The following is a 288,358-nucleotide window of genomic DNA, read 5'->3' as shown; positions in this document are numbered from 1 at the left end:
TAATCCCCAACCAAAGGTCACTGGGGCTGGGGATTATGGGGGTTGAAGTCCTCTAACATCTGGGGATCCAATGTTGAGAATCCTTGGTGTAGACAGTACTCAGCTAGATGGACCAATGGTCTGGCTTGGTATAAAGCAGCTTCCTATGTTTCTAGATCCCGTTGAGCTGAGTGGACTTATTTTCCAAATAAAGGGAGTGAAGGAGTTGTGCCTAGGATTTTAGGCTTGGTTTTTGTCTAAAATTGAAGATACTGCCTGGACTTATGAAAACCTTTCTAGTAATCCCAGCCCTTCTGAGCTGGGAGTCCTTCATCCATCCCCTGCTATCAGGCCCTGGCATGAGGACTTCGTGAGGTGACTTGTTGATCAGCAGTAGTTTCCTTTTACACATGCTCAAGGCACCTTCAGTAGTGATTCCTGAGTGGAGCCCTATCGTTGGTCTCAACAATAAAGTAATAATAATGATGATAAGGTAATAACGAGGATCCTTTGAGCATATGTGGAATAAATCTTCTGTCCTACACTGAGTGATGAGGTTTCCCGGGCCATGGTCCAGCTTTCTGTTGCTAACAGTGCTCAGCAAGATGCCTCTCTGGTGATCTCATGTGTGTGGCATGAAAGTGATGGCCAGCCCTGATTGTCCTTTTCTTTGTCTGCTAATATCTCAAGATATAGTACCTCTGACCATGGAAGTTCTACTAACTATCATGACTGGTGATTGTTGGCAAAAATCAACATTGTGTTCTCCACCTCTCTCATGTCATAAGTTTAGGAAAGATTTTAAACTATCCGTGCTAGTCGGCAAGGTGACTGTTCTTGAGCATGGGTAAAGTGTGTCTGTTTCAAATGAGGAAGTGCATTCTGCCCACTAAACACCCTGAGGCATCCACACAGAATCCTCTCATATCTTGCTCTACAAATTATGGACCAAGCCCCTGGACCTTTTGGTGATACTTCTGCCACAGGGGTTGGCTGTTTGTTTGTTTTCTTTTAAATGGCAGGCTACCTGTGTCAAAAGCCACCTAATGGCGCAGCGGGGAAGTAACTTGCCTAGGAAGCAAGAGGTTGCTGGTTCGAATCCCCGCTGGTATGTTTCCCAGACTATAGGAAACACCTATATTGGGCAGCAGCAATATAGGAAGATGCTGAAAGGCATCATCTCCTACTGCATGGGAGATGGCAATGGTAAACCCCTCCTGTATTCTATCGAAGAAAACCACAGGGCTCTGTGGTCGCCAGGAGTCGACACTGACTCAACGGCACAGCTTTACCTTACCTGTGTCAAAATCTATCTGACTCGGACAGTTTTCCTGTCTTGTTACCCTCTTAAACGTGCATTCAAAGGCTGGGAGAAAATTCACTTTTCTCCCACTCTCTTACCTGCCCTGGATGGTTAAAAGTCTATTTTAGTTAAAGGTAAGGTAAAGTGTGCCGTCAAATCAATTTTGACTCCCAGTGCCCACAGAGCCCTGTGGGTTTTTTTTGGTAGAATACAGGAGGGGTTTACCATTGCCTCCCCCCTCACAGTATGAGATGATGCTTTCCAGCATCTTCCTATATCACTGCTGCCCGATATAGTACTAGCAGGGATTCAGACCTGCAGCCTTCTGCTTGTTAGTCAAGCACTTCCCCTCTGCACCACTTAAGGTGACCCACTTTTATTCTATAGTATATTTTATAGTAAATACAGTATATTAATTTTTAGCAATATATGTAACCTTTTCGTAATAATCTGTTTTATAGTAATTTCCAATATAGTTTTTCATAATAATCTGTTTTATAGTAATTTCCAATATAGTTTTATTATTATCTGTTTTACTGTATTATAACCTGTGCTGGTCTTTGACCGTAATAACTGATTGGTTAAAAGTCATGCCACACTTCAGAGTTCTGAAAAGTGCTTCTATTCTGTATAATTCTATATAAGGCCTTCACAGTCCTATTTGGGTTTATAACTGTTCACTGGGTGAACATACAGCTGATGTTTGAATGCTGCCAGGCTGTGATTTTTGCCCGTTGATAGCCACAAATTCAGTTCATATATTAATGTAAGCTTTGAAGCAAAGTTAGTGTGAGGGTGGGTTGTTTTGGGGAAGAAAAGCTTATGGGAACTGGATGGCGAGTGTCACAGGAATGGTTAAAAGGAGGAGCTGTCCCTATCAAAAGCGAGTTTAACATGCCTGAATTTCTTGTCAATCCAGTTGTTTTTCATTCTAGAATTAGATTGTGCCGTTCTAAAACATACTGTTCACCCCTCCACAGTCAGTGGAGGAAAGATAGCTTATAAGTGTAAATATAAAGGAATTCAGTTGGTTAGCCAAACAGGTCCTTCCCTTCTACCTAAGAAAGGGCATGCCCTCACCTCTTGCCTGTGGGCTTCCAGCGGCATCTGGTGGGCCACCGTGTGAAACAGGATGCTGGACTAGATGGGCTTGATCCAGCTGGGCTCTTCTTATGTTCTGGCCATCACTACTATGAATACTTACATCCTGCTTTTCAGCAAAAGTGGCTTACATAGGAAAAGCAAGGAATTAGGTGGTCCCCTGGCCCAAAGGGCTCACAAACTGAAAGGAAATATAAGGTGGACACCACCAGCAACAGCCACTGAAAACATGCAGTGCTGGGGTTGGATAGGGCTGGTTGCTCTCCCCAGTTGCTAAATATAAAAGGACCGCCACTTTAAAAGGTGATTTTAAAAGAGAATTGCCACTTTAAAAGGTGCCTCTTTGCTCAGAGAGCAGCACTCTGTTAGCAGCTCTCCCCGCGCCTGCCCTGTCCTTTTCCTTCCTTTTGTCCGCATCTTTCCCCAACAGTAAACAGACAATATGTTCAAAAAGTAAAGACAAAGGGACATTCGATATAAAGACTGATTAGTGTGCATGTATAAGTCACTGAATAGGCCCACAAATGCACTGTGCTGGATGCCGAGAGCCCTCTTCTGTCATCCTGACCCCCTCTTACGTCTCATGCCCTTTCACTCCCTGAGCTCCTTAAAAGCACATTCATCTCATTGTGCTATAAACAAGAGAGAGCATGTACCGTGCTGTGGCATTGCTTCGCCAGCTTGCTTGATGATTCAGAGCAGCAGACAGAAGTTAGGCTGTGACCAGCCCAGCCCAGCGCAGCAGGCAGGCATGTGCTGTTGGGGGAAAAGAAAGAAAAGGAAAGATTGTGCCATTGAGTCAGTGTCAACTCCTAGCAGCCACAGAGCCCTGTGGCTTTCTTTGATAGAATACAGAAGGGGTTTACCATTGCTATCTCCATCGCAGTGTGAGAGGATGCCTTTCAGCACCTTCCTATATCTAAAATCCAGAATATGGAACATAAGAACAGCCCTGCTGGATCAGGCCCAAGGCCCATCCAGTCCAGCATCCTGTTTCGCACAGTGGCCCACCAGATGCCGCTGGAAGCCACAGGCAGGAGTTGAGGGCATGCCCTCTCACCTGCCGTTTCTCCCCTGCAACAATATTCTGGGAAACACACCAGCGGGGATTCAAACCAACAGCCTCCTGCTCTCTAGGCAGGTTGCTTCCCTGCTGTGCCATTAGGTGGCTCTGTTGGGGAAAGTGTTGCCAAATTCCTTCCCCGCTCTGGCTCACATGCTGCCTCCACTCTTTGGGTGTCAAGTGATACAGGAAGTCTCCTTGTCTGTTTATCAACATTATGCTTTGAGCTCACTGTTCTCCACGTTCCCAGTTCCATGTGATCTGCACTGGCTCATTTGCAAAGCTAAAAAGGCATCTGTTTTCATCTGGAGGAAAGACATTTAAATTATTGGCTGGCAGCTTAATTGGAAGGCAGCTTCTTGGAGGATCCATGTGTCCTCGTATGCTTAAGAAGTCCTTTTGTTCCTGGAGAAGGAGAGCAGGACGCTGCTAAGTCTTGGCAGTAAATGGTTGAGGTGGGAGCACCGCTCCCGCTAAGGCGTGCACACATGGACGTGCTCACAGGTTTTTGGATGTCTGCTCAGTTCATTTTAGATTCTTCTCAGGTTGAATCAGGCAGGCCCCACTCTGAATGCACATGTGCACACACTGCGTTGATACTCCCACCCAGAACAAAACTCATTCCGCGCAGAGATGAAAAAATTAGAGGGACCACTGGGTGGGAGTTCCCCCAATCGATTGCATGGGTGTTGCATTTTACACATAGGTAGCGTTTTGCAAGGTGCTTGTGTGTCTTTGAGTACCAGTTGCAAGCACTGTTTTCTCTAACAGGGATTCCCAGATGTTGTTCACTACAACTCCCAGCATCCCTAGCTGCAATGGCCTTTGGCTGGGGATTATGGGAGTTGTAGTCAACAACATCTGGGAATCCCTGTTAGAGGGAACACTGGTTGTAAGGATGCCTCTGGATACCAGTTGCAGGGGAGTACCAGCAGGAGAGAAGGCATGCTCTGAACTCCTGCCTGTAGGCTTCCAGCAGCATCTGGTGGGCCACTGTGTGAAAGAGGATGCTGGACTAGATGGGCTTCCTTGGGCCTGATCCAGCAGGGCTGATCTTATGTTCTTATGTGTCTTCGTAGAATTTTAGCAATTCCAGCTCCCTCCCATTTCTTTGCTTTGAATATATATATTTAATAAAGCAGCAACACCTGCTTGTATAAAAGCTGACTGAATATTCTATGTTTACAGCAATGTGCATCAATATAGCAAGCTGCTTGGCATTTACACAGTATAGTGACGCCCTTGGAGAGCAACTATTTTGTTTCCTCCTGATGGGATGCTAATAAATGAACTGAACTCGTGATCTCCAGTTCTCTGACCAATACAGAAGCTACAGCATTTCCGCGTTAAGTTTGTTCTTGACTCTGTCTGCCTTGATAAATGGTTTCAGGTCAATGCACAGTGAATATTCAGTTGTTCTTCTACATATAAGCTCCATGAAAGGCGCTTTGGCACTGTTAGAGGTGTTATGACAAGTAAGCTTGATTAAGTATTGGTGGTTTGATGTCTGTCATTTCACCAGGTAGTTTATAGTCCTGTTCGTAGGCTAGTCATTACCTTCCTTTATTAGTTTTAGAAGTTTGCTTGAAAATGAGATGGGTTTGTTGCCAGCACCTTTGATGTTGTGTATTACAAATGGTCACCCAGCTGGTACTTAAAGGCTCTGAAATGAAGCAATGTCAACCTTGGAGAGAACTCGGATATCATTTAAAGCTTTAGCTTCCCCTGTAGCATAGGAGCGTAGCACCAAGTAATGTTAAAATATTTCCCTTCTGCCTACCAGCTGTATTATTGAGATGGCAGTTGTGTGAACATAGAAGTCTGAAAATGACTGATGAATTATCTGCTCCAAGTCGACTATTTGAAAGTGTGAGTGAAGTCAACTGACCCCTCATGAGTACATTTGCACAGTGAGTTGCATCTTCACAGAATAAAAATTTATAAAATGTGAGAGTTTTCATATGTTTCAGAACATCAAACGAGTGTTTCCAAATAATCATTCCTGTATGGGCAAGACAGATCACATGACCGGTGATATTATTTTCTGAAGATATGATGTAGGGCATGGTCGATATCCCTCTTTAGATAAGCAGACTCCTGTCCAACGTTATTCTTGCAAAGATTTGGGAAGAATGTGATAAGTTATTCTTGAAAACTGGTTCCACAGATACTGACACCCAAGCTTTTGGACATGATTGTGGACAAGTTTGACAAGGTAATATAATATGAAGACAGAAAGTGGGTCTGTACATGCCCTGTTCCTGGAGAACTGACCTGTGTGCCCTTCTCTGTATTTGGTTTTGAATGTTTGCACTTCTCACATCAGTTAAGAATTCTACGTAAGTTTATTTCTAAGGCAACCAGAACTGTGTTTGCTACTGCATGGACCAATAAAGAGTCTAAGTGCCCATACCAGTTTTCCCTTGGTGTCTCCCTCCTCACAGAAGATGACCTTGGAGACCTCACTATCAACAGGACCAGTCTTCTTTAAACTTCTTGCGTTTAAACCAGGTCTTTGTGAAAATAAAGTTGGTTGAGAGTTTGATAGTCTTGCAATGTAAAAATGCAACATGAAAAGCCCCCCTATTGACCTCAGTCAGGTTTGTCTGCTTCATTTGGACTGTTTGAGAGCTGGTCGTGTGGTAGCAAGCATGACTTGTCCCCTTAGCTAAGCAGGGTCTGCCCTGGTTACATATGCATGGGAGACTAGAAGTGTGAGTACTGTAAGATATTCCTCTCAGGGGATGGAGCCACTCTGGGGAGAGCAGAAGGTTCCCAGTTCCCTCTCTGACTTCTCCAAGATAGGGCTGAGAGGGATTCCTGGCTGCAACCTTGGAGAAGCTGCTGCCAGTCTGTGTAGACAATACTGAGCTAGATAGACCAATGGGCTGACTCAGTATGCAGCAGCTTCCTATGTTCCTAAATGATTTGCAAACTTCCATTATGCATACAGCTGGTTATTAGCTTTAAAGTCCTGCTCCCGAGAGTTTCTGCTCTCAAGGGTTTCTGCCCGCCCAACAGGGTGGGGGTGGGGGGGCTTTACTCTGTGTGTCGATGAGAGAGGCTAAATTGTTGTGACCGCAGGACAAGGCCTTCTCTGTCCCCGGGCTCTACTCTCCCAGTGAGGTGTCCATTCTTTGATATCTGTGGCTGCTTTTTAAAAACTAAAGCCCTTTTTATTGATTCAGGCTTTTACCCCCCAGGGGCTGCTGGGTCTCTCAGCTCTCCTGCTTCTGTTGTCTTTTTTTCTGGTGGGTTTTTTGGGAGTATTATAATTTTTACTGTTTAACTGATTTTAAGGTTTTACATGTGACTTTATGGAATTTTGTTGTCTATTAACTTTTGTAAACTGCCTTGGGATGCTTTATGAATGGTGGTATAAAAATTGAACCATCAATCCATCCATACACTTCTGCCTGCCATGTGCAGGACCGTGCTCCTTTTACTACTCAGGTCTTCAACCTGATTGTATCATGCAAGCATACCATTTGGATCCAGTGTTCCCTTGAACAGGGATTCCCAAATGTTGTTGACTACAACTATCAGAATCCCCAAGCAAAAGCCATTGCAGCTGGGGATTCTGGGAGTTGTAGTCAACAACATCTTGGAATCCCTGTTAGAAGGGACACTGTTTGGATCCCCTGGGAAAAATGGAAGGTCATCGGGTTATTCTTGAGGTGGACTACCTTTAACAGCTATCTGCCACCTTAAGTGGCACAGCGGGGAAATGCTTGACTAACAAGCAGAAGGTTGCCGGTTCGAATTTCCGCTGGTATGTTTCCCAGACTATGGGAAACACCTATATTGGGCAGCAGTGATAGAGGAAGATGCTGAAAGGCACCATCTCACACTGTGAGGGAGGAGGCAATGATAAACCGCTCCTGTATTCTGCCAAAGAAAAACCACAGGGCTCTGTGGGCACCAGGAATCGAAATCGACTTGATGGCACACTTTACCTTTACCTTGCCTTTTAACAGATAGCGGAATCAATTACAGGTAACCTTGAACTATGACTGATTATGACCTATTTATAAAAGCAGAACACTATATTCAATATATTGATTTCTGGATGCAATTCAAAGTACTGGTTCTTGCCTTTTAAAACCCTTCAGGGCTTAGCACCTGCTTACCTTCAGGACTGCGTTTCCCGGCCAGTCCTGTCCCATCCTGTGAGATCTTCTCAGGTTGCCTTTCTTTCAGTCCCTGGTCTCAGAGAGTTCCGTAGTACTAGGGCCCGTGGAAGGGCTTTCTCTGTTGCTGCCCCTTCACTTCGGAATTTCCCCCCCCCCGCCCACAGATTCAGTCTGCCTCCTCCCTTTCAGCCTTTAAGATCTTATCGAAGACGTTTCTTTTCTGCCAGGCATTTGCCCTTTAAATCTCTCTCTCTCTCTCTCTCTCTCTCTCTCATTTTAAATCTCGGATGCTGTTCTTGTCTGTACACCTCCCTGAGTCTGTGGATTGGGCGGTATATTAAATCTCTTAATTAAAAAAAAATCAAAATCCAGAAAACATGAGCAGATTGTACAGGTCCAGCGGGACTTATTCAGCCTTTATTCGGCAACTTAATTTTTCACTGGCACAGTACATTTCGTCCACAATCGGACCCACAAATAAATATTTGCTGATGGTTGTTCTCAATTGTCTGCCTATCTGTCCCAGATAATTGGAAAGGGGTAAGGCGATATCTTCTATTGAATGGCTTTTGTGTGTATGTTGGAGAGTATGTTCATGTTGAGTCATGCAGAGGTTGTGTTTTGGTCAGACAGAATGGTAGCTTAGAGGGAGAGAGCAAATGCACATGATGGTGGTAGAAGCAGGAAATGCCGAACTGAAATGCTTCCATTTCAAATGCTGCTGGCAGATTGGCCTGCAAATAGTCTCTTGTCCTGCCAGAACATCTGTTCCTTTAATAGTTTCGTGACAAGCATAAATTTAGCAGTGAATTACTTACTTTATTTTATTCAAATTCTGTCCTCCCACATGCTGTAAAACAGGAATTCTGAACCTTGGGTCTCCAGATGTTATTAGACTTCAACTCCCATGAACCCCAGCCGCCTTTGGTTGGGGATTATGGGAGTTGAAGTCCAATAACATCTGGGAACCCAACTCTGAGAATCACTGCTCTAAAAACTTCACTGCATCTGCACAGGGACCCATGCCGGGGCGGGGGAAATTGACAGCCTTAGACAGAAAGGAGTCTCTGACTTAAAAGTCCAAGTTGACCAGTATAGTGAAAGGGCTACTTTCCCATCTGTAGAACTGCTACTCAGTTGCTCTATAAAATAAGTAGCTTGGATGCTGTTAAGCTGTAGGAAGGGTTTGATTTCGACATTGATCATAATCCGGTAAGACTGGTCTAACCAGGGTAACAACACATAATTTCACATTAACTGGGTTATTTCTGCAGTGAAATCAATTATACACTTGAAACCATTAAAACATCAGGATTTCCTGTGCGATGCTTAGCGGGTTCTGTGCAGGGAGGCTCCTTCTGCTGAAGTCATGTTTCATAATAGGGCATTTTGCCAGCACATGCCATGTGCTCCTGGATAGTATGAGGAAATGCTGATGGATGAAAAATGTAATGTCAGCCCTCATGTCTAATTAAGGAAGGGAGAGGCCAGGAGCAGACAAGAAGCCTATTACCCTAAGCCATGGGACCAGAGCAGAATCAAAATTACTTGCAAACAGATTCCAGCTGCAAAGTTGCTGGAAACCATCAGGACGAGCGAAGGGCATGCCTATTCTGTGCAATTGTAATGGTAGTTGACTTCCCCTCACACATCCCCTGCCCTGCTGAACAACCTTGGAACTGAAGGTGTCCCCAAAATTGGAAAGGACCCAGAGTGAGGCTTTTCGGGTTTATCTGGGAAGAAGCCATGGCATTGGCATTCCCTCTAATAGTCCCTCTCTGACAATTTTTAGGAAGCATCTGAAAACCCACCTCTTCACCCAAGCTTTTTCTGTTCTTTAAGATTTTAAGGTTTTAATTCATGGATGATTTTTAAATTGTTTTAAGTTCTTGTATATTTTTTAACTTGTTTTATGCTATTGTTAACCGCCCAGAGACAAAGGTTTGGGGTGGCATACAAATGTGATAAATAAAATAAATAACAAGGAATCCCAGATGTTGTTGACTACAACTCCCAGCATTCCCAGTTGCAATGGCCTTTGGCTGGGAATTATGGGAGTTGTGGTCAACAACATCTGGGATTCCCTGTTAGAGGGAACACTGCATGGCACTGGCAAAAAGGCATAGTCTGAGGGTGCATGAACATAAACCAATTTAGGTCTGGTCAGCACCTGAATGGGAACCTCATGTGTGTGCCACTTTGAGTTCCATGATGGAAGGCCGGATATAAATGTCTAATTCTTTATAATTTTTTTATGAAAAGCCTTTTGATGATTAAGTATTCTGTGAAAACATCCACGTCAGCTCTGAGTTGTGGACCTTTTTCAAAGGATGATTCAAAAATGAAGTGAGCTGAAAGAGAGAATCAACAACTCCTGGCAACAAAGCTGGAGAACTTTGACACACACACACTCTCTCTCTCTTGTACTCTCATCACTTGTCCTGGGGTGAGAAAAATTAATCATAGAGTGATGTAAAATTAATCACAGTGGATTAGTCATCTATGTATACCTCTCCTCAGATAGCTACTGAGGAACCTGGACCTTCTTTATTCCCTTAGTAGTGCTGATGCATAATGACACTCTCAGATTGCCTTCTTCCTGTTAGATCGTTGTCTGTTTTTCTCATGGCTTCAGCAGCCTCTCTGCGTTAAACAAAAATCACCCATGTTGTGCATCCTCAAATAACTGTGTCCAGAATTGAGACGTGTGTGTGCACTGAAAGTGCATGGATCCATGACCATTCTGCCCTTTGTTATGCTGGGTCGGATAGCCCCTTGAATCAGGGGGATGAAAATTGGATTGTATTTGTTATCATTCTAGTAAAATTACCTGCTTTCACTAACTGGTTTTGGGCAAGTTGCCCTCACTCTATTGATTTTGGCTAACAACTGGGGTAGATAGTGGGGCTAGGCCGTGCTGCCTCATTGGGATCAGGCCCGATGCTAGCTCAGATTAGGCCGCACGTGCGAACAGCCTCTTAAAGTCTTATCTTCTGTGTGGTCAAAAGTGGTGTGGGCTCTACCTATTCTGCCCCTGCCTTATTCTTCCTGTTAGAGCATTTTCATTGGTTTCTACTGAAGCCCACCTGGAGATGGATGACTAAAATCCTTAGTCATTGCCTCAATGTGGGGCTGTGCATTGCTCACCTCCAAGTTTTAATCGGACTTAAATCGGTTCTGGAGCTTATGTAAGAACATGAATAGGTGAGTAAGAATGACTGTCACACATTTTTGGAAGGGTGGTATATAAATCAAATTTTTAAAAATCTGCCCGGCTTGGAGCATTGTTGGCTAATGAAAGTCAAGTTGTTCCTAAACATGTGCTGGCAGCTTCTTTTCTGTCTTTATTAGCAAGAATGACCCTTTCTGTTGTGCCTGGGCATAGTAGTGTTGGGTTGGAAGTGTTTTTTATGGTATACTTTTATGCATATTTTTGTAAGCACACAAATACGTCGGTCTGGGGAAGGAGAGCTGGTCTTGTGGTGGCAGGCATGGTTTGTCCCCTCTGCTATGCAGAGTCTACTTCAGTTTGCGTTTGGATGGGAGACTACATGTGAGTGTTGTAATGGGGCCGTAGCCCCCTCAATGGAGATGGGGCCATAGCTCAATGGAAGAGCATCTTCATGTTTGCATGCAGAAGACCCCAGTTGGCACATGTGTGCACATGCATACACACACACTGATATTTTCCCTCTGGCAAGCTTAAGATTAAAATACAACACATTTCATTCAAAACAAGAAACCATTAAAATGTCATAAAAACACTAAAAGCTCCATATAGAACCAGCAGTTAATAAGACTACTGTGTTCTGTTCCCTTTCAGGGACTGCTCCTGGGTGGGAGGCAGAAAATGCATAATATGGGCCCAGCTTAAATTCCACTGAACATTGCAGAAGAGGTACTCCCCACTAGATGACGGTGGTTGCTGGCAGCCTCATGCGCCTTGTGATGTTTGGTTTCACCTTTAGAGCTAAATTTTCTTTTATGTTTGTTTTTCTGTTTCTGATCAATGATCAAAATAAACAATTCATCCATCCATCCATAGGAACACTGGAAGCTGCCATATACTGAGTCAGACCATAGGTCCATCTCACTCAGTATTGTCTACACAGACTGACAGCGGCTTCTCCAAGGTTGCAGGCAGGAATCTCTCTCAGCCCTATCTTGGACATTCTGCCAGGGAGGGAACTTGGAACCTAGATGTTCTTCCCAGAGCGGCTTCATCCCCTGAGGGGAAGATCTTCCAGTGCTCACACTTCTGGTCTCCCTTTGATATGCAACCAGGATGGACCCTGCTTAGCTGAGTCATGCTTGCTACCACAAGACCAGGTCTCATCCATTCACCTTTAGAGCTGATATATTAATTTGGGATTACACTTTCACTTGCAGTAGTAATTTAATTGTCTAGCCAGCCTGCCTCATCAACTGCTAACTTGCGGATCCATAAAACCTCCGAATGCCACCGGAAGTGCTTAACAGTACATTAGACAATGCCTGTCCTAGTAGGCAACTCCTGTGAGTTTAAAAAAAGTTACTCAAATAACTTTTAACTCAAATAGCTGTGCCCAAGCACTGAACCTGCTTGACCACAGTCCCTAGTTCTGTACTGTCCTTTGATTCCCTTCGGACAGGATCCAAAGAGTGGGATGAATTCCCAAGGAGGTGCTGTGGCCGAGAAATACGAGTATTCTCTCCATTCTACTCCCAACATGATGTGTCAAATCACTTCTGAAAGGTTTTGACACTGCATAGGAGATTGTCATTCTGAAATGTGCCAGGCATATCCAAGCCCTTGGACATGCTGAAGGAAGGTAGCTCTTTGTATCTGCCCTCCTTCAGCCAAGCACTGGATTGGTCAAGCCGTTTGGCAAACTATATTTCCCCTTTATTTAGTTTTGGATAGTTTCAGAATGTTTCCGTTCATGGTGTAAGTGTTCCCTCTAAGGTGTGCACACATTTATTTATTTTTATGTATTTTTACATTTCTCTCCCGCTCTTCCTCCAAGGAGCCCAGAGCGGTGTACTACATACTTGAGTTTTTCTTTCACAACAACCCTGTGAAGTAGGTTAGGCAGAGAGAGAAGTGACTGGCCCAGAGTCACCCAGCAAGTCTCATGGCTGAATGGGGATTTGAACTCGGGTCTCCCCGGTCCTAGTGTTACCTGAGGGCCAACAAATTCCTCAGAGCCACAAACCAGGCATACAAAGGATGATTGAAGGAAGCAAAATCACCGTTTATTGAAAACCAGCGCTGGTGACGCTCCCAGTACCTAACGGTAAAACCTGAGAGACGTGCCCAGCTGCCTGGGTCACAAGTTTTTATACTTTGGCATTACTACACAATTAGGCGTCAACATTCAGCCCCAAAGAACCAATCAGTTCCTTACATTCGTACATATGCTTGCATAGAGGCTGGACTTTGCGCTCGAAGTTTCTATTTCACAGCAGAGAGATAATTAATTAATAGGAGAAGCCTTCACATTCCTAGAACAATACAGTTACTATTCAGGGGAGCCTCTCTCTCCCCGCTGCTGCAAACCCCCACTTATTCTGCTCCGGGCAGATAGCTGACTGAACACTTTCTTTGGGTCTGTACTTTTCCATCCCACAGAGGCACTGCCTTGCAAACACACTTTCTACAAAGCAGTTACAAAGCAGCTTTCTGAAAAAGCATTTTCCATTCCACACTCGTCCAGCACTCTAACCATTACACCATGTTGGCTCACATGCCTGCACTCACAAGGTATTTTAGGTCCACTCAGTTAATTTTAGATCCCGCTCAGGTGGACTCCATTCTGAATGCAGGTGTGCACACACTGCCTTGATACTCCCACCCAGAACAAATCTCATTCCACAAACAGATGCAAAAAATTAGAGAGAACACTGCTGTAAATGATTGACAGTTGGCAAAGAAAGGACAGCCTACCATTTGAAGGAATGCTTACAGGAAGTTGGTAGTTGATGGCGCTACAGTTTGATCCCCAAAAACGGGATATTGTATTATCCCGTTGTATTGTATTATATTATCTGCAAAACGGGTATTGTATCAACAGTTCATTTAATTACGCAGCATTCCTGCCCTCATGTGCTTATGACTGTGGGGCAGTTCACACGATCTGTTGGGTGGACAGGGGGAAGGCTTCCCAAGTCTTGCCTTCTCCCCGGTGATCATTATTCTCCTGGTGGGAGTGCTCTCTGGGCTCCCACACAATCAGCCCTGCTCTGTGCAGTGTGGTGAGCTCAGTCCATTGGGCAGATCCCCCCAGCGATGAGCAGGCAGCCGTGAGTGTTTCAGTGCCAGCTGAAAGCAGCCAGTCGATTAAAGCTCTTGCTCCCTTCAGCTCGTTTAAGAGCCCAGCTTCTTAGCCAGATTTGCCACTGAGGTGCTGCCGGCGGACACATCTCCCGGTGGCTCCCACGGGCGGTCAAGCCTGGGCTTAGCTGCCCTAGCCCAATCTTGGCTGCTTGCAAGAACAGCCTCTGTATTTGTAGCATTAAGTCCCCACTGGGCCTTTGATTTGAAATTCCTCCTTTGTTCTCTTCATATCCTTCTGCTGTTCTGTTGATTGATTAAGTGCCGTCAAGTCGGTGTCGACTCTTAGCAACTACATAGATAGATTCTCTCCAGGATGATGATCTGTCTTCGACTTGGCCTTTAAGTAGGGGTGTGCACGAACCGGTCCGGAGGCCATGTTGGAGGCCTCCAAACCGGTTCGGAGCTGGACCGGTCCGGCGGTCCGGCACCGAGGGGGGGTCTCCCTTTAAGGGCGGGGGGGTAGAACTTACTCCTCCCGCCACTCTTCCCCCTCCGGCGCTGTAGTTGAAAGCGAAGTTTTGGGGGCGGCAGCGTTCCTCGCCGCCGCCCCTGCCCCCGTCGTCGCTTGTTAGTCTCTGTAATAGTAGCACGCATGCGCGCGTGGCGGCGCACGCCCGTCGCCACTGTGCGCGCACGCGCCGCCACGTGCGCATGCGTGCTACTATTACAGAGATTAACAAGCGACGACGGGGGCAGGGGCGGCGGCGAGGAACGCTGCCGCCCCCAAAACTTCGCTTTCAACTACAGCGCCGGAGGGGGAAGAGCGGCGGGAGGGGTAAGTTCTACCCCCCCCGCCCTTAAAGGGAGACCCCCCCCCTCGGTGCTGGTCCGGACCGGTCTGGACCATGCACATCCCTACCTTTAAAGTCTTTCAGTGGTGCCTTCATTGCCTTCATTGCTGTCGTCATAGAGTCCATCCACCTTGCTGCTGGTCGTCCTCTTCTTCTCTTTCCTCCAGCGTTTCCCAGCATTATGGACTTCTCAAGGGAACTGGATCTTTGCATAATGTGTCCAAAGTATGATAGTTTGAGCCTGGTCATTTGTGCCTCGAGTGAAAATTCTGGATTGATTTGTTGGAGAAACAAATGGGAAAAACCATTGTCCGAACTATTCTAATCTTCATAGGTGTAGACACATCCCGGCATCTAAATATCCTTTCCAAGGCCTTCATTGCAACCCTACCAAGTGCTAGTCAGCGGCGTATTTCTTGACTGCTGGATCCTTGACTGTTGATGGTCGATCTTAATAGGCAGAAGCTATCCACCACTTCAATGTCTTTCTTATCAATTCTGAGGCTGGTTCCTGTACCCGTTGTCATTAGTTTAGTCTTCTTGACATTTAGTCGTAGTCCCATTCCCCACCCCACCCCCACTGTGCTCCTTGGCTTTTATTACCCTCATCCTAACTTCAGATTCACAGCAACCACATTTTCCTGTTGTGAACTGTGGTTCATAAGCGGTTTTCAAAATGTTGTACCATCGGGGTGTACACTCCATATTGATGACTCTGCCTTGCCGAGGGTTCTGGGGAGGGGGATATTTTGGATGCATCTCCAATTCCTGTGGAATGCTCTCCATCATACTGAGCCTCACTATTGTCCTGCACAAGTTGAGATTGTGTCCTAATATGCAACCCATGTTCCCATGCCACTTTGCATTGCAAGGGGAGATTGGTAGTGGTGGTCAAGCGGTCTCTCAGGAAGCTTGTCCACCAGGCTTTGACAAGTTTCCTTTTTGATCCAGGAGCCAACTCAAAGATTTAGGAAGCAGGCTGTGGGCACTTGTCAAAATCATCTGATTTAGAGAGGGACATTGTGGAGTGTGGGAGGATAAATGGGCTTCTCCTTATCTCCTTTAGAAGTAACAGGACTGAAACAAGGCTTCCTGTGGCAGATAAAGATGTTAATCAATGACTCTACCTCTGAATATCTTGGACTACTGGGCACCAGGGATTTGTCAAGCCATGTTGTCCACCATTATGTCTGTCTCAATTAGGAGCCCCACGGAATTGAGTACGCCACATAATGCAGTTTAAAGGCCTGACGCCACCAGCAACTCCTGCTTGTAACTTGCCGAAAGTCTGTCTGGACTTTGCTGTCATTGCGCACATGCACGTGATATGTGTTGCAGTGTTGAGATCTACTCCATGGAGGTTCTTTCCTTCCGACCCGCTATCAGTCTGAGATCAAGGGCTGCTAGATCAACTTAGAACTTGTTTGCTCCTGTAACACAACAGAATTATAGCGATAAAGTTCTACTTTTATTCAGAAAGTGCTGCAGACTGACAGCAAATCATCCTTCCAAATTGGTACATTAGTGCATCATCCTGTTTTAAAAAAAGGGACGTCTCTGCCCGAGTCTAGACGCTGTTTTTAGTTTTATGAAGAGGAGGTTTGGCAGAAGTGCTTTACTTTATTACCAGCCCAGCCAGTACCAGGTCTAGAAGGACATTTTACAGCATTGTGACTCAGAGATGGGGCTAGTACTGAGACATAATGCCTAGATCTCTCAATAGTAGCTTGGCTTTTTCCTATTAAATGTTAGGAATTAAATCCCTGATGTCACCTTACTTGACTCTACAAAACAGTATAGCATTTAGCACTGAACGTAAAAGCAGCCCTGCTGGATCAGGCCCAAGGAGGCCCATCTAGTCCAGCATCCTGTTTCACATAGTGGCCCACCAGGTGCCTCTAGGAAGCCCACAACCAGGATATGAAAGCATGTCCCCTCTCCTGTTGCTGCTCTGCAACTGGTATTCAGAGACATCTTGCCTCTTCGGCTTGAGGAGGCCCATAGCTCTCAGGCTAGTAGTCGTTGATAGACCATGAATTTATCTTCCCGCCCCCCCGCCCCAATCCATTCAGGCTGTTCACAGCACATCATGTGGCAGAGAATTCCATAGCTTGTGCGACCCTTGTGTGAAATACAAGGGGTCATCCTTGTGTGAAACTTTATACCTTGTGGGAAAAGTGGACTTTTCAGAATTGGATCAGGCTTTGCCACATGGTGACTTGCCATCATCATACTTTATTTACGGTCTTTGACCAAAAAAGAAATAAAAATCTTTACATAGTTAAAAGGAAAAATATTAATAGAAAGTCAGTTACACATAAATGGCTAGCAGCTTTTGATTAATAATAATTACACGTAAAAATAAAATAACGGCATTGGTAAGGTGTAAGTGTATAGGCATAATTTAAAATTAACAGTAAGGAACCCAAAGCTGTATTCTGTTCTTTTGAAGTTCTTAATCTGGTGACCACATAACAGAATTTAGCCACAACGTCTGAAATAGTTGCATCTTTATCTGCTAATAAATATGCGACAACAAGATCCTCAGGTTGTCCCCTCATATCATTTAACAGTGGACTGATTAACTGAGATCTCAAGTTTTGGTATATTGAACACTTCAAAAGTATATGGGCCATGGTTTCGATCGCCTCTCCACAGGGGCATTTCCGTTCTTCTTGCCTTTGTGCAGGGGTTCTCGAATGTGGGTCCCCAGATGTTGTTGGACTACAATTCCCATCATCCCCAGCCTCAACGGGCTTTGGCCATTGCAGTCTAACAACATCGGGGGACCCAAGTTTGAGAATTCCTGCACTAGACAATTTGATCTGCTTCCTTTCAGATGTAGAAGGGAGTGTATCACTAAGTCAGCAATATATGGGTATTTTGTAGTGCTGAAATGGCTGTATGGTTTTAGGTCTGGTTCGTATTAGCTGCTAACCAATCCTCTATGAGTTTGAGGGTGTTTCAGCAAGTAAAAGTAATCTGCAATTTTTTTTTCAACGCAGTGAGATTTAATTTCCAGGACCACACTGGTAGCTTGCTGGCTGTTCTCCATTAACTGGTTCCTGACTAGAGGATAGGTTATTGACAGACTTGATCAAAAGCAAAAGTGAAATTTAAAAAAAATCTAAAGGAGTGGATGAAAAACTCCTCCTGTTGAAATATAGAATAACTCAGAACGAGAAAGTGGGAGGGACAAGTGAGTTTCCAGTTGATCCAGAATTTAATAATACAATTCTGTGTTTATAAATGGCAAATGCTATGGTTGCATTAGTAAAGGCATCGTATTCAAATGGTGAAAAACAATACTACTTGAACTGACACTGGTTCAGTTTCAGTCAGATGATGATCAGTGGATAAAACTGAGCCCCACATTTTGGGAGATTAGTACAAATCAGAGGGACGTGGAGTGGATTAAAAGTTCTTAGAATGCAAGGCTCAAAAGTTGATTCAGTACTGTTTGGATTTCTTTAGAATGTTTGTCAAAAACATTTTTAGTGAAACTACTACTGAATATAGGAAGTCTAGATATAGCCATTAAATGCCAGTTCAGAAATCAGTTTGGATTGGTAGTTTGCATAGATGAGAAGGGCAAGTTTGTCTTCGGGGTGTGTGTGCACTTTTTTCCTCATTAAAATGGTTCAAGCAGTGTGTTGGCCCATGGGGGAAAGACTATGCATACCCAAATCTTTTCTCCTTAAGTAAAAAAACAGCTTAGAGAGGGGCAATTTTGAGTGAGTGAGAGAGCATGAACTGTCCCCTTTGCTAAGCAGGGCCTTCCTTGGTTTGTATTTGGATGGGTGACTATATGTGAGCACTGTCTGCTGTAAAATATTCCCTTAGTGGGATGAGGCTTTAGCTCAGTGAAAGAACGTGCAGAAGGTCCCAGGCTCCAGCATCTCCCAGGGAGAAACTCCTGCCTGAAACCTTGGGACCAATGGTCTGACTCAGTATAAGGCAGCTTGAGGGCTTCCCAGAAGCATCTGATGGGCCACTGTGTGAAACAGGATGCTGGACTAAGTAGGCCTTGGGCCTAATCCAGCAGGGCTGTTCTTACGGTCTTCTGCCCCTGTGTTCCTCATGAACCTCTGATACAGATTAGAGTTTTCCACAGCTACTTTTAAGTAAAAACAATGGGGTGTGTGGTGGCATTCACATGATTGAGCATCATCATATGTAATAGGATCTTCTAACTCCTTGCTTTCTGTGTGGGTATGATACAGGATGGGTACCATGGCGCAGCGGGAAAATGACTTGACTAGCAAGCCAGAGGTTGCCAGTGCGAATCCCCGCTGGTATGTTTCCCAAACTATGGGAAACACCTATATTGGGCAGCAGTGATATAGGAAGATGCTGAAAGGAATAATCTCGTACTGTGCGGGAGATGGCAATGGTCAACCCCTCCTGTATTCTACCAAAGACAACCCAGAGGGCTCTGTGGGCGCCAGGAGTCAACACTAACTCGTCGGCACAACTTTACCTTTACCTCCCAGGCATGCAGTCACTCCAGACTGTTTTGCTTGGGGTATTGATATTTTCGGGATTACCATGAAGAAGAGGGTAACTAGAGAGGAGGATGCCTTTCAGCATCACCAAGGATGCAGTGTCGTCCATTTTGGTCTGCACATTGCACCCCGTTTGTGTAGCAGAGCATTTGAGGGCTGTGATTTGACAGCATCCCTGTTTTATGTTGGCCGTTCAATATACGAGAAGTCAGTCTGTTCTGCCCTTGTTCTCCCTTCCTGCCCTGCAAAGGGCATATTGATCAGAAGTGTATTTGTGTTTTAAGACACAATATCTGTTTGGGATTTGTTTTTTTGGAAAGACCATAAATAATTAAGCTCAAAGAAGGATGGGTATATGCTAGGGATCCACAACGTTTAAAGGCTTCAAAGGAAAACAGTTCTCTTCACTTCAGAAAACAGCATCTATATATAATACACTTAAAGTCGTATGTGACAAGTCCTGCTCCCGCTGCAGCCACGGCCAATTAAAATGCGGGGATGCGGCTTTCACGTAGAACCTGGTGGGCCCATGGAAGGAGTTTTCGCTGCCATCTCCGTCACCAGTGCCCCATCGTTGCCCATCCTCTCCGCAGCCATGGGGCGTCTTAAGGTGGGGAGGCGGCGGGGGGGGGGGGGGCTTCTATCACCCTGCCAAGTCTCCGGGGTGGGGAAGGCCGAGTGCAATAGCACTAGCATCGTACATGGCAAGTTCCTCCCAAACAGTGCTTTACCAATCAGAGGTAACCAAGCAGAAGCGCCATGGTGATTGGGCAGTGGGGATTCCATATGCAGATAGGGAGGAGGATCCCGTGATGGTGAAGGTCAAGCGGCCATGGCAATGGCAGCAAGGAAGGGTCAACCAAGGAAGGGTCAACCGGTCAACCACCGATGCTGCTACTACTTGGGGCTACGGAGGCCATTGCCGGAGGGAGGCAGACAGGCGAGGGACGTCAGCATCCGGAGAGGAATGAGCAGCAGTGGCAGCCAGGAAGGGCCTGGTCAGCCACGGCTGCTGCTCCTGCGGAGGGGAGCAGGAGCGGGGCTCGGGTGAGGATGGGGAGGTCTCCGGGTGAGGGGGCTGTGGCTTGGCCAGTTGGCGTGGGTAATGCCGCAGCCGCAACCAAGAGGGAGGAGGGGTGGAGCAACGGGATGGAGGAGGAGCAGCAGGAGTGTGGCTCAGGTGAGGGTGGAGAGATCCCTGAGGTGAGGGGGCTGGGGTGGGGGGGCGCAATCGGGTACTAGCGCGCAGATGTTCTGCATGGGTTAAGCTAGTAAATAAGAATGAGTTTCAGTTAACTTTGGAAAGAGAAGTAATTGTCTTGAGTGCCGTGTCTTGGGAACTTGGAGAATTTTGTTCATGAGATGTTTTGCCAGAATGACTGGGCAGCACTGAATCTTCCCGGAATGCACAAGATTGGAATAAGAATAACAGCAGCTCTGAGGAAGTCAGTGTGTGAGTGGAATTAAAATCCTATCGTTTTGTTGAGTAATGCACCGGAGGATTTGTTGAGGAATGTGTGCTCCTGCTGATCTCAGTCATGGTTAACAACCTCTATAAGCTATGGAAGAGTGTGAGTGTTGGGGTGTGAGAGGGTCTTCTTATGGGTGTTGTGTATGGGGCCATTTGGTTTTAAAGATGGCATTACCCACCCTGTGCATTTAGGAAATGCTGGGGTAAAAATGGAAATGTAAAGGCAGAGAAACTGTGAGTGGAGGGGGAGGAGAAACGGGGACATAGAGCCCTGGTTTTTATGCAAAGATTTGTTTTGATTTCTCTTAATTTCCAAAGTTGCTCATTGTGTACACAGCCACCTGGAAACAAAGGCATAAGCAAGTTTTCAGAAAATTGGCACTTGAAGCAGGGTGTGGTCTTAGATCTTTAATGTGCATTGCCAAAGGGCTAGGGTGTGACTCTTCTCCCCCCCCCCCCCGCGCAAAAAATACATGCTTGCTTTTGTAGAACCATCCTTTATGGGAAAGGAGTTTGGCTTTTAAGTGCTTTGTGTTGACCTGGAGTATAATATTCCCTGAAACTTTCATGAGCTAAGGCCAGAACTGATGGTGGGGGTTCAGCTCTCAAAAATAAGCACCACTCTTAAGATGTCTAGCTGCCTTTTATAATGCGGTTAAGCAACACTTAATTGGGTCAATGCAGGGACAGAGCTCCCTTCCAGCTCACAGGTTTTTATGTAGGGAGAAAAAAATGGTGGCTTCACACAAAATGGGTATGGATGGAAATTGCAACAAAGATTTGAGTGGCAATAAAGTCCATCGATGTTGCTCGGACAGAGGAAAAAAAACAGGGCAAAAGTGCGGAGAGCTGGTCCTGTGGCCGTGAGCATGAACTGTCCCCTTTGCTATGTAGGATCTGCCCTGGTTTGCATTTTAATGGGAGACTACATGTGAATACTGTAAGATATTCTCCCTCAGAGAATGGGGCCGCTCTGGGAAGAGCACCTGCATGTTTGCATGCAGAAGGTTCCAAGTTCCCTCCCTGGCAGCATCTCCAAGATAGGGCTGAGAGAGACTCCTGCCTTGTAACCTTGGAGAAGCCGCTGCCAGTCTGTGTAGACAATACTGAGCTAGATGGACCAAGGGTCTGACTCAGTATAAGACAGCTTTCTACTGTATGTACCTATCATGGCATCTGACTTGTTTTTAAAAATATGGGTCTGCCCCAGTTGCGTCTAAAGTAGGGAGGAGAGGCAAGTCTGCCAGTATCATTGATTGATTAAGTGCTGTCAAGTCCCTGTTGACTCTTAACAACCACACAAAGATATTCTCTCCAGGATGATTTGTCTTCAACTTGGCCTTTAAGGTCTCTTAGTGGTGCATTCATTGCTGACGCAATCGAGTCCATCCACCTTGCTGCTGGTCGTCCTCTTCTCTTTCCTTCAACTTTTCCCAGCCTTATGGACTTCTCAAGGGAATTGGGTCATTGCATAATGTGTCCTAAGCATGATAGTTTCAGCCTGGTCATTTGTGCCTCGAGTCAAAATTCTGGATTGATTTGTTTTCCTGGCTGTCCATAGTCTCCTCAAAAGTCTTCTCCAGCACCAAAGTTCAAAAGCGTCAATACTTTTTCTATCTTGCTTCTTCAAAGTCCAGCTTTCACATTCATAGAGTTTCACGGGGAAAATCATGGTCTGAACAATTCTAATCTTTGTAGGTATAGACACATCACGGCATCTAAATATCCTTTATTTAGCCATTGCAACCCTACCAAGTGCTAGTCTGTGGCGTATTTCTTGACTGCTGGATCCTTGACTGTTGATGTTAGATCCTAAAAGGCAGAAGCATAGTTTGGTGCTAAACATTATGGTAAACAGATACAATGTGGTGCAGCTTAGATCATTCAGCTCAGTATTGTCTACACAGACTGGAAGCGGCTTCTCCAAAGTTGCAGGCAGAGTCTCTCTCAGCCCTGTCTTGGAGATGCTGCCGGTGGGGGGGAACTTGGAACCTAGATGCTCTTCCCAGAGCGGCTCTATCCCCTAAGGGGAATATCTTCCAATGCTCACGCATGTGGTCTCCCATTCAAATGCAACCAGGGTGGACCCTGCTTAGCTAAGGGGAGAAGTCATGCTTGCTACCACAAGGCCAGCACTCATATGATGCACAGAACTGAATAAGTGAAGTGTGACTTTCAGAATAGAGTGAAACTATTACTACTGGCGATTTTGAACTATGCCCCTGATAATGCAGCTCAGACTGCATTGGCCTTTTCAGCAGTTTAGCCACACTCCTGCTTATGTTTAGGTTAGGGTCCCCCAAGACACTAGCTCTTTTTCATACATGTACTGCCGCCACGCCAGATCTCCTCCATCTTATGTTGTCCACTTGCTTTTTTCCAAATACAGCACTTTACCTTTCTCTCACTTGAATTTTATCTTCTTGGTTTTATCCCAGTGTTCAAGACTACCAGTCTTGTTTTGAATCTTGATTCAGTTCTCTAAGATGTCGGCTTTCTCTCCTGTATATAACTCTGCTTTTATAATATGCTTGCTGTTGAAATTGCAGGTTTCTCCCCATCCCCTTAGGCAACAGCATAAATGCTGACTCAGTCAGTGTTGCCTTGAGAGATGCGTAATAGCCTAGATGTGCATATTTGATACGGCACACATTTTCTCTTCCTTATTGCTTTGTGTCTTGCATATCCTGCGTGGTTTGTTATTCCTGATGGGGAGATGTCATCTCTTCTTTATAAAACTTATATACATCTTTATATACATTCCTAAACAAACTTGGCGCATCCTATAGCTTCATGCCAATAATCAAATTCCAGTTCTAGTTGTTTTGACTGGAGGCTATTTGGATAAAATGAGTTTTTATAACTTCTAAAAACAAAAAAAAAGTGGAAGCAAATGATTAAAAGCCTTTTTTGCACCTTCTGTATTTTCTCAGGCTGTGTCTTGGCCAAGGGATGTGCAGACTTGGCCCTCCAGCTGTTGTTGAACTACAACTCCAGCCTTGGCTGTGGAGGATGAGAATTGTAGTTCAGCAATTGCTGAACAACCGGTTTGCCTATCCCTGACCCAGGAACAGCTGAGGCAGTCTATGTCCTATTCCAAGTGGAGTTGCTTAAGGGTCCATGTCCCAGTTTTGTTGTAGGGAAGTGTCAGTGACATGGCAGTGGTCTCCTGCCCTCCAGTAAGCCTTATATTGTGGGGATCAAAGGCTGTTGCCCTTATTCAGAAGTTGATCACTTTACCATTGTTTCAAGATTAAGACCTTTCCTTGCAAGCAGCCAGTTTTTATTTTAGTCATTTTCACTCCCAAAAGAAGTGAAAAGGAAATAAATATGGGAAAAGAAACCTGTCTCAGTACTACTTTTCTCTTGCCTATCCTATCCAGTGTTGCCTCTAAAAGGGATTCCCAGATGTTGTTGACTGCAACTCCCATAATCCTCAAGCAAAGGCCATTTCAGTTGGGGATGCTGGGAGTTGTAGTCAACAACATCTGGGAATCCCTCTTAGAGGGAACACTGATCCTATCCTTTCCAAATGGGTTACAGAACTATTTTGACTTGGCAGTTGAGATGACTGAAATTGGACTTGGTTGACTGACCCGCTTCAAGAAAGGAGTTGAATAGCTGTCAAAGGACTGCAGAGGTTTTGCGACAGCCCCCCCATAAATTCTGGGAACATTCCCAGGCATCATAAAATGGGACAGCATGGCTTTGTCACTAGAGCATGTGTGGATATGAGAATTGCTTTGCTGGATCAAGGCCAACATCTGTCTAGTTCAATATTCTTGTTTTTAGCATCAAGTCATCAGAGCAGAGACTTCATCTTGAGCCTATTTGATGGGTAAAGTAGCTTATTAGAGATGATAGTGTACATTAAAACTGCTTAATCCAGACTTTAAGCCACCTAATGGCACAGCAGGGAAGTAACCTGCCTAGAGAACAGGAGGCTGTTGGTTCAAATTCCTGCTGGTGTGTTTCCCAGAATATGGGAAACCCCTATATCAGGCAGCAGCGTTATAGGAAGGTGCTGAAAGGCAGCATTCTCACACTGCGCGGGAGGAGGCAATGGTCAACCCCTCCTGTATTCTACCAAGAAAACCACAGGGCTCTGTGGTTGCCAGGAGTCGACACCGACTCAACGGCACAACCAGCCAACCAATCCAGACTTTGCTAAGTGGGTCTGGACCTCTTCTGGCTATCCCATTTGTCCACACTAGTACGATGTATGTTGTTCCCTGTTCCATCATTGCTGACGAATTCTGATCCCCCGAGATGTTGAAACTTGTGTGGGATGCTTTCTGCTCCTACAAATTATTTTTCTGGTTAAAAATTAATTGGCTAGCAATGCAAGTACATTTTGTGAGATCCTGAGGGTACAGACCCTGGAACTATGCTGTTTGTTGATTTACAACCTTGAGCTTCTGTCTGATTGGATTTGGAAAACTTTATCCTTGCATTAGAATAATTCTGTACAAACCCTGAGCAATGGGGGGTGTGTCTGTCTGTCTGTCTGTCTGGAATAAGGAAGAATGCTAAGATCAGAGTTCCTGATAAGGCTGTTATCAGCAGTTCCTGATAAGTTCCTCATAAAAGGTTAGCTCTGTTTTCCTAAGTGCTGGCATGAAAGGTCTGTTGTATTCTGCAGTGAACATTCCCAGGCTATGATATGACGAGGTCATGAGATCATGCAGTGAAATTTAAAATAAATAAATAAATAAATAAATAATTTAAAATAAATAAATAAATAATTTTACCGAGCCAACCATATCGCTCTGTCCTTCCTTTGAGAGTTTGGTGGAGGATATGCCATCATCCCCTGCCAACCACGGTTTTACCAACCACGGTTTTGAATATATGCGAATGGGAAATTGTGACAGGTCTTCCCAACCGCGACCTGATTATCCGCAGTTGGGTTTTTTAGTGGTGGGGGGTTTTCAGCAGTGGTCCCTCTAATTTTTTTTCATCTGTGTGCAGAATGAGTTTTGTTCTGGGCGGCAGTATCAAGGCAGCGTGTGCGCACATGCATTCAGAATGAAGCTTCTTCAACCTGAGCAGGATCTAATATGAACTGAACTGAAAAAAGTTGTGAGCGCATGCATGTGCGCATAGCCTTAGAGGGAACACTGGTTTTCAGTGATTTTGAGGCGTTCAGAGGTTCAATCTCCTCCTTTTTCTTGGTGACTCTTGGCGATAATACAAGATTTGGGGTGGGTGGGTGGGTTAAAAAGCGTTTTTGGAGTATTTCCCCCTTTTATTTTTAGGCCATCTTGTGGTTGCCATTCCCGTAACCCCCTGTTTCCCATAGACTTTTCTGGTTTGGCGCCGTACCAGTTTGGCGCCACGGGGAGGGGAGCGGTGAGAGGGATCTGGCTGGACCAGGTACTTACCTGCTCGCCATCGCCACATGCAGCTTCCTGCTGCAGCGGCGCTCATCCCAAGAACTCGCGCACTGCGCCAGCACACAAATGACGTCTGTGTAACCATGCTGTGTAGTCAGCATGGTGTTGCTGACCACACAAATCGGTCTGTGGCGCCAGCACACACATGGTGTCTGTGCATGTGTGGGCGCCATTTTCATGGTCGGCATGGTCAGCACTGCCACAGCAGGAAGCAACATGCGGCAGTGGAGAGCAGGTAAGGACCTACTCACTCTCTCTCTCTCTCTCTCTCCCTCTAAGTTAAAAGATCCCCCTTGCCACTCCCTTCCCCGCAGTGCACATCCCTAACTTGTAACCCGTTCCTTGTGGTGGGACCTTCCTTTGTTTCTGATTGGGTCACTGTGGTGAAATGGACAGTATGGGGTTAATATGTTAAGGTGTGTCAACGGTACATAAATAGGAGGAGCCAAGTTCTCAGAGATGATTGGTGGAGAGGGATGGAATGTTCATACGAGAAAGTGACAGTTGGAAGGTCAGTTGGGTTAGAGGAGTGACCTTGAGTTTCTAAGGGACTGTTGGTAAGAAGCTGTGTAAGAAGCTTTTGTCGTGTGTGTACGACAAAAAGAGAGAGGTATAATGGTTGGCAGCAATGAGCTGTATAGGTGGACCTCGTTATCTGCAGGGGTTCCATACCCACAGTAATCTGTGGGTAATGAAACACTGAATAATGAGTATTTGAGTCAATGGGAACACGAGGGTTAGGTTCCCAGACACTAAAAAACACCCAAACAGGCCAAGTAAAGTGCCCTGCCATGCTCTGTGGGTCTCCTGGAATCCAGCAATGCCCCCACAAAACAGACCCCCAAATAGTGGATCTTTAAAAATAAAAATACTGAAATGAGCCACAAAATGGCTCATTTCAAATGCCACAAGATGTGGTGACAGCCAACAACCTGGATGTCTTTAAGAAGGGTTTGGATAATTTCATGGAGGAGAGGTCTATCAAGGGCTACTAGTCGGAGGGCTATAGGCCGCCTCCAGCCTCAGAGGCAAGATGCCTCTGAATACTAGTTGAATGAGAGTAACAGCAGGAGAGGCATAGCAATAGCAATAGCACTTACATTTATATACCGCTCTATAGCTGGAAGCTCTCTAAGCAGTTTACAATGATTTAGCATATTGTCCCCCAACATTCTGGGTACTCATTTTACCGACCTCGGAAGGATGGAAGGCTGAGTCAACCTTGAGCCCCTGGTCAGGATCGAACTTGTAACCTTCTGGTTACAGGGCGGCTGTTTTACCACTGTGCCACCAGGGGCTCATGAGGGCATGCCCTCAACTCCTGCCTGTGGGCTCCCAGAGGCATCTGGTGGGCCACTGTGTGAAACAGGATGCTGGACTAGATGGGCCTTGACCTGATCCAGCAGGGCCGTTCTTATGTTCTTATGGCTCCTGCCGATAAAATGGCGGCCGGAAGTGACCTCTGCAGTCACTTCCGGCCCTCTAGGGATACATGGGGTTTATCCCTTTCATATCCATGGTTATTGAAATCGGGTGTCAATTAGACACCCGTGAATACGTGAAACCGCAGTTATAGAATCCGTGTATAGCGTAGTTGTTAACAAAACAGTAAAAGCTGGTTATCTGTTTGAATTGGTGTGGAGTTCTGGCTTGTAAAACCCCTGTGCCTAAAGCCATACCTCACTACCAAAAAGGTTGCCATTGCAGAAAACGACACGGAGAGAAAGCGGCGGGTGGGCGGTGGCGGGGCTGTTAGCCAAGGTGGGGCTGCATGTCAACTTTGTTTTTCCTGGCAAGGACCAAGATGATGGCAGTGAGGAGTTAAAAGAGTGAGTTTGGAGGACGGAGGTGCAGCACAGACGCTTCACTTTTTGTTAATCGGCCATGTTTTCTTTTCGCAGAACAAAGCTGAACTATAATCCTCCAAAGGACGATGGCTCGACGTATAAAATTGAACTTGAAGGGATATCGGTTGACATCATGAAAGAGATCCTAGATTACATCTTCAGTGGTCAGGTTTGTGTTACGGAGGTTAATTCTACATATCACTGTTTTTCAAGAACTCTCGTAATGTGATACTCTTAGTATCTCCTGTGGGAAAAGTAGGTGGAAAGGGGTTTGTAATCCACCACAGGCGACCTAGGACCTGTTGGGATTCTGGCAAAAAAGAAAAAAGAAAAAGTCAGGAATAGGTAGGCCTGATTTGATCCAACAGGATTACCTTCTGTACTTAAATGTGCATACACAGCTTTCCTTGAGGATTGTTGGCTGATATATTGAGGAGAACTACTCAAAGGGATCCCATTGAAATCAAAAGGACAAGTTAAGTAATTCAGTGAGACTCAAAGGAGTAATTATTCTCAGTACACCAGCCCTTATTTTTTGGAAGTGGTTTTTCTCTTGATTGAGCAGGGGGAGAGCAACTGGTCCTATCCATCCCCAGCACAGCATCCCTCCAGTGGCTGTGGCTAGTATCTGTCTTAGGTTTCTTTTTAAGACTCTGAACCCTTTGGGGGCACAGTTTTCTCTAAGGCGTGCGCACATGCACACGCTCACAAGTTTTTGAATGTCCACTCAGTTCATTTTAGATGAAGGCCCTACTCTGAATGCAGGTGTGCACACACTGCCCTGATTCTGCTGCCTGGAACAAAACTCATTCTGCACAGAGATGAAAACGATTAAAGGGACCACTGTTTGGGGGACAGGGAGCCATTTATATTTATATTATTTTTATATTTATTTATAATATAATTTATTATAAATAAATATAGTAATATAATATAATAAATATAGTAATATTATAATACTTTAATTATAAATATAATAATAAAATACATAATTAATAATATTAATATTTAGATTATATCTGTGTAAACCGCTTTGGGAACTTCTGTTGAATAGCGATATACACACATTTGTCATATTCATCATAGTTGTTGCTATGATGCATAATACAATGCCATTTATTGTTGCTAAGTATGATGGGAGTTGTAGTTCAGCAACACCTGGAGCACTACAGGTTGGGAGCCCTTGCGCAAGAGTGTCCCTCTCCCACATTTGGAATCTGGCTGTTGGCATGCTTGACCACTGCTTTCATTGTAAACCCCTCCTCTTTTTTTTCTTTTTCAAAAATAAACCTTTTGCAGATCAGGCTAAGTGAAGAGACCATCCAAGATGTTGTGCAGGCTGCGGATCTGTTGCTGCTTACGGACCTAAAAACTCTCTGTTGTGAGTTCCTGGAAGGCTGCATTGTGGCAGAGAACTGTATAGGGATCCGGGACTTTGCGCTGCACTACTGCCTGCTCCACGTTCACTACCTTGCCTCGGAATACCTGGAAACGCACTTCCGGGACGTCAGCAGTACAGAGGAGTTCCTTGAGCTGAGTCCGCAGAAATTAAAAGAAGTGCTGTCTTTGGAGAAGCTGAACGTTGGAAACGAAAGACACGTTTTTGAGGCGGTCATTAGGTGGATCTCCCATGATTCCGACTTAAGAAAGGTCAGAGGGCAAAATGTAGATTGGAGCTCCGTAAGAGTGCTGCAGAAAGAATTCTCAGCGCCTGGTGCTGGGGGGTTCTGGGTTCTGATGCATTACGGGATTTGGGCTGTTGTGTTTGACCACTGATGCATATGACCTGAGTAACCTGTGCTTCACTTGGGAAAACTTTAAAATTCCATGTCCAGGAAGACCAAATTCTATGGCATATATAAACTAAGCAGATTCAGCAGATATGCATATTTTTTTATTTGCACAGCTTATTTTGCATGTCCTCTTCATCTGCAAAATTCTGGTTTTGCTAATCATGGGGAGGAGCAAGGAGCCATATGGAGCACTCAAGTACTGCCTCAGCCACTCAAACCCCGCTCTGGCCTCTGAGACTTCAAGCGGCATTGTTTACATGCTTTTCAGACAGATCTTCCAAGCCTTAAGGGCTAGGACCTTTATTTTTAAAAAATTAAATAAAGCAAGCAAGCGCAGGTAATTAGGGTACTGGGTTTTGCACAGCTGTAGAATCCCAGCACACAGTCCTGGGTATTGCTGAAGCTTTGCATATGCTCTGATAAACACTGCTATGCTATTATGGGTGTGCTGTTGGTTATTACTAATATACCCCCACTGTTGTTAATGGGGGATGCTGTCCCACACACCTCACTCCAAAGCTAGCATGTCTGAGTCAAATATGAGGAGGGATTCTGAGAAGTCGGCTTTTCTTAAAGCCAACTGCTAATACAATGGCTTCATGATCTGGTTTTTTTACGTTCTGGTGTTTCAGGTTCACATGAAGGATGTAATGTCAGCCGTGTGGGTATCCGGCCTGGACGCAACTTACTTGCGGGAGCAAATGATGAGTGAGCCTTTGGTACGGGAGATCATCAAAGAATGTAACAACATTCCACTCACTCCACCACAGCAGGGGGAAGCGATGCTAGCCTCTTTTAAACCCAGAGGCTATTCGGAGTGCATTGTGACGGTTGGCGGTGAAGAAAGAGTGTAAGTTGCCCAGGAGTGCCGTTTCAGATATGGACTGGTGAGAGGGCAAGATCCGTAGCAAGGTGCAAAGGAAGACCCACTGTTGGTGAGCTGCACACCCACCCCACTCCAAAGCAGCACCCCCACCAAAAAATGTATTCACCTGCTCTGTGGTGTGTGTGTTTGTGTGACTTAAAAAACAACAACATATTTTGTCACAACAGCTTTAACAGCATTCTCAGGTATTGGCTGATGCTCCTCACTGGGTTTTTTTGCCTTAGAATGAAGCAGGAAATGGCCTTGCACTAGGTCATAGGGTCATTTCCTGCCTTATTCTAGATTTGAAAAAGATGTCTGTTGTTGGTCGCCATCTTTTAAAAGTCTAGAACAGGACTGCACAGTCTGGGTCCTCCAATTGTGTTTGCACTATAGCTCCATCATCCCTAGCCACAGTGGCCAATAGTGGTGTGTAATGGGAATTCTGCTGCCACCGCTGCAAGTAGTACAGCCCTGGTCTAGAATGCAGCTGAAAATGACCCTGTCTCATTTCCTGTCTCATGGTCTAGAAGTGACCTGTGGTCATTTCCTGTCTCATTCTAGAAGTTAAAAGATGTTCAGCAGCAGCCGGGCACTGGGATACAGTGCTTGCAGCTGCTGAAGAGTAAAAACAAAAAGAGACACCCACTTCCCCCAACACCAGTCTCCGAACGAAAAACCCACGTCTCTAGTGGCAAGTGGAGCATAGGAACATAGGCAGCTGCCTTCTACCAATTCAGAGCATGGGTCCATCTAGCTCAGTGTTGTCTGCACAGACTGGCAGCAGCTTCTCCCAGGTCACAGGCAGGCATCTCTCTCAGCTCTTTCTCTGGAGATGCCAGGGAGGGAACCTGGAACCTTCTGCAGGCAAGCGTGCAGATGCTCTTCCCAGAGCAGCACCATCACCTAAGAGGAATCTCTTCCAGTGTTCACACACGGAGTCTCCCATTCAAATGCAAGCCATGGTGGACCCTGCTTAGCAAAAGGGACAAGTCAGGCTTGCTGCCACAAGACCAGCTCTCCTGGTCTGGGAAGGACTTGACTGGGTGGAGATGTTCAAAATTGAATTGCAAGTCCGGGTTGTGTGTTCAGTACACTTGTCATGAGTTGTAACTCTGGGTTGGCTCCAAAGCTGCACGTTCACAGGTGGAGGGTGTCTTGTGGGAGGACTGAGCTTATACCCTGTGCCAGGGTGTTGCTGAAGCAAAATGAGCTCAAATCCAAAGATGTTCTTCTGGAAGCATGAAAACTGCTGTCTGTCACGGCACTGTGGGAAAGCACCAGAGCCCTTTTCCTTCCTCTCATAGGAACATAGGCAGCTGCCATATACTGAGTCAGACCATTGGTTTATCTAGCTCAGTATTGTCTTCACAGACTGGCAGTGGCTCCTCCAAGGTTGCAGGCAGGAATCTCTCTCAGCCCTATCTTGGAGCTGCTGCCAAGAAGGGAACTTGGAACCTTCTGCTTTTTCCAGAGCAGCTCCATCCCCTGAGGGGAATCTCTTCTAGTCTCCCATTCAAATGCAACCAGGGCAGACCCTGCTTAGCTAAGGGGACAAGTCATGCTTGCTACCACAAGACCAGCTCTCCTCTCGTGGTTCTCTGGAATCCAGCCCACTAGCAAAGCTATCACTACACCAGAGCCTTTGGATGGGGTGATTTATAAATGTAATAAATAAAATAATACATGAAGACTGGACACCCAACCCCCTTTTAAAAGCAAAGGTATTTGTGCGACACAGGCCTTTTAAATTCTTTTAGAACAGCCACTTATCATGAAGAACCTAGTAAGCTTAAAGCCCCCCCCCAAAAAAAAAATGGGGCAGGGGAGAACTCTCAAGGTGCTGCTGAATTATCTCAATATGTTTTTATTGGTACACTCTCATAAAATTGGTTCAGTGTTGCCTCATGCATTTTAAGGCAATGTTCTTCTTCAGAAGCAATTCTTGGGTAGATAAAATTATTCACAAACATTGCATACCACAAGCCTAGCTCTCCTTCCTAGTGAACCACCCAGAGATGTCGTTGCTTTCGAGGCATAATGCAGTAGTTTGTGGTCTGAAATATGTTCAATCACCTGTGTAAATAGCCAAGAAAATCAGGGATTTTGGGTAGCTATATCCTGCGAGTGCAGCTGCTTATTTTTATGTACAACTGACATGGTTCTGACTTCTACAATATTTTATACACAAATTTGAAATTGCGTATATCATATAGGAAATTGGGCACTTTTAAGTAGCTCTTAAGAAGCTATTAAAACCATTGTTCCTTCTAAGGCGTGCACACATGCCTGAGCTCACAAGTTGTTGTTTTTTATGTCCGTTCAGTTAACTTTAGATCCTGCTCAGGTTGAATCAGGAAGGCCCCACTCTGAATGCACATGTGCACACACTGCCTTGATACTGCCACCCAGAACAAAACTCATTCTGCACACAGATAAACTTGCCATCAGTGTTCCTTCTAATTTTTTTTAACATCTGCCTTGTCTCCTTATTCAGATCCCGGAAACCATCGGCAGTCATGCGATGTATGTGCCCTCTCTATGATCCTAACAGACAACTGTGGATAGAACTAGCCCCCCTGAGTATCCCCAGAATAAATCATGGTGTACTGTCAGCAGGTAAGTAAATATTTGTTCTTAAGCAAGAAAATACAAGCCCAACACTGTTTAAAGTTACATAGGAACATAGGAAGCTGCCATATACTGAGCTTCTCCAAGGTTGCAGGCAGGAATCTCTCTCATCCCTATCTCGGAGATGCTGCCAGGGAGGGATATTGGAACCTAGATGCTCTTCCCAGAGCGGCTCCATCCCCTGAGGGGAATATCTTAGAGTACTCACACATGGTCTCCCATTCATATGTGACCAGGGCAGACCCTGCTTAGCTAAGGAAACAAGTCATGCTTGCTACCACAAAACCAGCTCTCCTCTCCCAAGTTGAGTGGGATTTTATGATTGCAGGGAATAGTAATGTGGGAATAATTAAGAAAATAGCTCTTTTCTTCATTTGGGGGGAGAAATCAAGGGGTATGTGTGGATTTGATTCCTTGCCTGAACGAAGGCCAAGTTCTTTGAGCAATTTGGGGTGCTGCCCATCTTTGTATATAGGCCAGATTCCCAAAGGATGTTAGTGGGGAAATCCTGCATGCCCAAAGTCTTTTCATTTCTTCCCCAAAGGATCCTGCGTGAGGCGTAAGGGACGGCTACCAAAAGGGAAAGTAGGCAATGCCTGCCTTCCCTCTCCCCCACTGGTACATGGAAGCACTTTGCTTGCATGTCCCAAACTCTTTGGTCCTTTCCTATAGTAGGTTAATTTACATAACTTGCCAAATGCATTATACAAATCAGCAAATGGAAAATTACTCTCCTTCCTTTCTGTGTTGCATGAAACATAATATTGGTGGCTTTCCAAGAAAGAACTTCATGGGAATCCAGTTCCTTAAAATAGGTAGCAAAACATATGATTTTATGGTATTCTTGCAGCCTTAGAAATGCTGCTTGGTGTCTGGTAGAAACTTGCTAAACAAGTTAATACAGGAATGTTCCACTTTAGGACTTCACTGGAATCTTACGTGGTGTACTATTGAATGCAAAAGAACAAAGTTGATCCTAATTGATGTTCTATTTTACCTGCTGTTCATGGGGTGGGTTGGGGGCGTTGTATTAAACTAGTAGAAATAAACCAAAATGCCATTTTATATACAGTTTGGCCCATTGTGTTGGCATAAAAGACTAAATGGCAAAAGGAAAGCAATGTGTCTCAAAAGTGAGTGTGTGTGCTTGTACACAAATTTTAATGTTACCGTTATGAGACAGGCTATTCCAGTCACTGACTCGCATCCAAATTTACTCATGAGAACTCCCTTTGAAATTAGTGGGACAAGTTTACTTGTCCTATTAATTTCAAAGGGGGTACTCTGGCTAATATTCTGAATCCTGTCTGTCAGACTGAGTGGGAGGGGTATGCTGAGCTTCAGCACGCAGCCAGCCAATCAGGGCAAAGGAGTAGGATCTTCCCTCCCCTTCTGCAGTAGACACTTCATTGTGGATGTGTTGGCTTCAAGCCAGCAATCCAGATGGGGAACAAATAGCATGGCTGCAGCATAGGGAGGCAGCAGGACTGAGTACCCCCTAGGAGCCCTTCCAAGTACCCCTAGAGGTACTAGCACCCCCTGTTAGTAGGTTGGTAGGTACCCCTGAACAAGATTGATGCATCACCAGTATTACTAGCACTTTGCAATTCTTGTACGCTCTCTGTTTTTCAGAAGGGTTCCTGTTTGTGCTTGGTGGCCAGGATGAAAACAAAGTCACTTTAAGCTCTGGAGAGAAATATGATCCAGATACCAATTCATGGCAATCTTTGCCACCAATGAATGAGGCAAGTCTGCATTTCAGTTACTGGGGTTCTCCTGTTTCCCTTGCATTGATGAGAGCTGTGTGTGCCCATTGTATTTTATTGCAGTTCACAAAAACCTGGATAACTTCTGTTCAATTCCTCTGCTTATTGTTGAAGTGAACTTACTAGGTGTTGCTTATCACCAATAGGCACGGCACAACTTTGGTTTGGTAGAGATTGACGGAGTGTTATATGTTCTGGGAGGTGAAGATGGAGAGCGGGAGCTTATATCTACAGAGTCGTATGACATTTATAATAGGACTTGGACTAAGCAACCAGATCTGACCATGATTAGGAAGGTAGGAGTTCAGTGTCATGGGCTAATTGCTTAAAAAAATCTTTTCTAAAGTCTGCACTTGGTTTAATGTTGCTTGAACTTCTGTTGTGTTCGTTTTCCACATTCCTGTCTTAGCAGAAATAATATTTCTTTATATAAGACTCTTCTTAACTGCTCAGGGTTCTTCACGTATATTACTTTAGAAATCCTGAAGATGTTCTGGCCTTGTGCTGGAGGATTTTCTGAATATGTGTTTTTGTATGTAATACAAATAAACTTCAGTAAGCCTTTCTCCAGGCCTATAAGGCCGACTGGATTTTTCTCCATATTGCTGATGGAGAGTTGTGATCAAGAGGGAGAAGCCTTCCTAGTGGCCACACCTGGAGTACTGCGTACAATTCTGGACACCACATCTAAAGAAGGATATTGTAGAACTGGGAAAGGTGCAGAAGAGGGCAACCAAGATGGTCAGGGGCCTAGAGCACCTTCCTTATAAGGCAAGGCTACAACACCTGGGGCTTTTTAGTTTAGAAAAAAGACGACTGTGGGGAGACATGACAGAGGTCTATAAAATCATGCATTGTGTGAAGAAAGTGGATAGAGAGAAAGTCTTCTCCCTCTCCCATCACACTAGAACCAGGGGTCATCCCATGAAATTGATTGCCAGGATATTTAGGATCAACAAACGGAAGTAGTTTTTCACACAACGCATAACCAACTTGTGGAATTCTCTGCCACAAGATGTGGTGTTGGCTACTAGTTTGGATGGCTTTAAAAGGAGTTTGGGTACCTTCATGGAGGAAAGGTCTGTCAACGGCTGCTAGTCGGAGGGATATAGGCCACCTCCAGCCTCAAAGGCAGGATGCCTCTGGGTACCAGTTTCAGGGGAGTAACAGCAGGAGAGAAGCATTCCCTCACCTCTTGCCTGTGGGCTTCCCAGAGGTATCTGGTGGGCCACTGTGTGAAACAGGATGCTGGACTAGATGGACCTCCTTGGGCCTGATCCAGCAGGGTTGTTCTTACGTTCTTATGCTCCATGCAGTGAGCTTGGACTGGAATTGCAGCTTTCTTGGTTCACAATTCTTTTATAGCCACGGGGACACACTAGACTTCATTCCTCACAATGGCTCTCTGCTAAGCATGGGAAGCAGAATATAGCATCCAGTGCTAATGCTTCATGTAGCAACAGCCAACAGAAGCCCTTACACCATGTACTTCCAAGGAATGGAACCCCTGCAAGTAATGAGGTTCTCCTATAAAGCATATTTCTAGATAACTTGATTTTTAAAGAACACATCAAAAATGTTGTGTGCCTGACAGCTTTGGAAATGTTTATTTTCAAGATTGGTTGCTATGCAGCTATGAAAAAGAAAATCTATGCAATGGGTGGCGGTTCGTATGGCAAGCTCTTTGAATCTGTTGAGTGCTATGACCCGAGGATCCAGCAGTGGACGGCCATCTGTCCACTCAAAGAGAGGAGGTCAGTAAAGAGTCTAAAATGTGTTGCTTAGATGAATAGAAACTTGCGTTTTTGCTTTAATTCGACGTATTCTCAGAATTTTGTCAAACTCTGCTTAGCGTCAAGAAAACCGGAATGTTAACATCACGCAGACGCTGATGTTGCCTCTTCTATATCATTCTGTCAGGTTTGGGGCCGTGGCATGCGGCGTGGCCTCGGAGCTCTATGTCTTCGGCGGAGTGAGAAGTCGTGACGATAACCAGTCCAACGAGATGGTGACATGTAAATCGGAATTTTATCACGACGAGTTTAAAAGGTAGCGACTTCTTGCAAAGCCCAATACCTTCTGCTTTGATTGGCAGCTGCTAACCCAGTTAGCAGGTCCCTTTCAGCTGGAGCTGCCAGGGAGCGAACCGGGGACATTCTACATGCAAAGGAATCTTTTTGCATGGCACCTGCAGGCCCTCCCTATTCAGGAAAAGAGGCATGAGTGGATATGGAGCTGGTAGTGGTTAGAGTGCTGGGCTAGGACCGGGGAGACCCGAGTTCAAATCCCCATTCAGCCATTATACTAGCTGGGTGACTCTGGGCCAGTCACTTCTCTCTCAGCCTAGCCTACTTCACAGGGTTGTTGTGAAAGAGAAACTTAAGTATGTAGAACACCGCTCTGGGCTCCTTGGAGGAAGAGCGGGATATAAATGTAATAAATGCTTTTAAAAAGTGTCTAAAGACTTATCTTTTTACCCAGACCTTTTAGCTTTGTAACTTTTTGAATTTTGGGTTATTTTTTTGTTTGTTTTAAGCTGTTTTTAATATTTAATTGATTTTAATGTTTTGTTTTCATTTGTTGTGAACCGCCCTGAGACCTTGGGTTGGGGTTGTATAAAAATGCACTAAATAAATGTAAATATTATTATTAAATATTAATAATCTGATCCCCCCACCCCACACCAAGATAGTAGAATGAATACTTCTTACTAAAAACTATTGCTAGTGCTAGACGTGCTAACAGTTAGCTTTTAACTACATGTCACTCAAATTTTAAACTTCCTGTTTTGGAAAGCATGTTTGTGTCATGACCAGCGTTCCCTCTAACAGGGGATCCTAGATGTTGTTGACCACAACCCCCATAATTCCCAGCCAAAGGCCATCGTAGCTAGGGATCCTGGGAGTTGTCGTCAACAACCTCTGGGATTTTCTGTTCGAGGAAATGCTGGTCATAACTGACTTTGGCTATGGTGAGCATTTTATACCTCTATTAACCAGAAGAGGGTGCTATCTTACAATATTCATTGACTACTCTGATATGTGAGACACAGTGATTATGGGCGATACATAATATGGGCGATACATAATATGGGCTATTAAATTGGAATATTTATGTAAATATGTCTCTACTACTGTGTGCCAGACTGGTAATTTCCTGTCCTCACATGTTTAGGCATATTGGGATTATAGGCTGTGCACCCATAGACACACTCTGCTGGACTGAATATTTTAGCTTTTATTCATGTGACTTGATATCCTGAACCTTTGCTCCCAAAAGTTCAAGATATAACTTCGGGTATCAGTTACTTCCCAAGGCAGCTTACAAAATTGAAAAATCAACAAACCAACATCAATAAGCAATAAAAATGATGTGTGTGGGGGGGGGGTGGAATCCTCTAACACTATCATTTAAGACATTAATCTCCAACACCAGCACTCTTAGTTGTACCCAGAAACAAAGTGATACCTAGAGAAGTTAGAATAATATTGGAGTTAAGCATTATGTACAATGCACAACTGTGAAAAAAAATCTACTCAGATTGGTCCAAAATGGAAGTTTTCCATTGACGTATCCATGATAGCTCCATTAACAGTAGTCCAACGTCCATACTTTATTGCAAGTCCCTCTTCTATTCACTAGGGCTTACAGTGTGTCTAGATCCAGCTGGTTTCTAGGCAAATAGTGGCAAAGGTTGCCCAAATGGCTCAGTAGATGTGACTTTTTTATTTGCTAGTCCCTGCCCTCTCCTGGTATGAAGCCATAATATAAGTATATGAACTACAGTCCTGCCTACTGACAAGTGTTCTTTATTTACAGTGGAAGTAACCTTTCACAAACTGGTCGTTAGTTCGGCTTTCAGAGAGCATATGCTTGCATGAAGTTGAGACTTCATTTTAAACTCGAGCCCCATTCAGTGTGTTCAGTGCTCATACAATGCACACAGGTACATTGACTCACATGTTACGTTGAACACAGGTACAGCAGTACCCTTCCTCTGTGTATCATGCATTTGAAGGGCCTATGCCTAGGTTCACTTTAAAAACGAACCGAGGTACAGTCATTCACACAAAGATATGCGCAACTGCACAGATGTTGTGCCTTCGTACAACATAATGAGCCAAGCCTGCTGGGCTTGTCTGCCTGTGAGAACTGCCAGCATCCGTACAGATCCCAAAGGTGCTGCGGTGCCAAGCCCAGTACCGAAGTCCGGCTCATAGCTGAAGTTAAGGGTGCAAATGCAAACTTAACCCGGCTCCCAGGATCATGTGTTGGCGGCATTTGGGCACCTAGAGCACAGAGATGGGTGCCTAGAGTGCCTGTCCCCTGCGGAATTTCCTAGTGCACTGTGGGATGTTCGGAGGCCGGGATAACGAGTCCCAGCCTCAGAGCGATCTCCCCTGCTTCGTGCTGCAGAGCTGAACGTGTGTGGGTGCACACCACGCTCCCACCGAAGACAGGTTGTTCATCTTGGAGGAAGGCAAGGTTTGTAAAGCCTTTTACCCACCCATTGGGTCATGTAAATGGCCCCAATGTCTGAATGGGACTTGAGTTATTTTTAAAAGAGAAACTTAGAACTGATTTTTTTTTTTTTAAAAATGAGTTTTTGTCTGGTTTTTAAAGCATAGGTTTTTTTCTACCCTGCTAAATGTGGCCTTTCCTTACAGGTGGATCTACCTGAATGATCAGAATTTGTGCATCCCAGCTAGCTCTTCGTTTGTGTATGGAGCTGTTCCCATCGGGGCTAGCATTTATGTGATTGGGGACCTTGATACAGGTTAGAAGCTGAACAAAAAATGTCTGGGTTTTGTTGTTGGGGGTAGGCTGGGATCTGCTGGTCGATTAGCAAGAGTTTCTGACCCCCAGTTGTTTAGCAGTAGCTAGAGAATCTATCTGTGTGGTCACTAAGAGTCGACACCGACTTGCTGGCACTTAATCAATCAATCACAGTAGCAAAAATGATAGGTGTGGGGCATCTTAAAGCCTAACAAATTTATTGTGGCACAGGTATCTGTTACGTCAGTTCACAAAAGATGCATTTGAAGAAGTTGGCCCATTGAAAGCTCATGCCACCATAAATGCATCATTTATGGTGATTTTGCTAATGAATTGCGATATTAGCATTCTTTCGTAGAAAAAGTATTAACGCTTTTGAACTATGGTGCTGGAGAAGACTTTTGAGGATACCGTGGACAGCCAGGAAAACAAACAAATGGATCCTAGAACAAATCAATCCAGAATTTCCACTCAGGGCACAAATGACCAGGCTCAAATCATCATATTTTGGACACATTATGCGAAGACCCAGCTCCCTTGAGAAGTCCATAATGCTGGGGAAAGTTGAAGGAAAGAGAAGAGGACAACCAGCAGCAAGGTGGATGGACTCGATAACGACAACAATGAATGCACCACTGAGAGACCTTCAAGGCCAAGTTGAAGGCAGATCATTCTGGAGAGAATCTATCTACGTGGTCGCTAAGAGGCGACACTGACTTGATGGCACTTAATCAATCAATCAATCAACTAAACTGCTCTACCTGGAGCAGTCTGCACACCAGCTGAGACGAAGAGTTCAGGCTGCTCCAGGAGATGTGAAACTTTTAAATACCCAGTTTCTCGTTGCTTATCAGCCGACATGTGAGAGATGTTTTTTAACTTTAAACCTCCAAGAGCAGCCCGCATGCCAGCTGAGAAGCACAGAGTCTCCTCCTGGGAGTTTATACCTTAAAGACCCATCCCAGCTGAGAAGCAGCGATAGATTTGGGTATTTAAACTTGAAACTCCCAAGAGCAACCTCTGTGCAGAACCTAACCTGATTTGGGAGAGGGAGAGGGTTAGGTTTAGTATTTGAATACTAACGTTCACGGACTTCTCCTGGAACGTTCCCTCCATGATAATCAAGGGTCTCCTGTCCTCCACTTTGCTAACACATTTATATTGGAAATTATGTGTATCCTATTGAACGAAGCTGCTTCTTAAATGATGTTCCACCCTATAACAGAACATGTCTTTTGATAGGTACCAATTATGACTACGTTCGAGAGTTTAAAAGAAGCACCGGCACATGGCACCACACGAAGCGGCTCTTTCCATCCGATCTCCGCCGCACCGGGTGTGCAGCTCTGCGCATTGCGAACTGCAAGCTTTTCCGCCTCCAGCTGCAACAAGGCCTGTTCCGCATTCATGTTCCTTCTCCTTGAGAAGCCTTTGGGAAGCTGAAGAGTCAGGAAGAACCTGAGAGTCTCCACTGCATCAACATAGCTTTACGTAAAGGAGAAACAAACATCTTGCAACAGAAACGTAAACTGTATGCTCGGCTTTGGTATGGTTACTGTTAACATCTTGGGCGCGGGGGGGATACTTGCTTAAGTGCTTAAGCATCAGCAATTTGAGAAGTGGGGTGTTCGATGTATAATGATGATGTATCGGTCATTATACGTTGGAAAATGGTCAAGGAGAAGGTTCAGATTTATTTATGTAAAGATAACAAACTTGCTAGCAAAGCAATTATTTTGATTCAAATAGGGAGGAATTGGGTGGAAAGGGGGAAAAACCTGTGGGAAATAAGCAAGGTCCATTTCCCAGCAGGAGCATTTTTATGAATACTTGTGCTGTGTTGAACTTGGATAGCATTGATAGTTAACATGAGGAATATTGTATGGAAATTGATCTCACTAGTATGCCCAAAGAGACTGTTAACCCCACTGTGGTGAGTTGGACAAGTGCACCTTCTTTTTCAAGGCCTTCCTCGCAATTCAAGGTCTGTGCCTGAAGGGATAGAATTGTACATAATGTCATTTTTCAGTGTTTTTTCATTCCTAAGAATATTTTTAAAATATATATTTAAAATGGACTAAACAGAGCTAAGGGTTACAATTCAGTATGGGGCTGATGATTGCACACGCGTAAACAAAAAGTGTGTGATTCAAGGAATCTGAGTCATTTATGAACCAGCAGCAACCACTGAGTGGATATCAGATGCTGCAATAGCCACTCATTTACATGCAAGGAGACTGAGCATTCAAGAAATGCCATTCCATTGCTATGCCTGAAGTACGCAGTCCACAAAAGCTTGCTATCTTCGGAGAGCAATACTGTAGGGTGTATCTCTCCAGACAACTTGAAAATGACTGCTACAGGGCTGAAAGTTTCAATGACTATGTATTCTGACACCCAAAGTGAGGGAGGTAAAGAAGAAAGATTTTTTACCTTTCAGGGTGAATGAGGGAAGGAAACCGTTGGCAAGTAATAGACTTAAGACTCAGTCTGGGAAACGATATCGGGATCAAAAGCTGGTGTACAAATGACCTCTGTTTAAGTTGTAGTCTTACTGACTACTGTTGAACTTTAGAGTGCAGTTATAGTGAAGAATTTTCTTAAGTTCCCTCCCCCCCAGTCTTTTGTAACGTTTTGTTCACATAAATATTAATTAATTATAGCCTGTGGACTTCTGCTGGTAGAAAACTACTTACCTCACTATTTACATTTTATTTTGTTACTTTGCTAGTGAAACACTACAGGACACTTAAAGAAAAAGGGAAAGTAAAGGGCAAGAAACACAGCTGGAACGTTCCATATTCTTGAACTAGATGTTTTGGAACCCATATTGTTGTAAGACCCTGTGCTTTGTGTTCTGGAAAGCTGTAGGACCTCAGTAATGCCTTTTTATGGAAGGAGGCATTGCTCTTGTTTACATTACCGTGAATCCAGGAGGACTTCTGTTGTTGTATGAGAGGCTCCTGTGTTGAAATAGAGGCTTGAGGTATACAAAACAAGACGACAGTGTCTTGAATTCTATTAAAAGACACATTCCAACATCTGTGGAGTTTGGGCACAGTCCAGCGAAAGGTTAAGCATATTGAAGTCTTGTGTATTTCAAGGAAAGAGAGGCTAAGCATGTGCTTAACTTGCCCTCTGAAATCCAGTGAGTCTCTGGCTGCAGACCTATGCACACTTACCTGGAGTAAGTCTCGCTTAACACAGTGGGATTTACTTCTGAGTAAATGTGCATAGGTTTCACTGCATAAGTCCTGGTTGGGATCACGGCCTTTCTAATCAAATAATTGAGCTGAACAAAGTAATCAAAGATTGTATTCAATTGACTTGTTCCATTGGGAATGCCTACACAATCCAGAATTTGATGTATCTGTATTCAAAGGTGGCGGTCCAGCAGAGCATGTAGCTCAGCTCATATGCCCTCCCTGCCCCCAAACAATGCAAACCGCTCTCTCAAATGGCTCTCTACAACTATCATGAGTTTTTTCTGCTTCTTTCCCTCTTGATGGCTGATGGGATCTTTCCTGAGGGCTGGGAGCTTTTTATTCATTGCATGATAAAATACCAACACTCAATTATCTCATTTATCAACCACTCCAAGCAATTGGGTTGTCTTTGGGCAAGCTTGTGTAATAATAATAATAATAATAGTAATAATAACAAGCCTACTCCCTCAGAGCACTCCATCTCCTCACTGCCTGCCCTAGTCTCCAATTGCCTTTATAGAGAACTTTTAAACTCCCTTTTGAGAGATGGTTGTAGGGAAAATTGACTGGAAGAGGGATCTTCCTCATTTATGCAATCCCAAGGTTGACTGGAGGAAGCCGTTGGAGCAGGGTGGGTTTTTCATTGATAGATGCACCTTGCCCCAGGCTTTGGTCTCCACTTATTTATTGTTCCATTGTGAAATATATTCAAGATGGCTTATAGCTTGACAATATAAAACAAATAAAAATAGCATCCTAATCCAAACAGTGTTTTTTTAAAAAAAAAATAGGAATGAAGGAACAGCCGGGGGATACAGTCACACTTACAAGAAGACATCTCCAAAGATTTTGAAGAAATAGTATGAGCCCTGAGAAATCCATCAGTAGATTGATTTGCCTCTAGAGGGAAAAGAGTTCTGCTTGATTTGGGGAGGGGGTCTCAAATGGGGACCCGCTCTTTTAGATTAATTATTTGGCCATTGGTAGATGCTTTTCTAGCCGCTTCTTGATAAGTGTGATAATTGATCTTCTCGAATTCAGGCGCTGTACTGCTTTTCTGCAAAATGTTTGCTTGGAGTGGTCAACTGTGTCCTTTCCTAGTGAGCTGTCTTCTTTTGAGTTCTCTGTGGAGGCACTATAGCTCACCCATCTGGACCAAAAATTCTAATATAGGTACAAAAGAGAGAGCAGACACACAACTGACAAAGGTGGTGTGTGGATTTGAGTTGTGGCGGGGAGGGGACCTTATCCATTGGAGGCGATTAAGCATGCTTTCCTCTCCTCTCTTCCTAGTTACCTGTGAAATTCATACTTGCTCTTTTTCTGTGCTTCCCCAAGAGGGTAGAACTAGATATAACGGACCTAAGTTACAGGAGGGTAGATTTTGGTTGAACATTAGCTTCTCAGTGGTTAAAGCAGTTCAGCAGTGGATCCAGTTCACTGGAGCAGGGGCATGGATCCTTCCTAGCTTGCTGTCTTCAGGCAGAACCTGGACAATCACCTGATGTTGAGGATGTTTTTGCTCTGGATTTCTTGCACCTTTGTCACAGTGTGGGGCAGCCCAACTGTTTGGAGCAGCTGCTGTGAATTTATACTTTGCATGGACCATGTTTTTCTTTGCAAAGTAACAAGGTCAGCATACCATATTGAGAGAACTTTATTTTTTTTTTAATTGATGCAGAAAGGAAACGGACGTTCCATCCTGCAGGTCTGATAACGGCAACAGAGGGATCTTGTTTTGATTTTGCTGACCTGTCGGAGAGGTTTGCGTGGTGGTGGTGTTGTTTTTAAATATTAAATGAAAAGTTTTTATTGAAAAGTGAACAGGACATAGAACTCTCCAATGTTTACACCGGAAGTAGGAGATCTCCTCTCATCCTCTCTTCCTGCAGTCTTGTCCTCAGAGCGGCTGTGCAGGAAGTGTTTGGGCTGGGAGGCAGTCGCTGCAGAGAGAGTGGCGTGGCACTCCTGCGTTGTGAGTGCAGAAGGCAGCATCTCCAGGTGGCTGTCGGCCAGGGCTGCACCTCTGTGGCCCTCCAACTGTTGTTGGCCTACAACTCCCATCATTCCCAGTTACAGTGGCCAATAGTTGGGGATGTTGGGAGCTGTAGGCCAGCATCTGCAGGAGGGCCGAAGCTGAGCAGCCCTGCAGCAAGCTGTTGGATCAAGCAGCAGAAGGGAGCGATGCGACAGCTAAAGAGTCCTCCTGCCTGGTAACCTACAGCTGTTTAGAGGACAGTCTAGACCACGGATTCTCAACCTTGGGTCACCAAATGTTATTGGACTTCAGTTCCCATAACCCCCAGCCCTTGGGGATTATGGGAGTTGAAGTCCAATGACATCTGGGGACCCAAGGTTGAGAATCCCTGGTCTAAACTGGTGAGCCTCTCTGCACCTGGCAGTTAGGAGCTCATAGAGTGGCATTTGCCACTAACAAAGAGCACAGGTGCAACCAGCTTCCCTTGTTTGCCATCCTTAGGATGCTGCTGTTGCTGTGTCAAGGAGAGGCTGCTACTTGTGCCATCACAGCGCCATCAGCCTGCGATGGGACCGCAACAGGATCTTGTGCTCATCGGTGATCTTGGGGTCAAACGAAACAAGGTGCCACTTTTAGTGTGGTTGGAGTCAGGTTACTGCCGAGTTTCTACAAAGTGGTGCTGGAGGTGACTTGAAGCAGAACATAAATGCTTGTGCCGCTGTAAGCGGAGCCTTTTGCTGCCGCTTTTCTCTGTCACAGCTGCTTCACCCCAGCTGTGTTTCTCCTCCTGTAGGTTTCTTCTGCTTCCTGAGCCCACCCCTTTCTCCCCGGAAGAAGGACGACTGGGGAGGAGAGGGTGGGGGGAAAGGGTTCAGCTTTTGACCTCTCATGCTGTGTTTTCAATCACCAGCCCACCCTGTTTTTTTGGAATGTTAGCACAACTGGTGTGGGCTTTTACATTTCTTTCTTTCTTACATTTTATATCCTGCTTTTCCTCCAAGGAGGCCGGAGGGGTATACATGGCGGCTTATCCTCAGAACATCACTGTGAGGTAGGTTAGACAGATAAGTGACTGGCCCAGAGTCACCCAGTGAGTTTCATGGCTGTGTGAGGATTTGAACTCGGGTCTGCCCAGTCTAGTCCAACTTGTGAACTACTGTACCACACTGGCTCCTGTGCTGCTCTTGCGTCCAACGTATTCCTTCAGTTCTTTGGTTATGGGTTGTCTTTATTTAATTGGGCTTTGCCTGCAGTTGTCTCCAGTCCTGAACATTTTTGTAGCCTGCACTACCAACCATGACATGACTACTTAGTTTTTGCTTACACAGATGTTTTTGATGCTTAACGTTGGTAGTAAAGCAAGCCTTAGTTTATTCTGTGTAATCCGTAGAAGTCGAAACACGTTGTGGTATATTATGCAAATCAAAGCCTGTTGAAGATGTATCCTGCTTTCAACTAAAGCAATTGTAAATCAGTTTGTCTTTTAAAAATGGCAGTTGTCTTTCCACAAATACCCAGGCAACTTTCTAACCCTCGGTGGAGTTGAGTGGAGTCAAGAGAGCTACGTGCCATTCTTTGCAATATTTCTGGTACCTCTGAACTCTTTGGTGGCAGCCGGTGGTGTGAATATGAGCATTTCCTTTATTTGTCATGTTCTCTGGTCAATCCTTTCTGTTTCCGAAAGCCTGTACTTGACACAGGCAGTGCAGCAGTCTGCAATAATGTTAAGAAACCACTAGACATGCCAAGGGTTAATTTCTCTCTGTCTTAACACAGGTTCTGCAGATCTCATCCGTTAAGAGCACAGAGAGGTTGAGCTGCACAAAGAATAGTGGGATTTGTTCGTAAATAAACATTATGCATGGTGGAACTTCTTAAGTGAAGGTTTTTGCAAGATCCCCCCCTTACCGTATTTTATGGACTATACGACGCTACGGACTATAAGACACACCTTAATTTTAATCCCGTTTTTCAGAGTTTTAACATATTAAACTGTTAAAACATATAAGACGCACCTGAATTTTGGCGGATATTTTTCGAGGAAAAAAGTGAGTCTTATAGTCCATAATATCCGGTAATTTATACTCCAAAGCTGCCTTGAAAACAGCATTACCTGTGGGACATTGGGCTGTCCCAGGAATATTCTAGTGACATGCATGTAAATAGTAAATGGCAGCTGACTATTTTTTAAACTTATTTAAAACCACTAGCCAGATCCTGTTCTCCTGTGGCTGTAGCTGCACCCTGGGCATTGACTGGCCCAACCAAATGCAAACCAGGTGGAGACCCTGCTTAGCAACTGGGAGAACCCATGCTTGCTGCTGCGAGAGCGCACCTTCTTCCCTGGACCTAGGAGGGTGAGAATCTGGGAGGTGCACATTGGCATCTCTCCTGTATGGCAGTGCACATGTTCCCCCAAGGGGGCACCAGGGCAAGAAGGGCATTCCGTTGTGCCCCCTACCAGTCCTTGCCCACACGTGCAGCTGTGTCCCACGCAATTTGTGTTGACGGATTTCACTTGTTGCACAACTCAGGTTCAGTCACCCTAAATGTGAGCTTTAATAAAGAGGCAGTAGTACTCATTTTTTAAGACTATATTCTTGCGTTCCAACCAGTGTGCATCTTTGTGCTGCTCGTGACGCCCCCAACACACATACCCCACTTTTTAAAATGTTAAATCTCCTTGCACATTATTCTAGATTATTGTGTTCCTTGATTTCTTACATTGGCTCTTCCTGCAATGCCAATATGAGCAGAAGCACGATCGATGGACTGGTTCTAGAAGCTTTGTTTGGTTGGTTGGTTTTGCAATATATCGCTCTAGTTATGAGGTGAGGTTTGGGTTCAAAGTCCAGCAACGTCCATCGGTACAGTTACCTTCTTATATGTGTCTTGTTAGCAGTGTTTAAAACTGGGCAGGCGTCTGTGACATGCCAAATTTCAATAAGCAAAAATGTTTCTGTGTACAATGCAGTATTCAAATTTTACCTGTCTGTAATAGGGTGGTTTCATCTGTCAGTGCACTTGCCCAAAATGAATTGCTGCTCTCAGTTTGTAAGTAGGAAAATGGCTGACTAATGAATGCCTAAAGAATTCTTGTAGCTGGTTCTGAAAGACCTGGAAACATTATGGTCCATATGGACACATAGCCAGAGAGGTTGTGGGGGCTACCAGCAGACTTGGGAAAACCTGCAGACATGTCTGTGTTCAAAATATCTGAAGAAGAAAAAATCCAGGGGAGGGGGGGAACCCTCAAACCTGCCCCCATGTAAGTCAATGGGATGGATTGTTTGTGAACTCAGAATGCAGTTAACAGACAAGCAGGTGAGTGGAGCTAATGAATGATGGGGGAAAGGAGGGCTTGGGCAAAAATAGAGGTAGGTTTCTCGGCTTGAAGAATACTCGCTTAAGACAATGGTGCCCCTTCTGCTTCTGAGGGGGAAAGGTGTGTAAAATTATTTTTTCTCACCAGCTTTTTCACAGCTTTATGTTTCAGAGGGAGAAAGAGTTTGACACACTTAAGCTCGGTGGGGTGGGGTGGGGAGGTTAACACCCCACACACACACACACACCCCATAATATAAAAGCAACCATCTGTATGTGAGGGACAGAGTGGGATGCTGCATATGACAAGCCCTGAGTTACAACAGGGGCTCCAGTCTTTGTGGGTAACCTTTCCCCTCCATGCTCGCCAGGGATATACCACAACATTTGGTTGCTGGTCCGTACTTGTGTGTCGTTAAGTTAGTCCGACTTGGGGTGTGAACTTGTGAAATACCACGTGCTCCCAGCACTGTGTCGTGCTCCATAGGGGGGTTTTGCCAAATCCTGTCCCCTTAATCAAGTCGTCCTCTTTCTCCCTCCTCCCCAATGCCAAGATATAGACGAGGCTTTATGCGTTCGTCCCCTACCCCGTCGTCGTCACTGACTGCCGTTGGCACCTTCAGACTACACATTCTTGGCCTTGATAGTTAGCAGAACGTTATGAACGTGCCGCCTTAGCTGTAGTCGGCCTCTCTAACAGGTCGGCAAACTTGGCTGTCCAGCTGTTGAGGAACTGCAACTCCCATCAGCATAGGAAGCTGCCATATCCTGAGTCAGACCCTTGGTCTATCTAGCTCAGTATTGTCTTCACAGACTGGCAGCGGCTTCTCCAAGGCTGCAGGCAGGAATCTCGCTCAGACCTACCTTGGAGATGCTGCCCGGGAGGGAACTTGAAACCTTCTGCTCTTCCCAGAGCGGCTCTATCCCCTAAGTGGGGAGGTATCTTCCAGTGCTCACACTTCTAGTCTCCCCTTCAGATGCAACCAGGGCAGACCCTGCTTAGCTAAGGGGAGAAGTCATGCTTGCTACCACAAGACCAGCTCTCTTTTACTAAGCATTATCCCCAGCCGTGTTTTATGGAGGCTGGGGATGATGGGAGTCGTAGTTCAGCAACACCTGGAGAGCCGTTGTTTGCTACTCCTGCTCTATGAGCTGTTCCCTTTGGGGTTTGGCTGATAAAGCATGAGCCGCTGCAGTGTTTCTGAATCTGTGTTGGCCCCACTGAATTTCTCTCAGTAGCTGTTCTCGCCAGTTAAAGTTGTGCCACGTCAAGTCGGTGTCGAGCCCTGTAGTTTTCTTTTGGTAGAATACAGGAGGGGTTTACCATTTCCATCTCCTGCGCAGTATGAGATGATGCCTTTCAGCATCTTCCTGTATTATTGCTGCCCGATACAGGTGTTTCCCATAGACTGGGAAACACACCCGCGGGGATTCGAACCGGCAACCTCTTCCTCCCTAGGCAAGTTACTTCCTTCCTGCGCCATTAAGTGGCTTCTTGCTAATTACTGTCTCTTAAATAAAGTGTTGGTTTAACTTGTGGAATAAGAATAGTGTCACCATTTCCAAGTGCCTAATAAAACGTAGCCGTCTGATTCTGTGACTGGAGATGACAATTGCTTTTAACCGTAGGGTATAACTGACAACTTTTTTTAAAAAGCCACATATTTAGAAATAGTTAATCCTAGACTAGCCTGTTATTAAAAGCTTATCTATTATCTCTAATACCGTGAAGTTGTCAAACATTTTAAATAATGTTGAGATCATTAATATCTTTATTATTCTAACAAAGCCTTAACAGTACAAAGGAAGGCTGGAATTTCTTACCGTCACTTGGGAAGCGTTCTGCAGTTTCTAAAGTGGCATATAGATGGATCTGTCACCAGGTTGCTAAAATTATAGATCTCAGCAATCCAGCCATTAAATTCCAGTTTGTTTGGCCATTGAATACCTTGAATGTGAACTCTGCTCTGTGGCCTTTGACGGTCCTATAACAAGCTGATATTTTTGGTAAGAAAATGGTGTTCTTATGAAACAATAGTTACCCGTTCTGTGTCCTCACCTAATTGTTTGTTTAGGGATTTCTACCAAGAAATATCCATTCTTAAGGCTCTCTATTACTGTATTTACCGAAATTGAAGACTATTGTAAATTTAGGATTATTCCTCTCCTTAAAAGGCCGGCAGGAGGGGGCATTTACCTGCAAGGAAGAGGATTCTGAATTGAAAGCAACCCCCGATTTCTAACATCAGAAAACTGGGGGGGCTAGTATTGGATTTAGATAAATGCAGTAAGCATTCACCATTTTAATATTGCTTCTGAGCATGCCGCTACCCAGAGCATCTGGCATGAACCATAGGCTGATCTCTGGTGCAGAGTTTTACCAAGCTAAATTTAGTTGTTGTTGTTGTTTTTACATTTATATCCCGCTCTTCCTCCAAGGAGCCCAGCGCGGTGTACTACCTACTTGAGTTTCTCTTTCACAACAACCCTGTGAAGTAGGTGAGGCTGAGAGAGAAGTGACTGGCCCAGAGTCACCCAGCAAGTCTCATGGCTGAATGGGGATTTGAACTCGGGTCTCCCCGGTCCTAGTCCAGCACTCTAACCACTACACCACGCTGTCACTGGATTCTAAGTTTTAATGTTGGGTAATCTAATGTGTGTAAAACGAGATTTATTGATTTTTACATCACCAAGTTTCCTTGGATGTTCCTAGGCATACAAGGAACATCAATTACAAATCTCTGGCCATTCAGTCTGAATCCTTATGGGGGCAGATTAAGCAGTCTTCAGCTTGTAAAGGTAAAGGGTGCCATCAAGTCGGTGTCGACTCCTGGCACCCACAGAGCCCTGTGGTTGCCTTTGGTAAAATGCAGGAGGGGTTTACCATTGCCATCTCCCGTGCAGTATGAGATGATGCCTTTCAGCACCTTCCTATATCACTGCTGCCTGATACAGATGTTTCCCATAGTCTGGGAAACATACCTGTGGGGATTCGAACCAGCAGCCTTCTGCTTGTTAGTCAAGTCATTTCACTGCTGTGCCATCAGGTGGCTTTTCAGCTGTAAGAGCTAAGAAACCAGGTCCTTCATATTACAAATGATATTCTGCATTCTGTTTCCCACTGTAATGACTTTCAGCAGCAGTGAAATCTGTTTTGTCTTCACTTGAATTTTTAACAGTCTACTGTAGCAACATTTTTTTTAAAAAGGTTCCAGTTAAAATGGGAATTTCCAGTCTTTGCTTCTCAGGAAAAAGCAGAATAATTGCATGTGTGCAAAGATAACCTTTGCTTCATCTCTTTGGTACCGTTCGTCCAGGTTTTGTTCTGTGTGGTATCAAGGGTCTTGTTTGTTTTTTCTTAAAAGGTGCTATTTTGACATGTTTCTGAATTCTCAAACACTATGCTTGACAAGTTTAAATCAATCTATTATTTGAATGTTAATTATTAGTTGATGGTGTCCAGTTGTGTGTTCCTCTGTTTTTTTGTGGACCAGAGAAAAATCCCGTGTTCAGTGTGCAGCTTTCTCTTGAGATCAGCATTTACTCTTTCCTTATTTACACATTTGACTAAATATAAAAGCCACCCTTCCTTGAACAATAACATATCGTGATCCCTGCTTGGCTAATTACATGAGGAATCGTTCTTTTCTCAACGTAGTTGTGCATGAAATTAGAGTCCAAGATGGGTTTTTTTCAGGTTGTGATTGTATGCTAATTTACTAACCTCTTATACAGGACCTCTTGAAAACTTTATTATTACTGTCATCCCTTGCCAACCGTGAGGGTTCTTTGCAAGGAAAACCTCGTGGTTGGCAAAACTCAGAATCTATGGGAATCAAGGGGTTAGGGGAACCGCAGTAGGGAACGAACCCTTAGGAGAAGGTGAAAACACCATTTGAAATCACTAAAAATCAGAATGAGCTTCTCCTACTTGAGTGCCATCCAGATGGACAGGATGGGGGTTGGAATGGGGTGGAATCAAGGCGGGGATGGGGAAGAGGGGCCAGGTTGCTGCCTCCCCGTCCCTCCTCCTCCTCCTCCTCCTCCTGTGTCCACAGCTGCAGGTGGCTGACAGCCACTCCCTGAAGTGTCAGGTTCCTCTCTATGTACTCACTCATAATTCAGCAGGGTAGGCTGTGCCATCAGGTCTCTTTGGACCTCTGTGTAGGGGAGAATTATGCACTCCATAACTGTTTTTTATGTCTTCTTGGAGAAGCTGGACCTGACCTCGGTCACTCGTGCTTTGGTAACATCCAGATTGGACTACTGCAATGCACTCTGTGGGGCTGCTCTTGAAGACTGTTCGGAAGCTTCAGCTGGTCCAGAATGCTGCCACAAGGATGCTCGTGGGTGCAAGTCGCTTTATGAGTATCACACCCATCCTGTGGCAGCTTCATTGGTTACCGGTCCGAGCTAGATCAAAGGTGCTGGTCTTGAACCTTTAAAGCTCTACATGGCTTGGGGCTGGGGTACCTGTCGGACCGCATTTGCCCATATGAACCTGCCAGGGCCCTCCGCTCATCATCTCAGGCCCTGCTCATGACCCTGCCACTAACAGAGATCTGGTTGGTGGGGGATTAGAGACAGGGCCTTTTTGGTTGCAGCCCCTCAGCTTTGGAATGCCCTCCCTCAGTGGTGTTTTGTTTTTTTTTTAAATCAACTAAAACACATCTTTTTAAAGAGGCTTTTTCTTGCTCCATCTTTGGTTATATCGGGTAGGTTCCTTAGCTTTTAACTTTTTATAGCAGGGTTTCTTAACCATGGGCCTCCAGATGATGTTGGACTACAACTCCCATCGTCCCCAGACATGGCCTTTGTGGCTGAGGATGATGGGAGTTGTAGTCCGAAAACATCTGGGGGCCCATAGTCTGGGAAACATACCAATGGGGATTCGAACCGGCAACCTCTGGCTTGCTAGTCAAGTCACTTCCCCGCTGTACCATAGAGCTAAATAATCTCCTCTTGGCAACATTCTTACACGCCCGCAGTGGGCACAGCTATTGCAAGGGGGGTATGGCTCTGGAGAGGAAGTCGGCAAACGAGAAACACTTCCTCTCCCTTTGTTTAGCTCATTGTTTGCTTCCAAAGCTATGCAACTGTATGTGCACCCTTCTGGAAAGGGCCGCATCTACCCAAGAGCAACAGTGTTTGACTGCTGTTTAAAAACTCTGTGCTCTCTGCAAGGGCAGCTCAGGCGGAGGTGACAAACCTCACTCCTAATCTGAGTTGCTAGTCTCGGTTGGCAGACGTATAAATTTCAGGAGGTTCTTTGTTTTAGGCAACATGTCCAAGAAAGACATAGGCAGGCTGGCTAGCGGGGGGCGGGATGTGGGGGAGCAATGCTTGTGGACCTATTTTGCAAGACTGGGTTTGTATCTACTGTATTAACCTCTGGGGAATTCTTGTCACTTTGGAACTACCTTTTTTTTAAAGGGGCAGATTGTCCTTTTGCATCCAGGTTTCTGTCCATCAGTAAAAGGCAGATGAGGTGGACTAAACTGACCTTCTTCAATATATTTATTCACTTAACACAAATGGCATTCATTGTATTTGTGATCTTGCTTCTGTATCAAGCTGAAAAGTACAACTCAGAAAGTTACAGGCCTCTAAGCGTCATTGAAATAGATAAAAGGTTTTTACCGTTTTTAACAATGTGTTCACGTCAGCATTGATTTTTATAGGACTTAAGTGCACTTAATTTTCTTTGGATTGTGCTCACAGCGTTCTATAGAAGTTCTTAGATTTAAATGTTTTTTCCCCTCTTTTATCAATTGAAAACGTATTGATTTCTTGGTTAAGCATTGCACAGTTTTGTTCGTATATATCCAAGCCAAAAGGGAATTTAGACAGCTCTTGCACTTTTGACACATCCACAATGTTTAATAGATACACAGCTTATATAAAGAAATGTACAATCGGCGGTTTGCTTTTCTCAAAGTGGCCTTTCAAGGAAAAGCACATGGTATACAGATCAACATTGCACAGTTCTGTAACTTTGGAAGAATTTTTTGTATTGACAATTTGTATGCATTTTTCAAAATATTATGTTCTTTTGTGTTAGAAGTGTATAGACATAAATGGGCAAAAAAAGCATCCATATTTTCCATCATGCTATAAGTTGCTTGGATCTGTACATGTTTGAGGTAATCCCCTGTTCTTCCAAGTTGGAGGATGTTTATCATCTCCTGGCCCCACGTGGATTCATATGCAATCTGAAATCCGTCTGAATAGCAATCTGAAAATGCAATCTCACAAAACTTGGATAAGGGCTGCTGTTTGCCAGAATTCCACCAAGTTCATTTCTTTATATATTCATAATGTCAACATAATGAATTGGTAGGCATGAAATCCAGCTTCAAGATCCTAGCTGTAGAGAAATTGCAGATGTGTTGCTATTGGAAGACAGATTCATCGCCGTTGTGTGACCCAAGCAACTTAGAAAAACAAGAAGTTGTTACTGTACATGACTCATCTTCATAAGATTTCCCATCCCATGTTTATAGCTGAACTGTTGAATTTCAGAAAACACTCTTTCTTTGCCATAGCTCCTGTTGTAATCACTGTCTTAATTCTTAACCTGAGAAGTCCCAGAGCACTAACATAGGGAAATTGGAACCAAGTGTGATGACCTAAGTTTCGAGGTACAAGTCCGATAAATGTACATCTTAATGCACAATTTATTTTAGACTGTGGATTCCACTAGATGCTATTTAAGAAAGTGGCTTGCTATTTAAACAGCATGCCAAATAATTGGAAAGACTAAATCAGTTCTGATCTTAAAAATGGAATACAGATGGAGTTGCATTTAGTTGCTTCTCCTCTCTTTAGTTGCTTCTCTTCTTGCGTTGCATGTCTAGTGCCATGACCATTTGCAATGCTAAAGCCTGTAGGATGCCAAAAATCATAATGATCCCCTTGATTTTGTTGTTGCTGATTGCAAGTATCTGCAAAACGTAAGGGAAGTGTTAACCTGTGGATCCAGCATCACTTTCGTTCTGTCAGCTCAGTAATCAGGGCTTGTTCAGACACCATACTTCTCCACAAGACCACCATCACATCCATCACAACCTGTGATAAAACCCAACTAAAATGTGGTGGTGTGGCTGAAAGCTGCCATGCAAAGTCAGACTTGTTTGTCCATCTGCCTGCTTTTATGGCATCTGAACGAAACCCTTGCCGGCTATATGTGTGTGGTTGGGTTTATTTCCTGATTTGGTTGCTTAAGAGATGCTGGTTCTCTTACTAGCTTAGACTTGAAGGGCGGGGAGGGAAATCTAAGAAGGTTGGGCTAGTTTGAATGTGTGCATGCTAACTTGTATTACATTTGAAGAAGAAAATGTGCAATGTTAATGGCACTTTGTGATCAGTTAGTGAAAACTGGGCTTTGCAATGGAACGTAATTATATTAATGAGTAATGAATAAGTAGTGTTGTCTGTGCTGTTTGTATATCCTTCTCAAGTGTTTTGACAATGGCAGTTTAAAAAGTTGTAACCCCAAGAAATCATGCTGAATCTTTTATTCATGGAGCTAAACAATGGCTATGATCTAGTGGCTCCAGTGCACACACGGAACTCTACAGGTGGAGGGGCTTCCTCTTTCTGTGACCAGAAGAATCCTCTGCGCTTGCATGCGTCTCTTCATAGGGTAAAGACAGATGTATCACTTAAACAGTATTCACAGAAGGTATTTCACCATATTGTACATCCAAAACTCTATAAAAAATTAATTTTAAAGAACAATTGAAAATTGTTCCAGGAATTTGAGAGAAAGGGAGTTAGTGATTTCCCAGGCACTAGCCAGTTAGCACTTCCTACTAAGTTTCCCCCAGTTCAAGTGAAAACACTTCCAAAAGCCCCAAAACAGATTTCTCCAGTATTTGCCTTGGGAAAGAATAAAATAAATTTGGACTGAATTTGGTGAGGGTGATCCCACCCAATCTACAAAAGATATGTTGGTCTTCACTCATAGAAGAGAAGGGACTTCTGTATGTGAATTGGAGTTTCCGGGATGTTGGATTGTGACCAAAATATGTAAGTTTCTTTGCTTTAGGATCATTTCACATGCCCCTTGTCCACCCATCTGTTTTCCTGGATAATCATGCATGGTGGCCATTTAAAAAAATTAAAATTCCTTTATTCTCATTGGTAATTTTGAGGTTTACATCTTCTAAAAATGCAAAAAGGGATACAAAATGGTTCTTGGATTACGTAGCACTTTGTTTACATGTTCAGTATAATGTTGGACAAGTAAAGGGTTTTTTAAGTTTAGTTTTTATTTTAATTTAAAGCACAGGAATTGTGCTCTGGGGGCTCTGTTGCCACTATGCAAATTGTGGCATAATATTGTACTGAGGATCAGTGAAAGTGTTTTATCTTTTTTAATGTTGTTTGTATTGACCTGGTTTTATAACGATGTAAGAAAAAGAGTGTTGTATTTTGATCTGAAATTTGTGTATGGTAAAGTCATTTTGCTTTATGTATTGGAGGTTTGTTGAAAACTTGAACTATTTTATAGAAGGGTGCAGACCAAAACATAATTGTCTGAAAGATGTTTGATGAACTAACCAAATAAACATTTTATGGTTTGCTTACATCTGCTGTTTCTTGCATGAAATGTTTCTTGTGTTTTGAGCCCCCTGGGACAAGAAGTGAAGACTGCTGCCACCTTCTCTGTGCTGCAAAAGAACTATATGGACATGGTGAAAAAGAAAACATTTTTAACATGCCCTTTCTCTTGCTCCTATGCAAGTAATATTACACACTCCCCACACTCTGATCAGGAGCCAGAAGCTTGCCCACAAGTCAAGGGAGCAGGAGGGGAAAGCTAAGAGTGGGCTGTTTCCCCACCAGTGGGACCTCCCTCCCTCATGGACCCAGGAACAGTTGTCTCCCTCATTCAATTATAGTTATGCCTCTGCTTGTGTTTATTCCTTAAAGGTTAACAAGTTGTTCCGGTAAGACGTAATCTGCCTACTTTCCTTTCACTATAATCTTAACTGATAAATTACCATCCTCTCAAGTTATCCCACTTGCCATCTTGAATTGGGGTAAATGACATCATCACAAACCACGCCATTGAGCCATCCCCATGTGTCCCTATAGTGGTAGCACATTTGGTTAAAACTGGTTAGGTGGTTCACAAGTTAGCCCACTTGCACCTCAAAGGTTCATGCATCCACCATCTTGAATTGGGGTGGACAACATCCTCACAAACTCTGTCATTGAGGCTCCCTATGTGTCCCTACAACTGTAGCAAACTCTCAAAAAAAAATCTTGATCTGTCGACCAGTCGAATGGTAACCAAAGAGGAGAATGTGAAGTCACTTAGTTGAAGCCAAACATGTTATATCCAACTCTTGGTCTTCCACAGTGGTAGTGATGCATTGGTTCCATTCTCCTTGTAAAATATTATTTATTTATTCGACATATTTGCATACTGCTCAAAACAATAGCCTCTGGGCAGTTTACAACAAAACAATAAAAACAAGTAAACCTAACGGTGCAGCGGGAAATGACTTGACTAAGTGAGCCGGAGGTTGCTGGTTCGAATCCCCGCTGGTATTTTTCCCAGACGATGGGAAACACCTATATTGGACAGCAGCGATATAGGAAGATGCTGAAAGGCTCACTAGGCAAGTCATTTCCCCGCTGCGGCCAGCCTACAATCTACTGTACAATCGATTTATGGAATAATACATATTTTGCATCTTGGACTGCAAATCTTTGGGGAGGTGGAGAAGACCAAGTGTATAACACAAGCAGCTGAGATGTGATTCCCGGAGCTGCTATCTACTTAATATCAAAACCAATATGGAATGCAATAGCAAAAATATGGAAGTTTGGAGGCAGATGTGTGTGGCTTGAACACCCGGGCTCGGCCTTGAAAACCAAGCCCTTTTATGTGCTTCCACCACCCTTTAGAAGAGGTCTGGCCAACCTGAGGCCGTCCAGCCATCGTTGGACTAAAACTCCCATAATTGATGGCTATTGACCATTGTGGCAGAGGATGGGAGTTGTAGTCCAGCAATGTTGATAGCAGCTCGGGGCCCAGAACTGCTTTAGGATGTCTGTCCATCACCCATAAGCCAAACCATGACTTAGAGTAAAATCCTTTCTTCCAGGGATACCGGAGTTTGTTTTTAAATGATACGAAACTTTGGGATGTAAACCAGGATGAAGCTGGCACTTGGTGTGTGTAAGATGCCAGACAATGAATATTCTGTTTGAAAACATTTTTAAAAATTTATTTTGAAAATTTTGTGCCGTCAAGTCAGTGTTGACTCCTTGAGACCCCAGAGCCCTGTTTTCTTTGGTTGAATACAGGAGGGGTTGACCATTGCCTCCTCCCACGCAGTATGAGATGATGCCTTTCAGCATCTTCCTCTATCACGGCTGCCTGATATAGGTGTTTCCCATATTCTGGGAAAGATTCCAGCATGGATTCGAACCAGCAACCTCCTGCTCGCTAGGCAAGTCATTTCCCCGCTAGGTGGTAAGTCGCTTCTATTTTTCATCCCTCCGTTCATACAAAATGAATTGTAGGACAGGACACTGCCACGCTGAAGGAATGTGATCTGCTGATGAAGAGCTCTGTGGAACCAGAGGTGTGGATCTGGCCGCTCAGGTGTTCGCCTCTGCCTCGCCTCTCCGCGAGAAGCCTGTGAATGAAGCCAGTGAATGGAAAGTAGCAAGTCAGCTGGCTTTGGGCATGAATGAGGGAGACTCTGGAGTTGTCTGAGGACAGGCAAGCTGTGTCTGAGCTCCCTCGAAACATGTGAGGAAGCCGCCCCGCAGCCCTCGGCACGTGGAGAGCGGGGAAGCTCCAGCAATGCAGTCCCTGTAGCCTAGATCCTCGCTCTGACACGATTTAGCATTTCAGAGCACAGTCTTGCTTTGCAACTCCTGCTGAAGGCTTAAAAATAGCTCTGTGCGGCTATTTATAGAAGCTTGCAGAAGTCATTCGGCTGGGGGATCCTGATAGGGAGCGTATGGCAAGAAAATCCCCCCCCCAACTCCATGGTTCCAACAGTCTGAATCGCTGTATAGAAAATGGCATGTCAGCTGTCCTTTCCACACCTTGAGACGGAGATGTATTTGTGTGAGGGAGAGGGAAGGTGGCATCGCTGGCTCTTGATTCCAACCAGCACCTTTTTGAAATTCTCTCTCGAAGGATGTTCACCAACCAGAAGCGACTGAATCTTCTCATGGAGGTGCCTCTGGTCGACACACATCCTCCTTACACGTGTCTCATTCACAAACAGCCACCATTGAGAAAAATAGCGGCCATTTTACTATTATTATTATTATTATTATTTACATTTTCTATCCCGCTCTTCCTCCAAGGAGCCCAGAGCAGTGTTCTACATACTTAGGTTTCTCCTCACAACAACCCTGTGAAGTAGGTGAGGCTGAGAGAGAAGTGACTGGCCCAGAGTCACCCAGCAAGTCTCATGGCTGAATGGGGATTTGAACTCGGGTTTCCCTGGTCCTAGTCCAGCACTCTAACCACTACACCACGCTGGCTCCTTGAAAATGGCGCAGCGGGGAAATGCCTTGACTAACAAAGCCAGAAGTTGCCGGTTTGAATCCCGGTTTGAATCCCCGCTGGGATGTTTCCCAGACTATGGGCAACACCTCTATCGGGCAGCAGCAAGCTAGGAAGATGCTGAAAGGCATCATCTCATATTGGGTGGGAGATGGCAATGGTAAACCCATCCTGTGGTTGCATTTGAATGGGAGACCATCATGTGTGCGCACTCTAAAATATTCCACTTAGGGGATGGGGCTGCTCTGAGAAGACCATCTGCATGCAGAAGGTTCCACGTTCCCTCTCTGGCATCTCCAGGGAGGGCTGAGAGAGACTCCAGCCTGCAACCTTGGAGAAGCCGCTGCCAGTCTGTGAAGCCAAAACTGAACTAGATAGACCAAGGCTCTGACTCAGTATATGGCAGCTTCCTGTGTTCCTACGTACCACAGGACCGGAGCTGCCTAAATCGCCAGTCCTGGTTGCCTCTTGGGAAATGTGCACAAACATTTGTGTGCGCAGCTGGCCAGGATATGAGGCTATAGCTGTGGGAGTTGGTTCATCACTGACCTAATGGTGATCATTGTTCTAGGATCTGCCCAATGCTCAAATAGCATCATCATCATCATCATCATCATCATCATCATCATCATCATTATTATTATTATTATTATTATTAAAAATTGTGTGTAGGGGGGACCCCTTTTCCAATTCACACACAATAATGTGGGAGGAGCAAGAAGCATCCATGGGGAGCTGGGTTGTGGAAGTTCAAAGGAAGGAGAAACCGGCTTGCAGTTAGGTGTGTTGCATAACTGCCCACGTGCTGGAAAGCAAGAGCAGCGGTCTGAAATATCCCCTTCAGGTACAGCACGCGGAACACTTTCCATTCAGAGGAATCGGCTGTGCTCTCACCACATCACGTTGCAGCAGCAGCCTCCCCAGAACTCTTAATGAATCAGGCGTGATGTCTCGATTCATTCAGATTCCATCCTTGCTGCATGTGCAGCTGCATTCATGAGTTTCAGCACCAAACGCACAGCATTCTGGGTGAACAGTTCTGGCATTTTCTGATCTGAAGAGCAGCTGACGACCATTGCCATTTACTCTCTTGGTGAAATGGAGACTGAAGCGAGGGCTGTGCAGGGAACCGGTTCGGAGGCCTTTTATGGGCCTCCGAACCAGTTCTGCCGGTTCAACGGTGTGTGTGTGTGGGTTTGTAGCTTTAAGTGTGCGGGAGGATGCACTTACCCCTTCTACCGATTTCCCCCGCCGGCATCTGTTTTTTAAAAGCCCATCGGGGTGGCAGTGTACCCCCTTGCCACCCCCTTGCCCCTGTTTTCCGGATAGGTCCGGAGGTCTCTGACGTACCTGAGCCTGCATGTCAGAGACTTCTGGTCATGTCCAGAAAACAGGGACAACGGGGTGGCAGGGAGGTACGCTGCCGCTCCGATGGGCTTTTAAAAAAACGGACGCCTGCAGGAGGGGTAAGTACAGCCTCCCCTGTTCTTAAAGCAATACCCCCGCTGCCTTCAAACCTTGTGTATATCCCTAACCAAAGCCCTGTAATCTCTGATCAGTGAGATCAGGGACAACCTTAAAGGTGGGTAAGAGGAGAGCTGGGCTTGTGGTAGCGAGCGCGAGTGGCTCCCTTTGCTAAGCAGGGTCTGCCCTGGTTTGCATTTGGGTGGGAGACTACATGTGGGAGCCCGTAAGATATTCTTTTATTTATTTATTACATTTATATCCCGCTCTTCCTCCAAGGAGCCCAGAGTGGGGTACTACATACTTGAGTTTCTCTTTCACAACAACCCTGTGAAGTAGGTTAGGCTGAGAGAGAAGTGACTGGCCCAGAGTCACCCAGCTAGTTTTCATGGCTGAAAGGGGATTTGAACTCGGGTCTCCCCGGTCCTAGTCCAGCACTCTAACCACCACACCACACTGGCTCTCTATTCCCCTTAGAGCATGGGGGGGGGTCACTCTGGGAAGAGCATGCAGAAGGTTACAAGTCCCCTCCCTGGCAGCATCTCCAAGATAGGGCTGAGAGAGACTCCTGCCTGCAATCTTGCAGAAGCTGCTGCCGGTCTGTGTAGACCAGGGCTGCTCAACTTTGGCCCTCCTGCAGATGTTGACCTACAACTCCCATCATCCCTGGCTATTGGCCATTGTGGCTGGGGATTATGGGAGTTGTAGTCCATAAACAGCCGGGGAAGGGGGGCTAAGCTGAGCAGGCCTGGTATAGACCATACTGCGTTAGATGGACCAATGGTCTGACTTGGTATAAGGCAACTTCCTATGTTCCTGTAGGGCACCATCGCCAAGCTGAACTTGGTGGCTTGCAGCTGTTATAGGATCTTGTTTGTAGTGAAGCTGCAGAAGACCTGGGGGACTTCAGTGGGATCCCAGAGAGAGGGGGGGCAATGCTAAACCCCGCCTGTATTCTACCCCAAACAACCATGGGGCTCTGTGGTCACCACGAGTCAGCACCGACTCGGCGGCACACTTTACCTTTACATATAATCCACAAAATAATAGGTATTTCCTTGATAAACAAGCAGCATCATGGTCCTAAGAAAGAAGTCATTCACCAAATTTAAACAGAGGTCCAAAACAAGAGTTTCTACCACACTGGAGCTGAAGAAACAGTACTGTTATCATTCTGGAGCCAATCTGCTAGTCACTCTTTGGGACTAGGCTCAGGAACATAACATGAGCTAATATGCTATTTATGCTATTGTTAAACGCCCAGAAACAAATGTTTGGGAGCAGTGTACAAATTTGATAGATAAATAAATAAATGATAAGCACCCTCCACCACATTCCAGAGTATGCCGCACTGGCAAATGACAATCTGCCTAAAGGAAATCGCCAGTTGCAGTTTCCCCCTTTCTATCCTCCTGGAAACAGATGGATGCTGCAAGGGGATTTTTTTTTCCCCCTGCCCGGGGGAGCCCCCAGGAGGTGGGGCTAGCCCCTAGCTCTAGTCTCTCTGGGCTCTGTCTGACCGGGCTATGGGGGGGGAGTGCCTCCCGTCCTCCTCTGGCTGCTCCGTCTGGACATCATGCGAGATCTGCCGCTGGAACTGGAGGAGGAGGAGGCCCGGCGAGGGAAAGAGGAGGCGGCGGCGGCACAGCGGCAACCTGGCCGGGGAGAAGGGGGAAGTGTGGCAATGCTTCCTAGTTAGGGTTAGGGGAAACAGGGTGCCGGGCAGTTGGGCGGCAGTGGTGGGTGCAGCAGAGACTGCGCGCCCTCCAGAAACTGCTGCGTGGGGGCCTGGACATTGGTGCGTGCATGCGCATGTGCGCACCTTAGAAGGAACAGTGATCGGGGAGGATCTACACCAGTGTGCAGCAGGGGCGTAACTAGAATAGGGCCAGGGGAGACAGTTGTCCGGGGGGGCCCTGCCTTGGGGGCCCCCTCAGAGGCATGTCACATGACTGACTCCACCAGCCACGCAGCCGCCCGGGCTTCCTTCAGTTGTGTTCATCCTCCGAAACTGATGTGAGTGTGAAGACCTGGAGCTACCAGAACAGCAGGTCTTTCTCTAGGACCATTCAATGACTCGCATCATCCACAATTAACAAAACAAAAATAATTTAGGATGATGTTTTATTGTGGCATGCACACACAGAGAGAGATTTTACTCTGCTTTTTGTTACCACTATTCAGCCTCATTTAAGATTTCTTTACTTCATGAGCTGAGCTTCAGTGAGGGGGGGGGCATTTTAAAATCTTGTCTCTGGGCCCACTCCAACCTTGCTACACCTCTGTTCAACTGGTCCTGTGGAAGTGATAATGTATTGTCCCCATTGCTATGTAGGGACTACCCTGGTTTGAATTTGGATGGGTGGCTACATGGGAGTGTTGTAAGATATTCCCTCTAGGCAACGGTGTTATAGCTCAGTGCAGCAAGGTTGGAGTGGGCTGAGCTTCAGTGAGGGGGGGCATTTTAAAATCTTGTCTCTGGGCCCACTCCAACCTTGCTACGCCCCTGGTGTGCAGGCAACTATCATGCAAAAGACCCACATGATTGTGGCACCCTAACTCAGATGCTCACCTCAGTTGTATAGAATTTCATCACAGGGAAGTGATTCACACTACAAGCAGTAAGTGGCATCTTTGGGGAGTTCTTTCTCCTGCTGGGATCCTCCAGTGCCTTAAAATTTACTAGTGTAGCCTTGCTCCATGTTCCTGTTTTGGGGGGGCAGTCTATCTATCTAGGGGTCACAGTCTGTCTATCTAGGGGTCACCCTATCTCCAAGTATCACCTCCTACTATGAATATTTATATACTGCTCTTCAAGCAAAGTTCACAAAGCGGTTTACAAAGAAACATACACAAATACAATGGTGAGGAGTCATAAGTTTATGTATAAACCCTGAAACCGCAACGCTTATTAACAACAGATCTCTGCTGCCACCACTCAGACCTCCTTTGGAAACATCCGAGACCAAACTCACACTTCCCCCTCTGATTTGCTGCTTTGTATCATGGTGTATCACTTCTGGTGACGTGGGAGAGGAAATAAAATGTTCTTGCACCTTGTTATCGCTGAAATAACTGGTTTTATCTCACTTGGGCATATTCAGTTGTTGCACGAGTTCTTTGAGCAGATGGTTTCAGGTATTTGTCGTTAATAAGCGTTGTGGTTTCAGGGTTTATACATAAACTTACGACTTCTAACTTACAGCTGTGCTGACGTTTTTAAGATGATGAACAGCGATGATTCCTTCCTTGTGTCTTTTCAGGGTTCGGGTGCCTTGCGTGGTTGCTTCATTTCCAGACCGCCTCCCCTCTGAGGACTCCAGGCCTTTCCCTGAACAGGCAAAGGGCTTTCAAAATCCGCTCTCTGGAGGAAAGCCCTTTGCCTGCTCAGGGAAAGGCCAGACTTACTCCTGCTTCTACCCAAGCCCCTCTTTTCCTTTGAGAAGTCTCCGTCCTGCTCTCACTACTCCTTTACTCCCCAACCCTCCAGCTCACCCTCTCTCCACCCAGGAGCGCAGCTAGGGGAGAGGGGGCCTGAGCCCAACCAAACTCCCTCCTGCACAAATTTACACTACAATAACAGAAGGGCCGGCCCAAGGACTTTGGGGGCTACCAGCAAAACCTGGCCATCACTCCCTGGTCCCTCCTGTGTGTGGGTGTGTATGTGTGTGCTGTTGTTTTTAAGTTGTGGTGCCATTAGGTGCGGTGGCCATTTCTTGCCTCTGCTGCATCGGCCTCCTCCTCCTCCACCACCTGCCGCCTGCCCCTGCTGCCACAGCAGCCGCGGCAGCGGGTACAGGAGAGGGCTTTTCTGGCTGCCCACCTGGCTTCCTGGAGGTGCAGAGGCAGGTGCAGGACATGGCTACCGGCCCCGTCTTGCAGCCACTGCTGTGCCTCCTCTTCTCTGAATAACAGCTTACATAGTTCCATAGCCGTAGCATACAAAATGCATATAACACACACCTGTCAATAAACAATACTGACAGAAATTAAATAAGTTACATGGACCAGTTGTCACCTAGCAGGAGCGGGGCCTTCTCTGTCATGGCTCCAGAGATGTGGCAGAAAAGTGTGTTCCTCTTCCCCGGTGTCCGTTCACAAGCGTACAAAAACACCTTTTATTTCATGGGATGATTTGGGCCTAGTGGAAATTCTCATGGTTTCATGTTGTGCATGTACATCCTTGCCCTTCTGAATGTATTCTTTTGTGGCTTTTCCTGTTTTGTGCGGGTTTTAGTTGTGTTTCGGAGTGGTTGCAAGCAGCTTTGTGAATCGGGTTCTGTCGATAGGTGGCCAGTGATTAGTGACATCCAAGATTCCCTGTGCTTCAGGGTGAGATTGCAAGGACTGCATAGCTTCTTGCCTTGCCCCTCCCCAGGGTAACAGCGCCTAGAATAAATAATGCAACATAGTAAGCATTGTAGGGGGAAGTGTGAAAACTCAAGACCAATGATGTAAATTTGTGTGATTTGTATAGATCACATAATTCAGAAATAAATCTAATAAATAAATAAATAAATAAATAATTCAGCTTTTTGTGTGCAGAATGTAGGTCCTCCTGGCTCAAAACTCTCTTGTTGAACATAGCACTGTTGGCATTGGACTCTGCATTTGGTACTTTAGAAATGAATCACTCGGGACCTCTCTGATCCGTCAAGTGTTTGGACTTCCCCCTTTATATAAACCAGGCAGCTCTCTTTAGTTATCATGCTGTTGACCTCCCGTGGGTTCCTAAGTTGCATGGGTGATTGATTGATTGGCAAACAGGTGTCCAGATACTGGCTTTAGTGTGGTCTGGAAATGTTAAATGTGATGCACTTTGCAGAGCGGTCAGAGCACTTGTCCGAATGCTTCTGTTCTGCCTTTGTTCATATCAAAAAGGGGGGAAAGAGAGAACAGCGACTGTGGGATTTATTTATATCGATGCTTTGTAAAGTGTGCCATCGAGTCAGTGTCGACTTGTGGCGCCCACAGAGACCTGTGGTTGTCTTTGGTAGAATACAGGAGGGGTTGACCATTGCCATCTCCTGTGCAGTATGAGATGATACCTTTCAACATCTTCCTGTATTGCTGCTGCCTGATATAGGTGTTTCCCAGAGTCTGGGAAACATACCAGCGGGGATTCGAACCGGCAACTTCTGGCTTGCTAATCAGCCACCTAATGGCGTAGTGAGGAACTAACCTGCCTAGCAAGCCAGAGGTTGCCGGTTCGAATCCCCGCTGGTATGTTTCCCAGACTATTGGAAACACCACTATCGGGCAGCAACGATATAGGAAGGTGCTGAAAGGCATCATCTCATACTGCATGGGAGGAGACAATGGTCAACCCCTCCTGTATTCTACCAAAGACAACTACAGGGCTCTGTGGGTTCCAGGAGTCCACACTGACTTGACACAACTTCACCTTTAAACCGCTTTGGGAACTTTTGTTGAAAAGCGGTATATAAATATTAGTCGTCTTCGTCTTCGTATAATGTGATCGGTATAGTTATCCTTATGACAAGCTTGTGAGAGAGGTTAGCATAGGTATCTTCATACCAGGGTTCATTCTAACAAGGATCCCCAGATGTTGACTACAACTCTCATAATTCCCAAGCAAAGGCTATTGCCACTGGGGATGCTGGGAGTTGTAGTCAACAACATCTGGGAATACCTGTCAGAGGGAACACTGCTTCATATGGCAAATGGGGTGGAGAGGAACTCCAGCTGTGAAAGAAGCCTAGTTCAGATCACCTTGTGTGTTGGTGACAGAGGAACGGGTTGAACCGGGGCTGTCTGTCTTTTAGCCGCAATGCTACACCAAGTCTGAGGATTTACTGCAGAATCCCTCAAAGGGTTTCTGATTCCTCCTCACCCCAGTGCCATTCAATTCCTTGGTGTATCTGACGTCAAAAAAACCCAACTGCGAGAGCAATGTATTCGTTCCAGCTGAATGATTCGTATTTGCCGTCGTGTTTTGCCGTCATGAGGTGTGGAGGCTTGCAGCCTTGGATGCCTTCCATCACGCCTCTGACATGTTTACGCCCTGCTACAAGTCAAAACAAGTTTATCGTTCTCTTGGCCCTCATGCATAGTTATCAGCCTGCTGCATAGTTACTGTTGTCTGGGGCCAATTAGTATTTGCCATTGCCTGACGATGCTGTTCGAAGCCTAATGCTGCATGGTCCTCCTGCCAAGCAGAGGAGAAGACTGCAAAGGAGTTGTGGGCTTCATCCCAATAAAGCTTGATTTGCTTAAGGAAGGGAACCACATGGTGCAATGGCCACTCCAAGGTCAGGTGAAGCCAGTCGACTAGTTCAGCATCTCCCAACTGGTGTGCTTTGAGTCACTGGTCAGTGTGTGGTGGCGTGGACGAGCTCTGAGTCGCCTTCAAAAGTGGAGAGTGGAAACTTGCCCGATAATGCACTGTGAAAGACATGTCGCTCCTGGTGCATGACAGGGCGGGTCAGCTCCAAAGTGGTGTAGTGGCTAGAGTGTTGGACTAGGACCGGGGAGACCCGAGTTCAAATCCCCATTCAGCCATGAGACTTGCTGGGTGTCTCTGGGCCAGTCACTTCTCTCTCTGCCTCACCTACTTCACAGGGTTGTTGTGAGGAGAAACTCAAGTATGTAGTACACCGCTCTGGGCTCCTTGGAGGAAGAGCGGCATGTAAAAGTAAATAATAAATTAAATGAATAAATAAGTTAAACTCCTTGCTTCTGGGACTGATTCACCCCAGAATGCACTTCTGTTGCATAAGGAAACAAATCAGCGCCAGTGTTCCCCTGTAACAGGGATTCCCAGATGTTGGAGATCACAGCTCCTTTCATCTCCAGCTGCAATGGCACTTGGCTGGGGATGATGGGAGTTGTAGTAGTCAACTACAACTAGGAATCTGTTACAGGAAACACTGGTCAGCTCCAAAAGCAAGGAACTTAAACTCCAAAGTTTTGAAGTTGACTCACTCCCTTGTGCACCAAGAGGGACATGACCTTCCCAGTGCATTATGGGCCATCTTTAAACTCTCCAATTTTTGAAGCTGACACAAAGAATGAGTCAGATGGCACCACTCGCCAGTTTCTTGCAGCACACCAGTGAGGGGTGCGAGGCTGGAGGAGGAAAGATGTGGAAATTAAAACAAAACAAAAAACATGCAGTGGCTTTGCCGTGTGTGTGTGTAGGGAGGTAAGTAGGTAGGTAGGTAGAGCGTGTCTGTGTTTGGGAGACAGTGCTCCATTTTTAGCTCGCTTTCCAGTAGGCTTATGAGATCACTCAGCATTCTGTGTGTCCATCCTTGTGTCTCCCCCTATCAACTTTGCAACACCTGGGCCACTATGAACCAAATTGGGTACAGTTGTAGGGTCCCCTCAATGGCATAGTTTGTGATGATGTCATGCACAACGATTCAAGATGGCGGGCGTGTTAACACTTGAGGCGCAAGTGGACTAACTTGTGAACCGCCTAACCAATCTGAACCATATGTGTAGGGACACCTCAATGGTGTAGATTGTGACGATGTCATCCAACCCAATTCAAGATGGTAGACACGTAAACCTTTGAGGCGCAAGTGTACTAACTTGTGGACAGGCTAACCAATTTGAACCAAATTTGCTACAGCTGGATGGACACATAGGGATGCCCCAATACCCTAATTTGTGAGGATGCCATCCACCCTGATCCAAGATTGTGGATGTGTTGAGGCACAAGTGCACTAACCTGAGGACTGTCTAACTGATTTGAACCAAATCTGGTACAGTTGTAGTGAGTGACACACAGGGACACCTCAATGGTGCAGTTTGTAATGATGTCATCCACCCCAGCCCAAGATGGTGGACACATGAACATTTGAGGCACAAGAGATCTAACTTGTGGCCCCCGATTTGAACCAAATTTAGTCCAGATATAGAGACAGTGAAAGGAAAGTGGGCTGGTTAGTTCTTGCTAGAACAACTTGTTCTTAATTTAAGTGTGCCTTCAGATGAAGGAGGCTGGGAAAACACTGGTTGACTGAAAACTCAGCTGAACGTTTACATGCTAAAATGCAGCATTCAAGGCTGAAGGCATTGCAGAGAGGCCCCAGTCTAGTAAGAGAAGTCTGCATGAATAGCAGACACTCACTCATGTCTGGCACTCACATAGGAGGCTGCCCTACACCAAGTCAGACCCTTGGTCCGTCTAGCTCTGTACGGTCTACACAGACTGGCAATGGCTTCTCCAAGGTTGCAGGCAGGGGTGTAGCTATAACTGAGCGGAAGGGTTCAAAGAACCTGGATCCTCCCCTCCCCAGCTCCTCAGGGACCCCCAGCTCCACTCCTCCCTATTTTCTTCATTATCTCCCTCACTCCAACAGGGAGAGGGGCAAAAACAGGCCCTAGCTATGCCCCTGGGTGCAGGCAGGAGTCTCTCCCAGTCCTATCTGGAGATGCTACCAGGGAGGGAACTTGGAACCTTCTGCATGCAAGCATGCAGATGCTCTTCCCAGAGCAGCCCCATCCCCTGAGAGGAATATCTTACCGTGCTCACACATGTATTCTCCCATTCCAATGCAGACCCTGCTTAGCAAGGGGACAGACAATTCATGCTTGCTACCACAGGACTGGCTCTCCTCCGGTCATGATGCTTTTCTACCAAATGGCTGGTGAGTCCTTTGATGCAGATGAGGCTCTGCTTCCCCAACTGTGGCCCCAGCTGAATCCGTGCAAGGCGTTTCCTGTGATAACAGCTGGATGGAAATCGTCGCGTTTTGTATCAGAAATCAGAACATTGTAATCAAATATGCAAAGGCATACTTTGAGGACTTCCAACCTTGGGTGTTGGACTAGAACTCTGGTCATCCCAATGCCAGTGTGGCTGTGGATGATGGGAGTTGTAGTCCAACAACCAGGTCTTTTTGTTCAATGTTCAATTTATATCCCGCTTTTCATTGAAATAATCTCAAAGCGGTTTACAATATAATTAAAACAATGCATAATTAAAATGCAAAAGTACAGATAATATAAATATAAAAATAATCTCTATTTTAAAATTTAATAACTCATAAAACTGTCTTTGTCGGGAGCAGCAACACAAGCAGTGTAGGATGCCTCTGAATGCCCAAGCAACAAGGAGAGGTTTTGGGGGGTTTCCATTTACCTTCATGGTCTGCCTGTGAGCATCTCAGAGATACCTTGCTGTCAGCTTGCTGGCAGATGGAGAATGCTACATGAGTTGGTCCTTTAATATGATTCCGCAAAGTAATTCCTATCGCTTTAAAACCAGGTATTACAAGCCTTGCAGAATAAGGCGTTGAAGGCCCCCGTAGAAGTCGAGCTGTGGGGATTTGGCAGATCTCTCTGGGAAAGGAATCCCTCAGTGGTGGGGCCTCCACCATGAAGGCTGCAACTTTAGTACCTTCCCACTGAATCCAACTTAGGGGCAGGGCCAAGAGCAGGGGTCTATGTTGCCCAAGTTAAGACTTGAGTAAGTTGATCAGAGTGAAGGCAGGCCTTAAGTTCCCTTGGTCCCAAGCCATTATTTATTTATTTATTTATTTTATTTTACATATTTTTATACTGCCCAGAACTTACGTCGAGCCTGGGCGGTTTACAACAAGATAAAAACGACATTAAAACATTCGTTAAAAACAAAAACAAGAAATTTAAAAGCCTGGGTGAACAGATGCGTCTTTGATGGCTTTTTAAAAATGGTCAGAGTTGGGGATTTAGGCCAGGGATGATGGAAGCTGCGGTCTAGCATCTGCAGGAGGGCTTTCGGAGGGTTTAGGCCTCCGAGAGGTAAGAGCAGCTCTTTAAACTGAGCCAAGAAAGAAATAGATAGCCAGCAAATTGGCGTAACCAGTGCTGGGCAATCAGCCCCTTCCAGAATCCTAGCAGGTAGACTTGGGACCACCTGCAGTTTCCAGGTTGCCTTCAAAGTCAGCCTCGTGTAGAGTATGTTACAATCGGCTAGCTTTGGGTGTTCTGGGATAATCAGACTAACAGAGTGATGACAGTTCTCAAGAACAGAGAAGCAAAACATCATGGGGTTTTCCAGAGAAAAGGCATTTATTTTGGCATTTTGACAGTATTCATCGCCGAGATCAGAGTCCGGAAATCATTTTGTGGTGTCCAGTAAAAACCACAGCCTACTTTTATCCCTGAAGTGTTGATCCTCTTCAGGATCTCCCCGATTCTCTGTGCCAGTCTGTCTTTCCCAGAAACGAACGTGAGAAATAATTTCATGCAGAAGGATACCAGGGGATTGCTGGAGAAGGATTAATACAGGAGTTTTCAAACATGGGTCTTCAGATGGCTTGGGACTATACATTCCATCATCCACAGTGGCCTTTGGGATGATAGGAGCTGTAGTCCGACAACATCAAGTTTTGTTTTGTTTTTAAACTTGTTTAATAGAAAGCAAGTTTAATACAAAACGCTGCGGAGAAGACACATGCGCTTTAGATAATTTGCCAAAACCCATTACCGCTGGGGAACAGGCCCTGCTCTTCCCAGGAGAGTGAAACAGGCTCCCTTAGCTTGTTAATTGTGCACAGCAAATGATAGGTTTGTCTTGACTGCTCTTAATTGTAACATTTTGCTTCATTTAATGCTAACCCTGTTATCACTTCTCTGTGGCTACACCAGCTCCACTACACCGGTGAGCTTCAACAGATCTGAATTATTTCAAGCAACTGAACAGGGATTCCGACATTGGAATTCCTGGGCCCCATCATTAGGGGTGTGGGGCAAGTGCCCCAGTTTGCCCGCTGAGAAGTTTTGTGGAGGACTACAATCCCCAGAATCCAGTGCGTCCTCCAGAGAGGGCAGACAGAGAGAGGTGTGAGTTAGAAAATCAGTTGGGTGGATTACTGTAAGTCAAACAGCTGGAGGCTTGGAGAGAGAGAAGGGTTCTGAACAGGGGAGATTTCTGGGGGTGGGGGGCAGAGAGAAATGGGACTTTGGGTGGAGGCTGTTTCCAGTGCTGCATTCTGAAGAAACCACACAGAGGCACCATTCAGAACTGTAAGAAACTTCACTTAAATAAGAAAAGACTTTCGTTGAGTTAGACGTCTGTTTTGGATGGAGAGAGAGGGGGGTATTTGTCTGAGCCTTGGGCTGTGAGCCTACGTGACATAAAGCAAGTCTATATTTACATACTAGTCCCCTCCCACCCACATCCCTTCACCTCTAAAGGTAAGATTAACCCTTTACTTTCTGGCTAGAAATAATCCCACTCAGAGGCGGATTAATGTAGTAGCAAATGTAGCTACGGGCCCCGCGTTTTTGCGGGCCCCGCACGCCCAGCTTCCAACTGGGAATGAAAGTTAAAACTTTACCTGTTTGATTTGGTCCATGTTAGAGAAAATATCCCTTTCCTGCTAAATGTGCCTTCTAAGAGAAGGCCCAGCACAGCATCTGTCCAGTGGCTGTTGCTGGTGCCTACCACATTTTTCTTTTTAGAATGTGAGCCCTTTGGAGACAGAGAAGCATCTATCCACTCTTTATTTTTCGATGTAAACCACTTTGAGAATTCTGATTGAAAAATGGTGTATAAATCTTCACTGTTGTTGTAGTAAGTGTGAGTTTGTGGCTTGGTCTCCCATACTCCAAAATATAGCAAATGCAAAAATTGAATTACTTTACTATGCAAGTAAATAATTTACGTTTTAATATTTATGTGCATTTAAAAAAAAAATTAGGGCCCTTTTATAACATATGCTACAGGCCCCACGCTAGCTTAATCTGGCCCTGATCCCACTGCAGTTTCCAACAGAGACAGGGGTGAATCTATTCTCCACAGGCCAAGTCAGTGCCTGTTCAGGGGAAGACCCCAAAGTCCTCAGAAGGGAGGCTAATCAGAAAGGTTGTGACGAGGCACCCGAACCCCAAAGTGGTGAAAGAAAAAAGGCTGAAAGAACGTTAACTGTGCAACATCTGGAAAAATACCTGCACTGCTGTAAGTTATAAGAATGATGACATCACCCTAAAACCAGGACACTTATGTACATCTAGAACTTGTAACGTTTCTGCTGTTAAGAGCTGGTGGTGTTAAATCAATACACTTCATTGTTATAGTTCCATCAAGGAACAAGGGCTTTTTATTTTATTTTCCTCTCTCACGTCACCAGAAGAGACCCCATGCTATTACACAGACAAGCAGGGTTGGGGGGTGGGGGGAGATCATAAGAACAGCCCTGCTGGATCAGGCCCAAGGAGGCCCATCTAGTCCAGCATCCTGTTTCACGCAGTGGCCCACCAGATGCCACTGGAAGCCACAGGCAGGAGTTGAGGGCAGGCCCTGGTGGCCTGTAGCCACCAGATTGGTAGGAACATAGGAAGCTGCCATATACTGAGTCAGACCATTGGTCTATCTAGCTCAGTATTGTCTTCACAGACTGGCAGCGGCTTCTCGATGGTTGCAGGCAGGAATCTCTCTCAGCCCTATCTTGGCGATTCTGCCAGGGAGGGAAAGTGAAACTTTCTGCTCTTCCCAGAGCAGCTTCATCCCCTGAGGGGGATCTCTTACAGTGCTCACACATCAAGTCTCCCATTCAGATGCAACCAGGGCAGACCCTGCTTAGCTATAGGGACAAGTCATGCGAGCCAGCGCGGTGTAGTGGTTAGAGTGCTGGACTAGGACCGGGGAGACCCGAGTTCAAATCCCCATTCAGCCATGAAACTTGCTGGGTGACTCTGGGCCAGTCACTCCTCTCTCAGCCTAGCCTACTTCACAGGGTTGTTGTGAAAGAGAAACTCAAGTATGTAGTACACCGCTCTGGGCTCCATGGAGGAAGAGCGGGATATAAATGTAATAATAATAATAATGCTTGCTCCCACAAGACCAGCTCTCCTCTCCCTTGGTAGCCCTTGAGACACTATGACTCCATTCTCACAACCACAGGGAAGTGGACGGAGGGAGTCCAGCCTGCTTTCCTGCGGTCGTGTGTTGCAAAGGGAACCTCACTAAGTGCTCCGCTGACCCGGTTTTCCCAATCGTGAGACGCCGTGGTGATGCACGAGGAGACCCCTGAGCGGGAGGCTACAGCAAGCCTCTCGGGGGTGCTGCCTCTACCGGCTATGTGACGGAGCTGGTAGTCACATGGGTGGCCGATCTGGCCACCCAGGGCAAGCTCCCTGCTCGTCTGCGGGGAGAGTGGGCTAATCCCGTTCTCCCTGCAGAGAGAGAGGCTCTACACACCGGAACTTATTTCAGCATCATCCTACAACAGTTCAGTAACAGATGACGTGTTATTTCCATCCACACTATCTTATCTTTTAACAATGATAACAATTGGCCTCTATTTCTGGTTTAGTGGGTAAGCAGATGCCAATTTTCCAAATCCCTCTTCATCGTTGTCTTTTTAAAAGGGTCATCTTTCCCCTGTCATCACCAGCTTGGATTTTGCAAAGGGTTGGCCTCTGACTGAGTTCTTTCCTTATCCCTGGATAACTTGCCCATTCTCCGAGCATCTCCTCAGATAGGCTTCCTTATCAGTTCCCCCCTCCCTACTTAATTTTCATTTATTCGTTTTAGCTTTTTCTGTTGGTTTCACCAGTACCCCCATTTTTAAATCACATCTGCATGTGTTTTGTGGAATTGAATTGCTGGTCTGGTGGTAGCAAGCATGAATTGTCCCCTTTACTAAGCAAGGTCCACCCTGGTTTGCATTTGAATGGGAGCCTACATGTGTGAGCACTGTAAGATATTCCCCTTAGGGGATGGGGACACTCTGGGAAAAGCATCGGGATGCTTGCATGCAAAAGATTCCAAGTTCCTTCCCTGGCAGCATCTCCAGGATAGGGCTGAGAGAGACTCCTGCCTGCAACCTTGGAGAAGCCGCTGCCAGTCAGTGTGTAGACAATACTGAGTTAGATGGACCAAGAGTCTGACTCAGTAGAAGGCAGCTTTCTATGTTCCTAAGAAACATTTCGTTTTATTTCCTCATAAGATCTCTGACTCAGGAAAGAACCTACATTAAAAAGAGGCAAAGCTGACCCAGAAAATTTCCTGTGCAGTGTAAAAGGAAGGCCTCATCAGTGTTAAAGAAAGGATCATGTCCAAGGCAATTGAAGCTAGCCTACACTGTATCAGACCCCTAGATCCATTTCCAGCATTGGCCGCTCCAAGGTTTCCTAACTTTGGGCCCCCAGATTTTGTTGGAGTACAACTCCCATCATCGGCCACAATGGCATTCAGCCACTGGGAGGGTGGGTATTAGGAACAGAAGAAGCTGCTTTCTGCCGAGTCAGATGATTGGTCCATCAAGCTCAGTATTGTCTACACTGACTGGCAGTGACTCTCCAAGGCTTCTCGCTGGAGTACACTGAGCTACAGCCCCGTCCCATAAGGGGAATATCTGACAGCAGGCAGTACGCCATCACCCATCCAAATGCAAGCCAGGATGGACCCTGCTTAGCAAAGGGGACAAGTCATGCTTTGACCAACTCTCCTCCCATGCAGGGAATGGACCAGTGAAGCAGTGGTTCAGGTGCAGGGTGCAGAAAGCTGTGGCTACAAATATCTTAAAGGGAAATTATTATCATTATTATTATTACATTTATATCCTGCTCTTCCTCCAAGGAGCCCAGAGCGGTGTACTACATACTTAAGTTTCTCTTTCACAACAACCCTGTGAAGTAGGTCAGGCTGAGAGAGAAGTGACTGGCCCAGAGTCACCCAGCTAGTTTCATGGCTGAATGGGGATTTGAACTCGGGTCTCCCTGGTCCTAGTCCAGCACTCTAACCACTACACCACGCTGGCATATGGCAGATGCCACAGAGAAAGCTGCCATATACTGAGTCAGACGTTTGGTCCATCTAGCTCAGTATTGTCTACACAGACTGGCAGCGGCTTCTCCAAGGTTGCAGGCAGGAATCTCTCTCAGCCCTATCTTGGAGATGCTGCCAGAGAAGGAACTTGGAACCTTCTGCTATTCGCAGAGCGGCTCCATCCCCTGAGGGGAGTATGTTACATTGCTCACACATGTAGTCTCCCATTCAAACACAAACCAGGGTGGACCCTGCTTAGCAGAGGGAACAATTCCAGCTTGCTACCACAAAACCAGCTCCCCTCCTTTAACCAAGAGGCTTTACTAGACCATGAAGCACTTTATTTCCCTCTGACTTTGGGCTAAGAATTTGTTAACTCCGACAAGTAAAATAAACCATCCAGTCTCACCACTTCCTCCTTCTTCTCCGTCCAACAAATTTGTTTGCATTGGGAAGAATGCTTCTGGCTGCTAAAATGCTCAGAAGCACTATACCTTTCTAGTTGTCCAGGCATTCCCTGTGTGAACCCTGATTACAAGTAACATCTCCTCTTTTCTGCTGTGTTCTTTTGGCAACTCTGATGTTTTTTGTGGCTCTCTTGAGCCCCCCGCAGATATACAACACAGGATATATATCCAGGATTTTCTTGTCCTCTTTTCTCCAGAGTCCACAATGGCTTTTTCTGCCATAAGAGACTGTTACTTCATAAAAAGGAACATAGGAAGCTGCCATATACTGAGTCAGACATTGGTCTATCTAGCTCAGTATTGTCTACACAGACTGGCAGTGGCTTCTCCAAGGTTGCAGGCAGGAATCTCTCTCAGCCCTATCTTGGAGATGCTGCCAGGGAGGGAACTTGGAACCTAGATGCTCTTCCCAGAGCAGCTCCATCCCCTGAGGGGAATCTCTTCCAGTGCTCACACTTCTAGTCTCCCTTTCATATGCAACCAGAGTGGACCCTGCTTAGCTAAGGGGACAATTCATGCTTGCTACCACAAGACCAGCCAATATTTCTGGGGGGGTTTTGGCACAAAGGAAGGCCTCCTCTGAAACACTCTATAGACTTGTCTATAAATCAGACCAGCATTTTATGCATCAATGCTCCGAGAAATATCTCTTAAAAGGGAAATGCACGATTGGTGACTTTTTGGAGAACTGGATCTTTTGCACACTTGGGACCAAGACGACGTGCATCTCAGTAACAAAGATGAATGTCAGCAAAGGCTTTCTCAACCGGAGGTGCCCAGATGCTGCTGTTGTGAGCCGTCCCAAGCAATAGGGTATAACTGGAGGGGTTTGGTATATATATATTTTAAGATAGATAGATAGATAGATAGATAGATAGATAGATAGATAGATAGATAGATAGATAGATAAGGTTTGCTTGTAAAAAGGCAGCGCTGCACAGGGCAGGCTGGGATACCATTCAGGGCCTTGCTGGGAGGTCCAGCCAGAGGATGTACTTCTGGCTCAACTTGGTTACTTCCAACAAACTGAGATATACGACCCTCTCTGCAGTGCCAGCTTGAAGTTCCCTCCATATCTCAGGCTGGGGAAACCACAGGTTTTTCCAGTCTGGATGAAGCCGGCCATAATTTAAGTCGGCTCCATAACATGATGGTGGCCCTTCTGAGTGTGTTAAAGATGGAGCTACCTTGACCATATAGAAAGGAGGTGGTTGGGGCACCGGATACGTAGAGAGCTTGACTTTAGTCCCTGACCTGCTGAATAATGTCGATCACGTTACCTTCCATTACTTCCCCCGACCCTGTCCACTATGGAGGGATTATAGCCCAGTGTCTGATACAACATATGCTTTGCATAAAAAGGTTTCATAGTCATTCCCAGGGACAGGGGTTCCCAAACACTGGTCCCCAGATGTTGTTGGACAACAACACCCATCATCCTCAGCCACAATGGCCAAAGGGGGGTGTTGGGTGTTGTAGTCCAACCACATCTGGGGGCCAGTGGTTGGGAACTCCTACCCTAGCATATCCAATATACGGCATATCTAGGGGAAAGGATCACAGGTAGTTCAGAAGAAGATCACTCTTCATCCCTTGGAGAAAGATTGAGAAAAACAGCAAAAGATTAGGACCACCAAATGTCTGATTCAATATAAGGAGCCTATTGGGTGTAAAGGTCCCCCCACTGCCTGGAACGGATTCATTGAATCGGAACATTTCCTCAGTACAAACCATTCTGTATGTGTATCTATTGGTGGTGCGAATGGCACCATCAACCATAAACATGGCTCATACGTACGTGCATTGAGAAGTGTGATCTACGTTGTACTAAATTCCCATCAGCCCTTCATATCAGGCAGAGTTGTCCCTTAGTCAAAGCCAAATGGATATAAATCTGACATCAGAAGTAAGAGTACCAGGAAACCTGTCGGTGAGCATTTTAACCTGTATGGTCACAGTGTCATGGACCTGAGAGTATTTGTACTGGAAAAGATCCACTCTGGTAGTTGTATGTACAACGGGAAACAGCAGAACGGGACTTTGTCGGAACATTTGACTGTCTTGGACAAGGATTAAATAGAGCCGTTGGTTTCCTTTCACACTATAAGGATTGCCCTTTAACCCCTGTTCCCATGCTCTGATTTCAACTGCCCGTTTCTCTGCATTTCTCCAGTAACTCCTCAGCATCTGAAGCCATGAGTTCTAACCCGTGGAAGCTTATGCAATATTCAACCATATTAGAATCCTTCCTGTTAGTCTGTGAGCACAACCTTCCCGCCCCCACCAACAAGTACTTAATCTAATCTGAAATTTTCCAGCATTGCCAGTCCAGGAAGTTGCATCTTCTCACATATATATTATAAAAATGAGTGATGAGAGACTCACATTTTCCTGGAAGAGGTCTTATGAACATTGGGTGTTATGACAGCTTCCGGTGTTTCACTAAGGTAAGGTTTAGGGGAAGAAAACTGGTCAAAAGGCTCACCACAGAAGAGATAGTCAGACTCTTGCTCGTTTCCTCTGACATCTCCTCCAAGGGTTGCAACAAAACGTGGGACAGAAACAAACGAAAAGAAAAACAAGTTCATGACGACGTTGTGGTCTTCTGGTAATTGTTCTTCGAGAAGTCCAAACAGATGACCAAACTGATGGTGTCTGGTGTTTCCCAAACCTTTACTGTCTCCACGCAGAAGTGCACCTAGGTAATTTTGGAGCCTGGATCTAAAGGCCTTTGAAGCCCCCGCCCCCCCACTTGCTGCAAGTTAAGCATCATTTTTTAACACGTAGGTTTTTGAGGGCACAAACTACACCACCCAGGACAGACTAAAGACTATTTGGGGGCACCCAGGGGGTGTGGAAGCCCTGGACTTGGTCCCTGAAGTCCAGGGGTAAGAGCCCCTCTGTCTCCACAACATATAGTTGTGTATATTTAGTTCAAATCCAAGAAGTCCATTTATTGCAACACAGCAACTTGTCATTATGCAAACTCCACAATACAACAAGAAAGGTCTTACACATGGGAGATCAAAAAGCATTACAAGATGTTACAAGAATCATGACATCATGACAAGAATCATGAAATACCAACATCTCTGTGATGGTCCACAGCTCTCCATAACATTTCCTTGAGCCTTAGAACAATAACAGTGTTTGAACAAGAACATTTGCTGTCCTAAATGTAACATGCTTTATTAGTTGATTGATTGTTAAATTTATATACCACCTTTCATTAAAACAATCCCAAGGCGGTTTACAGCAAAATTTAAAAACAAGATGATGATGATGATTACATTTATATCCTGCTCTTCCTCCAAGGAGCCCAGAGTACTACATCCTTGAGTTTCTCTTTCACAACAACCCTGTGAAGTAGGTTAGGCTGAGAGAGAAGTGACTGGCCCAGAGTCACCCAGCTAGTCTCATGGCTGAATGGGGATTTGAACTCGGGTCTCCCCGGTCCTAGTCCAGCACTCTAACCACTACACCACGCTGACTCCTTGATGGTGAAAAGACACAATTAAAATATTTAAGTGGAAAATATTAAACAAATCTGATTAAAAATTTAAAACAAAAGCATAAATGCAGTACAGAGTACAAAGAGCAGCAGCAGAGAATCAAATAAATGCCTGGGCAAAAAGCCAAGATTTTACACTCTTTCTAAAAGCTGTGATGGAGACCGAGGAGTGAATAGCCACCAGGAGAGCATTCCAGAGTCTGGGGGCAGCAACAGAGAAGGCCCTGTCCCGCGTGCTCGACAACCGAACCTCCCTCATTGTCGGCACCCGGAGCAGAGCTCCCTCAGATGACCTCGTCAAGCGGGCAGCAACCCTTGGGAGCAAGCAGTCCCTCAGGTATCCCAGGCCCAAACCATTAAGGGCTTTAACGGTCAAAAACAGCACCTTGAATGGGACCCGGAAATAAACTGGCAGCCAGTGCAACTCTTTCAGAATGGGTGTGATGTGCTTCCATTGGGCAGCTCCAGATAAAACCCTAGCTACCGCATTTTATGGTATCCTTCAGCAAAAAGAACTTATCTTGGGGAGAATATCCCGTCTTTCAAGCTAACAGTGGATGGATATACTTAGCAAGGAGGTATTCCTATATCTCACATTCAGATGTAAAATGGAAAAGATCTTCAATGGCCTGGAGATTCAAAGGGCAGACTCTGTTTCTTCTAGGGATATGCTTCATTCAGCCTCCTGGTGCCACACAAGGATATTTGTTTATTTTTGTCTCCTACCTTCTCTAATCTTGCTTTTCTTCTGGTGCATGTCAGCTCCAAGACCAGGGGATTTAAACTCCCCACGTTAGGTCCTGCAGCCCTGCCAGACAGATGGTGATTTTACTTTGGAAGCGCAGGTTTGCATTCACATATTTCCCAGATTTAAGTCAAAGTCCCTGCAAGCACTGAATACGTAATTCGGCATTGCGCATTGGAGCTTAGCCCGATTTATGTCCAGGGTAAAAAACTCAACTTTTTGCATAGGGTTTGGGGGCAAATTCAAAATATTGGATATGCCCCATAACTCACAGTATTTCACCCCCCTTAATGCCACGGTATAGCCTGCTGTCTGGGAAAGGCCCTGGGGTCAGTCAGTTCCAAAAGTGGGGAGCTTAAACTTAGCAATTGCTCCCCAATGTACCAGGAGGGGCATGTCCTTCCTGGTTATGGGGCAGGTTAAAACCCCACTTTTGGAGATGACTCAGAGCGAGTGAGCACACACTGGCCGGTGTCTTGCACCACACCAGCTGGAAAATACTGATTTCTATAATCTTGCCATGAAGCGAGGAGAATTCTGTGATAAGACAAGTGTGTGGCAAAAGGTGGGCTGAAATGCTTGTCCGTATCAGGACTGCACAACTTCAGCGCTCCAGCTCTTCTTGGATTACGAATCCTATCATCCCTGATGATTGGCCACTGTGGCTGGGGATGATGGGAGTTGTAGTCTGACAACAGCTGGAGGGCCAAAGCTGTGTAACCCCAGCCTATAAGGACTCACAATCTTCCGCAGACCAATAGAGAAGAAAGCTTGAACTCACCATCTGACAGATGAAGTGCATTGAGAAAAAGAACAAGACAAGAAAGGAAAACATACTTCCTTCAGAAATCATATGTAGCAGTGCCCTTGGAATAGCAGTCCCCCAGTTTCTGTCCCAAATGTTGGTGGACTACAATTCCCATCATCCCTACCCATAATTGCCTTTGCAGCTGTAGTCCCACAAAATCTGGATGCAAGTTTGGTGGGGGGTCATTAGAAAGAAAGAAAAAACCCACATTAGAAAGAAAGAAAAAACCCAAAGACCAAAGTCTGGCAACTCCATTATTAGGACCAACAGAAAAATCACGAAGCAGTGAGTCAACTTTTGAATTCTCTAGAACTGTTAATCAGTCTGGAAGTTCAGGAGGAGGCAATCAAAGTAGATTATAATGGAACGGTGCAGTTTACACCCAGCCTGCTTAATAGTTCTGGGTAACTTGAAAGCTTCCTCACTACAAAGGTATTTATTATTGTTGGTTGTAATAAAGGTGTTACCCACTTTTGGCTTTTTCCTTTTTTTAAATGGACCAACATTTTTCTTTTTTCTTTAATGGACCAACAAATACCTACATCTTCTCTGGAGGAGGTAAAGGTAGAGTGTGCCGTCAAGTCGGTGTTGACTCCTGGTGACCACAGAGCCCCATGGTTGTCCTTTGGTAGAATACAGGAGGGGTTCACCATTGCTTCCTCCCGCACAGTATGAGATGATGCCACCTTTCAGCATCTTCCTATATCACTGCTGCCTGATATAGTACCAGCAGGGATTCGAACCGGCAACCTCTGGCTTGCTAATCAAGTCATTTCCCTACTGCGCCAATAGGTGGCTCTCTCTGGAGGTCTAACCTCATAACGAGGCAATCTGAAGTGATTGCCTGAGGCATCTGGTTCTCAGTAAGTAAGTAATAAGTTTATTGTTGTGACCACTGGTCAAAACATGTCATAACATAAAACATGACATAAAAGAGAAACAGAAAAGAAAAACTCAGCATACCATAAAGTTATTTCGGCAACCAAGTTAAACTAAAACCAAAGCTACAATTTAGAACAGGGCACAGCAGCTATAAATTTCTTTCTGAGTTGAAAAGAAAGCAAAGCCATGCAGGGCTTGCTGCATTTGAAAAGCAAGAGGATGGAGTGGAAGAGGACGTGTGGAGGAGAGCAGAGTGCAGGGCTAGAGTGGCCCTTTTGTTTCAAACGGTTTTTGCCCTCGACTCGGTTGGTGGCGATTCGGGACCGATTCGGGACGGAGCCTTCTCTTCGGCTCGGGAATACGCTCCCTGTTGAAATAAGAGCACCTCCTTCTCTGTTTGCTTTTAGGAAGACCCTCAAGACATGCCTGTTTTCCCAGGCTTTTAACTGAAATTTCTAATTTCTAATATGTTTTTATCTACTGAGATTGTTTTTACTTGTTTGGTGAATTTTAACTGTTTTACACTTGTTATGTTTTAACTTAGTACGCTGCCTAGAGACGTCTATATCAGGCGGTATAGAAATGTGATAGAGGAATAAATGAAATGAAAATTAAAAAATTATGCTGTCCTCAGAACTCCGACACGCCACCTTAAGATTGTTATAAACGGCACATGATAGAGCTTTTCTGTCAGATCCTATTTTGTCTCTCTTCACTTCCCTCACTTTTTTTTTTTTTTTTGCTTTGTGTAAACTGATGAAGAGTTCTGGAAAACTTGAAAGCATGCTGCTCCATACTAAGTGATTATATTTTAAAAGATGACCCATTTCCCTGCTTGGGCTTCCAGAGACCTTTTTCGGTGGCTTGCTGAAACAGTTCCAGCCAAACGACTCCTTTGGAAGGGATATTTGTTTATTTATAAAATGTTTATACTGCCCTCCTGGGAAGACTCTCCCAAGACGGCTTACAAAATTAATAACAACTACAGATAACCAAACACACCACAAGAGAATTAAAAACAACAGCAAAACAAAACAAAAACCAGGGGTTGTGGCGTGTTAAAACAAATGTGCTCACGGGGTTCGACCCAGAAGTTCTCAAACGTGGGTCCCAGATGTCATTGAATTACAACTCTCATCATCCCCTGCAAAGGTCATTGTGGCAGGGATGATGGGAGTTGTAGTCCAACAGCATCTGGGACCCAAGTCTGAGAACCCAAACCTTAGGGTTACAGCTCAGTAGAAGAGCACCTGCATGCTTGCACGTTGAAGGTCCCAGGTTCACTCCCTGGCAGGATCTCCAGGTAAGGGTTGGGAGAGATCCCGGCGGTAATGATCTTGGAGAGCAGCTGCCAGTCCGTGCAGAAGACAGTACTGAGCTGGATGGACCAATGGTCTGACTCGGTATACGGCCGCTTCCTTCCTGCATGCTGGAGATTGTAGTGGCTGGATCGTGTGAAAAATGCTGGGGGGGGGGATATGGGGGGTGGGTGGGAATTCTGCAAGAATAGCTTCAGCCAGAATTGGCAATCTGTGAAAGGAATGCTGGAGGTCTGGCTAGCTTGATAGGATGAAAGGTATTGGAGAAAACAGTGTGTGTGTGTGTGTGTGTGGCAGGGGCAGAGAGGAGCAATTCTCCAGGGGCAGCTTCATAGGAACAGCCCTGCTGGATCAGGCCCAAGAAGGCCCATCTAGTCCAGCATCCGGTTTCCCACAGTGGCCCACCAGATGCCGCTGAGTTGCCCACAGGCAAGAGGTATGTGCATGCCCTCTCTCCTGCTGCTGTTGCTCCCCTGCAACTGTTATTGAGGAGCATCTTGCCTCGGAGGCTGGGGGTGGCCTATAGTAGCCACCAGACTAGTAGCCATCACCCAATTATAGCAATACCCCTGCCAACATTCCCTCTTAACAGAGAGTTCCAGAGGTTGTTGATTACAACTCCCAGCATCCCCTGTTGCAGTGGCCTTTGGCTGGGGATTACGGGAGCTGTAGTCTACAACACCTGGGATGCCCTGTTAGAGTGAACACTGCCGCAGCCGCCCCACGGTCCTCCATAGATTTGCCCACGCCCCTCTTCAAGTCACCCAGGCGGTTGGCTGCCTGCCTCGACCACAATTCTTGTGGCCGAGAATCCCGCAGGCCGCGGACGCATTCTGCAGGGGAAAAACGGAAGAGAGAAAAAAAAGAAGTCCTTCCTTTTGCGGGGCCCGACGGCCTCGCCGTTTCCTGGGGGTGACCCCTGGTCCCAGCCCTGCGTGCCAGAGGGAGCATCCCAGGCAGGCAGCAGCCGGCGAGCTCAAGAGAGCAAGGCTCAGCAATGCTGGAGGAGATTCCCGGGAGGGGGTGAAGGGGCGCACTGCCAGGCCGGGCGGGCGGGAAGCGGCGCCTCCGGGCCCGGCCGCGGGGCTCTCCAGCGGCGGCAGAGCACCGCCGCCCCCTCGCTGCGCTGCTGCCCCGCCCGGCGCCGGGTCCGCCCCCCGCGCCCCGCAATCTGCTCCTCCGGCTTCCCTTGACGTCAGAGCGGGCCGCACATGACCGCGGCGCCCAATCAGGCGCGCCCCGGAGGAGCTGCTGCCGCTCCTGCCAGCCTCTCTCGCAGCCGCGCCGCCGCCGCTTCTCCCGTCCCAACCAGCTGCGGAGGAGGAGGCGGGAGGGGAAGCCCCCCTCCGCACGCGCGCGCCCCCCTCCCCCGGGTCCACCCACCACCACCACCGCGCGCAGCCCTCCTCCTCCTCCTCCTCGTACACGCATCCACACCCATCCAGACGTGCGCGCGGCGTCTCGTGGAAGGAAGGGAGGAAGCCGCCCGCCGACGACGCTGCTGCCGCCTGGCCCCAGTTTCCTGCCCGCTGCCTGGGCTCGCAGCAGGGAGGCGCCCCCCACCTCTTCCTCCTCCTCCTGCTGCTGCCTCTTCTCGCCTGCCTTTTGTCTCCCGCTTCCTGGGTCTGCTGCTGCCGACGACGCCGCCCTCGCCAACACGGGTTGGGTCCGCTGAGCCGCCGCCGCCGCCGCCGCCCCAAGGACCCAGCCGGGGAGGGGGGGGGGGACCCTTTCGACGGCTCTGCCCCGCGAGGAGGACCACCCAGGGGCGCCCCCAGCCAGCAGCCGCGGGAGTCTCCCCCCCCCAAGCGCGATCCGGATTGTCTTCGACTTCGCTTTCGGGCTGCAGCAGCAGCAGCAGCGGCCGAGAGCTCCCCTCCCCGCTCGGGGGTCCGCCTGGGCCGGGCGGGCGCCCCCCTCCCCTCCCCTCCCTTTGTCCAGCGCCCTCCCCCGGCCCTGCATGTGCGTCGTGCCGCCTCCTGCCTTTCCGAGATCCTCCCGAGGCGGTCGGGGACGAGCAGGGCAGAGCCCGCGGGAGGAAGAGGAGGAGGAGGCGGCGGCAGCAGCGAGGGGCGTCCCCGGCCGGCGATGGATTTCAGCGGCAGCTGCGGCGGGGGGAGCGACCCCCGGCAGATCGAGGAGAGCAAGCCCTTGCTGGACGACCTGTCTGCGGCGGGGGGCGGCGGCGGCGGCGCGCGGGTGGGGGCCACCCTGTGCAGGAGGGGCACCCACTGCAACGGCATGAGGTACAAACTGCTGCAGGAGGGGGACATCCAGGTCTGTGTCATCAGGCACCCCCGGACCTTTCTGAGCAAGATCCTCACCTCCAAGTTTCTGAGGCGGTGGGAGCCTCACCACCTGACCCTGGCGGACAACAGCCTGGCCTCGGCAACCGTAAGTCCTAGGCGAGCTGCTCTATGGCTCTCCTCTCACACCCCCTCCCCACCCCCCGAGATCAGGATCCCCACACCCCCGACCTCTTCCTGGGGCCCGCAAAGGGGGAGAGAGCTGTGTCTTCCCCGAGCCCCGTTCAGACGTTGCGTGGTACGTGCCCACAGGTGTCTCTGCACATGTCCAGGGGTGACTGTGCATGTGTGTCCCTGTTGCAAGTGATGGGGGGGGGGTAATAGGTCCGTGCACACGCAGAGTGCAGAAGATAAGGGAAGCGTTCTGTTGTGCATGCGTGGGACATAATGTGCAAATGACTGTACATGCATGCGGATTTGTGCACAGATGTGCTCTGAGAGCGGCCCAAAGAGGGGTTTCTTTCGGCTGTGAATGTGTGGACTTTTGTTTCCTCGGTGGAGCAAAGGTGATCCCTCCTCTTCCTCCTCTTGGGAAAGAAGGAAAAGATCTGAGCGTATTTCTAGACCTACCCAGCCGTTGCAGTGTACGTGCATACAGGTGTCGATGCACATGTGCTTGTTTTTTGTGCGAATGACTGTACGTGCATTCGTCTTCCTGACCCTGAAACTGGGTACAGGCCCTGGCAAAAGCAGGGTGCAGATAAGGGTTCCCTTGTGCATGCGTTGAACCTAATGTGTGCATGGTTGTACATGTGTCCGGGTTGGTACACAGATTGAGCATAAATGTGAATAGGGCTTCTCTCGGATTCCAGTGCGTGGACTTTGCTCTCTCTGTATATCATAAACCAGCCGTCTTGTCAAATGAAATGTCAGCAGCCTCCTGCTCATTAGAAATGTCCACCCACTGTGAACGAAAACGATCACAGGTTAAGCTGCTTTTTTAGAGAAATACAGGCAGACAACTTGGGAAACGGCTCTCATTTCTAGTGCTGTTTGGCCATGTCTCTGTGAAGGAGTTGTGAATGTGTGAACTTAACCCCCAAACGCTGATTGTGTATTTGTGTGCAAAAATCCACATAGACCTGTAGGATCGATCATTTTACCTACTTACAGCAACATGGAGACAACATGTAGCTGTGGTCTCAATCTCAGGCCAACTTTTTTTTATTTTTAAATCTTCTTCAGCCAGTTGAGGTATTGGATAGAATTGGAAGCAAACCTCGTTGGATTATTGTTAGGACTTTTCTTTTAAAGCCAATGGACACTTATTTATTAATGAAAGCGACGAGGTCACAGTAGCATCTGTTGACTGGGCACCTTTGAAACATTTCCTCATGTACCAGTTACTAAAATGTATGCTTTAAGTGGCTTTTTTAAAAAAAACTTCCTTTTTGAGATAAGCGGATATATTCTGTGAAATTAAAAAAAAGGGAGGGGGGAATGGTGGTGGGAGGAGATAAAAATTTACAAATGATACCTGATATTTCAAAACTGGGAAGGAGCTTTGGATGGATTGACAGGACCTTTGTAATGTTGACGTGAGTTGCTTTTGACCATGAGTAGAAAAACTGATTTGGGTCTTGATTGGGCTCTGATTGGTAATGGGGAAGGGTGTATAATCTGATCGGACATTGGCTATCAAATAGGAAAACTGTGTTCACCATCTTGAGTCCCACCATGGTTTTCAATGAGGATTAGTCAGGAAATTGAATTATGAAGGAGCCTTTAGACCCCACCTCCACCCTCATAAAGCGTACCTAGCACCCACTAAACATTTTCCTGTGTTTCAATTGTTCAACTCAGTTGAGATGAACAGAGGAAGATGCAATCGGAACCAGCTCCATCAGTTCAGTGGACAAGAACCTGCCCAGCTGAGGTTCCCAGGGGCCGGGGCCTCAATATTTTGCTGATCTGATATGTTGTACCTGTTCACGATTGCATCGTGTCTTGCAGGTTGTGTTTTATGGCAGACAGTAGTCTGTAACAGGGATTCCTACATGTTGCTGACTACAACTCCCATCATCTCCAGCTGCAGTGGACTTTCTTTGGGGGTGATGGGAGCTGTTGTCGTCATCATCTGGGAATCCCTCTTACGGGGCATGTTGGCAGATACCAATCAGTGGCTTCAGCCTTTACAAGTCTACTTGCAACCCAAACATGCAACATGAAACCCACTCGGACAGCTGAATCCTGTGTATGTTTACTGAGAAGGAAGCCCCACTGGATTCAGTACGGCTTTCTCCCAAGTAAGTGTGCGTAGGATTGGAGCCTCCATTTTTCTCTTACTGTTCTTTCCTTTACTATGCCTATTTCATCTGTTTGTCCTCTCCCTTTCTTGCACCCCATCCTTCCATTTCTTCCTCCTTCTCCAGAAGGTGGTTATGCCTCGTCCTACGTCAGGTAGCTACTCATCCGCAGTTTATGACTCCACCGATTGAAGACCAGTCTTAAATGGCAAACTGAAGTTTCATACAATGTTCTATGCCAATAAAATAGTAGCAACCTTTGGCATGTTTACAGTGGGGAAATGCTTGACTATCAAGCAAGAAGTTGCCGGTTTGAATCCCCGCTGGTACACCTATATTGGGCAGCAGCGATATAGGAAGGTGCTGAAAGGCATCATCTCATACTGCGCGGGAGGAGGCAATGGTAAACCCCTCCTGTATTCTACCAAAGGCAACCACAGGGCTCTGTGGTTGCCAGGAGTCGACACCGACTCAACGGCACACTTTACTTTACTAGAACTGCAAGTGTGGTGACTTCATTTTGGATGTGGTGTCGGTGCTCGGTTTCTGCCCTCCCCACCCGCCCTCTCTCCCTCCCCGCCTGTGTTTTGCATGTTTGTATGATCTGTGCAACCCCAAGCCCAGCGGCCCTGACCCAGAAAGATGGATCTTTCTCCATGGTTTGCATGAAGGACTTCTCTTGGGTCAGTGGGGTGGTACACATTTGGGTGTGTTTAAGTTGGGAGTGTGTAATGACTCGTGTGCATGTACATGGTGTCCTGTTCTCGGGGGCATAGCAAGGTTGGCGTGGGCCCTGGGGCAAGAAGTGAAGAGGGGCTCTGGGACCCCTGCCTTCTTTTTCTCCCCTGCGCCAGGTCTTTGCTGCAGAAGGAACTACTGTATTTTATGGACTATAAGACTCACTTTCCCCCCCGAAAAATATCCGCCAAAATTCAGGTGCGTCTTATATGTTTTAACAGTTTAATATGTTAAAACTCTGAAAAGCTGGATTAAAATTAAGGTGCGTCTTATAGTCAGTAGCGTCTTACAGTCCGTAAAATACGTTATATGAACGTGTTGGAAAGCAAAACATGATGGAGATGCCTTTTCTCGTGCTCCTCTGCCAGGGGTTCTCAGGTTTCCAGATGTTGCTGGCCTATTTCAGACCTTCCTTCCTTCTGAAGGCCTACAGCCATTTGTTCATTGTGCCCAGGGATTATGGGAGTCACGGTCACATCATCATCCTGGGACCCAAGTTTGAGAACCCCTCTTATATCTATGCAAATAACATCCCACACTCAGGGAGGGGAGAACTAAGAGAGGGCTGTTCCCAGCTGGTGGGCCCCCGTCCCTCATGGGCCCAGGGTCGTTTGTGTCTCCTCCTCAACCACCCCGCTCCCCCCTGGTCCTGTTATAGCTACACCCCTGCCTGTTCTCATGGCAGCCTTTTTGCAAAGTGTGTCTAGAGATGGACCAGGAATAAGATATTTCTTGAATGTCTTCCTTGGTTTATGTTCACCCATGCAAAGCTCTTGTGCATAGTGTTGTGTCACTGACAGCCATTTTGTTGAGCTGTGCCACTGGGGCAATCAAACACACATCAGGCATCTCAAGAATATTTATTTATTTTATTTTTTACATTTTCTATCCCGCTCTTCCTCCAAGGAGTCCAGAGCGGTGTACTACATCCTTGAGTTTCTCTTTCACAACAACCCTGTGAAGTAGGTTAGGCTGAGAGAGAAGTGACTGGCCCAGAGTCACCCAGCAAGTTTCATGGCTGAATGGGGATTTGAACTCGGGTCTCCCCAGTCCTAGTCCAGCACTCTAGCCACTACACCACGCTGGCTCTTGTGGGGTCAAGGCCAGGCTGAAGCAGCCATACCCAAACTCTGGCCGGAGATGGGCATTCTCTAGTTGCACCAGGCCTGGCCAATCCAGAGATCTCCTATTACCTGTTAATCATGGGATGCAATGTTGCATGCGCTTTTCACACCTTGGAGAGGGCAGACTATGGGGAGGTAAGTTTCTGGTGGAGGAGAGCTGGTCTTGTGGTAGCAAGCATGACTTGTCCCCTTAGCTAAGCAGGGTCCGCCCTGGTTACAAATGAATGGGAGACGTGATGTGTGAGCACTGTAAGATGTTCCCCTCAGGGGATGGAGCCATTCTGGAAAGAGCATCTAGGTTCCAAGTTCCCTCCTGGCAGCATCTCCAAGACAGGGCTGAGAAAGACTCCTGCTTGCAACCTTGGAGAAGCCGCTGCCCGCTGCCAGTCTGTGAAGACAATACTGAGCTAGGTGGACCTATGGTCTGACTCAGTATATGGCAGCTTCCTATGTTCCTATGGTGTGGCTTGGGGAGTATTCAGTATTCCTCAGCAATGCTTCGCCTTTAAAACAGCGCTGTATTGGGGAAGTTCTAGATTGAAATGTTGTGCCACCATGGATAATTGGAGCATGTCCCAGCTTTCACCCTGAGGTTCCTCGTCTGAATTCTGGAATTCCTGACATTGTGGCGAGGGAGTGACGTGATGCATCTTCCAAAAGCCGTAGGCTGAACATACAGTTCTTAAACTGTGTCTTTTCCCGTTTGGATGGAGAGATGATGATGGCCCCCAGCTTGGGTTGCTTTGAAAGGGGCACAGCCCCTTCTTGGGAAGACAGGTCTATCAGTGGCCACTAATCCTGATGTCTCTAGGCCAACTCTAGGCTCAGAGGCAGGATGTGTCTGAATGCCAGTTGCAGGGGAGTCACAGCAGGAGAGACGGGGCCTGCTTTCATATCCTGGTTGTGGGCTTTCCAGAAGCATCTGGTGGGCTACTGCGGGAAACAGGATGCTGGACTAGATAGGCCTTGGGGCTGCTTTTAAGAAACAGCTGATTTGAGGAAGCAGCTAAGCAAAAGAAGCAAGCATTTTAACTTGTGGTAACCCGAGGAAGCTTGTATAAATCAAAATGAATAGGTGAAATGTCTGCTGTTAATAGGAAGGAACAGGTTGTTGCTTGACGCAGGAGCAAATGCAGAAATGATTTGGAAGTACGTTGGAAGACTTTGATCTTTGTTTCATACACTAGAGCAACAGGCTCTCTACAGAGTTCGGAACATGTCTTGTAGACCACGTTATTTGGGAAAGTTTTGAATTTGAGTTCCAAAGAGCTATTATTTTCTTTAAGAGGACGCCAAATGTATCTTTGTCGAATATAATTTAAATGTTATGGAATTATCTGATATTGGTTGGGAGAAATTGGATTTGAAGACCTCTCTCGTAATTAATGTATGGAACATAATGCTTTGGGATGTTGTGGTGTACACTGCCATCGAGAGCTTTAGGGGAAAGGATTAGATGGCCCTAGCCACGGAAGTAGCCACAGATAGTAGGCTACTTAGCAGTAGAGAGAGAGAGGGTTGGGGTTTGTACCAATGTTCATAAGAACATAAAGACAGCCCTGCTGGATCAGGCCCAAGAAGGCCCATCTAGTCCTGCATCTTGTTTCGCACAGTGGCCCACTAGAAGTTGCTGGAAGCCTACAGGCAAGAGTTGAGGGCATGCCCTCTCTCCTGCTGTTACTCCCCTGCAACTGGTACTCAGAGGCATCCTGCCTTTGAGGCTGGAGGTGGCCTGTAGCCGTTGATAGACCTCTCCTCCATGAAGTTATCCAAACCCCTCTTAGAGATATCCAGGTTGTTGGCTGTCACCACATCTTGTGGCAGAGAATTCCACATGTTGATTATGCACTGTGTGAAAAAGTGCCTCAGTTTGCTGGTCCTAAATTTCCTGGCAGTCAATTTCATGGGATGACCCCTGGTTCTAGTGTTAGGTGAGAGAGAGAAGAATTTATCTCTTTCCACTTTCTCCACACCATGCATGATTTTATAGACCTCTATCATGTCACCCCACAGTCGTCTTTTTTCTAAACTAAACAGCCCCAGGTGTTGTAGCCTTGCCTCATAAGGAAGGTGCTCTAGGCCCTTGATCATCTTGGTTGCTATCTTTTGCACCTTTTCCAGGTCTACAATGTCCTTTTTTTAGATGTTCCTTCTAAGGCATGTGTTCACAAGTCTTTTGATGTTCGCTCAGTTAATTTTAGATCCCACTCAGGTTGAATCAGGAAGGCCCCACTCTGAATGCACGTGCACACACACACTGCCTTGATTCGGTTGCCTAGAACAAAATTTATTCTGCACGCAGATTAAAAAAAATCAGAGGGACCACTGGGGTGCATAGCTGTCCCAGGCTTGACTGGGGAGGATTGCTGGTCTTGCAGGAGGAAGGATGGATTGTTACCTTTGCTAAGCAGGGTCTGCTCTGGTTTGCATTTGAATGGGGGCCTACATGTGAGCACTGTTTCTTTGTAAGGTCCCCTTCGGGGATGGGGCCGTAGCTCAGTGGTGGAGCATCTGCTTTGCATGCAGAAGGTCCCAGGTTCAGTCTCTGGCGGCAGACCAATGATTTGACTCGGCACGGAACCGGAGACTGCCAGTTCGAAGTGGAGATCGCAACATGTGCACACACACGCACCGGCACTTCCGGTCCACGATGCACCGGGGTGACGAGGTACGCTGTCGCCCTGTGGTACCAGTTTTGAACGCAGCGCCGGCGGGGAAAACTCAGCGGGGGTGGCGTAAGAGCACCCTCCCCGGTCCTTAAAGCTATCCCCCCCCCACACCTTGGAACCCATGGATTTTTGAGCCAGTTCGGAGGTCTGTAAAAGGGCCTCCGAACCGGTTCCGTGCACATCCCTACCCATGACCTTATGACCGTTAGTGAGTTGGTGAGTCGCTCTGATGATTCTTCTGCTCTGATGATTCACAAGGTTTCTTATAACTCCATGATCACTACTCACAGTTCTCTTTTTGGGTTGTTAATCTGACAAAACTAACTGAAACCTGCTGTGCTAGTTAATCTGTCTGTGTTTCCCCTGGTTGCTCTCTTTCCGAGGGCCACATCTTTGGTTCCTCTCATTTTCATTTCATAGAGCAAGTCAAGTCAATATAGGTTATTACATGTTACCGGTCCTCTCGACTTCTGCCGATGGGTGCTTTATTTAAATAATGTCAGTTTTATTTGAATGATGTCAATTCTTAAAATTTAAATAATAAATTAAACGAGTAGTTTCCTTGTTTTAAGATGTAATTTCCTTGTTTTAATATTGTAAACTGCTTTGGGGTGCCTTTGTCAAAGCAGAAATGCTGTATAAAAATGCTGTAACTAAAAAAATGCATAAAGAAAGAATTTGCCCTCTGTAGATCTGCTGGTTTTAAAGTTTTCATTTTTTTAAAAAAATGTGTGTATGCACCTCAGTTTTAGCTGAAGTTTTGAAAGTTGTCATGTAGCATGAGCTTAGGTATGTTTACTCAGAAGTAAATTGCTCTGAGATCAACGAAACTTGCTCCCAGGCAATATTACAGCCTTCCAATACTCCTAGGCACTCGTCTTGAGCCACATCTGAATCCTGATCCTCCATATGTTTTTTATTTAATGCATTTATATATCACCCATAACAGAAGTCTCTAGGTGGTTCACAATCAAATATAACATAATAAAATTTCAAAACAAACATTTAACACACCCACCCACCCCAATTTAAAATAATAAATCAATAAAAATTCAAGTAAAGACTGGGGTGAACAGGTGTGTCTTCAGTACATAGTTGACGTGGAAGTTCTTCGTGCCGAGCTAAGTACAATTTATTGATAGCTATTAGAGCTGTACAATTACCTCTGAAGTCCACACAGTTCTCAAGAATGCCATGGAATCAACTAGATACACTTTAGTTTTAGCCTCTTGTTCTCTATCATGATGTAAGCACCTGCTTCTTCTAAATCTGTTTCTCTGTGGTCTTTTAAATTGCTGTTAAAAGTGACAATTCTTTGTCTTTCTCAAAAGACAGATTTCGCATGAATATATGTCTATGTAGATTGGTCCTCAGATTCTCTTTCGCGGTACATCGGGAATGAAGTTGCATACAGATCGCGAGATTTTGTGCGCTCGAGTTGGTGTCAACTCCTGGTGACCACAGAGGCATGTGGTTGTCTTTGGTAGAATACAGGAGGGGTTGACCATTGCCATCTCCCACGCAATATGACATGATGCCTTTCAGCACCTTCTGTATTGCTGCTGCCTGATATAGGTGTTTCCCATAGTCTGGGAAACATACCAGCGGGGATTCGAACCGGCAACCTCTTGCTCACTAAGCAAGTCATTTCCCCGCCTTGCCATCATGGTCACTTTATTTTGCCACATATATTTGGAGTCAGTGTGTTCTCCCTAATTTTTTTCATCTGTGTGCAGAATGAGTTTTGTTCTGGGCAGCAGTATCAAGGCAGTGTGTGTGCACACCTGCATTCAGAGTAGGGCCTTCCTGATTCAACCTGAGCAGGACCTAAAATGAACTGAGCAGACGTCCAAAAACATGTTAGTACGCACACATGCGCACGCCTTGGAGGGAACACAGTTTGGGATGTGTGTGTAGCCTCGCAGATCTATACAGTTTAGAAAGCAAAACGAGCGGGCACAGCCCACAAGGACCTTGCAGTTTAAAGGAACCCTTGCAAACTCTCTTTTTGAACCTCACTTTGGGTGCCTGGGCTGGTGGGTGACAGGAATAGCGTTCTGCAGACCTACACTTTTTTCATAACCATGTTCATTTTGTACTAGTGAGCAGGCACAAATGTGTATGTGTTGCTCCCTGCTGTCCCAGTAGAACAATTTAATATTTACAAACATTTCTTGGCTTGATAACTGCTTGCTCAGGGACATAGTGAAATGTTTCCCTCTGGGCCAAATGAAGTTTTAGAAAGCAAACACAATGGCAGTCTAAATATGTAGGCATTGGTTTCTGAAACCTGCTAGCTGCACTCTCTGCAAATGCCCCAAACAAGGGACTAAAATACAACAGAATCTGCCTCTCTTCCTTCAGGTATTCATAGCTGTTCTGGTAGCAAACGTGAGTTGTCCGCTTTGCTAAGAAGGGTCTGCCTTGGTTTGTATTTGAATGGGAGACTACGTGTGAGCACCGTAAGATACTTCCCTTAGAGAATGGGGCCGTAACTTGGAGTAGAATGCCTGCCTGCTTGCATGCAGAAGGTTCCAAGTTCCCTCCCTGTCATCTCCAGATAGGGCTGGGAGAGACCTGCCTGTAACCTTGGACATTTGGTGCTTTTGTTAATATTTATTTTTCTGGGTTTCCTCCCCCTCTCTTTGCACTTAACCAGAAGAGTAGTATGCTATTAAGTTTTGAAATTTATTTTGGAAACCTGATCTTTCAGGGTGAGTGTAACCCCATCCAGAACAGGTAGATCCAAACCATCTCTCTGGTACCGACTCCTCTGTACTGGATCTTTGTCTTATTCAGATACAACTTCAGTTTGTTATCCCTCATGCAGCCCATTACTGCCTCGCCTCCAGGCAGGCATTTAGGGAAGTTATGCCATTTCCTGAGGAGGTCGATATGGAGAAATAGAGTTGGGTGTCGTAGGCATATTGATAATACTCTGCACCAAATCTCCTGATGATCTCTCCCAGTGGTTTCACATAGATGTTAAAGAGCCTTGTGGAACTCGATACTTTAGTTCTCACTTTGCGGAGCAGCAGTCTCCAAGCATCAACATCTGGAATCTACCAGAGAGGTAGGAGCAGAACCACTGTAAAACAGTGCCACCCAATCCCACCTCCCTTGATATGGTCCAGAAGGATACCATGGTCGATGGTATTGAAAGCTGCCAAGGGATCCAAACGGATCAGCAGAATCACACTCCCTCTGTCGATAGCCAGTTGGAGATCATCCAACAGGCCAACCAAGGCAGTCTCCACCACATAGCCCGCTCAAAAGCCAGTTTGAAATGGGTCTAGATCATCAGCATCATCCAAAACTGCCTGGAGCTGAGAGGCCACCACCCGCTCAGTCAGCTTGCTATGAACTCCTGAGCTACTCCCGACAACCTGGTCCCAAAATGAGTATTGAAGTCCTTGTACCACCAACAACCTGGGCAACTCCAGTGTCCACTCCACACCTGGCTCCATCAGCTCAGTTAGGGATTCTGTTGGGCAGCGGGGTGATCAGTACACCAACAAAAGTCCCAGTCTATCCTTGGTCCCCAGGCTTAGGAACACACACTCAATTCAAGATTGAATGAATCTTGGCTTTAAAATACACTGTTTTATTCTGCCTCTCTCCCACCCAATAGCAACCACGTGGCTTCTAGTTGGATGATACCACATTCGCCATGGTTTGTAGGGAGGTCTCGGTTCTTAGTATCTTGCAAAGAAATGGATAAGGCTCCCTCAATCGGTTAGGTAATGATGTTCACCCTGTGAGGAGAATTTGTTTCTTACTGAAATGTGGTTAACTCGATCGATTGATTGTACTGACTGTGTGTTGTTTTGAACTGTAATTGCTGTATTGGGTCACGTACCTTAATAAAGATCTGTCTTATCTCAGGGTTTCTTAACCAGTCTGTGTAGACAATACAGAGCTAGATGGACCAATGGTCTGACTCGGTATATGGCAGCTCCCTAGGATCTTAAGTCATGCGCATCTACGCCAACCTCCTGGGAAAGATCGAAAGGGTGCAAGTATATTTTTCCTCGCACGAATCTGGTCGACTCTGCACCTCTGATTGCTAAGGACAGGACGTGATTGTTGTTATGCAATGAAGTTACCCATTAATTTCCCCCAAGGAAGTGCTAAGTGGACATTGATGCATTGTTCATAGTTTCATTTCTGCAGTGGTGGAAGGCCATGGTGGTGGGGGATAAATGAAAATTTGGAGTAATTGGTGCTAGCAGAATGTTCCCGGACTGTCTCTCTGGGTTGAATTCCAGAGTGGGAGCTGTGTTCTTTCGTGCCTTGAAAACTAGCAGATTTATTGTGGCACTCGTTTGGGAGGACTTCAGCTGACGTCATCAGTTGTGGATCCAGCACTGTGTCGACAAGGGAATTGATAATCGCTCAGAATGGACATTGCATCCATTTCTGTTGAACCATTTTTGCTCCTCTGAAGTCGAGCAAAAATGTGGCGTGGGCCACTGGAATTCTAAGGGCCGTATGTGCTTTATTTAGCAGTGGAAACGCCACCCACATTCAAGGCACAGGTGTTCCTTGAAGAACAGGGGTTTTAAATGGGGGCCTCACAACTTTAGCCCCCGCAGCTGCTTTTGGACTACAACTCCCATCATCCCCAGCCGCGGTGGCTTGTAGTTGGGGACGATAGGAGTTGTATGTCAGCATCGGCAGGAGGGCCAAAGTTGAGCAGGGCTAAATGAATCCTAAGAATATAGGAATGGTCCTTGCTGGATCAGGCCCTGGGGTTTGTCTGATCATAGGAACATAGGAAGCTGCCATATACTGAGTCAGACCATTGGTCCATCTAGCTCAGTATTGTCTACACAGACTGGCAGCAGTTTCTCCAAGGTTGCAGGCAGGAGTCTCTCTCGTCTCAGCCCTATCTTGGAGAAGCCAAGGAGGGAACTTGGAACCTTCTGCTCTTCCCAGAGCGGCTCCATCCCCTAAGGGGAGTATCTTGCAGTGCTCACACTTCTAGTCTCCCATTCAAATTCAACCAGGGCAGACCCTGCTTAGCTAAGCGGACAAGTCATGCTTGCTACCACAAGACCAGCTGTCCTCTTATTTACTTACTTACTTATATTTATATCCTGCTCTTCCTCCGAGGCGCTCAGAGTGGTGTACATGGTTATGTTTCTCCTCACAACAACCCTGTGAGGTAGGTTAGGCTGAGAGATACATGTCTGGCCCAGAGGCACCCAGTGAGTTTCATGGTTTAATGGGGATTTGAACTCTAATCTCTACTGAGTCAGACCATTTAGTCCATCTCGCTCCCTATTGACTACTCCAGGGCTATACCACTTTCAGCCCTCCAGCTGAGGTTGGACTATAACTCCCATCTTCCCTAGCTTCAGTGGCCAGTAGTTGAGGATTATGGGATTCGTCATTCAACAGCAACTGGAGGGTGTGTAGAGTATTCAGCTCTCCTCGTCCATATTAAGGTCCTACACAGGAGGTACTTAACAATTCTGAGGGTTTCAAACCTTAATTCTGCAAAGAAGAAAACATGTGGGCCCAGCAACTTAATTGTAACGATGATTGGTGTACCAGTTGCCACAGAAACATAGGGAGCTGCCTTATACTGAGTCAGACCCTTGGTCCATCTAGCTCAGGATTGTCTGCACGGACTGGCAGCGGCTTTTCCAAGGTTTCAGGCAGGAGTATCTCCCAGGCTTATCTGGAGATGCTGCCAGGGATTGAACCCGGGTCCTTCTGCCTGCAAGCCGATGCTCCACCACTGAGCCCAGCCCTGTCCCCATGCCTTGTGTGTCTAGGATGGAAGAAGCAGAGATCGCACTTCGCCTCCTAGGGTTTGACCTCCGGGACAGTGAGCTCATTTCTTTACTCTGTGGGTAAGCAAAGCAGCCAGAGAGGGAATATGAGCTCATCTCATCCACGATCTAGTGCCCCTGGCAGATCTGTTATTAGAAAACACACCATGTTTTTCTAGCAACTTAACCATGCTAATCCGAGGAGTTGGGTGCCTCTTGTTGGGCTTGTGGGTTTGGGCTGTGATGATGAAAAGGAGTTGTGGGGGGAAAGCTCACAACTGACCCAGAAAGGCAACTAACCAAGAACACTGGTCTCAAGATAGCTCAGGTTTGCCCTTGACTTGTGCCTGTTTGCCACTTGGAAATCGCCTAAGCCAACAGAAATGTGTTCACAAAAGGCCATTGTGGTTGGGGATGATGGGAGTTGTAGTCCAACAGCATCTGGGGACCCAGGTTTGAGAACCCGTCCCCTAAGCCAACCCCATGCCACAATGAAATAGCCTCTTCTGATCCACCGATGCCAAGCCTTGACAATTCTTCTTTGGATTTAGGAGCCAGGGCCAAAATTTTGGAGCCAGACAATGGATGTTTGACGAAATTACTGCACTTAGTGATGGACATGGGGGAAAAGGTAAATGGGCTCCTCTTTGAATCATTAGACTAATTACAGTGAGTTCTGCTTCTGCTTTGTATTTTGCGTCTGAACTAGCAGCACTTCCACACTCCAAATTCCATTTACTGCAAATTCTAGTAAAAGAAAAGTTGTACTGTCGAATCGGTGTCGACTCCTGGCAACCACAGAGCCCTGTGGTTTTCTTGGCAGAATACAGGAGTGGTTTACCATTGCATTTTCCCGTGCAGTATGAGAGGATGCCTTTCAGCACCTTCCTATATCTAAACTCCAGAATATGGCGTTTCCCCATATTCTGGGAAACACACCAGCGGGGATTCGAAGCAACAGCCTCCTGCTCTCTAGGCAGGTTGCTTCCCCACTGCACCATTAGGTGGCTGTGCAAATTCTTCTAGACACCACATCAAATCCCATACACCGCAGCCCAAAACAAAGCGATTCAAATTGAAATGGCCATCTATAGCTAGAGTCCTTCTTAGGAGCATCCTTAGAGCCACAGTTCCATGTGTTAGTTCCGTGGCACGGCGGCCCCATTTAAAAGCCCGTCCTGTGCAAGCGATCCCATGGAATGAACCCATGAGAACGGAGTTCTAGTTCCATGGTACTGCGGTAACATAGAAAAGACACTATTATGTCCTTTTCATGGGATTCTGAAAACAGTTTGAGGCTCTCCTGCTTCTTGGAATGTCAACGCAGGGGCGGAGAGCTTGTCTTGTAGTGAAGTTGTGCCGTCGAGTCGGTGTCGACTCGTGGCGACCACAGAGCCCTGTAGTTTTTCTTTGGTAGAATACAGGAGGGGTTGACCATTGCCGCCTCCCGCGCAGTGTGAGAGGATGCCTTTCAGCATCTTCCTGTAACGCTGCTGCCCGATAGTGGTGTTTCCCATCGTCTGGGAAACATCCCAGTGGGGATTTGAACCGGCAACCTCTTGCTCCCCAGGCAAGATATTTCCCCACTGCACCATTAGGTGGTAGCAAGCATTTATTGTCTCCTTTGCTAAACAAGGTCTACATTGGTTTGCATGTGGATGTGAGCACTCTACGATCTTCTTAAGGGATGGGACCATAGCTCAGTGGGAAAGCATGTGGATGCTTGCATGTCCAAGGTCCCAGTTTCAGTCTCTGGCAGCAACTCCAGGTAGGGCTGGGAGAGCCCTCTCTGAAATCTTGGAGAGCTGCTGCCAGTCAGTGTAGAGTCCAGGACTGCTCAACTGTGGCCCTCCGGCAGATGTTGGCCTACAATTCCCATAATCCCTGGCTATTGGCCACTGTAGCTGGGGATTATGGGAGCTGTAGTTCAGAAACAGCTGAGGGGCCTAAGTTGAGCAGGCCTGGTAGAGTAGACCAGGGTTTCTTAACCTTGGGCCCCCAGATGTTGTTGGATTACAACTCCCATCACCCCCAGATCTGGCCTTTGTGGCTGAGGATGATGGGAGTTGTAGTCCAAAAACATCTGGGGGCTCAAGGTTAGGAAACCCGGGAGTAGACAATACTGAGCTAGATGGACCAAAGTGCTGAATCTGTACAAGGCAGCTTCCTATGTTCCATTCTTAACTCTCTGGTTACTTTCCTTTTTAAAAAATAAGTTGTGTGTGTTTTTTTTAGCTTGGTTTAGGAGAGCAGTACTTGTAAGTGGGATGGTCCAACATCTGGAGGGTTAAGAAGAGGGTGAGTGTGTGTGTGTGTGTGTGTGAACTCTTTCCCCAAGACAGCCTCGCAATTTTGAGCTCGCAGGGCTAGCAGGGGCCCTTGGTGACTTCAGCTGGCTCAAATACTCAGTTGGCGAAAGAGGACCCCTCGCATAACCCGGCGAGCCAGGAATTGTTTCCTGAAAATGAGACCCTGTATGAGGCACAGAGCCGGCAGCTCGCGGCTCATGTGGCGATCCAGAAGGGTATCGGGTTCACTGGCGGTGGCTGCCATCCGCCCGCTGCATGCCTGCAGGTGCTGGGCGGCTGCTGCTGCTGCTGGCGTGGTGGACACCCGCAGTGCAGATGGACTCCTGGTTTCATCATCATGCTAGTTGAGGAGGGGTGTGTGTGCCGGGGGCGGGGGCGGCGCAGTTCCTTCACCTTAGGGACACAGGAAGCTGCCTTTATACCGAGTCAGACCCTTGGTCTGTCTCGCTCAGTATTGTCTACCCAGACTGGCAGCGGCCTCTCCAAGCTTGGAGGCAGGAGTCTCTCCCAGCCCTGTCTTGGAGTTGCTGCCAGGGAGGGAATCTGGGACCTTCATGTTCTTCCCAGAGCGGCCCCACCCTTTAAGGGGAATATTCTGCAGTGTGCTCACGCATGTAGTCTCCCATTCAAATGCAAACCAGGGTGGACCCTGCTTAGCAAAGAGGGCAGTTCATGCTTGCTTCCACAAGACCAGCTCTCTTTCCTGCCCCTTTCTGTGAGGAGTGCTGGCGTGCCCAAGTAACGTATGAACCTGGGCAATATTAGGGTCATGCCGGCACGATGCTCTTTGAGATGCCAGGTGAAGACCTTTTTACTCGCCCAGGCTTAAAAATTCTCTTCTTAAAATGCTCTTGTCTTTTTTTTAATATGTATTGCAGCTTTTTGTTTTGTTTTGTTTTTTAGTTTAGTTTAGTTTAGTTTAGTTTTTATTTTGTTTTCTTTGTGTTTGATGCGTGTTTAAGTGTAGATTTCATTTTACTGTCCAGAGAGCTGCCCAGAGAACAATTTGTAAGGTTGAGAAGGAGAGCTGATTTTGTGGTAGCGAGCACAAATTCTCCCCTTTGCTAAGCAGGGCCTGCCTTAGTTTGCATTGGGATGGGTGACTGCTTGTGAGCACTGTAAGATATCCCTTTAGGGGATGGGGCCCGTAGCTCAGTGGAAGAGTGCCTGCATGCTGTCTGAAACCTCAAACAGCTGCCAGTCCGGGTAGACAGCTCTGAGCTAGTTGGAGCAAGGGTCTGACTCAGTATGTGGCAGCTTTCCTGTGTTGAGGGCTGGAGTTACTACCAAGTAACGTAGTCTGGATGTCAGCTAGTACTTAGAATGGGGCTGTACCCTTTGGCCGGCCTTCAGCAGTTAGACCACAATTCCCATAATTCCTGACGTCTGGCCGCTGGGGCTGATGGGAGCTGTAGTCCAGCAACAGCTGGAAGGCTGAAGTTGTACAGCCCTGCACTGCAATAAGAGTTTCTCCTGTGGAAAAATAGTGGGAGATGTGCATGAGTCCTGGCGAAATGCTGCCCAGTGTGGCCTCTAACAGGGAATCCCAGATGTTTTTGACTACAACTCCCATAATTCCCCGCCAAAGGCCACTGCCGCTGGGGATGCTGGGAGTTGTAGTCAACAACATCTGGAATTCCGTGTTAGAGGGAAGGCTGCCTAGGCCTCAACTCTGTTATAATTGGGGGACTCTGCTCTTTCTCCCCCGAGGTGTGTAGTGGTGTGAATCAACATATATAGACTACTTCTGTGTTTCAGAAACCTGTGAAAATCCATCTGAAATTTTTTTTTAACCATCTTCGTTTTCATTCTTTGTCTGTTCCAGTAAGTTTTTAATCTGTAAATCTGATTAAATGATTTACTGGGTAGCTGTTTAACTAAATTTTATCAGTTTTTGTGTCGTCTTATCTGCTTTGTTGTGCTTGTGAGCCTCCCCAAGCAGATTCGTACTGGAGGGGCGGGGAATCACTATTTAAAATGAATGAATAAAACAGCAGAGGCGTTGAAAAATCAGATAACGCCAGGTGATGCACAGCCAAAAGAAGAGGAGGAGGAGGAGCATCTGTGGCTGGGTTTGGTTCTTGGGGCCAAATGTAAGTTTGAAGGGTCTTGTACATGCACTTGGACGCCCCGGTAAATGGCACTTCTCCTAAGAAAATAGGTCGCTGCTGCTCATGTCTGTTGTGTTTATATGGCAAGAAGACATTTGTAAGTTTGAAGAGAGTTGGTGGTGGTTCTCTTTGATGATTCACCAGCGAAATATTGGCTTTGAATTTCATTCCCTCCAGATTATGAAATCGAAACTGGTTGGTTTGCTTCATGGGCCTTTCCTGGCATCTCTCTCTCCTGCAAAATTCTTCTCATGCTTCTGCAAAACGTTGGTGGTGGGGGGGGGGGGCACAAATCGAGATGAGAGATTATCTCGATTGAGAAATCGAGATCTTTCACACAGGGAAACCTGCTCTTTAAAGCAGGGGTTCTCAAATGTGGATCCCTGCATCTTCTTGGACTACAACTCCCAATGTCCCTGAAGCCCATTGTGGCTGGGGATGATGGGAGTTGTAGTCCCACATCTGAGGATATACATTTGAGATGCCTTGCCTTACTGTATTCCTCTAGGAATTAGGGTTTGTAAAGTCTGGAGTACTAGCACATGGCACGGAATATACAATAGGCAATGCCAGAAGGAAGTGGAGGGTAGAGATGAGACACTGTGTGCCTTTACTGAATATAAAGGAAGGAAATGTGGAGTAATTTTCCAAGGGGGTGGTTTAGTTTTGTTGTTGCTCTGCAAAAAAAAAAAAAAAAAAGATGATTTCAAACTGCTCTAAATGAATGCACTCAAGCTAGTCCCACAGATTTAAGGGAGAGGAGAGCTGGTCTTGTGGTAGCAAGCATGACTTGTCCCCTTAGCTAAGCAGGGTCTGCCCTGGCTGCATATGAAAGGGAGACTAGAAGTGTGAGCACTGGAAGATATTCCTCTTACGGGATGGAGCTGCTCTGGGAAGAGCAGAAGGTTCCGAGTTCCATCGGCAGCATCTCCAAGATAGGGCTGAGACGAGAGAGACTCCTGTCTGCAACCTTGGAGAAGCTGCTGCCAGTCTGTGAAGACAACACTGAGCTAGATGGACCAGTGGTCACCCTGATTCAGTATATGGCAGCTTCCTATGTTCCTATGACAGGTTTGAGGTGTGTGTGTGTGTTGGGGTGTGTGTGGTTTGTCAGGCATTTTTGACCAAATATTCCACCAATTGGTTTGGTAGAAAAACAATTGGGTCATTTAGACTAGAGCACTTCCTGCGGATAAGCTTAGTAGCTGCTCCGTTGTTTCTCCCTAGAAATGCTATGTTGATTTTTTAATACATTTTCTTTTCTTTGTAGGAGAAATTAATTTTCCTGTTTAATTCGGGGGTTCTTAGCCTTGAGTCCCCAGATCTTGGAGTAGAGCGCCATCACCCCAGCCACAATCACCGTTCCCTCTAAGGCGTGCACACGTGCACATGCTCACAAGTTTTTGGATGTCTGCTCAGTTCATTTTAGATCTCGCTCAGGTTCAGTCAGGAAGGCCCCATTCTGAATGCACATGTGCACACACTGCCTTGATACTGCTGCCCAGAACAAAACTCATTCTGCACAGAGATGAAAAAAGGCCACCGAGGAAGATGGAAGTCATAGCTGTTGTGACTGGTTTAACTGATTAAGTACTTGCCTTTTAAACAACCTATATTTGCATAAATTTGCATCTTAGTACCTCGACGTTGATAAGTTAAACCAAGTGCAAGAGGTTTAATTAGAAAAAATTAGGCTGCCTTGAGCAGTAGTGTACTGGAGAAGTGGGGTAACGGTGTTCTCTCTAATTTTCCCCATCTGTGTGTGGAATGAGTTTTGTTCTGGGTGGGAGTATCAAGGCAGTGTGTTCACACATGCAATCGGTGTGGGGCTTTCCTGATTCAACCTGAGCGGGATCTAAAATTAAGGGAGTGAACATCAAAAAACGTGTGAGCACATGGGCATGCCTTAGAGGGAACACTGCGGGGCATAAATATTTTAAATGAATAAAATAAAAACCACCAGACCATTTATTATTATTATTATTATTATTATTATTATTATTATTATTATTATTAATTCGATTTCTATACCGCCCTTCCAAAAATGGCTCAGGGCGGTGTGCACAGAGAAATAACAAATAAATAAGATGGCTCCCTGTCCCCAAAGGGCTCACAGTCTAAAAAGAAACATAAGACAGACACCAGCAACAGTCACTGGAGGTCCTGTGCTGGGGGTGGATAGGGCCAGTGACTCTCCCCCCGCTAAATAAAAGAGAATCGCCACATTAAAAGGTGCCTCTTTGCCAAGTTAAAAAATGCTGGAACGTGTCGTCTTGAAAGGGAGACAGGCATTCTTGGTTGAAAACCTCAAGTCCAAGAGTGGGCAAATCGACCCCCTGGCTGTTGCTGAATGACAACTCTCATCAGCCCCAGCCGCAATGGTGGCCGGGGATGATGGAAGTTGTCGTTCAACAGGAGCTGGTGGGTGAAGCTTACCTACCCCTGGAAGCCACTTGAACTATTAGCGAGAAACGTTGCTTACTCACCATGCTCTTTGTTGACCATGCTGCCATTAACAGGCACAGAGCAGGTGGCTTTTATCCCCTTGGTCAGTTGGCGACCCTATATATCAATCATGGTTTTACCAAAGTCCCCAATTTAGAAAACTTGGAAGAAAATCTAGCGATATTTATTGTTCCGTTCCTTATTCCAATAACACTCCAGAAACTCACCAAATAAACGTTTGCACCCTTAGCACCACAGACTGAAATTGACCCCACTGATTGAGCCGCCGGATTTTTCGGTGATGAATCCACCAATGAAGCCTGAACCCCTATTTGATTTTTAACATTATTAATCCATATTAGTTTCCCACTGCACAGAGTGGTTTTCAGTTTTACTGATGCAAAGAGAGCATGCAAGGTAGTTAATCCTCCAGGTTGCACTCTCTCCAGCAATCACAGTTCCGCCCATCACTGCTGCATTAGGTCAGGAGCTGCCAAAAACAAATGTACCCCTTCAGTGGCGCAGTTGGAAATGCTTGACTAACAAGCAGAAGGCTGCCGGTTCGAATCCCCGCTGGTATGTTTCCCAGACTATGGGAAACACCTATATTGGGCAGCAGTGATATAGGAAGGTGCAATGGTAAACTCCTCCTTTATTCTACCAAAGAAAAACACACTGGGCACTGTGGTCGCCAGGAGTTGAAATCGACTTGACGGCACAGTTTACCTTTACCCCTTCTGTCGCAAGCCTTTAGCTCAGGTACCCCATAGAGATTTTTAGTGTGTATACTTGTACATACCCACTAAACTATATGTGAGCACTGTAAGATCTTCCCCTTAGGGGATGGGGCTGCTCTGGGAAGAGCATCTGCATGCTTGCGTGCAGAAGGTTCCAAGTTCCCTCCCTGGCAGCATCTCCAATATAGGGCTGATAGAGACTCCTGCTTTGTAACCTTGGAGAAGCCGCTGCCAGTCTGTGTAGACAATACTGAGTGAGACGGACCAAGGGTCTGACTCGGTATATGGCAGCTTCCTGTGTTGCTATGTTAAGTTACAGGTAATGTGGCCCATTAATTTCAGTAAGACTGCTTATGAATAACTGAATATGGGTGTAAGTCAAGTAGCCCTTCTCATAATGGCAACATTTAAGAGTGAGTATGTGTGTACTTATAAACACAGATGTAAGTGTACAGTTAGGAAGACAGGCAAGAAACATAGGAAGCTGTCTTATACTGAGTCAGACAATTGGTCCATCTAGCTTATTATTGTCTACCCAGACTGGCAGCGGCTTCTCCAAGCTTGCAGGCAGGAATCTCTCTCAGCCCTATCTTGGAGATGCTGCCAGGGAGGGAACTTGGAGCCTAGATGCTCTTCCCAGAGCCGCTCCATCCACTAAGGGGAATATCTTCCAGTGCTCACACTTCTAGTCTCCCTTTTATATGCAACTAGGGCAGACCCTGCTTAGCTAAGGGGACAAGTCATGCTTGCTACCACAAGACCAGCTCTCCTCCCCTGAGGAGACTATTTCAATCACTGGCTCACATCTGCTCTAAGTTACCCATAAGCAGTCTTTTTGAAATCAATTGGACAAGTTTTAATTGTCCCCTTGACGCCAATGGGAGTATTCAGTGCTGATTTTCTGAAACCTGTCAGTCAGGTTGAGGGGAGGGGTCCCGCTGAGCTTCAGCATGTAGCCAGCCAATCGGGAGCAGACGAGGAGGGTCTTCATCCTCCTTCCTCCACTTCTGCAGCAGACACATCGCTGAGGATGTATCGGCTTCAGCAGTCCTCAGACGGGGAACAATTAGTGTGGCTGCCATGTGGGGAGGCAGGAGGCCTCTGAGCATCCCCAGGAGCCCTTGAAATACCCCTAGGGGTCCTGGTACCCCTTGTTGGGAATCCCTGAATTAGATGTTATCACTAGCTATCCCAGCTTCTTCTCTTCGCTTGTATTATTTCCTTATTCCCGCAGACATGAGAAGGGGGAGAACATCCCTGCAGCTGCCACAAAACCTTGCTGTTAAGGCGCGGATACGCCTCCGATTAGGTCTGTTGTGTGAATCTGTGTGGTATTGTCTCCTAATAGCTCACTCCGGAAATGCACCTGGGTCCCGATGATTTATAGCCTGCCGAGAATAAGTCAGAAACAAGTTTACACTGCTTGACCTTTTCAACAGCTTCCTTTTAGAGAGTAAAGACTGGGCAGGAACTGGAGCATCTTTTGTGAAGCGCGGTGGTAGGGCACGTGCTTTGTGCCTATAGAGACTTGCATTTACTTGAATCCCATAATAGGTGTGTCTCTCCGCCCCCTCCCCGGTTCTTTGACGTTAGAAATGTGGGGGGATGGCACCTCTTAAATTCAGGGCTTTGTTCCTTTTGGGTAAATGCAGCTATAACCTGGGTTCAGCCTCTGCTTTTTAAAGGGGGTTGTCTTAAATTCAGGGTCATCTCCTGTTTGGGGGAATGCGGGTAGAGGGTCCGGTTCCTGGCATCCCCAATGCAAGCTTGAGAGCTGGTTTGGTTTCTCATGGGCATCACTGTGAGAGATCATGTGTCGTTTCTCTGACTCAGTTGAACGCACCTCTCTTGATTCTCATTGTTGCTTGGAATGTTTAAGCATCAGAAGTACATAGGAACATGGAAAGCTGCCATATACTGAGTCAGACCCTTGGTCTATCCAGCTCCGTATTGTCTACATGGACTGGCCGTGGCTTCTCCAAGGTTGCAGGCAGGAGTCTCTCCCAGCCCTCTCTTGGAGATGCTGCCCAAATGGGACCTTCTGCATGCGAAGCAGATGATCTGAGCGACAGCCCCATCCCCCCAAAAGGAGACGGACAAAGCTGCCTTCTACCAATTCACATTATTGGCCCATCTAGCTCAGTATTGTCTCTACCAGGGCTGCCCAGCTTCGGCCCTCCTGCAGATATTGGCCGACAACTTCCATACTCCTTAGTTATTGGCCACTGTGGCTTGGAATCATGGGAGTTGTAGTCCAAAAGAAGCTGGCGGGCCTAAGTTGAGCAGGCCTGGTCTACACTGACCAGTAGCGGCTCTCCATTGTTGCAGGTAGGAATGTCTCGCAGCTCTGCCTCATAGGAACCCCGGACCTTCCGAGGCATCTTCAGAGGCCTCCCTAGGCCCCTTCCAACGAGCTATGACCTCATCCCCTAAGATTCCCCCTCATAGCGCTCACATTGAGTCACCCATCAAAATGCAAACCAAGCCAGACCCTGCTTAGCAAAGGGGAGCATTCATGCTAGCTACCACAAGACCATCTCCACTCTGGAGGTACCCTAAAGGGCTACTGCATTTCAGCTGGAGTACTCTACTAAGCCACCTAATGGCACAGTGGGGAAGTAATTTGTCTAGTGAGCCAGAGGTTGCTGGTTCGAATCTCCACTGATATGTTTCGCAGACTGTGGGAAGCACCTGTATCGGGCACTGTATCGGGCAGCAGCGATATAGGAAGATGCTGAAAGGCATCATCTCATACTGTGCAGGAGATGCCAACGGAAACCCCTCCTGTATTCTACCAAAAAACCCCCACATAGCCCTGTGGTTGCCAGGAGTTGACACCGATTCAACGGCACAACTTTACTTTGCCACGACGATGACGACGAATATCTATATATCGCTCTTCAACGAAAGTTCTCAAAGTTGTATATGTAGAAAAATAAATAATACATAAATAAGATGGTTCCCTGTCCCCAAAGGCGCTCACAATCTAAAATCATCTAAATCCTAAATCGGGAGTAATTTAGTCTGGATGTGAGCCTCTGATGTGAACATAATTTGTAAGTGTGCATATACAGATCTGTATGAATGTACTCTGTACATTCATTGAGCATAACACGTGAGTTGCTCCGAGCTGTGCATTTAAAGTAATCTGTAAAACACAAGAGCGCAAGGCAAACCTTACAGAGCCTTTTGGGTCAAATTTTAGACCACGATTGATTGCCTCTGTATGGGCTTGCATCTCCGGGTGATTATTTACCGGGGTAGGCAAAGTTAGCTTTGCAGCTGTTGTTCTGCCTATTGTGGCTGAGGATCTGTTTGTTTGTTTTTGTGTATACTGCCCCCAACAAGCATCTGGGCAGCTTGCAATAAATGACGGATGATGGGAGTGGTGCTTCAACAAACAGCCTAGGTTGCCTGCCCCTGCCCGGATGCTTTCGTTGCCTCGTCAGTTCAGTGAACTCCAGATGACCCAGTCTGGGATGGCCGTGGCAGTTGCACTAGTTTTCTAATTTGGTTTCTGCACTAGTGGGCCACTGGCTAACTCCGTCGCGATTTCCTGCCTACATCGTCTTGCTAAAATGGAGCAATTTGGCAGTGAAGTGAGACTCTCTATTTGCAGAAGTCCAGCCTCCCCCCCCACCCCCCGCCAAAAATGTGTGGCGTTCTGGCACTGAGCAGGGGAATGTCTGGCTTGCAAACGGGGCGAATGTTGGGGAGTGGGTGGGGTGGTCCGAGGGGCGAGGAGGGAGACGCAAAGCACAATTGGCGCGAGGTTTCCGTGGCTGCGTCTCTGTTTTCGTTTTCAGCAGGCCAGCAGCTTGCTGGAGTGGAATGCAGACCCTGCTGGAGTTTGGAAACGCTTTTTGGGCAACAGACGCTTCCCATTTCGATGGGATTTGTGCTTGCACGGACGTGTACATATTGGAGGGCAGCAGTGTGGTAATATCCCAGGCTTCTTGGGCAGTGTTCTCTCTTTAATTTCCCCCCTCTGTGTGTGGAATGAGTTTTGTTCGGGGCGACAGTGTCAAGGCAGTGTGTGCGCACATTTATTCAGAGTGGGACCTTCCTGATTCATCCTGAGTGGGATCCAAAATTTACTGAGTGGACATCAAAAAAACTGTCCTTGGGTGTTCTGTTCCGAAGTTCTAATGATGAGAGAAGTTTCTCTTTCTTCTTCTCCCTGCCACCTTCTTTTTCGGATGCAAATGGTTGCATGTACATATAGAGCCTCTTTAATAGAGGTCATTCACACAGTCAAAAACTGCGTTCTACCTGGGTTTGGGAGCTGTGTGTGCTCCCAATTTTCCGGTGCGTGGAAACAAGGTAGGAGGAAAACCAAGGTAGAAGTGATTGTGTGAATGACTGTACCTGTGTAAGTGGACCTGGATACAGACCCTTCAAATGCATGCTACAGATAAGGAGTGTATTTCTGTATCTGTCCTGCGTTCAACGTAACATGTGAATGACAGCACCTGTGTACAGATCTGTTCCTGTGTACACTGTACACTTGTACAAGTGTTGGACATAATGTGTGAATGGGCCTTCTATGTCTTATCTAAAGTGGATATTATTGTTTTGATAAGACAAAAATATATTGTTATGGCCACACAGTTTTTAAAAAAACCTATTGAGTTTATAAATCTGTCCAGAAATATCTGTAAGTTATATTGAAGTGTTATTAAATTAGAACTTGGTTTAGACCACTGCCCGCCTGTAACTTCAGTTATAGGCAGCATTCACCTTCGGTGAGTGAGGCACGGGGGGCGGGGGGGCTGGTATTTCTGAGCTGCTTTGTAAGGCTGTAGTTGCTATGGCTTAGGGCCTCAGCATGTCTTGTGGTAGCAAGCATGAATTGTCCACTTTGCTAAGCAGGGTCTGCCCTGGTTTGCATTTGAATGGGAGACTCCATGTGTGAGCACTGGAAGATATTCTCCTTAGGGGATGGGGCTGCTCTGGGAAGAGCATCTTCCTGCTTGCATGCAGAAGGTCCCAGGTTCCCTCCCTGGCAGCATCTCCAAGATAAGGCTGAGAGAGACTCTCTGGAGAACCTTGGAGAAGCCGCTGCCAGTCTTTGAAGACAACACTGAGCTGGATGGACCAATGGTCTGACTCTGTAGAAGGCAGCTTCCTATGCCATAATCTGACTTACAGTCAAACTCAGACCTTCTGCAAATGGTGTGTGTGTGAAACTGTGTCTGAAGCTGCTGATGTCCCCCTACAAATGACTTCTAGTCAAAAGAGCAAGACAGAAAGCTGTCAGAATGCAAAACTCAGCAGAGCTGATGGGTGCAGTGTGCATAAAATCAAGAGAGCCCAGTGAACGGAGGAAAAGCAAACCCAAGCTGGACACTGTGGAGAATGTTGACCCTCTGGAGATCTCAGTGGCGTTTGCAAATGAAACAAAACCCCTCTGGACCTGTGTTCCTCCAGGGTGCCTTATTATGGTTCTGGTCACCCACTGAGAATATACAAAGCCTAGAAGAAGGTCATTGTGGAGGTGCCAGACTTGGCCAAGTTTGAATTTTCTCAAAAAAGCAGGACGAGGGGGCAGGGAGAGGTGAATTGGGGGACGGCGTAGGAATGGACAGCTAAAAATATGCGCCCGGCAGGGCTTGTGGCTTGGCAGTCGGGTTTGTTGTTTTTGCTGGCAATATCCATCTCTTTTTGTTGGGAATTCATCACGCACCGTCAGTAATCGGATGTCTTAACCCCACTGATAAATCCCCACCCCCTGATGGTGCCCTTGCTAACTGCTGGTGAATTAATAAATCTGGGAGCCACCTGAGCAGAGGGGGTGGGTGGCAAGGACCCTCAAGGCCATGCAGTTTGTGGCAGTTTGTGTGTGTGTGTGCGAGGGACAGAATGCTCTTCTGTTAGGAACATAGGAAGCTGCCATATACTGAGCCAGGCCATTGGTCCGTCTTGCTCAGTACTGCCTACACAGACTGGCAGCGGCTCTCCAAGGTTTCAGGCTGGAGTCTCTCCCGGCCCTACCTGGAGATGCTGCCAGAGATTGAACCTGGGACCTTCTGCATGCAAAATAGATGCTCCAGGGAATGTACTACAGTCAATGAATTTGTTTATTTATTACATTTCTAGACTGTCCCCATCCAAAGGCTCTGGGTGGTGCACCACAAGCTTGAAAAGACATAAAAACAAACTCCATTCAAAACACACTGCTTAAAACAATATAAACACAATTTAAAAACAATTCAGAACCATCGTGTTGCTGTGTATGTTATTGCTTGTAAGCCGCCCTGAGTCATGGGCGAGGAGGGTGACATAGAAATCTAAATAAATAATTTAAAACAGATTAAAATGCTTAAAAACAATTGGAAAGCCTTGGAAGGCCAGGCCAAACAAGTAAATGTTTAGGGATCTAAACATTTACAATGCCCATCACCCTCAAGGCCAACAACGAGCCTAAATTTTGATGGCAACCGTCCTGAGCCATTTTTGGAAGGGCAGTATATAAATCTAAATAAATAAATAAATAAATAACGGATATCTGCCCGGAGTGCATTCCATAGGCCAGGAGCAGCTACAGAGAAGGCCCAGCTCCGAGTCGCCACCAGACGTATCGGTGGTAACTGGAGACGGATCTCTCCAGATGACCTCACTGTGCGATGAGGATCTTGCAGAAGGCGCTCTCTAAGGTAGCCCGGACCTTGGAGATAGAGAATGCCTACTGGACAGAATGCGCTTCTGTTAGGAACAAAGGAAGCTGCCATATGCGGAGTCAGACCATTGGTCCATCTAGCTCAGAATTGTCTACACAGTCTGGCAGCGGCTGCTCCAAGGTCCCTCCCAATGCTCTACCACTGAGCCATGGCGCCATCCCATTTTATTTCTGTGTTTTCATCTGAGGTTCCAGTCTGTTGTATTAGCTCTGGCTGTTGCTGTGATAGGCAGAGGAATCTCACCAGGAAGGTAAAAAGCTGGCAGCTTTAACAACTGGCAACTTCTGTGGTGTTTGATGGCCGGCTTGCCAGCAGGGTTCTCTCTAATTTTTCCCATCGGTGTGCAGCATGAGTTCTGTTCTGGGTGGCAATATCAAGGCAGTGTGCGCGCACCTGCATTCCGAGTGGGACCTTCCTGATTCAAATTGAGCGGGGTCTAAAATGAACTGAGCAGACATTAAAAAAACATGTGGCCGTTCGCACGCCTTAGAGTGAACACTGCCTGCCGGTTCTCCTGCGGCTCGGGACCCACTAAGGCAATAACTCAGATTACACATTACATTTAATGCCGGTGTTCCCAACCCTGGGTCCTTAGAGGCTGTTGGACTACAATGCCCATCACCCTCAACGTTTGGCCATGTTTGCTGGGGATGATGGGCATTGTAGTCCAACCACCTCTGGGGACCCGAGGTTGGGAACCCCGACATCAAATGTGTACTTTGACCCTGTGATGCATTAAGGTTGAGTAGCAGCTCTGTGTGTGTGTGTGTGTGTGAGTGTGTGTGTGTGTGTGAGAGAGAGAGATCAGAATTGGGTTTGTAGCACACAGGGAAGACGTATTTAACCCTTTCCTGCTGCATCACAGTTCCAAGACAAATTTCACCCCTGAAGCTGCTATTAGTCCTGAGAAGGAAGCTTCCATTGGTACCAACACAGACTGGGGTTGTTGGGTTTTTTTTGCTTTTTTGTTTGTTTTGTTTCTGGTCCCCTCCTTCTGAGATTGTATTTCCCCCCCTCCTCCAGTCTAAAAGATCCTGAGACCAGTCCAGGTGTAATCTGATATAGCAGCACTGTCGAAAATGATAGGAGGCCCTGGCTTTTGTCTATGACCTCTCCGTTTCCTCCCCCCTTGGGAGCGAAGCGAGTGATCTCTTTTTCTTTGCATTAGAGCAAATGATGCATTTTAATGAAGGGACAATGCTTGTTCGAAATTCTGGCGATATCTGTATGTCGAGAAGGAGGGGCGTTCTCCCCCCACCCATCCGTGAAGGAGACTTACAGAAGTTGTACGCCTTTGCGCGCCAAGTCCCCCCCCCCTTTCCGGTTGCCATAGAAACGTGCCAGTCTGTGCCTCTCACCGAGGAGCTCCATAGGAAGAGTGGCTGGGCGGGGAAGGGTCTTATTTCCTTGTTGATGCTGGAGCAGAACGGGGACTGTAACACCCCGCTTGCACCGGGATGTGCAGGAACCAGGACCAGTTTCCACCGCTGACCGTTTGCTGCAGTCCTGTGCCTGCACTTCTGAGCGATGAGAAAAGAACCTTCCAAGTTGGTGGTCGGTCTGTCCTTTGTGAAAAGTTGGAGGAACTGTTGGCGTTGAAGAGTACAGAAGAAAATCTCAACAGTAGATTTAAAGTAAACGAGCTGGGCCGGGCACAGAGCATCTGCACCTATAGTTTGCCCCTGCCGCTGCTTTTTTGCCCACCCCCTCCCGCCAGCCATCTCCCCCCCCCTCCGTTGTCGTCTTCCCACCCACCCGCCGCCGCCACTTTCTTTGGCCGCCATTCACCACTGTTCTCTTTGCCAGCCGGATAGCAAACATAATGGCGGTGAATGGTGGCCAAAGAAAACCAAAAACAAATGCCACCGCCGTTTTCTTCCCCGTCACTATCCGGGCAGCTGTTTGCGAACTCTCGCGAGAGCTGCTACACATGGGATTAGCGACAGGTACGCCTAAGAGAAATATATAGCTAGATAGATATAGATTTACTAGAGTAAATCTCTAGTACTGCTTCTGAAAGATGGCATCTTTTTTTACCCTTTGCAGATACATAACCACAGAGTAGACTCAGACATGCACACACACACAGTGACTCATTTTAATTTTGGTTAGTTGGGTAGGGTTCCTCCCCCCCCCATTTTAAATTTCTTGTCACATGCACAAGGCTTTTCCGGTGAAGCCAAACGTAAATCAAGTGGATTCGCAACCAAGAACCCAGTAAGAGACCTGCCAGACCAGACCATCTAGCCCAGCCTCCTGATTATCCGGCCTCAAGGCTGTGGCAGGAGGAAAGAGCTCAAGGAAAGAGCAGACGAACTGGGGACAAATGAGAGGATTTTGAAGAGCCAGAACCCTCACCCCTTCCTGGAGCTCTACCAGCCCGGAAGCGACGCAGGTGCCTAAGCTGGTCCCCTCCCTCCTCCTGAGCCAGGCCCCTGAGAGGGAGACCCCAAACAGCTAGGCGAGCACGTTGCCTCCAGAATTGGAGTTCAGCACAGTTGTCGCCTCTGCTCCTGGCCGGAGGAGTCCTGGGGTGGCGGATAAGGCTCTGGGGGCAGGGCAGAAGCCTCACAGTGGGGCACTGGACCCCCAGAATTCCAGGGCAAGGAGCAACTGCGGGTGGGGTCGGGGGAGCAGCAAGCCCTTTTGCATCAGTGCCGGGAGTCTCAGCTGGACCATACCACCCCTCTTCTTCTGAGAGAGGCTTCTCCAGTGTTCCCTTTAGCAGGAATTCCCAGATGTGGTGGACTACAACTCCCATCATCCCCAACTGCAATGGCCTTTGCTTGGGGGTGATGGGAATTGTAGTCTGCAGCATCTGGGAATCTCTGTTACAGAGGACATGGCCTTCTCTGTGTTGGAGTCCAGGTGGGTCCTGACCCCATTTCCCACAATGGTCAGCCGGATGCTGACGGAACATGGAGTTTCTTTATGGCAGTGATGCCTAATAGTCACTGCAAGACTTCTCCTCCTCCAACAATTTGCTTAAACCTTTTTTAAAGCCGTCAGAACTGGCGCCCATGACCACCTGCTGTAGCAGCAGACACCATTAATTGAGGGCTATGTGAAAGTTGTTCGTTTGTTTGGGGTCCTGAATTTCTTGACAGCCAATTTCACCCATTTTGAGAGAGGGAGAAAAACCACCTTTCGCTCTGCTTTCTCCAGTGCATCATTTCACAAGCCTCCAATATTTCCTGTTTAGTTCCCCCGCCCCCCCGCCAAAAAGCCATAGATTTTTCTTCTGTTGAAAGAACTGGGTGGGGAAAAATACTTATCTTTTAAAAATCTCCCTGATTATGAGTCTAGCAGGTGGCTCATCAGCATTAATCCATGTTTAGTGTTCTTGAGTATGTAGCATAAAATGTTTGGGACAAGCATATCCTATAACGGACGTGTTTTGGGGGGGATGGGAAGGGACCTTAAGAGACCCATCTGGGCCTGTGGCAAATGAGGACAAAGGAAGCACAGCTCCCTAGAGGTTCTTGCTGATGAAATTGCTTTTAAGGACTTCCACCTAGGCCTGTTTTGAATGGAACTAAGCCTCCTGGATAGCTCCAGCGTTAAACACAGCTGTGCCGACGACGTCGCTCTTGATCCGAGCTCTTACTTGCTGTTTTGCCTCGAGTGCCCTGTTTTGAAATTTTGCTGGAAGTTGAACCTTTCGCAGGACACTCTGCTGTTTCTTTCTTCCTTTCAAAAAAAGAAAAAGAGAGAGAGGGGAAAAACACAACCCTGTGTTTTTGGAGCTAGGGAGGAGATCTTGTTCTTCAGCTTTGAATTCTTGCTTGTCCGTTTTTGTTCTAGAAATGCCGTGGGTAGTTGGTCATATGTAAAGAAGAGCTATTTCCTCATAACTTGACACTTGCTCAGTAGACTGTGAGGAACAAAACAGTCTTCAGAATCTGTCATGGAGGACTTCTTCATTTAACTGGTTTCACAAAGGCGAAAGAGCAGGAAAATCACAGAAATCCCTTTGAGTCTGGCACAGAATGTGGTTTTCTGGGATTCTCTGCTTAGATTTTAAAATGCAAAATACCCAGTAGTCTCTGAGGTTATGGAAATATTTTGGAAGTATGTAGGCCGTCACTTGTGATGCAGCAGGTTTGCTGTGACCCTCAGGGACCTTATGCAGACATTTAGTAATGCCTGCATTCAGATAACTGTACACTCATATACACATTGTTGTGTGAATGACTGTACCTGCATTCATTGTAAAAGTGAACCTGAGTACAGGTCCCTGGAATGCAGGGTACAGATTGAGAGTGTAATGCTATTCTGGACAGGGAGGCTTAGTTTTAAACAGGAGGAGCGTTGGTCTTGTGGTAGTGAGCATGGATTGTCCCCTTTTACTAAATGGGATCTGCAGGGGCAGAAAAGTGGGGGGCATGCATGGGGCAGTGTAACTGGGCAACTCCATTGTGGGCATGGAGTATTCCCTGGAATACTGTTCAGTCCTCCTGTGTGTAGGGCTTTGCATGTGCATTGGAATCCCCATGGATTTTTGGATCATGCTCAGTGTTTGTCAGCTTCTAGTGTCTGCATTGTGCTTTTGTTCCCCGCCCGCTGTGTCATGGTTCCTGCTGTGCCTTGTTTGGAACATAGGAAGCTGCCTTCTACTGAGTCAGACCCTTGGTCCATCTTGCTCAGTATTGTCTACACAGACTGGCAGCAGCTTCTCCAAGGTTACAGGCAGGAGTCTCTCTCCCAGCCCTATCTTGGAGATGCCAGAGAGGCAACCTGGAACCTTCTGCGTGCAAGCATCCAGGTGCTCTCTCCAGAGCAGCCCCGTCCCCTAAGGGGAAATATCTTACAGTGCTTACATATACACTCCCATCCAAATGCAAACCAGGACAGACCTTGCTTAGTAAAGGGGACAATTCATGCTCGCTAACCTGAGACCAGCTCTCCTTCCTTTTTCAGTCGTTGAAGGTTATTCTCAACCCACTCTCCCAAGATCCAACATTCATTGCATCCCATTGCCCTGGGTTTTTGTATTTCAGCTTTCCTGTGTTGGGTCTCCTCTACGAAGAGCGAAAGGCGATGTGAACCACCTTTGTAGTTCTGCAAAATGTTGCTTCATATGACTACATGTGATTTCCAGAAGCTTTGGGTTAGAAAATAAGTCACAGCCCCAAAGTTCCTCTTTTGAAGGGTTTGTATCTATGCTGGTGGCCTCCTCTGGCTTCTTCTTTTCCTTTTCCAAATGGGAGTCCATTCTTGAGTACATTCTAGCCCAAGGCTGCACAGCTGCTTGCAGATGTTGGACTACAGCTCCCATCAACCCTGGCCTGTGGCTGGGGACGATGGGAGTTGTAGTCCAACAATAGCTGGAGCCTGTGGTAGCCGGTGAAACCATGTTGTAGCCTGTGGAGAGCTTCTGTTTAGCTTTGGCTGGTGCTTTGAAATTCCAGCTGGCTAAAGATGTTTTGGTCCCTGACCGCAGAATGCATTTTACCATCCTACGCTTTCAATGTATCTTGAAGGTAGATTTCACAAACTCTCTGTGGAACAGCATCTCTGCCCTTGTGGTTCAGGGCAAGAGGAGGGCATTATTCACCATGTCCTACACTGCCCCTTTTATGATATAAGAAGGGGGAAGAGCTGAGAAATATTATTGATAATTTGAAGGGTTCAGATGGGGGATTTTTAAACTACTTTCTTGCTGACACGATCCCGTGTGTTAGCTAACAAGTGGCTAATTCTGCAATACTGTCTTTTAAAATTAGAAAGGGGGGGGGAGAGATGTCTGCTAAACCTTCTTCTAAATTGTAGCTCTAGGTCTATTCTTATTTTATATACTACTGTAATTCTCGGCAGAAACGCCGCAGCTAAATGGAACATCAAGAGTGCTCAAGAAAGCAAGCTGACAGATAAACCTGGCCACCTTCATGCCAGTGGCCAGCGCCACCCTGGCAGGGAAGGCCAGGTGTGCCTGCCACATGCAGGCCTCCTGGGTAGGCCTGGCCTCTGTCACTCATAACACAGGAAGCTGCCTCATACCGAGTCAGAACCTTGGTCCATCTAGCACAGGATTGTCTACACTGACTGGCAGCAGCTCTCCAAGGCTTCAGGCAGGAGTCTCTCCCAACCCTATCTTGGAGATGCTGCCAGGGATTGAACCTGGGATCTTCTGCATGCCAAGCAGAAGCTCCGTCACTGGACTACAGCCCCATCCCAATACCATTGATCCATCTAGCTCAGTATTCAACGCTGACTAGCAGCGGTTCTCCCGGGTTTCAAGCAGGAGTCTCTCCCAGCTGGGTTTTCCGCTGTCCCTGCAGCTGCCTCATTCAAGACAATTGGTAGACCTGGCCTCAATACTATCAATTAATTTAATTAAATAATTGAATAAATAAATAAATTAAATGAGGCAGTGGGGAGGGTACTCTTTATTTATTCATTCATTCATTCATTCATTCATTCATTCATTCATTCATTCATTCGATTTCTATGCCGCCCTTCCAAAAATGGCTCAGGGCGGTTTACACAGAGAAATAATAAATAAAGAAGATGGATCCCTGTCCCCAAAGGGCTCACAATCTAAAAAGAAACATAAGATAGACACTAGCAACAGCCACTGGAGGGATGCTGTGCTGGGGGTGGAGAGGGCCAGTTACTCTCCCCCTGCTCAATAAGGAGAATCACCACATTAAAAAGGTGCCCCTGCCCAGGGCAAAAATATGGTAGCCCTATCCAGTCAGTCAGCACTTGGGTTTGGAGGGGAGCAAAAAAGCATTTTTTGCCAAACTTTGTTGCATTCTTGAGTGCAGGGTGCTTTCCAGATTAGCTCCTCAACAGCAGCAAAATGCTCCCGTTCAGGCAAATCGCATTTGAAACGTAAACAGCAGGGGGAGCAGTCTTTCGGAAACTAACAACCCCCAAACCCCAGCAATCTTTTTACACCGGATACACAACGTCATAGCACTATATCGCAGCGATTAAATTCGAGACAAGGCATCGACAGTGTGAACGGCACCCTGCTCTCTGCGTAGGGGACTGTGGTGTCACAACACAGGAAGTGTGGAAGCACACTTCAGAGATCCGCCGTGACTCCGTTGCAGGGTGTAATCTGGAAAGCACCCAGTACATGCTGGGAGGGACGTTGCTCTCTTTAAAGAAAGCTTCCAGGACCAAAAGCACTCATTGGAAGGGAACAGCTTTGGTGCAAGACCTCTCCTCTCTCTCTCCAGTACAGATGGGTGTCATCTGACAGTTCTTGGCTTGTTCGTGGGCCGTGCTTTCCACACGGGCCTCTTGGCTGGGGCGTGTGTCTGCCTCTGTTGGGGTGGTGCTCAAAATCTTCAGCGTGAACTTGGGCACTCAGTCGAGTCGAAATACAACCGAGAAGGTTCCGAATGTGAAGCAAGACGGTTTCTGAAGATCTCGCTGGTTCTTAACTTCCCAAATGCGCTCCAGATGCCTTGGATCGCTCGGCCTTCCTGTGGCCAGAGCGTAAATCTGGTTTTGAACTCTGTCCAGTTTGTATTGCCAAATCCTGAAATAAAGTAAAAACAGCCAGTTGTTCTTGGACACTTTCCTCTAATCCACACTGACCCAAATCAAACTTTTGGTCTAACCTCAAGGCCTACATGTTCAAACAGTTTCCTTTGCCTGTGTCTCAGAGAAGCAAATGGAAGGAGGATCGCCACTTAAATGTGTTTCAAGAAGTAGCTTATGAAATATCGATGCAATCCAACAATTATATTCCTTGGGACGAGATCATGCAATGTGTCAAGGACATGTGAGGTGTGGGTGGTTGCTGTCACAATCCTGGCCTTGCTTCGCTCTCCACACACCCCGCCCCAATACACACCATCGAAGTAACTCTAGGCAGTTTACAATAAATAAGAACAAGCAGCAGTTAAAATAACAACAGCTTTTTATATACCGCTTTTCCACAAACGTTTCCAAAGCGGTTTACATAGAGAAATAACAAACAAACAAACAAGATGGAACCGTGTCCCCCAAGGGCTCATGATCGAAAAAGAAGCATAAGATAGACACCAGCAACAGTCACTGGAGGTCCTGTGTTGGGGATGGATAGGGTCAGTTACTCTCCTCCTGCTAAATAAAGAGAACCACCATGTTAAAAAGGTGCCTCTTTGCCCAGTTAGCAGGGGAATAGCAATCAATCAATCAATCAATCAACCAACAACCAGATAGAACAATTAAAAAACTATGGGAAGCCAGACTCAAAGAATGGGTCTTAAGGGCTCTCTTGAATGCGAATAATGTTAATACATCCCGGATTTCTTAGAGGACCTCATTCCACAACCTAGGAGTGGTGGAGAAGGCCAACCTTCTCCGCCACTCCCGGGGATGGGGCAACTGGAGACAGACCTCTCCAATTGACTTCAACTGGTGGTGGGGATCACGCAGAAGAAGGTGCTCTCTGAGGTAACCTGGACCTAAGCTGAGCAGGGTTTTTAAAGTAATAACCAGCACTTTGTATTTTGCCCCCACACACATTGGCAACTCGTGCAAGTGCATAAGAACAGGCCAGAGACCCATCTGGCTGCTGCATTTTGAGCTAATTCAGAGCTACACAATTTTGGCCCTCCAGATGATTTTGGACTACAACTCCCATTGCCCCCTGCTACTGTGGCCAATAGTCGGGGATTATGGAAGTTGTAGTTCAGTATCTGCAGGAGGTTTGAAGTTGGGCAACCTGCTAACTGACGTTTCTGGGCTACATATAAAGGCAGTTCTGTGCAGAGTGCAATGTAGTAGATTACAATGGAGTAATCCATTACCCACAGAGTGCAATGTAGTATGCATTACTGACCAGACACACACACACACACACACACACACACACACACACACACACACACACACACACAGTAGCTATTGCTGGAGTATACTACTGCTGTTGGAAAGCATATAACTGGCAGGAGCCTTTGGAGTTGGGTGGTATATACACTAAATAAATAAATATGGATTCCCAACTCTGCAGGAAAGGGTGCTGAATGATCTGTCTGAAGGTCTGTGCATGCCTGTCAGTTCAGGTTATCTCTTTGTTCCTCCACCTTTGGAAGTTAGTCGGGGGCGGGGAGGGGACTACTAAAGACAGGGCCTTCTCTGTGGTGTCCCCAAGGTAATGGAACTTTCTCCTTAGGCATGTTTGCCTGCTGCCATTGTTGTTAGCTTTTTTGGCTCCAGGCAAAGTTCACCCTGTTCTCCTGATCTAAAGTATTCTTTGACCTGGTTTTTTTATCTTCTGCTTTGGCTATTGTGCCTGGGAGTTGAAGTCTAACAACTTCTGAGAACCCTTGCCTGAAGGTATGCCAAGCTTTGTGCTTTTTAGGACTTTATGGATAAGAGTCGGCACGTATTACAGTTATCCCTAAAGCAGAGAGACCTGCAGTGCAACTCGTATACAAATATTTCCAGTTGATGGCAATTTGCCAACAAATTGCTCGAAGAACTCAGTTAGGTTGTAGGGTGTGTGTATGTGTCACTGTCAGATTAATATATTGAAATGTACTCTGCTGAAGGAAGCGCTCATGAATACTTCTTGTTCCTCCCTGTGACGAGTAAAGTCATGAGTTCTGTATCAAAAGATATGATCTTTTAGGCTGTATAGTCTTAACAGCTGAATCTTTCCGTGCATGTTGGCTTACTTGCTGTGTAATGAAAGCTTGACAACCAGCTATAGAAATATTATGCAGCACTGCATGTGGTGATAAATAGGATCCAAAGAGACGCTATTAAAATGCTTGGGGAATGGATGTGTTGCAAATTGAAGTCCCATCCTGTGGATATTTTTCCAGATGCACGTGTGGCTTCTTTTCTGAGAGCTCCTCCACCTCCCACATGCTTCTGCAGAAGTCACACGCAAGTCTGCTCTTCAGATATTAATTGCCCGGGGAGGAAGTGACCAATCAGCACAAATGAAAGAAGACGAAGTCCAGTAATGCGTGCAAAGAGAAATGCAATATCTGATTGGAGGAAGAGCGGGAGATAAATATAAATAATAATAATCGCAACTGGATCCATTCCGAGCTTTAGAAAGCTGCTTTTCAGCTGGGCCGGGGGTGGAATCTTATGCCCACTTTATACATTCAGCAGAATCAAGTACGTCCCAGATTCTCTCCCTGGTATCTCAAGATAGAACTGAGAGAGGCTCCTGCCTGGGTTGACCATACTGAGTTAGATGGACCAATGGTCTGACTCAGTATATGGCAGCTTCCTGTGTTTCAGTCTGTACAGTGGCGGGGTTCCAATTTTGTGACTGGATTACAACTCCCATCATCCCCCAGCAGCCAAAGATGATGGGAGTTGTAGCTGTGGTCTAACAACATCTGGGGACAAAAGATTGAGAACCCCTGCTCTACTGCATCCTAGGCTCCTTGGAAGAAGGACAAGTACAAATGAAGTGAGTTAATAAGCTGAAGGTAAAGTTGTGCGATCAAGTTGGAGTCGACTCCTGGCGCCCACAGAGCCCTTTGGTTGTCTTTGGTAGAATCCAGGAGGGGTTGACCATTGCCTCCTCCCGCGCAGTATGAGATGATGCCTTTCAGCATCTTCCTATATCGCTGCTGCCCAATTTAGTACCAGCAGGGATTACGAGCCGGCAGCCTTCTACTTGTTAGTCAAGCATTTCCCCGCTGGGCCACTAGATTACGCTTAATGGCAATCAAAACTTTATGACTATTCAGTTGGAGCCAGTTTAGTTTGTCTGGCTGAGTTAAGGGGACACACTTATTTACTTGAAGCTTTTTTAGTCTATTAAAAATAGCCTTTCCTTCTGACCACGTGGCTGCTTTGGTTTATGAATTGACTAGTTTTGAAGTGCTTCTTTCAGTATCTTGAAAAAGCATCTGCATTTTGTTAATATGCACATTTAACTAAACAATTTGTTTATACATTGGTCTTTTACCCGATTTAATGCAGGGGTTTTTAGACTTGTATCCGCAGATGCTGTCAGACTACAGCTTCCACCATCCCCAGCAACCATGGCTTTGACTGGGAATGATGGGAACTGTAGTCCTACCACATCCACATTTGAGAACCATAGATAAATAGATTTTTTTTAAAAAAAAAATCTTTAGTTGGTTGATAGTTCTAAAGGAGGCTTCCAGCTCCTTCAGTAAGAGCAGGACAGAAATGTAAGTAGTAGTAATTAATAATAACATCTATACCTCTGTCATGTTGCACAAAAAGAACTGGAGGTGGAAACCATGATGCTTCATAGTTGCAGAGTTGCTTCTTTATGAGGCTCTGGCTTGAGCCAGACAAGGAGGGAGTAAAAACAACCTTTGCATATCGGTAGCATGACGAATGCATTTGAGGTTTGGGTTTAATTTTCTTTCTTTCTTTCTTTGCAGCCAAGCCTTTAGGAAACCCTTTCTCGTGGCTGGCAGTAGGATTTTTGAATGTGGGAAATCTGATAGCACGCTTGCTTAATGCCAAGCGCTGGATCGGTGCCCTGCCGCTCTCCTGACGCAGTAGCAAGCCTTGGGAGGAATGTCTGTTTTACGCACCGCCTCTTGGCTGTGAGAGTCAAGTCCAGGGCTTGACCTGAGCCATGACTAAGCCCTGGAACCTTTGGGAATGTTTGTGCATGTGAAGACAGGGGCTGTTAATGCTGTATTTCAAGCCCTGTGGTTGTCTTTGGTAGAATACAGGAGGGGTTGACCATGGCCATCTCCGGTGCAGTATGATCACAGCTGTTTCTGCAGTCAGCAGGAGCCAGCGTGGTGTAGTGGTTAGAGTGCTGGACTAGGACCGGGGAGACCCGAGTTCAAGTCCCCATTCAGCCTTGAAACTAGCTGGGTGACTCTGGGCCAGTCATTTCTCTCTCAGCCTAACCTACTTCACAGGGTTGTTGTGAAAGAGAAACTCAGGTGTATAGTACACCGCTCTGGGCTCCTTGGAAGAAGAGCGGGGTATAAATGTAAAATAATCCTCATCATGGAAATGTGCACAGTCACACTTACGGCATTTGCCTAGTCAGACCAGTGACGTCACTATATGACGACGGATATTTATAGACGATGAATATTTAGATAGATAGATAGATGGACTGACCACTCTGAGCCATGTTGGAAGGGCGGTATAGAAATAAAATAAATTTTATATATACACACACACACACACACACTATAAGCAGCACAGCTAGGATGAGGCTTCCCGTCATGTTAGCACTCTGAGGAATGCTGAACGGGAGTACAGAGGACAGCTGGTCTTGTGGTAGAAAGCCTGGATTGTCCACTTTGCTAAGCAGGGTCCACCCTGGTTTGCATTTGAATGGGAGTCCACATGTGTGGGCGCTGTAAGATATTCTCCTTAGGGGATGGGGCCACTCTGGGAAGAGCCCCTGCCTGCTTGCATGCAGAAGTCTCCAAGTTCCCTCCCTGGCATCTCCAAGGTAGGGTGGCCTGTAACCTTCGAGAAGCTGCTGCCAGTTTGTGTAGACGATACTGAGCTGGATGGACCGATGGTCTGACTCGGTGTAAGGCAGCTTCCTATGTTCCTGTATGAACGGGGATTTGAGGGATTTGAACTTCTGAGTTTTACTACAGATTCCTGCCAGCTAGACATGTGAATGCTGCTTTGGCTGTCCTGCCAAGGGTTCCCAGGGATGGGAGTTGGTCCTTTGAAGCCTTGCATTGGCCGTGGCACTGTGGGCAAGGACAGGGGCCAGTGGTTCAGCTCACCAGCCAGACAAAAACATTTCACTCCTCAGATGGTTCCTTGAGCTATTGTTGGTACATTACTTGTCAGGACTTCTTTCACTCGTCAGGCATCATTTTTCACTCGTCACGGACTAGTAGACTAGTGGGTTTTCTGAGCCCTTGGCAAGGAGTTGTGCTCTGGAAAAGTTGGGAAGCTTGACTGCCTCCACCAGAAGCATGAGCTGGTAATGAGGAAGGTCTGCGTGTTCCCGACAACTTCCTCGGACCAGGGAGTTCGAATCAGGCTCATCTAAGAGGCAGGAGGCTGTGACTGGTGGACTGGGGTCAGCTGAGTCCCTGACCTGCTGCTTCCAACCTCCTCGTAAGATGACAGGGTGAGGCAGGCAGCCAGACAGGGCAGTCTACAGTGTGTTCTTTATTTCAAGGAAATGGTAAGAGGCAGGGCATTTCTGAGACTGAGCTGTTGTATTCTGTGCCGTTTGTAGTTGGAAATCAAGACACACAAATTGCAAAGTTTCCTTTCTGGTCCTTTGGCTTCCTCCCATTTACCGGAAAAAGCTTGTGTTCTCCACAAGTCACTTTCTTCACTGGAGAGATTAATATTGAATAGAGGCAGTAGGAAAATAGGTCAGTATCAATTAGAACTTAATATTACAACACCCAGTTTCACTCGACACCCGCCCTAAATTACATAGTTCCCTTGTTCAGCTCCCTTGCACACATTTATCTCTCTGTCTGTCTGTACAATGCAATATTGTATTTATTAGAGGAGCCCCAAACCAGCTCTGCTCAGCAGTGGTTTAGGTCAGGATAACTACTACCACAAATACTTATATACCACTTTTCGATGTAAGTTCTCAAAGCAGTTTACATAGAAAAACAGTGATAACAAAAGATGGCTCCCTGTCCCCAAAGGACTCGCGATCTAAAAAGAAACATAAAAGGTAGACGCCAGCAACAGCCACTGGAGGGATGCTGTGCTGGGGTTGGAGAGGGCCAGTTGCTCTCCCCCTGCTAAATACAACAACAACAACGGTTTTCAACAAAAGTTTCCAAAGCAGTTTACATAGAGAAATAATAAATAAAATGGCTCCCTGTCCCCGAAGGGCTCACAAGCTAAAAAGAAACATAAGACAGACACCAGCAACAGTCACTGGAGGTCCTGTGCTGGGAGTGGATAGGGCCAGTTACTCTCCCCCTGCTAAATAAAGAGAATCACCACATTTAAAAGGTGCCTCTTTGCCCATTTAGCAGAGTTTATGTGCTGCTTCAGCATCAATTGAGACAATTTGAACATCAAACTCATATATAAGCTGTTACAGGAGCTTCTTCCTAGAAAAAAAGAGACTGGGAGATGTTTAAACAAGGAAGACCAGGGATGAAGAAACGTTGGCTCAGTTTATCAGCCAGACAAAATATTTTACTCGTCAAGCTATGTTGGTATGTTGCTCATCAGGACTTTTTTCCCTCGTCAGGCATCATTTTTCACTCGTCCCTGGCAAGTAGACTAGTGGATTTCTGCCGCCCTGAGTAAGACCATTGGATTGGAAGCCTTGGCAGAGTTTTGACCAGCACCTAATATATTCTGCTTTCTGCGCTATGGTAATTGAGGAGATTGGGGGCCACAGCTCTGTGGTGGAGCATCTGCTTTGCATGCAGAGGGTCCCAGGTTCAGTTCCTGACAGCATCTTCAGGTAGGGCTGGGAAATAACTCTTCTGAAGCCTTGGAGAGCTGCTGCCAATCTGTGTAGAAAATACTGAGCTAGATGGACCAAGGGTCTGACTTGGTATAAAACAGCTTTCTAACTGAAACATATTTTGCCTAAATTATTCTGCTTTTTGCTAGCAACAGAGGGTGTGAAGGAGCCCCAAATAACTGCCTTAGAGTCGGTCCATCTAGCTCAGTATTGGGTACTCTATCAGTGGCTTTCCAAAATCTCAGCATCGATCGCAGAACCTGCTACCTGATCCTTTAAACTGGAGATGCCAAGGATTGAACCTGCGACTTTCTGCATGCAGAGCATATATTGAGCTGTGGTCCTCCTCTTTTAAGTTCTATATCTTAACCTCAGGCCTCCATTGGCTTGTGGGATTTTGCAAGGCACGTGTGGCTTATCTTTAGGACTGTAGGGGCTAGCCACGTCCTCTCTCTTAATGATTAATAAATGTTTAGGCAAGGTCAAGTACAAAATTGCTAGGAAATCAATAAACAGAACCAAGCAAACTGGGTGAAAAACCTTTCTAAAACCTCACAGAATTGTGGATTTTTAACAACGGCCTCCCTGGGATATTTCATTCAATTTATTCTAATTACTGTTAATCTTTAGAGCCATTCACATGCTGTGTTTTTCAAGTGTACACCAAAGATTTAAGCATAGTTAAAAACGTAATGTGTGTCTAATGAACATGTGTTCATATAGCTGTATTTGTTGGAGAGGCAGGGGTTTGCTAATGATTTAGTGAGTGAAATGGACTTCAGTGAACAGCGACACACAAATGCGGTGTGTTTAGTTCCTGCTTTCTTTTCATTCACTCAAAACTTTCAGGTGTTGGGAAAAGTGGGATGCCGTGAAATTGGAAGCAAGAGAAGACGTTTGTATCAGTGCTCTCGGATCCTGGGTGCATGGATCCAAAGGTTCTCTCTTGCTTCCAGTTGTGCTGCATGATACCTGTTTTGATGGCATCTCTGTTGCAGGGATTGATGAGGTAGACAGTGTGTGTTTGCCTGTTAAAATGTTTGGCTACTGCCTGGTCCTAATGGTGCAGTGGGGAAGTATCTTGCCTAGGGAGCAAGAGGTTGCTGGCCTGAGTGAACTTCCAGGAGGGTCTTCCTCCTCCAGCCTTCTCCCTCCCCTTCGGCCGTGGGCACGTGGTGGAGGATGAGGCTTCAAGCCAGTGATGCCCAGGTAGGAAGCCAACAGCACAGCTGCAGCGTGGGGAGGCAGGAGAGCTCCGAGAACTCAGTGGGAGTGGGTCCGAGTACCCCTTGTTGGGGACCCGGATTCTATTCGATTCGGGGACCCCTGTGCGAATGCAACACTTATTTGCTGAATTGGTCGCTCCACACCTCAGAAAACCAAGGCATACAGCATTCGCTCGATTAGAAGGGGCTTATTGGCTTAATTTTTAAAAAACATGGCGGGGTGTTGTCCCTTGCTAGCCTCTGTAGTCGTGCTTGTTCCTTCCTCTCTGTTGTTTCTTCCTATCACAATTGGTTGATTAGTGGAATTCCATGGGGGATGATGATGGCAGTTTTTCAGCTCAATGGATTTGAATGACTACAGTTTTTGTTGAGGCTCGGAAAAGTCCCCACCGTGTGCAAGCTCAAGCCATCGGACAACAAAAGAGGAACCTAACAACCAATGACGCACGTCCAGTAATTCTCCTTCCCATTCTTGGTGTGTTCTGGCTTTGGGGGTTTTGAGTGCTGTAAGAAGCTTTTAGTGCAGAGAATGTCCTCTCTCCCCCCCCCTTTTATTCTTTAGTAAAATGAAACTGCTTCTGGCTTGATAGGTAGCCCTGCTTTAGGAACGTAGGAAGCTGCCTTATACTGAGTCAGACTGTTAGTCCATCTAGCTCAGTATTGCTGACACTGACTGGTAGCAACTCTGCAAGTTTACAGGCAGGAGTCTTTTGCAGCCCGACCTGGAGATGCCAGGGAAGGGAACCTGGGCCCTTCTGAACGCACAACAGATGCCCTACAGCCCCAGCCCCCAAGGGGAACATCGCACAGCAGGCAGCACTTTCATATAGCAAACTCCTGCTAACTGAGCAAAGAGACACCTTTTAAAGTGGGGATTCTCTTACATTTAGCAGAAGGAGAGCAACTGGCCCTGTCCAACCCCAGCACAGCATCCCTCCAGTGGCTGTTGCTGGGATCTGCCTTGTGTTTCTTTTGAGATTGTGTGCCCTTTGGGGACAGGAGGCCATCTTATTTATGTATTATTTTATTTTTTCATGTAAACTTTGGTTGCTGAGCGTAAATATTCGTAACAGTAGTAACATGTAGTCACCCATCCAAATGCACACCAAGGCAAACCCTGCTTAGCACGGGGTTCACGCTCACTACCGAGAGATGGCGCGGTGAGGAACTGACTTGGCTAGCAAGCCAGAGGTTGCCAGTTCGAATCTCCACTGGTCTGTTTCCCAGACTGTGGGAAACACCTATATCGGGCAGCAGCGATATAGGAAGATGCTGAAAGGCATCATCTCACACTGCGTGGGAGGAGGCAATGGTCAACCCCTCCTACCAAAGGTAACCACAGGGCTCTGTGGTCGCCGGGAGTCGACACCGACTCAACAACACAACTTTATCTTTATGGGAATTGTAGGCCAACATCTTCAGGAGGGCCAAAGTTGAGCAGGTGGATGTATGGCCTGCCTCGCTATAAGGCAGCTTCCCTTGTCCCTGTTGCGTCTGTTTCAAATTGTAAGTTGCTTTGAAAACTTTTCTGAGTGAGGAAAGCAGCCTATATAAATAGTTAACAAAAGAAAGAAAGAAAAGCTACTGTGAACCAGGAAATCCGAGCGTGTGTGTGTGTGTGTTTTGGTCTCAAAACCATCAGCTCAGTTCAGTTAGGGAAAAGCTACACCTCAAGCCGCACCAAGCGACCCACCAGTCATCTCCCCCGTCCAGGGGCGGAGCAAGATGGCTTCAAGCACGGCATTCTTTATGGGTACCCACATCAGATTTTATCTCCCTCTCCATAAAATGGTGGTGTGTGCACTCTGCAACGTGATGTTCGAGAGATGTCCCCTAAGTGCTATGTTCCAGGAAGCCAGACCGGGCTGTGGCACCTTGCCACATGTACACATGATAGCGAACATATCTTTGCTGCCATATAATGAGTGACGTGTCCCTGAAATTGAAGCAAGCTGCAGACTGACGAGGGACACCAGCAAAAAGCCTCCTGTGATGCATGAAGGGGTGGGGGGGGGGGAACCACACAACTTGACTGTTTTGGAATCAACATCAGCACCAGCTTTTGCAGACGGCAGGTCTCTTGACAACAGGAGAGGTACATGATTAAGGCTGATGAAACAGAAAAAAAACCCCACTGATAACAATCCCAGATACCTGCTCTTTTAAACATGCACTGCTGCTTCGTCAAAGAAAGAAAGAAAGAAATCTTTGAGCTATAGCTATAGTAGAATGATAAAGAAAGCAGTAGGGAACTTCCCATCTATTGAAATAAACCGTGATCTGTAACTCACATCGAACCTTGGTTTGAGATTGCAGCTTATGTCAAGTAAGTTGGTCAAAATAAACTAACTTCAGTGGGGTTGGACATCAGGACTGATCTTGGTTTATTTATTGTAACCTGAATGGGAAGTGGGATTGTAACCTAAATGTCACCTTAAGGGGCGCAGCGGGGAAATGCTTGACTAACAAGTAGAAGGTTACAGGTTCGAATCCCTGCTGGTACTATATCGGGCAGCAGCAACATAGGAAGATGCTGAAAGATACTGCACACATTGCATGCTGCCAGACTTTAATCTAGGTTCTGTGTGACATCTGAGTCACCCCCTTCTTTCATAGCGTATCGTCTCCCAGCTTCCAAGTGCTTTCTAATCCTGGCTACCATAGTTCCCTGTAACAGGAATCCCCAGGTGTGGTTGACATCAACTCCCAGCATCCTCAGCTGCAATGGCCTTTTGGCTGGGAATTATGGAATTTGTAAACAACATCTCGGAATCCCTTTTATTCTACGGAGAACAATGCCTACTATCCTTTAAATGGAGATGCTATAGATAGAATCTGGGCCCAGCTGCAGGCAAACCACATGCTCCAGTGCTTAGCTGTGCACTTTACTCATTCTTCAGCACTGGATAATAGACAATTTTCACTGTTACACGGTATTGCATGAATTCACACATGCAGTAGGCATCCCCCCTGTACACACACACACACACACACACACACACACACACACACACACACACACAAAATTCCCAGGGGAGGAAGTAACAGCTCTGGATTCCTACTTAGAAAGACAAAATCCTTTCAGTAGGTCTTTTAGAAGGCCCACTTTCCGGAAAAGTGAAAAGGAAATTAGTCATTCTGCAAAACCTCTTGAGCTCAGGCTGAGCAGCAGCTGACGTAAAGCCAGACTGTTTTTGGAGCTAGAATACATATGATCTTAATTCTACACTGTTAACTGCAATGGGAGTTCCCAGCTTTTTTGTTTAAAGTGGAGACCACCGGTCTTTCAGCACTCAGGACTCTAGATTGCTGTCGTTGCGCCAGATAGCTCAGATCAAGGAATCAGCTGCATCCCAGATATTCCAATCCCATAAGGCCCTCATGTAATATGATCCCACAATCCTGAAAATACCCTGCGCTTAACTTCTGGCACAGGAATAAAGCACCAGGCCATCACCCCGAGGAAAACAACCGAGCGGATTCATTGACAGGCAGGTTTATGTCAGAAATGCTGGCTGTTTTGCCTGTTTTAGGTGGGAAGGCTTGATCCTGCAAGATCCTGAGCAGTGCTTAGGGCTGCGCTGTGTCCTCAGATACCACTAGGCGTGATGGGGGACTTTTTGTGGTGGCAGAGACTAGCCGTTAAGTGGCAGAATGGAGCGAGGAGGCATTGTGATGAGATGCAAATGCATCTTGTGGTTTTGTGTTTTTCTGGATTGCCCATAATTTGCTATACGTCCCCATGTATTGCACTACCTTGTCAAGAAAACGGAGGAAAGCCAATTGCCTCCATTTGTTATACACACCACCCCATTTGGACTTGTTTATCTTCCCCTTTTCTTTGCCCCTGAACTGTTTGACTTGGGGAGAGCTACTGCTGGTTAGCACAAATTCTATCATTTGCCTTGGCTGGGAGCAGAAATCAGATCTCTTGCTGTCAGGGTTAGGAGCTGCTTGCATTTATTTATTTGCATGGTACATAGTGATGGGGAGGCAGGCAAAACACTGACTGGGATGATGGTCCAATTATTCCAGAGCTGGTTTGAGCCCAATAAATAGCTCTGTGAAGCAGGTATTCTGCATTCCTAAAATGTATATCTCCATGTATTATACAGACCATGGGCTAAGACTTTTGTTAAAGGGGTGGGAAAGTATTATAACTGGGGAAATGGGGGTAATTGTTTTGACTGATTTGGAATTCAGAGTACAAGTCATTTTCCCTGTGTAAGAGAAGAAACAGGCTCTTCCATAAATTACAAATCAAATAGGATTGGCGAAAAATCACTTTTAAAAACAAAACAAAACTACACCAAGTTCTCACTCTGCTACTTGGCCCCAGTGCCTTCACCAGTTTTGAAAAAACACCACAAATTGTGACTCTCGTGAATATATTCAGCTTCCTTTCTGAAACTGCAGTTTGTTTCTGGTTGTTGAGTGGAGTTTGATGCACCCAAGTCTGTTAGATGGAGCTGGAGTGCAGAATCTGCATACTCCGTTATGTGAATAGACTCTAAAAGAGCAAATGCCATAGATCTAACACTAAGATTAATCCAGGGTTTTTCTTTGGGTGTAGGAGCCAGCCCAAAAATGTATAATCCAATCACTGGACACTTGGCAAAACTACCAAACGGATGGATATTGTGATGGAAGGTAAACAGGATTCTCTTTATCCTTTTTGCAAGTAACACACTTAAAACAGAAACTGGACTGCCTGGAACAAATAAATATTTTATTATACAGCCCTACCTCTCAATATCCTAGTCTAGGCACCACAGTTAAATTTCTAGGTGCCCTAGATCTCTGATGCTTTGAATTTGTCAGGCCGGGGATGAATTAGTCGCTTATGCATGCCTTGCATTTGGTTGAGTAGAGATATGCCCAAAGAGAGGTTTTCCTTTATTATTTATTTACAGGGTTTATACCCCAGCTTTTGACACTCCTTTGGAGAGGAGCGCTGGTCTTGTGGTAGCAAGCACGACTTGTCCCCTTAGCTAAGCAGGGTCCACCCTGGTTGCATATGAAAGGGGGACTAGAAGTGTGAGCACTGTAAGATATTCCCCTCGAGATGGAGCCGCTCTGGGAAGAGAATCTAGTTTCCAAGTTCCCTCCCTGGCAGCATCTCCAAGATAGGACAAGATTATTATTTTTTTTTATAGGACAAGATTTTTTTATTGAACCAACAAACTACCAAAGCATACAGTACGTTGCCAAAGCACAATTATATACAAAGTGGTTGCTTGTACATGATATATCTACAAAGATTTACACACAAGGATTTGGAAACCCACAAGGTTATGAAGTATATGCAGGTAGTACTGTAACTCGGGGGTGGGGGATTTCAAGGCACATCAGGTAATCGGGCGGGGGGGGGGGAGGTTACATCCGATGCCCATTTCCATAATTTGTCCCATTGCTGTTTAGAAGAGATACTCTTGTCTCTTTGCACATAACCATACAAACTTTTCCAGAAGAGATTTACTGTCTCATCTGCGTGAACCTCTTGGTCGCGTCTTCCCTCCCTATTCCTATGCAGGAGCATTGCATAAATGACATACAGGTTTACTAACCTGATTACGAGAAGGGGAAAGTTCCAATTCCCTAGTATGGGGGCACCCGTTCCGTCCCGTTTCCTTGAAGGTTTCTTTCTGGGACCTCAAAAGGAGGTTCTATCGCTCAAACCCGAGGTTAGTTCTTCCCAAGCCCGTTTTTCCAAATCAGGCCACTCTAACAGCTTGCTTACTCCCTGCCACAGTCTTTTGGCTACCACACACTCTTTTAAGAAATGTGAGTGGGTTTCCCTGAATGTTTTGCCTAGCTCACTAGCTTTCTGTTTGCAGGTGATTTTAGGACACTCTTGCTGGTCCTCTGGGAGCCATGGCTTAGCCGCATTAAGTGGCAGTGCTTGATGGTATAAGCGCCACCTTGTTTCCCATAAATGGAAAGGGACTTTTTTTCTCCTTAAAGAGAGCAATAGGGTGATCGGGTGGCAACAAGTACTGTGAAGTGCGGTGTTTGTAGCGTTTACGTTCTAAATCAGGTTTTAAGAAACCCACTTCTAGAATCTCTCCATAGATTGTTTTCCTTAGCTGCTTAACTGAGGAGGATCCTTTAAATAGATCCGGTTCAACCTTCCATTTTTAAAGTGTGAATAACAAATCTCTCAAGTAGTCCGGGTATTCCTGCCTGCAACCTTGGAGAAGCCGCTGCCAGTCTGTGAAGACGATACTGAGCTAGATAGACCAATGGTCTGACTCGATATGTGGCAGCTTCCTATGTTCCTGTGGCACAGAAATCCTCAAGATGGCTTACAGCAATCAGAAGTAAAATACAGTTTTAAAAAAACCCAACAGCAAGCAAAGCTAGTGGTGGAAAAATGATCATTAACAGGGCCTTAAATATTACATCTGCATGCGTAACAGCAGGAGAGAGGTATGCCCTCAGCTGCTGCCTGTCGGCTTCCCAGCGGCATCTGGTGGGCCACTGTGCGAAACAGTGTACGCCTAAGAGGGAACTCTGGTCCCCGGTTCAATCCCTGGCAGCGTCTCCAGGTAGGGCTGAGAAAGTCCTTTGTCTGAAACCTTGGAGAAACCACTGCCGGTCAGTGGAGCGAGATGGACCAAGGGTGTGACTCGGTAGAAAGCAGCATCCAATGTTCCTAGGCCTGGTTTAGTAAAGTAGGATCCAAATGAATGCAATCTCTTCCCTACGGCATCAAGCAGTGGGGACCGAGATGGGGAGTTATTGTGATTATTATTGATTTCTCTTCTGTCTTTTCAAAAGAAGCCCTACCGCTTGCTCTCCCGGGCATCGGAGAACCCACATTATAAAGAGGAGGCAAAGCACTGTTTGCTGTCCTTCAGAACTGCTGATTCCAGGAGTAAATTGACACCCAAAGCTAACAGAGTGCTGTCCTCTTATCTGGCGTTGTTATTGACACAGCAGTACCATGTTGCATAGAAGAGGCATGAGGGAAATTAAAACAAACATTTGTCTCTATTGTAGCAGAGGATGAAATGCAGAATGCTCCCTCCTGAAGGTAGCTTTGGAAATGTTTCCCCGGGTCCTTTTAGCATCCCCCACGTTATAGATTGGCCGTTGCCTTGCCCTGCGCGTTAGCGGTCAGTTGCATTAGTTCAGCCTTCACGTGGGAGGGCATCCCATGGAGGAAGCTGGTCTTGTGGTCGCAAGCATGACTTGTCCCCTTAGCTAAGCAGGGTCTGCCCTGGTTGCATTTGAATGGGAGACCACATGTGTCCCTTAAGGGATGGAGCTGCTCTGGGAAGAGCAAAAGGTTCCAAGTTCCCTCCCTGGCAGCATCTCCAAGATTGGAACATGGGAACATAGGAAGCTGCCATATACTGAGTCAGACCATAGGTCCATCTTGCTCAGTATTGTCTACACAGACTGGCAGCGGCTTCTCCAAGGTTGCAGGCAGGAATCTCTCTCAGCCCTATCTTGGAGATGCTGCCAGGGAGGGAACTTGGAGCCTAGATGCCCTTCCCAGAGCAGCTCCATCCCCTGAGGGGAATCTCTTACAGCACTCACACTTCTAGGCTCCCTTTCATATGCAACCAGGGCAGATCCTGCTTAGCTTAAGGGGACAAGTCATGCTTACTGCCACAAGACCAGCTCTCTTCCCATAGGGCTGAGAGAGATTCCTGCCTGCAACCTTGGGGAAGCCACTGGGAACCTGGAACCTTCTGCATGCAAGCACGTAGGTGCTCTTCCCAGAGTGGCCCCATCTCCTAATCTTACAGTGCTCACACACACGCAGTCTCCAATTCAAATGCAAACCAGGGCAGACCCTGCTTAGCAAAGGGGACAATTCATGTTTGCTGCCACAAGGCTGGCTCTGGTGATGCCGGTTGCAATTCAGGCTCTAAATTGAGCCCCACTGCCTTTTAAGATCATCTGGAGAGGTTTGTCCGGCGGCTGCTTTGGAACGGGCCTTCTCCATTGCTGCCCCTGGACTTTGATATGTGCTCCCTGTTGAAATAAGAGCCTCTTCATCTCTTGAAAGAGGCACTGGAGACACATTTATTCACCCAGGCTTTTAAATTAGATTTATGGTTTAAAAAGTTAATAATTCTGGGTTTCAAATGTTTTTAATGTTTTAAATGATTTTAAATGATTTTAATTGTTAATTGATCTGATGTTTTAAATGATTTTCATTGTAAACCGCCCAGAGGCGCAAGTTTGGGGCGGTATAGAAATATTCTAAATAAATAAATAAGTTTGAATCAAAAAGCAACTGTGTCTGGTAACGCCAATCTGGATTCGGCACCCTTGAATGGAAAACTGCCGAGGCAGCATTCCTCACGTGCCCAGAAACCCTACAGAGAAGGGTGCGCTTTTCCGAAAAGAAGTAATTATGCAAAAGTGTGTGCCAAGAACAACATGGTTTAGGAATTTATGAGTCATTAGTAAAGCATAATGACCAAAGCTTGAACTTGGTGTGCTGCGGAGAGGGCATTTAAAACAATTAGGCGTTTATTAAACCGTGAGCCGTTAATGGCAGAGCGGGTGAGTTTCTGTTACATTTGAGGGGTGGAGGAAGGTAGTAACCTGTCTGCTCTTCGCCAACTGAACACTTCAGCGCAGTATGTTTGGGCTAATCACGCAAGATGCATGTCAACTCAGCTGCCTTTCCACTGCGGGTTTTTTGCACGTGAGGTTGATTATCTCATTTACAGGTAACTTTACATTTCTAACGTAACTGCAGCTTGAATGCTTCCTGTCAAAGGTGAAAAGACATCCAGTCTGGTCAACAACACCTCTATCATCTACTCGGCTTAGAGGATGTGAGGCAAGCAGAAGGCCTAGGAACATAGGAAACTGCCGTATTCCGAGCCAGGGCATTGGTCCGTCTAGCTCAGTGTTATCTACTCTGACCGGCAGCAGCTCCAAAGTTGTCTTGGACAGTGAGGGGGTCTTTCCCAGCCATACCTGGAGATGCTGCCAGGGATTGAACCTGGGACCTTCTGCAGGCAAAATAGATGCTCTGCCATTGAGCTATGCCACATTTCTACACTTCTTTTTTATTTATTTTAATTTTGCATTTATATCTCGTTTTTCCTCAGAGGAGCTCAGAGCAGTGTACATGGTTATGTTAATCCTCACAACAACCCTGTGAAGTAGATTAGGCTGAGAGACACACGATTGGCCCAGAGTTACCCAGTGGGTTTCATGGTTGAATGGCGATTCGAGCTCGGGGCTTCCCGGTCCTAGTCCAACACTCTAGCCACTACACTATGCTGGCTTCTTGAGCCTGTGGTACCTTTTGCTAACGAGCACAATGGACATAAGAACAGCCCTGCTGGATCAGGCCCAAGGAGGCCCATCCAGTCCAGCATCCTGTTTCGCACAATGGCCCACCAGATGCTGCTGGAAGCCTACAGGCAGGAGTTGAGGGTGTGCCCCCTCCCCTACTCTTACTCCCCTGCAACTGGTATTCAGAGGCATCCTGCCTTTGAGGCTGGAGGGTGGCCCACAGCCCTCCGATGCTGTGTTATTACAGTAGCAGCATCCCTCCTAGGGCAGCAAGATATTGAGGCTGTCGTGTGTGCATGTGCCCCCTCCTCAGACATTACACTGTACCTGCATAGTCGGGATGCGCATGAAATTCTCGTGAATCTATTTGAATTTTGAATCAAGCGCAAATGGATTTGATTTGGAACCATTGAACAGAGTGGAGATTTGTTCAACTGATTTGAATTCCCCCCGATTTGAATAGAGTCCGGGTGAATTTGCTCAAATTTGAACCGATTCGAACAAATCTCCACTCTGTCCGATGGTATCAATTTGAATTTGAATCCATTCATGCAAATTTTGTGCACATGCGTGCTGTAACATGCCTGTGTTTTTGTGTGAGTGACTCTACCTGTGTTCATTTTAATAGTGGACCTGGTTACAGGCGGCCTCCAGTTCAGGGGCAGATGGGAAGTGTACTGCTGGATGTGCTTTGAACATCAGGTGTGAATAACTATACTGTACGCCGATTGTTTGTGCAGTGAACATAATGTGTGATTATGGTTCTTTGGTTCTTTTGCTGGCAATCTCAATTTGTAGTATTCCTTGAGTTGGAGGCTACGACTGCCAGACTGTTCTGTCTCGGATATCTAGGCAGGCCTCTGTTTGCAAGAACATTGTGATCGTTTGGGGGAGACACAAAACAAGATGCATTTTTCTTCTCTTGCTTTCTAAAATGGGTAATGGCGTTCTCATTATTTCATAATGCTGTGCATAGGTGTAGAATTTTTGTGGTCCAAAGAAGAAGACATGTTTTTTTGTTTTAAAGAGGCCACAAATAATTTGCTTGTTTGGATTACTACAAACTAAAGAAAAGAATAAGATACTGCAATGTTTCCATAGCAGCAATGCAGGATGTGGTTTCTATGGTTACAAGTCACAATGACATAGAGAAGAAGGAATAGATAGATAGCAGAAATAGTTGGCTTTTTTAAATAAAAAGGAGAGGATTTATTTGTGAATCTATAATACCCTGTTTGGAAGATGGCAGAAATGTTTCTTTTTGGGGTGGGGGAGGGATGTTATTGTTAATAATCAGAAGCGGTGTGTGTGTGTGTGTGTGTGTGTGTGTGTGTGTGTGTGACAGAGAGAGAGAGAGAGAGAGAAATGTGTGCAGCTGTGAAAGTGGTTGTCCCTCAGTTAAGCAGGGGAGAGCTAGTGCAAGCAATCAAAAGCAATTGCTCCAGAAACATCAGGAATAATTTCCCAATTTTGTGGAAGTCTCCTTTGTATTACAGCTAAAAACTAAGTACAGGAAGTTGTGTTTTTTAATATAAAAAATTTAAGTTGGGGGGCATATTAATTGCTTCCTGCCTGCAAGAACCAGAGGGAAGAGGACCTATGTAAACCGCTTTGGAAATGTTTGTTGAAAAGCAGTATATAAATATTTGTTGTTGTTGTTGTGAAGTTAGTAGGAAAACTTCAGTGCATTACTTGTGCATTATTACTTTCCTGCCCTTTCATCTCACAAAGATCAGGCTTCCCCATCTTTTGGAACAGGGGTGGGCAGCCTACAGATGTTTTTTGGGGATGCTGGGAGTTGTAGTCCAAATATAGCTGGAGGATCCCCCTGGCACTGAGCGAAGATCAGCATTGAACGGTGAGAATGGGTGTCTCCACACAATGCTAGCAAGGCTGTGCAGGGTATTCAGATTCAACCAAAGCTGTGCACAGGCTCAGTAAACAATTAGGGGCCGTACTTGGGGTTGCCTGGACCTTGCAATACCTACCCCTGCTAACTGGGCAAAGAGATACCTTTTTAATGTGGAGATTCTCTGTATTTTAGCAGGGGGAGAGCAACTGGCCCTATCCGCCCCCAGCACAATACCTCCAGTGACTGTTGCTGGTGTCTAGCTTATGGTTCTGTTTAGATTGTGAGCCCTTTGGGGACAGGGATCCATCTTATTTATTTATTATTTCTCTATGTAAACTGCTTTGGAAACTTTTGTTGAAAAATGGTATATAAATATTTGTTGTTGTTGTTATAATGAAGAATTCTGTGATAGGGAGAAAGGGTGTGTCAACCTTCCTAGAAGCACGTCTACAGAAAGCACTTGCTGTAATTCTGTATCAGTGCAAACCCAAAATTGCAGCAAGTAATCTGTGGGGAAATAAGGATGGGTATTATGATTGGTAAATTATATAGCAGAGCATTCTCCATGTACGTGGCACTTTACAGATGTAACAAAAAAAAAAGTAATTATGAGGATAGCTGCTTCAGTTTGCAAAGCTCCTCAGGTACAATACTGAAAGGCAAAATGTAACATTTTAAAATAAACATATTTTTTTAGAGCCAGGTCTCTGCTGCACGGGGCACGCAGAAGGCAAGCCGGTACCACCTGATATACCAACTGTGTCATATCTGTCCTTTAAAAAATACATATTGTAGTAGTGATGTTGCATGCTGCAGCCTTGACATAACAAGCTGGATGGGGAAGGGATCAAGGCCCACAGTGCTTCAATGCCTGGCTTGTGGGGAAGAGAGCAGGTCTTGTGGCAGCGAGCATGAATGGTCTCCTTTGCTAAGCAAGATCTGCCTTGGTTTGCATTTGGATGGGTGACCTCATGTGAGCACTGTAAGTTATTTCCTTTGAGGCAGGGCTGCTCAACTTCGGTCCTCCTGTACATGTTGGCCTACAACTCCCATAATCCCTGGCTATTGGCCACTATGGCTGGGGATTATGGGAGTTGTAGTCCAAAAACAGCTGGGGGGCGCAAGTTGAGCAGGCCTGCTTTAAGGGATGAGGCCATAGCTCAGTGGCAAAGCACCTTTAGGCTTTCATGCCAGAAGGTCCCATCTTTGCTCCCTGGCAGCATCTTCAGGTAGGCCTGGGAGAGACTCCTGCCTGGCACCTTGGAGAGCTGCTGCCAGTCAGTGTAGACAGTCCTAAGCTAGATGGACCAAGAGTCTGACTCGGTATGAGGCAGCTTCTTGGGTTCCCTGTGAGAGACACACAGCTATTGCATGGGCCTTTTTTGGTCAGAGCGGAGAGATTCACGCAGATATCGGTCTTGCTAACATCCAAAGCATCCAGCACTGCCCAGGTTCAGAACCTAGATGGATGGTTGTTCTGACCGAACATGGCAGTTTTTAATATATGTGCTTTTCTTCGGAACGATACAGTTTATATCCGCTAGATGCTCTGGTCTCTTTCTGTGGCCGTCTTGTTGGAATGAGCCAGTGCTTCAAGCTTGCTGTGTTTTGTGGTGAGGTGCGTGTGCGTGTGTGCGTGTGTGCTGCTAAAACTGAGCACAGATGGTGGATGAAAGTGACCTGCTTTAAATGCTCCAGATCAACAGATGAATCCCCTTTAAGGATAGAAAAATATTGGATCATAGATGAACCCGTTGAGAAGCTTTTGGGGCAGGACATGAGATGTGGAGGCTTGGTGGTGAGGAATGGGGAAAAAAGCTTTTTCCAGAAAAAACAAAAAAAACCACCCCACCTTGTTTTCTGTCAGCCACACACACACACACACACACACACACCCGGTGCCATCACAACTCAAGGCAGGAAATTTTATTTTATTTTATTTTATTTTATTTTCAAGAGCGTCTTGCAGAGAAGAAAACATTATATATTTCTGTCTCGTTGAGAATTCTCATTCCTTTTTTTAGCCTTTTCCTTTCTCCCTATCCCCTTGCAAATTATTTTTACACATTCCTCCAGCCCCCCCCTTTAAAAAAAAGGTTTTATATTGCTTTATAGCAGGGTTGATTTGATTTAAATCTAATCAATTTAAAGCACGATTTAAATCACTTCACAGATGGACTCGGTATTAATGATTTAAGTCACTATTTAAATCACTAGTCAGGAAGACTCTGTTTAATCATCATTTTCTAGTAAAGTACATTCTCGTAGAAAACACTTATTTTCTAGTCAAAGTACATTCTTGTCAACCTTAATACAGATTCAGGGATAGATGTACATTTTGTTTTGAGAAGGTAGGTACTAGGGATGTGCATGGAACCGGGTCTGTGCACACTCGTTTAAGGCGCGGGGAGGGTGTCCTTACATCCCCTGCTGCATTTCCTCCTCCAGCGCTGCTTCCAAAACCGCTGTTACGGGGTGGCTGTGTAAACCCTCTTTCCACCCTAATCAGCGTGATACTGGAAGTGGCGGGGGAAAAATTCTTATTTTCTTATAAGTATTTTCCTTCTACAATGGCGGATACACTCGGAAAAAGTTTCCTCAGGACTGCATGAATACCGCACACACTTGATCTTCGCCAAAAGGCCGAGAAGTGATGCATGAATAAGTTTTTGTTCCCTTCTGGTTTCACTTTCTGCTCCCTTCCTTTCACTTTCTGCTCCCTTGCATTTATAGTCAGACTCCCCCTCTTTGCTCAGATCGACTCCATCCTCCCAAATGATCTATTCCTTCCCTGACCTCCTTTAGCCCGAATCGGACACTACGCTGCACACTTGTGCACATGTTTATGTGAATGACTGTACCTGTGTTGGTTTTAAAAGCGATGAACCTGGCTGCAGGCCCTTCAAACGCATGGCACAGATGGGAAGCGTACTTAGGTACCTGTGTTCAGCATAACATGTGAATGCCTGTACCCAGTGTACAGTGTACACTGCGTATGAAGAGGTTGTTACCCAGTTGCCCTCCAGGGAGTCAGTGCGTGGCAGCCTTTGTGTGTGTGTGAGAGGGAGATTGGACCTAGCTGGTGGAAACCCACATGGTTTTTGCAGTCAGAGACGCTCTTACCCCTGGACTTTGGGGCCGGGCCCTAGTGGTGTGGTTTGTGCTCTAAGGAACCTACATGTTAAAAAAAGAAAGAAAAAGATGCTTAATCTGCAGGGGGTTGGGTGGGTCTCCAAAGGCCTTTAGGTCCAGGCTCCAAAATGACCTCGGTGCACCTCTATTTGCAGCGATTCAGGTCTGCAACGTAGGGGAAAGTGACGACTTCACCCACCCCAGGACGCGGATGCTGATAGCAGAGCTTGGGTGAGGCCGCAAGGGAGCTTTACTGTATTTGCTGGATAAATAGTCAGGGAGAATAGAGCTTGACCGCCTGCACATTTCTGGTAATGTTTGACTGTGAGCATGCTGGGACTGGCCTTTGCTTTGCCCCTCCTAATTGCCGGGAGAGCTGCTGTTCTCTCAGGATCTGTGCTGTGTACACACTTTGTGTAGGAATGAGCATGCCGTGCACGTACCTGGGGCAGGGAAAAGGGCCCTCTGTGGGCCGCCTTCCCCTGGCTGTTGCAGGGAGGAGCGGTAGTCCTGTGGCAGCAGGAATGGTCCCCTTTGCTAAGCAGGCTCTGCCTTGGTTTGCATTTGGATGGGTGCCTACGTGTGAGTGCTGTCTGTTGCAAGGTTGTCCCCTTAAGGGCACGGTGGTACAACTCTGGCTTTTGAACTACAGCTCCCATCATCCCCAGCCACAGTGGCCAATAATTGGGGATGATGGGAGGTGTAGTTCAAGAATTGCCGGAGGGCCAAAACTGTGCATCCTTACCTTTAGGGGATGGGGACGTAGCTCATTGGCAGAGCATTTGTTTTGCATGCAGAAGGTCCCGGGTTTACTCCCTGGCAGCTTCTCCAGGTAGGGCTGTGAAAGACATCCCGCTGAAACCTTGGAGAGCCGTTGCCAGTCTGTGTAGGCAATACTGAGCTAGATGGACCAATGGTCTGACTCAGTAGAAGGCAGCTTCCTATGGGCCCTGTATGACAGTGATTTTGCCACAGACATGCCACATGTCCTCGAAGGCAAAATATAGTCATACCAGCAGAATCCTGGAACACAGAGCTCACTTTAAAAAAAAGCAAAGACAAAATCAGTTTCTGGACCTCGTCGCTACTTTGAGAATCATGATATCTAATCAGTGCTTCAGAGAGAGCCTCCTAAACGACGCATCATGTGTGTCAAGGAGACGTGAGACACCCATCACTTGATCCGACTCTTCTGGGCGGATACAGTCACTGCTGCAAGTTCCTTGTGCTGCAAAGCAACTGGAACAGGATAGGAAATCATCGGAATCTGCCTTCTACAGAGTCAGAGCAGTGGGCCATCTAGTTCAGTATTTTCTCCACTGGCTCTCCAGGGTTTCAGGTGGGTATTTATTCATTATACTGGGGCAATCAGGCCAGAATAGTTAAGCTGGGGAGTGTTTTCAAAGTCCCAACATGAGAAGCCCTCAACATCCTCTTGCTTATAAAATCAAAACCATTTGTCTGATCTGCCTGGACACACATTCACTAGTCCATTTGCATCGTTCCAGCCTTTAGACGGCATGCCAGAAAAGTGCCTTTTGGATATCCCCCTGGGACCCAATGGATTGTTGTTTTGCCATTGATCCTCAGAGTTGGGTTTTAAGAGGCAGGAAAATGCATTTGAGTCTGTGCAGTAGCATGTTTTGAGGTCACAGTGCCCACAATAAACATGGCGGCTGACTTGCTCTCCTGACCCTGCTGCCCACTGCTGGGTTCCTTCCCTCCTGCCACTCACCCCGGCAAGCCAGCCTCACCCCTGCGGGCATGCACCTCACCCTGGCCCTGGCAAGATGGCATCCCTGCCGGCCTCCGCCCCCAAGGCTCAGATGGTCTCCATGCACCCACACTTTGCCTTGATCGGAGATTCATCAGGCAGAAATTCATCAGGGGCATCTCTAAGAAGTGATTAGGGAAACAGCACCTGTTAAATGTCTTCCTGGATGCATCCTTCCCCATCCCAATGGCCAACTAAAAGACACCCACTACATTGTGGGTGCATGGAGCCTCATTTCTAAAACCACCATCGTATACCAGACTTTACAAAGTCTATGGCTTCTATGGCGTGGAAGTTAAGAGGGGTACTTTAACTTGCAATTTCCATTCTTTTTAGGGCACAAGTAAAAATGTAAGGCTTGTTTAGCTCTCATTTTAAACCGAAAGTTTTTGGATTTCTGAATTTATTTATTTAAGATAGTTATACACCGCCCACAACTTGTGTCTCTGGGCATTTTGCAATAAATTTGCTAGCCCTATCTGGAGACGTGGTCAGGGATCGAACCTGGAACCTTTTAGATGCAAAGCAGGTGCTCTGGACAGTGAACGGAGACTTCGTCTCTGAACAAAATGAGCTCTGAGTTCCAAGATTCTGCTGGTAGGAGCATAGTCCAGGGAGAAAGCGGGGGATAACGTTCAAATGACATGGAAAAACCAAACTGCCCGAAGCTTGACTATTACTTAGGCTGGATACATGATTACATTAGGCATCTTTTTTCTTAAGTCTCCAAAGAGGAAGAAGGAAAAGGCTCTCTTGCTCATTGACACATGAAGACCTACTAGGACAGGAGTAAGCAACCTTTGTTACTTCAGCTGCTGTTGAACTACAACTCCCATCATCCCCAGCCACAGTAAATGGGGGGTGATGGGAGTCATAGTTCACAGCAGCTGGAGTGGAGGGCCAAAGAGTGCCCTGCTCCTACACTCGGGAGCGTCTTTGTTCACTCTTGCAAATTTGCAGTCTAGCTACTGCACCTGCCGTTTGGATCAGCTTTCCTTTCTTGCGGGAGACAAATGTGTCAAAATCCATTTCCTCACTCTGAAAACAAACCAACAGACTGCTTGCAAAATAAATCTCAGATGCATAGAAATGCGGGCAGAATCGGAAATAGATACAGGAGAACCTCGGTATCTGCGTGCGTTCCGCTCTCCGAGACAACTGCGGAGAACGGAACTGCAACATTGAGTCAATGGGACTCAGAAGGTTAGGTTCCTGGGGTGGCTGGCTGGTGGAGATTCCACCATTTTTAAAGCCAAAAAACAATAATAACATTTTAAAAAAATCATGAGCCACATAATGGCTCTTGTGCTGAAAATGGCTGCTGGAAATGACTGCAGAGATCATTTCTGGCCACCCTGAACCCACCTGTAAGTGGAATTAACCCTTTCCCCCCCAAGTCTGCCAAGATCAGGTGTCAATTCCCCGGCTGCAAAACTGCAGATGTTTGATCCGCAAATGGCAAGGGGTGTGTGTGTGTATCTGCCTGCCTGCCTATCTGTCTATCTATCCCCAGTCCTGCGATGGCTTTGGTAGTAGCTGAGAAAGGTGCCTGCCAACCACCAGGGCAATCTGAGCACTGAACATTAACCAGCCCTCAAATCAAACAGGCAGCTATTTCCCTAATCCCTCTGACCTAGTACAGTAACACAGCACAGCTGCTGTTAAATGTGAAGCTCTGTCCCCAACTCTGTTCCTCCTTTGCTCATAAGTAAACAGCACTGACCTTCGCACCAGAGACTGAATGCATGCTGAATAAAACAGAAGTTGAAACCTCAGCATGTATCTCATTGGGACATGAGATGAACCTTTGGTCCGCCTAGCTCAGGATTGTCTACACAGACTGGCAGCAGCTTCTCCAAGGTTGCAGGAGGACTCTCTCTCTCTCTCTCTCTGCCCGATCCGGGGAGGGAACTTGGCGCCTTCTGCCTGCAAGCAGGCAGGTGCTCTTCCCAGAGCAGCCCCATCCCCTCAAGGGAAGATCTTCCTGTGCTCACTCATGGAGTCTCCCATTCAAATGCAAACCTGGGCAGACCCTGCTTAGCAAAATTCAGGCTTGCTGCCACAAGCCCAGCTCTCCTCTCAGCATACTGGAGCCTCCTTTTATGTATCGGTTCCAAGCCCCTGCAGCAGCAGTGCTTAGTACATAAGCACGTACTTAGCTCCTCGGAGGAAAAGTGGGATATGAGCGTTAAGTAAATAAAGAGGCAAGCAAGCAAGCAATCACCCCATCTAGAGGGCCGCTTGACAGTCAAAAGGAAACACCTGTACTCCCTCCCGCTTTAGAGATGATGTAAGAATGTCACCCTTCATCATTATGATTGCAAATAGTGCCTTTCGTTTCTTGCATCTTAATTTAATTTATTTTAAATTTATTTTTACATTTATATCCCACTCTTCCTCCAAGAGCTCAGAGCGGTGTACATGGCTATGTTTACCCTCACAACAACCCTGTGAGGTAGGTTAGGCCGAGAGACACACGACTGGCCCAGAGTCACCCAGTGAGTTTCATGGCTGAATAGGGATTCGAACTCGGGTCTTCCCGGTCCGAGTCCGACACTCGAACCCGAGAAGCAGCCTTCTAACTATTGGTATATGTGAAGAAAATAATATGACAAATCCGTCCCAGCTGTTGCTGAAGTACAACTCCTATCATCCTCTGGCACAATAAATTGTGGCAGGGGGTGATGGGAGCTGTAGTTCAGCCATAGTTGGAGAGCCAAGGTCCCCCCCCCCTGCCCGAGAGCGTGCTCAATGCTGGCGTCTTGTAAAGAGCTGGCTTTCCCTTCCAAAGTCAACTGTAGTTAAAAAGATCCTCGCTGTGAACTGCAAGATTACTTTTCCAGCAGCTTTCTCTCCTATGTCTGTTTGCAGAGTTTCGGAGGCCACAGGCTGGAGTCGTCATGCTTATGAATGATCCCCGCGTCCCCCAGCAACCAGGCTGTGGCAGGCTTGTCTGATGCTCTGCTCTTTTTTCCCCCTGCAGCGTGGAAACCGTGGAAGAGCAAACTCTTCTTTGGTTTCTGTAGAATATTTTCATTTTGTCCTCTTGCAAACAAGAAAGTCACAGGTGCCTCGGTAGGGCTGATGATTGGTGCCTTAACAGGGTTAATAAAAATTGATGGTGGTTTTTAAAAAATCATATTTGTTTGATTTAAATTGATATTTTAAAACCCAATTCAGAAAGAACCTAGTCAAAGGTATCACCGTGAATATTAATCATAATTATATTCTATGAATACGTCAACAGCAGTATATGGGGATGAGAGAGAACAGATCTGATCTGATCAGAGTGAAGCCCTCCCTCCCCCACTCAAAAGTGCAAAGACAAAGATTTTGGGGGGATGAAGGAGATTTGAGCAAAGAGGAGAAGTCTGGATATAAATCTACAGGATGGGGAGGGGAGGGGAAGAGAAAGTGAAACCAAAAGTGATCAGAACATATTTATGCAGTCCTGAGGAAGTTTTTTCCAAGTGTATCCTCCATTGTAGAAGGGAAACCCCTAGAGACCCGATTTGGAAATATTTTAATGGAGTTCCTGTACATGCGTGCAAAATGCACACAGTGCAACAACGAAATGCAAGGCCTGGTTGCCTGAATGAAACAGCATTACGAGAAGTGTGTATCTCCCTTCTAAAAATGAAACCTACATCTGTCTCTACATATGTATTAAGGCTGTATTGGACAACAAGAATGTATTTTTTAAAGAAAACGATGAAATAGAATCTTTGTGACTAGTAATTTAAACTGTGGTTTGATTGATTGATTGATTGATTAAGTGCCGTCAAGTTGGTGTCGACTATTAGCGACCACATAGATAGATTCTCTCCAGGATGATCTGTCTTCAACTTGGCCTTTAAGGTCTCTTAGTGGTGCATTCATTCATTGCTGTCGCAATTGAGTCCATCCACCTTGCTGCTGGTCGTCCTCTTCTCTTTCCTTCAACTTTTCCCAGCATTATGGACTTCTCAAGGGAGCTTGGGTTTGCACATAATGTGTCCAAAGTTTGATAGCTTGAGCCTGGCCATTTGTGCCACGAGTGGAAATTCTGGATTGATTTGTTCTGTGATCCATTGGTTTGTTTGCCTGGCTGTCCGTGGTATCCTCAAACATCTTCTCCAGCACCAAACTTCAAAAGCGTCAATACTTTTTCTGTCTTGCTCCTTCCAAGTCCAGCTTTCGCATCCATAGAGTGTCATGGGAGAAACCATTGTCCAAACAATTCTAATCTTTGTGGGTATAGACACGCCACGGCATCTAAATATCCTTTCCAAGGCCTTCATTGCAACCCTAGCAAGTGCTAGTCTGCGGTGTATTTCTTGACTGCTGGATCTTTTACTGTTGACGGTCGATCATCAAAGGCAGAAGCTCTCCACCACTTCAGTGTCTGTCTTATCAATTCTGAGGCTGGTTGCTGTACCCTTTGTCATTAGTTTAGCCTTCTTTACATTTGGTTGTAGTCCCATTTTTTCCACTGTGCTCCTTGACTTCCATTACTAGAGCTTGCAGATCATTTAAATTGTGATTTAAAGCATGATTGAAATCAATTTGATTGAAATCAAATCGATTCTGTGCCTTAATGTTGGGGAGGAGAGCTGGTCTTGTGGTGGTGAGCATGAATTGTCCTGTTTGTTAAGCAGGGTCTGCCCTGGTTTGCATTTGGGTAGGTGACCATATGTGAGTGCTGTAAAATATTCTCCCGAAGGGATGGGGCTGTAGCACAGTCAGGGAGCATCTGCTTTGCCTGCAGAAGGTCCCAGGTTCAATCGCTGGCAGCATTTCCAGGTAGGGCTGGGGGAGACTCCTCCTTGAAACCTTGGAGAGCTGCTGCCAGTCAGTGTAGATAATACTGAGCTAGATGGACCAAGGGTCTGACTCAGTATATGGCAGCTTCCTGTGTTCACAATTCTTCCACAGCTTCTTTCCCCAGTTCCTGAATCTTCTGAACACCCCACAAAGAAAGGCCATTGTGTCTGGGGATGATGGGAGTTGTAGTCCAGCATCTGGGGTCCCCAGCTTGACAACCCTTGCCCTATGGCATAGTCTCTTCACTATTCCGGTATCTGTCTCCTTCGTAGTTGTCTTCAGTGCAGTGGCGGGGTGGGTGCATGTGCGTGTGTGTGGTTTTCATGCCTTGCTCCTCTCAGTGGTTTTGCAGAATAACAATGATAAAAAGCAATTGGCTCGACAGCAGCTCAAAGGAACTGCTGCAGAAACCGATGTGCAGAAATGCAAAGATTTGCTGCAGAGTGGTTTGCATCCTCTCTCTCGGCACCTTGTGCCACAGCAGGCAGGCATCCTTTCTCGACCAGTGGGTCGCCTCTTAAGCCTCCACCAAGGGGAGGCAGTGGTGGTGCCCGCTGCCCTGCTGTGCCAGCACCTCCCCCTCGTCCAGATGGTCCCTGCTGCCAGCGATGCAGTCTGTTCGCTTCCCTCCTCCTCTCCCTCATGCCGTTATTCTGAAAAGTAACTCACCTGGCACGCTCCGCCACCTTGGTTAGACCTGCCACATTCTCTGAAACCAGGACTCCCTGGCCGACGCAGTGACACCCTGATCCACCAGATTTGATTTCCCAGGGCTATCTGTTCTTTCCCCTAATAAATGTTAGCACATGTCTGGAGAAGGGTCAGTGTTCCAGTAGTGAAGCACTCAGAAGGTCTTTCCTCTTATGTTTCTGACTACGACTACGGCGACTACAAATATTTATATACTGCTTTTCAACAAAAGTTTTACATAGATAGATCAAAATAAATAAATGAAGATGGCTCCCTGTCCCCAAAGGGCTCACAATCTAAAAAGAAACATCAGATAGACACAGGAGGAGGCAATGGTCAACCCCTCCTGTACTCTACCAAAGACAACCACAGGGCTTTGTGGTCTCCAGGAGTCAACACCGACTTGACGGCACACTTTACCTTTACCCGTACCCCAAGACCAGCTCTTCCTCCTTTATGTAGCCCACTTGGAAGAAAACATATGAGGTGTGCCACAGATTGTGCATCTTGTTGCGCAAGCACAAACATGGTCGTGCTGGCGCAACAGTGGTCTGGAACACAAGGTCTCGATTCGGCGCAAAAGCCTTGCGCAAGTGTAATGTGAGGAGATTGTCTGCTGTACTTATCCAGTTACGTTGGGATGAGAGCCATTCTTTGTGGTAGCGGGCATAAATTTTTGCCTTCACTCAGTAGGGTTTACCTTGGTTGGCATTTGGTTGGGTCACTGCATTTGAGCCCTGCCTGCTGTAAGATATCCCCCTTTGGAGTTGGGGCCGTCTTTGCACACAGAAGGTCCCAGGTTCACTCCCTGGCACCTCCAACTAGGGCTACGAAAGACTCCTGCCTGAAGCCTTGGAAATCATGTTGTGATTTTATGTGTGTTTACTTGCTGCTTTAGTGCTGTGTTGTCAGCCACCCGGAGAACAATTTTTTATGGGTCAGCTAACAAAGTTTATGATGTATTATTGAAAGCTGCTGCTGGTTAATGTAGACAATCCTGAGCTCGATGGACCAATGCTCTGACTTGGTAGAAGGCAGTGTTCTCTCTCTCTCTCTCTCTCTCTCTCTCTCATTTTTTCCATCTCTGCGCAGAATTAATTTGGTTCTGGGCAGCAGCATCAAGGCAGTGAATTCAGAATGGGGCCTTCCAGATTCAACCTGAGCGGGATCTAAAATTAACTGAGCGGACATCTAAAGATGTGTGAGCGGATATACATGCTCGCACCTTAGAGGGACCACTGGTAGAAGGCAGCTTCCTATGTTAATTGATTGATTGATTTCTATACCTCCCTTCCAGAAGTGGCTCAGGGCGGTTTACAGAGAGAAATAATAAATAAATAAGATGGCTCTCTCTCCCCAAAGGGCTCACAATCTAAACAGAACCATAAGACAGACACCAGCAAGAGTCACTGGAGGGATGCTGTGCTGGGGGTGGATAGGGCCAGTTGCTCTCCCCCTGCTAAATAAAGAGAATCACTACGTTAAAAGGTGCCTCTTTGCCAAGTTGGCAGGGATGGCTAACCTAAATGCCTAATTACCTAATTGCCGAGGTATCAATGGAATAAAAAGCTACCAAAGAGACCGACATCCCAATACCAGCCCAAATTTAGTCCAGTGCAAGAAGCAATAAAACAAATTCAGAGGGTATATTTAAAGCTTAGCAGAAGATGCTAATCTCAACCTTTGCGCAAGGGGAAAGACAATAAAAAGCTCTACACAGATGATTGTCCAATGAGCAGGTAAACATCTTACCTCCCCCATACTTTGGGATGAAATCACGTGAGCATCATCTTCTTCTGTTGGGTCCAGTGGTCCCTCTAATTTTTTTTCATCTGTGTGCGGAATGAGTTTTGTTCTGGGTGGCAGTATCCAAGGCATTGTGCAAGCACCTGCATTCAGAATGGGGCCTTCCTGATTCAACCTGAGCGGGATCTAAATTGAACTGAGCGGACATCCAAAAACTTGTGTGTGTGCACACGGAGGGAACAGTGGTTGGATCTACCTTCTCTCCATCCCTAAAAACAGGACGAGGCTGTTAGTGGGATATTTTGGCCAGCCAGTTCCTTTCCCCAGTTGTTTGTTTGCCTTAATCCTGACCTTGTATTCCTGCCTGCCTGGCCACATCTGTAAGTTTTCTTGGCCATAATCTTACCCTGATGTGCCTCTTTACCTCCAACCTAGCTACGCCACCCATCCTCTGATCTGGCTGTGACCTCTGTTGACAAACAATTGGGGAATGGTCTGTGTACACCCATCTCTGTTTTTCTTGAGGTCTCTTTGTCACTCTAGTATGGAATCCTGCTAAGCTTTTGTGCAAACACGCAAGGAGTCGAGATTGGCTGCAGTGTGGAACAGGTGTTTGCTTTAGCCTTGTCAAGGTAGCTGTACCAAGTGGAACAAGACATGATCATGAGTCAACATTGCCTGGTTTGGGTCTCCATCCTTTTTCAGGGTGCTTCTGCCCACTGTGTGCATTACATAGGAGTAGACAAGGAGTCATAGTCCATTAATCAGATTCACAAATTCTGGCCATTGGTCCCAGCTCAGAGGACAAATGCCTATAATGACTTTTGGCAGCTTCTCCTCCCCTACCCTCCCCCAGCCAAGATGAAGCAATTAGGGTCAAATTGCAGTCAGTTTTGCACAGAGCAAAGGGTCAGAGTCAGGGCACAGGTAACAATGAACAAACCGCTGTACTCTTCCCATGGAGTAATCTTTGGAGGACATTCCTGCCAGTTTTCACTTCCGCTCCTCTGATCAGATTTGATGGTCGTGTTTTGTCTTGGAATGTTTTAAAAGCTTTTAAAAACACCATTATGAATTGGGCCACTGCGGGGCCCTGATGGCCAGGATAATCAAAGCATTTCAACACATGGACAGCTGAAAGCATTGCAATGCTATCACCTCTTTGCCACAGGGATGTGCACGGAACCGGCTCCCTTTGAGCCGATGGTGGGGCAGGGGTGGATTTAAGGATGGGGAGGGTGTTCCCCCCGCCGTGTTCCCCCTCACCAAGAAGGTACGCTGCTGCCCCACCGTACTATTTATATACAGAGTGCCAGAGGAGGAAGCATGCCAGCGGTTGGGTGATAAGTGCACCCTCCCCGCTTCTTAAAGCCACTCTGCCCCCGCATTTGAACCAGTTCGGACGTGTGGCTTCCGAACCGGTTCGGCAGTCTAAGAACAGAACGCCGAACAGGTTCTTGCACATCCCTACTTTGCCATCTCCAAGGGAGTAGACCGTGTCAAAAATTACAATGAACATTCATCCTCCCAGATGGTACTGAATATCCCAGCTGGCTCATGTTCCTTTCAACGGCTGGCCTATGTCACTCAGTATTGCCTCCTCTGAATGAGACCCAGCTCTCTAGGGTCTCCGTTTTGCAGTTTGTTCCTGCGAAGCGAGAGTTTATGAAGAAATAGAAGCAGGTAAGAGAGAGGACTAGGACTACTTAAAGGAGATCGGATTGGCTTTAAGCAAATACATTCAGTTTTTATTATTTATTATTTATTATTATTATTGCTCTGCAAACTTTAATAGTGCCGGAAGGAAGCAGAAATAAAATGTGCCCAAGTTACTATTGTGCTCTGCTGTGACGCTAACAGTCATTTCCTGCACAAAATATTTTGGAAAAGGGCTCTGTGTAGATGTTTGCCATATACAACCAGAAAATAATATATAACCCTCTGCTCAAGCATTTCTCAGCTGTATCCTTTTGTGGTTAAGGCAAGAGGAAGCGTGTGTCAGCACAAAAGCCGATTTTTGGTAAAGCAAAGGGTCGCTAACAGGAAATGACATAGATGCTAGTTATTCTCCAGCCCAGCCACCTGCTTCCTCTCTCATTTAAATTTTGACATTTTCCTAGGAAAGAAGTAAATGATAGCAAAGGGTAAGAGGATTGTCTTTAAAGCATACACACAGCAATTTTTTCATTGCTCATAAATCACAGACACTCCCCGTTCCCCTGGCTCAGGGCCGTCTTTGAATTATAGGCAGAACTGACCACATTTGGCAGCTCACTTACCAGTTTGCTTGGAAATGGAGAAATGACCTTGAAAATTCCGTCTCATATCTTTGTTACGAGCATCCCGAGAACCTCAACTTTCTTCTAAAAAAATAAAATAAAATAGGCCAGTGCCACCCCTTTAGGCTACCGAGGCAGGTTTGTTTTGAAATTTTGCGGGTATGGAAGAATTCCTGGGGATGAGCAGAACTCTCCAGAGTCTTGGAGGAGAGCGAAATGAATGCCCTATCACTCTTCTCCCACTTCTGCTGCCTTTGCAAGAAATGAAACCTATAAAGCCCACAGATAGCAAATCAGACCATAGGTCCACCAGTTAGATGGAATCCTTTGCAAACTCAGTGGCAGAACATCTGTTTTGCATGCAGAAGTCCCAGGTTCAAACCCTGCCAGCATGTCAGTAGAGACAATCCTGAACTAGCTGGACCAGTGGTCGGTAACGGAATCAGAATTTTTGGACATCATTTCTGATTCCGTTACTGACGCATTTTGCACTTTTCTGGCGCATTTAAGAGTTGTATAAAAATATGGCCTTTATAGTAGGCGATGTTCTCTTACTGATGGATAGGCATATCAACCTGAAATTTTTCTTATGGCTATAGCTACCGAAAAAGTGGCCATATGCCTAATTTTGTTAGCCTTGTAATTGTCCAGCAGATTCTGGGGCATGTTTCAGGGTGCATATTTAGCCCACATGAGCACATCTGCCCTTGCATGACTGAGTGTGCTCTTGAATAACCTGACTTAAGATTGCCGGGAAATATCAGGAAAGGTTGGCAGCCTATCTTCTGGGGAAGTGTGCTTGCTGTTGTTTACCATCTTCTCATTTAGAAATCCCAGATAAGCTTCCAATGGAATCCAGAATTCTGGGGACCTCTTGCTGCAAATCCCTGGGCTAGACCTCTGGAGACCCTGCATGGGATGGCCGTGGGCTTTCTCCTTGTGTCTGGCTTCTTGAAAAACGACACCCTAAGCATGGTGCATTTCAGAGCATGAATCTGCTATGGGCCAAGCGTGCAGCATCCTGTTGTTTGTCAGGTTTGACTGCATACAATATAGGGCATGGTTGATGTTGAATTAGATCAACAGTTAACATTGTTTGAAGGTTGGTCGAATTCCTCCCAATGGATGCCGTTCCAAAAGAAAAGACTTTCCTTAATGGTTGGGGAAAAGTGGGAGCCTGCCATTTGAAACCAAATTTAGATAGATAAAGCTGCTTGGGGTCATTCCTTCACTCCCTCATCCACATGAAATTCCCAGACCAAACCAAAAAAGACAGAAACATGCCGTATGGCAGGTAGGTTCTAGTCCTTGCCCACACTACCAGAAAAAAATCAAAACCCCTGGAAAAATCAATTAAATTCCCAGAAAATGTGGAAAAACTCTCCTGTTGGAAAAGCACGGGAAATTATGCCTTCTGACAAACTTTGGCAGTTTTTCCAAGTACTTTTACAGGCAGGAAATCCGGACTTTCATAGAATGATGAACAAACAAGCTATTTTGTTGGACCTCACTGCATTTCAGCCTGTGCCAGATTTCCATGAAACTTGCACAAGAAATTTCGCACTAGATCTCTTCGCCTGTCTCCTGGAATTTGTCTTTTTAGAGGTTCTTCGTAGCAACACGATCACATGCTCAAAAGAAAGTGGCTCTTCTGGTCATCCGCTAGCAAGGAGGGAAGGGCGTGTGCATGATCGTTTCGTTCTGCAAGAGGAGTGCTTACAACTGCAGGCCTGTTTTACTAGTAAATTATAAGCTCCAAAACTCACAAGATGACACACAGTCGGGGCAGACGTAATTCCCATTGAAATTCACTAGAGCAAGCGCCTTTCAAGATAAGGGTTTATGGCACAGGAATATATAGCTGCTACTCACTTATGGCAGGGGAAGTATCTAAATGACATCTTCCCAGCATGCAACTCTGATTCTTTGTTGCTGGGAAAAGGGAACAGTAACCATGAGTACCTTATAAGCCATGAAGTTGTGCAAGTGTTGCAGATACCTACTGGGTACTGCCTGGTGACATCAGCAACAAACTCACTTCTCCTGCACCCCCTGCAGTTGAATTTCCCAATAATTTCAAAGGCTTTTTTGATAAGAGATTCTGGCTTCAAAGCTCATCCTTTATCTCAAACAAAGCTGTCCTTCCAGCTAAAATGTGTGCTCTTTGAGACGTCCTTTTTCAATTTCCATAGGCAAGGGACTGAATCCATAAACCAATGGCCTACTTCAGACATAACGACAAACCGTGGCTGTTTTGAAGCTGAGATTCTTGCCTGTTCATCCTCCTAGCTACCTGTATTTACCCAAATAGAAGATGACCCTGAATTTAAGGCAGCCCCCTTTAAAAATATGGGTTAAATGTAGATTATACTACTTACCCCAAAATGCTTGACTAACAAGCAGAAGGTTGCTGGTTCGAATCCCCGCTGGTATGTTTCCCAGACTATAGGAAACACCTATATTGGGCAGCAGCGATACAGGAAGGTGCTGAAAGGCATCATCTCAGACTGTGCGGGAGGAAGCAATGGTGAACCCCTCCTGTACTCTACCAAAGACAACCACAGGGCCAGGAGTCGAAATTGACTTGATGGCACACTAGCTTTATACTTACCCAAAAGGAAGGGAGCCCTACATTTAAGACCCTCAAATTCTGATGCCCAAGAACTTGGGGGGAAATTAGTCTTCGATTCAGGTAAAGACAGTACAAACCATGGTTTTCTGTTACCTCTGTATGAAGCCAGTGGTTCTACACAAGCAGAAAACTTAGTTGCTGAACTGAGCCACTGAATGTACACTCCCCAGAATTAAAATATTTTAAAAAGTAAAAGTCAATGCTGAACTGCAAAAGGAATACGAGGGAAAGCCCCATGACATTTTGCTGCTCCCACCCCCTCCTCTCCCTCCCCCCAAGGGTCACATTCCAGCAGTATCTGTTACTTGCTCTGATAAGATGAAAGGGGAGAGATTGTGTTTACGGTGTCCGGTATCAGCTTTCTGATACATCACTTTGAAGGTATTTCATTGTGTGGGTATGAGTGGGCCAGCTTGCCCTCCCATGGTTGTGGAATCACTTTCGAGTGGAGGCAGCTCCCGACCCCCACCTCAGCCCCCTCGGACTCCCAAGACCCAAAGGAAATAAAAAAGCAAGGGGCGCAGAGGGACGCTGCAGCCAGCACTCGCTAATGACTTAAGCAGAAACCAAAAGACGCCAGCAAATTGTGCTCTCGGGCCCCTTTTCCATGGGAGGACAGAGACGGAAAAGAGAGTGATTGCTAGAGCATATCTACAGGGGATGGGTTGTCCAGTGGGGAGTGGAGACTTCTTTCAAGGCATTTTTCAGAGCTTCAACACCACACAGGTGTTGAGCAATTAAATCCCACGTAAAAGTCAAGGAACACAAATAACATGGCGGATGGGGATGGCAGTGCTCAAGTGGTGGTGGGGCTTTATCTTTTGCAATGTCCCCTTAGCCACCATTTTTCAAAAACTATGGGCAGCTTATGGTTTGACTAAAATTAGAGGGGAGTCAGTGAGTCACCTTAAGTGGCACAGCGAGGAAATGCTTGACTAACAAGCAAAAGGTTGCCGGTTCGAATCCCTGCTGGTACACTTATATCGGGCAGCAGCAATATAGGAAGGTGTTGAAAGGCATCATCTCACACTGCGCAGGAGGAGGCAATGGTAAACCCCTCCTGTATTCTATCAAAGAAAACCACAGGGCTCTGTGGTCGCCAGGAGTCGAAATCGACTTTATAGCACACTTTACTTTACAGTGGGTTTTATTAAGGGGCAGATGCATGTCCACCCCCAATTCCACTGAAAGGGACAGGAAACCTTGCATACACTTTCCAATACTTGTTAGAAGCTGCCCTATGTTGAGTCAGACCCTTGGTCCATCTAGCTCAGTATTGTCTACACAGACTGGCAGCAGCTTCTCCAAGGTTGCAGGTGGGAATCTCTCTCAGCCTTATCTTGGAGATGCTGCCAGGGAGGGAACTTGGAACCTTCTGCTCTTCCCAGAGTCGCTCCATCCCCAGAGGGGAATATCTTACAGTGCTCACATACATAGTCTCCCATTCATATGTAACCAGGGCAGAACCTGCTTAGCTAAGGGGACAAGTCATGCTTGCTACCACAAGACCAGCTCTCCTCTTACCCAAGTATAGATACCTGGTGCTTTTGGATGAGTGGGCTTTGCTATTCACATCAGTGAAGCTGGGATGTGTTTGTAGGATAATGCTCATGGGAAACGTGCCCTTGTGCAAGAGAGATTGCCCTAGGTGTGTCATGGACCACTGAGCATTGTACAAACGGTGGATTTTGTGGTATTTAAGGATTGGGCTCCAATCCTGTGCACAGAAGCCTCCACAAGACTTGTAAAGAAGCTTGCATCAATTCAGGCTGTGATCTTCTTTGCGATAAAGAAATGTAAGTCCATTTGAGGAGGAAAAGTTGCATTTTTCTATTTTTCTCCTCCTCCTTCCATGAGCTGAACCACTCTTTCCAAGGAGATATTCTGTAGAATGGAGCGAAACTGGTGCCACATGTCAGATACTAAAACTACAGCTGAAGTGTTTAGTTTGAAATAGAAAACCAGGCATGAAACCACACTCTCCCCCCTCCTTTTTTTTCTTTTTTGCATTCCGGAGATTGCAAAACTCGCAGAGATGGTTGCAGTTTGATGCTCGAGGGATGAGTTGTCGAGAACGTATTCCAAGGAACAAAAGTGGACAGTGACATTTTTCAATTCTTTCTGGGAATTTTCTCTTGAATGTTCACGAGATTGTAAGCCGAGGATACGAAGTATGTCTCGGGAGCTCAGAGGGCTACCAGCAGCACTGATGCATGGAGTGGATGTTTCGAACAAATGTTAAGCACTTGGGGGAAATGACTCCACGTTGTGGTTCCTGTTGCAACATCAAATTGCCTGTTGTTAGCAATTCCAGTGTCTTTCCCAGGATTTTGAGAATCAAAGTGTTCCATTTTTTAAAAAGGCAATTGGTATAGCATAGTGGCTGTAAGCTGGGGAACTCCCTGATAAATAAATAAATAAAATACACCTCAAGTCATTGAGTCAAGCCCCCTCCCTGCCCGCCTCCCCTCTGCATTATGGAGATAATCATTCTGATCGACTTTACAGGGCTGTGGTAATCTTTCCAGATGATTATCCCCATAATGCAGAAGTGCTTTGAGCGCTTGAAATTTGCCATATAAACAAAAAATAATTATTAGGAACAGAGGAAGCTGTCTTCTACTGAGTCAGACCATTGGTCCACCTAGGTCAGTATTGTCTACACTGGCTAGCAGCTTCTCCCCAAGGTTGTAGACAAGAGTCTCTCCCAGCTCGAGTTGCCATGCCCACCGAAATTCCGGGTTTCACCTGGATTTTAAGCATAGGGACATCGGAAGCTGCCATATACTGAGTCAGACCCTTGGGCCCTCTAGCTCAGTATTGCCTGCACAGACTGGCAGCGGCTTCTCCAAGGTTGCAGGCAGGAATCTCTCTCAGCCCTATCTTGGAGATGCTGCCAGGGGAGGAACTTGGAGCCTAGATGCTCTTCCCAGAGCAGCTTCATCCCCTGAGGGGAAGATCTTCCAGTGCTCAGACTTCTAGTCTCCCATTCATATGCAACCAGGGTGGACCCTGCTTAGCTAAGGGGACAAGTCATGCTTGCGACCACAAGACCAGCTCAATGTACCCAGATTCACCCAGATTTCAGATTTCATTTTTTTTAAAGCTGAGCTCTAGCCCCTGTAGAGAAGCAAAGTTATGGAGCAAAACATGCACTCACTATGCTGCTCAACAATGATTTTCAAGCCAGTTTACATAATATGCAAATTAGATACCCAGATTTGGAAAGCCATAATATGACGGCCCTACTCCCAGCCCTACCTGGAGATGCAGAGAGTGAATCTGGGACCTTCTGCATGCAAGCATGCAGATGCTCTTCCACTGCTCTATGGCCCCGTCCCCTAAGAGGAATATCTAACAGCATTCTGCAGGTTTCTCAAGCTCATTCATGTGCTGCTCAACCATGCGTTAGCAGTGCATCCAAACTAGGCCAAAGAGTTTCTACATATTATTCTTTGAGAGTCTTTCTCTGTTGAACAACTCCAAATTCTGCACTGAGGTTTGCAGCTTAAATAAAGTTGGATTCAACTTTAAGGTGTGCACTTGGATTCATTTTGATTAATGAAGTAAATCCTTAAATAAAGTAGGCGGTAATGTCAGAACTGTCATTTTAAAGAAGTAATAATTCAGCTTCATTCAACACTTCTCAGACCATATCTGGTGTACTGTGTCCAGTTCTAGGTGCTTCACTTTAAAAAGGGTATAGACAAGTTCGAAAGAGTTCAGAGGAGGGAGGTGAAGATGGTCAGGGGTTTAGAAAACGAGCCTTAAGAGGAAAGGTTGGAGGAATTGGTCCTGGAGAAGAGAAGTTCAAGAGAGGACATGATAGCACTCTTCAGATACCTGAACGGCCATGGGTTGTCCTCTGCTAGATCTAATGAGCTTGAGTTACAGGAGGACAGATCTTGGTTGGACATTAAGAGAAACTCCTTAACGGTAAGACTGGTCTGACAGTGGAGCCAATTACCTAGGTGGTTGATGGACTCTCACTGGAGGTCTTCAGAGACTGAATGTCTACCTGTTGTAGGTCTCTAGCTCTGGATTTCCTGGTTTGATAAAGGGGTTGGGCCAAGTGGCTTGGAAACTCTTCCCAGCTCTATGATTCTATGAATTTATATATCAACCAATTTAGCCCAATGTTGAATAATGTTAAGTATTTTTAGTGAAAAATGCCGCGGACTAGTACTTGGTAGGGTTGCAATGAAGGCCTTGGAAAGGATATTTAGATGCTGTGACATGTCTACACCTACAAAGATTAGAATTGTTTGGACAATGGTTTTTCCTGTGACACTTTATGGATGTGAAAGCTGGACTTGGAAGAAGCAAGAGAGAAAAAGCATTGACATCTTTGAATTTGGTGCTGGAGAAGACTTTTGAGGATACCACGGACAGCCAGGAAAACAAATAAATGGATCATAGAACAAATCAGTACAGAATGTTCACTCGAGGCACAAATGGCCAGGCTCAAGCTATCAAACTTTGGACACATTATGTGCAAACCCAAGCTCCCTTGAGAAGTCCATAATGTTGGGAAAAGTTGAAGGAAAGAGAAGAGGACGACCAGGAGCAAGGTGGATGGACTCGATTATGACAGCAGTGAATGCACCACTGACAGACCTTAAAGGCCAAGTTGAAGACACATCATCCTGGAGAGAATCTATCTATGTGGTTATCAAGATTCAACACCAACTTGACGGCACTTAATCAATCAATCAGTCAGTCAGTCAGTCAATTTTTAGTGCAGGTCTCCTTTGCTCATCAATCTAGATTCTGCTTTTCTGGTTGGCCTGTGCACATTCTTGTGTTCATATGAAGCATATAAAGACAGCAGTTTTTAACACCAACACATTGAATGCTGACCCTAATCTGAACAGCTGGTGAGTTCTCAACATCTAGCTTTCTGCTCAGTTTATAGGCAAGATGTGCAGTGGAAAATGTTCCAGACTTTATTTTCCCATGGAAAATTTCCCATGTCTAAAATTTCTGCTTGGCTACTTGGAAAGCATTTGAGATGCAGTGAGGGGAATTTAATAGGGTGGAGGTGGGGTTTTTTAAAAACTGTGTAAATGGGTCAAATAACATGCCAAATCCAATCAAAAACTTATCTAGGGCAGGAAATTTTTAAAGTATTAAAAAAAAATACTGCACATTTTATGAAAATGAGGGGGAATTTTGTGGAGGGAAACCACATCTCTGTTCATAGGGTTGACTTAGAAAAGCATAGTGTGATTCCTAACAATTACTAATACAATTCCATCTCAGCATTTGATTGTGAATGAAAATACATAGATTCCCAAGTATCGTCGTTTGGTGGAAGCTGCCATAAAGAAAGAAAGGGCATTTCTTTGTGGCGAGGGAATGAATGAGTGTATCTATCAGACAGGTTTCTAAAGCCAGACACAATTCATTTTATCCAAACGATGCATGTAGAGTGGGCTGCCCTTCTCTGTTGGTGTATGGCACAGAATGTTACCGTTCTGACCTTGCTTGACTGGAGGGTAGGGGGAGAAAACACAACACGATTGTATTTTCAGTGGATAAGTTCGTCAATTGATTTCTTTGAACAAGGGCTGGGATTCATCACCATAGTTTCGCAGATACTGGGGTGACGTCCTGCTTGATACGGGGGAGCTTATTGTTTGCGCTGTGTTTTTGTGAGGATTAATGACAATTATATATTGTAAATTGTCGAAGGCCATCAGTGTTGATATATACACATACCTTAGAAAAATGGCGGGGGGGATTTTATACACACACACACACACACACACACACACACACACAGTGAGGGAAATAAGTATTTGATCCCCTGCTGATTTTTTCCGTTTCCCCCTGACACAGAAATGACCAGGCTATAATTGGAATGGTAGGTTTATTGTAGCTGTGAGAGACGGAATAACAACAAACAAACCCTCAAAAGCCCAGTGCCCAAAAGTCAGCGATGGATTTGCATTGTAGTGAGGGAAATAAGTATTCGATCCCTTCACAAAATATGTCTTAGTACTTGGTGGCAAAACCCTTGCTGGCAATCACAGAGGTCAGACGTTTCTTGTAGTTGGCCACCAGGTTTGCACACAACCCAGGAGGGATGTTGTCCCACTCCTCTTTGCAGATCCTCTCCAAGTCAGAAAGGTTTCGAGGCTGATGTTTGGCAACCCGAACCTTCAGCTCCCTCCACAGATTTTCTATGGGATTAAGGTCTGGAGACTGGCTGGGCCACTCCAGGACCTTCATGTGCTTCTTCTTGAGCCACTCCTTTGTTGCCTTGGCTGTGTGTTTTGGGTCATTGTCATGCTGGAATACCCATCCAAGACCCATTCTCAATGCCCTGGCTGAGGGAAGGAGGTGCTCACCCAAGATCTGACGGTACATGGTCCCGTCCATCGTCCCTTCGATGCGGTGAAGGTGTCCTGTCCCCTTAGCAGAAAAACACCCCCAAAGCATAATGTGTCCACCTCCATGTTTGACGGTGGGGATGGTGTTCTTGGGCTCACAGGCAGCATTCCTCCTCCTCCACACATGGCGAGTTGAGTGGATGCCAAAGAGCTCGATTTTGGTCTCATCTGACCACAACACTTTCGCCCAGTTCTCCTCTGGATCATTCAGATGTGCATTGGCAAACTGCAGACGGGCCTGTACATGTGCTGCCTTGAGCAGGGGGACCTTGCGGGCACTGCAAGATTTCAGTCCTTCACGGCGTAGTGTGTTACCAATTGTTTTCTTGGTGACTATGGTTCTGGCTGCCCTGAGATCATTGACAAGTTCCCCCCGTGTAGTTCTGGGCTGCTTTGTCACCGTTCTCATGATCATTGCAACTCCACGAGGTGAGATCTTGCATGGAGCCCCAGACCGAGGGAGATTGACAGTTATTTTGTGTTTCTTCCATTTGCGAGTTATCGTGCCAGCTGTAGTCACCTTCTCACAAGCTGCTTGGAGATAGTCTTGTAGCCCAGTCCAGGCTTGTGCAGGTCTACAACCTTGTCCCTGACATCCTTCGACAGCTCTTTGGTCTTGGGCATGGTGGTGAGTTTGGAAGCTGAGTGATTGCTTGCTTCTATGGACAGGTGTCTTTTATACAGGTACTGTAACAAGCTGGGATTAGGAGCACTCCCTTACAGAGGGTGTTCCTCATCTCATCTCGTGACCTGCATATAGTGAAAAGACACCTGGGAGCCTGAAATCTTGCTGGTTGATAGGGGATCGAATACTTATTTCCCTCACTACAATGCAAATCCATCGCTGACTTTTGGGCACTGGGCTTTTGAGGGTTTGTTTGTTGTTATTCCGTCTCTCACAGCTACAATAAACCTACCATTCCAATTATAGCCTGGTCATTTCTGTGTCAGAGGGCAAACGGACAAAATCAGCAGGGGATCAAATACTTATTTCCCTCGCTGTATATATGTTGTTGTTGTTTATTTACGATCTTAGATCAAATATCAATATACACAGAATACACACAGTAAAAAGAGAAAACAATACACACACACACACACACGTACACACACACACACACACGTGTGTGTGTAGATATATATAAACCTCTGGCCATGAAAAATAGCTTTTGGGTGAACAGAGAAGTACTGAATACAAAGAAGACCCCCACAAAGCGGACTGAATTGGGCTTTAATTGTCCATTAACCTTGGGCACCTGAGTTCACCTATCCCCTTCGCACGTGGGGGGGGGTTTGATTCTAGCTTTGATCCTGGTTTAGAACAAGGCAGAGCTGTTTGTTCATTTTATTGTTTGATTTTTATACCACTTTCATAAGACATCCCAAGGTGGTTTACGAAAGTTAAAATACAAGGCCAAGCATAAAAAAAAAGACAAACAGAAGCAGGATAGCTGAGAGATCTGGCAGGCCCTAAGGGGTAAAAGCCTGCACAAATAAAAAGGTCTTTAGTTGTTTTTTAGAAGCAGCCACAGATTTCAAAGAGTGGACATTCACGAAGAGAGCATTCCGGAGCCTGGGGCAACCACAGTGAAGGCCTTGTCCTGTGTGCACCGCAATTTAGGCTCTCTCAATGTCAGCACTTGGAGCAAAGGCCCCTCTGAAGACTTTGCTGGGTGGGGAGAAACCCTTGGGAGAAGGCAGTCCCTTGCGTTTCCAGGGCCCAAACTGTTAAGGCCTTTAAAGGTCATCACCAGCACCTTGAATTGGATCCAGAAACAAATGGGCAACTAATTTATTATTTATTTATTAGAAACATTTAATATACCGCCCTCTCTGAAGACTCCGGGTGGTGCACAAAAACATGCAAACAAAGCAACGTTAAAAATTACATTCTAAATCAAAAACTAAAGTAACTACCCAAAAAAACAAATAGGTGAACTACAGGGCAAAAGCCTGGCGAAAAAGAATAGTCTTCAGTAGTGATTTGAAGACCAATAAGGAAGGGGCTCAACTAATCTGGAGTGGAAGAAAGTTCCAAAGAAGTGGGGGAGCAACCCAAAGGGCCCTTTTACGGGTCCGAGAGCCCCAAACCTCTCGGAAATCAGGGACCGACAAGAGGGCCATCTAACCGGACGGGATGTAACTGGATGGGAGAGGCAGGTCTGTAGGTAGACAGGCACCAAGCCCCGCAAGAACTCTAGCTTCTGATCCTTGTTTGTTTGCAAGCTCGGGCTGGAAGAAGCCGGGATCACCTTGTCTGGGCAGTGCATCAGTTCCTGGTTCATTGTAAGTCAAGATCGGAAACAGGATCATCACTCCCCTCATACAAATCTAGGGGACCTTATGGGAAGACCAGATTCAGTCTGGGCTCTGTGTGGACTGGGCCAGTGTGCTCCGCAGCTGAGCTGACACAGACAAGCAAAGCAGCAAATCAGATGTGGAGTCACACTCATTAGAATGGGCTGTATGGGACTGTCCCGGTGGTTCAAGCTTTTTTCTTGAATGTATTCCATTCTCCTTTTCTGCAAAGGTGCAGAAATGGGCAGCCCAAGTGATCAGACTCGTGCGTAGGCTATAAATCAAGGTCTGGACACAGCAGACTTTGCAATTAACCAGTCACATCTCCACTCACATATGGGCCTTTTTTTGTGGGGTGGGGGGACTACAAAGGGGCCTTTTTAAGGGCGCCACCTAATGACGCAGTGGGGAAATGACTTGCCTAGCGAGCAAGGTTCGGATCCCCGCTGGGATGTTTCCCAGACTATTGGAAACACCTATATTGGGCAGCAGCGATATGGGAAGATGCTGAAAGGCATCATCTCATACTGCGCAGGAGATGGCAATGGTCAACCCCTCCTGTTTTCTACCAAAGAAAAACCACAGGGCTCTGTGGTTGCCAGGAGTCGACACAGACTCGATGGCCCACTTTACCTTTAGCCTCAAAGGTGAGGGCTCCATGCAATCTCCAGATTTAGAGCTCGTATGTTTCTGAATACCAGTTGCAGAGGAGCGGTGGTGGGAGAGGAGGCATGCCTTCATCTCCTGCTTGTGGGCTTCTTAGAAATATCTGGTTGACCGTGCCTTGGGCCTGATCCAGCAGGGCTCTTCTTATGTTCTTAGGTTTCTGGGGAGTCGCAGTGGGAGTGGGTTCCTTGCCTGCATATCCCACTTCTGCATTTCCCAGTAGCGTCTGGTTTCTGATGGCCCATTCACACATGCAGGTCAAAACCAGGTCTCCATTGTGTGAACAGCCCAGGGCAAGTATGCATGGGGGCTAGGTGTTCGGTAAACAGGATGAGCTGATCTTCGGATAGCAAGTATGAATTGTCCCCTTTGTTAAGCAGGGTCTGCCTTTGTTGGCATTGAATGGGAGATTACATGTGTGAGCACTGTAAAATAGTCCCCTTAGGGGATGGGCCTGCTCTGGGAAGAGCATCGGAATGCTTGCATGCAAAAAATTCAAAGTTCCCTCCCTGGCATCTCCAAGATAGGGCTGAGAGAGACTCCTGCCTGCAATCTTGGAGAAGCCGCTGCCAGTCTGTGCAGACAATACTGAGCTAGATGGACCAATGGTCTGACTAACTATATGGCAGCTTCCTATGTTCCCATGATGAGAAATCAAGTGATTTATCTGCACATATGGAGCAGCTCCAGATTGCAAGACTGATATTAACATTCCGGCACCTGTCCAATTATTTGGTCACTTCCTTTTGCCTATGATAATCTTTTAAATGGAAACCACAAATTGTGTTTCTGCACATTAAAGAATGCTTGCATTTCCTCGTTGGGATCATGTTGTGTCATGCGTATTTCTGAAGCGACACATCTGTGGGATAGTAGAATCGCTGCCGTATGTTTCTACAGTATGTGTGTGTGTTTTTCTTTTGACTCCCATATTGGGTGCACATTCTGCATCGCAGTGACCCTCTAGACGGCTGAATAAACAGCTTGGCTTCCTTGCCATTCAAACCAGTCATTGTGAAACTATGAATAAGAACTGGAGGAGGCGGGTGTGTTTGTGTGTTTCTCTGTGTGTGTAAGGGCAGCTCAAGCGAGACAGCACTAGAACAGATTGAGAAACCGCAGTCTAAGAAGACTTCTTCTTTCTGTTTTTAAGAAAAGATGACACCGTAATTAAAGTTACTTCCCATTCAGTTAAGAGAGAGCACGCACTTAAAAAAATAAAATAAAATGGAGTTATGATATGAAATGTGCGTATGCTTCCTCGCACTCTGCAACATGTACTTTTGATTGTAACCCTTAACTCGTTCACCTTCACAGTGACAATCTATGGTTAAATTCTCAGTGTTCCCATTTTTAAAATGTGGAAGAGAAACCAAGACGGGGCCCCAAGGTGTTTTCATGGTTTGTCAGTAGGAGGGAACGCTGTCAACATATGTCAGCCCAAGTGGATTCTCCGACTATATTTGCTCGTTATTTATTTATTTATCATATTTGTATGCCATCCGAAACCTGTGTCTCTGGGTGGGGTACAACAAAAACAATACAAATGAAACAAATTAAAAATGATTAAAAGATTAAAAACATTTTAAAACCCAGTTCTAAAATTATTTAAAACTATAAATCTAATTAAAAGCCTGGGTGAACAAGTGTGTCTTCAGCGCCTTTTTAAAAGTTGCCAGAGATGGGGAGGCTCTTCTTTCAACAGGGAGCACATTCCAAAGTCCAGGGGTTGCAACGGAGAAGGCCCGTCCCCGAGTAGCCATATGTCTACCAGTTTCAAGGTTTGAGATATTGTGGAACTAGCCTAACTCAAAGTTTCTCAAACTTGAGTCCCTGGATGTTGTTAGAACATAAGAGCAGCCCTGCTGGATCAGGCCCAAGAAGTCCCATCTAGTCCAGCATCCTGTTTCACACAGTGGCCCACCAGATGCCTCTGAGTTGCCCACAGGCAAGAGGTGAAGGCACGCCCTCTCTCCTGCTGTTACTCTCCTGCAACTACAATTCCCATAATCTGCAGTCACAGTGTGTCCCTGGATGTTGGACTATAATCCCCATCACTAAGGTTGCCATGTCCCCTGGAATTTAGGGTAGCCCCCAGATTTTGGCTCCTCCACTTGGATGCAAAATTCCACCCGGATTTACACAGATTTCAAATGCACTGCCCAGATTTTACTCTGGATCAGATCACATGGGAGGGCAGAGGAGGAGGTCCATTGGTAGAATACAGGAGGAGTTTACCATTGCCATCTCCCGCACAGTATGTGATGATGCCTTTCAGCATCTTCCTATATCACTGCTGCCCGATATAGGTGTTTCCCATAATCTAGGAAACACGCCAGTGGGGATTCGAACCAGCAACCTCTGGCTTGCTAATCAAGTCATCTCCCCACTGCGCCCTCTAGACCCCTCATAAAGCCATCCAGGCTGTGTGTTGGCTGTCACCACATCTAGTGGCAGAGAATTCCCTAGTTTGAGTATGCATTGTTCGAAAAAGTACTTCCTTTTGTCAGTCCTAAATTTCTTGGCGCTCAGTTTCATGAGATGATGACTCCTGGTTCTAGTGTTATGCGAGAGGGCGAAAAATGTCTCTCTATCAACTGTCTCCACACCATGCATGACTTTATAGCCCTCTGACCTCGAGCCCTAGGGATTCGCCCTGCTGAGCAACCATGCAGAGACTGTGGCTTCCAAGTTTTAGTCTTGGAAAAGTTCTGAAAGAGTCAAAGTCAAAAATGGGGAAGGAGAGACAAAATAGATATTAGAAAAGCAATAATAATCTAGAAATGTGGTTGGCAGATTACAGGTTTGTTCATGGAGTGTCACGGTTCTGGAGAAGTTGATGACCAGCAACGCAGAGGACTCATTCATAGTCCTGGTTATGTTTGTTCATTCCCTTTTATTAAACTTTCCATGGAAACAAGCGAACAGGATTTTGTGTAACTGACTCTTATTGTTGCTAGTTCCCAGAAACTCCAGAGCAAGCCCGGCTGTGCCAGTTGGGTCTTGACGTTCCTTTCATTTTAAATGCATCTGATCCTCCAAGTCGATGATTTATGGAATCTTTTGGCATGCAGCTGTCAGAGAGCCAGGAATGTCCCTTGGCCTCGGAGCAGCAAAGATTTATATGTCAAAGATTTATAAATATGTTTGAAACTGAAGGAAATCTTGGCTTTTCCTAAGAAAAAGAGATGAAATTAGAAATAATTAAAACAAGATGAGAGAGAAACCATTTCTTGGGAAGTATGTAAGTTTATTGCCTGAAAGAGAATTTATTGACCCCCCTAAATAAAGATATTTGCAGAAAGTAGAGGGGATTCATGATAAGGGTGTATACCGTTATGCATGGTGTGGATCAACTGGAGAGGGAGAGAGAGAGAGATGTTTTTATCCCTCTCTCATAATATTTGAATCTGGGGCTATCTGTTGAAGCTACATGCTGGGAGAGTCAGGACAGAGAAAAGGAATCATTTATGCAATGTGTAGTTAAACAATGGAATTTGCTGGCGTCGGATGTGGTGGTGGCCATCGGTGTGGTGATTTCAAAAGGCGGTTAGACTGATCCATGGAGGATAAAGGCTATCAATGGCTATGGACCTGGATAGCTGGATATTTTCATCGGGATCGGAGAGAGTGTGCCCCTGAACACCAGGTGCTAGGGAACACCATCAGGACGGAGTGCTTCCCCTGCTCTCCTGCAGTGCCTAACCACTGTGTGAAGCGGGATGCTAGATCATTTATTTATTTATCATATTTTTATACCGCCTGGTATATATACCTCTCTAGGTGGTGTACAAAATTTAAAAACAATATAAAAGTCACATTAATATCCATAGCATGCAGTAAAAAACAATAGCATAAAAGTTATTAAAACAAATTATTAAAATTAATTCTTATGAAAAGCCTGCCAAAACAGGTAAGTCTTGAGGATCTTCCTGAAAGCAAACAGAGATGAAGATGCTCTTATTTTGGTGGGGAGTCTATTCCGAAGCCCAGGTTGCCACCAGACGAGCTGGTGGCAACCATAACCGGACCAATCCTGAAGATCGTAAGAGGTGGCAGGGTTAATGACAAAGAAGGCACTCTCTTAAAAACCGTGGGCTAGATTAGATGGGCTTTTGGCATCTAGCAGGCCTTTTTCTTATGTTCTCATATGTTTTGAAGTATGTCCACTCCCAAGACAAGAGTCTAAATACTCTGAGGCTCGGGTTGCTTGTTTATCAAGCAAGGTGATTCATGCTAACTGATGTTGCCAAGCCTGAACACCAGAAGTAGCTGCTGCATCAGAAGGAACCAATGACTCAGGTTGCAGAGGTGGCTTTAGTTTTTTGAGTGATTTCATGGCAGAGAATCCAACTCAACATTACTCTGCAGTCATAGCCGTGAGAGAGCAACCTGAATAATTGTGCCCATCTCTTCTGTGAGTGAGGGGGCGGGGCTCAGACCATGGTTTTCATTCTCTGCCCTGCGGTGGTTGTCCTGAATTTGATTGAGTTAGGTGGGTCCCTTCCCCATTTTTCAGTAAAACGGATGGCAAACAACCACAGGTGTGGGAGGGAAGCTGGTTTGGGGGTAGCAAGCATGAATTCTCTCTTTTGTTAAGCAGGGTCTGCCCTGGTTTGCATTTGGATGGGAGGCTACATGTGAGTGCTGCAAGACAGGGATTCTCAACGTTGGGTCCCCAGATGTTATTGGACTTCAACTCCCATAATCCCCAACCAAAGGCCACCGGGGCTGAGGATTATGGGAGCTGAAGTCCAATAACATTTGGAGATCCACTGTTGAGAATCTCTGCTGTAAGGTATTCCCCTTAGGTGATGGGGCCATAACTCAGTGGTAGAGCATCTGCATACTTGCAGAATGTCCCAGGTTCATTCCTTGGCATCTCCAGGAAGGGCTGGGGGAGACTCCTGCTTGAAACCTTGGAGAGCTGCTACCAGTCAGTGTAGGCAATACTGAGATGGATGATCAATTGACTGATTTGGTATAAGGCAGTTTCCTGTCTACTTGAGTGGATGGGTTTGCTTCTTCTCACACATGTTTACATTGATGCATGTTGTGAAGGGACCCTTGCTTCTCTTCAAAGAATTGAGGTTGGAATTCCACATCAATACGTTCTTGTAGGGGTTGGCGTACCTTCCCTTTGGGAAAGGGCTACAGTATTTGGGATTTTTTAGCTTGAATAAATATGACTAAAAGCAAGCAGGAGAGAGAAGAGATATGTTAAAATTATACATGAGGTTCCGAACCTTGGGCTCCCAGATTTTGGACGACAACTCCTATAATCCCAGTGTCCAAATTGTGGTTAGGGATTCTGGGAATTGTATCCAACAATACTTGTAGACCCAAGGTTGGGAACCCCTGATATAGGGAAAGTGGATAGAGGGAGCTTTCTTTCCTATAATGCTGGACCATGAGTGATCCAGTAAAACCTGTTGGCAGTAGATGTGGGACCGACAGAAGAAAATATTTCACACAGTATGTAATTGGTGTGGATTTCACTGCCACAATGTGAGATGGCGACCGCCATCTTTGATGGCTTCCAAAAAGAATTAGGCAAGGAGGATGTGTCTATCAATGATAATATCTGTTCTGTTCTTTGAAAGTCACTATCTTTTTTAGATCTTACCGCTATCACATCGGAGGATGCTTTAAAGGTTGCTTGTTCACTTGCTCTGTGTTCTGAAACTTGTCTCCCCATTTGATTCCATTAATTTCCCTCCTGTTCATATCTATCTATCTATCTATCTATCTATCTATCTATCTATCTATCTATCTATCTATCTATCAACACACATATTTCTTGAATGCAAAACTCAAAGAAAAATCAGATGATAGTTACACCCACATATAACATCTTATCACGTTGATAGTATTTAGCTACTACTGCTCTGAAAGAAAAGCACAACATTATAAACCAAATATAAAAACAATTTACAAATATTTACCCGTTGGCTGTTGAATTATATCCCCTCCAATTATAATGTTTTAAAAGAGAAACCATAGCTTCCATTGCAGCCACTTGACCTGCTGAAGAGGCAAGCAACTTTAACATTTTAAAATTTATACTGAAAAATGGCTTGGCTCTTCAGCAGATCGTGGAAATGTCTTTAAATGTATCTTCAGGATTTTTCTGTGTTTTTCACTAAAGTCTCAGAAGCCACTTGAAAACACTTTCAATGCTAGCCCCCAGACCACAGTTGAACCACATTTGGTTTGTAGTATAGACATAGTTGAATACTGCTTCTGTTCCAGGTTCTGTTACCTCCTAGAAATTGATCTCAGGCTTAGACCAATTTGCTTCCTGAATTCTTTGTAGCTCTGGAGTATTTTTGAGGTTTGCATTTAGTTCATGGTACTCATTAGAAAGAGAAGAATGCTTCCCACTGTATTCTCATGATTTTTGCTGTCTCCTGATGTTCCTATAATTTTTTAGGCATGTTTTTAGATAACCTCTCTTAAACAAAGCAGACCTTGTATGTGCTATTAATCTACACCGCCAGTGTTTGTGATGTTGATCACCAAAGGATCTTGTGTCTGTGGTTTTGAATGAGGTGATTGCACTCCAGTAGGTAGCATATAGAAAAAGAAACAGAAGACAGACACCAGCAACAGCCACTGGAGGGATGTTGTGCTGGGGATAGATAGGGCCAGTTGCTCTCCCCTGGCTCAATAAAGAGAATCACCACTTTAAAAAGCTGCCTCTCTTCTCAGTTAGCAGGGGATGTATTAACTTCAGGAGCAACCACTGGGACTTCAATCACAACTGTGGAATGATATCGTGGGTAAATGAATAAACACAAGGTTATCAGGTTTCCTGCATAAGAATCTCTTTGTTTTAAGGGTGCACAGAGTAGTTTTTCAGTAGCAGCATGTGATATGAAATTTTAGGACAAAAAGTGTTGTTGAGAAATGTAATTTAGCTTAGGTTCTCAAGCCAGGAAGTGTTGATCTTATTTCAAAAAAAGTAAAATAAAAACTAAAAAAGTATCGTTTTAGTATTGCATGGGGGAGAAGGATCAGAAGCGTTTCAGCAGGAGTTTTGTGTGCATGCAATGATAGTATAGCACAAAGGTTCTCGAACTTCGGTGCCCAGGTGTGTTGGATGACAACTCCCATCAGCCATTGTGGCTGGGGGTGATGGGAGTTGTTGTCCAACAACATCTGGGACCCAGTTTTGAGAACCCTTGGCATAGCAGCTTGCAAAACCTAAAAAGTGAATGCGTTCAACAGTTGGGTGTATCTGCAGCCCCCAAAATTTGTTCACTTAATTTTTCTGTGTGAGAATTCATGGCTGTGTTTTCTGGGCTCAAAGGGAAAGTGAGCTAGGCTCTGTGTTTCCACTAGAGCTTGTGCTTTTTTTGAAAGCAAAGAATTAAAAGGTTTTTGAGCATCTCCTTTTCCAGTGTCACTGTGGCCTTGATTTTCCAGAAACCCCAGTTCACTGCAGCTGCTCAGTATGCATTATAAAAATGTATTTTGTGTGTGTGTGTGTGTGTGTGTGATGAAAGTGTATCACATTAATGCATTTCTTAGCAACTATTATTTATTTATTTAACTTGTATACCGCCCAAACTTTCGTCCCTGGGGGCAGTTAACAATAACATAAAAACAATTAAAACAAATATAAAAGGTTAAAACAGTCACACCTCCCAGCACCAGCCTGAAAACCAACATTCTGTTTTCTCTAACCCTGACGTTTTATTTTTAAAATTTGGGATTCGCACCTGCTTGCAAGGATGTCATGCATTTCTGGTTCCCCCGCTTCCTCAAAAAGTGTCAGACAAAACGGTCATAATATGACCGATAACCTGAACTAATTATTTTAGAAGGCTGGTGTCGTTTAAAGCAGGGATCCTCAACGTTGGGTCCCCAGATGTTATTGGAATTCAGCTTCCATGATCCCCAAACAAAGGCCACTGGGGCTGGGGATTATGGGAGTTGAAGTCCAGTAACATCTGGGGACCCAACGATGAGAATCCCTGGTTTAAAGAAGCCTCCTTCACTCCCTCCTCCACCCTCGAACAAGGAGACTCCTCCAGCCTCCCAGGAGCCAGGCCAACCCCTTAGCTTCCTTCCGGGCCAGGAACTGTGCTGGATGCGACCGTGCATGCAGAGGGTGCAGGACCATCCACCCTGCAGATTTCAGCTACCCAGGTACTGACCTCTCCCCACCCCCGGCTTGCTTGCCACATGATCTTGAACAGGAAGAGAATACTAGCCTGGAAAGCAAATTGGAAGGGTTGGTGTAATCCAAAAATACTATGTTTTCTCCAAGGAATCTGGCCCATTTTCTGAGTAAATGAAAATGTCGAGCAAGCATTTATCTCATTGGTAAGATAAATAAACTAACAACATTAATTACCTTGACTCTGTAAGTATTTAATGTATAGCAAAATCCTCAAAAAAAAAAAAACCCAATAATTTTATTTGCCCCCCTCCTTTTGCTCCCATAGTTGTTCTAGAGTTGTCCCTGATGTCTTGGGGCTTATACGCACAGCAGGTTTTATCATGAATTTATGGGGAGGCTTTACTGCGAACTCGGAAGTTGTCCCTGCCAACTGACACAAATAGTGGATTTTTTTGCCCTGGATATAAATTGGGTTACTACCTAATGGCGCAGCGGGGAAGTAACTTGCCTAGGGAGCAAGAGGTTGCCGGTTCGAATCTCCGCTGGTCTGTTTCTCAGACTATGGGAAACACCTATATCGGGCAGCAGCGATGTAGGAAGATGCTGAAAGGCATCATCTCATACTGTGAGGGAGAAGGCAATGGCAAACCCCTCCTGTATTCTACCAAAGACAAACACAGGGCTCTGTGGGCGCCAGGAGTCAACACCGAATCGATGGCACAACTTTACCTTTTCAACAAAAAGTCCCCAAAGCGGTTTACATAGAGAGAGAGAGAAAGAAAGCTCTCTGTCCCAAAGGGCTCACAATCTGAAATGAAACATAAGCTAGACACCAGCAACAGTCACTGGAGGGATGCTGTGCTGGGGATGGATAGGGCCAGTTGCTCTCCCCCCTGTTCTAAATAAAGAGAACCGCCACTTTTAAAAGATGCATCTTTGCCCAGTTAGCAGGTTAACTGATCAGACGCTGATCTGTGCCAAGTGGGTAAGATTCATTGCTGGAGGTCTAGGAGTCACTGACAAGGTTAATGTTCAGATATCTGCCGTGTGCTTGATGCTGCTGCTTTGGGACAGCAGAACCAAAACAGAAGGTGAGAATTGCAGCAAGGTTTCTCCCCCTGCTCCCAGTTTTTTACTTGCAAGGAGAGACTAGAACAACTAAATTGGAGGAGCAAAGAGGTGGCAAAGAACATTTTTAGTGAAGCGAGGATTTTGCTCTGCATTAATTTCTTATGGAAGTAAAGGAATGGATGTGGTTGGTTTATTTACCTTACAAGTGAAGCTTTCTTGGCATTTTCAAACTTATTCAGAAAATGGGCCAGATTCCTTGTAGAAAATACTGTCTTCCTGGGTTAGGCCAAACCCTGCAGAATGCTTTCCAGGCTAGATTTCTCTTGCTGTCCAAGCCGATCTGGAACATAGGAAGCTGCTATAGAAGACTATAGAATAGGTACCCTGCAAAGGAAAGATACCGTGTTTGGCTGTTACTCGCTGGCTTCTGTGGCATGGACTGTGCAATCCTGAGTGGTCTGGCCTTCACCACTGCCAGGGACATAATATGGTATTGTGTTCCTGAAGATCTCGGCTTTAATTTTGAGAAACGCAAGTTTCCAGTTTGTCGGTGACAGAGTTTCAATACGCCTTGTATAGCTCTTTGCCTCCTCAGTGATTTGCAGAACAAGAATAAATTATGCAAGTAGTTAAAATATGTAATAAATTATGCAAAATAAGGGAAATTGTGCATATTTTCTCCAACTGGCATAATATTTACCAATGAAGATTTTTGTGGTGGACACAACCCTCTTCACTCCCTGTAGACATGAAAGACTGACATATTCCTAAATACAATCTTACTTATTTTACATTGATTTGGGTAAATGGTCAGCTGAAAACAATTGTGAAACGCTTGACTTAATCCTTGTTGGGGATCTATTTGATGTGCTTACACTTTTCTCTCTTTCTTGTTTGTGTTTTGCAGCCAACTGGGTACATGGAAAATGCAATTTCCTACAGCTCAATTGAAGATGTCCAGTTGCTCTCTTGGGAGAATGCCCCCAAGTATTGTTTACAGCTCACGATCCCGGGGGGTACCGTCTTGCTGCAGGTATAGTAAACATGAATGAATCGTTCTCTAGCGTCCACTGTTAAATCATTTTGACTCTGTTTGCTGGATGTGAGAATGTACTAACACTGATCCAACATCCACTAAGAACAGCCTTGGTACATGCCAGTAGACTTTTGCAAATGGCCGTGAGAGGAATAGCATCCAAGACCTTTTGGTATTCTTTTGGATCCTTGGAAACCGTTGTATCTTTGGTACAATCTTCAGTGGGTGGCGAAAGAGTTTGGCTTAGACCAGAGAGTTTTCAAACTTGGATCCACATCTCTTTAACTCTGTATATGTATGTGTGTGTGTGTGTGTGTGTGTGTGTGTGTGTGAGAGAGAGAGAGAGAGAGAGAGAGAGAGAGATTGCTGTTGGAATATTCAATCATGCTAGCCCCTTCAGCCGGAAGTGTTACATTCCAGAAGGGGCTTTACCACATTTCTGCTGATTGTGCAAATTGGTCATCAGTTGGGGTGGGGACTTCTTTCTTGATACAGGTTGAATATCCCTTATCCAAACTGCTTGGGACCAGAAGTGTTCCGGATTTCAGACTTTTCCGGATTTTGGAAAATTTGCGTACTATAATGAGATATCTTGGGCATGGGATCCAAGTCTAAACACAAAAGGTTACTGTACACTGTATTTTATTTCTTTCGGTTTTATTTAAAGTATAAAAACAAATAAGCATTGAATTTATGATAACTATGGGTAGCTATAAATGTAATGAAAACTAATTGCAAGAAAATTTTCAACACAATAATGTTGCTGGTCATGTTAGACTCAAACATGGCATTTTAGGTGGAGATGAAATTCAAGTTTCATGTGAAAATAATGTTTTGTAGCTATAAATGTAATGAAAACTAATTGCAAGAAAATTTTCAACACAATAATGTTGCTGGTCATGTTAGACTCAAACATGGCATTTTAGGTGGAGATGAAATTCAAGTTTCATGTGAAAATAATGTTTTGTTGGTGCTGCGGGCGCACGCCGTGGTGATTTCTGGATTTTGACGCATTTCGGATGTCCGGATTAGGGATACTCAGCCTGTAATAAGGAGCCAGCATCTATCATCTCCATGGTCGGGCGAGGAAAGGCCTTGAAACCTTGGTTAGCTGGAGCCAGTTAGAGCAGACAGTATTGAGCTAGATGGACCAAGGGTCTGATCCACCAGATGGCAGCTACCTATAAATAATTTCTATTGAGATGGGGCACTAGCTCGATTGTAGAGCTTTGCACGCAGAACATTCTAGCTACAATCTCCAGCATGTCCAGGTAGGGCTGGGAAAGATTCTTGCTGAAACCTTACAAGAAGGCCTGACCTGCCAGTGGCAGCTATAGACGGACCTCCCCAGATGACCTTAACAAGCAGTGGGGCTCATGCAGAGACCCTGACTGGTCCCAAGCCGTCTATGGTTTTATTGGTGATCCACCAGCACCTTGTATTTTGCCCAGAAGTACATTGGCAATCGAAGTAACACTGTGCACCATTGAGAAAAGTCTTCTTGGTGCTCGCTGGCCAGACTCCAGCAAGGGTTGTTGTGTAGATCAGAGTCTCTCCCAGTGGTCTGACTGGGCAGGTAAAATCAGGGGCGTATCTTAGGGGTGTTCACGGAACTGCCAAACTGCGGTCTGGCACCAGCAAGAGCCACTGGAATTGAATTAGGGAAGTTGTTCTCCTGCTAATGTAAGAGAATCACCACTTTAAAAGGTGAGAGATGGTCTTGTGGTAGAAAGCATGAATTGTCCCCTTAGCTAAGCAGGGTCCACCATCATTTGAATTTGAATGGGAGACTCCATGTGTGAGCACTGTAAGATATTCCTCTTAGGGGATGAGGCTACTCTGGGATGAGTATGTGCATGCTTGTATGCAGAAGGTTCCAAGTTATCTCCCTGGCATCTCCAGGATAGGGCTGAGAGAGACTCCTGCCTGCAAACCTAGAGAAGCCACTGCCAGTCTGTGTAGATAGTCTGTGTAGACAGTACTGAGCTAGATGGACCGATGGTCTGACTCTGTATATGGCAGCTTCCTATGTTCCTAAAAGGTGCCTCTTTGCTCAGCTAGCAGGGGAATAAATCATTCAAATGCCAACTGCAATGAAAAACTCAAGACTCCAAACCTGCCCAGAATTACATCCAGCAACCACACAAGAAAATAGTGCAACATCATAATAAAGTGGGGTGGACCACACAAGGAAAGATTTTCATGTTGTCATACCACCTGTGCTACTTTTCAAATTCTTATCCTGCTTCAAATTCTTATCCTGTATTCTCATGTTCATTGCTAGCCTGATTTTAAAAGGCTGTTTACTATGAAAAATGGCTGCAACCTTGCATTCAAAACTCCTGGCCAAGTAGAAAGGGAATTTGGCAGGCTGGGTAGATTTTTATCTGCCGCAGCCTGCCGTGTTTCTTTTTCTTTTCTTGTTTTCCGAAAGCAAATTAATAGCAGTCGTGAGAAACGGGCATCAGCAAGGGAAATGCTTTGCTCACATATTGTTTCCATCTCCAAGATCTGAGATCACAATATTGTTTCATCAACACTGATAATGGCATTGAATGGATTCTGGGCTGCTATGTATGTTTGTGTTGGAGCCCTCTTGCAAGGGCTGGAAGGAGGGACCCCTTCAGCCTTGAGGAACAGCTTGGCGTCCTCACACAGACACAATCGCTCCCATATGTTTTCATTCGGAGCTGTTGCGTCTGGATTCGTGATGCGTGACCCGCTGTGGATGCAGCACAGTAATGGATTTCCCATCCAGGCAGGACCGGTTGGATACAGTCCCACTGCTAGGCGAGTCCAGGATTAGAGCACTAAAATAGAAACCAATTACTCGGGGAATTATTTAAGTCATGACACAATAAAGAAGGTAATTGGGCAAAGGTACGTGAGGCAAAGAATACCACAGCTCCCTCGCTTTTTCCTTCTGCCAAAATTTAAGGTAAAGTGCATCAGAATTTCGCACTCATCTTTGCAAATCACAGGTTTCCTTTTCCTCTCTCTCCCCAAAAGGTTTCTTGTTCTCATTTGCCTGTGGAAACTTGTGGCTGAAAAACTTAGAAACAAGGAGGACCGTAATACAAATAATTTGAATTGTATGTTTTTGGAGCTCATGGTTTTGAGTTATGAGGTGATAGCTTATAGCCATATATAGAGAGACAATCTTGGGATAACTTGTACAAATATACAAAGCTTCCTTTTACCAAATTGGACCATTAACTCATCTAACTCAGTATTGTTTACTGCAGGGGTTCTCAAATGTGGGTCCTCAGATGTCATTGGACTACAGCTCCCATCATCCCCTGTTGCAGTGAGGTAGAGAACTAGCCTTGTGGCAAAGTAAAGTGTGCCGTTGAGTCGGTGTCGACTCCTGGCGCCCACAGAGCCCTGTGGTTGTCTTTGGTAGACTACAGGAGGGGTTGACCATTACCATTTCCCGCGTAGTATAAGATGATACCTTTCAGCATCTTCCTCTATCCAGCGGGGATTCAAACTGGTAACCTCTGGCTTGCTAGTCAAGTCATTTCCCCGCTGTGCCCTTAGGTGGTGATAGCTCAGTGGTGGAGCATCTATTTTGTATGTGACGGTTCCAAGTCCAGCCCCTGACAGCATCTCCAGGTAGGGCTGGGAGAGACTCCTGCCTGAAACCTTGGAGAACCCCTTCCAGTCAGTGTGAACAGGACTGAGCTAGATGGACCAGTGGTCTGACTCGTTGTAAGGCAGCTTCCTATGTTTCTATGGGTTGGCTATTGTCCCATTACTGGCTGTTGGCCTTCAGCCAGTGCTTGAGCTGTATGACCCTTGAGCCATATTATTATTATTATTATTATTATTATTATTATTATTATTATTATTATTAATTCAATTTATAAATGCTTCTCTCGAATGGTCGGGACAGCTCTAGTAATGGGCAGTGTTCCCTCGAAAGCAAGTGCTTTTTGGATGTCTTTTTTGATCTCTGCTCAATTTTAGATCCCACTCAGGTTGACTCAGGGAGGCCCCACTCTGAATGCATATGCAAAAATACTTTGCCTTGATACTGCTGCCCAGAACAAAACTCATTCCACCTACAGATGAACAAAAAACTAGAGAGAACACTGCCCATGGGTGGTATTCCACCTGTAGGGCTTTGCTTGTGGGTTGCTTGGAAGGAAGACCAGTTGCAAAGACGCACTTTCCCCTTTCAGTATTTGATTAAAGCTGGTTCTAAATTTGGCCAAGTGAGTTCTGCCCTGTGGCGTTGCTATTTTTTTTTTTTTTTTTTAGTCTATTCCTGGCAATCAGGTGTGCCCAGGAGGAAAAACAAGCAGAAATTCCTGATAAGCATAACAATAGCTGCAGATAATCTGCAACTTGCCATTTTCTGAACCGCATGGCAGTCTTTTTCCTAGGGAAAATCCAGGGCAAAGGTTTGCCTCGATTAGGAATGCAATTGTTTGTATGTCCCCTGTCCTTTCATCCTTGTTTTGTTTTGTTTTTTTGGTACCTGCTTCTATTTTAGGCTTGTGTCCCGATATCCACCTTTCAGAATTTCCTTCCTTTGCATATAAATTATCCTTTCTGGGATAATATTGGCTTGGGTCATGGAAAGCCTATCACTCAGCCTGGCTCGCCCAAGATGCACAGCTTGCTAAATATAGGGATTTAGAAACACAGGAAGTCCCCGTATGCTGAATCATGTTATTGGTCCATGTAGCTCAGTACTGTCTATGCACGAAGGCAGTTGACACAATCGAAAGCTGGATAGGACAAGTATCCTACTCAAGTTCGGGAGCTGCATACCCGTTCTCAGTTTCTGCTTGTGTATGAGCAAACTACTAAGTGGGAAGTAGTGATGTGCACAGAACCGGGCAGGGGAAATCCGAAGATGGGGAGGTTGACTTTAAGGGTGGGGGAGGGTGCACTTGCACTTGCAGCTCCCTCCACTTTACCCCCTCCGGCGCTCCATTGCAAATCAGTCCGGTGGGGCAGCAGCGGATCTGCCTGCTGCCCCATCCACTCATCGGTCCAGAAGTAAGCGGAAGTACCTGAGCACGGACGCACATTGCACACACCCAACATGCACATGAGCGAGCACGACGTGTGCATGCACATTCTGCTTACTCCGAACCGGTTCGAACGGTTCGGAGTAAGGCGTGGACAAGGCGGCAGTCCAAGGAGCAGACAGGGAGGCAGGGAAGTACCCTGCCGCCCTGCCGGAACAGTTTGCAGTGGAGTGCCGGCGGGGGGAAAGCGGAGGGTGTGGTAAGTGCACCCTCCCCCGCCCTTACAGCGAACCCCCCTGCCTTCGAACCGGCAGAACTGCCGGTCGCTCAAACTGGTTCGGAGGCCCATAAAGGGCCTCTGAACCAGTTCTGTGCACATCCTTAGTGGGAGGAGGGGGAGCAATCGTGTGTGAGGCAGGAGCTGGGTATGGCAGTGCCGTCCTACCCAGCTTTCATAAACAATTGAGGACTTTGTTCGAGAGAGAGAGAGAGAGAGAGAGAGAGAGAGAGAGAGAGAGAGAGCACCTTCTTCTGCATGATCCCCACTGTACATTAAGGTCATTGAGAGAGGTCCACCTCTGGATGCTGCCAGCTCTTCTGGTGGTTACTTGGGAGCAGGCCTTCTCGTGGTTGCTCCTGGGCTGTGGAATGTGCTCCCTATAGATGTTAGTGGCTTAACATCTTTCCCACCCTTCCAAAGAGCCCTTAAGACACATCCTTTTAGTCAGGCTTTGGGTAAGCTCTGAATGTTTAAAATTGTTCTAAGAGTTGATTTTATTTTGTTCTCATTGTGTTCATTGTTCCCTCTAACAGGGATTCGCAGATGGTTGTTGACTACAACTCCCATAATGCCCAGCCAGAGGCCATTTCAACTGGGGATGCTCGGAGTTGTAGTGAACATCTGGGAATCCCTGTTAGAGGGAACACTGAGTGTGTTTATTTTTTGTTAACCACCTAGAGCCTTTGGAGTCGGGCGGTATATTAATTAATTAATTATATCTCTCTATATATAACAACCAGCATTTTAACAAGGTAGGAGGAAAACCTGTCCTACCCAGCACCTCCCTCACACTCTCCCCACCTTCTCCTACCTAACTGGGAAACAGCGGTTTGGGAGCATGCACGTGACCTAGCCACCTAATGGCACAGTGGGGAAATAACTTGCCTGGGGAGCAAGAGGTTGCTGGTTTGAATCCCCGCTGGTGTGTTTCCAAGGCTATGGGAAACATCTATATTGTGCAGCAGCGATATAAGAAGATGCTGAAAGGCATCACCTCATATTGCGCAGGAGATGGTAATGGTCAGCCCCTCCTGTATTCTACCCAAGACAACCACAGGGCTCTGTGGTCTCCAGGAGTCAACACCGACTCGACACGGCACAACTTTACTTTACTTTACACTTGTCCTAACAAGTTTTCGATACTCTGAACCGGTTTGGAACTGGTTCAAGTGGTCTTACGGACTGACGGCGGCCCTCCACGGTTCCAGGCAAGAGTCTCTCCCAGCCCTACCTGGATATGCTGCCGGGGATTGAAGCTGGGACCTTCTGTGTGCAAAACAGGTGCCCTACAGAATGTACTACAATGAATGACAGGGAATGCTCACTGGTTCCTTCCAAAGGGCCATAGACACGTACGGAATTTCCGAATGGCCATTGGCCATTCAGAAATTCAATGCATCCCATGGCCATGTGGAAGGAGCAACACAGGAAGCTGCCTTCTACTGAGTCAGGCCCTTGGTCTATCTAGCTCAGGGATACTCTACACGGACTGGCAGCAGCCGCCCTCCAAGGTTGCAGGCAGGAATCTCTCCTAGCTCTACCTGGAGATGCTACCATGGATTGAGCCTGCTTGCAAAGCCAGATGCTCCACCACTGCTCTACAGCCCCATCCCCACTCTGGAAAATCAGGGGTGGTGGTGGTGGTGAGAGAGAGAGAGAGAGAGAGAGAGAGAGAGAGAGAGAGGCAGAGAGGCTAAAGAACACCTTGCAGGTTCCCTAGTAACGATGTGAATTTTTAACAGAACTGTATTTGCACAGTTCAAAGTTCAGCATTGCTTTTGGCCTCCCTCCCTCAATAGTGTCTTTTCATTGACATGCTTAAGCCTGGTCACAAAATGAACATTGCCCAAAGCAATCAATAAAAAATTAGAAGAAACAGTAAGGATCAGGAGGTGGTGGGGGGAATAATTCTTGTTGGAAAACTGAAGAGCAAGAAACCTAAGGGGAGATTGCAAGCCCAAAGCCTACATGATGCATCCCTAGGAAACATCCAAATGCTGTGTAGACTATTACTACGACTACGATAGGACCATAGGAAGCTGCCGTATACCGAGTCAGACCATTGGTCTAGCTAGCTCAGTACTGTCCTCACAGACTGGCAGCAGCTTCTCCAAGGTTGCAGGCAGGAATCTCTCTCAGCCCTGTCTTGGAGAAATCAGGGAGGGAATCTGGAACCTTGATGCTTTTCCTGGAACGGCTCCATCCTCTGAGGGGAATATCTTAAACTGCTCACACTTCTAGTCTCCTATTCAAATGCAACCAGGGTGGACCCTGCTTAGCTAGGGGGACAAGTTATGCTTGCTACCACAAGACCAGTTCTCCTCTCTCTATATATTTATAAATTATTATAAATTTATATTATATTATATTATATTATATTATATTATATTATATTATATTATATTATATTATTGATATACCGCTTGTCAACCAAAGTTCTCAAAGCGGCTTACACAGAAAAATAAATAATTCATCAAGATGGTCCCTTGTCCCCAAAGGGCTCACAATCTAAAAAGAAACATAAGGCAGATACCAGCAACAGCAGCTGGAGGGATGTTGTTCTGGGATTGGACAGGGCCAGTTACTCTCCGCCTGCTAAATATAAAGAGATTCACCGCTTTGAAAGATGCCTCTTTGCTTAGTTAGCAGGGCTTAACTAGACCAAGCACATTCATTCCTCTAGCTTTTGGGGAAGAAGCAGTCCGGTTGGTGTTGCTCAAGGAAACTGTCGCTAGCTGCACACCGAATGAAAGGGAGCTTGCGTGCAAAAAAATGTCTGCTGGGTGCCGGCTGATGTTTTTTTCTTCCTCCTCTTGTTGATGTTGAAGACTGGGGTTGTTGAAATGGTTTGTGCAAGAAGGGCCCAGCAGCAAAGGCGGCTGTGTTCTTTGTAATTTATTCTCTGTGCAGAGCATTTCTCATTGTCCGCCTGAGTAAAACAGATGTCAACAGAGGGGGATACTGTAGGATGGCAGAGGATGAGTCAGGCAATATGGCCCGCTTTGCCAAGAGGCCTGCAACTTGCAGTGTTCCCGTAGTCCAGACGTTCCCGACAGGGGGTGCTAGTACCTCTGGGAGACTGGAAGGGCTCTCGGGGTACTCGGACCCCTCCTGCCTTCCCATGTTGCAGCCGCACCAATTGCTCCCTGTCTGAGGACTTCTTGCTCCTTCTCGGCGATGTCTCCACTGCAGAAGGAGAGGGAGGAGGGTGAAGAGCACCCCCCTCGGCTCCTGATTGGCTGGCTGCGTGCTGAAGCTCAGCATACTCCTCCCCTCAGCCTGACTGACAGGCTTCAGTAAGTTAGCACTGGGTATTCTCGTGGAAATTAATAGAGCAAGAAACTTGTTTCATTAATTTCAGTGGGCGTACTCAAGAATACCTTCTGCTTGTTAATCAAGCATTTCCCCGCATACCTTTATCAGGCAGCAGCAATATAGAAGATGCTGAAAGGCATCATCTCACACTGCGCGGGAGATGGCAATGGTCAACCCCTCCTGTATTCTACCCAAGACAACCACAGGGCTCTGTGAGTGCCAGGAGTCAAAATCGACTTGATGGCACACTTTACCTTTTTATACATGAATAAGCCAATTAATGGCACAGCGGGGAAGTGACTTGACTAGCAAGCCAGAGGTTGCCAGTTTGAATCCCCACTGGTATGTTTCCCAGACTATGGGAAAGACCTATATCAGGCAGCAGCGATAGAGGAAGATGCTGAAAGGCATCCTCTCACACTGCACGGGAGATGGCAATGGCAAACCCCTCCTGTATTCTACCAAAGACAACCACACACACACACACACATATTATGGGGCACTTCAGCTGAAGGTTTGTGAAAGAAGGTACACTTGTTTAACAAGGTTGGGAACCTGGCATTAGTTAATTCCCAACAATTCTAGCCACAGACACCTCTGATGGCAAACCACTGAGTGTAGACTTCATGAGTTAGACACTGATTTCCATGTGGGTGCACACTGCAGGGAGTCAGGTGATTCTGGAGAGCCAATCCCGTTCCTTCAGCTGGAAAATGTCTCTATAAGATAGTTATTTGAAAGAATCACGTTCACAAGAATTCGTATTTTATTGCCTACCTCTCTTAATGTCGTGCAGAGGTTCCCAGATGTTGAACTACAACTCCCATCACCTCCAGCCATCATTGTGGCCGGGGTTGACAGGCGCTGTAGTCCAACATCTGGGGACCAAAAGTTGGAAACCTTCTGCACTGCATTGAGAGAGGTTTTTGCAATGGCTAACAAATCATGGAGTATTCCGTGTATGACACCTTCTTCATCCTCTAGGATGTTTATATTGGCACTGGTGGCCAGCCGGTGACCAACAGGTTCTAAGATTTGAAGACAATAAGCTGACTCCAGTGTAAATGCCAAAGAGGTTTTATTAGGTAGAGCTGAATAATACCGAAAGAGGATTACAGAACAAAGATATACCATATGGCCTTGCTGCTTATCAGGAACCCCAGAGATGACGGTGGATGAACCCCCTGGAGCCAGCTGGCTGCATAGCACTTTCCCGAGTCTTTAGGTCTTCACCAAGGTTCCAATTATTGTGGTGTCCTGCTGCATTTTTATACTTTTACAGAACTCATAAACAACACCTGGAGATGGTCTGATGGGTTCACCTTCTCAGTGGAGGGACCCAAACACTTGGACAACTGCCAAGGGCATTCTAATTAAGATATTGTTCTTGGAGCATATCTTATCTATCCTCCCTTTTTCAGGTGGTTAGAAGGATGCTTTAAGTAAACCCTACTAATTGGTACGAAAAGGATATATGATACGATACTTACTAATTGGTACGAAAAGGATATATGAAGTCAAAACATAAATACAAGAATGAAAATAAAAATAGGAAGACGAGCATGAAGGCAATTACAAGGTTTTCAGTGAAAAGCAAGATCTGTGGGTTACAAAAGTTTAAGGTTACGCAAGTTCAGAAGGAAACCTTCTATAGGTATGAATATAAGAAGTGTAGAGCATCCTATATGTGCATAGAAAACAAGGGAAGCACAGCACTAAACCTCCTCGCCATACCTTCTCCAGTGATACTACAGTGTTGAGTTTGGTGGCTGATAGTGCAGGCCTTATCCTTTTTTATCTGTTTGGAATCAAAATCCTTAAGATTGTTTTGCACGGTCTTCCAAGTCCTCTGAGCAGACCCAGCTCCAGTGCATCTTGTATGGGCAAGCAGAAAGCCAAATGAATTTAAGAAAAATAAATAAATAAAAGAGGGAGGCTGGTGCACTCTCATTTACTTCTGCCTTTCGAAGCGAACCGACCTCTGAGCCAGAAGAATCAACTCCTTGGAGCTTTTAGAGAGCAGTCCTTTGCGTACGTGAAGGACATGTTTTGAAGCTAGCAGCAATCCAGTAGTAGATGTGCCAGGTGAAAGGGTTCAACCAAATGACGTTATGGGCTGGTTTCCAGCCTTTAAAGACCATGTGAGTGATCGGCTTGTGTTTTTGGCTTAATGGGGTGTAGCATTAGTAGAAACTAATGGCTGCATTTATGTTCTCTCTCTCCCTTTTTAATTGCAGGCTGCAAACAGTTACCTGAGGGATCAGTGGTTTCATTCCTTGCAGTGGAAGGTAGGTTCTTTGTTTGTATTCCTGTAATGATCGTTTAGACATAATCATGGAACTCACTCTTGCCATCTGTCTTTTTTTTTTTTTTTAATGTATTATATTATTTCTTAGGGCTGTGTGAAGCAGCCCATATTTGATTCGGAGGTACTTCAAAGGCAGCCCTGCTCTGATGGTTTGGGCGACCAGCTATTGAGCTGCGAGTGGAAAAGACACTTCAATTCAGAGCCAAAGCATCAGCCATCCAAAGGCACCTGTCTGGGCTTATTAGACAGGCTTCTGTGTAAACTGTGTAAACTCTTTTCATTCTGAGCAGCAGAGCACTGTTTATATTTCAAAAGGACTGCTGGGAGACTGTCTCCCCCCTGCCCCCACCCCCAAACACACATTTGTCTTCTGCAAGTCATCCTGGGAATTGTAGTCTTTTCAGGGACAGCTTCCGTGGCTTCAGGAGACTCTGTCGGCAGAGCTACGTTTGTTTGTTTGTTTGTTTAACACATTTGTATACTGCCCAAAATGCAAGTCTCTGGGCGGTTTACAACAAAACCATAAAAGCAGCAGATAAAAAGATTAAAACATGACAACAATTAAAAAAAAACTATTAAGAACACAATTAAAACAATATCTGATTAAAAGCCTGGGTGAACAATTGTGTCTTGGCGGCCTTTTAAAAAGTTGTAAGAGATGGGGAGGCTCTTATTTCAGCCAGAAGTGTGTTCCAAAGCCTCGGGGCAGCAATGGAGAAGGCCCGTCCCTGAGTAGCCACCAGATGTGCCGGTGGCAACTGCAGACAAACCACTCCAGATGCTCTCAATAGGCGGTGTGGTTCATAGCAAAGAAGACATTCGTTCATTCATTCATTCATTCATTCATTCATTACATTTATATCCCGCTCTTCCTCCGAGGAGCTCAGAGCAGTGTACGTGGTTATTTTTATCCTCTCAACAACCCTGTGAGGTAGGTTTGGCTGAGAGACACATGACTGGCCCAGAGTCACCCAGTGAGTGTCATGGTTGAATGGGGATTTGAACTCGGGTCTTCCCGGGCTTAGTCCAACGCTCTAACCACTACTCCGTGCTCTATCTTCCTTCCTGCACCACTAGGACATCTTCCCGACTGGTGGACTTGCTGGCCTAATCTCTGCTATTTGAAAGCTGTGTCCATCTGTTACAGTTGGCGCTAAAGTAGCCTTTAGCCACAACTGCCATGCCTGAGCAGAGATCACAGCTGCAGCGTCCTTCCTTTTTGTCGTGCCTCTTCCGCATTGACGGCCCTGGCTCTCCCAAGACGTGAAATAATAGCTGCCGAAAAAAGATTTAAAGAGCCTGCAGACAAAACAGCTCAGCACATTGTAAAACTGTTCCTGGGCTGTACAACTTCCCAGAGGGGAGTTGTATACTGAACGACACCTCATAGAAAAAATCTGCAAGTGCTTCACACAGAAAACAAAACGAGAAACTTCCTCTTTGATTAGACAGTTCTTAGAGCTCAGAGAGATGGGTCCAAGGGGGCGTTGGAAAGATGGTCGTCCTGGCAATCCTTGAGACGTGCAACTGCTGGGCTGTGTTCTTTGGTGGGGAGGCTTTGGTAGCATCACAGCCCCTTGGAGAGCCTTAAAATTGTGGCTAAAACTTTTAGTCACTTGGGAGACCCACAGCAGGGCTCTGGTGGGCCACTGTGTGAAACAGGCTGGACTAGCTAGGCTTTGGGCCTGATCCCGCAGGGCTGTTCTTATGCTCTTATGAGACAAACTGCAACAAACAAATTGCCTAGTGCACAGATACACAGCTTCAGGCCTCCTGCAGATGACAACTCCCATTATTCCTGACTGTTGGCCCCAGTGGCTGGGGATGGAAGAGCTGGTCTTATGGTAGCAAGCATGAATTTGTCCCCTTTGCTAAGCAGGCTCCACCCTGGTTTGCATTTCAATGGGAGACTTGATGTATGAGCACTGTAAGAGATTCCCCTCAGGGGATGGAGCTGCTCTGGGAAGAGCATCTAGGGGCTTCCAAGTTCCCTCCCTGGCAGCATCTCCAGATAGGACTGAGAGAGACTCCTGCCTGCAACCTTGGAGAAGCTGCTGCCAGTCTGTGTAGACAATACTGAGCTAGATGGACCAATGGTCTGACTCAGTATTTGGCATCTGTCTATGTTCCTATGATGGGGGGAGTTTTAGTCCCACATCAGGGTCTGGTCTAGTTGTACAGCCCTGGTTTAGTGACATTATCACAGAGTGACACCAAAGGGGAGGATAAAAATGTTAATTGGGAAAGAGGCACCTTTTAAAGTGGTGACTCGCTTAAACTTAGCAAGGGGAGAGCAACTGGCCCTATCCAACCCCAGCACAGCATCCCTCCAGTGGCTGTTGCCAGTGCCTACTTTCTGTTTATCTTTGAACAGGGAGCCCTTTTGAGAACAGGGAACCATGTTCTGATAACTTTGCTTTGAAAACCTTTTTCTTGAAAAGCTGAATATAAATATTTTTAACATTGTATTATTTAAATATATTTTTAATAAACAGCAACAACAACAATAATGAATTAAAAACAAAATCAAAAACAACACAGTACTGAGGGACTTTAAAACACAGGAGTGATAAGCTGGGTTTAGTAAAGGTAAAGTGTGTCGTCAAGTTGATTTTGACCCCTGGCACTTACAGAGCCCTGTGGTTGTCTTTGGTAGAATACAGGAGGGGTTGACCATTGCCTCCACCCGCTCAGTGTGAGATGATGTCTTTCAGCATCTTCCTATATCACTGCTGTCTGATACAGATGTTTTCCATAGTCTGGGAAACATACCTGTGGGGATTCGAACCAGCAACCTTCTGCTTGTTAGTCAAGCATTTCCCCATTGCACCACTTAAGGTGACCTTAGTAAGTGGGCTGTATTCATCTCTGTCTTGGAGGCTGACCTTGCTGTACCTGTGCCTCGGATTTACAGGTCTTCAGTAGTGTGCTACACCTGACAGTCCATGAACCAGCTGGGGTGGTCCGTGCCATCCTGGGGGGACAACACTAGAAATGGAAAAGAGGTGATTAGCATTGCAAGACTTTCAGTTTTCAGTGTGTTCTTGTCCTGACCATCAAGCCTGCGGAGGCCAAATTTCCCAAGCGTGTTTTAAAAGCTTTGCAAACTTTTAAAAACACAACCACCACTTCAAAATGTAATCAGTGTTGTCAGAGAAATGGAAATGGACATTGACAGGAATGTCCTCCAAAGATTACTCCATGGAGAGAGGACAACCATTTGTCCATTGTTAACTTAACCCAGGCCTGCACAACATAAGGCCCGGGGGCCGGATTCGGCCCGCAGGGACTATTTTACTGGCCCCCCAGGTATCCTGCAGCAACACAGAGGCTGGATACTGCCTTATAGCCCCATCCTGTGCATGCTTGCTCAGTAATATGCTCCATGGTGTACCCAGTGAGGCTTACTCCCATGTAAGCATGCCCAGCATTGCAGCCTGAAAGCAACAACAATTTAGGGAGAGGAGAGGACTTAGCATTTGTTTGGGGCTGGCATGCACTCTAGGGGCCCCACTGATTGAGCAGGGACAGGACCTGTTCTCTGGCCACTATCCTTGGTTGAAACTATGGGTCAATTGACAGGGGAAATAGAGCCACAAGTAGCTAATAATATTTAATTATAATGTCATAATGCACTAATAATGTTACTGTGGCCCCTGCACACCAACTTGTGGATGGTTCCGGCCCTCTAGGGCATTTGAGTTGTGCAGCCCTGACTTAACCCTTTCCTCTGTGCAGAACTGACTGCAGTTTTAACTAATTGTTTGCGGGTAGGGCTAAAGAAGAGGTGATAACACAGATGAGCAGTGTTATCACCTATAAGTGCAACAGCGTTATCACCTATTTTCCGTCTTGGGGTGGGGTGGAGGTAAATGTGCTTCATGTGGGTGTCGACTCCTGGCGACCACAGAGCCCTGTAGTTGCCTTTGGTAGAATACAGGAGGGGTTGACCATTGTCGTCTCCCATGCAATATGAGATGATGCCTTTCAGCACCTTCCTATATCACTGCTGCCCAATATAGGTGGTTCCCCTAGTCTGGGAAACACACCAGCGGGGATTGTAACCCGCAACCTCTGGCTTGCTAATCAAGTCATTTCCCCGCTGTGCCATTAGGTGGCTTCTGGGTGGGGGTAGATATTGCCAAAAATCATTCGTCCCCTCAGATGCTACTAATGGCCAAAGTTTATGGGCCTGGCTCGTGGACTAAGTGGTTCAGTAGTATTTGCTGGGGTGGGGGGTGCACCCCGCACTTTCACAAAAAGTGTTTTACTATTTGACAAATTTAGGAAGCCACTGACTTGGCTTTCTGTTTTCATCCCATGTGTGCATGCACGCACACACCCGCTAGCATGCCCAAGGAAGCAAGGATTCCTATGCATAGATGCAAGGACTGAGGAAAGAGACAACTGAAAACCTATGCGGCAACTAAGAAGTTTGCTTGTTTGGCACTCTCCATAGTAACCGGCCACAAAAACCTGGAAGTTTACACATATGGTGAACAACAGACAGACCGACATCATTGTTTAGAGCAGTACTTCTCAAACTTGCAAAGCTGCCACATGATTCCTGTTTGTTTATTTTTGCTCCCTTCCTCCTCTGGTCTCATATCCCTCGAGATGTACAAGGCCGTGAGGAGTCGGCGCCAAAGATGGGGAGTTTCAACTCCTTGATTTTGAAGCGGACTTGCTCCTTTTTGCTTGTGCATGTGCCTTATGGGGCAGATTGGCTCCAAAAGTGAAGAGTTTAAACTCGAATCAGGGAGGAGCATCTGTCGAGATGTCATTCTGTTGCCGCCCAACTGCGCATGTGCAGTTTGTGCGAACAGCCCCTCGGTGCATGGTTTTAATACAGCGTTAAAGTAGCTCTGAAAGCATGCACGGATGAACCACACGTCAGATTGGAAACCCCCACCGCACCCCATGCAATTAGATGGGGCTGTGCTGGGAGAGAGGAAGATGTTGTCCCCATGTCCCTTCCCTACATTTAAAAGGGCCCCGCTGCAGCAGCATCCGAACCATCCCAATGTGATTTTCATGAAGAGCAGCAAAAAAGTAATTTTTCCGAACAAGCCATTGTTGGGAAGTTTAATTCTCCTGCCATACTATATTCTCAAGTAGCAGGAAATGGGACCTTCTGCTTCCCCCCCCCCCCCTAAAACATTTTTTTAGGAGATAGTTGAAAAAATTATAGGGACTTTCCTTGGCTGAAATGAAAGCTAATGTGTTCTGTATCTGGGCATCTTATTAGCAGTGAAGGCTTGTTTTTCTAAAGTCTCTTTTTCTGGGGCTGTAACTTTTCCCCAAAGAGCTTCTGCTTAGCATTGAGTTGTTTACTTTGGAGGATATCTGGCAAGTTGCAGGGATCATGTAACAAATGCAGAGTCCAGGCAGGGCATTTAGCTGAGGGTTTCCAGAGAGCCTCTGAGACAGCCAGCCCTAGAACCACCTCCATGAGGATGATAGATTTTACTCCTGGATGCATCCTATAAGTCTGTGGAATACCCCCAACCTCCATTAAGTGCTGAGCTGCTTTTAAGAGCAGCCAGCAAAAAGACAAGAGGTCTCCTTAAGTCCGGTGCTGAACTGTAAATTCAAAAATCGGTTTGCGGGCATTTTTTCTGGCTATGAAGGACTGATATAGAGCAACAGTAATAGCTTAGCTCAGGCATTCTTGAGCTTGGATCACCAGATATGGTTGGACTGCAACTGATTCAAATCATGATGGCTGGGATTTTGGTAACTCACAACATCTGAGGACTCAAGTTTGAGCATCCCTGGCTTAGCTATTCTGCTTTTGAACGGGGGGTGGGGGGATGTCCTTGCTTCAGTAGCAGACAGACCCCCAGCTTTTCAGCAGTAGGCTGTATTGTGATTTTAAAGGTGACCAATCAAAGCGCCCATTGCTTATTCCTGGAGCAACGATTTTTGACTCTGATCAAGACATCACTTAGTCCGACGTCTGTCAGATCTTTTGCCACACCTGATGCCATGCCGATATGGAATTCACCAAGACGCAGTGCCAAACGTTCAGTCTTTCAACCATCTTTCAACATAAGACCATAGGAAGATCCCTTATACCACCATGGGTTCATCTAGCTTAGTGTTGTCTGCACTGTCTGGCAGCAGCTGTCCAAGGTTGCAGGCAGGAGTCTCTCCCAACCCTACCTGGAGATGCTGCCAAGGATGGAACATGGGACCTTCTGCATGCCAAGCAGATGCACTGCCACTGAACTGGGACCCCATCCCCTGACCCTCGGGGTACCCAAGCTTGTGATCAGTCAGATTGGTTTATTCTTGTCAACTAGCTCAGGGACTACTCAGGGTGCAGATTCCGAACTGGAGCCGTCCAGACACAAAGAACTAGCGGCAGGGGGTTTGGCAGGTCTGTTTTCTCCCCTGCAACCTGGAAAGGGTACGTTCATCCAGTCTGTGGTGAAGCCTTGTGTGAAGCACCTTACGGCATTGTTGCTGTGGTGACGGTTTAAAAATAGGGCTGTTGCGCTGATGAGTTTTGTATTATTTTTTTAAAGCAGCCTTAATGATGACATCAAAGGCCTTTGCAGCTTTTATATCTGGGCGACACGGATCTTCAGAATCCTTGGGCTCAAAGGACCTTGCCTGACATCACTCTCTTGGAAATAGTAATCTGGGTTTTTTCAGATTAAACCAATTTCATCTGAACCCATTTCAGTCTGGTTTTCAGCTAGGTTTTGGGAACTGCAGTTGGTCATTCTGGTGGATGATCTATGCAAGACGGAAAGAATGCAACCCCGTTGGTTCTCCTGTACCACTCTGCGCCTTTTGTTAACATAAGCCATCTGGACCGTCCAGCAAGGATGGATGTGTCCATGGCTCATTCCCCAGGGGTAGTATTCTTGAACTCATTACTGCTCTGAACAACTGCTTAGGTTGATCTTGCATTTTGGCCGGCCCTGAGGATCAGTAATCATTACTGGTGGGTGAACTCCACTGAGCTCTGTTGGAATTGAATGGCATAAACTGAAGCCCAGTTTAGCTTGCTTTAAGATGGAGCCTGATTTGAATAGGACACCATTGCTTTGCCCACAGCCCGAGCTCTGCTGCTGCTAGCCCAGAGCATACTCAGCTGCTGGCCCAGGGGCCACCACTACTAGGAGAAAAGGACAGCAGTGATATACAGGGAGATAAAGTATTTGTATTCATAAACTGAAGAAGGCGGCAGAGTTCAGCTTCCATTCCTGCTTCATTCTTTTGGTCCTAAAAACTAGACCCTCTTCGACTTTTGTGCTTCATATAAAAATGGGGCAGGCATATGATGAAGAACAAATATGGCTGCCCCATGGCACCAAGTTTGGACTGCAAGTAGGTGACTGCACGTTTGTCTGTTCTCCCACATAGGGTGGGTTCACAAGTAGCACTGAACCTGAGGTTCAATGGAGCCTCCAGAGCACCAGGAAGACTAATACTCTCTCTACGTCTGTTTTCAGCAGGGATATGCTGGGATTGGGAAGGTCATATGAACCTACCAAGCACAGCATATTCTGCCCTACTTGGAAGTACAGAACCCATCTGACCCTCACTTCATATCTGGGTTATAGATGTTTCCGTACAGCAAGTAGGGTAGAGTGTGCCAAGACTGATAGGTTTGCATTGCATGGCCTATTTTGGCATATGCTTCCTGAGACCAGAAGTAGGATACGTACTAGGGATGTGCAGAACATTCCAAGCTCAGAACGTTCTCACTTGAAGCGAGCCGTTGCGGATGTTCCGTTCTGAAACGGAACGCCCTTCAAATTAAGGGCTTGTTCTGTCGGAGCAACTGGCTCGACCGGTTGTTCCAGTGGAATTTTCTGGGCATTTCCACAGAACACAAATGCTAAGGCTTTCTTGCTAAAACCATGGGGTCTGCTGCATGCTCAATCTGTTAATGTTTTCATAGATAGATAGGTACAGTAGGTAGGTAGAAAGGTAGTTAGATAGATAGATAGACAGATAGATAGATAGAGATTTAATCCTTACATAGTCAACGCCCAGAGATGAAAGTTTGGGCGGTATAGAAGTTTAATTAAATAAATAAATAAATAAATAAATAAATAAATAAATAAATAAATTAAACTGAACCTCTGAACACTTGCAGTCTCTGGAACTTTCTCTAAGGCTTCAGCTTTACATGCATTTTCTTGGAAATAAGCTCTCAGTGGAAGTCAGCTCAGTGACACCCAGTTCTGAACAAACACAATAGGATTGGAGTGCAAGGACAGAAGGCTTGTCATTGAACTGCAGGGTGTTGACTGTTTACTTGCATGTTTCATTTTGAAAGAAGGTGATGTTTACAGATGTGGTGCTCTTTGCCGCTCTTTCTGATTTGCGAGAGTTGATGCTAACCCTGTTCTGTTTTACTCTGATGGATGTTACCACTTTCTTGAGAATATAAACAAGCCTTACCTCATGGAAAACTTTTTTTTTCTTGGAGAGGAGTCCACTTGCATTACATCTTATGAATCATGCTGCATACACCATTTGCCTGCAAACAAGTGTTGTAAACAGTTTTTCTGTTGTAATGCCAAATGAGGGGAAGGCAGTCAGATGTAACTGTACAAGAAAGATGTATCAACAAGCTGTTTTCCACATTTTCCCAAAGCATGCATGTTCTTCAGGGCGAATGACTCCATTAAATTAAGAAATTAATATTTTGATGGGATTCAGTTTCCTTGGGCTTACCCCAAAGTAAATGGACTTGTTGAACAGTACATAAGAAATTGCCGTATACCGAGTCAGACCTTGGTCCGTCTAGCTCAGTATTGTACAGTTTATTGCCACAAGAAGTGATGATGGCCCTTAACTTAGTCATGACTAAGGCCCATTGAAATTGACTTAGTTGTGACGATCTTCTCTGGTTGAGTTCAATGATACTTCCTCATGACCAGCCATGAAATGACTAACAAAACTGCCCACTGTTTGCAGCACAAAACATTTGAGGTTGTAATTAAGCAATACAACACATAATGAAAAGCAGAGGGATAAGGCTACATCAAAGGGTTACCCGTAACCTTTTGTTTTGCATTCAAAAAAACTTTAAAACAACTTTATTAGAAGTTAGAATTAGGCAAAGCCATAGCGGATATCATGATTTCTTGTTCATACCAAATTAAAAAAAAATCTTCTAGTGCCCCAAAGATTTATTGTGAAGATTCATAAACTTCCATCAGCCAGAGTTTCGGCCATGATAAATCTGTCTAGTCTTGAAGGTGCTTTCAGCTTTTGCAGTAATGGATTCACACGACCACCCCTATGCAGAGTTGGTTTATAATTCTCTCGGGCTGGCTCTGGGTAGGGCACCATCTCTCAGCCCAAGCTGCCTCAATTCCGAGGTGAAAACATGGCTCTCAAGGACTGCCAGGAAAAGGGAAGATACAGCAAAGACGATCAGTCCCACCACAATGTCTGCTCCTAACCTCAGCAACCAAGTGGCTGCTATTAAAGCGCCAGGACTGCTCTGGAAAACAAGAGGAGGGAAGCTTGGTCTGTTATCCCGGCCACTTGGAAATGCCAGTAAATAGAACCTGTGCTTTGCTGCTCTGCATCTGCAATGCCTTTTGCTAGCAAGATGTGCAGCGCTAAATTCCTTGGGGTGGAAGCGGTGTCCTGAAAAATGACGCTTCCCAGTGGAAAACCCTAAAATGCACTGCATCGTTTGCTTCCAGTGGCCTGGCCGCCAGCCAGCTCTCTCCCGCCCCCTCCTTTGCCAGCACGATTCCTTTTTAAGCTGCCTGCATGGCTCGCATCTGCATTGGGAAGAAGCCGAGCATCCCTGAGGGTCTTGCAGCAGGCGCTGCTTTTCTGAAACAAACACACGTTTCTCAGGCTGGCTGACGACACCGCTGATGTCAGTGCACTGGGGAGAGAAGTCCGTTTTCACAGCCATTTATGGCGAAGCTAGGCTAACCCACCCACCCTCCCCCCCGGAAAAAAAACACCTTTTGCCAAGGAAGGGGGAGCGAAATCGGTAGGTAAACAGATTCCGTTGTTGTCCTGGGTTTTGTTTTCCAGCGCTCTGGGAAGATTGTGTGGGGAAGGCGGGGAGGAGGAAGAAGAAGGACCACTGGCAGAAGGTGGAGAAGAATAAAAGCAGAAGGAATCAGGAGCGACAAGCCATCCTTTCAAATCTGATTTGGAAAGTGTAATTGTGTTGAATGCTGCTCAGCGGTGAAATGGTCCCGGCTAAATGGGAAATTGATTTGTAAAGGATCCCCCTTAGGAGATGGACGTTCAATTATTGGCTAATCAGGTGCTGAGTTTTGAAGATAGCTGGAACTCGTCAAAGGAGGCGTCTCTGCCTGAAACATCTCTGGGTCTGGGGGGAGCGTCTGAGTTCAATGGACCCGGGGAAAGATGGCTAGTGGGATCGGCGCATTTATTTTTCAGCCTGGTGGTTGAGGCAGGAGGAGGGTTACCTGGGCAACAAGCAAATTGGGCCTGATTTCTCTGCAACCGGGGATGCGCTGTAACTCTGCCGTTTCCCCAGGCTCTCCTTTTGAATAGCAGGTCAGAGTCCAAGGAGATAAGGAAGGTCCTCTTCTCCAGAGGTGACCTCTGCTTTGACGGGGTTAACAAGCAGTCGGACCTAGAAGGCTGCGAATGAACACAAGTGACTCGGAGATCTATAATCCGGAATTGAGAAGTCGAGTATTGTTTTAAAATGATTTGGCGGCGTCCATCCTCCCCGGTGGTTGCTAGGACACGGCAAATACATTCCCAGGAGTGCAGGGTTTGGTTTTAAAAATACTGGGTGGGGCTTAGAGCAGGCCTGTGTCAGGGAGAGCGTTTGGAGACCCCGGCCTCTGCAGAGGGGCGCTGGGAGGAAATGTGACAGGAAACCAAAGTTTCAGTCCTTGCTACTTGAACAGGATATGATTTTACTGGGCAGAGCAGGGAAATCTGGGGCAGGTTGGAAATCCTCGTTCCCACCAGGGTAACCTAGAATCAGATGGGGAGCACATTGAGGACTGCTAAGCAACTCCTCTCCTTCACCCGGGTCAGAGCAGGGTATTGGCTAGGCTGTTGGACTTGAGATCTGGATTCAGATTCAGCCGTGAAGTTCAAAGGGTGGACCAGTGACAGTCTCTCAGCCTAACCTGTCATCTAAATCTGCCGATACCAGAGAGGCCGGTCATGTCCTGAACTGGTACACAGGAACATAGGCAGCTGCCATATACTGAGTCAGACCATTGGTCCATCTAGCTCAGTATTGTCTACCCAGACTGGCAACGGCTTCTCCAAGGTTGCAGGTACAAATCTCTCTCAGCCCTATCTTGGAGATGCTGCCAGGGAACAAACTTGGAACCTAGATGCTCTTCCCAGAGCGGCTCCATCCCCTGAGGGGAATATCTTACAGTGTTCACACATCAAGTCTCCCATTCAAATGCAACCAGGGCAGACCCTGCTTAGCAAAGGGGACAATGCATGCTTGCTACCACAAGACCAGCTCTCCTCCCTGATGTCTGGAGGCAGGGTCTAGGAGAGGCCCTTCATCTTTGAAATCCCTTCCCAGAAGTGCTTCCTCGTCTCCAGCTTTGAAAAGAATCTAAAAACCTTTCTTTATTAAAGAAGCACTTTAAAATTGGTTTAACTGGGTCTCCAGTCGTAATTCAGTTGTTATTTTCATTGTTAATTATTACTACTAGTTCAGTTCAGTTGTGTTTATTTACGGCCGCTGACCTGAAAAATACAGTATATACATACAACTCAAACGGAAACAATAAACTAATCCTGGTATTCGTGAAACTGATAGAATCTAACTATGCAGATACACTCTTACTTCGAATTCTAATGGCAACCAGACAAAACTTAGCAACTGCATAAGTCATTTGGTCATTGCTATCAGATAAGAGATGGCTAACACAGAATTCATCTGGGCAGCCAGGGTAATTTGCTGGGAGGGATACTATTAATTCATAACGAATGTCCCTGTAGAAACTACAGTATAACAGCAGTTGGGATAATGTCTACACACTTACTATCTTGGCCGAAGGGCCGAGAAGCAATACTGCTTTTCTAGAAATAGTTCACAAAGTGATTTACCTAGAAAAAGAAATAAGAAAAGGGTAATTCCCTGTCTTCAAAGGGCTCACAATTTTACAAAGTTATTTCAGTTTCTCTGCTGTGTTATCTTGCCATTTTGCATCTTTAACATTTGTTTTGTTATTATTTATTCTATTACGATTTTATTGTTTTGTTGTTGTTTCGTTGTAAGCAGCCCTGAGCTGGAGTGTTCTGGAGAGGTGAAATAGAAATATTTTACATACATACATACATACCGAAATAGTCTACCTTGCAGGGTTGTTGTGTGGATAAAATTGGATAGGCCCATATATAAGTAGGGGCCCCGCCTGCCACAGTGCTCCTTATGAGATGGTGTTCTTTATTTATTATTTATTTATTTAGTAGATTTGTACACCGCCCCAAACTTTTGTCTCTGGGCGGTTAACAATAGCATAAACCAAGTTAAAAAACATATACAGAAACTAAAAACAATTTAACGATTTAAGAATAAACCAAAAATTAAAACCTAAAAATTTAGGAAGCTGAGAAAGCTTGGGCGAAAAGATGGGTTCTTGTTGTTGCTTTCCTTGTGGTTTTTGCTGGAGACTCTTTTGGCAGTAGCAGAGAAATCCTGCACTGCTCCAAATGCCGTTAGAAATTAAATTTGAAAAACCGAAAAGCAAGCCCTTCTGCTGTAATGAGAAAAATATGGGACTGCCGTTGTTGATGGGAGCGGGACCAGAGCCAGGATCGGAAAAGAGGGAACGTTTGCCAAAAGGAAATGGAAGTAGGAGTGAAAGGTTTTAGGGGACGTCTCTCATTTCCGTTTCTAATGTCTCCTTTCTGGGACAGGCCTGGTGATGTCAGTTATTGCATTTGTCCATACAAAGTGCAACTGCAGCTACGGTTGGTCTCTCTTGCCAGGAGGAGAGTGTTGGTGGTCCCCAAACAGAGGGCCCTGGGAAGATCAGCGGAGAAGTTAGGTTTGGGGGCCTCACACACTGGAAAGTTGCATGCCAAATGAAGATGCTAACGTAATATCAGTGCCTTCCTTAACTTGCTTAAAGCGAGGATATTGTGTCGTGCTCTTGCTTTGGACTTGCAGTTAAAAATTACAGTTCTTCTCCGTAGTCTCTATGCATCAGACTTGGGTTATGTGTCTGCACGGTTTGAAATGTTCTAGAACTATACCTAATATTGGGCGGGGGGGAGAGCGGGGAAATGTCTCCCCTTGGAGGGTAGCACGACTCCTTACCACAGTAAGTCGCCGCAAGGAATCCCCTCTGAGCTGTACCTAATCAAGAGAAGTTACACTGTCATTTCTCTCAGTTGTTTCCTTCAGTTTCTCTGTTCCTTTAGTAGTTAGAACAGGTGTACCTTGTTATCCGCAGGGGTTCAGTTACTGCAGTTTACAGCGGATAACAAGGTATTGAGTCAATAGGACTGGGGGGGGTAAGTTCCTAGAGCTGTGGAAAATAGGCAAAAAGTGAAAAGGGGCCCTAGAAATTGAGAAATGAGAAATTGAGAAATGCCCTATCGTGCTCCGTAGGTCTCCAGGCATCCAGCAGTGCTCACCAAAGGTCACAAATGCGGGGGCGGGGGGTCACATTATTTTATGCTTTTTAAAAACACAAATGAACCACAAAACGGCAGCTCTTCCTAAAATAGCCGATGGAAATGACCTCCGAAGTCATTTCCGGATGACCCGAACCTGCATATATGCAGAATTAACGCTTTGTTGAACCCCTTACCCCCCGCATATGCCGAGGTCAGGTATCAATTACTCGACTACGGATATGCAAGCCTGCGGATGTTGGATCAGCGCATAACGAGGTTTGCCTGTATCTCTGTCTTACTTTTGTGTTTTCATTTTCTTTGGTCCCCCCCGCCCTCCACCTCTGCCCTCCTGATAAGGGATGCTTTATGACCGCAGCCATTAAAGCCATTTTCAGATGTTGTGTAGACTGTCTCACTAAGATCCCAGCATCGGACAGGCATCCTAAGTGCCTCAGACTTGTGCACCATTTGCCTCAGCTTCACTCAACGAGCAAGATGCCGCAGGGCTTCCAGGCGTTCCTCGGGGAATGAGCCCTCTGAGCGAGCCTCGCCATTGCAGGCACTATCCCTGTAATCGCCTCCGATACTTTGGCGAGGGCTGGTTTTGCCACCATGCCCTTGGACCTGGGCTCTCTCCCCTTGCCCACAGATCCATTGCCTCTGCCATGGTGGCATCAGGTACACCCTCAGGACCAGCACCCCCGGCTCCAAAACCAGGGCAGCCCTTCCAGCTCCAGCTATATAAAGAGCACAGCAGCGCCTTCCAAGCCGATACCGGCCTCGCCTCGGATCCCAACGGCAACAGCAGAACCGTCCTCGAGTCTTCCAAGGCCACCACAGGCCCCGTCCTCAGCACCACCCTTGGCTACTGCCGCTCCACCACCTTTGGTTCCTATCCCGTCGAACTCTTTCCCCGGCTTGGGGAAAAGCCTCCACCACACCCTTGGGCCAGGCATAGAAAAACAACAACCGCAAAGTAAGCTGTGGCAGAAAATTTAACTGAAATCCGCTCCACAAGCAGCTCCACAGACAACTTCGGCAGCACCAGCGCGGCCCATTGCAGGAACTCAAAAAGTTTTCAAGAAAAAGTGGTCGCTTCCCGTAGAAAAGGACAGTCCTATCTCGGGTGAACAACATACGAGGAGGAGGAGGAGGAGTACTTGCCTCCAGCACCAGATGCCCCGCTGGCTAAACTGCGCTCGTCAGATCCATGCCTTGCAAGACCATCTCCTGCTTATTCTGTCAAGGCAACCCGCTTGCTACAGATCCACCCTATGCACCTCCGGTTGAATCTTTGGCCACTTCAGAGGAGCAGAAGCACATTTCCGCGCCCGATTCTCTAGAATCACCAGATTGCTTCAGCGACTCCCCTGATAGCTCGCCGTTATGCCCGCATTTGGCGGGTGCAGTAGATCCACTATTAGACACAGCACATACCCATACAGAGACTTTCAGAAACACTATTCACCGGATGCCAGAAACCCTTACTCCTTGCAGGATTATGCCCGGGAAGAGTACTATAGACATAGACCGCGACATGGGCCATGCTATGGATTTTTTGCTCCCGAACCTCGCTTTCTAGCATATAACTGTCACTGTTATGCCTGTCGGGATGGGCTGGTTTGCCACAGGGTGCTGCAGGTCAAGATCCCTCACTCATTCAAGATCTCCCAGGAATTCTTCACGAGGATGCTTTCTGCGTCATAACCACCAAACCAGGCAACTCACTTGCTTCCCTGTGAAACCTCCCCTCCTGGACCCAAGTGGTTCCTGCTGCTCTTCTGTCATCGGGGGAAAGCCATTGAATAGCCTAAAGAACCACCCGCTACGGAGACCACCCTCTTGCAGGTGGAGTAGTCAGAATTGGAGGCTCTGGACCAGCCTATAGAATCTTCTGGTCCTCCAAAGACAAATGCTGTGGAAGACGACGCTAGGGAGGCGACGGCTACGGAGACCAACCAGATGAGGCTCCATTGGAGGAGTTCAAGTTCTACACAGAATAGCTCCTTCGCATGGCTTCATTACTTGGGCTGGAAATCTAAAGACAGTCTTCTGAGTTAGAGGACCCAATTTTTGGCTTAATTCAGTCTGAGACACAAAGCATCGTGGCTCTTCTGTTGGTGCCCACACTAACTCAGATTGTCAAGGCAGCATGGGAGAAGCCAATCTCCTTTCCTCCGACGTTAAAGGAGCTAGAAAACACGTACGAGATACAACAAAAAGACACGCAATATCTCTCTAGATATACCTTGCTGGTTCACAGGGTTAGGAAGGGGGACCATATGAAGCTGCCATGTACTGAGTCAGATGCCAGGCCATTGGTCCATCTAGCTCAGTACTGTCTTCACAGACTGGCAGCGGTTTCTCCAAGGTTGCAGGCAGGAGTCTCTCTCAGACCTGGGAGTTTGGATGACCCAGCAAACCATGACTGGTTGGGTCATGAACGCAACCCAGAGTTTGGAGAGGAGAGCTGGTCTTGTGGTAGTGAGCATGCATTGTCCCCTTTGCTAAGCAGGCTCTGCCTTGGTTTGCATTTGAATGGGTGACTAAAGGAAAGGAAAGATTGTGCCGTCGGGTCGGTGTCGACTCCTGGCGACCACAAAGCCATGTGGTTTTCTTGGTGGAATACAGGAAAGGTTTACCATTGCCATCTCCCACGCAGTATGAGATGATGCCTTTCAGCACCTTCCTATATCACTACTGCCTGATATAGGAAGTTTCCATAGTCTGGGAAATATACCAGCGGGGGTTCGAACCAGCAACCTCTAGCTCCCTAGGCAAGTTACTTCCTCGCTGCACCATTAGGTGGCATCATGGGTGACCACATCGTGCTATAAGACATTCCCCTTAGGGGATGAGGCAATAGCTTAGTAGTAGAGCATCTGCTTTGCATGCAGAAAGTCCCAGGTTCAATCCCTGGCACCTGCAAGTACGGCCTATAAGGTTGGAGGTCTGCTGCCAGTCAGTATAGACCAGGGATTCTCAGCGTTGGGTCCCCGGGTGTTATTGGACTTCAACTCCCATAATTCCCAGCCCCAGTGGTCTTTGGTTGGGGATTATGGGAGTTGAAGTCCATTAACATCTGGGGACCCAACGTTGAGAATCCCTATAGACAATAGTGAGCTAGATGGACCAATAGTCTAGCTCAGTGTAAGGTTGCTTCCTGTGTTTCCCAAGCCTTGGAGTACCCCACTTTGTTTATCCCCTCTGCTTATATGCTTCCAACATCCCGATTAGTTTAACAACAGCGCTGTGTGTCATCCAAACCCAGAGCGATTGTTTAACTATGGGCCAAGCTGTTATTCAACTTTGTTTTATAAACCACAGCTCAACGGCAGCTCCGGGCCTGGATGACGCACAGGGCAGGACACCCGGATGTCTGCTGTGCACCAGAGCGGAGGAGGTGAGAAAGAAAGGGAGCTCCGAAGTCTATGGGTTGCGTTCATGTCTCGACAATCCATACTTGGTTGAATGAGCCCACCCTGACCATCATAGTGTCGGCATTTTTCTAGGCAGTCAACAGGACTCCACAGGGAGCCAGAATGCATGGAGGCTCAACCACAGAACCCCTGCAGTCATGAATGAAGACTCTCTAAGCATTTGTTGCTTTCATTTCCGAAACCCAGCGGTGGCTGGTAGAAACTGGCGGAGTATAGCTTTAACTCCTGGTAGAAATTCCCACCACTACAGTCCGGCATCCTGCACAGCCAATGAGCTGCAAACCCCACTCCCATCGCATGTGTCTGATGCGCATGCACAGTGAGAACTGGTCTTGTGGTCGCAAGCATGACTTGTCCCCTTAGCTAAACATGGTCCACCCTGGTTGCATTTGGATGGGAGACTTGATGTGTGAGCACTGCAAGATATTCCCCTCAGGGGATGGAGCCGCTCTGGGAAGAGCAGAATCTTCCAAGATGCTCCCTGGCAGCATCTCCAAGATAGGGCTGAGAGAGACTCCTGCCTGCAACCTTGGAGAAGCCGCTGCCAGTCTGTGAGGACCATACTGAGCTAGATAGACCAATGGTCTGACTCAGTATAAAGCAGCTTCCTATGTTCTTCTCTAATGGGTGTCCACTGCATCTGCATACCAGCTAGCTAAGTGGTGCTGGGGTATGCAGGTAGTTGGCCACTCGAGGTACCTACCGGGAATTAGGTGTATATTCCACCTCCCTCTTTTCCCCCAACCCCAGCTGCCACTGCTGATACCTCTGAGATGGAAACTTTCCACCCCGCTTGACTAATAAGCAAAAGGTTGCCGGTTCAAATCCCTGCTGGTATGTTTCCCAGGCTGTGGTAAACACCTATATCGGGCAGCAGCAATAGAGGAAGATTTATTTTATTTTATTTTATTTTATTTTATTTTATTTATTCGATTTCTATACCACCCTTCCAAAAATGGCTCAGGGTGGTTTACACAGAAAAATAACAAACAAATAAGATGAGTCCCTGTCCCCAAAGGGCTCACCATCTAAAAAGAAACATAAGACAGACACCAGCAGCAGTCACTGGAGGTACTGTGCTGGAGGTGGATAGGGCCAGTTACTCTCCCCCTGCTAAATAAAAAGAATCACCATGTTAAAAGATGCCTCTTTGCCAAGTTAGCAAGACGCTGGAAGGCATCATCTCATACTGCGTGGGGGATGTCAATGGTCAACCCCTCCTGTATTCTACCAAAAAGAAAACCACAGGGCTCTGTGGGCGCCAGGAGTTGAAATCGACTTGACGGCACACTTTACCTTTAGGAGCAGAGACTTGCAAAAGCAGATGATCTTGGTTTTAGGGAGACTGCATCACGGCAGATTTCCCTGAAGAAACTAAAGGCCCTGACTGTAAACCTCGCTGGTTCAGTCCTGCGCAGCAGGAACGCTCTGCAAAAACCTTCCTGTTTTCTAGCTTCGCTGAAGCTGACTTCCTCTGTGCTCAGCACTAAGTCAATAATTTCTAGCACACACAGCCCCTGGGAAGCCAAAGTACATTTCAGCTCTCGCTTAAGTGTGTCTGCAAGAAAACAAGCGCTCCTCTGCCAGGAGAGGGTGGCCCAGCAGAAATCTTGTCATGGTTGGAAGCCCGGGTGGGCTAGGATTTTATGGATGGGACCCGTTACACTTGGATTTCTATATTTAAGTGAAAGGGAAGTGCTAAATTCTCCTGGGTGAGATTTGCCTGGGGAAGGAGGAGGGAAGTGTGGGATGCAGTGCTGGAAAAACGGAAAACGGAGTTGGGGGCAAAAAAAAAGAGAGAGAGAGAGAGAGAGAGAGGTTGGAATCCGTCCAGCCATTTGCTTCCTTAGGGGAGGATCTCGTGACTTCACAAGGAATGGTGCAAACCCCCAGGCGGCCGTGTTCTTTCCATCTCTGTGCATTTCGAGTCCCATCCTGTTGCACTGAGATCATGGTTGAGCTTTTGCTGATGTCATTCAGTCCTCTAGGGACTTGGGCACTTGCCTTTGCCTGAACTGGCAGAAAGGGGTTTAGAAGTAAGCAAGGGAGGGAAGAGCACGCAAGGCTTCAACCTGGGCCAACACCATTCAGAAGTCCCACCTCTCTGACGGTGTATCCAGTCCTTCCACAATGCCAAAGGGTTGTGTTTACTTACCTATTGATTTATTTTGTGTTTTTTTTAAAAAATGGTGTACCTTTTAGGCATTGAGGCTGGTGCCAAGTGGTTGTTTTGTAATCGCACAGTAAGCTGAACACCTATATCGTCTTGCTAAGTGGCGAGGAAACCGCATTGGCTTCCATTTGTTTGTTTTCGAGGCCTTTGTATCCTGCCTTTTAGTAGAACTTTCAAGGCAACGAAGATGGAAATGCAGCAATATGATAACAGCCCAGGCAGCAGGTTAAAATTACCAAACAGAGCAGTAACTACATTACACAGAGAGTTAAAACGGCAGGAAAGGCTGCTCTGAAACAGCAGCGGCATCACTAACAGCAGGTCTACTCCTCCTTGAAACCAGGAGAACCCCAAGGAAGGTTTCTGATTATCTTAAATCAGGGATAGGTCATTCACCTCCCTCCCTTCCTTCCATTGCACACACCCCCCCCCCCCAATCTTTTTAAAAAAGTTACTGGGGTTTTTGTCTCTCCTTCCTGCAAACAATCCGGGTAGCTCCCAACACTCTGAAAATGATGAAAACAACAACAATAATACATGTTATTTGTTAGCCGCCCCATAATAAATTGTTCTCTGGGTGGCTTACTACACAATGTTAAAACACAAGATAAAAACACACAACACATTAAATCATAACAGACCAAGAAAGTGGGGGGGGGGAGAAAATACAATACAAAACAATTTAAGACATTTTTAAAAATCAGTTAAAATCAGATCAAAATTTTGAAATTTAAAAAGCTTGAGTGAACAAAAAGGTCTTCACTCGGTGTCTAAAAGAACCAAGTGATGGAGCCTGGTGAGCCTCACTGGGGAGGCCATTCCATAAAGGAGGTGCAACCACCGAAAGGCCCTCTCCGGGGTAGCCACTCGTCTCCCTTGTTTGGCAGGGGCACTCGGAGGAGGGCCTCTGAAGATATTAAGGTCCAGGTTGGGACATGTGGGGCAAGGTGCTCTCTCAAGTAACCTGGCCGCAAGCCATTTAGGGCTTTAAAGGTTAATACTAGCAATTTGAATTGAGCCCGGAAATGTACTGGAAGCATATCACAATAATGCATGGCAGTCAACTACATACAAGACTGGAGTATAAAAACAGAAGTGCATACTTTAGAAGAGGGGTTCTCAACAAATGTTGCCATAAGCCAATTTTCAGGTTGGTATCCACTGGCAAGAGAATATCTCCTCCTATAAGGCCATATTTTTGCAAAACCCTTAAGTAGAGAGAGTGTCTTTACAGCCGTAACAGAATTAGAAATTTTTTGAACATCATTTTTTAGCCTTCTAGTAGATGTGCTCTTGCCAATGGGTATATATATTATTACCTTGAAAATCTGTTTCTGCCTACAGTCATTGGAAAAATGGTAACATTAACCCCTGTTAATTTAGCAAAGAGGCATCTTTTAACGTGGTGATTCTCTTTGTTTAGCAGGGGGAGAGTAACTGGCCCTATCCATCCCCAGCACAGTACCCCTCCAGTGGCTGTTGCTGGTGTCTATCTTGTGTTTCATTTTAGATTGTGAGCCCTTTGGGGGCAGGGAGCCATCTTATTTATTTGTTTTTTCTCTGTGTAAACCGCCCTGAGCCATTTTTGGAAGGGCGGTACAGAAATAAAATCAAATAAATAAATAATCATTCTTAATTCCGTTACTCTTGGAATTGCCCTCTTGTTCTTCAGATGGCACCCAGATAAAGACCTCCCTAGCAGGACAATGGCCTTGGGGAGGTTCTTATGGGGAGAAGTGGTCTTTTAGATACTCTGATCCCAAACATTAATGGTAATCTCCTTTTGGGAAATGACCTGTGTTTCATTGTGTATTCTATAGCAGGGATTCTCAACTTTGGGCCCCCAGATGTTATTGGACTTCAGTTCCCATAATCCCCAACCAAAGGCCACTGGGGCTAGGGATTATGGGAGTTGAAGTCCAATAACATCCGGGACCCAACGTTGAGAATCCCTGCTCTATAGCATTTATAGTACTGTATACATAATAAACAATTATGAAGATGGGAAATCAGGAGGAGTGGGATGGTAAGATCTACCTTGCTCACCAGTGTTCCCTCTAACAGGGACTCCCAGGTGCTGTTGACTACAACTCCCAGAATCCCCAGCTATAATGGCGTTTGCTTGGAGATTCTGGGAGTTGTAGTCAACAACATCTGGGAATCCCTGTTAGAGGGAACACTGCTTGCCACCTGGTGGGGCAGTTCAAAAGACCTCCTTTCCAAGTTTACCGCTTGATCCGTGGCCATACAAACTTGCCCATTGTGAGTACAAAGCGGTGGTTGCATCTCAAGTGCTTCCCCTAAGGAAGAGAGACTTGCGTCCCGGAGCAAATCCACGATCCCGGAGTTCAAGTCCCTAGAGTGCTGTTGTATATAGTTTCCCTCCACTGTTCTTCAGTGTTCCAGAAACCCTCCGTAAAGATAACAGTGCATCACGCAAGTATATTTAAACCCCTCTGGTCCTGAGAGCTAGTGCAGAGAGAGAATGAGAGAGAAAAAGAGACATTGATCTTCACTTGGACTCTTCCACAGTGGGAGGAGAGAGAGAGAGAGAGAGGTTAACCTGACGCTCTGTTTCAAACGATACCATTCAGGCGTCTACACCAACCTTTCCAGGTCTTTCTTCGTAGCAGACAATTTCTTCTTCTCCCCTTCTCCCCCTCCTGTTTTGAACAGCAGCACTGGAGAGTTTTTAATTTCTTGAAGAAAAATCTTTAAAAGGCTTTGCAGTGGGCTTGGCAAAGGCCTTCCTTTTCAAAAAGAAAGAAAGACAAAAAAATTGCAAAGAAGATTTTGGCAGCTGCTTGAAGACCGTCTGGCCTCTTTTGCCTAGTGCTAGCAAGTAGCGATTCTTCCCAAGCAGCTCTCTGTCAGATTAAAAAGATCAGCGCTGGAGCTGGCATCCCAAATGGATACTGAGGTGCGGGGGAATACTATTGAGGTGGGGAGTGCTGAGCACCTTGGCTGGCCAGCAAGATAAAGATTCCTCTTTATCTGACGGATGCTTAAATAGCATTGGAACCGGCTTGGGTCTCTTAACCTCCCTCGGACTGCGCCAGTCGGGAAGAAATTCACAAGCTGCAAGTCTGGAAGCCTTTGCTTTTATTCAGTACTTTCTGGAAATTCTAAAGAGAGGTGGAAAGGAAGGAGGCAGACAGAGTTATGAAATGAAATAGATTTGTTGGGTGGAAATGGTGGTTGGTGGTTGCAAGGTTATGTTTCTCTTTCTGCCTTTATTCTAAAGCAGGAGTTTTTTTTGTCACAAACCTTCAGCTCAGGTTCCCCATAGAGTGTCTGTCTGTCTGTCTGCAGAATGGGGAGGAAGGAGGGCTTCAAGTACCCCTAGGGGTACTAGGACCCCCTATTGGAAACCCCTGTTCTAAAGGATTTTTTTTTTTTGCCATGTATTGTTAGAAGAATTGGTTATGGGTGCAATAACTGGTTATGGGTGCAATAAGAGCCAGCGTGGTGTAGTGGTTAGAGTGCTGGACTAGGACCGGGGAGACCCGAGTTCAAATCCCCATTCAGCCATGAGACTTGCTGGGTGACTCTGGGCCAGTCACTTCTCTCTCAGCCTAACCTACTTCACAGGGTTGTTGTGAAAGAGAAACTCAAGTATGTAGTACACCGCTCTGGGCTCCTTGGAGGAAGAGCGGGATATAAATGTAATAATAATAATAATAATAATTAATAGCACCCATGGCTGGAGGGACCTTTAATGAGTAACTACTGTATTGTGGCAAGCCACCTAATGGCGTAGTGGTGAAATGACTTGATTAGCAAGCCAGAGGTTGCTGGTTCGAATCCCCGCTGGTCTGTTTCCCAGACTATGAGAAACGCCTATATCGGGCAGCAGCGATATGGGAAGATGCTGAAAGGCGTCATCTCATACTGCAAGGGAGGAGGCAATGGTCAACCCCTCCTGTATTCTACCAAAGGAAACCACGGGGCTCTGTGGTCTCCAGGAGTCGACACTGACTCGATGGCGCAACTTCACCTTTACTGTATTGTGGCACCCGCTTTTGTGGTCCAGAGCTGGCTTTTGTCGGATGCAGCTGACAGAATGGGGTGCATCCCTTGGAAGCATTGGCCACAAGAAATCTGTGGTCTTTTGAGGCTCTACAAGAGTCCTTGTTGTGTTTGCTGCCCAAAACTAAGATGTTTCTTTTTCTGGAATAAATTGGATGTGATACTTGCAATTGATATTTGTATATAGGTATCCCAAAATGAGCACCCCTAGTCCCCAAGGGCAGGGAGGAGGGGAGATCCTAGATGCCTGTTTAGAAGAATTGCGGGGTGGGTATGAAAATGGATGGTTAATAGCAGAATGCATTAAAGGGCAGAGGAGGAGGAAGGCAGGTAGGGCTCTGCACCCAGGGAACCTGATGATAAAAATGCAGGGAAAGAAATTGGCACACCCTGCTATACATACTACTAGTTATTTACTGTTATATTTGCCTTTGGGTGGGCTTTCATTCTTTCTGTTTTTCTTCTGGATAAGTATTTCTGATTAAACATCAGAGTATGCACAAACACCACAAAAGCTTCCTACTGTCTCCATGCTTTGTGGCTTTTAAAAATAATGTTTCATCTTTTGATGATGGATAAAATAATCAATGAGTAGCAATCATCATGGCTGCGGCGGCCTCCAAAATGGTCAACACGCCGAGGGGGAAAGGCCGAAAACCAGCTGATTGCTGAAGAAAGGGAAGCCAGCGGGTGGGGGGGAGGGGAAACCTCCGTGGACCCCCACCGCCTCAGACAACTCCCCCAGAGGAGGTACATTTTTAAAAAAACAAAACAAAACTCATGAACCCCCGGGAGGGTTCGGTCCGGGGTTGGGCCGAACAGGGGGTGGTTCAGTTTGACCCCGATCACTCGAACCGGACCAGTTCAATGTCGAACACATTCGACGTCAAACCTGTTTGCACATCCCTAGTAGGAAGTGAGTGAAGCGATGACAGGTTACTACTACAAATATTTTCTACTACAAATATTTATATACCGCTCTTTGACCAACCTTCCCAAAGTGGTTTACATAGAAAAAGAAATAATACATAAATAAGATGGCTCCCTGTCCCCAAACGGCCCACAATCTAAAATGGAACATGAGGCAGATACCAGCAAAAGCCACTGGAGGGATGCTGTGCTGGGGATGGATAGGGCTAGTTGCTCTCCCTCTGCTAAATATAAGAGGCTCACCACTTTAAAAGGTGTCTCTTTGCTCAGTTAGCAGGTTAGTGTTCCCATGAACAAGGGTTTGGGGTCAGCATCCACATCCGAGGATGTCTCACTATGGAGTGGGTAGCCTCCATTGATCCCTCTAACAGGGATTCCCAGATGTGGTTGACTACAACTTCCATCATCCCCAGCCAAAGGCCACTACAGCTAGGGATGCTGGGAGTTGGAGTCAGCAACATCTGGGAAGCCCTGTTAGGGGGAACTGGTAGCCTCTGTCCTCAGGGTATGAAAAGAGACGACTTTCCCACATCCACCCACTATCCTTTCCAAATGCACTCCTAAAATCAAAGGCAGTATTTGGTCGATGTGCGGATGCGAAGGTCTTGTTCTTCTGTTTTGCTCTGTCTTCAGGTCTTCAGCACAATGACTGAATCTCTGCTCTCTGGCTCCTCTGTATTTGCACATCATTTTCATTCAGAGGCAAACTCTAATTAAATCAGCCGTTGGCAGCGTTTTCCAGCTTCGTTGTTTTTCGAAGTGCCAGAACTGTAAAAGCTAAAACCTGTGCGCAGACTGCCCATGACATCTCTTCCTGTGTTGCTTTCTGCTTCCTTTGGAATGGGGGAAATGGCTTCACTTCTTGATTACGATTATTGCTGTTATTGTTAAGTGTAAAGCAAGATGCTTCCTGAGGAAGGAGGGTTTGATGAGCAAATAAACACAGAGCAGGCATTGAGTGTTCTGGAAAGCAAGGAGCTGCATTATCCCCTGCTAACTGGGCAAAGAGGCAACTTTTACCGTGGTGATTCTCTTTATTTAGCAGGGGGAGAGTAACTGGCCCCATCCACCCCCAGCACAGTACTTCTAGTGACTGTTGCTGGTGTGTGTCTTATGTTTCTTTTTAGAATGTGAGCCCTTTGGGGACAGGGAGCCATCTTATTTGTTTGTTATTTCTCTTTGTAAACCGCCCTGAGCCATTTTTGGAAGGGCGGTATAGAAATCAAATTATTATTATTTTTATTATTATTATTATTATTATTAATTATCCAGTGGAAAACCGATCACGTTGTACCATAAGTTGAACAAGATGAACACTTTATTGCCCTCTGCTCTAAATGATAAAACAAAAATAGCAACGATTTTAGAAAGAGAAGCATAGGTCACTTTTTTGCATAAAGACACTTGGAGATCACTCTTCTCCTTCTCCTTCTATAAAGGTAAAGTGTGCTGTCGAGTCGGTGTCGACTCGTGGCAACCACAGAGCCCTGTGATTGCCTTTGGTAGAATACAGGAGAGATTTTCCATTGCCGTCTCCTGCACAGTATGAGATGATGCCTTTCAGCATCTTCCTATAAGTCAGAGCATCAAGCTCAAGCCTGCTACATATTTAAGTAGCATCCTAATTCCAAAGTTTAGATGAGCTCTAACACTTGCCCGTGTAAATGCGCTCCCAACAGCTGCGCTCCACAAGAGATTCCGGGTATACCATATGCATCAAAATGATGCCCTTGTGGATCTGGTAATGTTGAAACAACTGCTCATGTTCTTCTGTATTGTGATTATTACAGAGACATAAGATGCCAACTAATTGCCCCACTTTTGATTAATTTTCCTGGTCGAGGAGATGATTTTTATTTAAACTATTTACTCACCAATCCTAATTCAGACATTATTTATATTGTGCCAAATATTGTTATATAATATGCCAAATGCGTATAAATGTAGTCTGATTTTATATTATTATTATTTTCTTATTTGTTTTATATTGTCGTATTGCTGGTCTACGACCGAAAGAAAGTTTTACTTACTTACTTACACCTTCCTATATCGCTGCTGCCCGATATAGGGAAACAGACTAGCAGGGATTCAAACCAGCAACCTCTCGCTCAATAGGCAAGTCATTTCCCCACTGCGTCGTTAGGCGGCTTCCTTCTTCTATACTGCACTGCTTTTCAACAAAAAGTTCACAACGCTGTTTACACGGAAAAAGAATAATAAGGAGAAGATGGTTCCCTGTCCCCAAAGGGCTCACCCTCAGTGACAGGGACATCTAAAATACCTTTTTCAAAATGGTTTTTTAAATTATATTTATATCTTGCTCTTCCATGGGAGTGGTCTGCCACCCAGGTTTCCAGTTAGACCCACATCTGCCCAGCTTTGATAATCTTGCAGTATCATGTGCGCCTAGACTGTTCATATTAAGATTCTTCCACAATTGTAGACTTAGACTTACTTGATTCAAGACTTGATTCGAGACTGATTCGAGACTTAGACTTGCTTAATTCTAGACTGTTCATATTAAGATTCTTCCACAATTGTAGACTTAGACTTACTTGATTCAAGACTTGATTCGAGACTGATTCGAGACTTAGACTTGCTTAATTCTAGACTGTTCATATTAAGATTCTTCCAAAATTCTCCAGCATCTGCTAATCAGGGTATGTATGCTGCCTCAGAATATGGGTATGCATTTAGCTATCATTGCTAATAGCCATGGTAGCTGATGATGATGATAAATGCCCCTGCTAACTAAGCAAAGAGGCACCTTTTCAAAGTGGTGGTTCTATTTAGCAGGGGGAGAGCAACTGGCCATATCCATCCCCAGCACAGCATCCCTCCAGTGGCTGTTGCTGGTGTCTATCTTGTGCTTGTTTTTTAGACTGTGAGCCCTTTGGTTGGAAAGGACCATTTTATCCTTCTTATTCTTTTCTGTGTAAGCCACTCTGAGCACTTTTTGTTGAAAAGCAATATATAAGAAGTAAGAGTTTACTGATGGCAGGCATTCTTTGCTGAGAAGCTCAATGAAAAGTGTTGTGCCAAACTGTTGAGGAGATGTATATTTACTCAGCAGCAGCTTGCGTTCTTGGGCCAGTATGATTTTGGCGGACCAGCTGGGGTGCTTAGGAGGGGTATCAGAAAAGGGCAATTGCCTTCCCACTCTACATTCAAAGTGGGGAAATAGCTGGGGTCTTAGATTGTTTCTTTCCAGCCCCATGGGTCACTGGGGACCTTTGGCAGGAGTAAGTCCCATAGAAACCACTGGGATTTACTCTCTGGTCCGTGTGTATGGGATTGCATCCTTAGAGTTCATTGGGTGGTTGTTCACCAGGTGGAAACAGACATGTATTTTACTTGTGATGCTCTGTGCACTTAACTTGAATTATTTGCTCTTTAACTTATAATATCTCATATATGGGTATACCTTGAACTTTAGGTAAAGGTAAAGTGTGCTGTGAAGTCAGTGTCGACTTAACTTTAGGTAAAGGTAAAGTGTGCTGTGAAGTCAGTGGTGACCACAGAGCCCTGTGGTTTTCTTTGGTAGAATACAGGAATAATAATTTTATTATTATTTTTATTTTGTTAGCCACCCTTAAACCTTGCAGATGTTGTTTTCTTGTGGAGCTAGACACAGAAAGGATCAAATGCAGAGGGTCTCTGGCCCCTTTATAGTGTGCACCTGTGAACACTTACACCTTTGTTTCTAAATTATTCTCTAGAAAAAGATCTACAAGTACAAGAAAGTGCTGAGTCACCCAAGCCGCCTGGAGGTGGTTCTGAAGGAAATTCGGACCTTGGTGGATATGGCACTAACCTCCCCACTGCAGGATGAATCCATTCATCAAGCACCGCTGGAGATCGTTTCCAAGTTGCTCTCAGAGGTAAAGTCCTTGGTGCCTTTTTGTCGCTGTTTCCATTTAAAAATAATATCCACAAAGCTCCAGGTACTTTAGTATCCAAGGCCAGTTACAGTCTTTACAGAGAGCATTGCCCTAAGTTTTGATAAAAACCAGCATTCCCAGATTGTTGGTCATCAAACCTTGTGAATAGACTGAGCAGGCAGGAAACCAGCTTTGCACCATTTTACTGTTTTCAGAAATGAGCAGAGGTTCAGGGTGGTGGTGGTAAGCACAGCAAAGTGCCAAATTGGGCAAAGAACGAGAAACGATTTGGAAATCAGACCATAAGCAGCTATAGAAAGATATGGCATGCTTATTTTTAAATGTAGTGCCATGCCTTCTCTTTAGAAGCTCCAAAAAGGCTTACAAAACTAGTAAATCTATCGTCTATTGAGGAAAAGTGTCACAACAATATCTCTAATTGTATAGGGCATCATCCAGCCCATGTTAAGCATATGTAAGTTCTATTTTAAAAGGCAGTAACTACTAGAAACCTGAGTAAGTATGTGTGTTTTCTGCCAGTTCCTGGAAGCTTGTAGTGTTGGTTTATAGGGGGGGTGTCTCGAGGGCATCTGGTTCCAAAGACTCGGAACCACCACAAGAAAGTCCTTGCCATATCCCTTTACCACACTCACACCAGGCCCAGCTGTCAAGAAAGCCAACTTTCATGAGCAGTAGGGTCATAGCCAGAGAGAGAGAGAGAGAGAGAGTCCATAGCCAACTGTCCCTAGTTTAGCAGAGACAGTCCCTATTTTCTGGAATCTGTCCCTGATAAATCCCTGTCCCTGCCTTTTGGGATGCTAAGCCTAGTCAAAGAGTTCAGGTTTCTGGTTGAGGCTGCTGGTGATCCTTAATGCTGCCGCAAATCCAATAAATTAGCCCTCAGGAAAATGGTCCTCAGGAAGAACCTGGCAGCAGAAAGTTCTTCACGTGTTCAGTGTAGAGATGTGCACGGAACCAGATTTCCTGGTTCGATTCAGATATGAGCCCCTCAAGCCAGCTTGTGAGTTGGGTCTGCAAACTGGGGGGTTTCTCAACTCGAATCAAGGGAGCATGGGTATACAATCCCTTCAATCAAGGGAGCATCGGTATACAAAAGAAACAGAACTGAGCCATGTGCAGGGTTTCTACCAGCAGAGAATGATCTTCAGGTCAAAACCTTAGAACTCTGTGCAGTGCAAAATGATGGATCCTGGGAAATGAGGGGAATAGACTACCTTTAAGGTTTGCTTAAGGCTGCTGGAAATATCTGAATGTGGGAACTAGAAGATGGGGATCTAGATGGACTTTTGATCCTACCCAGATAAAAGCCTCAGACAGGTTTTATCATTGATTTCTACTTTGTTTTAACCTTTCAGAATATCAACCTAACCACTCAAGAGCACGAAAACATTATTGTGGTAAGCATGAAAACACAGTCTTTTGGCCAGTATTCTAAAGGTCTATATATAAGCTTTGCTGTGTTTGTTCCTTCACGGTTCTTTTTCTTTATCGCTAGTTCATTTTTCCATAAGGTGGACTGATAAGAGAAAACCTCCGTTTAAATGATTGCTTTCCCACTGGTATCTCTTCAGATAGTTCTTACTGTGTGAAATCTGATCACTAAACACTAATTTACCACTCAGTTGAGCATTTGCAGCACCTAGGAGAGTATAGTTTGAATCATTTTTTTAGACAGTTTTGACTTTTCCTTATTTATGAAGTAGTATACAATACCTGGATTTGTTATGTAATGGGTACCTTTATTCATTACCTGTGTCAAGCTGCCCTATATCTCCTGGTTGTACTGCTTACATTTGACACAATTTCCTTTTTACCCTGGGAAGGCATTTCTTCACAATATTCCCAGACAGAGTGTCTCCTATGCCCAGAAGCTATGACAGTTTTCAGTGGCAGAGTGTGGGGCAATACAAGAAGCTGAATAAAGCCTTCCCTTTCCCCCCACTGTTTTTCTACTTCACCTCCTTTCTTATATTGTATCTTTCTTCTCTCCCTTGGCCATCCCTGGCACAAAACCACCACCCTACTATCCAGCCTGTGTGTCTTTACACATGAAAAACAGGTTTAGAAAGAGCAGTTGAAAGCCCAGAAATTTCCAAAAGCAAGAGCTGGTAGTTGCTGGGCAGAAAAGAGCCATTAAATGAATGCCCATGTTTGATTGGTAGCTAACTCATTGTGTATGATAGAGAGTCATTAATCCATTTTTAGCAAACTGTAAGGGTTGGCGTAGCACGTTTGTAATGAGATTTAATTTTAACCATGTTATTTTTTACGTGCACATTTTATTGACATCTTTTCAAACAAATCTGATTTAATTTTTTTTTAAGTATGTTAAAAAAAATTTTAAGTATTCCTTTTTAAAGCATCAATTTTTATCCACCCTGGGGTTTTTTGTTTTTTTGTACTCTCTCGCACATCTGCACTACATATTCTCAGAGTTTCTGTCAATAAATGGGGAATGGCTGTTTCATGAAGATCTGGGCTTCCTACCAAAAATACAATTTCGGAGATACCTGGCAGGAGTTGGGAGCAGGGAGGGTAGAAGGTGCCCAGTCAGCTAAGCAGGTTAAGATTTGCTCCTCCAAGATCTGCCCGCTCGGGGGACCAGCTCCACATTTTATCACTTTCCAGCCAAAGTTATATGAGCACAGGATTTCTCCCTGAACAAACCTTTCTCTGGATGAAATACATAGGGGACATTACAGAAAACAGTGGATAAAACTGCATCATGTCCATTTGTGGGCATACATTTTTGCCCCCAAATATGGAGTCCTCACTGTATGTGTCTTAGCATACCTACCTTCCAGATAGGCCGAGAGGGAAGTTTGAAAGCAGAGGGTAAGTGTCCTGATCTCAGCCCTGGCTAGTGATTCAGTGTGTGACCTCTAAGAGGTGGGACTAGCAGTAGGCCCATAAGAACAGCCCTGCTGGATCAGGCCCAAGGAGGCCCATCTAGTCCAGCATCCTGTTTCACACAGTAGCCCACCAGATGCCGCTGGAAGCCTACAGGCAGGAGTTGAAGGCATGCCCTCTCTCCTGCTGTTGCTTCCCTGCAACTGGTACTCAGAGGCATCCTACCTTTGAGGCTGGAGGTGGCCTAGAGCCCTCACACTAGTAGCCACTGATAGACCTCTCCTCCGGGGTCTCCTCCGGAGGCCATGATAGGCAAAAGCCTGAGAGTGCTCCAGAGATTGAACCCCTCTGACCAGTAGAGCCTGAAGTGAATCCCTTAAAGTGAATCCCCCTCAAGTGAATCCCTTAAAACCCAAGCTCCCACAAAAGCCAGTTCCTTCTCCTCCATCACCTTCCCTGGTAAATTTAACCCAGTATTGGCTTAAGTAAAATTAACCCAAGAATTTTTATTCTCAAATACTTACAGATCCCTCCAATAATAAAGTCTATGGCTGTGTGTATGTTGCAATTCTGTAAGAGCAAAGAAAAGCTACACAATGTGGTACTAGCCACAGAGCTTCCTGAGAATTTCAGTTCTCAGATACAAATACAGTGCTGAGAAAAGGTTTGTGAACCCCTTAGGATGGTCTGTATGTTAGCACAATTTTTATGCTAAACATGATTAGATCCTTAGCTAAACCCTGATAAGAGAGAAAGCCAGCCCTATTGAATGGAGAGGAGAGCTAGTCATGTGGTAGCAAGCATGACTTGTCCCCTTAACTAAGCAGGGTTTGCTCTGGTTGCATTTGGATGGGAGACTAGAAGTATGAGCCCTGGAAGATATTGCCCTCAGGGGATGGAGACGCTCTGGGAAGAGCATCTAGGTTCCAAGTTCCCTCCCTGGCAGCATCTCCAAGAGAGGGCTGAGAGAGATTCCTGCCTGCAACCTTGGAGAAGCCACTGCCAGTCTGTGTAGTAGACAATACTGAGCTAGATGGACCTATGGTCTGACTCAGTATATAGCAGCTTCCTATGTTCCTAAATTGCATGTCAGGTGATAGGTGAGGCAAGATTAGCTGGAGAGAAGTGTCGGACTCCAGGCCAAAGGACTGCCTCTTTAAGACTGCCACTATCCTGTGGCAAAGGATCCCCATCTATTCTGGACTACAACTCCCATAATCCCCAGCCAAAAGCCGTTGCTGCTAGGGATTATAGGAACTGTAGTCAAGAATAGATGGAGATCCATTACCTATTACAGGGGACACTGGGCTTGGACAGTAAAGGTTTTTCTCAAGGAGTTAAATGTTAATTCTGCAAGATAACATTGGGAAATACTGCCCTACTTAAGAAATCTGTGCTGTTGAGAAAAGTGAGCAGTGTGCATGGTTTCCATGTTCAATTGGACGTCACAACGATCGGTTCTGCTCTTAACGGTTCAGTCCTTTGCATGTTTACCCAGGAGTCAGTCCCATTGTGTGCAATGAGATTTATTATCCCCAGGTAAGCATACGTAGGATTGCAGCCTTAATGTCATAATGGCTGTCTTATGACCAGTTATTCTGGCTGTCTTATGACCTTCTGGCTGTCTTATGACCAGTTATTCCCAGCAAGTTAAAACAGATCATAAATAGAGATTTAGGTGTTCGCATTGCTTAGGGAATTTGTGTTTGTTCCACCAGGCGTCTTCTAGGCAACCTGTCTTTCATCAGTTGTTGTCATTTGACCCAATACATTAGTACTGATTTATGAGCCCTGTCTTTAAATGAAGTAAGACTGCTGGAGTGCAGCCCGGGAGACATAATAAATTTCCCAAAATTAGATTTTGGATGGCCTCCATAAAGGGAGATAACAGACTTTGGCCCAAAGATGTTCATGGTTGAAGGAAGGAGAGAGTCAAGTTGTATGTGGAAGTTCTTTTTCTTCCTAGGAAGTCTCCTTGAGGGCTTTTAAAGTCCAAATTACCTCAGATTGCACCTTCTTCTGCACGATGCCCACCGCACGTTAAGGTCATCTGAGGACGTCCGTCTCCAGCTACCACCAGTGCATTTGGTGGCAACTCAGAGGCGGGCCTTCTCTGTAGCTGCTCCTGGGCTGTGGAATGTGCTCCCTGCAGAAATCCGTAATCTGAATTCATTATTGGCCTTCAGGAGAGCCCTCAAGACCTCTCTGTTTGGCCTGGTCTTCCAGGGTTTCCAAAATGTTGTAAATGGTTTTAATGTATTAACTTGGTTTTTCAGGGTTTTTAAATTGTTCTGATTGTTTAATTTTTGTCTTATGATGTTTTAATTGTTAATTGTTGTTGTATGCTCTTTTATAGTGTTTTTTAAAACTGTTAATTGATTTTAATAGTTTTGTTTTAATTGTAAACTGCCCTGCGCCATTTTGGAAGGGCGGTATAAACATTGAATGAATGAATGAATGAATGTGGAATAAAAACATCGTTAATACAGAGGTTCTCAACCATGAGTTCCCCGCTACAACATTTGTGGCTGGGGATGATGGGAGCTGTACTCCAACAACAGCTGGGGATCCAGGGTTGAGAACCCCTGCCTCAATAACCAACAGAAGATAGGAGCTTCGAGATTAGCTCCACCAGTCAACCCACCATTTCCCTCTGCTATCTCTGGGCCCCTTTGCTAGGTTACACCACACCACTATCAACCCTGCTGCCTGCTTCCTTCCAGACTATCCTTATTAAAGATGGCAGCTCGTGTGGCCCCATATAAAGAGCAAGAACACTGGCCCAAGCATAAGGATTAGCTTGAGTATCAGGACTGAGATTGAGAGCTGAGAGTCTTGGGGTAGCAAGCAGGACTTGACCCTTTTGCTAAGCAGGGTCTGCCCAGGTTGCATAGGAATGGGAGACTTGATGTGTGAGCACTGTCAGATATTCCCCCACTTAGGGGATGGAGCAACTCTGGGAAGAGCATCTAGGTTCCCAGTTCCCTCCCTGGCAACACCTCCAAGGTAGGGCTGAGAGAGATTCCTGCCTGCAGCCCTGGAGAAGCCGCTGCCAGTCTGTGTAGACAGTACTGAGCTAGATAGACCAATGGTCTGACTCGGTATATGGCAGCTTCCTATGTTCCTATGGGTCCCAGAGCTGCTCAGACCCAGCAATCCGTGGATTGCTGAATTGCAGTGTTGCTCTGTGCCCAGACATATCTCGGATCTAAGTAATCTGTTCCTGCTTAATTAATTATATGAGAGGGTAAGCCAGTACCTCCTCTCCATGAGGCCGATATATTAAAAAAAATCCTAATGATGCCAGCAATTTATCAGAGGTGAAAATCACCTCCCCGTCTTTCTAATTTGATTTCAGCCGCTGGCGATTTCCAGGAGATTTGCTGGGTAATCTAATCTAGGTTGTTGCTTCACCTGACCGTATCATGGCTGGGCAAATCTTCCAGCAGATGTGACACAGCAGTAAAGCTTAGCTGTCACCGGGAGCGAATTGCACTTAACGGAGCCCTTCCATCCACTCCAGCAGGGTGGTCGCCATGGCAATCCATTTCCAAAGCAACAGTTGCATTTCCTTTCCATCCCAAATGGATTAATTTGTGCTTCCAGTCTCTCACTAGCATCAATAAAAGTAGACTGTGCGGGGAGGGGGAGCGTATGTGTGTGTCTGTTGACTGTTGTCCTCTTTGGAGTTCAGGAGCTGAAGCTCTCGATATTCACGCAGCCATGACATGAGGCAGTCTGTGGAGAGAAGGAAGGATTTTGCATGCCAGGTGGTGGTCCTTTTTGAAAAATCTATGATGCTATGTAGCGCGCACTCAAAACTGATTATACAAGTCTGGGCAGCAGCGATCTAGGAAGATGCTGAAAGGCATAGTCTCACACTGTGCAGGAGATGGCAATGGGAAACCCCTCCTGTATTCTACCAAAGACAACCACAGGGCTCTGTGGTCGTCAGGAGTTGATACCGACCCGACGGCACACTTTATTTTAACAAGTCAAATATATATCCAGAATGTACAGATGAACCTGTATCTGTTTTCCAATAGCTAAGGACTTGCCAGTTTCTTGAGGAAGTATAATGAGGTGGGCATAATTATGGACTGCTTATAAGAACAGCCCTGCAGGATCAGGCCCATGGCCCATCTAGTCCAACATCCTGCTTCACACAGTGGCTCACCAGATGCCACTGGGAAGCCCACAGGCAGAAGAAGAAGGCATGCCCTCTCTCCTGTGGCCACTTATATGGGGTATCCGAGCTGAAACTTTGAGAAAGAAGGGGTGTGTGTGTTTGTGTTTTGATGGTTGAAAGGTCCTGTTCAAAAAGGTAGCAGAGCTGGGAAACCCCTTGGAGAACGTGGAAAGGTGTTGACAGTGTGAGAAAGCCAAGTGCGCTACATGGGCCAATAGTCTGACTTGGCCGGACCATTCACATGTTTGTCATTAGGGCAGCAGAAGCCTCCTACCTTGATCTGGAAGCTGGACCTGCTCCCGGTTTTCAGTCGTGTGTTCGATAAAGACAAAGATCAGATGCGGGAAAGTTGATTGCCAGTCGCACATTGGGTGGCCTAGTGATACGGAAAGGATTGCCCAAATTATTGAAAAGCAAAGAGGCTTGTTTTGAGAGGACACGCTTTCAGAAAGGCAGGAAAGTTCAGATGCTTTCTGCAGACAAGGTCTGGGGTGGGTTTTGTTACATCCCTGAGCTCTGAGTTGTCTTTGCTAGTACACTGAGGGAAATAAGTATTTGATCCCCTGCTGATTTTGTCCGTTTGCCCTCTGACACAGAAATGACCAGGCTAGAATTGGAATGGTAGGTTTATTGTAGCTGTGAGAGACAGAACAACAACAAACAAACCCTCAAAAGCCCAGTGCCCAAAAGTCAGCGATGGATTTGCATTGTAGTGAGGGAAATAAGTATTCGATCCCCTATCAACCAGCAAGATTTCAGGCTCCCAGGTGTTTTTTCACTATATGCAGGTCAGGAGCTGAGATGAGGAACACCCTCTGTAAGGGAGTGCTCCTAATCCCAGCTTGTTATAGTACCTGTATAAAAGACACCTGTCCATAGAAGCAAGCAATCACTCAGCTTCCAAACTCACCACCATGCCCAAGACCAAAGAGCTGTCGAAGAATGTCAGGGACAAGGTTGTAGACCTGCACAAGGCTGGACTGGGCTACAAGACTATCGCCAAGCAGCTTGGTGAGAAGGTGACTACAGTTGGCACGATAACTCGCAAATGGAAGGAACACAAAATAACTGTCAATCTCCCTCGGTCTGGGGCTCCATGCAAGATCTCACCTCGTGGAGTTGCAATGATCATGAGAACGGTGACAAAGCAGCCCAGAACTACACGGGGGGGACTTGTCAATGATCTCAGGGCAGCTGGAACCATAGTCACCAAGAAAACAATTGGTAACACACTACGCCGTGAAGGACTGAAATCTTGCAGTGCCCACAAGGTCCCCCTGCTCAAGGCAGCACATGTACAGGCCCGTCTGCAGTTTGCCAATGCACATCTGAATGATCCAGAGGAGAACTGGGTGAAAATGTTGTGGTCAGATGAGACCAAAATCGAGCTCTTTGGCATCAACTCAACTCGCCGTGTGTGGAGGAGGAGGAATGCTGCCTATGAGCCCAAGAACACCATCCCCACCGTCAAACATGGAGGTGGACACATTATGCTTTGGGGGTGTTTTTCTGCTAAGGGGACAGGACACCTTCACCGCATCAAAGGGACGATGGACGGGACCATGTACCGTCAGATCTTGGGTGAGCACCTCCTTCCCTCAGCCAGGGCATTGAGAATGGGTCGTGGATGGGTATTCCAGCATGACAATGACCCAAAACACACAGCCAAGGCAACAAAGGAGTGGCTCAAGAAGAAGCACATGAAGGTCCTGGAGTGGCCCAGCCAGTCTCCAGACCTTAATCCCATAGAAAATCTGTGGAGGGAGCTGAAGGTTCGGGTTGCCCAACATCAGCCTCGAAACCTTTCTGACTTGGAGAGGATCTGCAAAGAGGAGTGGGACAACATCCCTCCTGGGTTGTGTGCAAACCTGGTGGCCAACTACAAAAAACGTCTGACCTCTGGGATTGGCAGCAAGGGTTTTGCCACCAAGTACTAAGACATCTTTTGTGAAGGGATCGAATACTTATTTCCCTCACTACAATGCAAATCCATCGCTAACTTTTGGGCACTGGGCTTTTGAGGGTTTGTTTGTTGTTGTTCTGTCTCTCACAGCTACAATAAACCTACCATTCCAATTCTAGCCTGGTCATTTCTGTGTCAGGGGGCAAACGGACAAAATCAGCAGGGGATCAAATACTTATTTCCCTCACTGTAAGTCTCCTGAGTCACTCGTCCACAGACATCTTTCGTTGCCTGGCTGCCCACTTTGAGTGCTATATTTGCAAGAAAGTGGGATATAAGAATAAACAAACAAAATGCCTGCATTTGTAAAGTATTTATTTGCTTTATTTATTTGTTACATGTGTATTGCACCTTTCCTCCAAGGAGCCTAGAGCGATGCACATGGTTATCTTTTTCCTCAAGCCTGTGAGGTAGGTTACACTGAGAGATAAGTGACTGGCCCAGGGTCATGTAGTGAGTGGCTAAATGTGGATTTGAACTCAGGTCTTCCCAGTCCTAGTCCAACACTCTAAACACTATGGAAAGGAAAGGTTGTGCCATCGAGTCGGTGTTGACTCCTGGCGACCACAAAGCCCTGTGGTTTTCTTGGTAGGAGGGGATTTTATTGATTATTTGATTGATTGATTGATTGAATTTTTATATCGCCCCTCCCAATTTGGCCTAGGGCCATTTACAAACAAAACAAAAACAGTTAAAATCAGTCAACAAGAAAAACAAAAATCTTAAAATACCATAAAACAATCAAAAACCCTAAAAAAACCCAGTACATTTAAAAAACAACAACACACACACAAAAAAAACACCCTACAACAATTTAAAAACCCTGGAAGGCCAGGCCAAACAGATAAGTCTTAAGGGCTCTCCTGAAGGTCAGTAAAGAGTTCAAATTACGGATTTCTACAAATTACGGATTATCCTTGCCTCCTCCCGCACGCTATGAGAGGATGGCTTTCAGCACCTTCCTATATCACTGCTGCCCGATATAGGAGTAGTAAGTAATAATTTATTACGGTCAATGACCAGTCAGCATACACAGCAAAATATAAACCAGCATAAAACAGAACAAAATCAAAACAGTAAAACTTAGATAACAAAACATCAGGTTATACAAAAATCTCAGTTACAACTACTCAATTGTTCCCGTCTCAGTTTACAGGCTGCTGCAACCCGATATAGGAGTTTCCCATTTCCTGGGAAACAGACCAGCAGGGATTTGAACCCACAGCCTCCTGCTCTCTAGGCAGGTTGCTTCCCCGCTGTGCCATATACCACACTGTAAATGAGAAAGGGGCGGAGGGGGTGGGTGGGTGGGAGGAAGAGTGCTTTTCAGTTTACAACAACTTTCTCTTAATGTTCACTTAAACATAACTCTTACGTGCCGTCTTGGTGTTTGTATGCTATGTGAAAATTCGCTATCTTCTTGCTGATAGGGGAGAAAGTATGTGACTCACAAAGTAGCTTCCTTTGAATCAGCAGTGCCGAAGATTAGAAATGGATTTGCTGCTGCACAAAATGTGTTTGAGTGTTACAGGGATCATCTTTTGAGTAGTTCCAAGGGCTGGTCTGAAGGCACAGGACTGTTGTAGCCAAGCTGTTCTTGGCCTGTCCAGTGCCTGGAGGGGAGGCCACCTGGGAACCCTATGGGTGACATCTCATAAGAGTGGCTGAAGTTGTAGCAACTCAATGCTGCCTTGCCTCATGCTCTGGATGGGGGCCAGCCCCCTTTCAAAACCGACTCTTCCAAGCTCTGGAAGTGACACAGTGGACAGAGAGTAGAGAAGGTCTCCAGCAGCCTCTGCTTCTCTCTCTCCTCATGTTTCTTATATTATTTGGGATGTGAGCAGAGAAGCTCCTTGGAAAGCTTGGAAGGGTCAGATCAGTCCTGAAGAGCTGCCCTGATGGTGAGAGCAAGGAGCATTTTGTCACCCAGTGATCTGCCACCGGAGGGGGGATGGCCTCACCATGCCACATTAAAGGGCCGTCCTTTTCGAGAAAGCAAGCCAATAACAAGTGGAAAAAATGACGTCTAAGGGATCAGCCCGTAATCTGATTTGAATTCCTAGTTTGTTTTTGTTTTCATTTGTAAATGTAGGTTCCATCTTTTAATTTGTATCATCGCCAGCTATTGTACTGGAAGATCTAACATTTGTTTCCCTGTATTTGCTGTGACCCATGGTCAGAAGCAAATAAATGAGGCCCAACTGATCTTGGTGTAACTTGTGATTGGAAAGTTAAAAAGCAAGCAAACCTGATTACATGTATTGTTCTTTTTTAAATTGAAAAGAAGGGAACACACAATGAATGCATAGCTAAATATATCATGGAACTATGCAGTAATGTGAAAAAGAGAGATTCATATTGGTGGAAATGATTGGCCACAGGTAGTTTTATCAGTTTTGATACATGCTTATTGACTTTTTGTTAAGGATAATTACATTTTGATGTGACCTGGAGAGATTTCATTCTGTTTTTAGTTGTTGTTGTTGTATTTTTTCCATATATCTAGAAAGAGAGAGAGAGATGGTTTCCCATTTTCTCTCGTGTGTGTGTGTGTGTGTGTGTGTGTGTTGTGTGTGTGTGTGAGAGAGAGAGAGAGAGAGAGAATCTCAATCTCTCTCAAATAGAGAGAGATTGAGATTCTCCTTATGCAGGCAAATATCAATCAATTAATCTCTTTCCTCCCCCCATCCCCCTTATTCTTTTTAGGCAATTGCACCTTTGCTGGAAAACAACCATCCACCTCCTGACTTGTGTGAATTTTTCTGCAAGGTATTTCTGAATATTCATCCCCCATAACATTAGAAAATGCTCATTTCAGGTATTCCAAGATACCCAGGGTTTGTTGATGCATATGGGGCAGGATATTCCCTATGCAGGTAGCCTCTGCATACTTTTTGAAACTCCTGCACGTGTGCTGGTGCAAAGGAGTCATTAATCCTGGCCGACATGTTGTAGAGTTTACAATGCAAAGTCATTTGCAAGTCCATATCCACAAAAGTGGCTACTAGGCCACCATTGGTGGCCGTATGAGTGATGGCCTTTGCCCGTCATGGTGAGAGACCCCCTTCTCTTTCACTGCTGCTGCAAATCTCAAACATCTCACTGGCTGACATCCTGATGAATGGTGCAAAAAGATTGCCTCGTTGCGCTAAAAACCAGGGATCCTTGGAATTTCACTATCAGCGCTCTTGAACAAAAGTTCCTTTTAAAATAAAAGGCGTTACGCTGCAGGGCGCAAGCGTGTTTGAGGAAGTGCAACACTGGTCAGGAGGGCACGCTCCAGATTTGGCGCACAACAGCTTTACGCTAGCACCGTGTCCCTCTGCGAGCACTTTGTTAGGACCTCAGCCACAATATTAAGCCTTTCCCAGCACCGGTTGTGGAGTGACTCTCTTTCACTCTGGAAGCAATGGGGGGTTTCAGAAGCAGTGAGATAGACTTGAGTTGCTCCTGGCTTTCCTCAAGAAAAATTGTGAAAAGTGACAGGCTAAGCACTCTGGATCTGGATGAAGGCCTTGCACAGGTGAGGTTTGCATTTGGAGAATCAAGCCGAGGGGTCCCCGGCACGCAACAGCCATCTCTTTTAGTCTAGCCCTTCCTATTTCTATATCGGTGCATGTTTTATCACCCCAAACCATGTAAATTCCTTTGACGCATATGTTTTGCTTTTTCTAATTAAATGGTGCCTGTGTTAATTCACTGTCAGAGGTCATGCTTTCCCCACATTTTAAAATATTTTCTGGTTTCTCAACACAGCACTGCAGAGAACGCCCTCGGTCCATGGTCGTCATAGAAGTGTTCACTCCGGTTGTGCAAAGAATTCTCAAACATAACATGGTGAGTTGCATTGAGTAGGGCAGGTTTAGGAGCAAGCTCTTGAGGAGGTTCTCCGTAAAACAAGCATTGTACCTTGCCTACTGTGTCATTTTCATATTTCTAGGAAGAAGCATGGAGGAATGGGATACTCTTTAAGTCCTTTATTCCTCTCCCACTAATAATAATCATAATTAATTAATTAGTCAATTACTTTATTTGTTAGCCACCCCATAACAATTGCTCTCTAGGTGGCTCACAAAGTTAAACAATAAGATAATTGAATAAAACATACCATTAAAACAAAACAAAAGATTACAATAAAACGCTGATTTATTTATTTTTTACTCTTTTGTAAAGACCTAGGTGAAAGGTCTTTACCCCAGTGTCTAAAAGAACAAAGTGATAATGCTAGCCTTCTCACTAGGGAGGCTGTTCCATCTAAGAGAATGTCTTCTTCGCTCTGAGCCCCATCACCAATTGAAATCATCCAGAGACATTTGTCTGCAGTTGCCACCAGCTTTTCTGGTGGCTACACAGGGACGGGCCACCCTGAGACTCTGGAATGCGATCCCAGCTGAGATAAAAAGCCTCCATCTCTAAAGACACATTTATTCACCCAAGCTTTTTAATTAGACTTTTTAAAATAAATTCTATCCAGTTTAAAAAAGAACTTTAAAAAAACTGCTGCCCAGTTAATCAGGACACCTTTTCAGCTGATTAAAACCGATTAACTGGTTCAGTGTTGCAGCCCTGCTTCCTAAATTCAGCGGTGAGATGGAATCACTCCCTTGCTATGCTCTACAGCAAATTCCTTGATTTATCGGTGGCTCTTTTCCTTTTCCTTTTTCCCTTTCAGTTTTCCAAGTTGCACATAAAAACCAATTTTGCCATGTTTTTGAGGCCATAGCAGCGTGGCAGTTGTCATGCCGTCAGTGGCAAACTGTTTGCAAATTGCAATTTCACACGTGGCTGCAGGAATCTCAAGTGTGTGTTTGTTAAGAGTCTGGTGTTCTGCCCGATTTAATTCACGTTTCATCTACGTCTGTCTCCTAGAACATGGAAATCAATTTGGGGGCTTTTTAAAAAAACAAAAACGCCTGTGAGTCAAGGAGAAAAACCCAACTGCTTGAATGTCCCAATTGGTTAACAGCAGTTCAAGTTCAGAAATGGCAGTTGGCAATGGCTTTGGGGGGAATTATTCTTTAGTTCTCGGAAGCAAGGTAACGAGGAGCTAGATCTCATCTTCACTGTCTCCCTGTCTTTTTCTTCCACGGGCTCAGTATTGCCAGGGCCATCGAAGTCTTTGCTCCATCTTTTTAGCTATGATGGAATTGGACCATGGCCATATGTGAGGTCATAGGAACGTTTGTTATTCTAACGGCACTATAAGTGGGAGGATAAATCAGTCAAAACATCTGAATTCCATTTATGATCTCATGCACTTCTGTTTGCAGTCGAACCAGGAGGCTTATAGACGAGCATTGTGAGTTAACAGACGGAGGCATTTCATCGAGAAGCAGGAGTAAATTGGCTCGCCAGAATAGCGTGGCGAATCAAATCTTCACAGGCAGCAAGCTTCCCACAAACACCTGTAGAAGTAACTAAAGCCACCTAAAAGCGCAGCGGGGAAGCAACCTGCCTAGAGAGCAGGAGGCCGTTGGTTCGAATCCCTGCTGGTGTGTTTCCTAGACAATGGGAAACTCCTATATTGGGCAGCAGCAATATAGGAAGGTGCTGAAAGTCATCATCTCATATTGCGTTGGATAAGGCAATGGTAAACCCCTCCTGTATTGTACCAAAGACAACCACAGGGCTCTGTGTTTGTCAGGAGTCGACAATGACTCAACGGCACAATTTTTCCCTTCTTCTTTTTTTAAACTAAAAACCTGATTGGTAATTATCAGCCTTTGACTCACCCAAACCTGAGTCCTATGGGAGTAGGGTGACACATAAATCTAACTAACTAACTAACTAACTAAATAAATAAATAAATAAATAAATAAATAAATAAGACAGCCTACAATCCTTTAAAAAAAAATTACTTACATACAAAAATGAATGCAAATTACAAAAAGGTGTTACTATCCAATGTAGAGTTACTATACTATATGACTTGGACCTTGAGATCGTCTTTGGAGGCCCTGTTCTGAGTGCCTCTGGCAAATTAGTTGTGTGTGTGTGTGAATGAATAGCTTTATTGCGATCATAGATCAGACATAAACACAACAAATTATACAACATTCAGATAAGAAATCTGTCATACAATACATCAACAAAGCAAATGTTTTATGGTGAGATCTAAAGGGTAGAAATTATTTGTTGGCCACACAAGCAGTCGCACAACAGCGGCCGCACAACATTTAGCAACCTTGTGTGTGATAGAAGATTTCTTGTCTGCAAGAAGAAGTGTGACATAAAATTCATCACTTTGGCCCGGGTAATGTAATAGCAAGGGGTTGCAGCGGGGTGGCTACTAGGGAGAGGGTCTTTTCGGTGGTGGCACCCCATTTATGGAATAGCTTTCCCAGTGAGGCTCACCTGATGCCATCACTTTATTCTTTTAGACACCAGGTAAAGAACTTCCTGTTCGCTCAAGTTCTTTAAAAACATTTTTTAAAAGAATGAACATGTTTTGTCTTACATTTTCTATTGTAATTAGTTTGTTTTGTGTTATGTGCTTCGATTGGGTGCTTTCACTGCTGTGTTTTTGTGAGCTGCCCAGAGAACAATTTGTTATGGGGCAGCTAACAAATAACAATAAATATCCAGAAGCAGATTCTTAACTCCCCAATAAGCACGCTTAGCAAATACTATGCATATACATAGGAACATGCACACAGGGCAAAGCCTTCTCCGTTATTGCCCCCAAACTTTGAAATGCTCTCCCAGGGGGCACCCACTCCTCAGTCTCCATCACAATGTTTAGAAAGCAAGTGAAATCTTTGCTCCCCCCACCCCCGGGCTTTTATATGAGTGTTGTTTTTGTTGTTGCTGCTCTGTATTTTATGGTCCGGTTGTGTATGTTTGTAAAACTTTTAATTAGATTTATATTTGCATATTTAATACTTTTATTGTATAATTGTTTTATATTGTCTTAAATTTTTAGAAACCGCCTTGAGATTGTTTAATGAAAGGCAGTATAAACATTTAACAAATAAATACATAAATAAACAAACATGCTGGATCAGGCCAAGGTCCCTCCAGTCCAACATCCGGCCTCATGGGAAGCCCACAGATGGGGGAAAGAGAACAACATCTCCTCCCATTGGAGTTCCTTAGCACTTGGTGTTCCGGGGCATGCCTCCTCTGATGCTGATGGGAAAATACAGCTACTAAAGCTAGTAGCCACTAATAGCCCAACCTTCCGTGAATTTGTTGAATTCCTTAAAAAACAAAAAACAAAAAAACCACCCTCTAGATTGGGGATCATCACCCCATCCAGTGGCAGTGAATTCCATAGTTTTATCTACATGTTGTGTAAAGAAGTACTTCCTTTTGTCTGTCCTGAATCATTTAGCTTCAGTGGATGACCCCAAGAGAGGGAGAAAAACCAACCTTCCTTCCTTCCTTCCTTTTTCTTTCTTTCTCTCTCTTTCCTCCCCCCCAATTTATCCATTATCCATGCCATGTATAATTCTATGCACACCTATCATGTCCCGTCCCCCCCGCTTACCCACCTTTTTTCTGAACTAAAAGGGTCCAGCCGTTATAGCCTTTGCTCACAGGGGAGTCGCTCCAACCCCCTGATCATTTTGATTACCCTTTTCAACATCATTTCTAGCTCTGCAATATCCTTCTTAAGACCAGAACTGAGCAGAGTATTCCCCGATGCGGTAGCACCATGGATTTGTATAAGGGCGTTGCTGTATTGGCAAGTTTCTTTCCAGTCCCTTTCCTAATGACTCCTAGAGTGGAATTGGCCTTCTTTACAGCTGCGGTTTTAATACTATAGCTCAAAACACATGTGCAGCATTCCTAGAAGCATGCGCTGTGTTTTGCCAAAACTGAATTAAGGGTTGTCAGTTCCTCACAGTCGCTTTCCATTTCTGCTTTCCCGCCTTTACCCCTAACATTTGCTGTCCGTTTTGCCATGGCCACATATAACCCGTTCTCTTCGCGTTCAGTTAGCAAAGAACAATCCCAACGTCACCGTTAATTCATTCATTCTATGGACATGCGGAATTCTTAGTGTGTGACAATAAAAAGACTAATAGAATATTCTTCATTGCTCTTTTTATATGAGTCCAGTAGCATAGGAAAAATAGGAAGACCAAGGGAGAGCGATGAGTTTCAATTGAGAGCGGCAGGGTTATGAAATGTCTAATGCTTCCTTTGTGGTGTTCAGAAACGTCCGAGTGAATAGCTTCTTGTCCCAAGTTTGCCACTTGAAGCCACGTGTACATCCTTCGTTAGTATGATTTGCTCTCTCTCTCTCCTGTTTTGGACAGGATTTTGGGAAGTGCCCTCGATTGAGGCTCTTTACTCAGGAGTACATTCTGGCCTTGAATGAACTGAACGCTGGCATGGAGGTGGTGAAGAAGTTTATCCACAGGTCAGAACTTGTTAGGTCGCTGTCTCTGCACCTCTGAGCTTTGCAATCCTTTGATGAAGGCGCTCCCAACAGGGAGTCCTGATGCCCCGAGGGGTACTTGAAGGGCTCCGGCTGGGGGCTGGGTACTCGGAGGCCTCTTCCTGCTGAAGCCATGCTGTTCGTTCCCCATCCGAGCACTGCTGGCTTGAATCCGACACATCCTCAGCGATGTGTCCACTGCAGAAGGGGAGGAAGGAGAGTGAAGGCTGCTCCTGATTGGTTGGCTACAGGCTGAAGCCCTCTGCCTGACTGACAGCCTTTAGAAAATTAGCACCGAGCACTCCCCTTGAAATTAATAGGACAAGTAAAACTGATCCCATTTCAATGGGATGACTCATGAGTAACAGTCTTGGATGTAAACCAATGACTGGAGTTGCCTGTCTCCTAGCTGTAACATTTAAATTTGTGTGTGTAGAGACTACAATAGCTAGATCTTAATTTCTGAGATCGCTGCCCACTGTTCCTTCTAACAGGGATTCCCAGATGTTGTGCACTACAACTCCCAGCATCCCTAGCTGCAGTGGACTTTGGCTGGGGATTCAGGGAGTTGTAGTCAACAACATCTGGGAATCCTTGTTAGAGGGAACACTGTAGCAGCTCTACCCCTTGGGTGGGGCGGCTGGACAAAGGTGAGGTGGGACTGATACAGCCAGAATATAATGGGACCGAATATGGGTTCATACAGGCATCCTTGACCGTGGGCCCCCAGATATTGTTGGACTACAACTTCCATCATCTCCCATCACAAAGGCCATTGTGGCTGGGGATGATGGGAATTGTAGCCCAACATCAGCTGAGGATCCACGTTTGAGAACCCCTGGGTTGACAGCAAGAAATATTTGTCGGGGCAGTTCTGACATGTAATTCCTTGCTTTTTGGAGCATGATACTTGTTCCCTGCTGGAATGCAACATTACTGGTTAGCTCCGTAAAATAATAGCCAGTTGGCAATACTTTCTGTAGGGGCAGAGAGCAGCTTCGTGCATTATGTTATGTGCACAATTAAGATAGATAGATAGATAGATAGATAGATAGATACATACATACATACATACATACATAGTTTTTAAAGTACACCTAAAAATGTAATGTGTGAAAGTTTGGAAACACAGGTATTCATCGAGCACTCAATCTGAGGATGAGCAAATATCTAAGAGGCAGGCAGGCTAGAGAGAAGCTACCGGCTGGCTATCTGGAGACAGGGCTGGAAGGATGAAGTCTGGAGCACAGCAAGAGGACTGGGTGGCCATCTGTGACCAGGAAATCTGTCGGAAGCAGCAGCAGCAAGGCAGGCGAACACATCAGTGCTTGCTCCTGCTCCTGCTTCAGCTGGGCTGGGTTTTATTTGCTGTGGCTTTGATTTGATGTGTTTAAAATTGAAGGTTGATGCCCAATCTGTTGCCCATCTGTCAACATTGGGTGGCACTTTGGGGTCTCCAGTCCAAAAGGCAGGGCAGAAATCGGCCAAGTAAAAGAATATTTGATCAACCAGGGTTTTCGTTTAACCAGGGCTGGAATGTGCTTTCAAGTCCCTGCTCAATCGCGAACCCTGGTTAGCATTAACCAGAGCGGCACAACTTTTAGTCCTCCAGCTGTTGGTGGCCTATAACTCCCATCATCCCTGACTACTGGCCACTGTGGCAGGGGGTGATGGCAGTTGTAGTCCGAAAACAGCTGGAAGGCTCGAGTTGTGCAGCCCTGGCATTAACCCTGGTTCGGGTCAGCGCTGACATAACCCTGAGCTATGCTCAAAGTCCCTGGGAGGAGGGAACAGGAAGGGCTGGATGGGAGAACATGATCCTGCAACTCTCCCCTGATCCCTTAACCCTGTATAAGGCGACAGGAGTGTCACAGCTACATAATGGAGCAAGCCGATTAGAACAGAAACAGAGTTGGTAGGGTTTCATTTTTATTTTGTTGCAAAGCAGATATACTACGATTCCACATAAAGTTGTGCCCGCTGCCCGGGCTCTAGTCCTGTGCTGCGTTCTGTATCCCTGGATGGTGCCTTTGCTTTCCGCACTGTGCGACGAGCTCTCATGTAGCTCCTTTTTTGTCGTCCCAGCATGCATGGTCCGACTGGGCAGTGTCCTCACCCCAGGGTGCTGCCAAACCTGGTCGCGGTCTGTCTAGCAGCCATTTACTCGTGCTACGAAGAATTCATCAACAGGTTGGTCCCCATCTTTCTCACCTTTATGCGCTTCCCTTTTGCTCTGCATACAGCACATTGAAGCTTCGGGTTGATTTATGACCGGCTTGCTCAACTTTGCAACCCCCCACCCCCAGCTGTTTTTGGACTACAACTCCCATAATCCCCAGTCACAGCGGCCAATAGCCAGCGAGCTGTGGGCTAACATCTGCAGGCGGGCCAGAGTTGAGCCGCCCTGATTTTTACGTGCATTGATTGCACCTCGGCTTTGGGTACCTGAGGACAAAATACATAAGGCAGTGCCTCAGCTGTGAGAGGTATGTGCACGCGTATATGAAGCAGTTTCGCCATCATACATGCCACGGCGGCAAGTGAAAAGGATTAGGCCTGCGCTTCCAGGTATATTGTGGGGAAACATGGTCTTCTAAACACGTGTGCACCATTCCAAGTGTATATTTTGTATCTGCACCTTAGTACTGAAGCCACCTAATGGCACAGCGGGGAAATGACTTGACTAGCAAGCCAGAGGTTGCCAGTTCGAATCCCCGCTGGTCTGTTTCCCAGACTATGGGAAACACCTATAATGGGCAGCAGCGATATAGGAAGATGCTGAAAGGTATCATTTCATACTGTGCAGGAGATAGCAATGGTAAACCTCTCCTGTCTTCTACCAAAAGAAAACCACAAGGCTGTGTGGTCACCAGGAGTCGACATTGACCTGACGGGACACTTTGCCTTTACTTTAGGCCAGGGTTTCTTCACCTTGGGCCCCCAGATGTTGTTGGACTGCAACTCCCGTCATCCCCAGACATGGCCTTTGTGGCTGAGGATGATGGGAGTTGTAGTCCAACAGCATCTGGGGGCCCACGGTTAAGAAACCCTGCTTTTAGGCCAACATCTGCAGGAGGGCCAAAGTCGAGCAGGCCTGGTGTAGGCCATCCGGAGCTAGGTAGACCAAGGCTCTGACTCGGTAGAAGGCCTCTCCCTTAGAGCTGCTCTCTGTAGCCAGCTGTTTGCTGGAGTAGGAATTGCATCACCGTTTTGCGTCATCTGGAAGGGAGGGGTGCGTTCTTCCCCACTGAGGCTGCCTTTGCGAAACCGGCCCTGTACTGCAAGTTCTTTTGGAGATGTTTGTCCCCGCCTGATATAAATAGGGCAATGGCCAAGATCCAAACAGAGCTTTTGCAACCCAGCGCGGCTGCTCAGCGCAGCCTCCTCCCTGCTGTCCTTGTGATGTCTGGCTAAGCCGGGCGGCTTATTCTTATTTTTATTTTTATTTTTCTCGTCTTCCTCAAACCCAGCCGGGACAACTCCCCCAGCCTGAAGGAAATCCGGAACGGCTGCCAGCAGCCCTGCGACCGCAAGCCCAACCTGCCCCTCCGCCTCCTGCACACGAGCCCCGACCTGGTCTCCCAGGAGGCCACGCTGGCCCAGGAGTCCCGCCTCAAGTCGGTCATCGTCACGTCCAACGAGATCCACGTGGAGGTGGAGCGCAACAACGCCGCCAACCAGAAGATGACGGCCAGCGTGGCACCGGACAGCGAGCCCAACCTGATCGACTGCCTGATGGTCAGCCCCACCTGCAGCACCATGAGCATCGAGCTCAGCGCCCAGGCGGACCGCATCCTGGGCTGCTACGTGGAAATACTCAAGATGCTGTGAGTCACGGCTTGTGTGCCGAGTCGGGGCGGGGGGAAGGGGGAGTCAACTCCGCCCGGCTTCTTCTCCGCCGACATCTGCAGGCATCCAGGGAGGTGTACACATAACAGGGCCATAAATCGAAAGCCGGCATCCATGCCTCGTGTCTGGAGGAGACATCTGGCCCAGCTGCTGGGGCTCCAAAAATAGCACCAGGCGGATGAAAATGGCCAGTTGTCTTTGCTTGTTGACCCCCGGGCGTATTTTGCAAGGCCTGGATGCCGTTGCCTGTGGCTGCATGCCCTGCTTCGCTCATGAGTCAGCCTTCTCCTTCTCCCCAATGAGGACAAGAGCTGGGCATGAATGGTCTGCTTTGCTAAGCATGGTCGGCCCTGGTTTGCATTTGGATGGGTGACTACCTGTGTGCATTGTCGGCTATAAGATATTCCCCTTAGGCGATGGGGCTGTAACCCATGGGTAGAGCATCTGCTTTGCCTGCAGAAGGTCCCCAGTTCACTCCCTGGCATCATGCCCAGGGCATGCTGGGAGAGACTCCTGCCTGAAACCTTGGAGAGCCGCTGCCAGTCAGTGTAGACAATATTGAGCTAGATGGACTGATGGTCTGACCCAGTATAAGGCAGCTTCCTGTGTTCCTCTGACTACAGAATATGAATCTTCACCATGGCTGGAACATAGGAAGCTGCCATATACTGAGTCAGACCATTGGCCCATCTTACTCAGTATTGTCTTCACAGACTGGCAGCGGCTTCTTCAAAGTTGCAGGCAGGAATCTCTCTCAGCCCTGTCTTGGAGATGCTGCCAGGGAGGGAACCTTCTGCTCTTCCCAGAGTGGCTCCATCCCCGGAGGGGAATCTCTTGCGCAGTGCTCACACTTCTAGTCTCCCATTCCTATGCAACCAGGTGGGACCCTGCTTAGCTAACAGGACAAGGCACGCTTGCTACCCTAAGACCAGCTCTCCTCTCCTCATTCATTTTTGTGTGGATGTTTTACATTGATTCGGGTTCCTTTGCTTGTCTGTTGATTTTAATGGGTTTGCTTTAATGGGAATTGCACACCATTTTGAGAGCATGCCGCCGAAGGATGGAGCTTGTAAACAAGGCACCCAGCAGCAAAAAGCCAGTGCAGGACTGCCGACATGTTGACGTTGTACAGCAACAAACAGGCTTGCCTGGCTTCAATCCCCTTCTCCTCCGCATTCCTCCATAGGTCAGCCCCATAGTCCAAATGCCCCTGATGCATTCTCTGATGTCATGTTTATCGGGGTTGCCCCGGCTGCTAATATGTTTTGGGATTGTTTCGGTCGGACGTGACCCGCAGGGCGGCTTTTCGTGCGAGCCGAAAGCCGACACCGGGAAGGGGGTGGGGGGAAGGCCCTTCAGTGTCCGCCGGCCAGGAGCAGCAGCCCCGAGGCGAAACTGCTCTTTAAGCCGGAGCTGATTGGATTTGCTGTGGTGGATTTTGGGGTCCAGGCTGAGACGCTGCGAGTTTCCAGCAGGGGGAGAGTGCTTTGCCGGGGGGGGGAGGGGGGCACGCCGGAGCTCCGAAAGCCCCAGCATGCCTTGCAGTCTATCAGCCGGCCTGCCGGGAGCTTTGCGTGGACTTGGCAGAGATGCTTGCACAGCTGCTGTTAATTTTTTGCATGATTAGGGATTTTGGAGAAGTCCCCGAGTAGCAGCCAGCGAGGTGGTGGCAGAGCGGCTCGACTGCCCTCTTGCTTCCTGTGGATTAATGCCTCCTTGCACATTCCTGAGCTCTGCTGGCTTTGTGATCGAAGAGGGGCCGAGATCAGACTTTACTGAAAGAGATTCTTTGGGGTGGCAGGGAGGCGGATGTTGCCCTGGGAATGGAGTTGGGCATTTGTCCGGCCAAAAGAGATTGGGACCCATCTTTTATGGCATCAGCTATATTTGGAAAACAAAACAGATACTTTCATCTTCAATAGGTTTGATCATGATGCTGCTTACAAACATAAAATAATTAACTTGTGAAACGGCAACTATAAAAGAAAGAGTCATCTCTCTATATAATTTGCTAAGACGTGCCCGTGGCTAGTCCCATGCGTGGCAGCTCTTGCGAGAGTTCGCGAGCAAGCTGCTGGGAGGGGGAGAGGAAAGCGACGGTGGCAGCGGCGAAGAGAAGGCCAATGGGCAGGCGGGCGGGGAGAGAAAGAGTTGGGGTGGGGTGGGGGGAGAAGGCGGCAGGTGGCTGCAAAAACGGGGAGGGGGAGGGGGGAGAGGAAATGGCAGGCAGTGGCAGCAGCTGGCCAGACGGGCCAACTGGAGAAAGAAAATGGCAGGTGGGCAAGCAGGGGGGAGAGTAAGCAGCGGCCAGAGTGGGGGAGGTTGCTGAGTGCCCAGACAGCCCCAATGCTGCTCCTATGAGACCGGCCCAGCGGGCGGCACAGCCTCCCTCTCCAGGCCCGCCTGCCTGACAGATGACAGGTTGGGCAGCACGCTCCTGCCTGAAACCTTGGAGAGCTGCTGCCAGTCAGTGTAGGTGATACTGAGCTGGAAGGATCAAGGGTCTGACTCAGTAGAAGGCAGCTCCCTATGTTCTTGGATGTTTAGGAAAGGATATAAAATGCTTCTTTGGGGATGGGGCCGTAGCTCAGTGGGAGAGCATCTTCTTTGCATGCAGGACAGTCCCAGGTTCGAGTGCTGGCAGCATCTACAGGTTGGGCTGGGAAAGACCTCTGCCTGAAACCTTGGAGAGCTGCTGCCAGTCAGAGTAGATAATACTGAGCTAGAAGGACCAGTGGTCTGACTTGTTATAAGGTAGCTTCCTGTGTTCCTATGAAAAGCAGCTTAGCCCTTTTCAGACATTATGTTGTACCTGCATTCAGATGTTTGTACACAGGTGCATGTTTTTGTGTGAATGACTGTACCTGCATTCATTTTAAAAGTGAACCTGGGGGCAGGCCCCCAAATGCATGGTACAGATAGGAAATGTACAGCTGTGCCTGTGTTCGACATCATGTGTGAATCACTGTACCTGTGTACGCTCTACCCTCATTGTGTGAGGATTGAATGTAACATGCGACTAATACTAATGGATTTTAATTCAAACCATTTCCCATTTGAATTAATCCCTCCTGAAGGCCCACCTTTTCCATGAAGGTTTTGGCCCAAGCTTCATGGCTTGGTGATCCAGACTAAATTTCTGATGTGTTGCCCCACTGAAATTAATGGGACAAACTAGCCATGACTAACTTGTCCCATGAATTTCCGTGGGACTGCTTCACGGTGTCTAGACTAATAGTAATCTTCTCATTGCAGATCAGACTATGACGACTGGAGACCTGCTCTTGCCAGTTTGCTTCAACCCATCCCATTCCCCAAAGAGTAAGTCCATGTCAGCAAATTTATCCTTGGGCTCTCTTTGTGGCAGAATTATAGTTCAGTCTCAGTCGAAATGGGGTGGAATGTTCAAAAGAGACCTGTTTCCTAACATTGCCGGGCATGGTGTCCATATACAGGGACTGCCCAAGGCCCATCAGAGTGAGGGCAGGAGGTGTTGCCCTTGCTCGGAATGGCTCCAGGGCAAGAAGCATTGCCCTCGCTCGGAATAGCTTTGCCATCACTCGGAATAGCTTTGCCTTCGCTCAGAATAGTTTCAGACCAGTGCTACATATCACATAGTACGATATGTGGCATTATTAGGCAGCTGCCAAAGCCCCAGGGTCCTCAAAAGGGCTCAGTGCTGATTCCTGTGACAACCTCTGTGCCCATAGCCTTTGTGTGATGGTCTCTCAGACCCATGGCAAACTGACCCATGGGGGGAATCAGCCCTGTCACATTTGGAAATCTGGAATCAGCCCTGTCACATTGCATGGTTGTGCATCATTCACATAACATCATAGCTTCCTTACTGCCTCCTGGGGGAAAACAATTGTGTCTACCAATGGCAACTCAATAGCAGTGCCTTTGCCACAACCATGACTATGAAAAAAGTGGAAAAGTAAACCAGAGGACTATTTCAGGGAACCTGTCACCCCCACTAAGTTTGAGCCAGACGTTTGTTTGGAAAAATACGCAGCTCAGCCTTATGGTTCTGGTCCATGAACCAGACCCACAAAGTTTGGCCCTGCCTTCGAATGCTCATAGTGATTTTTGGCAACATCGACCCTCCTAAATATGGGAAACGGGATGGCATTGTTCCACTTATAGCTTTCTCTGTGTTATCACCCTCTCTTTATCCCTAACCCCAAACTATTAGGGGTAAAATTGCAGTCATTTTTGCACAGGAGAAAGGGTTAGGGTAAGAGTAAGGGTTAGGGTAACAATGAAGAAATGATTTTACTCGCTCCATGGAGTAACCTTTGGAGGACGTTCTTGCCAATTTTCATTTTCATTCCTCTGACAACATTGATGAAGTTTTGTCTTGGGTTTTTTCCCCTGGTTTTTTGGAAGCTTTTAAAACACCATTGCAGATTTGGTCACTGCAGGTCTGATGGTCAGGACAAAATAAAAGCATGAGAACACACTGACGGAAAGCTGGACATCTTCCAATGTTGTCACCTCTTTTCTAGCTCTATGGGTGTAGACCTTGTCATTTTTAAAAATTTTGTACACTGCCTAGAGATGTACATATCAGGCAGTATAGAAATATGATAGGTAGATAGATTAATTTGTACCCCTAGCTGATACAGACTACCCCAGCGGACTCATGTACTAAAAGGGATTATTTAGCCATTTCCCCCCCACAGTGAAGGACCCCATGTTTGGGACTCCTACTGGGCTGAACATATTTCTCAGAGTGCAACAAGTCAGAATCAGAATCAATTTTATTACAGCCTTAAGCCAACCAGAAAGAAAACAGAGGGAAGAACATACAGCAGTACAATAACTATCAATAAGGATATTATTTATTTATTCATTCATTCATTCATTCATTCATTCATTCATTCATTCGATTTCTATACCGCCCTTCCAAAAATGGCTCAGGGTGGTTTACAGAGAGAAATAACAAGTAAATAAGATGGCTCCCTGTCCCCAAAGGGCTCACAATCTAAAAAGAAACACAAGATAGACACCAGCAACAGTCACTGGAGGTACTGTGCTGGGGGTGGAGAGGGCCAGTTACTCTCCCCCTGCTCAATAAAGATTTACAAAGAATGTATATAAAAAATATAAAAACAGACATGCAGATAAAACTAGAAATACATTATAGAGAACCCTGGCAGGATGTCTGTCTCATAGCCCCATGAATGAACCTAGCCACTATCCTGCAACAAGTGAACAGGGCCATTTGCCACGTAGGATAAAACAAGAAGCCAGTGGCAATTGCACCAGCAAGCATAATAGGACGAGAGAGTGCCACTGAAGATCACAACAAAACCCCACTTTGTTCCACGCACTTGTTTGGTACAATGAAGGCAATCCAGACAGTCTCCCTCTGAAACCTATTAATGACACCAGTGTTTATGAAATGCAGATCTCAAAGGGTGAACATTACAGTCCATAATTGCCCCATTTGCTAGCTTATCGCATCCCTTGGTGGCCTGGTGCCATGGAAGGCCCAGTTGCACCAACAACGTAGCTTTGGAAAGGCTGGGGAGATGTAACGGCGTCTGACATCCTTTGACTCGAGTTGGCTTTCCTAACGGAGGACCCTGGGGCAGAAGATCAGCTTCATGATGCAATGCCCTCTCCAAGAGTGACCATTAATTGCTTCGCTAATGCGCCATGCTAATTAGATGTGACGGGGCCTTAATTGCAGTGCAATTAATGGACCCACCTGGGACTCAGATGGAGCAGAAAATCCTGTTTACAAACGTATAGATTTCCGTCATCTAGCCTTCAAAGTTTCCATTACCTCCTTCTGTGGCAGAATCTCCCTGAACATTAATTCCGACATTGGCTTTATCTCTGGCAGAAATTCCTGAATGCGTTCCTGTGACAGATCCTCCTGTGTCAGTTCTTGTCCTTGGTCTGGTAGCCCCCCCCCATCTTTTCCGTTGATTTTATTATGACAGCCAATTTATTCCAGCTTTGTAAGGCTCCTCTAAGCCCATCATCTGAAAATCAATATCATATGAAAAGTGTAGCGTTATGTATGATCTCCTGATAATGGGGGAGTGCCCCTTGGGAAACAGAATATGTGTTTTTATCCAGAGCATTCTTTTGAACTGATCTCTATAGCATTATTGGAACTCGGAGCATAAGTAACCAAAAGTACAGCTGCCTTGACTATTCTGGAATTTCACCTTTGAATGAGCTTCAGGGGCTGCTAATGCTCAGCTCAGAGAAGACGAGCATTAGAAGCCCCAAATTCTTTGCCAGATTCTATTAAGTTCCAAGCCAGAGAAGAAGTCTCCGTTTACTTCCCTCTCTTATCTGGCTGGGCCAATGGCAGTACTAAAGATGATGTTCCTGCTGCCAGGAGAGGAAAGGAGAGAGTTCTCTATTACTTTGAAAATAAGTACATGTAAATAATTTTCTGTGTTTCCATTTCAGGGCTCTTGCACATGAGAAGTTCACAAAGTAAGTGTTTGTCTGCTTAAAGTTAATTCTTCTTCTTCATCATCATGACTATTATTTATTTTGCTTTTTAGCAAAGGTTTTCAAAGCGGTTTAGATAGAAAAAGAATAATGAGAAGATGGTCCCCTGTCCCCAAAGGGCTCAAAGTCTAAAAACAAACCCAAGGAAGACACCAGCAACAGCTACTGGAGGGATAAGAACAGACCTGCTGGATCAGGCCCAAGGCCTATCTAGTCGAGCACCCTGTTTCATGGTGGTCCACCAGATACCCCTGAGAACCCCACAGGCAAGAGGTGAGGGCGTGCCCTCTCTCCTGCTGTTCCTCCCCTGCAACGGGTATTTAGAGGCATCTTGCCTCTGAGGCTGGAGGTGGTCTATAGAAGGGATTCTCAACATTGGATCCCCAGATATTAGTGGACTTCAACCCCCATAATCCCCAGCCCCACTGGCTTTTAGTTGGGGATTATGGGAGTTGAAGTCCAATAACATCTGGGGATCCAACGTTGAGAATCCCTGGTCTATAGCCACCAGATCATTAGCCATTGATAGACCCGTTCTCAATGAATTTGTCTAAGCCCCTTTAAAGCCATCTAAGTGGCCATCGCCACATTCCATGGAGGAAATTCCACGGATTGATTTTATTTAATTAATTATTTAATTGTGTGCCTTGTGAAAAAGTACTTCCTTTTTGTTGGTCCTAAATTCCCCGGGTGTCAGTTTCATGGGATGACCCCTGGTTCTAGTGTTGTAAGAGAGGGAGAAAACTTTCTCTCTGTCCACTCTCTTTACTCCATGCATAATTTTATACATCTGTCATGTCTCCCCATAGTCTCCTCAGTACAGATCCCTGGAGGACCCCCCATCTTACTTCGCTCCATTGTGAAAACTGTTCATTTATTCCTACCCTCTGTTTCCTGTCCTTCAACCGGTTACTAATCCACACATGAGCCTGTCCCCTTATCCCATGACTGCTAAGTTTACTCAAGAGCCTTTTGTGGGGAACTTTGTCAAAGCTTTTTGGAAGTCCAAGTATACTGTCAACTGGATCACCTTTATCCACATGCTTGTTGACACTCTCAAAGAACTCCAAAAGGTTAGTGAGGCAAAACGTGCCCCTGCAGAAGCCATACTGGTTCTCCTTCAGCAAGGCCTTTTCTTCTATATGTTTAACAATTTTGTCCTTAAGTATGCTTTCTATCAGTTTACCTGGCACAGAAGTTAAGCTAACCGGCCTATAATTTCCCAGATCCCCACTGGATCTCTTTTGGAAAATACATTGGCCAAATTCGGACGTAACACAAAACCGGAGTTGAAAGGGCTTCTGGTTAAAATTTGTGTACATCCAAATGCGTGTAACCTCCATTTCAACCAAAAATGGACCCACGGATTCCCTCTCCAGACTCCAATCTGTATCTTCGGTTTGTAGTGAGTTTCACTGCCTGTACCTCCATTTTAGCAGTACCAGCGTTACGTCCGAACACGGCATCACAGTCTTGCTGTTTGGCAACCAGAGTTGAGGGAGGAAGCTCCATAAAAAGACGGATCCACACATTCCAAATAATGTTTAGTCAGTGCAAGGAACAATCCTAGTCAGTGATGTTTGCATGATTTGTATGAATGCCTTTATTGTGTTGTCTTGTGGTCACAATAAGATTGACTGACTCAGATTCCAAAGAATTGCATGATTCAGCACTGGGAGAGCGGCACTGCTTTAGAATGTGGGTCGGGGAAACACCGTTTTTGAAATCAGGGCTTCCTTCTGCAGATGTCGGCCTACAACTCCCATAATCCCTGACCATTGGCCACTGTGGCAGGGCATGATAGGAATTGTAGTCCAAAAACAGCTGGAGGCCCAAGTTGCATAATTCTGATTTAAATTCATGATTATTTATTTATTTATTTCATTGAATTTACATACCACCCAATATAAAACGTCAAGGCGGTTTACGACATTAAAAACATAATACAAAATATAAACATTTAAAATTCATCAAAAAGTTAAAAATCATGATAAATAAAAACACATTAAAATTTTAAAATGAGATTTCAGTTAAAAGCCTGGGAAAATAAGTATGTGGAAAACACAGAAAATGCATCTCCATGTTTTTAAAAAATAAAATCCTTGCAGTTGGAAAACAAGCAGGAAGTCAAACCCCTGCTAACTGAGCAAAGGGACACCTTTTAAAGTGGTGATTCTCTTCTATTTAACGGGGAGAGCAACTGACCCTCTCCAACCCCAGTACAACGTCCCTCCAGTGGCTGTTGCTGGTATCTGCCTTATGTTTCTTTTTAGATCAGGTCGATTCAACTTCAGCCCTCCTGCAGATGTTGGCCTACAACTCCCATAATACCTGGGATTATTGGCCACTGTTGCTGGGGATTATGGGAGTTGTAGTCCAAAAATAGCTGGGGGTGGGGGCAAAGTTGAGCAGACCTATTTTAGACTGTGAGCCCTTTGGGGACGGGACCATTTTATCTGTGTATTAATTTATTTTTCTTCATAAACCACTTTGAGAACTTGGGTTGAAGAGCGATTTATAAATATTCGTCGTCGTCATAGGTCAGAGAGAGGGATTCGAACCTAGTGTTTGCTGAAGAGCTGATTTTCCACATGCTGAGAGAGAGAGTGGGAAAGGGAGGGAGCCTTCAAGCATGCCATTTTCCCCATTTGTGGTACAAAGTGGTACGGTCTCCCCAGGGCTGTACCATATGATCATTATGCATTGCTTAGTTTGACAGCAGTGGGCCTTCTGCCGGAGTAAGAGACGGGTTGCTGCTGGGGGTGGGACAGAGTAGAGGCTGGCAGATTTCCCAGCAGAACAACCGGGGTGACTTCTGAGCGTGGGAAGAGTTCAGCGAGATTGCCCCAAAGCCCTTTCCTAGTCTGGAAGCACAGTCTCTGGCGGTGCCTTTCAGACTTCCCCATCTCCCCGAGAGACGTTCTCTGCTCGTTTCCCCCTCACCGCCCGAGAAGAGGGACATCAATTACTGGCCGTGTAACCAAAATGCAGCATGACAGCTGTGTACATTTTGGAACTGGCCAACAAGCACTCATCCTCCTGTTTTTGTTTTATCTTCCCTTTCAAGGGAGCTGAAGTACGTCATTCAAAGATTCGCAGAAGATCCAAGACAAGAAGTGAGTCTCTTTTGAGTGCGGCGATCAAAGGGACAGGGAGGGTTGTTTGTCAGAATGTTCTGAATGAAGACATTGGCGTTCCAAAGGCCTCCCGGCTCTCTGCCTGCCTGCCTTGATTTTGCCGCACTCCGCCTCCATATTGGATGGCTTCATGCCACCTCTATAAACATGAGCCCCACCCCGAGTGTCTGTCGTTGATGTCAGTGCTTCATAGACTGCTGCAAGCAGCAACCGTTAACTCCCTGTGTGGAATAAATGCCATGGAGACTTTTCCCCTCTCTCCATCTGTTGCATTAGCCGAGACCAAAGCACTGGAACTTTTGCTTTAGGAACACAGGAAACTGCTGTCTACTGAGTCAGGACATTGGGCCATCTCACTCAGTATTGTCTACACAGACTGGCAGCGGCTTCTCCAAGGTTGCAGGCAGGAATCTCTCTCAGCTCTGTCTTGGAGATGTGTCCAGGGAGGGAACTTTGAACCTTCTACTTTTCCCAGAGTGGCCCCATCCCTGAAATGGAATATCTTACAGTGCTCACACATGCAGTCTCCCATTCAAATGAAAACCAGGGTGGACCCTGCTTAGCCAAGGGGACCATTTGAGCTTGCACCAGGTTTCAAGTGACTCTGGTGTCTCAGAGTGGGGGTCAGGTTTTGCCCCCTCTCAGTTATGCCCCACATTGCAGCCCACTGACATCACTCCAGTTACTGCCCATGCTGCATTTTGCCCACATTCTAGAGAAATCCTGTCCACGCTCCTGATCTGTTGCTAAAGCATTGGATCGAGAACCCGGGAAAGCTCCCGTATGGCCGTATCCCACGTGCCAATTTCGTTTTACGGTAGGAATCAGCCACCCCTCAAAGGTAAAGGGAACCTTTGGAAAGGAGAGCTGATCTTGTGGTAGCAAGCATGACTTGTCGCCTGAGCTAAGCAGGGTCTACCATGGTTGCATTTGAATGGGAGACTAGAAGTGTGAGCACTGTAAGATATTCCCCTCAGGGGATGGAGCCGCTCTGGGAAGAGCAGAAGGTTCCCAGTTCCCTCCCTGGCAGCATCTCCAAGATAGGGCTGAGAGAGATTCCTGCCACCTGGGAGAAGCCGCTGCCAGTCTGTGTAGACAATACTGAGCTAGAGAGACCAAGGGTCTGACTCAGTATATGGCCGCTTCCTACATTCCTCCCTTACACGGATGGGTTTCTTGATAGAAAGGCTGAAGAGAGCTGAAAGAACATCCTGACCTTCCCATTGCCTGTGCTTTGCCCGGCAGGTCCACTCGTGTCTGCTCAGCGTGCGTGCTGGCAAGGATGGCTGGTTCCAGCTCTACAGTCCTGGTGGTGTGGCTTGTGACGACGACGGAGAGCTCTTTGCCAGTATGGTACGTGCCCCCCGCCCCCAATGGAAAGGGCCTGGCCTCTCCGAATTTCCCACCAAAACTCAGCGTCGTCCCGTTGCCCGGGGTCAATCCTGTAGAGGCAACATACACATACAGTATCAGAACTGGTTTGCTTTGGTGTAAAGATTGTATGGGGAACAAGTTGGATGCAACGAGATACCATCTATCAGCAGTGGTCCTCCAGACGTTGCTGAACCAGAGGTGGCCGGTGGGCGGGCGCTGGGGGCCGGCGAGAGATACCTTTCAGAAGTCATTACCAGCAATACACTAAGCATTGTACGTGCTTATTTTTATCCTTACGATAACCCTGTGAGGTAGGTTAGGCTGAGAGATACATGGCTAGCCCAGAGTCACCCAGTGAGTTTCATGGTTGAAGGGGGATTTGAACTTAGGTCTTCCCGGTCCTAGTCTAACACTCTAACCATTATATTATACATTGGATGTAAATTTGGGGGTTTGGTTCAGTGTTCCCTCTAACAGGGATTCCCAGATGTTGTGGACTACAACTCCCAGAACCCCCAGCTGCAATGGCTTTTGCTTGGGGATTCTGGGAGTTGTAGTCAACAACAGCTGGGGATCTCTCTTAGAGGGAACACTGGTTTGGTTAGTTATTTAGCAAAACCAATCCCAGGGCTGGCAGCTGAAAATGTTGTCATGCCATTGTTCCTGCAACATGTTAGGTGCGGATACATGAAGAAGTATACACCGAGTTAAAAGATCAGCTCGCTAACTATTAAGTGATATGTCGTAGAAAGGAGAGTGAGTGTTTCTGCCAATGCAAGTGCTGCAGATTTGGTTGCAGTGTTGTTACAAGAAAAGTTATCTCTGGCATATGTTTCTAAAGCCAGGACAGTTACTCAACAATATTACTCACAAGGAGAGAAGGAGATTTTAGCTACAGTGTCTGAGTGTACAGGATTTCATCCATTTATTTATGGGAAGTTGGTGAAGATCATACACCATTGGAAGGATAAAACGGTATAACGGCAATTGGTAGATATTTTAGAACCCCATTATCTAGGTAGTTCCCCTTCCCAGGGTTCAAAGGTGGTGGTTAACTTTACACATGAGTAAACTAGTTCTTGAATAGATATACACTGTCATTACAGTCCCTGCTAGCAATGTGAATATGCCCACGCCCTGTCCTGAAGTGAGGCAAAGGATTCAAGAGTATCTCATGCATGTCTTCTGTCTTTAGAGGTACTCTGAATCAAGAGCCTGACACTTTCTGCTCATGTTTCCCCCTCTGCACTCTTCTGAATGGAAAGTCTGTTCACTCTGGGAAGGGTTTGCAGATGGGGTTGGTGGGGGCGGATATTAAATCAGAGCAAACTTGGCTGTGAAATCAGTGGCTGACATTCTGACAGAGTTACTCAGCAGTACTACTCAGGAGCAGTGTTCCCTCTAAGGCGTGCACATATGTGCACACTCACAAGTTTTTTGATATTCGCTCAGTTAATTTTAGATCCCAATCAGATTGAATCAACAAGGTCCCATTCTGAATACACATGCCACATACTGCCTTGATTCTGCCACCCAGAATAAAACTCATTCTGCACACAGATGTGTGGAAAATAGAGCAAACACTGTTCAGGAGTTATTAAAAACATAAGAATAGCCCTGCTGGATCAGGCCCAAGGCCCATCTAGTCCAGCATCCTGTTTCACACACTGGCCCACCAGATGACCTTGGGGAGCCCACAGGCAAGAGGTGAGGGAATGCTCTCTCTCCTGCAGTTGCTCCCCTGCAACTGGTATTGAGAGGCATCGTGCCTGAGTCTGGAGGTGGCCCATAGCCACCAAACTAGTAGTAGCCATTTATAGCCCTGTCCACCATGAATCTGTCTAAGCCCCTGTTAAAGCCATCCAAGCTAGTGGCCATCACCACATCATGTGTCAGAGAATTCCATAGATTAATTATGTGCTGTGTGAAAAAATACTTCCTCTTGTCGGTCCTAAATTTCCCAACCTTCAATTTCATGGGGTGACCCCTGGTTAGATGGTCACCAGCTTGGGTAGCTTTAAAAGGGACTTGGACAAATTCATAAAGGGCAGGTCCATCCTGAAGGCTTTAAGCTGCCTCTAGGCTCAGAGGCAGAATGCCTGAGGATACCAGTTGAAGGGGAGCAAGAGCAGGAGAAGGGAAATCTCCTAGTTGTTGGCTTTGCAGAGATCTCTGGTGGGCCACTGTAAGAAACAGGAGGCTGGACTAGACCGACCTTGGCCATGACTCAGCTGGGCTCCTCTTATGCTCCTCACACTATGACGAAAAGCGCCAAACAGGAGATTATTTAAAACCTCCGAGTGAAAGGGTCAGGAATGGGAGTACCAACACACTCACCCCTGTTCTTCCCTTGGACCAGTCCTGGGCCTTGACAGCAATCATGGCCCGACAGATCAGACTGTTCAGTGGATCTGCATGGGAGGACAGCATTGCTGAACCTGGTCTGCAACCCAGTCACTGTTTTGGCGAGAATTTTCTTCTCGGAATGTGGCAGTATTTGCATTAAGATCATCTCAGAAGGTGTAATGGCACAGTGGGGAAATGACTAGCAAGCCAGAGGTTGCCGGTTTGAATCACCGCTGGTATGTTTCCCAGAAACACTTATAATGGGCAGCAGCGATATAGGAAGACACTGAAAGGTGAGAAGAGGCAATGGTCAACCCCTCCTGTATTCTACCAAAAGACAACCACAGGGCTCTGTGGGTGCCAAGAGTCGACACCGACTCGACGGCACACTTTACCTCTTCCTATTACAGGCGTGCATCTAGAAACATAGGAAGCTGCCTTCTATTGAGTCAGACCCTTGGTCCATCTCAATCAATCAGTCATGTTTATTTGCGGTTATAGACCAAAATCCTTGGTCCATCTAGCTCAGTATTGTCTACCCAGAGTGGCAGCGGCTTCTCCAAAGTTGCAGGCAGGAGTCTCTCTCAGCTCTGTCTTGGAGATGCGGCCAGGGAGGGGACTTGGAATCTTCTGCATGCAAGCCAGCAGGTACTGTTCCCAGAGCGGCTCCATCCCCTAAGGGGAATATCTTACCGGCAGTGTTCTCTCTAATTTTGTTCATCTGTGTGCAGAATGAGTTTTGTTCTGGGCGGCAGTATCAAGGCAGTGTGTGTGGACATGCATTCAGAATGAGGCCTTCCTGATTCCACCTGAGCGGGATCTAAAATTAACTGAGCGGACATCAAAAAACGTGTGAGCACACACACAAGTGCACGCCTTAGAGGGAACAGTGCTTACAGGGCTCACACATGTAGTCTCCCATTCAAATGCAAGCCAGGGTAGACTCTGCTTAGCAAAGGGGACAGCTCATGCTTCCTTCCACGAGACCAGCTCTTCTCCCTCCTCTCTAACCTAAACCTCTCTCCCCCTCCTCACAGGTTCATATTTTAATGGGTTCCTGTTATAAGACGAAAAAGTTCCTGCTTTCACTGGCTGAAAACAAGCTGGGGCCCTGCATGCTGCTAGCTTTGAGAGGCAACCAGACCATGGTGGAGGTAAGGCGCAGAGTAATACTGATCTTTCCCCCAAAGGCCATAATCCAGAGCACACTTATTTGGAGTAAGCCCCTCTGAACACCATCAGTGCCCCCTCTAACAGCGGTTCCCAGATGTTGTTGACTGCAACTCCCAGAATCCCCAGCTGCAATGGCTTTTGCTTGGGGATTATGGAAGTTGTAGTCAACAACATCTGGGATTCCCTGTCAGAGGGAACCCTGCCTGTGTTCAGGAGGACTTGCTTCTGAGTAAACCTGCTTAGGGTCATGTGGATAAGGGGTTTCTCGAACTTGGGTCTCCAGATGTTGTTGGGACTACTGCCCCCATCATCCCCTGGCACAGTGCCATTGATGGGATGATCAACGGGATGATCAGCTTCATCTATATCTATGTAAACCGTTTGGGGAACCTTGGTGGAAAAGTGGTATATAAATATTCATCGTTTTGGTATGATGGGAGTCCAACATCTGGAGACCCAAGTTTGAGAACCCCAACATAGGTTAATCCATTGGATTAATTATCTTAAAATCTTTTGATCAAGGAAGAAGGTGCCTCTCATTTAAGGGCAGCCATTTTAAAAATAATGTTATTTTTAGTACAAGAACAGACAAGAACGATTGGACTTGTACTATCAAGACCTGGGTTCAAATTTCAGCTCAGCCATGAAGGTTGCGAAGTGTCTGTCTGTCTATGATGAAATTGTAGCTGGGGATGATGGGAGTTTTAGTTCATCAACATCTGGAGGACCACCATGTTCCCTGTAACAGGGATCCCCAGATGTTGTGGATTACAATTCCCAACATCCCCAGCTGCATTTGCCTTTGACAGGGGACTGTGGGAGTTGTAGTCTGGGAATCCCTGTTACTGGGAATGCCTTGGCTAGCCTGTTGTGGTGAGACAAAACTGGGATAAGATGGCGCCTCTTGCAATATATGTGCATGCATATCTAAAGATAAAGGGGGGCTGTGTTTCTCCCCACCCCTTCAGAAAAGTTACTTCTGAACAGGCGTGCGGAATAGGGGTGGCACATTTCCCGCCAGGATATCCCCAGCCAGCGACCTGCCACGTTTCCCAGGGAATAAATGTCTGTCTCTTCCTTGCTGCCAGATTCTTTGCCTGATGCTGGAGTACAACATCATCGACAACAAAGACACCCAGCTTCAGATCATCTCAACCCTCGAGAGCACCGACGTGGGGAAGAAGATGTACGAGCAGCTCTGCGACCGGCAGAGGGAGTTGAAAGAACTGGTGAGTCCGTGTGTTGACAGCATCCTTGTCGCCCAGCAGGGGACAAGAACAGACAAGAGACACACCTCTGTGTGTGTCGGCATCGGAATGGGCAGCTGTTTGGATTCAGGGCTTTAACAACCACTCCCAGTGAAGATGTAATCACCGCATAGCAGCCAGTGGCAGCGGGTAGGGATGTGCACAAAACTGGCTTGGCCTGTTTGGTTCGAATTCAGACCAGCTTTGAACCAGGGTGGGTAGGTTCAGTTTTGGTTTTGTTGGAAACCGCACCCCCACCCCCGGGTTCAGTTCGAATTAGAACCCAATTAGAACTGATTCTAAAAGGTTCTACATAGGGTATAATGGGGACTCAAACCAGCCCATTATTCCCTATGTGGAGCACCTAGGGGCACAAATCTGAGGGAGGGGGGTAGGCATCCAACGGTGCCTACCATCACCAAACCCCAAAGCAATTGGACACCCCTGTGATTATTGGTGATTTTGTGAAGGTTTTTTCCCCAATTTTTGCATTTCTCCCATAGGGAATAATGGGGATTTAAGGATGCCTGGGCACCCCAAAGTGGGTCTGGGGGCACGGCAGCCCCAAGTCAGTGGGGTTTACGTTCCCACCCCCCCAGGAATTTTTTAGTTCTGGCCTCTCTTAACAGTCTATCTCTCTCAGAGTGGATTCTCTGGTTTGTATATAATATTATGAAAAACTGTTCATAGAGAGAACTCATACAGCAACCAAGAATCCAAAAATTAGATTCTTGGTTGCTGTATGAGTTCTCTCAATGAGTCCCTAGAAATCAGGGGATTATCTTGAATCCAGAGTCCTCTTCCTTTGGGGTATATAAGGATATAATCTGTATTTAACTTCTGTTTTTAAAGGGGCTCCTTTTAGAGTCTTTTATTTGGGGAAATACGGTAACTGCGATTCCTGAAGTGGTACAGTCCAACAGTTGGTTCAGTAGGGGCTGTCCCATGTCATATTTTGACCACGACTATTTATCTTTATTGCTTTTTAGTCATATAGATGACTATTTATCAACAAAGTTCTCAAAGAAAAACAAACAAGACAATTGCATCCGCGCAGAGAGCAGTATGCTGGGTTCTAGGTGCTCCAGGGGTGGCCCATAGGGACTGTCAGCCCCAACAGACCTAGAAAATGACCAGAGGCAGCAGTCGGAGCCTGATGATGGGACCCATCCCCTGGCACAGGGGTGCACAGTTCAAATGCCCTGGTGGGCCAGAACCAACCATGATATGGTGTGCGGGGGGCGGGGGTGGGAAGTCATAGGAACATAGGAAGCTGCCATATACTGAGTCAGGCCATTGGTCTATCTAGCTCAGTATTGTCAACACAGACTGGCAGCGGCTTCTCCAAGGTTGCAGGCAGGAATCTCTCTCAGCCCTCTCTTGGAGATGCCGCCCGGGAGGGAACTGGGAACCTTCTGCATATAGATGCTTTCCCCAGAGCATCCCCATCCCCTAAAAGGAATATCTTACAATGCTCTCACATGTAGTCTCTCATTCAAATGCAAACCAGGGTGGACTCTGCTTAGCAGAGGGGACAATTCATGTGCATTTAGTTATTACATTAAAATTAATTGTTGAAAATATTAATGAAAGCAGTTGTTAGTTACTCATGGAGCTCTCCCCCCCCCCGCCCATCAAGGGACCCACTATTTTAACCAAGGATAGGAGCCAGAGAATAGGCCCTGTCCCCTGCTCGGTCAGTGGGGCCCCTAGAGTGCATGCCAGCCCAAAATGCCAGGTCCTCTCCTGAAAAGCAACAGCAGTCTCTAAATGGCTGTGGCTTTCAGGTTGCGTCCCTAGGCATACTACGACGACGACAACAAATATATACTGCTCTTCAGTCAAAGTTCTCAAAGCGGTTTACATAGAAAAATAAATTACATAATTAAGATGGCCCCCTGTCCCCAAAGAGTTCACAATCTAAAAAAGAAACATAAGATGGGCACCAGTCACAGCCACTGGAGGAATGCTGTGCTGGGGACGGATAGGGCCAGTTGCTCTCCTAAATAAAGAGAATCGCCACTTTAGAAAGGTGCCTCTTTGCTCAGTGAGCAGGGGACTGTTCTGTCCTGCTCAGCTACATAAGGGCCTTTCCCCTGAAAATGCCTTAGAATTGAACCGGAAACTCCTGCAAGCAAAGCGGATTCTCTTCCAAATTAGGGGTGTCTCTATTATCATTTGCACTCAACCTCTGTATTCTCTTGCAGCAAAGGAAAGGAGGTCCGACTCGGTTAACACTGCCATCGAAATCCACAGTAAGTTATTCCTCCCGTTAGCTTTTAATTGTACTGTTTACCCTAAGCACGCTGGCGGGGGGAAATCTCACTTTCCTCTATGGCAGGGTTTCTCAATGTGTGGGTCCCCAGATGTTATTGGACTTCAACTCCCATAATCCCCAGCCCCAGTGGCCTTTGGTTGGGAATTATGGGAGTTGAAGTCTAATTACATCTGGGGACCCACACGTTGAGAATCCCTGCTCTCTGGCAACAAGTGAGCATGAAGCTTGCCCCACTGCGGGATTACAGGGTCTGGAATATAAACTATTGCAGAAGGCTGGAGGCAAACAGCAGTGTTCACCTGTTATCTGGGAACTGTCAGGGCCGGTGGTCAGGAGGAGGCAAAGCAAGCCAGCCTGAGTGACTTGTTAGGGTACTTCTGCATGCAAAGCAAATGCTCTACCCCGACCCCATCCCCCCCAATGGGAGAAGTTGTTACGCAATGGGAGAGATTATTATTACAACATGTCATTATTACGCAATGTAATTATTGCACTGGGAGAGGTTATTACGCAGTGTAATTATTGCGCAATATAAATGTTGTGCAATGGGAGAGGTTATTATTACGTAATGTAATTATTGCACAATGGTAGTGGCTATTACACAATGTAATTATTGCACAATTGTAGAGGTTATTACGCAATGTAATTATTGTACAATGGGACAGGTTATTGTTACGCAATGTAATTATGTCGCAATGGGAGAGGTTATTATTATGCAATGTAATTATTGCACAGTGGGAGAGGTTATTAGAGCCCCATCCCCCACAATGGGAGAGATGAGAGGAGTTGTAGTCCCACAGCATCTGGGGGCCCAAGGTTTAGCTCATCTGGATGTGTAGGCATAGGCAACCTTGGCTCTCCAGCTGTGGTTGGCCTACAACTCCCATCATCACCGGCCACAATTTATGGGGATGGTGATAAATTCATCATGGAGGTGACAGGCGTTATAGTTCAACAACCACTGGAGCGCCAAAGTTGCCTCCCTCGCTTCAGCTCATAAAAATGCTTAGACGGATGTGAAACAAACGGGGCAGCTACCCGAATGGTGCCAACCACGCCGTGAGTCGCAAGCATTCGTTAGAAAGCTCTGGCCGCTAACGAGCGGGATGTCCTCTTTTTCTCGCGCGTGTCTAATTGGTGCCCTCTTTTCCTTCTCAGGATGCAGACCTGGCCCGGTTGCTAAGCTCGGGTTCCTTTGGCAACCTGGAGAACCTCAGCCTGGCCTTCACCAACGTCACCAGTGCCTGCGCAGAATATCTGATCAAGCTGCCTTCTCTCAAGCAGCTGAACCTGTGGTCGACTCAGGTAGGTGCTCTGGGAAGGGCAGCACAGAGGAAGAGCTGCTGCAGCCCACGCAGCCCGGGACTGCCAGTTGTATCTGCATGGGAGCAGGAGAACAGCCCCGCTGGATCAGGCCCAAGGCCTGTCTGCTCCAGCGTCCTGTTTCCCCGAGGGTTCCTTTCCCAGACGCCTTTGAGAAGCCCTCTCTCCTGCTGCGCTCGACGGCATTCCCCTGCAACTGGTCTTCAGAGGCATCTTTGCTCCGAGGCAGGGAGTGGCCTGTCAGGTTTCCTGACCATGCAAGAGACATCTTCAAAATGCATCCGGAAGCAGACGCCGGCCCCAACACTTGTCTGCACATTGGCCGCCCTGAGGCAGGAGTTGCATTGCATATGAGAATATAATATGGGAAGGGACCAGGCCCGGAGCCAGCTGGTGGCACAGCTGGTGTATGTGCCACGCCAAAATTTATCTTTCCTCCTCAGCCTCTCGGACTGTTTTCACTGAACATTTTCTAACCGGTCTCCTCTGACTTCTGCAATCCCGCCCCCAACATTTTGAGGCTGGCTACAGGCCTGGAAGAGACCGTCGCTCATTGACGGAGCACATGCTTTGCAACTTTTCTCTCCTCCCCTGAGAGCTGGTCTTGTGGTAGCAAGCAAGATTTTTCCCCTTAAGAAAGCAGGGTCCGCCCTGGTTGTATATGGATGGGAGACTAGAAGTGTGACCATTGTAAGATATTCCCCTTAGGGGATGGGGCCACTCTGGGAAGAGCAGGAGGCTTCAAGTTCCCTCCTTGGCAGCATCTCCAAGATAGAGCTGAGAGAGATTCCTGCCTGCAACCTTGGGGAAGCCGCTGACAGTCTGGGTAGACAATACTGAGCTTGATAGACTAATGGTCTGACTCAGTATGTGGCGGCTTCCTATGTACCTCTTTGGGGAGAGACTATAGCGGAGTGGCAGAGCACCTGCAGAAGGTCCCAGGGTTAGCAAGCACGGATCATCCCCTTTGCTAAGCAGGGTCCACCCTGGCTTGCATTTGAATGGGAGACTATACATGTGATTCCTGTAAGATACTCCTCCTAGCGGGTGGGGCTGCTCTGAGAAGAACATCTTCCTGCTTGCATGCAGATGGCCCCAGGTTAATTCCTTGGCAGCGTCTCCAAGATAAGGCTGAGAGAGACTCCTGCCTGCAGCACTGGAGAAGCCGCTGCCAGTCTGGGCAGACAATAGTGAGCTAGATGGACCAAGGGTCTGACTCGGTATATGGCAGCTGCCTGTGTTCAATCCCTGGCATCTCCAGATAGGGTTTGGAAAGTCTGTTATCTGGAACCCTGGAGAAATTCTGCCAGTCATTGTAGCGGACTGAACTCGAAGGACCCATGGTCTGACTCGGTCGGAGGCAGCTCCAGAGATTCAGTTTGCGTTTTATGCAGAAGGACTGTGGCTCAGGGATAGAGCATCTTCTTTGCGTGCAGAAGGTCCCAGGTTCAGTCCCTTCCAACTCCTGTAGGGCTGGAAGAAGAGCCCTGGAAAGCCGCAGCCGGTCAGTGTAGACAGTACCGAGCTAGGTGGACATAAGAAGCTGCCATATACTGAGTCAGACCATTGGTCCAACTAGCTCGGTATTGTGTACACAGACTGGCAGCGGTGTCTCCAAGAATGCAGGCAGGAGTCTCTCTCAGCCTTCTCTTGGCGATGCTGCCAGGGAGGGGACTTGGAAGCTTTTGCGTGCGAGCAAGCTGATACTCTTCCTAGAGCAGCCCCATCCCCTAAGGGGAGTAGATTGCATTGCTCACACACATGGTCTCCCATTCAAGTGCAAACCAGGGCAGATGCTGCTCAGCAAAGTGGACAATACATGCTGGCTACCACGAAACCAGCTCCCCACCCGATCCATGGTCTGACCCAGTACATGAGAGCTGAATCAGAAGACCGCCAAGGTCCCTTCCAGCTCTAAAATGCTATGAGTCAGTAGTCTGATTCAGTACAAGGTGGCTTTGCGTGGACCAGGCCAGTCCAACATGACGTCCTGCTCGGACGGCAGCCGCTCTCCGAGATCTCAGGCTGAGCTCTGGTCCAGTTCTGCTCCCGGCGAGCCCCCTAACACTGCTTCTCGTCTCTTTCTGCCCGACAGTTTGGAGATGCCGGTTTGCGGCTCCTCTCCGAACACCTCACTATGCTGCAAGTGCTCAACCTGTGTGAAACCCCCGTCACGGATGCCGGCCTGCTGGCGCTGAGCTGTAAGTGGGCAAACCAAGAGGCTTGTGCCAGGGAAGAGGGCAGGGGAGTGGATTCACCAGTCCCTTCAGAGGGCTCGAGATCACTGACCTTTGGCATGCTCATAATCAGGAGTGGGAAGAGAAGGGGGTTGATGTGCTGTTACTTTTCCATCCATGTCTGTCCAGGCCACAGGAAGTGTAATTATTCCAGATAAATTAATCCAGCATCAAATGCTGTGCTCTATAGCCAGACCCTCCTCCCTTAATCATCCCCCGTTCGGCATTTCTGGCCCGGCCACCAACAGAGATCTGGTTGGCAGAGACTGAAGACAGGGCCTTTTCAGTTGTGACCCCTTGGCTTGGGAACACCCTCCTGGAAGAGGTTTTTCTCTTCCGTGAAAAGCCATGCTCCCATCCCTCAGGGTTTTAAAGAAAATGTTGAAGACCCGTCTCTAGAGAGACCTTTTCGTGTTTTATCTGCTGCTTATATCTGGTAGGGGTTTTGTGTGTTTTTTAGTTTTTAACTTGTGACTTTTAATTTGTAACTTTTTAAAATGTGTGGCTCGCAAATGTGGCTTTTAAAAAATTGATTTTTGTTTTATGTTGTACTTATTTTATTAATTTTGTGAGCCACTCTAAGCAGTAGTGTGTTGGAGGGGCAAGGTATAAATATTTTCATTAAATAAATTACATAGCATCATTTAGTTCACTGGTCTTCAAATATAGTTGACCAGTACCCACTAAAGCGAGAGGCACCACCACCATTGTTTTAGGATTTCTCTTTTTTTGTTTGTTTGTTTGTTTGTTTAAGATTTTATACCACCCTTCCAAAATGCTCAGGGCAGTTTACATTAAAACACCCTTAAAATCAATTAATTAAAACAAAAATTATAAACTGCATAAAATAATTATTAACAATTAAAACATCATTTAAAAACATTTAAGAGGAGAGAGAGAGAAACATTCACATTACTCTGTGCAAATGATTTTTTGTAGTGTTTTTTAACTCTTAAAATATTTTGGCTTTTCCATAATTTTCCATTTATATCCCTATTCTAATTCATATAGATGCAGAGAATATCTTGCCAGAAAGGGCCTTGGGAAGTTGATGAGCATCTTAGCTAAATTAGAGCTAAGCCTCCCATATGCCAGCTACCTGAACATACGCGTCCCCCAGTAGCTGTTATAGTATTCATTAGGGCTGTGCATGGAAGAAATTACTGGATTGGGTTCAGTTCCAATCTGACACAAGTGATTCTCGGATTCCGAGATCAAGCAATGTTGACTCAGTTCACTAGCCTGACAAGATATTTTACTCGTCAGATGGTTCCTTGAGGCTATGTTGGTACATTATTAGTCAGGATTTCCCCCCCACTCTTCAGGCATCATTTTTCACTCGTCACAGACAAGTAGACAAATGGATTTTCTGAGCCCTGCGAATCGTGCATCCAACATTTGTACCAACCCAGATCTAATTGTTCTGTATACAGCACTTCACCAGATTCCGTGACAAGCAACTTTTGTGACATCAGCAACAGAGAAAAACAGCATGAAAACAGCCATCTGATTATTCACTAGAGTTTGATACAATCCAATACAGAAAATATTGTATCGGGTTTAGCAGTATTAGCAGTTTTGCACTGAAATCAATATGGTGAAAATGCTGCTGGTAAGGACCATATCTAATATGCATCTGATATATACATCTAGAGAAGTATATATCAGGCAGTATTGAAATAGGATAAATAATTGCATCAGATTTGATGAACAGTCCTAACATTTATTGCACCTAGTTTTTTAAAAAATAAGAAAAACAAAGTGGTGTGCATGCACGAAATGAATGATGAGAAGACCTTGCTGACAAGCTTACAGTCAGATTTTAATTGCGCCATATGTCTCCGGAACCCTCTAGTCATAACATGTGTTTTGTTTCCTAGCTATGAAAAGCCTGTGCAGCTTAAATATGAACAGCACCAAGCTCTCGGCAGACACCTACGAAGACCTCAAGGTACGCAATGTTTTCAAGCTGCAGGGGTCATACCTTGGGCGGGGGGCATATGTGAAAACCTGCCTTTTCCAGTAGACGGAGATGGCCAGGTCATGATGTCTGAAAGGCAGGCAGCATCTTAACTCTGATGTTGCAAAATCCCAAAGCATCCCTGTTGGTTTGTGTCTCCTGCCACTGGCTGATGGGCAGTAGGAGCATAGGAAGCTGCCATCTACCAGGTCAGACCACTGGTCCATCTAGCTCAGTACTGTCTACACTGACTGGCAGCAGCTCTCCAAGGATTCGGGCAGGAGTGTCACTCAGCCCTACTTGGAAATGCCAGGGATTGAACCTGGGACCACGTTGCTACGGCCCCATCGCTCCAAAAGGAAACTGCCTTTTACCGGATCAGACCATTCCTCCATCTCGTTCTGTATTGCCTACAGCAGCTGGCAGCCTCTCTCGGAGATTTCAGGCAGGAGTCTCTCCCAGCATGCCCTGGGGATGAACCTGCAACCTCGGCATGCCAGTGGGTGCTCCTCCACTGAGCTAAGGCCCCATTGTCTAAGTTGAATGTCTTACAGCACTCACCTTTGGCCCCCCATCCAACTGCAAATCCAAGGGGACAGTTCATGCTCGTCCAAGTTCCACCAAGTTAAAGGGGTGAAAAGAGGTAGGAGCAGTTACTAGCACCATCACAGAAGTGTTCTATTGGCAAGAAGGCCGGACATAGCAAACTAAACCTCCGCCATTACTAGAAGTCATTTCTGCCCACGCAGCAGAACATCTGCATATTCTGTCCTACCACAACAGGATAGCCAAACTTCTGCTTGATACCAATGTTGCTGCTCCCACAGAAGATCACTGCCCAGGTCTTTCCCAATCCTTATACCAGGGAAGCTCTTCAGGCCCACAGATAGCCAGCTGCCGCCGCCTTGGACTCGATGCAGCTCCTTGCACACATCCTGTTTGAGGATCCAGAGCAGAAAGCTGGTCTTGTGGTCGCAAGCATGACTTGTCCCCTTAGCTAAGCAGGGTCCGCCCTGGTTGCATACAAAAGGGAGACTAGAAGTGTTTGCACTGTAAGACATTCCCTTCAGGGGATGGAGCCGCTCTGGGAAGAGCAGAAGGTTCCCAGTTCCCTCCCTGGCGGCATCTCCAAGACAGGGCTGAGAGAGACTCCTGCCTGCAACCTTGGAGAAGCTGCTGCCAGTCTGTGAAGACAATACGGAGCTAGGTAGACCAATAGTCTGACTCAGTAGATGGCAGCTTCCTATGTTCCTAAGCTGATTCATTGACTTGTCTATTCTTCCCCGTGGTGGTGGCTGCAGCCACCTTTTCTGCTCTTCCTCATTCGGCTGCTGCTTCCAAATTCTGGTTTGTGAGCCTCTTCGGATTATCCGGGAGGAAGCCTGGTCTTGCGGTAGCAAGCAGGCATTGTGCCCTGCTTGGCATTTTGATGGGTGACTTGATATGCACTCTCTGCTGTAAGATATTCCCCTAAGGGGGTGAAGATGTAGCTGAGTGGTAGAGTATCTGCTTGCATGCTGTGGAGGCCCTGGACTTTGGCCCAGATGTCCAGGGGAAAGAGCGCCTCTGCTCTCATGCAGAAGGTCTCGGGTTCAGTCCTTAGCAGCATCTCCAGGGAGGGCTGGAAGAGACTCTTGCCTAAAACCTTGGAAAGCTGCTGCCAGTCAGTGTAGACCAGGGATTCTCAACGTTGGGTCCCCAGATATTATTGGACTTCAACTCCCATAATCCCCAACCAAAGGCCACCATGGCTGGGGATTATGGAAATTGAAGTCCAATAACATCTGGGGACCCAACGTTGAGAATCCCTGGTGTAGACAGTACTGAGCTAGATGGACCAGTGGTCTGATCCAGTATAAGTATTCCTATCTTCCTCAGTACTACTGAGAGAGATCCTTGCCTTTGAGGCCTTGGAGAGTTGCTAGAGGAGACCACACTGGGCTCAATGGAGTCCCGATTGGACCCGCTCTAAGGCAGTTTTCATGTCGTTCAAGCAAGGGTTTAGTGTCATTTTTTGGACTAGGATGTTGCAATACAACTGCTAGTAATGCCTAGCAATTAATTCTGTTCCCGCGGTTCCCAACCTTTGGTCCTCAGATGTTGTTGGACTACAGTGCTCATCATCCTGAGCCAGGGGCTGGGGATGATGGGAGTTGTAGTCCCAACAATGTCAGGGAACTCAAGGTTGAGCCAACAGGTAACCCCTGTTCTGTGGAACTAAAGGATTTGTCTTGAGTACAGAAGGGCTTTGCATGTCTTTAAGCTTCAGCTGGAGATATTGCAGATTAGATCTCTGCTTCTGAGCTGCAGATTGGCCCAGCCTGTCGGAATGCCAGCCATATATTCCCAAATAGGCATTATTAGCAAACTTCCCACAGGGTTCTTCCTGGCTGTTGGGGCATCAGCAGCAAAGCGATTCTAAATTGAAGGTGTGTCCAAGAATTCTGCCGATAAGGCAGAACAGAACCCGTGCGCCACGCCTATATTGGCTGCAGGCGGGGGCCGCTGGGTAATTTCAGGAGCTTGAATGAATAAGAGCCATTTGACTGGATGAACAAGATGCTCTTCCTTATCTGGGTCGTTCCCAAGCCAAAGGTCCCTCGGTCAACAGCTGTTTCCTGCTCCTCCCTTGCTGGGCATTCTGCCTGTTGGGCTAAAGCAGGTCTTCCCAATTGTGGGTCCCCAGATGCTGATGGACTACAACTTCTATCATCCCCAACCACAATGGCCTTTGTGATTCCCAGCCATGGAATCTCTAGACGTCCGACTCAAACGCCCATCATCCTGAGCCACCGCAGTCTTCAGCAACCTTTAGAAATTATTATTATTATTATTTATTTTACATTTATATCCCACTCTTCCTCCAAGGAGCCCAGAGCGGTGTACTATATACTTAAATTTCCCTTTCACAACAACCCTGTGAAGTAGGTTCGGCTGAGAGAGAAGTGACTGGCCCAGAGTCACCCAACTTGTTTCATGGCTGAATGGGGATTTGAACTCGGGTCTCCCCGGTCCTAGTCCAGCACTCTAACCACTACACCACCCTGGCTTCTGTGATTGTGGCTGGAATGGAAAGATGGGAGTTGCAGGCCAACAACATTTGGGGATGCAGTGTTGGGAACCGCTGTGCTAGGAAAACAGCTTTGCACAAGCACTGTGTTAGTCTGGATGTTAGCCATTGACTACAGCAATCATTTTGGAGCAGCTCACAGACTCAAACAGCGACAACATCTCCAGGATATTAATTTTAAAACTCGGCAGCTTAAAAGTTAAAAGCCATTAAAACTCGGCAGCTTAAAAGTTAATATCATCACTGCCATACAAATGCCCCTAGGGAAAGGAATTCCCCAACTGGGATGCCACCACAGAAAAGGCCCCGTTCCTAGTCTAACACCTGCCTCACCTCTGAAGGTGGGAACACCTGGAGGAAGGGAGATGAGGGTCTCAAAAATGGGCAGGTTCAGGTCCCATCCTCCAATAGCTGGTCTGCCATCCTTATAAAGGATGGCACAACAACCATAAGTGTTCCTTATATTTATATAAGGAACCAGTCTATGATCTGGCTCCTTACAATACTAAATAAAGTGTGTCAAGTCGATTTCGACTCCTGGCGCCCACAGAGCCCTGTGGTTGTCTTTGGTAGAATACAAGAGGGGTTGACCATTGCCTCCTCCCGCGCGGTATGAGTTGATGCCTTTTAGCATCTTCCTATATCGCTGCTGCCTGATGTAGGTGTTTCCCATAGTCGGGGAAACATACTATCAAGGATTCGAACTGGCAACCTTCTGCTTGTTAGTCAAGCATTTCCCCGCTGCGCCACTAAGCATTTATATGCTTTAGTCACATGTTCATGGGATGATGATCGGCTTCTCCAGCTGCTGTCCCTGAAGCGATGCAAATAACCAGAAGCAATGTCTGATGTATTTAAAGGAGCAGCACCTTATGTTGTCTCTAATAAATATTGCACTGTTCCCTTGCGTTGGAGCAAACTCACAAAGGTGTTAACAGCAGGAGACAGTCCTTCTGGAAATCTAAAAAGAAAATGTTGGTATTAAATCTTCCTCCTCCTTTTCTTCTCTCTCCCCCCTCCCCGCTTTTTAAAAATCTCTTTAACCAGGCGAAATTGCCCAATCTGAAGGAAGTGGATGTCCGTTACACAGAAGCATGGTGAAATCTCTCTTACCGTTATCTGTAGCTTTTGACAAGGAGAGAGAAAAATACTCAGAAACAACAGAATAAAACTTTTGGCTTCTACCTGTAGAGAGCAGCAAGTTCCAAGGACTTCGATTTTAGGAACTGTGTTTGTGAGGTAGCGGAGTGTGGCTTTGCGTGCGGGAGGGGAAACTGAGCATGCCCAAACCCTAACTAATTCTTTCAGCTTTGTACTATAAAATTTGTCAGTTAAATTGAGGGGGGTGGGGAGAGAACTGGACAAGCAAGTCTCTGTAGCTGCAAGAGGATTAGAAGAACGGGGCGGGGAAATCTGTGCATTTTTTAATTAGCCTTTTCTGTTTGATTTTTAAAAAAAATACCTTGTGGAGAGAGAAAAATTACAAGAATATGCATCAGTTTTTCATAGTTTTCCTTGGTTGGACCTCAGCCTTTAGGTGCTTTTTGCCATTCTTCCTGCTAGAAAAAGAATAAGAAACCAAGTCTGAGAAATCAAGAGAAGAAAAAGAAACTCACATGATTTGCACCTCTCGCTCTGTTCTCGCGATTGTTATGCAAAGTAATTTTGTTGTACATACAATTTATATGATGCACCTATTTAAGAAAATGGTTCACAAACAACAGGTCTGGGACCTGTCTTTTTATTTATGAGTTGTTAATTCTTTTATCTTCTTCATTTTTGTTCTGTTTCATTCTGTTTCGCATAGAGTACTGTACAAAGTAGTTCGCTGTCTGTCTTACTGGGGGGTTTTTTTGGGTTGTTTTTTTTTTTTTAAGAAAAACAAAAACAGAAAGCCCTCTTAAATAACGGTTTTTTGGTAATGCTTACTATATTATGTAATCTCTGTCCACTTCATCACCTTGCTGCATTTTCAATTTACAGATGCCTCAAACTTTGTTCAAGCAGAGGTGGGTGGCGGGGGGGAGGGATCATATAAATACATTTATACCATATGTACAGAAATGAAAAGGTGGGAGATGGGTGGGTGGTTGGGTATAGGTTATGAATTACCCAAGACATACACCTTCAGCCGTTTTCTATCTGTGCCAGGGTTAGGAAATAAGGTGGTATGAACGCCACCTTATTTTAAAAACTTCAGTTTGATATAAAGCTTGTTGAGCTATCAACTATACATGTTAGAAATCCCAAGATGTGCTGTTTTGTTTGATTTACGTCCATTATTTCAAAATGCAAGTTTTGCCTCCCACACACCATGTTTTACAGGATCTTTCCTTTCGTTTCCCCTCTAATGTTGTTTTACTCGTGTTCCATTCATACGCATATCTGACATTCTTTTCAGAAGATTGAAATAAGAGATTGATTAGCAAAAGAGGGCCTAAGTGCCATCTGAAATTATGACCACTATCTCTTTCCTGATCCATCTACACAGTTGCTCAGAAAAACACTTTTTTAAAAAAGTGGTTTTTTTAGAAATATGCTTTTGGTTGTTTTGTTTTCTCCACAATAAGCATTATTGAATGGAGCCAGCTTTTTGTTAATGCAAAAATGGAACTGTTTTCTTTCAGTTTAGCAAATGTTTATTCATTTCTTTGGCACCTCAGAGATTTAACATCCAGGCCCATGTAATTATATATATATATATATATATATATATATATATATATATATATATATATAAAAAAATAAAAATAAATAAAATACACATATTTTATCGTATTCAATGGGAAGCGAACTTTTGCTGTACTGGTTGTCCATTTTTTGTTTTTAATTGTTGCTAGGTAGCTTACTTACACTATCTCCATCTCTCAACTCCCCCTTTTTTATCAAAAGGAATGGTTGGTTCAAGTCTTAATTCATCTAGCGTGCCACATTTCCCTTTTGTTTTTGTTTTTCTGCCTTATATCCCAAGCTGTATAATGAACTCAGTGAGGGAAGGAAGGAATGAGAAAAGAAAAAGCGGATTAAACTAATGCCAACATTTTATCCTTAGCACTGTTGCTTTTACCGATGGTTTAATACTACTGTTCTGTAGCTGTGTACAAAAAGATGTGAAATAATTTCAAACGGTGGGACGGGGAAAATAAACCGTAAGTGAATATCTTTTAGTGGCGTGCATTGTCCTTTCTTTACAAAGCGTGCAGTTTGTGGTGGGCAGGGATCTGGAAAGAGTCCAGAGCACCGACAGCACTGGGGATACCAAGAGCCACTGATATGCCTAGTCTGGCTCTCAACTTGCTCTACACATCCACATCCAGGGGCGTAGCTAGTGGAGTGGGGGCCCATGTTCACCCCTCTCCCTGGCGGCCCTTCGTAATGAGGGAGATAATGAAGAAAATAGGGAGGGATGGAACTGGGGGGCCTTCAGGAGCTGGGGGCCCCGGGTTCTTTGAACCCATCCGCTCAGTTATAGCGACACCCCTCTCCACATCTACAAATCCACTTGCCAGCTCGCCAGTGGTGAGTGCCCCCAGCCCTCTGCCGAGCAGCACGCCCAGAACTGCACAGATCTTCTCCCCAAAGGCCTCATTTCCACTGCTGTTTGGGAGAAGGTAAGAGACAGTAGGGGTGCTTTCAGAGCAGCCAGAAGGCTCCCACGGCTTCTTACCATTGCCATCTGCTGGTGCGGATGCCTCTCCAAAGCCCTCTGCCTGTGTTCCAGAAGAGGATCTGAGGGAATAGAACGGATTGGGGACTACCACAAATAATGACTGGCTAGTGGTGAAATGACTTGCCAAGCAAGCCAGAGGATGCCGGTTCGAATCCCCTCTGGTATGTTTCTCAGACTATGGGAAACACCTCTATCAGGCAGGAGCGATTTAGGAAGGTGCTGAAAGGCCTCATCTCCTACTGCATGGGAGATGGCAATGGTGAACCCCTCCTGTATTCTACCAAAGACGACCACAGGGCTCTGTGTGGTCGCCACGAGTCGACACCGACTCGACAGCACAACTTTACCTTTAGTGAGCTAAGCTTAAATATGTGTATCCCTGCACAAGGGCCTCTAGGACGAAGTCCAATTTGTGTATGGAATGGCCAGGAGAAGAAGAAAAGAGGGTTTGTATGTGTTTCCATAAAAGCATCAGAGGGAGCCTGAGGAATGAGCAGAGGGGGGAGCATTCCGGAGATAAGGGGCCATCACCGAAAAGGCCCTGTCACATGCAAGGGTGGCCCAAGGTATTGCTGGAGGCAAGACATAAGAACATAGGAACAGCCCTGCTGGATCAGGCCCAAGGAGGCCCATCTAGTCCAGCATCCTGTTTTGCACAGTGGCCCACCAGATGCCTCTGAGAAGCCCACAGGCAGGAGTTGAGGGCATGCCTTCTCTCCTGCTGGTACTCCCCTGCAACCGGTCCTCAGAGGCATCCTGCCTTTAAGATGTTGCCCTGCCTGTGACCTTAGGGCAAGCCAGCCCTCTTTTAAAACTGACCCTTTCAGGCTTTGGAAGTGGCATGGGGAGGGCGGGAGGTTGTAGCAGCTGCCTCGTGTTCATCTTCTTAGCCTAGTCCTGAATGAGGTTAGGGCTGAGATTGCATGGTGAGGGAGAAATGGAAGCAATGCTGATGGAAGATCGGATGGAGCTATTAAGGGGAAGTAGAAGCAAGGGGTCTTGCATGGGGGGGGGGCATTGCTACATTCCACACGGACACCCACCATGAACAACTCTGAAGGGCAGGATTCCTTTACTCACAGCCAACCAAGGGGTGAATTAAGCACTAAATTAGCACTATATAGGCAGCTGCCAAGTATTGGTGTGAATGATGGAGATCTTGGTTGAGCCATCTTTGCAGGTGGAGAGAACCATGGGCTGGCGGTTCACTTTTTAACTTTTAGGGTTGCAGCTGCCTACTATTAGTCCAGACTATGGTTACCTCCCCCCCACCCCCCGGAGAAACAGCCACCGCCATGAAGGTGAGCTCAAGGTGACAGATGGCCAGTGCAAGGTTATCTGCAGCCCCCTTCAGGTGTGTGGGACTCAATTTTGGCCTACCACCTGATTGAGTATGACACCCCTGACCAAGGCTGTGTAGATTTTTATTTTATTTTTTTAAAGAAAACAGCTCTTAGTTTGCTATATATCTACACACAAACACATACACCTGTAGTGATATTTGCCTTTAATGTCCCTTTCATCTGGGTCTGGTCAGATCTGTATATGTCATCAATGATCATAAACTAAACTGAACTGGTTTAAAAAACAAAAACAAAACACAGCCCTTTGAATTATGCCCACAAAGAAACTGTGATTTGGGGTCATCCTTTAAGCCAGGGTTCTCAAGATGGGATCCTGCAGATGTTGGACTTCAACTCCCATAAACCCCAGCCACGACGACTTGGTCATTGTGCAGATGTTGGCCTACAACTCCCATAATCCCCAGCTATTGGCCACTGTGTCTGGGGATTATGGGAGTTGTCAAACAACAGCTGGGGGGGGGCAAAGTTGAGCAGGCCTTGGCTAGGGATTATGGGAGTTGTAGTCCAGCAACATCGGGGGGGGGCACCCATTTGAGAGCCCAAGCTTTAAGTGCTAGCTAGATTCATTGGTTCCCTTTTATTAGGCCCAGTTAGCAGCCTAGTTGCTCTATTTAGTACTGTAAAGCCACATGGGAGCCCAGGCGGCTCTGGTCTGCCTAGCTCTGCCCTGAGTTCTGTCTCTTGGTCACACAAGAGTGTGACAGAGTGTCTGGAATACTGGGGGCTGATGTTTCGATAGAGCAGGGCTGTCCAACTTCGACCCTCAAGCTATTGTTGAACTACACCCCCCATCATCCCCCTCCACCATGACCAACAGGGATGATGGTCGTTGTAGTCCAACAAGAGGTGGTGGGCCAAAGTCGTGCACCCCTGCACAGGGTGAGACGGGACAGTCAGGTCTTGATATCCGTAGGGTATTTGCTACAGAATGTGTTTAGCACAAGAGTGCTTAGGACTTCAAAGTCATAATGCAATTAGTCTTGTGTTGCTTTCGATCATCGCCCCATCCACAAGAGACATCAATACTCAAGTGAGCACCTGTTTACAATAGGTACCTTATTTTCCAACGCTTTTAAAATTCTGTGCTGGCGTACTTCTGTGAAAATGACAATCTCCTTTGCAAACAGGATCGGGATCTCTACAACTTGAAGATCTTGCAGGAAAGGCTGCCAAGGTGCATCTTCACCTGTAGCACAGCTGAGCCCTGCTTTGACCTAGCAGCTAAGGTGAGCAAGTCTCATTATAATGAGTTGGGAAAGGGGCTGGTTACCAAAGTGCTTCCCTTGGGTCCTATAAGCAAGGCTTCCGTTCTGCAGGGGTCCCGCTTCAAGTATGTGGGGAGAGAAAGAGGAGGAGTGATGGCCACCAGCTTGGATGGCTTGAAGAGGAGAACTGGTCTTGTGGTAGCAGGTACGGCTTGTCCCCTTAGCTAAGCAGAACCACAAGACCAGCTCTCCTCCCCTACACACGCTAGGTTCGATGATGCACATGCAACCTGTTCACACATGCGGCTCTGGACACACATCCAATTATGGTGAATGCACACACAGCAGTGCACGCCTTTATCTGTCCCTCTAGGTGCATTTTTAACATGAACACATCTACATCCATTCACACACAAATGTGCACCTAAGAACGGCCCTACTGGATCAGGCCCAGGGCCCATCTAGTCCAGCATCCTGTTTCCCTCAGTGGCTCACCAGATGCCCCCAAGAAGCCCACAGGCAAGAGCTGAGGGCATGCTCTCTCTCTCCTGCTGTTGCTCCCCTGCAACTGGTATTGAGATGCATCCTGCCTCCAAGGCTGGAGATAGCTTAATGCAGTATCCTTCGTTGTAATTCCTAGGAGCCAGCAGCAGCACCCCCGTCAACCCAAGTGTGGCCGTCTGACTAATTGCTGATTGGGTCTGTATGAAGCTTTGGCCAAAGCTGAAGACTCTTCACAGTTCCCCTGGCACCGTGCAGAGACGACTGTTCTCATTGTGCAGTGTTGTGTGCTTTGTCCAGCACAGAGTGGGGCTCCTTTCAGGGGAACACAGCCCTCTTGAGCCCGTGCCCAGTGGTGCTCTTTGGACTGGACGTCCAGGCAAAGGTCCAGTCCCTTGCAGGCTTGGGGGACCTTCACATGCTGGCCTAGGGGGCCCCCAAATGTGGAGTGGCCTACTAAGTTGAGTGGCAGGATTGTCCATGCAAAAATGTGGTATCTCTCTGCAAGTCAGTGGGAAGTATCTTATTCAGAATATCTTCTTTTTTAAAAAAAAGTTGCCAGCTTTCCCTGATCATGTTCTGGTGTAAAAAAATAATTCATTGCAGCTTATCTATTAGCAGCGGCAAGAGCAGTTGGGGGCCTTCAAAAGGCATTCTTTTTTCAAAAAAAGTTTCCCGCTTTCCCTGAGCATGTTCTGGTGTAAAAGAAATAATGCATTGCAGCTTATCTACTGGCAGCGGCAGGAGCAGTCGGGGGCCCTCAAAAGGCCTTTAGGTCGAGGCTCCAAGATTACCTAGGTGCACCTCTGCCTGTGCCATCTTGGGAGGCGTGAACGTAGAGGGCTCTGTCTCCGAAAAAGCGCCTTCCCAGCACTGAAAAACGCACAGCACTGTGCAGAAATGGCTCCCACGTTGAAGGCTTTTTGCCAGAGGGGCCCCTGCTTGAAAAAGATCACGAAGATCCCTGGCGTAATGTCTAAACAGGGCATACACCTCTTTGCAAAGTTTTCCCAGAGCCTAAAGTACAGTACAGCATGATGCCAGAGATGACCATGGAGTGGTTGCGCCCCTCCCCCGCCTGCCGTGCCCGCCGCCCGCTTTAAGGTCTGCTCAACATTCAACAAACATCAGTTGGGGTGGGGGGCAGGCGGGCAGGCAGGCAGGCAGGCGAGTAGCCCTTGAGGTTAGCACTGCTTTCAGCCTGGGAGGCAGTGACATCAGTGTTGCTATGGAGACCAAACCCTCACCTAGGTCTCTTTCGGTGCTGGCACGGTTGCCAAGGAAACGGATGCCCAGGACAAGGTGGACATCGCCCTCCGGCCCATTCTGTGGCTCTGAGCACTCCCTTCCTGTTGGCACGGCCAAGCAGCAGCCGGGCCTTTCCCGTCCGTCCCTTTCCCCATGGATGCATCTCTGAAACCGGGAGCCAAGCCCTGCTTCTCAGCTGGTCCAGAGGCCTCCGTGAACCGGCCGGATCTGCAACGCAGACGCAGACTCTCCTTTGGATTCAAGAGTCCTGTCGTCTGCTTCCTGCAGCCTCGGAGAGAAGATGCCCCTAAATACCAGTTGCAGCGGAGCAACCGCGGGAGAGAAGGTGTGCCCTCCCCTCTTGCCTGTGGGCTTCTTGGGGGCATCTGGCCGGCCACTGAGGGAAACAGGATGCTGGACGAGATAGGCCTTCTTGGGCCTGATCCAGCAAGGTTGTTCTCATGTTTTTTCCTCTTAATTGCAATCCACATGTTCTTTTCGTCACAGCCTTCAACTGTTAAGAGTGGGAAGCGGGGAGGATTCGGAGCCCGACCTGGAGGGTTGATCCTGGGGGTCTTCTCCATGCAAAGCCGCCACCAAATATTCATACCCCACTCTTCAACCAAAGTTCTCAAAGCAATTTACGTGTGAGTGAGTGAGTGTGTGTGTGTGTGTGTGTGTGTGTGTGTGTGTGTGTGTGTGTGATGGATCCCCTGTCCCCAAAGGGCTCACAATCTAAAAAGAAACATAAAAGGTCGACACCAGCAATAGCCACTGGAGGGATGCTGTGCTGGGGACGGATAGGGCCAGTTGCTCTCCCCTTGCTAAATAAAGAGAATCGCCACTTTTTAAAAATGTGCCTCTTTGCTCAGTTAGCAGGGGTAGCCTGTGCTCTAACCACTGAACTATGGATGCTGCTGCTGAACATATGAAGCTGCCTTTTGCCGAGTCAGACCACTGGTCCACTTAGCTCTGCCTACTCTGACTGGCAGCGGCTCTTCAAGCTTTGAGGCAAGAGTCTCTCGCAGCCCTACCTGGAGATGCTGCCAGGGGTTAAGCCCGGGACCCGCTGCCTGCAAAACAGATGCTCTCCTGTGTCCCCATCCCTATATACTTATTTTGGATCTATCTGTCCCCCTCGCCGCCCCCATGCCAGGGTATGTTTCCCAACCGGTTAAACGTATGAGTTAACTCGGTACAGAATTAAACACTGTTGTAAGCTAGCTGTCAGATGCTATCAAATATTGATCACGGCATGCCTGCGGCTGTCAAAAAGGTTGTCGGCGGCTTCAGAACCATCAGCTCTCGAGAGCCGAGGTTAAATATAAAAATATTTTTGCTATCCTGTTTTGCAAACTTTTGTTTTTCGCTGCAACAATTGATTTTTATACCCTAAAATAATCAAGGGATATGCGGGGGGGGGTACCCCTTCATCAGAAAGTTCATTAAAAAATCAGATTACTTAAAATATAAATATTGTATGTGGGGCCAGGTATACCCCTAATCACTGTGATGCAGAAGTAAGACCCATGTCAGGGAAAGAGAATGAAGGCAAGAGAAAACTCGGGTGGGGGGGTCTTGTTTATACAAGTCACTGAAGATTAGTACCCCTCACACACAAGACCAGCCAACCTTAAAAAGAACTATCTAATCATACCTTTCTAAAGCCTCTGGATAGTTGTGGATGTCTCGTCAGCTGCCAATCCTGGTAGCCATATGGGAAGGAGAAGTGAACAAGACCATGGATAGCGCTGCCCAGAATTGCCCCCCAGCCGGGAGTGGAGACTAGAGCGTACCTGGGAATAAAACAGACAGTTGTAAGCAGTGACCTGCTCATAAGGTCACTGGTCTCTCAGGGAAGAGAGCTGGTCTTGTGGTAGCAAGCATGACCTGTCCCCTTAGCTAAGCAGGGTCTGCCCTGGTTGCATCTGAATGGGAGACTAGAAGTGTGAGCACCTAGGTGGCCAGTTTTGGCTTTTTAAAGCCAAATTCTGGCTTACGGCCCATTTGACCCACGAGTATACCCCTTAGGTTCTGGCCACCCTGGTGAGCACTGTAAGATACTCCCCTCAGGGGATGAAGCCGCTCTGGGAAGAGCAGAAAGTTTCAAGTTCCGTCCCAGGCTTCTCCAAAATAGGGCTGAGAGAGATTCCTGCCTGCAACCTTGGAGAAGCCGCTGCCAATCAGTGTAGACAATACTGAGCTAGATGGACCAAGGGTCTGACTCTGTATAGGGCAGCTTCCTATGTTCCTAAGTAGGGAGATGGGGTGGTACAAAAAAAATGGGTACAGTTTGGAGAACTGCCTATATTTGATTTATATACCACCCTTCCAAAAATGGCTCAGGGCAGTATATAAATCTATATGGGGGAAAGTAACATAGGAAGCTGCCATATGCTGAGTCAGACCCTTGGTCCATCTAGCTCAGTATTGTCTACACAGGCTGGCAGTGGCTTCTCCAAGGCTGCAGGCAGGAATCTCTCCCAGCTCTCTCTTGGAGATGCTGCCAGGGAAGCTTCACTCTACTAGATGCTCTTCCCTGAGTGGCTCCACTACTATTTCTACTAGCAGGAAGACACAATAATGTTCCTTATACTCTGAGAATTTGTCCTCGTGGTTCTAGTGATATTGTACTTTTATGCCGTTCTTATTACTGCAATACATATAATTTTATTTCCCCTATTGTTCTAAAATACCCTGGCAGATCCAATGAGTTTTTAGTTTCTTTGCTTTTACCAGACCAAGATCAGTTAACTACTGAAATAGTAGCTAAATTTATTCCTGCTTAGCTTCAGCAAGGTAGCTGTATTGTGTGTCCTCAGGCCATGCTCTGGGACCCTCTTAGGTCACTCTTGATCATGAAAGGATCTCTGATGAATGGCATCATCCATCTAACCCAGCATCCTATTTCCAACAGTGGACAGCCCAATGCCTACACAAGCGAGCATGGAGACAAGAGTGTTGCTTCTGCACAGCTGGTATTCTTCAGCAGTATACTGCCTCTGAACATAGAGGTTCCACATAATCTTCTGACATAGCCCTGAAGTCCCTCAAGTTGGGGAGAACAGAGATAGTTCAAGGAAACTGCAGCTTCAACAGAACTATTCCCTCCATTACAGCCAGAAGATAACACTCTTACCCACATCCTTAGAGGACTCCTCTGAGGACCAGTCAGTTTAAGTGGAAGCGCGCGCACACACACACACACACACACACACACCCAGGGCCAATGCATGCAAATAAAAGTATTGCAGCTTTATGTCTGGCATCTTCAGTACAACCAGAGGCGCAAGTCAGAAAGCAAGAAAAGAACAATATAGAGAATCCACATCAGCCGAGATGGCCACAAACAACAACAACATTATAAAATGAAACTTATTTATTATTTCTCTGTGTAAACCACCCTGAGCCATTTATGGAAGGGCGGTATAGAAATCAAATAAATAAATAAGCAACAAAAAATATTTATATAGCGCTTTTCAACAAAAGGTTCCAAAGAAGTTTACATAGAGAAATAAATAAATAAAATGGATAAAAACAGAAGAGAAGATTTTAAGCCCACACATTTCAATTTTTTCAAGCAATATCTATCAACAATAATGTATATAATAAAATCTGTGCACAGGTATGCATATGAGAAAGTAAAGACGTCTATAACACTATATTTAAAAGACAGTACCATATAATGTACTCCTTAAATCACTATGTACTCCAGACATTAAGCTTAAAGATCCAGACAACAAAATACCACACATAAATTATTATGGCCCATAATACTCAACAATGTTGAATCTAAAGTATCTATTGATAAAAGTACAGAAGAAAAGACTCAGTCCTTACTTTCACTGGACTGGAAGAGATACTTCTTTTCCATACTTCTAAGCAGGTTGAGGAGTGTATCTTTCCAAGGAGACATTTGGAAGTTCTTCACTAACCCAGGTGTCTCTTATATCACTTAATCGTTTCACTCCAGTCCTTAAAGCAACAGTTCAATAAACCAAAAGATATCCATATACTGTGAAGATTTGCATGCATTCAAAATGCAGCTGTAGTGATGTGTGCTATAATGAAAGATCCAGCATCCACTTGAAAAATAAGACTTAAACCTCCAAAGAGACATTCTATGGTAACTCACATAGTTCAGAAACCAAGGACACAGTTCATCCTGCTGGTGTGGGATAAAAAGCCCAGAAAGACATTAGAACATGGATTTGCCTTTGGAGAAAAGCATTTCATGCTGGAAACATTTCAGGCAATATTTAATCAATTATTGATCAACATTCATTCAGCGCCTTTGGAAATTCCCCCTTCCTTTTAGTCTTGGCTTTTTGGTGCTGCGTCATTTTCCTCCCTCTGTCTTTTCTGGGAGAGACTCCAGCCTGAAACCTCGGAGAGCTGCTGCCAGTCAGTGTAGACAATACTGAGCCGGACGGACCAGGGGGTCTGACTGATAAGGCAGCGTTCTATGTTTTGCGGATAGAGCTGTAGCTCAGCAGCGCAGCTTCCGTTTCACATGCAGAAGGTTCTAAGTTCAAGAGGCAGCAATGGACATTATTTGGGGAACAAGGATTTTGCTACGCATTAAATACTTAGGCAGGTAATATATTTAATGTTAGCTTGACTTTATTAATGAAGCTTGCTTGACATTTGAAATGGACCAGATTCTTCTTAGGAAATGCTGTCTGGATGCAACGCTGGCAATGCAGAGCCGGAGATCCAGGCAGTGGGCTTCACGACAAACCGAAGGCACAAATCACAATCCGGGGAGGGAAACCACATGCCCATGTTTGGATGGAACCACGGTTGCCCGCTTTTGGACACACAGTTTACGAAATCAGAGGTCCCTTCACCTCCGGTTTTATGTTATGTGCGAATGCAGCCATTGTCTCACTCAGCCCAGTTCCTGTCCAGCTAAGTGGGATTGGCCTAACTCCTGGGAGGCTGGAGGCGTTTTCTACCTACCTGGCCTCTGCTGCTTGTTCTGGGGCAGAGGACTGAGTGAATGAAGCTTCTTTAAACAACAGAGGCCTTTGAAAATAATTAATTCAAGCTAGAGGACCATAATATAGGAACATAGGAAGCCGCCGTACACTGAGTCAGACCATTGGTCTATCTAGCTCAGTATTGTGATAGAGAACATGACTTGTCCCCTTAGCTAAGCAGGGTCTGCCCTGGTTGCATAAGAATGGGAGGCTTGATGTGTGAGCACTGGAAGAGATTCCCCTCAGGGGATGAAGCCGCTCTGGGAAGAGAATCTTGGTTCCAAGTTCCCTCCCTAGCAGCATCTCCAAGATAGGGCTGAGAGACATTCCTGCCAGCAACCCTGGAGAAGCCGCTGCCAGTCTGTGAAGACAATACTAAGGTAGAGGGACCAGTGGTCTGACTCAGTATATGGCAGCTTCCTATGTCCCTATGTCCTGTTTTTCTTATACTGAAGTGCCAGCACCTACGTTTGCATGTCACAATCCCTGCTGCCCTCGTGTGGAAAGAAGCTGCAATGGCAATGCCACTGGGCTGTGTGAAACCTCTCGTGTGCATCATTCTGAAGGCTTTTTCACCTGTTGGCAGGAGGAATGCCATTTTTCCCTGTCTGGAAACACCCTGCAGGAAACCTTGGCCAGTGGAGAGTTCCATACCAAACATTAATTGCTCTGGCATGCACTATGGCCTCAGTCCAGCTCAGGCATGGGCACCAGGGTGTGTCATGTGGGGGCACAGGATCAGGAAACCTGGGTTAGTGGAGTGCTCACTCTGTGAACCTGGGCTAAGGGAAGGGCTACTTTGGTGGGCTAGCTGCCAGAGAACCACCGGGCTTGCCCACAAGCCCGCTGGTTCTCCCGATGAGGAAAAACTGGCCTGGGCTTCTTTCACCCAGTTTCCCCCCTTCGTGAGAATAGCCTCGTTCTCTCAAATACCCAGGGCCCAAGTTATTTAGGGCTTTATAGGTTATAACCAAGACCTTGCATTTTGCCCGGTGCCCGTGCATGAGCTGGGCTGAGGCCATAATGCATGCCAGTATTGACTCCTCAGTCTCTCTAGGCTGTGTTGGACCAAGGAGATGTGAAATGAGCTGATGCTTGTTCTGGTAGGGACCATGAAAGCAAGCTATGGGGTCTAAAAGGCAGGCCAAAGAATGCTAATGGGAAAACGCAGGGGAGGACGAAAGGATAATCAGCAGCAACTGAACTGGCTCAGAGTTGTAATGGGCAGAGTTCCCTTTCCAGGCTCTTAACAGCAGCAATAGAACAACAACAACAACAAGCACAGGTTTTTAATTAAGGCTGCAATTCTGTATACACACTTATTTGAGAGGAGATCTGATTGAAAACAGTGCTTGCGTCTAAGCAGGCGGGCATAGACTCCTTAGAGCCACTCCTTAAACATGACAATACACATCCTAGAAAGTAGGCAGTGATCTGTCCTGTCAACTGCCTGATAAGTGACCCCCTGCAGATAAAAAACAAAGGCAACATTCCTCAGGGGATTTCTGTACTAAAAGCCACACAGCACACAGAAGCAGCTGGACTGAGATTTCTCAGGCTGCTTTCTGCTCTGCCAGTAAAATCCAGTGGCACATTTGAAATCAGGGCAAAATATGGGTGATTTCAACAGCCGAGGAGGGGGGAAAGAGCCAGAGTTGGGGGGCTGCCTGAAATTGCGGGTGACATGGCAATCCTCGAGCAGCCAATACTGAGCTGGGTGAACCAACGGCCTTAGGTAGAGGTCAGCTTCCTAGGTTCCGGGTTCATAAGAACCTAAGAACGGCCCTGCTGGATCAGGCCCAAGAAGGCCCATCTAGTCCAGCATCCTGTTTCACACAGTGGCCCACCAGATGCCTCTGAGAAGCCCACAGGCAAGAGGTATGTGCATGCCCTCTCTCCTGCTGTTGCTCCTCGTTCAATTCCTGGCAGCATCTCCAGATAGGACTGAGAACGTGCGGCTGCCAGTCAGATGGACCAAGGGCTTGACTCAGCTTGGCAGCTGCATATGTTCGTCTGGAGCACCCATTGCTCAGTGACAGAGCATCTGCTTTGCATCCCTGATTCAATCCCTGGCAGCATCTCCAGGTAGGGTTGGGAGGGACTCCTGCCTAAAATCACAGAAAGCCACTGCCAATCAGTGTAGACAAACCTGAGCTGGATGGACCAAGGGCCTGACTCAGCATGTGGCAGCTTCCTTTGCTGGCTCTTTGACACAGACGGCAATGCTGCATCAGAAGTGTGCAACCTTCCTCTTTGCTCTGCTTTCCACCAGCAAGCAAAGGCTGCGTCTTGTTCCGGGAGAAAGTTGCACCTTCTTGCTGCCTCCCTTGCACCCCAAGAATCTGCTGCCTTTATCGACTGCCTCAACTCTCCTGGCAGAAGGAAGCACCCAGTTCGCAACATTGGCATCAGTGAGTAGGGCGAGAACGGAATGTAAGAAATATACCCAGGACAACCACTAGATGACACCTAAACACCAGGCCACAAACCAACCATTTGCAGGTGGGTGCTTGAAGAATCAGTGAGGGCATCTGGTTTTGAAATAGGTCTCATTTTTCAACTGAATTTTATTTAATGTTGTATATTGTTGTTGTTGTCTGTGCTAGCCGCCCAAACTAGACTCCCCATGATGTCCTCCTGAAATGCCCACCCTTCCCAGATAAACAGGCCTGGGTGCCTTCCTTCATTTATCCCTGTGCGGTTCAGCAGGCCCTTTCCCTCCACCAGGTATCAGTTCTGCTTTGTCTCCTGCTGAAGTTTCTAGGGTCAGTCTTTGGGATTTCTAGCTATAGCAGGGTAGATGCTGAAAGGCATCATCTTATACTGCGCGGGAGATGGCAATGGTCAACCCCTCCTGTATTCTACCAAAGACAACCACAGGGCTCTCTGGTTGCCAGGAGTCGACATGGACTCAATGGCACACTATACCTTTACTTTTCTGTGGACAAGTTGTCTAGGCATCAGAAGTTTCGACGGCTCACAGCAGGGGTTCAAAAGTTTCACATTGCAAAGAATTATGGGGAACAGGAAGTGCAAGTCACGGCTATTTCCTACTTTGCTGATGAAATGGTGCAGTTGAAGATTGAAACCATCCAGAGCCTGAAACATCACAGTTCTTGCAGTTAGACTCTCTCTCCCCCCCACACACACACCTTATATGGAGGTGGATCTAAAGTAATTTGCTATGCAAAATCGCCCTTCATTTCTTAATAAAATGTTCTCTCGGAAGGAACATTGCCCTTAAGAATCCCGTGTGAAAATTTGATAGTCAAACTTCCAAACGGCTAACTGTCTCTGGCAGGCAAATACTGCATATTATCTGCACAGAGTTAACGGACTTATATAACCAAACAAATGAGCCGTGGTCCTTTCAAAACACAGTGCATAGAGAAACCTTTCACAGGGCACGTCCCCAAATTATTATTTGTTAGCCTTTTCATGAGATTTTCTAAATTTAAGACCTTTTTTAAAAGACCCTGCTAACTGGGCAAAGAGGAACCTTTTAACGTGGTGATTCTCTTTATTTAGCAGGGGGAGAGTAACTGGCCCTATCCAGCCCCAGTACAATACCTCCAGTGACTGTTGCTGGTGTCTATCCTGTGTTTCTGTTTAGATTGTGAGCCCTTTGGGGACAGAGATCCATATTCTTCTCTCTCTCTCTCTCTCTCTCTCTCTCTCTCTCTCTCTCTCTCTCTCTCTCTGTAAACCGCTTTGGAAACTTTTGTTGAAAAGCGGTATATAAATATTTTTTGTCTGTTTGTTTGTTTGTTTTCAATGTTAGTAGCAGGTGGAGAGCTGGTCTTGTTGTAGCAAGCATGGCATGTCCCCTTAGCTAAGCAGGGTCCACGCTGGTTGCATATAAATGGGAGACTTGATGTGTGAGCACTGTAGGATATTCTCCTCAGGGGATGGAGCCACTCTGGGAAAAGCAGAAGGTTCCAAGTTCCCTCCCTGGCAGCATCTCCAAGGTAGGGCTGAGAGAGATTCCTGACTGTAAACTTGGAGAGGCCGCTGCCAGTCTGTGTAGACAATACTGAGCGAGACGGACCAAGGGTCTGACTCAGTATATGGCAACTTCCTATGTTCCTAATTCAGTCTAATAGTCTCAGATGAGGAGTGATAGTTTTCTTATGAGTGGAATATCCCATTCCACTACCTTTTTTAAACCCCCCCCCCCAAAAAAAAACCTGGTTAGCTGTGCAGTGCCCTCCAACAGAGGGAAAGAATGCAGAGGTTCCAAAGCAATTAAAAATCATCATCATCATCATCCCTGTTAACTAAGTAAAAAGGCAGCTTTTAAAATGGTGAGTCTCCTGTATTTAGCAGGGAGAGAGCAACTGGCTCTATCCAGCCCCAGCACAGCCTCCCTCCAGTTGCTCTTATTGATGTCAACCTTATGTTTCTTTTTAGATTGTGAGCGCTCTGAGGACAAGGAGTCATTTTGTTTGTGCTTTATTTGTTCTATGTAAACTGTTTATAGAAATGTTGTTGAAAAGGTACGGTATATAAGTATTAGCAGTGAGAGTTCAAGGTTCACAAAAGACAGAATACTGAAACACAGCCAGGAATGAGTAACCTTAGAACACAGGAAGCTGCCTTATATTGAGTGGAGCCCATCTTCTTTCTTGTTCAGTGTTGTCTACACAGACTGGCAGCAGCTCTCCAAGGTTTCGGGCCAGAGGAGTCTCTCCCAGCCCTACCTGGAGATGCTGCCAGGGACTGAACCTGGGACCTTCTGAAGGCAAAGCAGATGTTCTGCCACTGAGTCATGGCCCCATCCCCTAAGGTAGGGCTGCTCAACTTGGGCCCTCCTGCAGACGTTGGCCTACCACTTACGCAACCCCTGCCTTTTGGCCACTGTGGCTGGGGGTTGTGAGAGTTGTAGTCCAAAAACAGCTGGGGGCCTACGTTGAGCTGGCCTGCCCTAAAAGGAACATTGTACAGCAGACAATGCTTACATGGAGCCACCCATCCAAATGCAAACCAAGCCAAACCCTGCTTAGCCAAGGTATGCTTTCTACTGAAAGATCACCTCCAGCCTCAGAGGCAAGATGCTTCTGAATATCAGTGGCAGGGGAGCAGCAGCAGGAGAGAGGGCAGGCCCTCATCTCTTGCCTGTGGGCTTCTTAGGGGCATCTGGTGGGCCACTGTGCGAAACAGGCTGCTGGACCGGATGGGCCTTGGGCCTGATCCAGCAGGGTTGTTCTTATGTCCACACTTTGCTCTTTGCCGGTTTTTTAAAAATAGGATGCACACAAATCCTAGTGCAGAGATGTGGGAAGTGGAAGGAGTTCAGTGCAGTTAGTCCCCAATTAAATCATAGGGAAGATTCAGTAAGTACCGTTAACATGGAGCGGGGGGTCCCAGGGGCTGTGGAGGCCCTGGACTTTGGTCCCAAAGTCCAGGGGTAAGAGTGCCTCTGGCTGTAATACATAAAAACTATAAAATTGCTGTAGAACTAGAGACTACGAGAAGCTACAAAAAGCTATGAAAGCAATAACCACAAACTATAATAAAGGTGAAATATGAGATAAGATTATGCTCTGTGCTGTCTAAAAAGCTAAAGAGATTAGCTTTAGGTAAAACCTATAGGACTAAGTAACTGGAAAGAAGAGGCAGGCAGGGAAAGAAACCCAGCCAGCACTTGAATGAAGTACCAAATCAGTAGGAGGGAGCATTTCTCATACTCCCAGATGACAAAGTGCTCGTCAGGCGGGTGCGGGAGGGGCAAAGGGATGCCATGGGGGAGCAGGGGGCACCATGGTGGCGCCCTTGATTCCCACGGCCCAAGGACTGTTGTCCCCCTTGTCCAACGGTGGCTATGCCCCTGCCAGACATGAGAATACAACAGATTCATGTCTAGATGCATATTGTCTGTGCAGTATTGGAAAGAGACGGTGCAAGATTCTGCACACCCATGTGACTTGCCTTTGATGCTACGGCTTGTGAATGGGATGTTTTCAATATTTCAATTTAAAAAAAAAAAAGAATGGCAAAAAGAGAACCAAATTGTCAGCTACCATTAGACATGGAGCACGAGGCAGGGCTAGAACAGAGGTTCTCAGTGTCGAGTCCCCGTTGGACTAAACTCCCATCATCCCAAACTCCCACAATGGCCAAAGGCTGAGAATGATGGGATATGTTATCCAGCAACTTCTGGGAACCCAAGGTTGAGAATCCCTGGACTGGAAGACCTCCGACTCTAATTAATGTGTCTGATACTAGGATTGATCCAGCGGCTGTCTGGTAGCTTTGCAAGAAAGCCGAATAGACACCAGGAGGTAGCTTGCCTTGGATCTTGGTTCCTAGATGGTTCCACTATCCCTGATCTGCTTTTACAGCACGTAGATGCAGCTCATTCAGCTCTGCCAAGTCAGAATTCACTTGTATTGTTTGCATTACTCTTAAGCACTCAAAATATGTTTGCTTACGCATTTGAGACAATTCTGTAGAGTGTTTTGTTCTTGGTGTCTGGGCGGAGTCTCTACATATTCCCATGACAGCCAGCTCCAATTGTTCAAGTAGCTGCAAACATCGGAAGAGGCATGTAGCGGATTTTTAACCCAGCCTTTGTCTCAAAGCGAGCCCATGGTGAGGGGATGGGAAATGCTGGATCATCCTCTTCCTTGCTTGCACCCACAAAGGCTGTTCCTTTAAACTTAGACTGTTCCTTTAGTAGCTCAATTGCTGCCACCGCACCCTAATTATTACAGAGGTCCCCTCCTCCCTGGATTTGGGTGAAATGTCCAGGGAGACTCTTCCTGTGTTGACTACTGGCAAAGCACCCCAAAACCTCCACATGCAAGCCTACACGTGATGAGAAAACTTGGCAGAGTTGCTGAGCAATCAAACTTGAGACATGCATTGCATTCAGCCCCGCTGCAAAGTTTCCCCATCCCAGCCACCAGTGCATTGATTTGCTGGCTGGCATGGGAAAACTTTGCAACAGGGCTGAACAGCCCTGTCCGGCACTGACCACGCCCCCTGTGTCCCGATGCGGATGCAGGGGGCGTGGCCACTAGAGATCCTTCCCAGCCACCTTTTCATTGAAACTCTGACTGGCTGGGTGGTTTTCATTCTTTGCCTCACTAAGAGAGAGCCAGGGGGAAAGTCCGAAGCCAGTCAATGTTTCAATGAAATCCTGGCTGGGAAGGAGAGAGGCATGGCTCACGCTCCCAGCCGGAGAACTCACCAGCTGGGTGTGGAAGGGTTGGAAACAAGGGGGTGCCCTGGCCAAAGGGGTGGCCTGGTGGCGCCCCTTACCCTGGTGGTTGGGGGACGCTTGTCCCCCCCCCCCCGCTCCATTGTTCCCATGCCCCTGGGCTGAGGGAGTCTTGCCACGCTGCTGGTGCCAATGATCACCTTGCTTCATGAAAAGATTTGCCCTGACTTGATGGGCCTAGTTCTTCAGGCCTGCTCTGAAACCAAGAACCTCAAGAACTTCAGGTGATTTGGTACATACACTTTTTTAAAAAAATCCTCCCATACTGACTCAGCTGTTCTGCAGTGCAGATTCTGTTGCTCCATTGCCCATGTTACATCAGAGCTGCCGGTGTTTTTCTGTCTCTGCGCCTGTGTCTTTAATAGCACTGCCAAACGGAAATATAACAGGTTTCTTGCCTAGGAGACAAAGAGCAGGGTAAAGTTCTGCCTGCCTGGCTGCTGGGGAACAGCACCAGCAAAAGAATTGCCAATAACACGTTGAATTGACCCACCGATTTTGAACACTGGTGGGGACTCAAAAACGATACATTAATTTCATCAAGTACTTGCATAGCCGGGCCCAGATGTGAAAATGTATTGTTGCTTCATATAGAACAGCCACGTTTGTCTAGATAAGACAGAGGTACTTATTGTGTGGGGTTGAAAATTGGGAGACGATTTTGATCTGCCGGTTCTGGATGGGGTCACGATCTTCCAGAAAGAACAGGTACACAGCCTGGGGGTGTTTCTGGATCCAAACCTCTCCCTAGTGTCCCAGGTTGAGGCGGTGGCCAGAGGTGCTTTTTATCAGTTTTGGCTGATATGCCAGCTGCGTCCGTTTCTTGAGATGAATGACCTCAAAACAGTGGTACATCTGCTGGTAACCTCTAGGCTGGATTACTGCAATGCGCTCTACGTGGGGCTGCCTTTGTACGTAGTCCAGAAACCGCAGTTGGTTCAGCACACAGCAGCCAGGTTGGTCTCTGGGTCATCTAGGAGAGACCATATTACTTCTGTGTTGAAGTAACTTCACTGGCTGCTGATACATTTCCAAGCAAAATACAAAGTGCTGGTCATTACCTATAAAGTCCTCTCCTGCTTAGGCCCTGGGTATTTAAGAGAACATCTTCTTTGCCATGAGCCCCACCGCCTGCTAAGATCATCTGGAGAGGTTTGCCTTCAGCTGCCGCCAACTCATCTTGTGTCTGCTTGAGAGGAGGCCTTCTCCGTTGCAACCCCTGGACTTTGGAATGTGCTCCCTGTTGAAATAAGAACCTCCCCATCTCTGGCAACTTTTTAAAAAGCACTGAAGACACACTTATTCACCGAGGCTTTTAATTAGATTGTTTTAAATGATTTTAATTGTAAACCGCCCAGAGATGCATGTTTTGGGCAGTACAGAAACATTATAACTAACTAACTAAATAAATAAATATTAGTTTGTTACATTATTATGGGTGAGAATATTTAATTGGGGTGTGACACTAAGAAGATACAGATCTCATTTCCTAGTGCTAGTCATCCAACAGAGGAGTGCCTTCGATATATAGAGATTTGCCTTTCTTATTCCAAGGTGAGGTTATGTCATCATCTGCTATGAATGTATAGTGAGCGATCCAGAAACTGCAGGATACTTTTGAATTGAGATTAGGTCCCTTGTGCAAGAGTGGCTTTTTCAGAACATTGAGCAACTAATACGCCTTTAGCAAGATTGAAGTCTTTCAGTTTCATGATTTTGTGCCAAGGGGTACCACAAAAAGATCTGATGATAGCAACAGGGATAATCAAATCTGAGGTTTGGAATAAATGATTCCCTTGCTCCTAACAGGATTCTAGGGAGATACCCCCAAACCTCCCCGACAGATGCTTATCTGTCTTTCTCTTGCAAATGTTTAAACGACCTTGTGCAATCCGCTCCTTTTATTGGTTTATGATATTGACATATATTGCGATTCTAGGTGCAAGTTTTCTGCTTCCCTTGTGCACGGGAAGCTGGGACTGAGCAAAGATCTGACTTCCTTTGCCTAGGGTTGCTTGCCAACCCTGCAGAATTCCCAATCCAGAGCTGGGGAAAATGTGAGAAACCGCTGACAGGTTCTACTGATGAGTAATCTTTCCAATCCCAGTTTAAAAAAGAGGGTTTTGCCATTTGCCCTCCACTTGGGCGGTTTGACTGTTGTGTGTCCATGGCTCAGTGGTAGAGCATCTGCTTTGTTTGCAGATGGGGTGGATTAAGCCTTTTGCTGCCCATAGGCGGCCAAGGATTTGCCACCCCCACGTATGGAGAAAGGTCCAAAATGGGCTGCAGACGGGGGCGTGCACTCATTTGGGGGGAGGGGAGAGCTGGAAGAAGCTCTCCTTTGCAGCCTCACAGCACAGCGGCGCTGCTTTAAGATAAAAGGGGGGACTTTCCCCGACCCCCACCCACCCCACCCGCAGCCACCACTGTGCAGCCTTTGCTGCCCCCATCCTGCCGTGCAGCGATGATTTTTAGAAGAAAAAAGGGGGGAACTGTACCCTTGCCCCCCCTCGCTGCAGCCGCCCCTGCCCCCAGACTGGGCCTCAAATCTTGCCGCCATAGGCAAGTGCCTACTTTGCCTCTCCTTAAATCCGGCACTGCTTGCAGAATGTGCCAGATTCAATCCCTGGCAGGATCTTCATCATGGATTTGCTTTGGAGAGCCACGGCTGTGCTGGACCAGTGGTCTCACTTGGTTTAAGGCAGCTTCCCATGAAATGCTCTCTGACAAATGTGGCTGAAAAATAGGGAAGATCACTGCTACTGTTTCCATGAGATTAGAAATGTGTGTGAACCATGAGCGTGCACACCCCACCTCCTTTCTGTTGCACTGTTACTTAATTTTTGGTGGTGGTGGTGGGACACACTGTGGAATCCAAGAGAAAGAGTTGTGGTATGCAAGGACAAGGCAGTGGAGTAGGATCATCGGGAATATTAATCGTTTAAAGAAACAGATATTATGTACAGAGAGGCAAGTGCAGACTGCTTTCCCCTGCTCTTGCTGCTGGCAGTGTGTTAGGCCCGCCTCCACTCCAGGACTGGAATTCAAATCACTAAAGCCCCATACAAAAGCTGCCCTGGATCAAGGAATGGATTCACCAAAAACACCACATTAGGCTTGTCCTAATCCCCCATCCATGTATGATTTAAGTATCACTTTAGAATTTTTGTAGGACACTTGACAGATGCTTATTGCTGGAAATGTCCACCTTGGGAGAGATAAGAGGGCATTTTTGGTTATTATACTATAATTATAAGAAACTATTATTATTTAATATTGGCCCTATTTTGGCCCTATTTTTAAAAAAGATGTTATGCCAATATATTAAGGAAATGACAAGCTATATTTGAAGAAATTATCCAAAGGGCATTCTTTGTCAATATATAGGAGAGGAACTCTTGAAAGCAGACTTAGAAATGACCAATCCTCTCTTAGTAGCAGCAAGAATCTGTATTGCAAAAGCATGGATGGTAAACACTCCACCTCTACCATCACCACCACCACCAAGGTTAGACCGATAAAAATATATTTGATATTTCTGATTAAAACATACATATCACAAACATTCCAGGAATGAGGGTGCAATAGAAAATTTTGTTTCTATTCTTGTTCCAGTATTGATGATTCTTGTTCCAGTATTGAATTAGCAATAAACAAGGGCAAGATTCTGTTGAATAGCTCTCTATGATATATAGATACCTTTGTTGAATGGGATGTTGGATTTATTATTATTATTTTTTATTTATTACATTTATATACGGCACCCTCCAAACAGCTTTGGGTGGTGCACACACACACACAAAAATAAACCCACAAATCAATCCTTTTAAAAACAACCATTACAGAACAATTTAAAAACAGTATAAAACCATTAACAATCAAAACATTTAAAACAGTTTAAAAACCCTGGAAGGCCAGGCCAAACATATAGGTTTTAAGGGCTCTCCTGAAAGCCAATAATGAACTTAAACTACGGATTTCTGCCAGGAGTGCATTCCACAGCCCAGGAGCAGCTACAGATTTGAATGAATGCAAAAGAATACGCAAATTAAAAACCTCAGTTAATTAAGAGGATTGGGTATTACGTTAAATATATCAGATAGGAAGATGCTGAAAGGCATCATCTCAGTCTGCGTGGGAGATGGCAATGGAAAACCCCTCCTGGATTCTACCAAAATAAAACCACAGGACTCTGTGGTCACCAGGAGTTGACGTCCACTTGACAGTGCACTTTACCTTTACTAATAATCGCAATAACTTATAAAAATCTTTAAAAGGATTTTAAAGGAGATACAACCACACCCCCACACCACCGTCCAGCAGACCATGACGCTGACCCTCAAGTAATTGTAATAGAAATTCATGTTTCTTTCCTATAAAGTGCACCTGTAGTCCATTGCCATCCTAACGCTCAAGACCCTTTTTCGTCCCCCCAAACATTCTGAACAAAACATATGACAGAACAAACGTTCTGTCAAAAATTAAAAATAAACAAACCGACAGCTTTGGTGTTCTGCCAAGGTAGGGCACGAAATCGACAGGCCTCTTGTCAGGCGTGTCAGTTTCCACAGGGCGATGGTCAGTTCCAAGGGCTACCTGGGCAAAGAGAGAGATGCCCTTCTGGGGGTGTGCGCTGTGGATGGCTCCCCCTGCACCTGAAAGAGGGAGGGGAAACAGAGCCAGGGGGCTGCTCAGCTTTGGCCCTCCTCTGGCAGATGTTGGCCTACAGTTCCCATAACCCCTGGCTATGGGCCACTGTCACTGGGGATTATGGGAGTTGTAGTCCAAAAACAGCTGGATGGGGGGCAGCCTAAATTGAGCAGCCTGAAACAGACAGACAGACAGACAGACACCTACTGTGCCTATCTCTCTATATCTGGGCTGCTCAACTTAGGCCCCCCCCAGCTGTTTTTGGACTACAATTCCCATAATCCCCAGCCACAGCCGCCAATAGCCAGGGATTATGGGAATTGTAGGCCAACATCTGCAGGAGGGCCGAAGTTGAGCAGGCCTGCCATTTACACTTTTATCCTGTCTATAGGACTACCTTTGTCCTAACAACAACAACCCTGTGAGGTGGGCTGGGCGGAGAGGGAGAAGCAATGGCCTGGCTATTGGCCGCTATCACAGCTGGCTATCGGCTGCGGTCACTGGGGATTATGGGAGTTGTAGT

General features: G+C 46.3%; 2 protein-coding genes and 1 long non-coding RNA gene across 7 annotated transcripts; 2 read left to right on the top strand and 1 right to left on the bottom strand.

Annotated features, from left to right (window-relative positions):
• The first annotated feature begins 26,568 nt into the window (after nt 1–26,568).
• On the top strand, nt 26,569–56,837 carry GAN (gigaxonin). 2 transcript variants are annotated; one of them, XM_053271282.1, is made up of 11 exons: nt 26,569–26,615; nt 27,960–28,074; nt 29,205–29,555; nt 30,331–30,548; nt 33,061–33,182; nt 34,827–34,939; nt 35,107–35,256; nt 36,578–36,714; nt 36,881–37,009; nt 39,628–39,737; nt 40,979–56,837. In XM_053271282.1, the coding sequence occupies exons 2-11, from the start codon at nt 28,039–28,041 to the stop codon at nt 41,158–41,160; spliced, it is 1,548 nt and encodes a 515-aa protein (XP_053127257.1). In that variant the 5' UTR covers nt 26,569–26,615; nt 27,960–28,038; the 3' UTR covers nt 41,161–56,837. The 2 variants fall into 2 exon arrangements, with proteins under 2 accessions (XP_053127257.1, XP_053127256.1); XM_053271281.1 differs by having other exon boundaries at nt 26,579–26,668.
• A 28,072-nt stretch (nt 56,838–84,909) lies between these two features.
• On the top strand, nt 84,910–266,160 carry CMIP (c-Maf inducing protein). Of its 3 annotated transcripts, none has more exons than XM_053271156.1 (21): nt 84,910–85,959; nt 176,066–176,191; nt 187,009–187,059; nt 214,949–215,110; nt 216,487–216,528; nt 226,840–226,902; nt 227,890–227,970; nt 232,398–232,501; nt 234,605–234,709; nt 235,990–236,346; nt 239,624–239,689; nt 242,804–242,830; nt 245,916–245,964; nt 247,231–247,338; nt 250,743–250,859; nt 251,967–252,107; nt 254,333–254,380; nt 255,562–255,708; nt 257,822–257,927; nt 259,844–259,914; nt 264,041–266,160. In XM_053271156.1, the coding sequence occupies exons 1-21, from the start codon at nt 84,925–84,927 to the stop codon at nt 264,092–264,094; spliced, it is 3,060 nt and encodes a 1,019-aa protein (XP_053127131.1). In that variant the 5' UTR covers nt 84,910–84,924; the 3' UTR covers nt 264,095–266,160. The 3 variants fall into 3 exon arrangements, with proteins under 3 accessions (XP_053127131.1, XP_053127132.1, XP_053127133.1); XM_053271157.1 differs by having other exon boundaries at nt 85,802–86,107; XM_053271158.1 differs by lacking the exons at nt 84,910–85,959; nt 176,066–176,191; nt 187,009–187,059 and adding an exon at nt 196,834–197,064.
• Nucleotides 264,405–274,922, bottom strand: LOC128334382 (uncharacterized). Of its 2 annotated transcripts, XR_008311275.1 has the most exons (4): nt 274,822–274,922; nt 272,639–272,777; nt 266,661–266,722; nt 264,405–264,552 (listed from the first exon to the last, which is right to left on the bottom strand). It is a non-coding gene; the product is annotated as an uncharacterized LOC128334382 (long non-coding RNA). The 2 variants fall into 2 exon arrangements; XR_008311274.1 differs by lacking the exon at nt 266,661–266,722.
• Between the last annotated feature and the right edge of the window lie 13,436 nt (nt 274,923–288,358).

The sequence above is a fragment of the Hemicordylus capensis genome, chromosome 9, assembly GCF_027244095.1.
Source record: "Hemicordylus capensis ecotype Gifberg chromosome 9, rHemCap1.1.pri, whole genome shotgun sequence".
Classification (NCBI taxonomy): Eukaryota; Metazoa; Chordata; class Lepidosauria; order Squamata; family Cordylidae; genus Hemicordylus; species Hemicordylus capensis.
The sequence above is the reverse complement of the archived record's forward strand: the minus strand, read 5'-3'. Positions and strand labels throughout refer to the sequence as shown.

What these genes read in the sequence shown, in the direction of transcription:
- CMIP (XM_053271156.1), top strand. Translation starts at nt 84,925, where the DNA reads ATGACCGCGGCGCCCAATCAGGCGCGCCCCGGAGGAGCTGCTGCCGCT. An exon ending in TTCATTCCTTGCAGTGGAAG is followed by an intron (nt 187,060 to 214,948) that starts GTAGGTTCTTTG and finishes ATTATTCTCTAG; the next exon opens with AAAAAGATCTACAAGTACAA. An exon ending in TGTGTGAATTTTTCTGCAAG is followed by an intron (nt 226,903 to 227,889) that starts GTATTTCTGAAT and finishes TTCTCAACACAG; the next exon opens with CACTGCAGAGAACGCCCTCG.
- GAN (XM_053271282.1), top strand. Translation starts at nt 28,039, where the DNA reads ATGAAAGAGATCCTAGATTACATCTTCAGTGGTCAG. An exon ending in TCATGGTGTACTGTCAGCAG is followed by an intron (nt 33,183 to 34,826) that starts GTAAGTAAATAT and finishes TCTGTTTTTCAG; the next exon opens with AAGGGTTCCTGTTTGTGCTT. An exon ending in CTTTGCCACCAATGAATGAG is followed by an intron (nt 34,940 to 35,106) that starts GCAAGTCTGCAT and finishes TATCACCAATAG; the next exon opens with GCACGGCACAACTTTGGTTT.